General features: G+C 37.9%; 1 protein-coding gene across 1 annotated transcript; it reads right to left on the bottom strand.

Annotated features, from left to right (window-relative positions):
- Positions 1-6,191: 6,191 nt before the first annotated feature.
- On the bottom strand, positions 6,192-225,378 carry LOC150080022 (uncharacterized). The gene is made up of 18 exons (XM_090383335.1): positions 225,243-225,378; positions 170,724-170,797; positions 153,971-154,023; positions 135,142-135,331; positions 122,693-122,820; positions 122,153-122,251; positions 112,948-113,149; positions 100,621-100,710; positions 93,698-93,848; positions 86,257-86,350; positions 77,612-77,658; positions 64,942-65,033; positions 62,379-62,505; positions 58,460-58,725; positions 44,303-45,271; positions 39,393-40,349; positions 6,455-6,665; positions 6,192-6,302 (listed from the first exon to the last, which is right to left on the bottom strand). Exons 1-18 carry the CDS (start codon positions 225,376-225,378, stop codon positions 6,277-6,279), a joined length of 3,912 nt encoding a protein of 1,303 aa, XP_090239461.1. The 3' UTR covers positions 6,192-6,276.
- Positions 225,379-226,527: the final 1,149 nt, after the last annotated feature.

The following is a 226,527-nucleotide window of genomic DNA, read 5'->3' as shown; positions in this document are numbered from 1 at the left end:
AACACATAATTATATACGTATGTAATGCAGAATATTTTATATGTACAAATATTTGAATATTAAATATTTTGACCGACATTTGTGCATCTTTTCACTACTGTTTATTATTGATTAGAAAATATCCTGTGGCACCAACTGCAACTCACAAATACATATGTTACCTTATGGGAATGCAGCGCTTGCTTGGCGCGGATTCACTTAGCACTGTTTTTCCGGAACGAATTATCAGCGTTAAGCGGGGGTATTTAAAGTTGGTATGTAAAGCTTCCAAGATAAATTCTTTGAATGCTTCCCATTTTGAATTTTCTGTTGGCAACATCACCATCAGTTGGTCCCACTGTATAGAATTTAAATACCGTCTCAGACCACCATAGTCACCTTTACGAAAGCAAAAGCCTTCCCTTTATCCCTGATGGTAGTTACCTCTGAGTAAATCCCACTTCAGCTCACTGTGGTCACTACCACCTAGTGGTTCCTTTATCTGCAGATTCTTAATGCATGAAGAATCACTACTGATAATCAGATAAAGAGTATTGCTCCCTCTAGTTGCCTCCCAAACATGCTGATGTAGAAAACAATCATCCAATAAATCCACAAAAGCCTTGCTAGTATGTGATGACCAACCCACAAATTCCAGTCAATATCTGGGAAATTAAAATCCCCCATTATAAGACTTGCAAGCCTTATAATGGCCCACTCTATTTCCCTGTACAGTTCCTTATTATACTCAGAGTCGTTAGGCCTATAACGCACTCCTACTCTCAATTTTGATCCCTTTCCATTGAAAATGCCCACATATAACTTGGGCATTTTCAATTTCAACAGGGCATTTGACACAATCAGTTGGAACTGTGTTATGTGACAAGCAAAATGTACAAAGCAATTATATTCTGTTATAAAGGACAATTTCACAAACAGAACTGTAACTATCAAGTCTTCTTGTGCAACAATCACAAGGAATGTAGTGAGGTTGCCCTCAAGTATGTCTTTGGGCCACTTCTGTGGAATCCAGTGCTCCATCAATGATTGAAACAAAACTATAATCATGTCTCGATGATAGCTTATGCCAATGACGTGGTTCTGTTAGTCGGTGATTCATGAATACAATTGGAAAAACATTCAAAACTTGATTGTCAAAACTACATCAATGGTACAAACTGCATAGACAGTGTCCACAGCAAAAAGTAACTGTTATTTGAAAGAACCAGTGACTAGGAACCCAGTAGAGCTCACCTCCACTCTGTGAAAATGATAAAATACTAAGGGATTCTAATTGATGGTTGATGCGCAGCTACACTTCTTTTCTCCTATTAATTACATACCAGATAAGATCAAGAAATTTGCTGGAATGACTGCATGGATTATGAGGAAAGACTGGATTCGTTCCACAACTGCATCTTCTTGCCTACTGTTAGTTACAGCGTACATGTACGGTTAGACAGTGGGTTGCAGAAGGCAAACATCAGGAAATTGTTTGCAATACAGCATGCAATGTTACTGAAGCTAAGTGTGGCCTGCAGACCTGTTTCGAAAGATGCATTGCAGATCATGACTGGATGAATGCGTCTAGACCTACATTTGGTTTTAAAAAAAGGTTCAATTGGAGCAGCACACTGTACCAGAATAGAGAATCAGAAACTCTTACTTGCAAATACAGATGTAATTAAGGATACAGTTCCAGCACCTTGTTCGGCCAGACACAAGCCACTGGGATTTAGGAAACCCGACCTCATCAAGAAATAGATGTCAGGATTGTCCTACCTACACAACTCTAATCCCACAGAAGAAGACGACTGCTGGAAATTTGAACTTTCAATTTTTTTTTTTTTTTTTTTTTTTTTACTGTATCGCAGTCATTCCTGTGGTTACAAATGCTGTACGTTGTTTGGCTGTAAATATTTGTGTTTGTGTAAATACGGTGAAACTATCACTTGTGTCTGTTTAAGCAAAAGGTATGCTTCAATTGTCATGGTATTAAGTTCTTACCAGTTTACGGTAGTAAGTAATTAATAACTGAAATATTCTATATTCCAGATAATTATAAATCAGATATTATGTATTTCATGTATTTCATAACTGTAACATAGATGTATGTTTTGTAACATAGTTGTATATGTATGTTCACCCTCTAGCCTGTGGCTGTAACCGGGTGTTCTCATAAGAGAAATAAATTGATGATAATAATAATAATAATAATTATTTATTAGCAGACTACACATAGGAGGTGGGTACTGTTCTGATTACTGGTGGGAGTCTGGTAGATTAGCAGCTGCAAAAAAGCTGCTAATCACCTAGTTGTATTCACTTCTGTTGAATTGTGTGCTGTCAAGTTTCAAGCTTAGACTATATTCTGATTTAGTGATTATATATACTTGGACTGCTATATGATGGGTGGACTTTAATTCAGTTTACCTGGACTTGCTGCTAACAGTGTTTGCACTCTGGCAAGATGTACCTTATGTGGAGAGCACACCTTTGGTGAATCCATTACTTCTTTTGGATTTCATTGAATTAAGTCAGCTAATGTGGCTTCTTTCTGGTGGCATCTTAGTTAAGTCTTAACTTCATTAAGGTGCACTTTTTATAATTGATGGTATTTTAGTGAGCTTCCTATCTAATGAGGTTGTAGTTCCCAAGTGTATTTTACTTGATCTGTGTTTTAATATATGTATTTGTGCATATAAGTGGATTCGCGTATCTATATCACTAAGTACAGTATCGTATGATATGGCAGGGAAGCAAGTTTTTCGCAGGAAATGCCTAGTATAATAAATACATTAAAAAATGCATAAAAAAAACTGCATTGTGGCTTCTCTATAACTGTGTGCAACTCTGAGCAGACAAAATAGAAAGATACACAAGCAGTAGTATTTCTGTTTCATAAAGTGAGGATACCAACTTCTCAATCACTCCACATTGTTAGATCACAGTACACAAATAACATAACTGCACAATGTGCAAAAAAATTTCTCAACAGATTCAAATCAGCATCACAGAAAAGAACATAAAATAATGATAAAGGTGAAATGAAAATGAGCTACACACACAGACAAGCTACTTTTATGTAAAATTATTTATTTAACAACATAACAAAAAAAAAACCTGCTTCTAACTACAGGCTTAATGAGGCAAGATAATCACATCTACTAACATCCAAGCTATAACTCTGTATAGCTGAGATAGATATTAGTGCTGGCACAAAATATTCTACACTTTATTCATTGAGCAAGATAGAAGTTGAGCAAAATGTCAATTTTAAGGAAAACAATTTAAATAGTCAAATATACATTTCTTTGTGACATTTGTCTAAAAACAATGCCCTTCAATCTCAATAAAAGAAATTGGCATTTAATATAGTACATTTTTAAATACAGAATTTTATTTATATTAATGCCAAAAAATCATATCACAGATTTTTACATGACTTCTAACAAAAAAAAAAAAAAAAAAAAAAAAAAAAAATTATCACTGTAAAATAAATATTTCAAAACTTATGGCACAATTTACCTAATATTTTATAATACTGGACAATTACCTGGATTGCGAATGGCTATTATTAAAAGTTTAGCAGTGTAATACCTAAACAGGTTAATATAACAGGAGAATAAGCTTAAAATGCAAACTGATACACTTGGAACAAAAAAAGCAAGATTCTTTCCTCACAAAGTGAGCCTTTGCGAGGAAAAGAATCAACTTTAAACTTACACAAGGAAGTTACACAAAGAGAAAAAAAAAAAATTCAGCAGAAGAATTTCTTCTAAAATAATGGAACTAAAAATATTCATGATAATATGATATGTATACTTAATATTCAATTTAATATGAAATGTATAGTAAATAGTAATACATTTTGAAGGTAGAGATCAAATTAATTTAAAATGGTAACTGCCTTCTACATATATTTCTGATTCAATCAGAAAAATATGAAGTAGTGCTGGAATGAGGCTAACTCACTAGAACTTACTGCATTAAATTTAAATACCAAGCTGCAAACTACAGGGTGGGCCATATGTCAGTTTTACTATGAGAGACATAATTTACAACATAAATTACAGAAAACAGTTTGAACTATTCACTTTCCATAAATAACTATTAAGTAAATATAGTAATATTAATAAATTAAAGTTAATATGGGCACAAAATTGACTTCAAGTATAAATTATTTCTTGGTAACTGACATACTCTATATATCATAAACATGATTTTTAAAAACTTTCGACATGTTAAATTATCTATTAATAGTTTGCATTTCACCCTTGAGGGCCACAACTGGCTCAAAAGGTAGTAGAAGTATACTGAATGTACTAAAATCATCAACATATCAAAAAGAAAAAAAAAAAAAATCACGCCAGCAAATGCTGCTCCAAAACTAATGCCTCCAATTTCTTTTCCTCTGCTCGTATGATGATGTCGCATACAATGTATAATAGTGTCAAATGAAAATTTAAATATTACTGCCAATATCTTTCAAGTTTCAAAACTTGTGCACCAGGTGAAAGGACTAGTAGTTTGAAAATGGAGGGTGACATTGATGTGCGTATTAAGCGGCAGTGTGCTATGGAATTCCTGAACCTACAGAGAACATTGCACCATTGAGATTCGACTGCTGAAGGCATTAATTAGGTACTTCAATGATAATGGTATGAAGGACACACCAAGGTCAAACCACCCTTTTATTGCAGTGAAAGAAAAAAATTAGGGAGTAAATAGTGATTTGTGAAGAAGATGCATTAAGATCTAGGAACGTGTGCACGAGCGGGAATAGGCTTTAGTGTATTGAAAATAATTCGGGAAAAATTGTATGGCAGGTTAGTTCCACATATGCATGCCATATCACAAGGAGCTGGGTGTGCAGATCTTTCGAGAAGGTTAAAAACCTCGAGTAATGATTTTTTTTGACAACATCAAAGACGAGAACTAGGTACCGCTATGAGCTGAAGTCAAAGCAGCATTCTATGGAGTGGCAATGCAAGGATTACCCAATAAGAAAAGTAAATTCCACGCTCAGCCAGCCAATGGAAAAATCGGGTATTCTGCTTTTTGGTTAGGACAAAAGTTATCCTTGTGAATTTTATGGAACCAGGTCAAATTTTGCTCACTACGTTGAGAAAGTGAAGCTAAAGACATTAATTGCAAGTAAGGCCAGAGAAAAACGAAAAAAAAAAAAAAAAAAAAACTTCCTCTTCAGCACAATTCCAGATCTTATACTATCTTCATGAAAAGGGGAGACTTGCAAAATTCAGTTGAACCATTCTGCCATATCCCCTGTACAGTTCCATCTTTCTGGCTCTATGAAAGATGGCCTTTGTAGGGAAGACTTCACTGATGATGTTGCTGTCATTGTAGCCTCAAGAAGTGGTTCTTAGAGGTTGACAAAGTAGAAAGCAAGCTCTGGTTCAGCGATGGATAAAATGTATATAAAGTTGTAGTGGTGAATATTAACAGTTTAAAATGGCATTTGTGCAGTGATAACCAAGAAAAAAAAATTTAGGCAATTTTGGAACAACCCTTGCATTTTAAGACATGGCACAATATAACTAAAAATCACTCATGAAAATGAATTATCACAGATTTTATAGAATGCTTTTATATATCTCTATTGTATTTCAGGTATACTATAATAGGCTATTTTCCAAGTGGAAAGTTAATTTCCTATTTATAATATACCTAATGTTTTCTTGTGATCTTACAACTTCCAATATAAAAACAATTGTTGGTGCATTCTATTTGTCATTTTAAATTGTCTTAGAAACAATTCACACTGACAAAAAGAACAAATTTCCAAAGATTATACAAGAAATAAGTTGAACTAACTAACTCATATGTGCAGTATTATTGTGTAATCTGCATTCGTGTTATGTGCTAAGCTGAAAACAATTTAATTGCCAAAATATTCAAGTTGTGAAGTGGCAAATTTATTTAAAAAAAAAAAAAAAAAAAAAAAACACAGCTGGCCTCCCAAAATGACTACAAGCTATTTGTACTACACAGGTAACATTTTTTACAGTTCAGTCTCAAAGGAATTTTTGGAACATTAATTTCTGGATGTCATAATAAATTAAAAAAGTTCTTAAAACAGTAATATAAATAATTAGCGACAACAAATACGCTAAGATTAAAGTGAATGGTTTTAAATCACTTCTCAAAGGTAGCTGCAATTCATTTGGCAATATTCTGATATATATACAAGGGTGGGGGGTTGTAAATGTACACAGAAATGGAAGCATCAAATGATCTTCAGTGAACACACTACATTACACTTCTGAACATGGAATGCTATTTCCCTGCTGGCTGATGGGTAGCTAAAAATTTGAAAAATAACATTAAACTTCAATCCACAAAAGTGAATATGATAAAATAATTAACAAAAAAAACAAAAAAAAACCAGCTAAAATTAGCAAATGAAAGTGCAATAAGACATTGCAGTTAAACACGTGCAAACTATTGAACTTACTTGCATAAGACATGGTCCTTGTATTCTTCTCAACTCTTTCTTTTGAGTTATGAATTGGAAGAGAATTTGTGGATGTGGTTATAGGATAGCCTGAATGAGGAATTAAGTGTGCAGGAATGCGGGCAGATGAAGGAAGAGAAGTAGAATTAAGCATCTGGGAAGGATAAATATACTGTCTCTGATGACTTTTCTGTGTTAAAGGGTCTGCATCCTAAAAGAAAGACTAAAATCAATTTACAAGTTCGATTTATAAATAATGTATTTAAAGAATATATCAACATGTGAGTGAGAGAGAGCCAAGAGTCCAGTTTTGACCTGGACTGGTATTTTCAAATTAAGTTTTATTATCATTTAATACATTTGCTAGTTTAATTTTAGTTATATCCAGTTTTCATTATAGTTATTTTCTTGAGGTTTAATAAATTTTGCAACAAATTTAGTTGCAACAAATTTGCAGCAACAACAGGACCAGGGTATGTCTGCCAGGGGCAAAGGTTCATGACGTTGTAGAGCAGATATCATCTTTTAAGGGCACAAAAGGTGATATAGTTATACACGTTGGCACTAATGATATCAAGAGTAGGAGACCGGCAGAATTGCTTAACAAGTACAGGTCACTGTTGAAAAAAAGCCGTGAAATAGGGTTGAATTTGAAAGTGTCCGCAATTCTGCCCAGACATGATAGGAGGGAGTATATGATGAGAGCCTTGTCGATCAATTTGGCCGTGGAAAGATTGTGCAAGGCTCAAGGGGTAGAATTTTTTTCAGCCTGGACTGTACTTGTTAACAGGAGAGATTGCTTCTACAGGGATGGGATACACTTAAATAGAAAGGGTGCAAGAGTTTGCTGATGGCATCATTTGCATCATTTGCTGCATAGCATCATTTGCTGATGCTATCGAGGCGGTGTTAGGTTGGTTGGAAAACTGCTAGCTTGGGGGGAGACAAAGACGAATAGATTAACAGTAGCCACTGGCAAGAGATTCTTGCACTGCTTCTATTGGAATGAGCAGAAGCCTGAAAAACAAGATGCAGGTTATTTCAGAGACTGCTGGGAGTCATTGCAGTACAAGTAAACACATGGGTTGTGTTAGGGTAGCTAAGAATAGAAATAGGTGCATGTATACTTGCGTGTACACCAATGCTAGGAGTTTAGTAAATAAATTTGATGAATTTGAGGCATTGCTCAAAACATCAAAGGCAGATATTGTTGGGATATCAGAGACGTGGTGTCACACAGATATAAGGAATGCAGAACTGGAATTTGGGGAGTACAACGTCTACAGAAAGGATAGACTGGATAGGAAGGGATGAGGGGTTATGCTATTAGTTAAGAAATACATAAAATCCAAGGAAGTGAAGCCAGTTGACATCGCTGGACAGTGCAGTGTCGAGTCAGTTTGGTGTGACATAAGCATTGGGAGATCAAAATTGAGAGTAGGAATGTGCTAAAGGCCTAATGACTCTGATGAGTATAATAAGAAACTGTACAGGGAAATAGAGTGGGCCAGTACATCAGAGAGTCTTATAATGGGAGATTTTAATTTCCCAGATATTGACTGGAATTTGAGAACTGGTCACTCACACACTAGCAAGGCTTTTGTGGATTTATTGGATGATTGTTTTCTACATCAGCATGTTCGGGAGGCAACTAGAGGGAGGAATACTCTTGATTTGATTATCAGCAGTGATTCTTCATGCATTAGGAATCTGCAGATAAATGAACCACTAGGTGGCAGTGATCACAGTGTGCTGAAGTGGGATTTACTCAAAGAGGTAACTACCATTAGGGGTAAAGGGAAGGGTTATTGCTTTCGTAAAGGCGACTATGATGGACTGAGACTATTTAAATTCTATACAGTGGGACCAACTGATGATGTTACCAACAGCAAATGCAAAATGGGAAGCATTCAAAGAACTTATCTTGGAAGCTACTAGGCTTTACATACCAACTAAGAAATATTGTTCAAGGTTTAGGCCTAAATGGATGTCAGATAAACTGATGAGGCATATGGCAGAGAAGAAACATGCATGGGATACATACAAATTAACACATGACACAGAAGCATATGACAGATACAAGTTGATCTGTAACCAAGTTACAAAGGAGGTCAGGCAGGCGAAGGCAGATTACGAGAAATCTTTGGCAAGGGATGCAAAGAAAAACAGCAAAGAGTTCTTTACTTATGTAAACTCTAGAAGGAAGGGGATGAATCAGATTGGTCCACTTGATATCGATGGGTCAACTGTTGATGATCCTGCTCAGGTAGCTAACAAACTAAATGAATATTTTGCATCGACATTCACACATGAGGAGTTATTTAGCGAGGGGAAAGCAAGAGGTGTATTCAACTCTAGCAGTAAGCTAGAGAATCTTGTAATAACTGAGAGTAAAGTGGAGGAGAAATTGTTGAAGATAAACACAAGAAAGGCACCCGGAGTGGATGGGATCTATCCAGTTATATTAAAGGAGGCAGCAAAGGAAGTAAGCATTAGCATTAGTAGAGGCATTTGATGCAAGAAAGCAAGCTTATGCAGCATCAGCCAAAAAAAAAGGAAAAAAAACCCCCACTTCCACTTCACCCCTCTGTTCGTTCAAAATACCTGTCCAGCTGAACCTTAAACTTATTTAGGCTATCAACCTCCACCACAAGGGATGGAAGTCTGTTCAAACCAACCAACCACCCGCTGGCTAAAGGCAAATTTCCGCACGTCTATCCTACATCTGTCTTTCCTCAATTTGAATTTATGCCCTCTCAGGTGATTTTTCTGAGCTTGAGGAAGAATCCCATCAGCATTGAGCATGCTTAAACCATTCAAGGCTTTATACACCTCTATCAGATCACCTCGCTGGTGCCTAGTCTCCAGACACTGTAATTTACAAAACTTAAGCCTTTCTTCGTAAGAGGACCCCTTTGTTCCATTCACTAATCTTGTTGCCCTTCTCTGTACTCGTTCCAGCAGCTCTACATCCTTCTTGAAATGAGGCCTCCAGACCTGTATACAGTACTCTAGGTGTGGCCTGACCATTGCCTTATACAATGGAATAATCACCTCCTTATCCCTGCTGGAAAAATTCCTGTATATCATTGACAATACTCCATGAGCTACTCTTGCAGCCCATCTGCACTGCTCAGAGAACTTCATATCTGCCTGCACAACCACCCCCAAGTCCCTTTCATTCTCTACCACTGTCAGTGTAGTACCACAGAGTTGATACGTTGCTCTGCGGTTGGTGTTTCCCTTAGCCAAACCCTTAGCCATAATTATGAGAGCTTCCTTGGACTCAGGGGAGGTACCCACAGACTGGAGATGTGCAAATGTGACCCCAATTCACAAAGGAGGATCAAAGGCTGACACAAGTAATTATAGACCTGTGAGTTTAACTTCTGTTCCCAGAAAATTAATGGAGGCACTAGTTAAAGAAGCACTGCAGGATCATTTAGACAAGACTTCAGCTATAGCTCGAACACAGCATGGTTTTGTTAAGGGGAAGTCATGCCTGACCAATCTGATTGAATACTATGATGCAGTCACAAAGGAACTGGATGCAGGGAATAACTTTGATATTATATACTTGGATCTTAGAAAGGCATTTGATACTATGCACATGGAAGACTGCTGCACAAATTGGAGCAGTGTGGCATTGGAGGCAAATTGCTGCTGTGGATAAAGGGGTGGCTGAGGGGGAGAAGACAGAGTGGTAATCAATGGACACTGCTCGTCGTGGACTAATGTTATTAGTGGAGTCCCTCAGGGCTCAGTGTTGGGTCCATTATTGTTTTCTGTATTCATAAATGATACTGATGAGGGTATATCAAGCTTAATGTCGAAGTTTGCAGACGATGCAAAGGTAGGCAGGGTTGTCAAGGACACTACTGACACTATGCTGCTGCAACAGGATCTGGAAAGGTTGAGCAGATGGGCTGAGAGGTGGCAAATGAAGTTTAACATTGACAAATGTAAAGTACTACACATGGGAAACAGCAACCCCAGAGCAACGTATCAACTCTGCGGTACTACACTGACAGTGGTAGAGAATGAAAGGGACCTGTGGGGTGGTTGTTCAGGCAGATATGAAGTTGTCTGAGCAGTGCAGACAGGCTGCAAGAGTAGCTCATGGTGTATTGTCAATGATATATAGGAATCTTTCTAGCAGGGATAAGGTGTTTATTCCCTTGTATAAGGCAATGGTCAGGCCACACCTAGAGTACTGTATACAGGTCTGGAGGATTCATTTCAAGAAGGATGTAGAGCTACTGGAACGAGTACAGAGAAGGGCAATAAGATTAGTGAATGGAACAAAGGGGTGCTCTTACGAAGAAAGGCTTAAGTTTTGGGAATTACAGTGTCTGGAGACTAGGCACCAGCGAGGTGATCTGATAGAGGTGTATAAGGCCTTGAATGGTTTGAGCATGCTCAATGCTGATGGGATTCTTCCTCTCGCTCAGAATAATCACCTGAGAGGGCATAAATTCAAATTGAGGAAAGACAGATGTAGGATAGACGTGCGGAAATTTGCCCTTAGCCAGCGGGTGGTTGGTTGGTGGAACAGACTTCCATCCCTTGTCGTGGAAGTTGATAGCCTAAATAAGTTTAAGGCTCAGCTGGACAGGTATTTTGAACGAACAGAGGGGTGAAGTGGAAGTGGTTTTTTTTTTTTTTTTTGGCTGATGCTGCATACGCTTGCTTTCTTGCATCAAATGCCTCTACTAATGCTAATGCTAAAATTATTACTGTTTAGGTAGGACTGTGTTCTTTCATGTTTATTATTTTCACATAGCCAGAATAATAAAAGTCAACCATTTCAATGGAATTTGGATTTAAGAACAAAATGAGATAAATGCTTCTGCATGAAGTTTTTTCTCTTTCTTCATATACCTCTCAAATTTTTGGAGACTTATTTTCTAAATAAAAAAATTAAGAGCTGTGCAAATCAAATTTAATTTATAAGTTGCAGATTGTTATTTTGAGTAAAAAGTTTCAATATTGTTGCTTTATATTTCAGATTAGTATTTTGTATGTCAAACGTTCCTCATATGTGCAGTATTTTTATGGAACCACCCAGTAAGCCTATACTTTGAAGTAGAAGAGGTGAACAGACAAAACCTGAAGCTGTGCATATTGTGAAACCAATATGCTGTCAAGTTTCCCTAGAGGAGCTCACCTGGTAACCCTACAGACAGAATAAATAATGTCACATTTCATATTCACATCTATATTGCCAAAATGTGTAACAGATTTCAATTTAAAAAATTTTCCATATTGACTTAAAAACGATTTACTTAAATAAGTACAGGGAAATGTTAGGAAAGTCACAATTTAGGATTAAATTTGAAAGTGCTTTTGAGTTCTTCTCAGACAAGGAGTACATGTTCAGAAAATTGTAAATCATTGCAACTCCAGGGGTTACACATCAGGTGAGTATGGGCTTGGCACACCCAGAGTCCTAAGCTGGATATCATCATTCATTCCTCTCTCTCTCTCTCTCTCTCTCTCTCTCTCTCTCTCTCTCTCTGTGTATCCATCCCTGTAAAAGCAGTCTCTCCTGTTAACAAGCACAGATCAGGCTGAGAAAAATTCTGGCCCATAAGCCTTGTACAATCTCACCAGGGCTGGACTGATCCACAAGGCTCTTCATATACTTCCTCCTATCATGTCTGGGCAGAATTGCAGACAATTTCAAATTCAACCGCAACCCACGGCTTTTTTCAACATTAACAGTGGAGAATCCAAAGTTCAAACAGACCTTTACACAGCATCCCAAAGATGCTCCACAGGTTTCATGTCCAGTGAACTGGGAGGCCATTCCACGTGGTAAAATCTGCGGAATGCTCTTTGAACAATGTTCTAGTTACCATGGCTCTGTGGCGAGGTGCCTGTCCTGCTGGAAGAGTCCATTGCTCTGTGGGTGCACAATGACCATGAAAAGATACAGATGGTCTGAAGATGGACACATAACCTGAACCGTTCGGAGATGTGTCTAGATGTACCAGCAGTTCCAACATGTGCCAGCTGAACACACCACAGACCATTACTGACCATCCACCTGCATGAACAGTTCCTTGATGTGACCGGTGCATAGCTTCAAGCAGTTTCCACCAGATACGCATCCTCCCGTCTGCTTGAAATAACTGGAAACAGGACTCGTTGAACCAGGAGATCCATCTCCAATCATCCAAGGTCCAGTGCAAACTCTTTTGCCCAGTTGAGGCATAGAGTCCTGTGTCGTGGTGTTAGCAATGGGACTCTAGTGGGTCGGGGGCCCCTATTGCAGCTAATGATCACCTGATGGTTGAGACGTTTCTGGCACCTCCCTCATTGAAGCCTGCAGTGATTTGTGCCAAAGTCTCTCTGGTTGGCTGAAACAATGCCAGACAGACATCAACTGTGGCAGTCGACAGTGGTGGATGAGCGTGGCACTCATCCACCACCTTTCTCCACCCATGGCACCGTGCACGATGAGATGTTATTCCGGAAATGGAATATTCCCAATACATACTTGATACTGTCAAACAGGGATAGTTCAATTTCTGTACCACCTCTGCAATAGTGACCCATGCTTAGGACACCCACTACACTATCATCCCTCTTTCAAAGTTGGTTAACTCACAATGGTTATCCATACTGACATCTAATTACTGTCTACGTGAATGCAGTGTACATCTAATTACTGTCTATGTGAATACATGCCAAGCGGTGGGTTCGTCCACTAGCAAGAGTGGTGACAGCATCGCATTGCCCAGGAACCAGGTATCCCATGAATTCTGTCCTTTCAGTGTACTTAACTGTATATAGTACCACTGCACTCAGGATAGAGTGTGTTTAGTGTCAAGAGGCAACAGGGGTTCTCTCCATCTCTGCGTAGTATACATTGTGGATGTGAAACAGAACACTGTCAATGCCAGAACAAACAGCACAAGGTAGTTTGTTCCGAAAACAAATTACTTTCAGACAGAGAGCAAATTTTTGCATGTCTATCCTTCAGTCATCCTTTTTCAATTTCAGCTTATATTCTCTTCTGTGTGATGTTTCAGAAATGGTTAGAATACTATCATTTAGTTTACTCTATCCATTTAAATCCACAAAAACTTCAACCAAGCTTCATCATACATGCTTAGTTTCCAAGAACCAAAGACTTTTGTGGTAAAAGTATCCCTGTGCGTGTGTGCACATGCACACACACACACCTGGTTGCCCTTTTCTGCACCCATTCTAAGAGATACATATCTTTCTTAAAAAGTCTTTCAGATGTGTACACAGTACTCAAGGGTAGCCTAACCTTGCACAATAGAATAATCACCTCCTGTTCCCTGTTGGCATACTTCCTGTACATCACTGAGAGAACCGCATGAGCTGTTATAGCAGCCTATTTGCACTGCTCAGAAAACATCGTGTCAGATGTTTTCTGAGCAGTGCATCTAGTCCCTACGTCTCTAATTTAATCTGCCCCAGACTAATTGAAATAAGTGGGTGGGAAACTAACTATGGGGAAAACCTTTTTTGAATAAACTAGATTATTTGTACCAACACGTTAGAGAAAGTACTAGGGGCGAGAATATTCTTTATCTTTTCATTACTAATGAATCAGATGACATCACAGGGCTTAAAGTACAGGAAGTGATCATGTAATCACCAACTGGAAGATGAAGAGAGTTGTTACAGTAGTTAAAGGTAAAGGCAGAGGTTTTAACTTCAGAAGGGGGGGGGAACTTTGACAGTTTAACACGCTATATAGCAGCATCAGTGAGTGAGGCAGATTCCCAAAGGATGTGAATACATTCGAATTATGGAATACTTTTAAAGCAAAAATCACAGAAGCCATGAACACACAGATACCTTAAAGAAAATATTACTGGAGGAGGATACCAAAATGGATGACTGAGCTTGCTGGTCAAATAGAGCATAAAGAGATAGCATGGGACAGCTACTGAGCGACGAAAAGTATTGAAGCCTACAACAGGTAAAAATTAATATGTAATAGTACCACAAATAAGTCGGAGGCCAAGGCTCCATATGAGAAAGCATTGGCTAAGAGAGCAAAGAATAGTGGACAAGGTTTTCTGTATGTGAATACAGTCAGTCCTCGTATAGCACGATAGTTGCGTTCCTAGAAACCCTCGTGCAATGCAAAATCGTGCAATATAAACAGGCCCTATGGGGAAAAATAGGGTTAGGTGCCGACCACCCAAGATTGAACACACATTTGTAACCAAAACATTACCAAACACAATAAATAATCGTAATAAAATACTTACGCATTTTATTACGACTATTACGTAATAAAATATTGCTAATGCCTTTGCTTCTGTCATAAGCAAACTTGTTTTTTGTTTGATTTTCTATCCAAACAGATGACAGCCATTCCATCTCTTCCAATTCTTTGTGTCTTAATCTAATGGATTTTAATTACACTTTGAGTTGTTCCTGCTATGGAAGTTGTTTTTATTTTCTCTGCACTCTTTCTAATTCTCGGCGTTGCCTCATTTAGGTCTGTAGCACGTGCAATATCACATGGTCTTTCATTTCCCTCAAAGCATGTCACAATTTCATATTTTTTCTCTATCGACAGAGGCGACTGGCCATAAACCTTACCGGGGTAACGCCGGTGGGCCAGAGGCTGATGTGATTTTGGCCATAAACCATAGTATGAGGCCACTATAAATTTTCCCGGGTAAGAATTTTTGACCCAGTCTGCCTCTGTTTATCGATGTTGCTTTTCTTTTCTCTCTGAATCTGCAGTGTCTTCACCAGGACGCTTCCTTTTCACACCTTTTAAGTATTTTACTAATTTTTAGGGAATAAAGCGCAATTACAAAACGAGGAGGCACGCTTGATACACATAAACAAAGCTGTGCGCGTATAGCAACTGAATAAACAACACCATAAAGGCCGAGATACACTATTAACACCCCACATTTTACTAAAGCACATTTCTGGGGGTTACTACCATAAAACAATAAAAACAATTTCCAGTTTCGTTTCTGCTAGTGGAATCTGTTATAAACTGGTAGTAAACTCGATTTAATTGCATTTGCGATTATACCGATAGTCGGAATTGTGTTGGTTTTTTTACGTTATTATGGTGAAATGTGTTTCCCCTTCACTGATATAAAAAACAAATACATTTTCAGAATCTTCTCTTCATTCCTAACGTATTGCGTTCGGTTGGGATGATTCCACGTTCGACTGCCATTTCTTGTAAACACAAAGGCGAATCGTGCATAAGCGAATTTGGTTCGTGTTATATAAGATATCGTTCCCCTATTTATAAATCGTGTATGATCGAATTCGTGTAAACACGTGTTATACGAGGACTGACTATACAATAAAGAAGAAAGCTAATCAGATCAAACCCTTATGCATTGGATGTGGGAAAGTCTTAGATAACCCAGTCGATGTTGCAGATGAATTAAATAGGTATTTTGCATTGGTCTTTACTGAAAAAAGACCCTTCATGCTGAGATGAGGCTGGGCAAGTGAGCCATGTGAAATTATGTTGTAATTATAGAAGATTGTTTATTGGAAAAACTTTTGAGCATAAAGGCAAATAAGACTCTCAGAGTTGATGGAATGTACCCTGCAGTATACCTTGATGGAATATACCTCGGAGAGCACGAGGAAGTGTATTGAACCATTGAGGTTAATTATGAGGGCATCTTTGGCCTTCGGGGGAGATTCCTTTGGATTGGAGAAGTGCCAAGGCACTATCAATATTAAGTGTGGTTCTAAGAGTGAAGTTGGTAACTATAGACCAGTTAGTCTGACTTCAGTGGTAGGAAAAAATCAGAGCCAATGATTAATAGTGCAATCCGGGGACATTTAAATAGATATGGAATTCGGGACACACAATATGGCTTTGTTAAGGATAAATCATGCTTAACTAACTTAGGCTATTCTGACACAGTTACTCACGAGCTGGATTTAGGGAACAATTTTCACACAGTTTATTTGGATTTTAGCAAAGCATTTAACTCAGTCTCTCATGAGAGGTCAGTGTATAAGCTTGAACAGGTAGGGATTACTAGTAAGATTCTAAAGATGGATTGCTGAGTGGATGCAGGGCAGAAAGTTGCGATTAATGGATATTTTCAGATTGGTGTAACATCAGGAGTGGGTTCCCTCAAGGATCAGTTCTTGGACCAGTGTTTTCTCATTTTCATAAATTATCGACGAAGGGATATATGGCATGATATCAAAATTTGCAGATGATTATGATGCAAAGATTGGCAGAGTCATTAATGATCAATCAGTGCCAAGCAGTGCTCATTCAAGGTTACTTGAACCAACTTCAAAGATGGTCAGAGAAGTGGTAGCTATTTTAATGTTGTTAAATGAAAGGTCCTACCTACACTTGTGGAACAGCAACCCACAAATAAATTATACACTTGGTGGGGTTGAATTAAAAACAGAGGAGGAGGAGGAAAAGGATCTGGGAGTTACAATATAGGCAGATGTGAAGTTTTCTGAACAGTGTAAGTAGTGTAAGCAGCCAGGAAAGCCCATGGTGTACTATCAATGATTTATAGAATATTATCCTGTAGATATAAGGAAGTCATAAGCCCACTGTATAAGGCAATTGTAAAACCACATTTGGAATACTGCATTAAAGTATGCATACCTTATCTGAAAGAAGACATTGAGCTTCGTGAAAGGGTGCAAAGATGGGCAACTGGAATAGTGAGCTCGGCAGAAGGACAACCATAAGAAGAAAGATTCCTATTATGTGGGTCTGTTTCACAACTAGGCACCTCACAGGTGACCTGATTGAGGTTTATAAGGCTCTGAGAGGGATCAGTAAAATGAATGGTGGAATTATCACTGTTATAAAGAATTCCAGAACTAGGGGCCATAAATTCAAATTACAAGGGTTGAGTTTTAGATTAGATTGTAGGAAGTTTTCTTTTAACCAGAGATGTATTGATTACTGGAATAAGTTACCCTCACAGGTAATTGAGGCTGACAGTTTGAATAAATTCAAAGGCCAACTGGATAGTTTAGATGGGATTTATTGTGCAGTTAGATATGAAGTTTATTGAGCAGTACAGATGGTCTGCAAGAGTAGCTCATGGTGTCTTGTCAATGATATACAGCAATTTTTCTAGCAGAGATAAGGAGGTGATTATCTCCTTGTATAAGGCAATGGTCAAGCCACACCTCGAGTACTGTATACAGGTCTGGAGGCCTCATTTTAAGAAGGCTGTAGAGCTGCTGAAACTAGTAAGAGAAGAGCAACAAGATTAGTGAATGGAAAAAAAGGGTTGCTCTTAAGAAGAAAGGCTTAAGTTTTGCAAATTACAGTGGCTGGAGACTAGGCACCTGCGAGGTGATCTGATTGAGGTGTATAAAGCCTTGAATGGTTTGAGCATGCTCAAACCATTCAAGGGATTCTTCCTCTTGCTCAGAATAATCGCCTCAGAGAGCATAAATTCAAATTGAGGAAAGACAATTGTAGGATAGATGTGCTGAAGTTTGCCTTTAGCCAGCGGGTGGTTGATTATTGGAACAAACTTCCATCTGCCGTTGTAGAAGTTGATAGCTTAAATAGATTCAAGCAGAACTAGACAAACATTTGGAACAAATGGATGGGTGAAATGAGAAGGGTTTTTTTTGGCTGATGCTATATAAGCTTGCTTTCTTGCATCATGTGCCTTTACTAATGCTATCTTTTAGAGGGAATGTATGTGCAAATTTTTTTTTCTTTGGCTGATGCTACATAAGCTTATAACACTTGCTTCCTTGCAGCACATGCTCTACTACTATTACTGTGTGAGCAGGAAGCATATAATTTGCATTTTCTTAACTTTTTTTTTTTTTTTTTTTTTACCAGTGCAGAAAAAGCCTGTGGCTTCGTTGCACTATATGGCAAATACTATTACTACATGATATAAAATTATTCATATCCAGTTCCTTTGTTACTGTATAACAGTAGCTAATCAGACCAGTCAGAGGATTCCCCCCCCCCATTAATAAATCATGCTGTGATTTCCATATAATTCCATTTCTGTTAAGATGATCTGCAATACTTTAACTACTGACTCCACTATTTTCCTTGGAACAGTAGTTGCGCTTATAGGTGTATAATTGCTCACATTGCTCCTTCTTTATGAATGGGAGATATTTGTACGCCTCCAATCTATAGGAACTGCACACATTCAAGGATGATCTGATAATTATGGCTAAGGGTTTGTTCACTTCTTTTTGCTGTTTTTAAATATATGTGAATGCCCACAAGCACCAGGTACTTGTATTTATCTATAGCTTCAGAAATTTCTCTTCCGCTTTCTTCTCAGTCATAAAATCATTTAGCTCCCAGTAGTGAACTTCTACTATTACCATCCCTAAAAATTTCTTCACATGTGAATGCAAATGCAAAATATTTTAGGCTGTAAGCAATCTAAACAGGATTATCGATACTTATGTCATTCACATTTGGTGGGCTGATATTGTTGAACCTTTTCTTATAGTGGTAACTAGCCTAGTCCCTTTAGTGACCTTATTACAGATTCATTTGTACTTGATGCTGGATTCCATGCTTCTCCTGCCAGCAGTCTTATCAGTTCATCTGGTATCCATTTAGATCTTGAATAATATCTTAGTATAAAAAGCTTAGTGGCTTCTGATTACTTTCCTGAATGCTTGGCACCTCCATAGCCAGGTGGGCAGGAGCAGCAATGCATAGCACATGCTTCTTGATTAGACTGGGGTTCGAGCCCGTGAGCCACCAAATACGGAGGATGCGGAAAGGTCAGGGAATGACCACTGCATATCCCCAGAGCAATATGGCCTTAGTTGCTAATGCTCCTAAAATAATAACAACATAACAACCCGAATGCTTCTCATTTAAACCATATTACCAAATGCAAATTTGGTAATATCATCAGTTGGTCCCACTGAAAGGAATTTAGACTTTATGACCACTGTAGTCACTTTTAGAGGGAAAAAAAAATCCTTTCCTCCTAGTGTTAACAATAGAGATATCTTGCAGAATCACTGCTGATAATCAGTTGGAAAGCAACAAGAGAAAGATACTTTCTCTTGTTGCCTTTCCAACATGCTGTAGAAAACACTCATCCAATAAATCCAGAAAACTTAGTGTGAGTGAGCAATCCATAACTTCCTTTAAATGTCTTGGAAGTTCAAGTCCAGAATTAAAAGGCAAACTGATCTATTGGCCTTCCTCTGTGTAGTTGTTCACAGTAGTGTGGGAACTGTCTTAGCATTGGGGCAGGTGCCACGGGCACCAGTAGGTATCAAAACAGTGCCACTGACAGGCCACATCAGTTTTGTGCCAAGCTATTTCGACACCCAAAGCTAGCTGATGAAATAGCCCCCCCTATTAATTTTCACCAAATGGCATGTTTTCAGAGGGCAATTCAAGCCTGCATGCATCCTTAAATATGAATACATATTGCATAGCAGCATAGATCTATTTGCCGTCCAGAACATAATTTTGAAGGAACCAATCAGGCGACCACTATCAGAGCATGCTCGAACACACAGCTGTTCACAATTCACACATTGCATACGATCTACGATACTGAATAAATTAGAAGTTATAAATAATGTGCGTATAGTGTTCTTGTTCGCTATATAAACAGGTTATTGTAAATATTGTCATTTATAATTGAAATAAAACAACAAAAGCCCAATTAATTTTAGACTTACTACCAAAGAAAAAAAAAGCAGACATCCGTACTGCATAAAGAGAAAATTACAAAAAAAAACCACCACATTCTGCTAGTTTACAAAACAAAACTGGCTTACAATAAGCCACTCCAAACCTGAAAGTGACAACGAAAAGGAACATAATTCGAATGAGGATGAAACAAATGATGATGCCACTGAAATGGAAGACCAAGAAAAAGACCCAAATACAGTAAACCCCCGCTATTCGCGGGGGTTACGTTCCTGAGAAATGCCGCAAATACCGAGTTATTGCTCCCATAGTAATAAAGGGGTTCCGTTCCAAAGTATGAAATATATAAGAAAAACTAGTCTAAAATTTTGTCAATCTATGTATTATATGTACCTTCATAATATGACTATGTACATAGACAGTACATAGTGAATTGCAAGCATATGGCATCGAAATGAAAATAAGAAACAATTTAATATTAAATGTAATATTTAATAGAAATTTCAAACAAATCTTTCAAACTGCACCTTTGCTAGCCAAAAAACTTATCCCGCCAGTACTATCACCAGTTTCGCTAAAGTGTTGATAAAGGAGTTTTGCCTTTTCACGAATGATGAGTGAACTTAACAGAATTTTATTTTGAGTTCGGTCTTCTATCCACAGGTTTAAAGCCTTTTCCATTTTTTAAAATTTAACATCACGAGTTACAGAGCAAATTTTTGAAGCAATTAGCGCGCTTTAATGGACACTACAGCAGATTTTTTCTTCCAATTTTTTGATTGATCGTACCGTTGACTCATTGATTTTATAATGTTTTGCCACTGAGGAGACACTTTCACCATTAGAAATTTTGTCTAATAACTCAATTTTATTCACTAATGTCATCAGATTCTGATATTTTCACATTTCCCTTGTTATTCATAGCCATATTTTTGTACGGGTTAGAAAGAACTTGTCCACAATAAAGTCACTTTCTTCCGTTAACACACTCAAAAAAGTCTGTTTTCACAGGCAAAACGGTAGATTTATCACTTTTGTAAGCATATCAATTTATAAATTGATAAATTTATTCAATTTATAAGCATATAAATTAAAAGCAAACGACGAAACCTTCCATGACAAGCGCATAACACACTGAACAAGGATTAGCGAGAAACATCCAAGCTTGCGTTTTTTCACCCCTCTCCCCCCCACCCACCGAGTGCTGTTTTGACCGGAAAAGATTTTAGCCACGCCTATGTTTTTTTATGGCGGAAAATATTCATGGCGCTTTAAAATTCACATTTTTTAGGTTTCATTTTATATTAAATCAGTGACCGCGAATAGCGGGGGTTTACTGTAGTTGAAATTATTTTCAAAGAATTAAAGTATGGAGAATAACAAAAATGGTTGGCAGAAGAAAATGATGGTAGCAATAATATTAATACAGAACATGTAAGAATTTTAATGATTCAACCAGATAGAATTTTAATATCCACAAAAAACAATCGCTTAAAGTGTAACATAGTCCTGAACGTAGTGTACTGTATACAGTACACCATATTTTCAGTGTATCCTGTCACTAATGGCCAATGTTTCAACCATTTGTGGAAATACAAAATGAAGGTATTAAAAAAAAAAAAAAAGAGGAAATTATTATTTTATTGCAAAAACAAAGATGCAAACAAAAATAAAATATTGTTGTTTTCCATGCCTCTTATTTGTATCTGGCAGAAATAATGTTCCATTTTGCAGCTCAGATAATTTTGGGACAGCAAACATCTAAATCCAAACGTTCTATTTTGTGACAATTTGTTAAAACAAATAAGTTCACAAAATGGAAATTATTAGAAAAGGGTCATTAAAAAGGTGGACTAATTGAGGATGTTGACAAGCAGCACTAAGAAGTTAAATTTCAAAATGACACCATAGTATTAAAATATATATATTTCTGTGCTGAAAATAATTTGGCATTTCATGGACATGCTAGTAATATCAATACTGAAGGAAAAAAAATTGCGGTATATTTTTAAACTTGATCAAATTTGTAAGCTAATTTCATGGTGGTATGAAAATTGCTCTGGAATCTCACCACAATGATTATTTATTGTCAGAAATTCAAAATGAATTTAATAATTTGTTAGCACCAAAAGTACAAAGTGAAATAATGAAAGAAATCCAAACTGTTATAGTATAATATTTGGTAGCACTCCAAATCACACAGACCAATTAACAAATTATTCGGTATGTAAAATTTTCAGATGATAAATGTGCAATTGAAGAAAGGTTTATCAATTTCATAAACACAACAGAAAATATGTGGTCAAGGCTACGATAATGGCACTAATACATCGGGAAAGTACAAAGGTGTCCAAGCCATATTTCAAAAGGAGAAATCCTTGCTTGGTATATTGCATGTTAAACTTAAAAATACGCAAGAGTTTACCTCAATACTTCATAGGATGACTTCTGCACCATACTCTCCAAGACAGACTTAAAAATGTATAATAACTTCTTAAAATAATTGAATGTTCATCACTCTTAGCACATGAACGATCCAGCATGCCAAAAATCACAGATCCCATCAAATCCTCCACGAAACCTCGAGTGACTGAAGATGTCAAATATATCACGGTTTAAAAATATAAAAATAGACTGATAAAATTATAGAGTGAAATATAATTAAATATAAGACGCAACAACAAAAAAAGTGCGTGTGTACAATCTTAATTTGATAGGTGTGGTGCATGCGGCCAGCATTAATGAAGATGTTTCATTTTTCGGAACCATACAGTTGTACAATTTCTTTTTATACACTAGCAGATGGGAAAAACTATCATCGGTCATAAAAATCAGCCGGAAGAGACACCGATACAAGATGGGGTTTGAAAGTAAATGCCATAAGTACCGTATATGGGCAACTCCAACAAATTATTTTAATATTAGATGAAATGAAAGATGATTATTTACTTGGTGACTATCTCTTGCTAAATCATTGTACCATCAAATGAGTAGTTACAAGTTTAATTGCATTTCTAATGCCTGTAGAATTTGATACTTAAAAGGATAAATAGTCATATCACAGCAAAAAAAAAAAAAAAACAGGATATTTATTGATCATCCATATTAATTAAAGGACTTGTAGAATATTTTAAAGATCTAAGAAACAATGAAATTTATAATGCTTTTACTGAAATTGAGAAAACTTGAAAAAAAAAAAAAAAAAAAAAAAAAAGACAATAGTACCAGTTGGAAAGAGGAAGGCGAAAGGAAAAAAAAATGCCAGCTGTGCAGGCTGAAGATGAATCATAGAACTTCTATGGAATAAAAATTTCTTGTTTATCAATAATTGGTTCTGTTATAATGCAGTTAAATGAAATGTCCGAATCTCTAAAAAAGATAGCAGAAAACTAATTTTTTGACTGATGAAGCATTCCATTCAATGACAAGTGAGAATTTAGAAACTAAAGCTATTTTATCATCAGAAAAATACCATGAAATTAATCAAGACCAATTTAAAATTGAAATCAAATACAGAAAATAGTCGAACTTGGTTATAACGAGCATGGAAATAACAAGATTACAACTGTTGAAGTGTGTACCAAGTTTTGTTTGTCCTCTTCAACAGTATCAACATTGTGGAAGAATAAACATCTTTACATATTAACACTGGAAAAGAACCAAAAAAAAAAAAAAAAATTTAGAAAGTGAGAGGTTACAGACGTCAATGGTTCACTACACAAAGAAGTGCTGGATTTCCAATAGACTGCTGGTCTTGATGGCTCAAGCGGAAAAATTTGCTAAACAATTTGGACATGACAATTTTGTAACAATGGTAGGCTGGATTAATTTAAAAATCAAATACAAGCATATTAATACAAATCATATGTAGGTATATACTAATTATTTTTCTCTCTAATATTTTTTGTTTTTTGAATCCATCTTTTTACCAAGTTATTGAGAATTAAAAAAAATATAGGAGCTAGATTTAGGTGCCTCCATAGCCAGGTGGACAGGAGCAGTAGTGCATAGCACACGCTTCTTGATTAGACCGGGGTTCGAGCCCGTACCCACCAAATACGGAGGATGCAGTAGGTCAGGAAATGACCACCACATATTCCCAGCCCGGATAAAGGGTGAGGGTTGGAGTCAGGAAGGGCATCCAGCCGTAAAAATTGCATGCCAGAACAATAAAAATGCTAGACCCCATATAATAATGGGAAAAGGGGAGGACAAAAAAAAAAAAAATAGGAGCTAGATTTAACTCATCTCTGATATAGTGAGTATTGGTTACAGCTAGGAAATTGTGTCGGTCCCTTGATGCTAATTATAACCAAGTTCGACTGTTTAGAAAACAAAAATCCACATGTCCCTTAGATTAATTTTTTTTTTTTTTTTTTTTTTTAACTGTCCAAAATGTCAGAGTCACTCAGATATTCATTACTGTGACCATGAAATTCATTAAATGGAAAATTTTCTTCATTCTAAGGAAACTATTTTAAATGTAATTAACAAGGCGAAATAAAAAAAAATTCGCTATAAAGAAGGTCGTTCAACAGAAATCCAACTGTATTTAATATTATTTATTATTATTTTACCAATTATCGAAAAAAGGCGTGTAGCCACGAATTTGCCAAGGGTGCCAAAAACCTAGCTAAGTTTCTGGTTGTTCATACTCATAACAGTTATATAGCATAGAGCCGAGAGACTCATTCTCATTAAATCTTCCCAGTGTCCATATCAACATTAGTGGTACAAATTATAACTTAAGTTACGAATCGTGTAAAATGTGATGTGGCTGTTTATTCTTGCTCACATTAATTGTGGCAATTACACAACCACAAAACACAGTTTTCAAATCTGTTTCAGTTTGTCATTGTTTAGTATAATATTAGGTAGGTGAAATATAATATTTACATATTATATAATATTTTGATAATATAGAAATAATAAAGATGGGTGAATTATGTTTCACCCATTCATTGACTTCAAATTCTGTCTAGTTCAGCCTTGAATTTAATTAAGCTGTCAACTTCCACAACAACAAATGGAAGTTTGTTCCAACAATCAACCAGCCACTAGCTAAAAGCAAATTTCAACACATCTATTCTTCAACTGTCTTTCCTCAATTTGAATTTATGTCCCCTCAAGTGCAGAATTTGAGCAAGAGGAAGAATCCTATCAACATTGAGCTTGCTCAAACCATTTAAGGCCTTATACACCTCAATCAGATCACCTCGCTGGTACCTCATCTCCAGACTATGCAATATGCAGAACTTAAGCCTTTCTTGGTAACAGGAACCCTTTGTTGCATTCACTAATCTCGTTGCACTTCTCTGTACTCATTCTAGCAGCTCTACATCTTTCCTAAAAGGAGAACTCCAAACCTGTATGCAGTACTCAAGGTGTAGCCTAACCATTGCCTTATACAAGGGAACAATCACCTCCTTATCCCTGCTAGCAAAATTCCTATATATCATTGACAATACCCCATGAGCTAGTCTTGCAGCCTTTTTGGACTACTCACAAAACTTCATATGACTGAACAATTAAACCCCAGATCTTTTTCATTCCCCACTACCCAGAGTAGTACCAGACAGTTGGTAGATTACTACTCTGGGGTTACTGCTTCCATATGCAGCACTTTGCATTGTCAATGTTAAACTTCAGTTGCCACCTCTCTGCACATCTGGCCAACTTTTCCAGATCCTTATTGTCATTAACAACGCTACCAACCTTCGTATTGTGTGCCAACTTGGAAATTAAGTCTGATATACCTTCATCGACATCATAGATAAATACAGAAAATAGCAATGGGCCCAAGACGGACCCCTGGGGTACACAACTATAACATTAGTACACGAAGAGCAGTGTCCATTGATTACCACTCTGTCTTCTCACACTTAACCAATCCTTTATCCATAGCAGTATCTTGCCCTTAATGTCATACTGCTCCAACTTGCATAGTAGTCCAAAACCTTGAACAGTATTTCTTAGTCGGTATGAAAAGCCTCGTAGCTTTCAAGGTTAACTCGTTGAATTTTTATTATTATTATTTTTTTATGTTGTTGTTGTTATTTGGTTTTGAGGAGCATTATCAACTAAGGCCATACTGCTCCGGGGATATGCGGTGGTCATTCCCTGACCTTTCCGCATCCTCTGTATTTTGTGGTCACGGGCTCAAACCCGGTTTAATCAAGAAGCGTGTGCTACGCACTGATGCTCCTGCCCACCTGGCTAAGGAGACGCCATTTTTTTTTTATGAAAACCCCAAACACGAGGTATTAGAACCTATAGTACTTAGTACCGTGCATGGGTTGGAGATTGAGAAGACGAAAGAAGATATTTCTTGACGTTACATGAACTGCTGTAGACTAATTTTCAGGAAATACGTATGCAGGAAGGCTGCTCCAGAAAATGCAGTTGAATGAATAAACGAGGAAGCTGAAAAGTTGGTTCTGTGAGTTTGAAGTTGGCCAGTAAATGGATGTTGGCTGGTGGCAACATGTGCTTTGACTGTTTTAAAAGAGAGAGCAGGAATTAGAGAAGCCAATTCAGAAGAACAGTGCCCATGGAAGTATCTGTAGAAAACGCATGCAGAAACAGAATGTCTATGAGATAGAGTGGATCAACTCTGTTAGAGATGAGTCATTAATTAACCTAACTGCCCTCTTCTGAATGGAATCTAGAAGCCTGAGGGAGATTTTGGGGGCACCGCCCCAGATGTGGGGACAATATTCCATGATATCGCAGATTTGCGATTTGTACACAGTAAACAGCTGTTCAGAAGAAAAGTAATGCAGAGAGCAAAAGAGAAAACCAAGTTTTTGTGATGCAGAGGAAGCAATATTTGTAATGTGCTTGTGCCAAGAGGGATAAGTCAGGGTAATTCCCAAGATATATCATCTTGCCTAGAAATCGGAGTGACACCAAAGATAAGCAGAGGAGCAGAAGAACCCTTGCAAGATATAAGCCAAGACTGAGTTTTAGAAGGATTGAAATCAACTAAGTTGTCTTTGCTCCACTGGAGCATTATCTGGAGATTGGCATTTAAGGAATTGGTAGTGGACATTTGACAAGTTGAAGCTGATTGAGGTTTCTCAAATTGGAATGCAATGTGCTATCATCAGCAAAACTATGGATAAGATTTCCTGTCAATGGAAGAAGATCATTAATATACAAGAGGAAAAGAATGTGGGAAAGAACTGAACCTTGTGGGATACCGGCATTAGTGGAGAAGTTAGACGACAGAGAGCCATCTAGCATCACCCTCAAGTGAGCAGTGAGAGAAAAACTGGATAACGAATTACAAAAAACAGTTGGCAAACCATAAGACGGAAGCTTGTTTAGAAGACCTTTATGCCAAACACAACTGAAAGCCTTTGAGATGTCGAGAGATGCTTGTTTCACCAAAAGTTTCCATTGAATTTGTCCATAAATGGGTGACATAAGCCAGAATATCACAAGCAATCAACACTTACAGAATCCATACTGGCAATCGTTGATCAGAGGGAAGGTTTGAAGATAGTTTAGGAGTTGGCAGTTAATTGATTTCTCCATTACTTCAGAGAGAGTGGAAGCAATTGCAATGGGATGATAATTGGATGGGAGGGGTTTACCACCATTTTTAGGAAGTGGATGGATATTAGCAAATTTCCAAGCAGAAGGAAAAATACCTTTGGAACAAGAAAGTGAAAAAATACAGAAAACAACTAGACAAAGTTCAGGAGCGCAGGTCTTGAGAATAAGTAGAGAAATATCATCAGGACCTGGAGCTTCCTTAGCATCTAGGTTCCTCAAAATCCTTCTGACATCCTTTTATTTATGGAAGACCACAAGAGGCATTGAAGGGTGGGAGGTGTTTTTCCATGATCATTAACACTTGAGTTGGAAGAAAAATGGGATGCTAGCAGGTCAGCTTTATCCTTGGCTGAAGTGACAATAAAACCACCTAGTTTTGATAGAGGTGGGAGCAGATGGGCAAAAATTGCGGCGGATAGCTTTCTCAAGAGACCAGAATGCTCTGCTACCATTAGAGCAAGGAGCAAGTTTACTCTTAGCCTGTTCAAAATCTAGTTTTGACCGATTAATAACTGCTTTGCAATTGCTACGAGCTCTGGTATGGGCAGAAAATGAAACTGAAGAATTGAAAACAAGCCAATTACGATATGCAACATTCTTCTCTTGAACAGCCTTAGCACATTTATTGGAAAACCAAGGTTTAGATATAGGAGGAGATTAAGGTGGTGTGTGGAATAAAGGATTGAATTCCTACAAGAATAATTTCACTGACACAATCTGAGCAAACATTGACATCAGTTTTGAAACAGTAATCCGACCAATGAAAATAAAAGAAATCTCGCAGGTCATCCACTTTGCATTCTTGTAATGCCAAACAACACGAGGTTGGGAATAGCCATGAGATAAAGGCTCCATTGGAGAAGAGACAATCACCACGTTGTGACGTGCCTAAATGACCACTCACTTCAACTGTGTACTTAAAAGGGTTGTTTGTGAGAAAAAGATCAAGCGTGTTGGCTGTACGGTTAGGATTGTCCAGTATTCTGGTAGGTAAATGAACAATCTGTGCAAGGTCATTAGTAATTGCAAAAGCCTCAACATCTTGACCAGCTGGGTTTGTGTGACTAGAAAATGGAAGCCAGCTGGAGTTGTGAACATTAAAATCACCAATGAAAATTACTTCATTGTTAGGAAAGTTGGACTGGATGTTGTTGTTGTTGATTTGGATTTTATTGGCCCATTAGCATCTAAGGCTATAATGCGCCAAGACCAAGTTGGACTGAAGAAAGTGAAGTTCCAAAGAGAGGAAGTCAAAGAGTTCCAAGTGATTAGCGGAGTTGTGAGAATGGTAGAGACAACAGGTGAATTTGACAGAATGAAGTAGAGAGATTTTAAGCCAGAGAAGATCAAAGAGAGGAGATTCCAAATTGCCAAGTCTCTGACAGGGAATATCAGAACAGACATATGCACAAGTACCACCTTTGAGGCAAATGGAATCATACAGCAAATAATTTGGGCAACTGAGATGAGCAGTGGTTGAACCAACTGATAAATGAGATTCGGTCTGGAAAAAGAATGGGGGTTTGGCATACCCCAAGTACTTTTAATCATATACAGGCAACCCCTGTATAACACAGTACTTCTATAATACAGTTTGAGAATTGCGGCAATCCTCGCACAACACAGTACTTATATAACATGGTTAGAGAATTGCAGGAAACCTCGCATAACACAGTAACAGTATTTTTAAGCTTTTGTGCTGGGGAAACCATGCTATTATGTTGGATGTAATTTTTCAACATTTCCATTCTTTTTTTGTGAATCTCCGCCGTTGACTGGCTAGTCGTTATTGCCTTCGTGATATTTTGCTAAAGCACATTTCTGGAAGTCACTACCATAAAACAATAAAAACAATTTGCACTTTCCGTTTTATTGGGCTTTTCTGTTCGTGCAATCTAATTATAAATGGGTAGTAAACTATCTTCTTGCATTTGCTATAAGTACCGATATAGCTGGAATTCTGTGGGTTTTCACATTATTATGATGAAATGTGTTTCCCCTTCTTTGAAATATTCAATCATATGAAAAAAATAAATTTTTAGAAATTCATTACTTCGTATCTCACTTGTGGTATCGTGTTTGTTGCAACTTGTGCTTGCTGTGCTGTGCTGTGATGGATAACACGTCAGTCCATCCAAAAGGGTTAAGTCATCCAAACGTTGAAGTAATGTTCCTTTTTTTTTTTTTTTTTTTTTATGAGAACCCCAAACACGAGAGGTATTAAACCTATAGTACTTAGTACCGTGCTTGGGTTGGAGGTTGAGAAGACGAAAGAAGATATTTGTTGATATTGGACTTGAACTTCTGTAGATTGTAATTTTCAGGAAATACGTATGAAGGAAGGTTGTTCCAGAAAACGGCAGTTGAATGAATAAATGAGGAAGATGAAAAGTTGGTTCTGTGTGTTTGAAGTTGGACAGTAAATGGATGTTGGCTGGTGGCGGCACGTGTTCGGACTGTTTTGAAAGAGAGAGCGGGAATTATAGAAGCCAATTCAGAAGAACAGTGCCCATGGAAGTATCTGTAGAAGAGGCATGCAGCAGAAACAGTGCGTCTATGAGACAGCGAGTGGAGAGACTCTGTTAGAGATGAATCATTAATTAACCGAACTGCCCTCTTCTGAATGGAATCAAGAAGCCTGAGAGAGGTTTTGGGGGCACCACCCCAGATGTGGGAACAATATTCCATGGCAGGGCGGATTTGCGATTTATACAGAGTGAGCAGCTGTTTGGGAGAAAAGTAACACCGAGAGCGAAAGAGAAAACCAAGTTTTTTAGATGCAGAGGAAGCAATATTTGTAATGTGCTTGTGCCAAGAGAGATTAGAAGTCAGGGTAAGCCCCAAAAGAGATATATCATTTTGCCTAGAAATCGGAGTGTCACTAAAGATAAGCATAGGAGCAGAAGAATCCTTTTTGCGAGATATAAGACAAGATTGAGTTTTAGAAGGGTTGAAATCAACTAAGTTGTCTTTGCCCCACTGGAGAATTACCTGAAGATCGGCATTTAAGGAATTGGCAGCAGATTTTCGAGAACTTAAAGCTGATTCAGCTGGACAAGGTTTCTCAAAATGGAAAGTTGAATGCAATGTGCTATCATCGGCAAAACTATGGATAGGATTTCCAGTCAATGGAAGAAGGTCATTGATATACAAGAGGAAAAGAGTGGGGGAAAGAACTGAACCTTGGGGGACACCGGCATTAGTGGAGAAGTTAGAAGACAGAGAGCCATCTACCATCACCCTCAGTGAGCGATCAGAGAGAAAACTGGATAACCAATTACTAAAAACAGTTGGCAAACCATAAGATGGAAGCTTGTTTAGAAGACCTTTATGCCAAACACGATCAAAAGCCTTTGAGATGTCAAGAGCAACTACTTGTGTTTCACCGAACCTTTCCATTGAATTAGTCCATAAATGGGTAACATAAGCCAGAATATCACCAGTGGATCGACACTGACGGAATCCATACTGGCGATCGTTGATCAGACGGAAAGTTTCTAGGTAGTTTAAGAGTTGGCGGTTAATTGATTTCTCCATTACTTTAGAAAGAGTAGAAGTAATTGCAATGGGACGATAATTGGATGGGAGGGATTTGTCACCCTTTTTAGGAACTGGCTGGATATGAGCAAATTTCCAAGCAGAAGGAAAAACACCTTTGGAATAAGAAAGTGAAAAAAGGCGGCAAAGAATAGGAGTAAGTTCAGGAGCACAGGTTTTGAGAACAAGTGGAGAAATACCATCAGGACCTGGAGCTTTCTTAGCATCAAGATTCATCAAAATCCTTCTGATATCTTTTTGACGGAAGACCACAGGAGGCATTGAATGGAGCGTGTTAGGAATGGTGGGAGGTGTTTTACCAAGATCATTAATACATGAGCTCAAAGAAAAATGGGATGCTAGCAGGTCAGCTTTATCCTTGGCTGAAGTGACAACAGAACCATCCGGTTTGGACAGAGGTGGGAGCAGAGATGGGCAAAAGTTGCGGCCAATAGCTTTGGCAAGAGACCAGAATGCTCGGCTACCATTAGGGCAAGAAGCAAGTTTTCTACTCTTAGCCTGTTCAAACTCTAGTTTGGACTGATTAATAACTGCTTTACAATTGTTGCGAGCTTTGGTGTAGGCAGAAAATGAAACTGAAGAATTAGAAACAAGCCAATTACGATATGCAACGTTCTTCTCTTGGACAGCCTTAGCACATTTATTGGAAAACCAAGGTTTAGATAAAGGACGAGATTTTAAAGTGGAGTGTGGGATAAAGGATTCCATTCCTGCAAGAATAATTTCACTGACACGATCTGAGCAAACGTTGACATCAGAAGTTTTGAAACAGTAATCAGACCAAGGAAAAGAAGAAAAGAAGTCTCGCAGGTCATCCCATTTTGCATTCTTGTAATGCCAAACAATACGAGGTTGGGAATAGCCATGAGATAAAGGTTCCATTGGAGAAGAGGCAATCACTAAGTTGTGATCTGAAGTGCCTAAAGGACCTCCCACTTCAACCTTGTACTTAGAAGGGTTGTTTGTGAGAAAAAGATCAAGCGTATTGGCTGTATGATTAGTATTGTCCGGTATTCTTGTAGGTAAATGAACAATCTGTGCTAGGTCATTAGTAATTGCAAAAGCCTCAGCATCCCGACCTGCTGGGTCGGTGTGACTAGAAAACGGAAGCCAGCTGGAGTTGTGAACGTTAAAATCACCAAGGAAAATTACCTCACTGTTAGGAAAGTTGGACTGGAGAAAGTCAAGTTGCAAAGAGAGGAAGTCAAAGAGCTCCAAGTGATTAGTGGAGTTGGGAGAACGGTAGAGACAACCGATGAATTTTACACAATGAGGTAGAGAGATTTTAAGCCAGAGAAGATCAAAGAGAGGAGATTCCAAATTGCCAAGTCTCTGACAGGGAATATCAGAACAGACATATGCACAAGTACCACCTTTGAGGCGAAAGGAATCATACAGCAAATAATTTGGACATCTGAGATGAGCAGTAGTTGAATCAACTGATAACTGAGATTCAGTCAGAAAAAGTACATGGGGTTTGGAAGACTGCAAGTGGAAATGGACATCGTTGAGATTAGAATTGAGACCACGTATATTTGTGAAATGAATTAGGAAGTCCTTGGGAGGTTTAGATCTTTTCGCAGATAAGCTTGCTCTATTATTTTGACAATTCATTGTGTATTCAATAGTAAGAAAAAGTGGGTGGGACATGCTGTATGAAGTAATGAAATTTTTGGATATGGCGTACATGTGGTAAGAATATACCCAGATCCTTGACATAACGTGGCCTCGACAATGCTCCCCGCATACACACTACTCGGACTCCCTCCAGTCACTATCTGGCAGAGTAGAGGTAGCAAGATTATACACTAGCTGATCCGGAAGCTTCCTAGAGAGTTACCAATAGGTTCAGTCCGGTGTACTAACTAGTGGCCGGCCTGCGAACACCGTTTTAGAGCTGTACCCTCGAAATGTAAGGAATATTGGATCTCGCCACGACATTCATCATAACCTCAAAAATCAATCATACTGCATGATGGAAGAGATAGGGAAGGGTTAGCCGGAACTTAGCTCTAGAGACTAAACATGGGTTCCACCACTTCAAGCCTCCAATACGCAAAGTGGTGGTATTTCACCGGTTGATGAGTCATCTACCACCTAGTACTGCCTGGTAACATAGAGGGGCGGCGTTCCTCCATGTGGTGTGGGCGCCACACCTCGACCCTGCTTACGTTGTTTCACACCTGGGTGGTCACCCACCATGTACTTGTGCATGAAGGTTATACCCAGGATTACTAACAGTCCCACCATCGTGAAGGTGCAAGCAGAGGATTTGGCTGTCATAGACCGTCCGGACTTCGCCGAAATTGGGTCCACTTTGACTTGAGTGTCACCCGAATATCAGTTCCATCAGCGTTTTAGACTCACAGGTAGCAAGAACAGCTTGTCTGGCATATCTGAGAGAATGTCTGTGACAGCCTCAAGGGCCTCCTACCACCTAATACAACTTCTTTAATTCAGCTATTAGATCAAGGTATTATATCTACCTTTAAAACTCATTCCATCAGAAAATCGTTACAATGGATTTTGGAAAAAACTGATTCCGAATCTATTGAAGTGATGGAAACAGTGATGGAGGGAAGGATGGTTGCAAGATAATGTCCTGAAGTTTGTCTTCAGCCAGCAGGAGGTTGACTGTTGGAACATTGTTGTGGAAGTGGATGGGCTGAATAAATTCAAGGGAGAACTAGACAAACCCATGGAGGGTACGGATGGGTGAAGAGTGTGTGCGTCTTGGCTGATGCTATATAAGCTTGCTTTCTTGCATCATTTGCCATTACTACTACGAACAGATGGAAGTTGTTCCGGCAATCAACCACCTTCTGGCTAAATGCAAACTTCCACACATCTATTCCGCAACAGTCCTTGAATTTCAATTTGTGACCCCATCGTGTGTGTAGCATTAGCAAGAGGAAGAATCCCAACAGCATTCAGCCTGCTCAACCCATTCAAGGCCTTATACACCTCAATCAGATCACCTTGCACATGCCTACTCTCCAGGCACTGCAATTTGCAGAACTTAAGACTTTCTTGGTAAGAGCACCCCTTTGTTCCCCTCAAAAATCTTGTTGCCCTTCTTTGTACTTGTTCTAGCAACTCTACATCCTTCCTAAAATGAGGCATCCAGACCTGTACACAGTACTCTAGGTGTGGCCTGACCACTGCCTTATATAACAGGATAATCAATCCCTGTCAGCAAAATTCCTATACATCATTGACAAGACTCCATGACCTACCCTGGCAGCCTGTCTGCACTGTTCAGCAAACTTCATATTTGACTGCACAATTACCCCAGGTATTTTTCACTTTCCACTTCCCTGAGTGTAGTACCACACAGTTGGTAGGTTTCTCTTCGGTTATTGCTACTCATATGCAGTAATTTGTATTTGTCAAGATTAAACTTCAATTGCCACTTCTCAGCCCATTTGCCTAACTTATTTATCTAGATCCAGTTGGTGTAGCATACTGTCTTCAACAACCCTGCCAACCTTTGTATCATCTGCAAACTTGGGCATTAAACCTAATATACCTACATCAATATCATTGATAAATATACAAAACAACAATGGGCCCAACACCAAACCCTGGGGAACTCCACTAATAACATTTGTCCACGAAGAGTAGTGTTTGTTGATTACCACTCTGTCATCTCCCACTCAACCATCCCTTTATCCATTGTAGCAACTTACCCTTAATGCCATACCTCTCCAATTTCTACAGCAGTCTTCCATGTGCAACAGTATCAAAAGCTTTCCTGAAATCCAAGTATATGATATCAAAATTATTTTTGGCATTCAGTTCCTTTGTGACCACATCATAGAATCCAATCAAATTGGTTGGACAAGACATCCCTTTAACAAACCCATGCTGTGTCTTAACTATTACTGCAGTCTTGTCTAGATTTTCTACTGCAGTATTAAAGATTGCAAACAAGAAAAATATTTATGTGCCACACAACAAGATGTGAAAATAAAACAGTTCACATTTGTTCTAAATTCAGAAAGTTTTGCTTGGATAGTGTTGCTTCAAGAAATATATTAGAAAAAGACATTTTACTGCACAACATCTAAAACCATATAATAATATGTTGTAGGATTCCAACAGTTAGACATCTTTCCTGAAATAACTGTTTAATTCCACACTGATATAAGGTGATTAGTACCCTTAAAAATATAGGTTTTCCAAGGTCCATGTTGCACTGTTTACATGCTAGCTCAAAATTACTGGTAGAGCAAGTTATTGTGTTAAATATAAGGGAGGTGGTGGGGAGGGGATGTTCTGTTAAGCTATGTCAGCATGATGGATAATAAACATTACAGCAATATTTTAAATAATGGTATTAAGCCCCAAGTGCAAGGAAACTAAGCTTTTACATCAACACGCACGACACACACAGTTTTGTCTAAATAATCTATATTCTTATTATTATACTCTTCTGACTGCCAGAAAGTACTAGTGTAGTTTCACCTTCAATTTTACCAGATTATCAACTTCAATTATCAAACCTACCTCCTCCCTTTAATAAAATGAGGCGGCAGCTTCTCTCACAAAGATAATTTATTCCAGAGATTAACAACACACTGACCAAACTTAATAAGATACAGTATATTGGTGCTCTCCAGATGAAATTTTTATATTTATGTCCCCTCTCCCCAATTTTTACATCTCAATCATATTCCCCCTGAGATACCATTTTTACAAGCTCTGGAGTCCACATCTTTGTAGACCTCAGTTATGGCCACCCCTTTGCTATTCTCACCAGACAAGCCATTTGGATCCTTAAATGTAACTCAATGTCTTTCCTTAAATTTGCCTCCAAAAGAATTTCAAATAAAATCTGCCCATTAATTTAGATAAGGAAATGATAACCTCCTCCTTCATAGATGTAAAGGTAAATAATTGATAAGTTCCTGACTGACTGTTTACACACAATGCTAACCATGACTCATTCCATCAAAACACCAAAGTCTCTCCTTATTTACACCTTCATTTCCCCATGCAAACCTTAGAGTTAAGCAATGTTAAAATGCAACTGTTCTTGCTCTGACCATCCATGAAGCCATCCAGATAATTCTGAAGATGCTCAGCTTGACTTGCACTGTTAACTCACCTCCTGACTTTATATCATCTTCCACATCAATACAATTCAAGATCAGGATCAATTCAAGATTCAATACAATTAAAGGGGGAAGTCCTGTCTAACCAATTTGATTGGATACTATGATATGGTCACAAAAGAACTGGATGCAAAAAAATAATTTTGATATTATACTTGGATTTCAGGAAAGCTTTTGGTACTGTTGCGCATGAAAGACTACACTACAAATTGGAGCAGTATGGCATTAAGGGCAAGTTGCTGCTATGAATAAAGGGATGGCTGGTTAGACATCAGAGAAGACAGTTAGATATGAGAGAAGACAGTGGTAAACGATGGACACTGCTCTTTGTGGACTAATGTTATTAGTGGAGTCTCCCTGGGTTTGGTGTTGGGCAAATTGTGTTGTTTTCTATATTTATCAATGATATTGATGGTATATCAGGCTTAAGGTGCAAGTTTGCAGCAATATGAAGGTTGGCAATGACAGTATGTTACAGCAACAGGATCTGAAAAAGTTGGGCAGAGAGATGGCAACTGAAGTTTAACATCGACAAATGCAAAGTACTACATATGGGTAGCAGTATCCCCAGAAAAATGTACCAACTGTGTAGTGCTACATTGAGGGTACTGGTGAATAAAAAAAAAAAAAAAAAAAAAAAAAAAAGAGTTGGTAATTGTGCAGTCAGATTTGAAGTTTTCTGAGCAGTGCAAACAGGCGGCAAGAGTAGCTCATGGGGCCTTGTCAATGATATAGAGGAATTTTGCTAGCAGGGATAAGGAGGTGATTCCTTTGTATAAGGCAATGGTCAGGCCACACCATGAGTACTGCATACAGGTCTGGACACCTCACTTTAAGAAAGCTGTTGAGCTACTAGAATGAGTACAGAGAAGGGCAACAAGATTAGTAAGTGCAACAAAGGTTGCTGTTACCAAGATAGGCTTGTTTTGAAAATTGTAGAGTCTAGAGTCTGGAAACTAGGCACCTGCAAGGTGATCTAATTGAGGTGTATAAGGGCTTGAATGGTTTGAGCAATCTCAATGCTAATGGGATACTTCCTCTTGCTCAGATTATGCACCCAAGGGGGGCATAAATTCAAACTGAGGAAGGACAGTTGTAGAATAGATGTGCAGAAATTTGCCTTTAGTCAGCAGATGGCTGGAACAAACTTCCATCTGTCATTGTGGAAGTTGATAGTTTAAATAAATTCAAGGAAAAACTGCACAAACGTTTAGAGTGAAATGTTGGGTGAAATAGTGTTTTTTTCCTTTTTTTGTGGCTGATGCTATATAAGCTTGCTTTCTTGTATTAAGTGCCTCTGTTAATGCTAAGTTGACTCCATAGCAGAGTGGTCAGGAGCAGGAATGCAGTAGCACATGCGTAGTAGATCGGGGTTCAAGACTGACTACTAAATATGGTCAGTCTGCAAACCCGCACTGGACCAGCACGGCAGATTATGGTCCTTTTCCCTCAGCATGAATCACTGAGGAGGCTTCCATCCTGCAATGGATTGACTGCAGTTTACCTTTACCATTTTTTTATGCATCTACTAATGTTAATGGGTTTCTGTGAAGAACATAACCAACAGAGATTGACAAAATCTTACAGAACTTTTTTTTTTTTTATTTGCTAGATGGTTCTTAACATTAATGCACACCTTGAAGAATACAAATACAGTAAATTCTTGTTTGAATGAACTTCCCAGGGCTCACGCAAATTATTTTGCCATAATGAAACAGGTCTATTGAATATCACTGAAAACTATTTCAAAAGAACCATTATTTGTTCAAATAAATTCTGTTGCATTTCTAAATTACTATTTCTTATATGTAGAGATAGTAATTTCTGCTTTATTTTACTTAAATAGATTTTAAAATCAATAATAAATAAAATTGATGAAATACATGTATACTACAAAAGTAAAAATAATTTGTGCAGAGTGTCGTTGAATCATTTTATTTATAAGGTTTACGATTTTATTTATTTTTTTTTAATGATTTTATTTTCGATACTAAAGTATTGAAAATACATTTTCAGTACATTGAAAAAGCAATAAAAATCAGAAAACTAACCACTGGTAAAAAAAAAATAAATTCACTTATTTTTGTATATGGATTAAAAATATATGCAGTATTATATAGTAAAGATTAATGGGAGGAGTATGAAAAAGGAAATAATTACAGACAAGAGTAACATTAGCCAGAAGGACCTAACAACTATAATAAATAAATAAATAAATAAAATAAAAGTAAATTAAAGTTGTAGAGATAAGAAGTCAGAAAAGAGTAAAAGGCAGGGAAAAAAAATTTAATATGTATATAAAGAAATAAGTCAATATTATTATACCAGACATACATTATTATATTGTCATATATAACACAATCTTGGTGTCATTTAAATGTCAACCACCAGAATTGCCCAACAAGATGACAATATAGTGTCCTCTGTTTCTAACTTAAAGTACATGCCATAGCAAAATAGAATTACATCAAAATATAGTATGTAAAATTAAAGCTATAAGGGAGGAAATATAGATTGCTGGCATGTAATTTAAGGTTGACATGACAGACGACCAGAAAATAGTTAAGCATAAGTGAACAATGAAACTAAAACGAACAAAAACAATTGTTGAGGGTAGACAAAGGCTAATGGCAGAAATGCATATAAATGTATATAAAACCTATTTATATTATAGTGTTTATAAGAAATAGTATAGCAGTTTAGCTGATAATTAGGATAGAAATAAATATTCCTGCCCCTGTATTACACTAATAGCACTGAGTATGGAAAAATGATAGTTTTAGGAAAGTGAACAGTATATTACTGAAGAATATAAAGTTGGAGCTTGGGTTACCTGGGAGTACAATTTCCCATCCTTGCCAGTAACGGCACTGGACATTTTTCCAGGCTTTAGTTTAAGAACATGAAGATAATATAACAAGAAAAATGAAATAGGTTTTAGAATTCTTAAAAAAAAAAAAAAAAGTCTGGGAATGCAAAACATACACTAAGAAAATGATTTAACCTCTAAGAATGCTTTGCCTTTTTTTTTGTTTACATATTACGAAATACATAACATACTTACACATTCCAGAAGCTGGGGATGACAAGGGTAATTCAAGGCCATTTGGGAATTAGATTCCCTTTCCCTAAATACAGGAAAGTAAGTTGTTTCTGAATATGGTTTATTAAATGTTAATGTTCCACTCTGCTGGATTCCCTGAGTCTGCTGTAATTTCACAGGGTTCTGAAGTTGGTTCAAATAGATGGACTGGTCAACAGATGATAATAACACAGGACTGACTGGGGATGTTGACTGAGGATCAGCTGGTTGAGTAAACACAGGAGAAAATAAGTTGCTATTTGATGGAGATAAAACTGTATACTGCACGACACTTCTATTCTGGGGTCCACTGTTTGGTCTTTGAATATTCAACATACCCCTTGAGTCTGTAAATAATTCTTGTCCAGTTACATTTCTTTGGTTTGGAAGTGGCTGTACAACAGTTTGGGGTGCCTTATTACCCGATACTGGCCTCATCATCACAGAGCAATCTTGAGCTGCTCTTTCCCTACCAGAAGCAGAAAATTGAGCTTGTGATGATCTTACCTTGTGTGGATCACTAGGAAGTGTAACACCACCTCCAAGATGTAAGAATTGATGTGCAGAATTGCCTATTTCTGGATATGGACGGATGACTGGTGGTGGTGGTGCAGCTATAATAACTGATTGTCTGTTTATACCCTGGACATTTGTACACACTGGAGGTAAAGATGTATTAGATAATACCAATGGGACCGTTCCACTAATAGATGCCAAAGGATAAGGATTCCATGACTTTGCTTGACTACCAACTGATGAAGTACTACTTGCATATGAAACAGCACTTGGACTAGTTAACTGAGCAGTTACAGTATTAACATAGCCTGGAACAGCAGAAACTGTTGAAACAGGGGGGGAAGGAAAAGTTAAAGGCACTTGTGGTATTACTGGAATAGGATCACTTGCTTTAGAGATTATGTGATGATAATTAGAAATGCCCTAAAAACAAAAATTCAGTCTTTTACTACATTCAGTTTTAGATATAAAATTTAATTCAACTAGTTTCTCTTAATACTTAATGATGGGGGGAGGGATAGTACCTATTATATAAATCATTAACAAAAGAAATTCTAGCAATCGTAAAATTAAAATCATGTTTTTTTTTTTTTTTTTTTTAAGGTCATATGTTAAATTCAATGTGCATAAAATAGCATATATGAACTAAACTTGGTGGAGAAATCAATGTAAAAAAAAAAAAAAAAAATTAACTGCAGTAATCTGACCTAAACTTTAGAGCACTGGCTTATTACCAGCCAGTAAATATTTGAAGACTACACACATAAGAACACAAAGGAATTTATGAAAGGTTTTGTGAATATTATTATTAGCAGCAGTATATGATACAAAAACAAGCATAAAAAAGCATCAGCAAAAAAAAAAAAAAAAACCCTCCATCACCTGTCCACCCCTCCAATAATTTGCCTAGTTTTTCCTCAAATTAATTCAAAATACACACCAACAACAGACGGAAGTTTGTTCCAACAATGAACACCACCTGCTAGCCAAACCTCCACACATCTATCCTGCCAAACCTCCACACACCTATTCAAACTGTCAAACATCCTTTGACAGTTTGAATTTATGGCCCCTCATGTGCAGTCTGAGCAAGAGGTAGAATGCCATCAGCACTGAGCTCGCTCAGGGTTGGCAGAACATAGTATGGCTGGTAAGCAGGGCAGAGGAGTGCCAACATCTGGGGGTGCTGAAATTCAAAATTTTTATTATAATAACATTTAATAAAAGTATCTCAAGGGTGCCAAAAACCCCCCAGAGACACACCTCAGCTTGCTCAATCCAATCAAAGTCTTAAAATCTCAATCAGATCATCTCGCCGGTGCCTTGTCTCCTGACTACAATTTGCAGAAATGAAGCCTTTCTTTGAAACACCAGCCTTTTGTTCCCTTCACCAACCTTACTGCTCTTATCTGCATCCATTCCAGTAGATCTACATCCTTCCAAACATGAGGTCTCTGTACCTGTATGCAATACTCAAGATGCAGCCTAACTGTTGCCTTGTAAAATGGGATAAGGATGTGATCACCTCTTTATCCCGGCTAGCAAAGTTCCTGTATATCATTGACAAAACCATGAAGTCATGGCAGCCTGTCTGCATTTCTCAGAGAACTTCATATCTGACTGGATAATTACCTACAAGTCTTCATTTTGCACTATCCTGAGTGTAGTACTACACAGTTGGTATGTTAATATGCAGTACATGAAGTATAACATTGACAAATGCAATTGCCATTTCTCAGCCCATCTGCCATTTTTTTTTTTTTTTTTTTTAAATCTTGTTACAGTAACTTACCCTGATTACTGTCATTAACCACCCTGCCAACCTTTGTATCATCTGCAAACAGACATTATGCCTGATATACCTTCATCATTGATAAATACAGAAAACAACAATGGGCCAACATTGAACCCTGGGGGACTGCACTAATAACATTAGTTCACAAAGAGCAGTGTCTATTGATTACCCCTGTCTTCTCCCACTCAACCATCCATTTATCCAGACCAGTACCTTGCCCTTAATCCCTCACTTCTCCAATTTGTACAGAAGTCTTATGTGCAACAATATGGAAATCTTTCCTGAAATCCAAGCATATATCAAAATTATTTTTGCAACCAGTTCCTCTGTTACTACATCATAATATCCAATCAGATTGGTCAGACAAGATCACCCCCTAACAAATTGATACTGACTGTAGTGTAATTGCATTTCTGTCCAGTGATCCTACATTACTTCTTTAACCAGACTCCATTAATTCCCCTGAAGTTAAGACAAACAAAAGTTAAACTAACAGGTCTGCAATTACTCATGTCACCTTTTGATCCTGCTTTGAAAATGGAGTTACATTCACACACTTCAGTCCATGGGAACCCTCCCTGATCCAAAGATGCTCTCATATTGCTTACCTCCACTGCTGCCTCCCTTAATATAACTGGATAAACCCCATCCACCCCAGGCATCTTTTTTAAGTTATGCTTTAACAATTTCTCTTCCACTTTCCTCTCAGTTATCACAAAACCATTTAGAGCTCCATTAGATTTTGATGAACTTTTAGCTCCCCTCCCTAAAGAATTTCTCATGTATAAACATAGATTCAAAATACCTATTCAGTTTATTAGCAACCTGTGCAGAATCATCAACAGTTAAACCATCGACATCAAGTGGATAAATGTGATTCAACCTGCTTCCTCTTGTTAGAGAGGGAACACAAAAATTAAAATCCCTACAAGTTATCAAGAGATGTGCAAGTGATAATGCTACACTAATTCCACAGCAGTAAAAACTATGCTATCCTAAATTAGATCGTGCACTATTTGATGGAACTACATTATAAAATCTTGTTTATAGCATTATAATGAATTTATATTTAAAAAAAAAAAACACCTCTTCTGATAATGTTTACACTCCCTTATAACTACAAAGGAACTACCCAAGTAGCAATTATTCATTCCTATAGCAACAGTGTAACAATGGTCGCTGAATTCAAATGATTATATATATATATATATATATCAATACAACGATGGCAGAAGTCCACTTTGGATTTTAAGCAACTTCAAAGACCAACTAAAGAACAAATTCAATCAATTTAATCAGCTAAAGACATAACTACTTTACTAATTTTAAACAAAACTCAAAGAGAATTTTTAAGCTATAAAGAAAATTCCACTTGGCAGCTTCCAGAAAAATCTTATGAAATCTAGCCTAGATGGTTCAATATTTACACCTACACCTAAATAGATATATGAACTGATGACACAGTTGCTGGCAAGAAATATGCATGCAATGGTAAGTTAGCAAATAACTAGAATAAGCAGAAAGTAGAATAATGAATTATTATTACACTAAGGTAGTGACAAACTAAAAAAAGTAAAGTTCCCTGAAGCTAAGGTGGCAAGCTAAGCTAAAGCAGATTAAGAGAAATCTTGCACAGTCAGTGGTTAAACAATGTATTACAGGACTATCCAGACAGGAATTCAGGGATTTGTTAAGGAAGGGGGGGGGGATCTTGTCTGTCAATCACATTAGCTACTACAACGTAGTAACAAATGCGAATTGGATGCAAAAAAAAAAAAATTTGACATTTCACAGACTTCGGCAAAGCCTTTGACACTGTTCTGCATGAAAGACTGTTGTAAAAATTAGAGCAGTGTGACATGCAACTGCTATGGACAGATTATAAAAGGGCACTGCTCTTTTTTGGACTAATATTATTAGCCAAGTCCACAAGGGTTCAGTATATGCTTACTGTTTTCAACATTTATTAACATTGAAGTAAGTATATATATCAAGCTTAATGTCTAATTTTGAATATGATACAAAGAACCACTGCCTTAAGATGGAAGATCTTATTTTAAGAAAGATGTGGATCTTTTGGAATGGCTACAGAAGTCAAGATTAGTCATGAACATAAAGAAGGTATTTTTTAGCACAAAAGACTTCATTTCTGCAAATTGCAACACCTGGAAACTAGGTATCTGTGAGAAAACCTGATTGAAGTGTTTAAGGCTTTAAATGGATTGAATAAACCAAAATAATTTGGTTTATTCAATGCTGATGCATTTACTCTATCTTGGATAACACACATAAGGAAACAAATTGAGGAAAATGGTTGTATGAATGGGGTGTGTAAAACGTTTTGATGATTTATTATTGGTACAAGCTTCCACTGGTGTTGTGGAAGTAGGTAGTTTTAATAAATTTAAGAAAGAATTAGAGAAATTAGAGTAAGATTTATGATTTCTCCCTTTGCTAATGCTGTATAAGCTTGCTTGCTTTCATCATTTACCACTACTAATACTAAACCAGCCGGAAATATTAAATTGCTACTACCATGAAAAATATTACTTTAACAGTAGTAATTAAATTATGCTCTTACCTGAGGCACTGGAATGTTAGTAACAGGTGAAAATTGGGTTTTTGAAGATTTGTCTAATATAGATGGAAGGATATTGGCTTCTCTTGATGCCTGCTGTGGGTTCACTGATGAAGGACCCTGAGAAGTTATTAATGGCTGAGAGCTGTTTATTAGTGGATCAGTCACACCATCAATTCTGTGTGTTTGAGGTAAAAATACTGGCTGAACTAACGATTGGAGTGGGAGAGAATTCTGACAATCTACAGCCTCACTGAAAACTTTCCCAGATGTGTTGCTAATATCAGAAAGTGTACTACTTAGAATGCTATCTGAATTTGGTGAAGGAATTATACCAGAAAAAGAATTTTCCTTTCCAATTTCTGTTAGCATCTGAGAAATTTTATTTAATGAATTACCATCTAAATACTGGTTTTCTGACTGTAATTCAGATTGCTGTGCATCTACTGATGATGGAATTCCTGAATCTACTGAAGACAGAATTTCTGAATTGGGAGTTGCTGAATCATGACTTTCAAACATTTCAGAATTTCCAGTTCTATCAAGTTCTGTAATGGGATCAGTTTCACATGATATTTCATTATGAAATTTCGATGAATCACAACTATCTCCTTCCTTATTTGAAAGGGATATCTCCTGAATGGATTCATTTGTTTCTACTGATGAAATCTGTGAAGCATTTTCATTACTCTGAATGCTGTCTACACTATCTCTTCTTCCTTGAGAAGGTGATGTTTCAGTTTCATGAATACTACTAGGGGTCAAGGACTGAAAGCTGTAAGGGGATATTGCTAATTCTGTACTTGCATCTGCTGATACTGATATATTTGGAAAATATTTGGCAAGCATAGAAACTGGATGACTCTGAGTAGTTGAGATTTTCAAATCAGGAAAAGCATTAGCAACGTCTTCTTCAGAAGAGATGTTATTCTGAGCAAATTTCTCCTCAAAAGTATCTCTATCAGCTGCATTCTGAAAGCAAAAAATTGCTGTCAAAATTTCAATAGTATCACAACAAGGTAACAAAACTAAGAAACAAAAATATCCTGAACTTTAATTCTTAAGACATAAAACATATTGATTTACACTGTTTAAAACTGTAATTTCATTATACAGCCATTAAATAAGAATATCTTCCTCAATGCTTTTGTTATTACTCATATTTTAGAAATCCACCTTAATTAGATTGTTGTGGAGGGAAGAGGGGATGAGTGCTTTTGATGTGAAAAATCTTTGGTGGCAAAACCAATTGGTAACAAATATGCCAGACAAAAATGACCAAATAATTCAGATTCAGTACAGGAAGTAGTGTGCATGATCGGTACAAACTTGTGACAAATTTAGTACAGTAAGTAGTAGGCTCACTCTTGCTACTTACTTTACCAAATCAATGTTAGTTATGTAATTTGCATAATTTAGGAAGTGACGTAATTTGCATCATTTCCATACAGGGTATATCCATGCTTTTCTTTTTTTTTTTTTTTGCATGGATAATTTTGAGAAAGAATTAGGAAAAAAAGTGATTCTTTTAGGTGAAAATATATTTGAACTAAAGTTTAACTTTATACTGGTGCTAGCATATTAGTGTATTTTAAGATGGCTATTGTTGCAGCAATCATTCTTGGTAGTCTTACATTTTTATTGATTTATTACTTTCAGAAAGTGAACATTTATTATTAGTTTTAAAAAGTTTATTGTTTAGGGTTCAGGTATACTGATCTGGTATACTGACATGGCATCTTGTGTTCAGAATAGCATCTTAACGGAAATCTGGTGCTGTTTTGTAAAATTTGGGAAGTCAAGTATTATATACAAGACTGCTAACATCACACAACAGTTCAGATATTGGGGTTACACAGGTTTACAATGATTTTGGGATTGGAATAATTCATTTTATTCCAGAATAATAATTCATAATTCATTTTTGTTCATAAGTTTTTTTTTTTTTTTTGGCAAAAGTAACTCTGCTTTAAAAAAATAATTGCAAAAATGATATTGCATTTGATTGTTACAATATGTTGACAACCATAGGTTAATTTTTCTGGTATGATCATGAAAAAGAACCATGCAGAACTACTGAAAATGCACAACACAAGATGCCACTGGCATATAACTGGACAATTCAACAATCACTACTCATTCAAAAATTCAAGTGAAACTATGTTTATTTCTGTTTCTATGTTTAGCTTTGTAGTGCAGTGGTTTTCAACCGGGGTGCAGCAGCAACATTCCAGGGGTGCCACTTAATTTGGGTTTAAGTTACTTAAACTTAATTTATATATTTATTTCATTATAAAAAGATATACGGTATCTTTTTAGTTTTGTGGTGATCTATAATTGATGTTTATTTAGTACCTCTATATAAAGAATAAAAGTATACAGTATATATATATATAATTTGTATTATGAATTGTAATTTTATTTATAGCTATATTATTGTAATAACTATCACATAACATTTTTTTAATATTATATACACATACAGAGAGAGAATCGGATCTAACAGGAAGAAAATTGAGTAGGGGTGCCACAAAATAAAATAAATTACTTAGGGGTGCTGTTATTAAAAAAGGTTGAAAACCACTGCAGTAGGGCAACAAGCAGCTGTGTAAATAAACCTCACATTTTATATTTGTGATGGCTTTTCTTTTTACACATAAAGCAGAGGAAAAACATTACAAAATTTGTTAAAAAGACATACTCTGGGTATTTCAGAATAAAACATGGCGGCCAAGGCTCCACACAATTTGCCACACTACTATAGCTGAGGAAATGGAATCATGGTAAGAAATAAAAGCATAGCTGCCAACATTTGACTTTTGAAAAAACAAAAACAGGACATCTTTTGGCCAAAATAGGAACTTTTACTCAAAAAAGTGGAGGAAACTAGATTTTTTTTTTTTTGCAAAAGGAAAAAGTTTTTCCTTTTTTTAAAATCATGCTGCACTAGAAATTAATTTCACTGATAACATTACACATATGATATTAAAATACATCCAAAAGATTGTTTACCAGTACAGAACACTCAAACATTGACCTAGAACAGCGGTTCTCAAAGTGGGTGCCGCAACATCAAATTTAGCATCTGCTTACATAGTGGCCATTGCTACAAAAGGTTGTTGATTTTCATGCAACTGTGTAAATTAGACGTCATCATGAAATAATTTCTGACCGCATTGCAATGTTTATGTACATACACCTATATATACGGAACAGCCGAGCCGTCCATTGCGTACACTGTATTTGAAACAGCACAGCGCCACTGCAAACGCTCATACTTGCTTAGCAGATCTTATCCCTTCAGCGCTAAAATTAATAAAATTTCAATATAATTTGTATTGTTTTTTTTTTTAATTTTGAATTATTTTAGTTTCTGGATATAAATTAGAAAGTGTACTTATTGTCCTAAAAACATTAAAATAAGTATGAAAAAGCAATCGAATATTCTTAGAGATACAGAAATTGTGCATAAAATATGGTATGAGACCAATTTTTAAATAAAAAAAAAAAATTGTTTAAAAATCCTGTACCAAAAGCCAAACGTTTTTTTCATACATTTTTCAAAAAAAAAAAAAAATTCCCCTCATTGCCCTTCCACATGCACCACCTTACAAAATATTCTGCCAGAGCCCATGCACCTGGTGCTGGGAATTTTTAATAACGGATTTAGGGTGTCTTCACGTTAAAAATTTTTGAGAACCACTGACTTAGAATGACGCCGTAAGTACTGTTAGAGAATTACAGAATTCGGCGGCATAAATTCAAATTACTGGGGGGGGGAAGAGGTTAAGACTGTTGTAGGAAAGGGTTTTTTTTTTTTAAGCCAGCGAGTTGTCGATTGCTGGAACAGGTAGTTGAGGCTGACAGTTTGAAGAAATTCAAAGGTCAACTGGATAGTTACCTATGCAAGGAGGGAAGCATCATTTGAATGTTCTTATCTATTTGCCAGTGTAGCAAAAGCCTGTGGCTTCCTTGCACTATATGGCAATTACTCTTACTTAGCTAGGAGGTTTGTTTGGATTGTCTAAGACCTCAACTGATTGAGTGCTTCAAAAAAGGTACTGTTGCAAACGTTACCTTCTTCAGAAATGTTGAATCGGAGATCTATTCATAACTATGGCCCTGCTCTCTCTAGACTTGCCTGTCATTTCAAAAGCTTAACCAGAAAGAGAAGATCTAACTCAGTTCTTGTTTTTCTACCATAGCTGAATATTGTTAAGCATTGCTATGAGGAATTATTAAGATGCCAAACATCACTTCAGATGTTATATTTCAAGCTTCCTTGCACACTTGTCAGTTCCAATTAAAGACCACTGTACCTAAATTCTTTCTTCTTTCATTATTTAAAAAGTGGAACTGATAGAAATGGTATTGCATCATTTTTCTAAATATTCAATGAAACTGGGAAAATGAAAAATTGTGTTCCCCACACCCTGCAAACCGTTTCATTTCCATTCGGTTAAAAAAAAAAAAAAAAAAAAAAAAACACACATATCCTCTGAATAGCACTACTGTATAGTGAATTGATTCTCCAAATGCAATTAATTTAAAGTTAAATATTTAACTTAATACTTCTGAAAACACAGTCAGCAACTTACTATGTGAATTCTGTTTGGAGTCAGAAGACATTCAATGCCATAAGGGAACATGCTGTAATCTTAGGAACTCATGATAGAAAGTCAGCTGTCTGCCAAGTCAAGTCCATAATTAACGAAATCTATTCAGAAAGTCATACAGAATAATGTATGCATTAAATATGTGAAATAACACTTCACTGGCCTAAATCAACACAAATCACCTCAAGGTCACAACACTGGAAGAACAGCACCAAAGTTGACAGAAGATACTTGACATTAGACTTGAATTTCTGTGTGAAGGGAGCTTTGTTCCAGAAAACAGAAACTGAATGAATAAATGAGGAAGAAGAAAAGCTGGCTGAAATTGGAGTTTAAAAGGATGCTGACTGGCTGAGGCACATATTCAGACTTATAAGAAGCCAAATCAGAAGAACAGTGCCAACGGAAGTATCCATAGAAATGGCATGGAGCAATGTTGAATCAGTCTGGAGTGACAAACACTGGGAAAGCAAAAATGAGAGAAGGAATGTGTTATAGGCCTAATGACTCTGATTAATACAATTGAACAGCTGTACAGAGATAGTGTGGGCCAGTAAATCAGAATGTCTTATAATGGGGGATTTTAAATTTGTAGATATTGACTGGAACTTGTGGGTTGGTCACTCACACACTAACAACACTTCTGCAGATTTATTCGATGATTATTTTCAATCATTGAATTCTTGATCTGATTATAATTATCAGCAGTGATTATTCACTGCATTAAGAATCTGCAGATAAAGGAACCACTAGGTTGCAGTGACCACAATTTACTGATGTGGGATTTACTTAGATGTAACTACCATCAGGGGCAAAGGTAGCCATTTCTGCTTTCATAAAAGCGACTATGGTGGCCTCAAACAGTTTTTAAATTCTATACAGTGGTACCAACTGATGATGTCAACAGCATATTCTAAATGGGAAGCATTAAAGGAATTAATCTTGGAAGCTATCAGGTATTGCACACCAAGAAATATCAAGTTTTAAGCCTAAACTGATATCAGATGAACTAATGAGACCCATTGCAGAGAAGAAAAATGCATGGGATGCATATAAATTATCAGGCGACACAGAAGCCTATGGTAGATATAAGCTAGTCTGTAATCAAGCCACAAAGGAGCCTAGGCAAACGAAAGCAGATTATCAGAAATCTTTGGCAAAAGGATGCAAAGAAAAACAAAAATTCCTTTACTTATATAAACTCTAGAAGTAAGGGGATGAATCATTTTAGTCCACTTGATAATGATGGTTTGACCGCTGACGATCCTGCTCTGATAGCTTACAAACTGAATAAGTATTTTCATCTACAGTCACACGAGGAATTCTGTAGGGAAGTGGAGGACAGAAACTTATTAAACTCTAAGAGCGAACAAAATGATTTTGTAATAAGTGAGAGCAAAGTAGAGGAAAAATTGTTGAAGATAAACACAAGAAAGGCACCGTGGGTGGATGGGATCTATCCAGTTATATTAAAGGAGGCAGCAAAGGAAGTAAGCAAACCCTTAGCCATAATTATGAGAGCTTCCTTGGACTCAGGGGAGGTACCCATGGACTGGAGATGTGCAAATGTGACCCCAATTCACAAAGGAGGATCAAAGGCTGACACAAGTAATTATAGACCTGTGAATTTAACTTCTGTTCCCAGAAAATTAATGGAGGCACTGGTAAAAGAAGCACTGCAGGATCATCTAGACAAGACTTCAGTTATAGCTCGGACACAGCACGGTTTTGTTAAGGGTAAGTCTTGCCTGACCAATTCAACTGGATACGATGATGCAGTCACAAAAGAACTGGATGCAGGGAATAACTTTGATATTATATACTTGGATCTTAGAAAGGCTTTTGATACTGTTGCACATGGAAGACTGCTGCACAAATTGGAGCAGTGTGGCATTGGAGGCAAATTGCTGCTATGGATAAAGGGGTGGTTGAGGGGGAGAAGACAGAGAGTGGTAATCAATGGACACTGCTCATCGTGGACTAATGTTATTAGTGGAGTTCCTCAGGATTCAGTATTGGGTCCATTATTGTTTTCTGTATTTATAAATGACATTGATGATGGTATATCAAGTTTAATGTCCAAGTTTGCAGACGATACGAAGGTTGGCAGGGTTGTCAAGGACACTACTGACACCATGCTGCTGCAACAGGATCTGGAAAGGTTGAGCAGATGGGCTGAGAGGTGGCAAATGAAGTTTAACATTGACAAATGTAAAGTACTACACATGGGAAACAGCAACCCCAGAGCAACGTATCAACTCTGTGGTACTACACTGACAGTGGTAGAGAATGAAAGGGACCTGGGGGTGGTTGTGCAGGCAGATATGAAGTTCTCTGAGCAGTGCAGACGGGCTGCAAGAGTAGCTCATGGTGTATTGTCAATGATATATAGGAATTTTTCTAGCAGGGATAAGGAGGTGATTATTCCATTGTATAAGGCAATGGTCAGGCCACACCTAGAGTACTGTATACAGGCCTGGAGGCCTCATTTCAAGAAGGATGTAGAGCTGCTGGAACGAGTACAGAGAAGGGCAACAAGATTAGTGAATGGAACAAAGGGGTGCTATTACGAAGAAAGGCTCAAGTTTTGCAAATTACAGTGTCTGGAGACTAGCTGCCAGCGAGGTGATCTGATAGAGGTGTATAAAGCCTTGAATGGTTTGAGCATGCTCAATGCTGATGGGATTCTTCCTCTTGCTCAGAATAATCACCTGAAAGGGCATAAATTCAAATTGAGGAAAGACAGATGTAGGATAGACGTGCAGAAATTTGCCTTTAGCCAGCGGGTGGTTGGTTGGTGGAACAGACTTCCATCCCTTGTTGTGGAAGTTGATAGCCTAAATAAGTTTAAGGCTCAGCTGGACAGGTATTTCAAATGAACAGAGGGGTGAAGTGGAAGTGGTTATTTTTTATTTATTTATTTTTTTTTTTTGGCTGATGCTGTATAAGCTTGCTTTCTTGCATCAAATGCCTCTACTAATGCTAATAGTAAATAAATTTGAAATTTGAAGTACTGGTCAAGTCATCAAATGCAGACATTGTGGGGATAGAGATATGGTGTAATTCACACATAAGGGATGGAGAATTTGAATAGGGGGAGTAAAATGTGTACAGAAAGACAGAAGCATATTAAACCTAAGGCAGTGCATATAATTGTCAAGGTGTGGCCAGTGCAAGGAGTGACAATCACTGGGAAAACAAAAATGACTATGAGTGTGTTGTAGGCCTAATGACTGATGAGTACACCAAACAACTATACACAAAAAAGAGTGGGCCAGTAAATCCGAATGTCTAATAGCGGGAAATTAACTTTCCAGATATTGACTGGAATGTGTGAGTTGGTCTCTCTCTCACTCACTTTATTGGACAGTCTTTGACAGCAGCATGCCACCAAGAGGAAGAAATACAAAATACTATCTGATTATCAGCAATGATTCTTCATTGCTGATAATTCATAAAAATACCCTCTGTGGCAATGATCACTTGGCTGATGTGGATTTACTTAAAAACATTGGCTGTCAAGGGCTTTTGCTTTCATAAGGGTGACTAAAATAGTCTCAGTTTTCAAATTCTATACAGAGGGACCATCTGATGTTACCAACAGTAAATTATAAAATGGGAAGTATTCAGGGAAGCAATCAAACAAAGCTACTAGGGCTTTTCATACCAACTAAGAAACAGCATTCCATTAGATCTATATGGATGTCAGGTGAACTGATGTGACTTGTAGCACAGAAGAAAAATACAAGGGATGCATATAACTTATCAATATATTGATGACTATTCCATATCATCTGATATAGAAACCAACAGTAGATATTAACTAGTCTAATCAAGTCACAAAAGAAGTTTGGCAAGCTAAGCTATGGCAGATGAGAAGTCTCTGGTAAAGAATGACAAAAAAAGCAGCAAAAACTTCTTTACTTTTATTAGCACTAAAAGAAAATATATATATATATATATATATATATGAGAGAGAGAGAGAGAGAGAGAGAGATGAGTGCCAGAAGTTCAAATTATAACAGGGAGTTAAATGATTGTGATAACTGAGAGGAAAGTGGAAGAGAAATTGTTGAAGCTTAATGTAAAAAAGGCACCTGGGGTGGATGGGATCTATCCAATTATACTGAAGGAGGCAGCAAAGGAAGTAAGCAAACTATAAGAATCCAAAGATGCTCTTATGGACTGGAGTGGGTGACTAAGAACCTCCATAAAGGAACAGATGAATGTATCTATAATTCACAAAGGGGGATCAATAGGTGACATGAGTATTACGTACCTATTAGCTTAACTTCTGTGGAACATCATCTTGCAGATAATGTTACACAGAAAATAATGGAGTCTGGTTAAAGAATTAATGCAGGCTGTCTAGAAAGGACTGCACTTATACTTTGAACACAGCACATTTGTTGATGATGTCATGTCTGACCAATTTGATAGTACAATGCAGTCACAAAGGAATTATGTAGAAAATAATTTTGATATCATACTTTTATTTTGGGAAAGCCCTTAGGAACACTGTTGCACATAAAAGACTACAGTACAAATTGGCACAGTACAATTATACAGAAATTACTGCTCTGGATAAATAAATGGTTGAGTGGAAGACAGGGTGGTTATTAATGGACACTGCTCTTCATGGCGTAATGTTATTAGTGTATTCTACCAGGGTTAACTGCTTGGAGTTACTGTTGTTTTCTATATTCATTAATGATATTGTTGAGGGTATATCAGGCTTAATATCTAAGTTTGTAGATGATACATAGAATGATACATGAAAATTACTGGAATAAGTTGCCTACATGGGTGGTAGAGGCTGACAGTTTGGGGAAATTCAAAGGACATCTGGATAGTACCTTCAGGTGAGGGAAATGCATAGGATGATAGGTTTAATTTCCTTCTTATTTTATTAATAATTAGTTGTTTTTTTCCATTGTTTTATTTGGGGTGTGTTTTTTTTTTTTTTTGTGGCTGGCACAGCATAAGCCATAGGCTTTCTTGACCATGCAGCCATTATTAATACTGATCCTTTGGGAACCCCTACTTCCTACATCAACCCAATCTGAGGAATAACCATTTATCACAACCCTCTGCCTCCTGCCCTTAAGCCATTCAGCTATCCATTTAAGGATTTTCCCTGTGATTTCAACCTGTTCCAGCTTTTAAAGTAACCACTCATGTGGAACTGAGTCAAATGCTTTGCTGAAAACCAAATAAACAATGTTGAAATTATTCCTCAAGTCCAGCTCTTGAGTGACCCTGTCAAAATAGCTAACCAGATTAGTTAAACATGATTTTCCCTTTACAAAACTATGCTGAGTATCCTTCAGAATTCCATTTCTATCTAAATGATCCTGAATTCCACCCTTCATCATTGTCTCCATGATTTTCACTACTACTGAAGTTAACTAACGAGCCGGTAATTTCCTACTTCTCTTAGAACCTACCCAAAACAGGCTTCAGTTCTGCAAACTACAGCATCTGGAAATTAGCCACCTTCAAGGTGATCTGATTGAGATGTTTAAAGCTTTGAATGAACTGAGTGAGCCTGAATGCTGATGGCATTCTTCCTCTTGCTCAGACTACACGCATGAGGATACATAAATTCAATCAAAGGAAAGATGGTTACAGAATAAGATGTTCGTGTCAGATGGCACCTGGGATTTCTCCCATCTCCACGTGTATTCACTGCATTGAGGACATACACTGTCAAGCAGAGACTTGAAAGCGTGTGTGTCATGTCTATGCAGTGTGATGTGTTGTACCAATTGTTTGTCCAGTTATTGTTCGTCAGGCACCCTTAATGGGGCCCAAAGTTGCCCATAACTCACCACATGGAGGCTAGCTGGGTGTGTCCAGTATCATAACAAGTTGCTCTGGCAGGTCTCCTGCCATCTAGTTTCCTGGGATTTGTGGCTAGGACCTAAAAATTTTTTTAGGTGTTTGACGTTAATGCTTAATGAGATTGCTGTTAGGAAATTGTTGGTTGGGGTTGAATGCTAGAGAGATGTGTTAAAAGGCCTAATAGGTCAGGCAAAACTTTGATGTTATTAAATTTAGACCTGTGGGGCTATACGCTAGATGAAAGATAATAGTGGAATAGCAGGGAGGCTGAAGACTGGGGGGGTAGAAGTAGAAGGGATTGATAGAACAGATGACCCTGCTAGGCAGTGTGGCATGCCCATGCCACACCAGAGGGAAGTATGGATGGCAGGTGGGGGGAGGTGACAAAAAGTTACCTCCTCTGCCAGGGATAGGAGTTGGAAGCAGGCTGGGCTAGGTGTCCAGCCTGGGTCACCGTATGGCTTAGGCAGTGATCAGCTGCTGTCCTGGCCTTTGTTCCAATATCTTGGTTGTCCTTTTCTTGTGGTGTTGGTCAGTTTGTCACATCTAAGTGTTTTGTCAAATATGATTGTCCTTTCCTTGGGATCAATTTCCCTTTGTCTCATCTCTGGTTTAAGTCAGGTGTCACTAATTCTTGTGGAACATCATCTTGCAGATAATGTTACACAGAAAATAATGGAGAAAATAATTCACTCCTTGGGGTCAGTTGTGGTTGTTGAGTCAACTGTTGGGTTGAGAGGAAGCTGTTTGTGGTCGCTGTTTCTATAGGTGTTATGAGGTCAAAAATGTGCAGTTTTCCTATTTGTCCCAGAAGGTGGTCACTTTATTGAGAGCTTAGGTTTTCTTGACTTGTGGGGTGATAAGATCTTAGGGTCCCAATTCATTCTTTCCCTAGTGTGGTTGTGTCATTTTGTTTGCATTTTCTCCTATGTTGGTAATTCCTTTTGTTGTCATTTATCTCGCTACTTTTCTAGTTGGGGTTTGGTGGTTGTGGTAAAGTTTGTCTCTTGGCATATACAGCCAGGGCAAAGTCTGAGAAGGCTCTGTAAGTCTCTGCACTCTCCAGAAGGTGGTGTTCATTATTTCTCGGTATGAATTGAATCCTGGTGATTAATACTAATCTGAGGTCCTCTTAGTATTGGCATTCGTGCACCATGTGGTCCCAGGGGACCAGCAGGCACACAGGGGGTTTGTCCTCTAGTCAGAAGGTGGCCAGTTTACTTCTGATGGTACCATGTCCTGTCATCAGATATGTAACATGAAGACCTGGGGAAAACTAGGCCGGTAGCATTGGGTAGACTGTATTTATCCTCAGGGATGAATTTTTTTGTTATTTGTCCCTTTGTTGTTTGGGACCAATGTTCCAGAATAGATGTGTGGATGTACAACCATTCTGCAAACATTTCTTCAATTACATCTATTCTGCAAACATCAATATTCTGCATCTATCTGTTTTTGCCATCAGCCAGCAAGTGGTTGATTGTTGGAACAAACATTCATCTGTTGTTTTTTTTTTTGGTGGGGGGGGGAGTAGTTTGAATAACTTCAAGGAAGAACTAGAAAAATTACTGGATGGGATGATCAGTTGATGTGGAAGGGTTTTATTTATTTATTTTTTTTTTTTTCTGATGCTTTATAAGCTTGTTTTCTTGCTTCAATATGCCACTGCCACCACCACCACTACTAATAATAACACAGAATAACTCTTCTTTATATACTATGACATTCAATTTCCATGTTTATCTGTCACAAAACCTGAAGGAGGAATTTTTGTAAAGCCACAAAAAAGAAAGTTAACTTCAGATGAGCAAAAAGGAATAATGACCACAGATGGAAATAAAATATGGGCTGACTTCAAATATTGTTTGCTACTCTTAAGGAAAAAGAAAAACGATCCTGAAAATATGCTATATAAATTTTAAAAAATTGGAAAGTAAAATGAGTATGAAGGTTCATTTCATTTATTTATAAACACTTTTTTATTATTTATTTATTATTATTTTTTTTTTTTTTGGTTTGTTTTGTAACCTGAGGTTGAATCAGATGGAGCCAGAGATTTCATTTTTTTTTTTTTTTGTTGGGGAAACAACTATGATAGAATATGTGAAAGACAATTTAAGTCAAAGAATTCTTAATTTTCTAATTTTTATGCTTCAGAACCACTCTGTGGCAGATCCAGGAGGGGGAAATGATTCCTACAAAATATAAAGAAAATAAAAGTGAACTTTTATTATGCCAGAGAAAGTGGAATACAATTAGTTGACTGTCTGATGTTGAAAATAGAGGTATCTGTCATACTGCATAAAAGTGTTCAGTTTTTAATTTTTTTTTATTAATATTCTATTTTCTTCACTTTATTTTAAAAATGTACACTGTTATTTCAATAAATAAAAAAATATAAAAACAAGGAAAAAATGTCTTTCCTCTTTCCCTTATTTGTGGAAAATCCTTGATATATATATATATATATATAAAAAAAAATTATTTCAGTTTTGAAATTGGCAGAGCAAGCTTTCAAAAGATCACTTTTCAAAATGTCATTTTACAAGTTTAAAATTGCACTTCAGTATTATATTAGCAGTGGCAAATAATGCAAGAAAGCAAGCTTATACAGCATCAACCAGAGAAGAGAATAAAAAAAAGTAATAATAAAAAAATCATGATGCCCACTTCACCTATCCATTCTCTCCAGTAGTCTGTAGAGTTTTTCGTTGAATTTATTTAAGCTATCAACTTCCATGACAACAGATGGAATTTTTTTCCAACAATCAACCACCTGCTGGTACAAGCAAACGTCTGCACATCTATTTTGCAACTGTCCTTCCTCAATTTGAAGTCCCTTACATATGTTAGTCTGAGCAAGAAGAAGAATCTCATCAGCACTGAGCTTGCTCAATCCACACAGTTTTCAGAACTGAAGCTTTTCTTGGTAAGAGAACCCCTCTGTTCTCTTCACCATCTCATTGCTCTTGTTATATTTATGTATTAATATATCAACAAGAGGCCAAACCAACATAACCCAGGAGGCTATGCCATTTTTAAGGTGGGACCCCCTTAAGAAAAGGTCCAAATGTCCCACTGAAATTGGCAAAAAGCCATCCATATTGGGGAAAGGTTGATTGATTGATTGATTTGGTAGTTGTTGGCGCATCGGCATCTGTGGCCATATTGCACCTCCCAAGGTTTTTGCAGTACTTTGATCCAAGCCCGAGGCGGGAATCGAACCCGCGACCTTTGGGTTGCCGGGCAGGTACTTTACCCACTCGGCTAGCCCGGTCGGCCTTGGGGAAAGGACTTCAGATATATGGACTACAGAGCTTAGTAACAAGTTCTGTAGCCAATATATCTGAAGTCCATTGCTTTATAAGGTATACACAATTTAGGTTTAAAAGTCTTAAAGGAGAAAGTAAAATGAATATTACTGAAAATTTCAGTATTAAATGACACTAGAACTAGGGAACATAAACTGAAATTGAAGAGAAGAATTAGGACTGGATTTCAAAAAAAAAAAAAAAAAAAAAAAAAAAGAAAAACTTTTCATTACGGACTGTTAATCAGCCCATAAAGGAAAACAGAATAAGCTGCTGCCATGGGCATTTGAGGCCAGCAGCTTAGGAAATGCAAAGGCTGCATTTCCCACCACTAGCACAAAAAAAAAAAAAAATAAATAAATAAATAAAATCCAGAAATCATATTTTACCTTTAAAGCAATTTCAGCAGCATGTGCAAGGGCTTCAATAGCTTTCATGCCAGGTGGTCGCTTCTTCTTTCTCTTTTGACGTGATTTCCCCTCAAATTTGTCAGGACTAACAGAAGAGCTCTCTGTTGTATAATCCTCATCTTTTCTGTTAATTAAATGTGCTTTCTTATTTTCAGTAATTTGTGGAGACTCTTCATCTTCAGAAAAAGTTTTTTTAACTGCTTTCCTAAAAGCTCTCCAAACTGTATGTGCCATCACAGTGAATTCTGAAATAAATATGCATATTATTAACAGAAATTAAATGTGAACCACAAGAGATTAAGAAAGCATGTCATTTACAAATGACAAAACATTTTAGAAATCTGCACATTTTAATACTTCTACATTCAAGAATTTCTACTACATATGGCAAGCAAAACTTACAAAAATTTCTGATAATTTATGTAAATCTTCAGTAATCTTACATACAGCCATTCATGGTTGTATGTAAGATTACTGATTACTGTCTATTGACAGTTGAATTACCTTTATGAAAGCAAAAAACACTTTCTCTTTACTTTTGACATAGTTATATCTTTAAATAAATCCCACATTGATATACTATAATCACTTCAACCTAGTGGCTACTTTACACGGGATTCTTAATGCATAAAAAGCACTGCTACACAGATAAAAGCATATTGCTTTCTCTTTTTGCCTCTCTAACATGCCAGCATAGAAAACAGTCATATGATAAATCCAGAAAAGCTACTATGTGAGTGAGCAACCCAAAAGTTTCAGTCAATATCTGGAAACTTAAAATCCCCAATTATAAGGCATCATGATTTGCTAGCCCACTCTATATATGTATTTATACTCAGTGATTTAATAGCAAGTATAAGTGAGTGCCTATTTATATTCATCATTAATGGATAAATAAAGACATCATAAAAATTATTATAGAAAACCTATTATCTTAACTTGATACTGTGACATGTTGGACAAGACCACTTGTGTAATCGAGCTTCTCTAATATCCGTAAAATTAGACAAATGCTAACTCATTGTGATCTACTGTTCTATAGGGCCTGTGGCCTCATTTTAAATTTAACCAATCTAAGATTTCAAGTGGATTTTTTTTTTCCCCTTTTTAAATAGAAATATTATAAATATAGAAAATTTAAGTCAGGAATTCTCTCTTTCCTGGTGGTAGAGGGAAACCCACAATTAAAGTATGCCAAGTCTAGCAGATGAATATACATGGGACCTGTAATATGTCTTAGATTGCACAATAGAGGCACAATAAAATGCATCAGTTGGCAGCCCAAGATTCTCGTGTACTTTGTACCTAGTTGATGGATATTTTCTAGAAAGGTCAACTTTCTATCAAAAATTTAGTCTCAGATACTACTGGAATAGCATTTTGTCCAAACCTCAGTTCATGTTCAGGGTGAAGATTATGCTTGACAAAAATGTATGCAGATGGTCTTTTGCAATGGGACCCTGAAGGCATTATTCATGGCCTACAAGTTTAGGTGATGTGATCAATGGCATGTTACTGTCTCTCAATTACCCACAATGTTGCACAATTGAGAAAATATATTAAAATCATCAACATAGAAGCACAGTTTACAGAAGTTGTTCTGTAATGTAATTCACTCTAATGGCAAAAAGCATAACAATTAAAACTGATTCTTGTGATTCAAGTTTGTGTAGGATCCACACTATCTTGGGCCAAGAGAGTGTGGATCCTACACAAACTTGGAAATACCAGTTGACTAAAGGGATTTTAATAAAAATGAGGTGCCCTCTAAGACCAAGGCTATGTCTTTTAAAATATCCAATCTCCAAGTTGTATCATATGCTTTTTCCATATCAAAGAACACAGACACCACACGTTCTCATTTTAAGAAAGCATTCTGGATGGATGTTTCCAATCTAATTAAATGGACCAAAGTCAACCTGTGCTTTTTGTCTCCAAATACATTCTCTCCAGGATTTTGCACAGAGTGATAGGACAATAGTTTGAGACTTTTGGATATTTTACTGGCTTAGGAAAGGCAAGCATGGTTGCCTTATGCCAGGCAATAGCAAACTGGCTCATTTGCAGGAGGGCCTTGATATCATCAGTAGTTTGCTGGAATCCACAAAAATTCCACTGTAGGAATTGAGCCATTATTTTCACTTGTTTGATCCATCATTCAGCTTCCAAAATACAGAGGGCTTATTTTTCTGTCTTGGATTTATCATTTTTGGGGAATTTTGGACACTGTCTTGTCTTCATTTCTTCCTCCACAGAGTTCCAAGATTGAATCGTCTGGTACCACTTTCACCTCAAACCATTTTTTCTGAGAACCATGGGGTACTTAAAATTATTTTATTCTTTTCTCTAGCAATTTATTTTATTATTGGTAGAGCATTAGGAGGCACATGAGTGTGGCAGCTGATTGAACCTTCTGTACAAGTTTTTGTGATGCGAGATTAACAGGCAGAATGTGATGGGAGTGAATGACTCTTTAGGTGGGATAGTCATTTCTGTTTGAGTTCTGATGCATTTCTCCCTGCTACCTTTCTGAGCACATGTAGGTTCAGCTCTGCCTTAAGTCTTTGTATTTCTCTTTCTTCTATCCACCCCTGGCTTGATCATGAGTATGTAGGGTGATCTCCTTGACAGTTAATGCAGGTGTTTTTCAGCAGAGTATGATGTAGTTTCATGGTCCTTTGCAGCATGAGCACACGCTGGGGCTCCATGATGGGCCATTTGCAAGTGTCCATATTTCTGGCACTAAAAGCACCTTAAAGGATTTGGGACACAAATGCACCAGCCAATTGATATAGCCAACTTTGATCTCATTAGGAAACATTGGTGAATTGAATGTTAGGAAGATGTTTCTAGAACAAATAAGCTTCCCATTCCTATACATGGATATCTGTTTCACAGCTGTAACTCTTTGGGGTTTCAACCCAGAAGAGATTTCCTCTTCAGAAACTTTAAGGAGATCCCATTCCGTGATGACACCACAGTATGAATTCAGTGTCTTGTGGGGGTAACTGTGATCAACATTCCCCCAATAAATGTGGTTTGGAGGAGCTGTTCTGAATGTTTGTCACTTCTGGTATCTATAATGATGTTGCCTGAGTGAAGGCATTTCACTCAGGATTTAACCCTTCTGGATAAAGTAGGGTGACCTTTTTGCTTTGGGTTTCTCACTTGTAGAATGTATTATCAGCTTAACAAGGTGTTAGACCTGATATAACTTTGTTTTCTGCCTTTTCACCAATATACCCGCACCACCACCAGTGTGAACCTTGGACCATGAGAGTAGGGATATGGCACTGATACATTAACCCTTGCAGGCGAACCCACTATCTGACTGATCCTGGCAGGACCATCCATTTTTTCAAAGCAGAATTCAAAGTAATGTGTTGGAGCTAGGCCGCTCAACCACCAGGATCCCACTCTTCTGAATTTCCACAGGCCACAGTGTGCACAGCAAACACCAGATTCCATTAATGTTATTAGCCTGGAACATAGGTTGTGGGCGCTGGATCCCAGTGATGCTAATCTGGAAGACCAGCAGCATCACAGTCTCCCTTATCATGTACAGACAACCACATCAAGGGGTGTAACATATGAATATGTTATCGCATTCAAAAGGAATTTTCAAGACAGTTCACAACTCAGCCTTTATACTCATTGGTAACAGTCAAATCTTATCTATTATCAACCTATGATAAAAGTTTGACTAGTTTTTTTTCCTTGACTAGATAAAACAATATAAGGGTATGATTTGTTACCTTTTGAAGTGTTAATATTTTAATCTGAACAATATAATAAGTGACACTGTCAATTAACTGTTTGACCAATTATGACAGACCCTGTATTCTGTCAAGTTTTAAAATGGCAGAACATAGGTCCTTCAATATCCAAACACACTTACCACTATCTTTGCCATTATACAATTCACAATTGGATACAATTTTCTTGAAATCTTGTTCCATTTCCATCCAACTAAAATATCTTTTTTCTTTTATCTTTTGTTCTATTACTGAGATGTCCATTGGTTCCTGTAAAGAAAAAAAAAAAAAAAAAAAAAGTGTTAGTCTTCCTAAGTTATAAATTTAGGGATCTAAGCAACTGAAAAAAAAACAAAAAACCCCAAACATTTCAGCAACAATAAACCTAACGTTTGCCATGCTTCCCAACTTAACAAACATTTTTCACTTTTATTTTTAATCTAAAAGTAGCAGCTTAAGTGTTATTAAGAACTACCTGTTTAAAATATCTGAAATATTTTTATATAAAGCTCCATTTAATAACAGTTACTAGATTAACATCAATGGTGGGATCACAACTAAGTCTACACAGCACTTGTGGATAAGTCTACTGCAACATGACCTAGAAAAATTAGGCTAACAGGCTCAAGAGTGGCACTTTAGGTTTAACATCGATAAACACAAGGCACTACATATGGGCAGCAGTAATCCCAGATTAACAAGTCAATTAGGTGGCACCACACTCAAAGTTTGGGAGAACAAGAGAGACCTAGGAGTAATTGTACATTGTCCAACATGAAGTTCTGAGCAGTGCAGATAGGCTGTTAAAACAGCTTGTGGGGTTTTATCAATGACATACAGGGCCTTTGCCAGTGGGGGGGGGGACAAAGGGGTAATTATCCCATTATATAAGTAGTTAGGCTGCTGCATCTTGAGTACTGCATACAGGTCTGTAGGCCTCATTTTAAGAAATGGGGAGGATAACTCGAAACAGGTGCAGAAAAGAGCAAGCAGATTTTCAAGAACAGAAAGGGGCACGGCACCTCTTACCACAAAGTTCAGTTCTGCAAGTTGCAGCACTTGGAAACTAGACACTAGTGAGGAAACATGATTGAAGTGTTTAAGACTTAAAATGGCTGATCATATATTAAGATTCCTTATATGCTGTGATATAGCGGCTAGATCATAATTATAGCGTAGTTTAATTTTCAGCACTCACCTCATAATAATCCATTTGGTTTGATGAAACTTAACGGGTGCATCAAAATGGCACGAGTAAAAACTTAATGACAATTATACTCTTACACTTTCTCAAACAACATTCACACAAAGAGACAAACTTAAATTAAAAAACTGTGCCTGTAGGAATACATGTGCAAAAATTTTAACATAGTAATTATAGAAAGTGGCTATTCATAACTAAGTATAATTAAAATTAAAAAATTACTAAATTATGAGCTTTAAAATGTGTTAAAATTTGCCTAAGAAAGGAAAGTGCACGTTCCATTCTATGGTTGTCTTATTAAATTCATGTATTAAAAATTAAGAATTAAAACGGGATAGAAGCTAATAGTGTAATCCTGTGTCATATACTCATATGTTCTCCTGTATGAATTAAATTTAGAACCTAATTTATTATAAGACGTAAATATTAACTTAATATCTGTATTCTGAAAAATCTGTAGAATTTAATTCATACAGGACAACATATAAGTATACGACATAGGATTACAATAACATTATATATTTAATTAGATGTCAATCTTATTAAATATATAATGGGGTTTTGTCAATGATATATAGGAATTTTGGTAGCAGGGAGAAGGAGGTGATTGTCCCTCTGTATAAGGCAATGGTCAGGCCACGCCTTGAGTACTGAGTACAGGTCTGGAGGCCTCATTTTAGGAAGGATGTAGATTTACTTGAGCATGTACAGAGAAGGGCAACAAGATTGGTGAGGAGAATGAAGGGATCCTCTTACCAAGAGAGGCTTAAGTTCTGCAAATTGCAGTGGCTGCAGAAGGCACCTGCACAGTGATCTGATTGAGGTATATAAGGCCTTGAATAGGTTGAGCACACTGAATTCTGATGGGATCCTTCCACTTGTTCAGATTACGAACATAAATAGGGAGCATAAATTCAAATTAAGAAAAGACAGATGTAGAATAGATGTGCGGAAATTTGCCTTTAGCCAGCAGGTGGTTAATTGCTGGAACAAACTTCCATCTGTCGTTGTGGAAGTTGACAGGTTAAATAAATTTAAGGAGGAACTGGACAGGCATTTGGAGAGAATGGTGTTATTTTTTTTTTTTTTTTGGCTGATGCTGCATAAGCTCATACACTTGCTTTCTTGCATCACATGCCGCCACCACTACTACTACAAATTGAAAGAAATGGACAGATGAGGTGGATAGTTTTTTTTTTTTTTGCTGATTTTATAACTTTGCTTCTTTTCATCATTTGCCATATATTAATTAAAAGAAATTAATTTATTCAAACTAGCTTTAAGCCCTGCACCACTCATTTTCTACCTTTTAATCTATGGCTAAGAAGTCAAAGCAGTGAAACTTATCCTTTTAATATTAAATAAAATCATCTCAATTCAATATCATAACCAAAATTAAAAATCCGCTTCTTTAAACTGTTTTTGTCTTTCATTTACATGGGAAGCACAAAAAAAATATTCAGTTATTAATATTTACTTAAAAATCAATAGAAACTACTTACTTTAATTACATCATAATACCCAGGGGCATATGAGTCATCAACAGGCTGAATAAATGGCCAAGCATCCCTGTGCAATTTTACACTCGATACAACTGTAAAAAAAAAAAAAAGTTCCATATAAGTAATTTCCAATGTTCTACATATATCACTAATCTATATTAGTAAAATGTATTTATTTTAAAGCTCAATCACAATTTCCTGTGCCCATTATTTTGTCCCAACCCTCCCAGTTTTATTGCAATGTATTATGTTTCACAAGAAACAGTATCCTATTTGATGCTCAGTTATGTAGCAGACAAAAAAACAATAGAAGCAGCTTCAGAATAACAAGAAAAACAACCATTTTCCCATTAATATCTTAAACTGGCAGCAAGCATTCAAGCATTCAGGAACCATCAGGTGCCTTGCGAGAACCGTTTTGCACTTTAATTGTTGGTTCTCAATTCATTTTTCCAACTTTCTCTACCTTCCTAAATATAGATCTAGTTTCACACACAAGTTACACTCAACATAAATACAGCATCGTCCCAGTTTTGGACAGAATAGTTCAGGTCTTTTAAAGAGTAATTAGCTGAACCACATGAGAACTCTTGAAAAAGTTTGTTCCCTTCAACTCCTTGTAATTATTTGTGTAGAATTTTGTGAATACACACTTTTTGTCTTTATCAAAAACTAAAGAATATGCTGATATGCTACCCAAACAATGCAATTTTTTTTTTTTTTTTATTGTAGTCCATTAGCTTCATCAATTTTTAACTAGAAAATGGAAGCAATTAATAGTGTCATGCTTAGATTCTATGTTCATGTGGTTTCTTTTTTTCGGCAGAACCAACAAAAATTATTTCACTGAAAATGTGTAAGTAAATAGAAGAATTAGTAAATTAATAAGAGGAGTTTACCTCAATATAGTACGTGGAACACTTCCGTATGATACCCTCCAGAAATTAAAACGGAAAAAACGAAAAAATCGACAACTTACCGGTACATTAAAGTAAAATATAAATAATTAAAGTAAAATATAAATAATTAAATAATCAATTCAAAATCAATTCAAAACAATTAAAATTCAAATTAACGCAATTAAAAGAATCTAACGAAAATATTCAAAACGATTTTCCTTCCTGAAGCTGACAATGCTTTTCGACCGACTGTCGTGATCACAGGAATGAAAATTACCGAATCAGGCTAAACCTGCAACTTAAATAGTGATTATGTGACTTCGCGCATGCGCGTAAAGGTCCACGCATCGGAGATCAAATATGGCCGCCGAACATTAACAGAATTCTCGTGTAATTTAATTTCAACGGTTTCTGCAATTAATAGTCGCGTATAATTACGTTGAACGTTAAGTATTTTGGCCTCGTTAAATAAAAAAGTATGTTTTTCGTTAATGGCATGAAAGGCTAATTCTGACGCTGCTGAACGAGAAGCACGAACTGAGGCTTCGTGTTGATTTACACGGATATTAAGAGAAAACCGCGTCGAACCCTGATAAGACGAGTCGCAATCACCGCAAGAAATGTTGTATACTAGATCATTAATTTGTGTTGCGAACACCGAAAGAACCGAGCGATTGTTCAGTATAGTGTGTAACTTCCGTATAGGCCTAGCTATAATTTTAAATTCGGTATCTTTAAAGAATCTGTTAAGCTGTTTGTGCCACTGTTCAACATATGGGACAGAAATAAAGTATTTTTTGATATTACTATTGTTGATTGGTGCAGTATTTTGTATCCTATCCCTAGCTTGTACCCTAATTCGATTTATTGTGTTAATGGGATAACCCCTGTTCAAGAATCTGCTAGTTAATATTTGTATTTCTGAGTCTAAAGCAGAATCCGTCGTTGAATATTTATAGGCATTTAGAAATTGATTAAAGATAATCGATCTTTTGTAGGTGAACGGGTGGTAGCTATTATAATGTAGAAGCATACCGGTGTTTGTGGGTTTTCGATAGATGCTAAATTGTATTTTGTTCGAGTCCCGGGTAAGCGTGAAATTTAGAAAGTTTAATGACTTAGTATCCGTATCTTCCCTTTCCAATGTAAATTTGAGTCTAGAATGAATATTATTAAACGAATGTAAAATATCTTGGATAGTACTATTATCGGTAATAACTAGAACATCGTCTAAATACCTCCCATAGTATGTGATACGGGGACGAAAAGGTGTCAAATGTATCTGCTCAATCGTTGAGAGATAGATCTCTGACATTAAGCCACTCAGGCTCAAACCCATTGGTAATCCAAAAATTTGTTTGTACACCTTGTCTCGAAAGGTGATGTAGTTAGCCTTAATGTACCGGTAAGTTGTCGATTTTTTCGTTTTTTCCGTTTTAATTTCTGGAGGGTATCATACGGAAGTGTTCCACGTACTATATTGAGGTAAACTCCTCTTATTAATTTACTAATATTATTATCAACGTAGAACATATTGAGTATTACAGCTCTGATTCATACTATCTAATTAATTTTCAAACTCTTATTGACTATTTCATTCACTTCCTGTCTCTCCAGTAGTATACAATCGATATACACACAATTATGGGAGATTTTTTGAATGGCTTGGTACAAAATTACATTAAATCTACACTAAGGTACTCGGCCCAAAGTTACCGTATTTCTTTCCTAAAATATTGCCTTCAAAACAACATCGTTCCGAAGTTTGCCAGGGTGAATTTAAATCAAAAAATTTCAGGCATAAAACAACTATCACTGACGACATCACGTAATATTGTTAAGCTTGCCTTAAAATCTCGATATTCGGATAAACAAAAATACCTTTCCCAGGTTAGGAAGCTTCGCGATAAATTAAAAAATTATCTACATCCGAACGATTGGTCTGTATTGAAGACCTCCATAGATTTGCGACGGGAAGCACAAGCCTCAGAAATAAAAAACAGACACGTTAATAAGTTGCAAACATTATCGAATAGTTCAAGACACGTTCATGCGAATTCTAACACATTGTCGCGAGCTTGCGACCAAGTTCACACGAGTTGGGTGACATCCCCCCCACAGACACATAACGCACTACCACAGAATATGTCGGCTAGTTCACGAACACCCCCTCACCCAGTATCCAACGAACCGACATATCAACAGGTTACAAATCTTTCCTCGTGTACACTATCGCAGGACCAGATTTCACTTTTATCCAAAGGATTAAATTATAATTTACCACCTCGAAAGCTGCCAAAAAAACAATGCGTAATTGATATTGAATTTGGACTTTGTAGTGTTCCACAAAAAGATGTATTTATTCAACAAGTTAACCAAGTAGTGAATAACATAAAAGAAACGCGACTTCCTAAATTGAATACACATGACAGTTCAGCTTTACGAGAACTTCGAGAAAATAAGGACATTATTATACAGAGGGCAGATAAAGGAGATACAGTGGTAATACTAGATAAACATGATTATATTAATAAGTTAGATTCAGTTGTATCTGATAGCTCCACTTATTGTGAAGTGGACCCGACACTGTTTACCAATTTGGTAAATCAATACAATAAAACGTTAACCACATATCGTAAAAACGACTACATTACTATGGTTCAGTTGAATGAATTGAAGTCCAGAACATACAATATCCCTGCACTTTTTGGTCAGGTAAAATTACACAAGCCTGGATTTCCGATTCGACCTATTGTTTCCTACAGGAACTCGGCATTTTCAGCCTTAGCCACACATGTATATAACATTATAAAACCTTTTAGACAGGTTATACAATTTGGGATTAAGAATTACGATACATTATTTAATAATCTTAAAGACTGTAGACTCGGCGACAATGACAATTTATTCTCATTAGATGTTACATCATTATATACGAATGTAAACGTTGAATACACATTAGATATTATTTGGGATATGTTAAATAAAAACTCGACACCGATTAATTATACGAAGCTGCCTATAAAGGAGATTTTTCACTTAATTAAACTATTAGTTGAGGCTAACTACATCACCTTTCGAGACAAGGTGTACAAACAAATTTTTGGATTACCAATGGGTTTGAGCCTGAGTGGCTTAATGTCAGAGATCTATCTCTCAACGATTGAGCAGATACATTTGACACCTTTTCGTCCCCGTATCACATACTATGGGAGGTATTTAGACGATGTTCTAGTTATTACCGATAATAGTACTATCCAAGATATTTTACATTCGTTTAATAATATTCATTCTAGACTCAAATTTACATTGGAAAGGGAAGATACGGATACTAAGTCATTAAACTTTCTAAATTTCACGCTTACCCGGGACTCGAACAAAATACAATTTAGCATCTATCGAAAACCCACAAACACCGGTATGCTTCTACATTATAATAGCTACCACCCGTTCACCTACAAAAGATCGATTATCTTTAATCAATTTCTAAATGCCTATAAATATTCAACGACGGATTCTGCTTTAGACTCAGAAATACAAATATTAACTAGCAGATTCTTGAACAGGGGTTATCCCATTAACACAATAAATCGAATTAGGGTACAAGCTAGGGATAGGATACAAAATACTGCACCAATCAACAATAGTAATATCAAAAAATACTTTATTTCTGTCCCATATGTTGAACAGTGGCACAAACAGCTTAACAGATTCTTTAAAGATACCGAATTTAAAATTATAGCTAGGCCTATACGGAAGTTACACACTATACTGAACAATCGCTCGGTTCTTTCGGTGTTCGCAACACAAATTAATGATCTAGTATACAACATTTCTTGCGGTGATTGCGACTCGTCTTATCAGGGTTCGACGCGGTTTTCTCTTAATATCCGTGTAAATCAACACGAAGCCTCAGTTCGTGCTTCTCGTTCAGCAGCGTCAGAATTAGCCTTTCATGCCATTAACGAAAAACATACTTTTTTATTTAACGAGGCCAAAATACTTAACGTTCAACGTAATTATACGCGACTATTAATTGCAGAAACCGTTGAAATTAAATTACACGAGAATTCTGTTAATGTTCGGCGGCCATATTTGATCTCCGATGCGTGGACCTTTACGCGCATGCGCGAAGTCACATAATCACTATTTAAGTTGCAGGTTTAGCCTGATTCGGTAATTTTCATTCCTGTGATCACGACAGTCGGTCGAAAAGCATTGTCAGCTTCAGGAAGGAAAATCGTTTTGAATATTTTCGTTAGATTCTTTTAATTGCGTTAATTTGAATTTTAATTGTTTTGAATTGATTTTGAATTGATTATTTAATTATTTATATTTTACTTTAATTATTTATATTTTACTTTAATGTACCGGTAAGTTGTCGATTTTTTCGTTTTTTCCGTTTTAATTTCTGGAGGGTATCATACGGAAGTGTTCCACGTACTATATTGAGGTAAACTCCTCTTATTAATTTACTAATATTATTATCAACGTAGAACATATTGAGTATTACAGCTCTGATTCATACTATGTAAATAGAAGAAATAATGAGTGCACTTCAACCTGCATGGAGTGTAATGTGCCTTTAATTTCTTAAAAAAATTAGATTTACAGACATTTCATGGTACTTCCTGTACCACCTCTTCAGTGAATGTAAAGACTGTATAACTGGTTATGGTGACTTGTCGAAAGTAGAAGGGAATCACCAAGAAAGATAAGAATGATTATATCCACGGTCCTGAGCTGGATATCATCTTTCTTCTCTTTCTTGGTGATTCCCTTCTACTTTTGACTCTCTCTGACTGACTCTCTCTTTCTTTTTTTTTTTCCTCTCCTGGTGCAGCATAAGCCTCAGGTTTCCTTGCACCATATAGCTATTAATAATAATATTTACATAATTAGCAAGAAACAATTGTATTTAATCTTTGCAATTGTCTTAATTGTGTGGGTGGGCTTAAGATTACACTGGGGTTCTTTTTTCAACGTATAATTGTTCTGGTTTCTATTTTTGTTATCTGTTCTATTACTCTGTTCTTGAAAAGATTATGTGGTTAACATTATCTGCATTCCTTTGTTTCGGTTAATACTGTTGACTAAACCGATGATGAATTCTTTGTATAGTCCGAGTTTCCTGTACTTGTCATGGTTAGAACAGAGGTTTTCAGGTCTTGAAATCTCACTGGTGATCCTTGCAACTACTAATAAGTACAGGAAATACAAACTATACAAAGGATCCTACAATGGTTTTGTGTGAGAAGAATTGTGCTGATTAGTGAGAGATAGTAACAAACTTAAGATTAAATAATTTTTCTTGTTGTTCCCAGGAATTTTTGGCTACCCAGGCCACAGTGCACCATTTTCAACATCAATCTAGCATGTTCACAAGGGGATTTGAATGTTGTACAGGCTGAAAAAACCCAAAATAACTCACAGGGGAGTTACTTCCTCTGCCATAAACAGAAATGGAAAAAATATTAATAAGAAGGAAAGGAAAGGAAAAGCAAGGCAATTGCATCATTTCTGTACGTAGTCAACTACTTAAGAATTTATAAATTGGCATCCTGAAGTATATCTCATATTGTGAATACTTTCACAAACAATGAGTTGCTATGATATTGCACTACCTCGAATAAGTAATACTTCACCACAGAAGAAGACTCTCCATCACCCACACAGCACCGTTTCAGAGCTTATTGGCTCCTTATCAGTGGGTGGGCAGGTATCCTGGTGTTGCAACAATGACAACCCAATTGCAAAGTATAAGTCCACAATATGAGAAATGCCAGACGGTGTGGGGTAATCTAGATTACAGCATAGTTTACAGCATGGTCCTCCACGTGCAGCCAAAACAGCTCGTACCTGGTGAGGCATGGATGCTACATGATTTCTAATCATGTCTTGTGGTATCTGGTACCAACACGTAACCAGCCAATCCTTTAACTCCTGTAAGGTCTGTGGATGAGACACCGCAGATCGGAGTTGCTGTTCCAACACAAACCGATGCTCAATGGGATTGATATCTGGGGAATTTGAAGGCCAGGGCAAAACTGGAAGTCTTCATATTCCGCAAACCAGTCTCGAACAATCCGAGCGATGTGGCATGGTGCATTATCCTGCTGAAAGATGGCACCGCCAGAGGGGAAGATCGTTGCCATGAAAGGGTGTACCTGGTCAGCAATGATGTTTAGGTAGGTGGTAGACATCAGAATGCCTGGCACATGGATGACTGCACCCAGGGTATCCCAGCAGAACATAGCCCAAAGCATGACACCACTCCCATAAGCTTGTTTTCATCCCACAGTGCATCCAGACACCATCACTTCCCCAGGTAAACAATGCATACGTACCTGGCTGTCCACATGGTGCAACAGGAAACATGATTCATCAAACCAGACGACCTTCTTCCAATCGCTCAAGGTCCAGTTTTGATGCTCGTGTGCCCATTGTAGGTGCTGTCGCCAGTGAACCGTAGTTAGCATGGGCACTACGAGCAGCCTGCCGCTACACAGCCACATTTTCAGCAGGGTTCAATGTACTATGTGTTGTGACACATTACTCCCATCACCAGCATTCTAATTACCGGTGAGTTGTGCCACAGTCTCCCTTCTGTTCCACATGCCATTCAGAAGAGCCTTCGCTCACCTTGAGCATTGATGAGCCATGGTTGTGCAACAGCTCGCTGGTAGTTCGTGGGGTTTTCCCTCCTCGGACCACTTTCAGTAGATACTAACCACGGCTAATTGTGAGCACCCACCAGCCATCTGGCCATTGCAATTTGGCCTTTGTCAAGCTCACTTAAGTCCACTGCCTTTCCCATCTGAAGAACAAGAGTAACACTGATTAACGGAGCACAGTATCAGGTGTTTTTTATACAGTGTCCTGACCCACACACATGCCGTAGTGTACACACTTCAATTAGACTGTGCATGATCATGCCCAAAATAATTTTGGGCTTGAAGCCTCAAGTTTCACAAAGATTTAGTACATAAAAGTTCTCCCGAGGGAAAAGTAAATTTAATGCATACTGAAAATTGACTTAAAACTCAGATTAATAAAAGCATAAATGAGAATTCCAAGTTTTGGGTCCATGTGTGTAGGTAAGGGGGCATATTCCTTCAGAAACTGTGTAAGAAAGCCCGCACACGTTATAGTGCTAAGCAGAATATAGAAGCATATGGAAGACAAAATAAAAATTAAAAAAAAATTAGATCATGTGTGAACTGTTGGCAGGATTTCAAAAAAAGTCTTATCATTCTGTAGAAATAAAATACTTCTATTGAACCTTTGCATTCTGACTAGCTTGCTCATTATGTTTTCAGATGAAACAATCTTAAGATACTGCAATGTTTTTGCCTCCTAGAGAAAGCCAGTAGTGATAAAGTTTGTTTTGGATTAATTGCAAGGCAACTCAGTCCATGAAGGTGTATTCTTCTTTTAATTTTCTTAAAGCCAGTTTGTCCATTTGCATGATGAAATATCTAGGATTCACACAGTTTATGCAATGGCAAATTAACTTCAATAAACATTTGCAGAATTATTTTTATGAGTATTACAGGCATTTTAATGCTACTATACTCTTGTTGACCATTCAAACTTAGTTTCTCTCATTTTTCACAGAAAAATGCAAATAAAAACAAAATTTAAAAAAAACTTAGGATGGTCAACAAGAAAATAGGTAAAAATATGGTCTCCACTGTATATCCAAAAAGATGGGTGCTATGCACAATGCAATCTCTTCACATAAAAATAAAGACTGAATAAATTAAAAAATACAAACATTTGAGCATGTTGATTCAGGAATGTGGAAAGCAGAGAAAGAAAGGGAGGGGATACTGAATTCTACTACCACATTTTCTTAAGACTTCTGTTTTTGTTGCAAGCAAATACTTTTGCATTTCTACATTTTCCTTAGCCACATTTGGGACATGATTGAAGAAGCAAAATTAGCAATCTATATATAGCAAAGTCAATCAAAATCATAATAATTCCATATTTACAAAATTTGTAATCTAAAATACCAAAATACAGAAAATACTAATACCAAATTAACAGTTATTATTGAAAGAGGCTTACATCAAAAGGCATGTCATCATGGGGCTAGCACCTCTCAATATATGCCATCAATAACAACTTAAGCTATTTGTTTCTGCTAGTTATATACCAGCCTAACCATATTAGGATATACTAAATACACTGTACTGCCACTTTATTAGGTACACCTACCTAGTAGCATGTTAAGCCTCCTTTTGCCTTCAAAACAGCCTGAATTCGTCTAGGCTTGGACTAAACAATATGCTGAAAACGTGCAGAAATGGAGTACCATGCAGACACGAATGTGTCACACAGTTCCTTGAGATTCGACGAAGGTGTAGGCCTGCAGTAAACAGCCCTTTCCAGCTCATCCCAAAGATGTTCACAATAGGATTGAGATCCAGGGAACTGAGCAGGCCACTGCAGCAAAGTCATTGTCGTGTTCCTGGAACTATTCCATAGTGATTCGGACTTTGTGCACTGGCACATTATCCTGCTGGAAGTAACCATCTGACTGAGGATAAACTGTCAACGTGAACGGATGCACTTGGTCAGCAACGATGTTTAGGTATGACGTGGCATTCAGATGTGAATGTATGGGTATCAATGGACCCAACGTGTGCCAAGAAAACATTCCCCACACCATAACACTGCCTCCACCCTTGCACAGTAGTCATCAGACATGACGGGGTCCATGATTCATGTTGTTTTTGCCAAATTCTAGGCGCCTTCCATCAACATAATGCATCAGGAACTTTGACTCTTCACCAGCAACTGTTTTCCAATCCTCGATAGTCCAGTGCTGGTGTTGCTGTGCCCACAGGAGGCATGCTCTTGTTCTTCATTGATAACAAAGTTACACAATGTGACCGTTAGCTGTTGTTGTTATTTGGTTTTTAGGAGCATTAGCAACTAAGGCCATATTGCTCTGGGGATATGCGGTGATCATTTCCTGACCTTTCCGCATCCTCCGTATTTGGTGGCTCATGGGCTCGAACCCCAGTATAATCAAGAAGCGTGTGCTATGCACTGCTGCTCCTGCCCACCTGGCTATGTAGGCGCCTACCGTTAGCTGTTGTAGCCCATTTGCTACAAAGTGAGACTAGTGGTCCATTGCAATATTTTTTTGTGCGCACCAAGGTTGTATTCTAATGTGCGACACTGTGGCCCATCTGTTTGTTTGCTTGCACAATTCTAGCCGCCATCCTCTGGCCTCTCTCATCAACAAGCGATTTTCTTCACACAGGAATGCCGTTGAGAGGATGTTTTTCGTTGCACCATTCTCGATGCACCCTTGAAACTGCAGTGCATGAAAAGTTCAGGAGAACTGCCATTTCAGAGATGCTTCATCCAGCACGTCTTGCAACTACTACCATGCCACATTTGAAGTTCATTAGATTACTCCTTTTCCCCATTCTTGCTACGGTTTGTGTGCTTAACTGATACTAGAAAGGTTGTTCTGTTGCATTTATATCCAAAACTGACTTGCAACATTGTGGGACAAACCATTTGTGTGCACAGAAGGAGTGTACCTAATAAAGTGGCAGCACATAGTATAAATAGTAGCATTAAGTTTAAATTAGATTATGCAAAGCTGAATTTTGAGTTGATATTAGTTCATATTATAATCAGTTATCTGAAATTATGTAATATGAAATAATGTAGATTGGCAAAAATAACTGCTAGCCATACAGATAGCCAAAAACTTAAACATTATTAAAATATATAACAAGTGTTTCTTTTTAAGAAAAACAAACAGGTGAATCTGTTACTAGTGAAAACCAAAGCAACGGCATAAGCCAATATCTAGGCGAAAGGATAGAAAAAGGACCTCAATCTCCCTTGAATTGCTCTAATAGATTGAGGCATAAGATATTAGAGTTAGATAGTATACAGATAAGAGCCAAGGCAAAGAATATAAATATAAACTACTTCAGAAAATTACCGGTGGTATAAAGCCCCATCCCTTAGCAGGGTTCCTGGTAATTCACTGTGTAAAGCAGCATGTACATAATATAATGAAATATATTGTTTATCAGAAGTTAAAATTAAAAGACAGAATAATTAAAATTGCTGTATCAAGTACCAAGTGACCATCTTAAAGAACACAGCAATTCTTACAAATGCATCAGAAGTTCCATAAACATGGATAGACCCAAGATGTTGAATGAAATGTAAGAAATTTCAAAGCTCCCTCTACTGTCAAATAAGATAACAGATCACTCTTCATCCAATTAAAAACAATGTGGACACCAGCGACCTCTGAACAAAAATCAAATGCCAGAGGGGGGGGGAGAGGAAGGTTGCAGATATTCACCTCCATTTTATGCTATATCTATTGAATTAAATAAGTGTGTGTGTATTTGAATAATGACATTAAAAATTAAAATGAAATAAATAAATATAATAAATTTATTATTGGTCACACACACACACACACACACACACACACACACACACTGGAATTATGTCTAATGACATTTAGATTTAAATAAATAAATATTGGCTCCAGCATTAATGCTATTGTCTGTGGGCAATTAGACATTACACATGCATGGGTTGTATATGTACTTAACTTATTTATACATTATTATTTTTAAATTGTGGTACTACTTGGGAGTGTCGGGGTCACTACAAACCTGACACTCCCAAGTAGTACCACAATTTAAAAATAATAATGTATAAATAAGTTAAATATATATATATATATAAAATATTAAGGATAATAGAAAAAGTAAATCAATCAAATAATAATACTATCAGGGACTTAAGAAAATGCAAAAAAAAAATATTATCACTTTTTACAGACAATCTAGATGACTTCAACTGGGGCCAACCACCCAGACTGAAGGCAAAAAAATGAGTAATTTAAATCTAAACCAAATATAAACCTGGTTTATATTTAAATTACTTAGCATATATTGATCATTACAGAAACAGAGAACCTCTTGTCGTTTTTTGCCTTCAGCCTGGGTGGTTGGCCCCAGTTGAAGTCATCTAGATTGTCGGTAAAAAAAGCGATAATTTTTTTTTTTTGCGTTTTCTTAAGTCCCTGATAGTATTATTATTTGATTGATTTACTTTTTCTATTATCATTAATATTTTATAGACATTATGGGTGTATTGCACAATTGCTTACAACTGCATTGACCCATAAATATTAGTTACAGTTACTGTCGTTTTAACTTTCTTTTCTTTTTTATCACTAATATATATATATATATATATATATATATATATATATATATATATACACACATACAAAAAACAATCTGATAATAGCTTGTTAATATAAAAAGCAGTGAAGGATTTTTGTTGTTGCAATATGAAAATAATTATTAATGAATTCAGTAAGTCGGAGAAGTAATACTGTTTTGGCTGCAAGCAGATCTTAAGGTGCCACAAATAAATGGTATGATTTCATGATACCTGCAACAAAACTTCCAACATGAACAAAATCGTTAAAATGCAATTGTTAAAAACACTGGGCCACTACCAAAATCTGTTCTGATAAAAATTATTCAGCTGTGAGTATTGCAAGATCTCAGCATTTACTAATGGCAGTCAAATCTGCTGGATGCCATGCATAGTTTATGATGTACTTCAATTTATCTCTAAGGCCATATAAAGCCTTCAGCTATATTAAATATTTAAAATTAAATTCAATGGATTATTAATCAACCAAACTGCAAACAAAAAACGTATTTTCAATTTATAGCCTTTTACAACATGAATCTTACCTTTTAGCATTCCAGTCATCTCTTCTTCGTGGTCTGACTCTGACATTCTTAAAAAAAAAAAAAAAAAAATTCTTATAACATTCAGATTGCAAGAATAATGGTTATGTGAAGAATACAACCACAATAATTTAATAGTTTTTATGTATTCATGCAAAATAATTTTTAATGCATACAACACATCGTGCATCAAAAATATCTACTTAATACCAGAAATTGGATGCATGAAAACAAATCAACAGATGTAGTGCTTAAAACATGCACTATATCTTTAAATAATCACTTAACAAGATGCATAAACTTAAATTAGTTGAAGTATCCAAAGATCAAGTTAACTTACGGGCCCAGAAAGGGCTGGTGTTAGCCACAGCAAGAGAAGTCTGAATTCGAACAAGAGAAAGAAAGAAAGATATAAGCAAACTAACTGCAAAAAAATTACATTACCCTATATTAATATTTATATAGTCTTTTGAAGAATAATAAGGGATAAACAATTAAGAGTTTAGTAAAATATTCTGGCTATGTATACAGTAAGACCCCTGTATCCGTGGAGGATACATTCCAAGACCCTAACTGTGGATGGCTGCAACCGCAGATAAGCAAACACCTGCTGACCCCATATATAACGTGATTTTTTTTTTTGTACATACATACATATAATAAAGTTTAATTGATAAATTAAGCATACAGTAAGACAATACCAACATTAAATACGGTAATAATAAAGTACAGCAGACTCCATTTACCAGGATTGGATTAATCGGGAAGCAGGATTAACCAGGACACTTCAAGACTCCAAATTTAAAAAAAAAAAAAAAAACCAGAAATCATAAAATTCAAGTAATAACTAGAATAGGTATAAACAGATGTTTTGCAAGTTGTAAATAAGCGACAAGAATCGGCGTTACAAGTCGTCATTGGGAGATTAGTGTACCTATTATCTTGCAACCCCCACTGTCTTCACACCATTCAAAAAAAAAAAAAAAAGACCAAAAGTGCATACCATTGATTGTTGTTCCTTTGCACCACAAAATAACAAATTTTGTTTCATTATTTATTATCAGGGATGTCGGAATTTTTTTTTTTACACTAACTATACAGGGTGTCTCAAAAATATTGGTACAACGTTTAGGGGAAGTAGGTAACATCTAAAGCAACGTGAATCGCATAGGAACCCATAACTGGAAACATCACGGGGAAAGTAGTAGCAGAGGCACAAGAAGCAGAAATTACACAAGACAGTATTTAGTGGCAAACAATTCATTTGACATAATATTAACAATGGAGTATGAGATGGATGCATTTCATGATGTTATAACAGATGCTCAAAAGGTTCCACCATGAGATGCGATGTATGTGTGACACCGACATAGCATGGATTGGCGGACACGGTCAAACACACCTGGAGTTTCTTTGACAGTAGCAGCAGCAGCGCAGACGAGTCTCGCCACGAGATCCATTTCCGTCTCCACAGGCAATTCATACACGATAGATTTGAAGGCCCCCCACAGAAAGAAATCAAGACTTGATAAATCAGGTGATCGTGGGGGCCAGGCAACAGGTCCACCACAGCCAATCCATCGACGCCCAAAACGCCTGTTGAAATGGTCATGAACACATCTTCCATAATGGGCAGGCGCCATGTTGAAACCAAATGTTGCATCTCACATTTGCTGGAACATGGTCAAGTAACCCTGGTAGAACTTGTTCAAGAAAGATCCGATATTTAGCGGAGTTCCTGCGGGATGGTAACAGGTATGGACTAACTAAGCAGTCACTGACCATACCTGCCCACACATTTATTGTGAAGCGATGTTGTGTCACATGGGGCACACGCCGTGTGGGTTGTCGTGAGCCCACACATGAGCATTGTGCTGATTGAATAAGCCTTCCTGAGTGAAATAAGCCTCATCTGTGAACAAAACATAAGCTGGAAAATAAGTCTTGAACACTTTCTTGGAGAAACCACTGCGCAAAAGCCACACGTACAGGATGATCTTGGGGGAGCAGTAACTGAACCCTCTGGAGATGAAATGGGTGTAAGGAATCGTCGTGCCAGACACGCTGTACACTGCAACGAGACACTCCTAAGGCAGAGGCAACAGCACGTGTGATGGTAGTAGGATTATTCTGGATGGCATTCAACACACTTTCTTCCATGGCGGGAGTTCGCATCGAACGTGGTCTGCCCGCACTACTCCTGTTACCTCTAAATGACCCATGAGTGCACAAATTTTGATGCACACGTGCAAACAAACGATGGTCCGGTACATGTCTGTCTGGGAAGCATTCTCCATAAATTCTTGAGCGGCTCGTCCATTGCCCTCTGCTAATCCATACACTAGGTGCATGTCTGCCAGCTCACAGTTCGTATATCGATGCATGCTCTCCGTGCAGCGACTACTACTTGAATGAGTAAACCAGAAATTTTCCCCTCTCGCGAACTGATGAATAGCGCTATGTACCGACTTATGGTGATGTTTCCGGTTATGGGTTCCTATGCGATTCACATTCCTTTAGATGTTACCTACCTCTCCTAACCGTTTGTACCAATATTTTTGAGACACCCTGTATATATATACATATATATATATATATATATATATATATATATATTTTTTTTTTTTTTTTTTGTGTTTAGAAATCACAAAAATGGGCAAATGCAAGAGAGTTGTGCTTTCAAATTAAACAAAAACTTGAAATTATTCAAAAGTTTGTAAATGGTGCAGCCGTTAAATCTCGATAAAGAGCCACTATAATGTTGGTGACCAAACCATACAAGACATTTTAAAAAATATAAAGGGAAGCTATCTGATTTACAATCTACATCGTTAAAAATAAAGGGAAGCATCGTATTGGACATGTGAGTAGTACGTGTTAAGTTTTTTCTTTTTTCATTCCATGGTTAACCACAGGTAACTGAATCAGCGGATACAGGGGCACAACTGTATAAGTACATATTTTTGTTAAAGATATCATTACATAATGTCCCCCATCCCTTTCCACCAGACATTCTCATTCTAAAATAATTCCAATGATATCACCTTGATTTTTTTTTCAGGGTATTTTTTATTTGTTTATTTCCTAACCTTTAAATCTTGAAATTTTAGAAAAAGCAAAGATTCAAGTAGTCTAACAAACATAAGCAAAAAAGAAAATTGTAACAATACACAGTTTGATCTGATCTGGACAGTTAATGATCAAATTTCAATAGGCAGTGTTCAAGTAGCATTAAATTTCTGCTTTGTTCAAAAATTCCTTTCAATTTGCACATCATTTGAAGATTCAAAACAAATCAAGGTTCATTTAAAGATTTAATTGCCTTGGTAATCTTATATTAAGTTCACATTCTACAGACTAATCTTTCTATAAATTAAATTTTATTCAATTCCTTTACATCTATTCCTCAAGTTATACAAGTGAGACATCTGTTCCTGCATACATGGCACATCAAGTTAGTGCAGATCTGTAATCAATCCCATCAGAACTTAATGGAATTTTTAGAGCTGCACAATTAAAAATGGTGAAATTGGTGTGCCTCTATGAAACAATCAACCCCAACTACCTAGGAAGCATTTTATTCAGTGGTCTACAACATTCTGATGAAATGTTAATTTGTTGATGTTCAGTCTGTTAGTTCCCCCCAATAGTTTATATTTGCCCCCTGGTTTCTGTGTCCCAATTCAAAGTTAAAATTCTACTATCATTAAATTTTTCCCTCCCCAATCCCTTCACACTCTCTCAGATACTCTGAAATACCAGGCTTCCAAGCTCTGTAAGCCACACATTTTTAATCTCTCCTTATAAGGATGCCTCACCAATATTTTCAACTATTGAGTCACCTACATTTCATGGATTCAATGACAGTCAATGTCAAGAAAGAAACTCAGTGCCATTTCTCATATGCAGTCTCACCATTGAGCTCATAACAGAACTATAACCTCATTTTCTGAAGATCAAAGAGGAGGCAAATACTGATAGCAAACCATGTGACTTCCTGGCTGTAAGCTAACTTTCATGCCTGACTGCATCAAAATACCCAAAAACCTTATTCCTTCTGCCTAAGATCCAACTCTGGAAATTTCACCTGTTGTCGATAGTTGTTGTTATTTGGTTTTTAGGAGTATTAGCAACTAAGGCCATATTTCTCCGGAGATATGCGGTGGTCATTCCCTGACCTTTCTGCATCCTCCGTATATGGTGGTCACGGGCTCGAACCCTGGTCTAATCAAGAAGCGTGTGCTACGCACTGCTGCTCCTGCCCACCTGGCTATGGAGGAGCCATTGTCGATAGGGATAACAACAACTAACAAATAAGATGAATGTATTTTTTCCAGAAGAAATTCCTCTGGAATTTTAATGAAGATAATCAACAAAGGAACTTGAAAGAAGAAAAACAGTCATTCACTTCCATGAGGAAAAGGAAAGGAATTAAGTTTCAAAATAATTCCAACGCAAAGTATTCACTTCTTTACAAAGTGAATTAGTCAGAACAAACAAGTTTGAATGAATTCTTTTCTGAGCTTTGCTACATGCACATTTTTAAAACCCTACAAAGTTTTTTACTATTTCCACGTGGATTGGCCACCTTGCTTACTTGACTTTAATCCATAAAGTTCTGGTTAGCATTAGTAGGGTCATATGATGAAAGAAAGCAAGCATATGTAGCATCAGCAAAAAAAAAAAAAAAAAAAAAACCCTTCTCATTTCACCCATCCACTTGCTCAATTTTTGTATAGTTCTGGCCTTCAAACAATTTAAACTATTAACTTCTACATCAGATGAAAGTTTGTTTAGCAATCAACCACCTGCTGACTAAAGGAAAACTTCCGCAAACCTATCCTACAACTCTCTCTCCTCAATTTGAATTTATGCCCTCTCAGGTGATTATTCTATGCAGGATAAAGAATCCCATCAGCATTGAGCATACTCAAACTAGTCAAGGATTTATACACTTCAATCAGATCACCTCACAGGTGCCTAGTCTCCAGACACTGTAAACTGCAAAACTTAATCATTTCTTCGTAAGAGCAACCCTTTGTTCCATTCACTAATCTTGTTGCCCTTCTCTGTACTCGTTCCAACAGCTATACATCCTTGTTAAAATGAGGCCTCCAGACTTGTATACAGTACTCAAGGTGTGGCCTGACCACTGCCTTATACAAGGGGATAATCACCTCCTTATCCCTGCTAGAAAAATTGCTGTATATCATTAACAAAACACAATGAGCTCTCTTGCAGGCCATCTGCACTGCTCAGAAAACTTCATATCTGACTGCACAATTACCCCAGGTCCTTTTCATTCTTTACCACCATCAGTAGTACCACACAGTTGGTAAATTTCTCTTGGGTTACTGCTACCCATATGGAGTACTTTACATTTGTCAATGTTAACTTCAGTTGTCACCTCTCAGCCCATCTGCTCAACTTTTCTAGATCCTGTTGCAGCAGCGTACTGTCAGTGACCTTGACTACCCTGCCAACCTTCGTATCATCTACACACTTGGACATTAAGCCTGATATACCATCATCAATATCAATTATAAATACAGAAAACAACAATGGACTCAAAATTGAACCCCGAGGAACTCCACTAATAACATTGGTCCAAGAAGAGCAGTGTCCATTCATTACCACTCTGTCTACTCCTACTTCCACCGAACCATCCCTTTAGCCATAGAAGAAATTTGTCTCCAATGCCACACTACTCCAATTTGTGCAGCAGTCTTCCATGTGCAACTGTATCAAAAGCTTTTCGAAGATCCAAATATATGATATAAAAATTCTTTGCATCCAGTTCCTTTGTGACCACATCATAGTATCCAATCAAGTTGGTCAGACAATACTTCCCCTTAACAAACCCATCCTGTCTCCAAACTATAACTGAAGTCTTAATGGGTTTATCTAGATAATCCTACAGTGCTTCTTTAACCATTGACTCCATTAATTTCCTTGCAACAGAAGTTAAACTAACAGGTTTGTAATTATCTGTCGCCCTTTGACCCTCCTTTGTGTATTGGGACCACATTTGCACATCTCCAGTCCATGGGTACTTCCCGAGTCCAAAGAAGCTCATAATTATGGCTAAGGGTTTGCTTACTTCCTTTGCTAGATCAGGGAATGACCACCGCATATCCCCAGAGCAATATGGCCTTAGTTGCTAATGCTCCTAAAAACCAAAACAATAACTTCCTTTGCTGCCTCCTTTAATATAACTGGATAGATCCCATCCACACTAGGTGCTTTTCTTATGTTTATCTTCAAGAATTTCTCCTCCAATTTGCTTTCAGTTATTACAAATTCATATAGCTCACTGCCAGAGTTCAATACACCTCTGGCATTCTCCTCCCTGAATAAATCATGTGAATGCAAAAGATGCAAAATAGTCTGTTAGCTATCTGAGCAGGATCATCAACATCAAGCAGACCAATCTGATTCATTCCCTTCCTTCTAGAGTTTACATAGGTAAAGAACTCTTTGCTGTTTTCCTTTGCAACCTTTGCCAAAGATTTCTCGTAATCTGCCCTTGCCTGCCTAACCTCCTTTGTGGCTTGGTTACAGACCAGCTTATATCTATCATAGGCTTCTGTATCATCTGTTAATTTATATGAATCACATGCATTTTTCTTCTCTGCCACAGGTCTCATTAGTTCATCTGGCATCCATTTAGACCTAAACGTTGAACAATATTTCTTAGTTGGTATGAAAAGCCTAGTAGCTTCCAAGATTAATTCTTTGAATGCTTCTCATTTTGAGTTTGCTGTTGGTAACATTATCAGTTGGTCCCACCATACAGAATTTAAATACTGTCTCAGACCTCCGTAGTCACCTTTATGAAAGCAAAAACCCTTTCCTTTACCCCTGATGATAGTTACCTCTGAGTAAATTCCACATCAGCACACTGTGCTCACTGCCACCTAGTGGTTCCTTTACTTGCAGATTATTAATGCATGAAAAATCACTACTGATAATCAGATCAAGAGTATTACTCCCTCTAGTTCCTCGCAAACATGCTGCTGTATAAAAGAATCATCCAATAAACCCACAAAAGCCTTGCTAGTGTGTGAATGACCAACCCACAAAAGCCTTGCTAGTGTGTGAATGACCAACCCACAAATTCCAGTCAATATCCAGAAAATTAAAATTTCCCCATTATAAGACAATCTGATTTACTGGCTCACTATTTCTCTGTACAGTTGTTTATTATACTCAGAGTTATTAGGCCTATAATACACTCCTACTCTCAATTTTGTTTTCCCAGTGCTTATGTCACACCAAACTGACTCGGCACTACTCTGTCCACCCATGTCGACTGACTGTACTTCCTTGGATTTTATGTGTTTCTAACTAATAGCATAACCCCTCTCCTGTACACATTGTACTTCCCAAATTAGAGTTCTGCATTTCTTATCTGTTTGACACCATGTCTCTGTTATCCCAACAATATCTGCCTTTGATGAACATCTCAAACTCAAATTTATTTACCAAACTCCTAGCATCGGTGTACACATAAGTATGCATGCACCTGTTCCCATTCTTAGCTACCCTAACACAGCCCATGTATTTACTTGTTCCGCAATGACTCCCAGCAGTCTGATATCTCCCACACCTTGTTTTCTAGGCTGCTGCTCATTCCAATAGCGGTGCAAGAATCACTTTCACCTCTGCCAGCTGCTACTGTTAATCTATTAGTCTGTGTATCCCCTTCCCAAGCTAGCAGTTTTCTGACCTTCCTAACACTGTTTCGATAGAATCAGCAAATATTCTTGCACCCTTTCTATTCAAAATTTCATATCAAAAATCACATATCAAAAATCCCATCCCTGTAGAAGCAGTCTCTCCTGTTGACAAGCACAGACCACGCTGAAAAAAATTCTACCCTTTGAGCATTGCACAATCTCTCCAGGGCCAAATTGAACGACAAGGCTGTCATCTTATACTCCCTCCTATCGTGTTTGGCAGAATTGCAGACACTTTCAAATTCAACCCTAACTGATGGCTTTTTTTCAACAATGACCTGTACTTGTTAAGTAATTCCACCAGTCTCCTGCTCTTAATATCAGTGCTAACGTGTACAACAATATCACCTTTTGTGCCCTTAAAAGATGATATCTGCACAACGTCATCAACCTTTGCCACTGGCAGACATACCCTGGTGCTGTTCCACCTACCCTTTTTGCACGATATGTTCTCTGTTTCCTGATAGTCACCAACAACAACTATTTCCTGTTGTTGGTGACTTTATTCCAGCATCTGTGTTACGTGATGTTCAAGAGCAAGCTCTGGCATTGATATGGGCAGCTCAGAGACTGATGGGCCCTCAATTTAAATCCCTCGAGGGCATTTACCCTGTCCAAGCTTTCATGTAGCTTGTGCAGCTTTTAAGGACAGAATTTAGTATCAACATTTAAGGATATTTAACCAAGTGACAACCTATACCAATTTTTATGGCTAATTAATGAGTTGAATGCAGTTTTCTCCACTAGCAAGTCTCCCATTTTCATTTAATTAAAAGGACTATATTCTCCCTAAAATACTCATGTAACATCACATTATGGTTATATTTTAAAAATTTCTGAATTAAATTACCCAAATAAACTACTGAAATTGAAATTATATAAATATGAATTCATATTTATGAGACTTACTCAAATGAAGTGTCATATTCTTCCTCATCAACTTCACAAAAGGTGTACGTAAAATCTAAATTTTGCTCTTTAAGCTTGGGCAATACAATTTTTTCTGTTAAAGAAAAATAAAATTTAGTTATGGTTAACATTAACTAGAAGAAAACATCTTTTATAATATTCATTGGAATAGGTAAAAATAAATAAAAAATTATAATAATACAAAACCAAACAAAATTCACTCCTTTATTGAGAAGTTGGGCGATTTTAATAAATCAAAATTTACTGAATTTAAATCTAAATATGAAAATTTAGTATTCCCACACCAGAAAAAGACAGGAAATGAGAGTTGTGTAGGAATAAAATTTTACTGTAACTGACGATACAGCAAATTATATACAAAATATTTTGTTTAATTCTATAACAAATCGACAAGTGGGCTTCTCTAATCAAAATGTAATGATACTTTGCAGAATATTTGAATTCTATCTTCATATTGAGTGCTTTCACATATCAAAAATCAATTGACAAAACCTTTATGTTCATTACTGATAACAGCCAGATCTAATGGCAAAAGTGCTTAACTACAAATGCAAGAAATGTGCCTTCAAGAAAATATTGCAGGCCATTTTTTTAAAATGGGATCAAGCATTTCTTTAGCAAAATTTTTCTGCTCTAGAATTGCTGAGTAATTTTCAGTGATCATTTTAAGAGTATGATAGTGCTTTTTCACTTGGGCTTACTGTAGCTTCAATGTTCTCACTGCACAAGTTATATAATTTGCAGGTTGGCAGAAATACTCTGGTTTCACTTCACTTATTCTTGGAAATACATTCCTTTCCTTTTATTTTTTTATTCTACCATTTTCTTTTTTTTCTGCTGGTCATGTTTTTTCAGGGGGAGGGGGATTCCTTGTTAGTACCAATGGCTTTGGTTACCAGTGGATTGGGAGTCAGGACTGCTGTCTTCCATAGGTTATTGGCTTCTACTTTCCAATGAATGCAAGATCCATAGCCTTGTCCTCCTAGACTAGACAGCACAAGCATAGTTGTGGACTGCCTCCTCGTGGTATGGACAGGTACCAGGAATAATTATTGCTTCTTGGTAGCAAATAGGCCAGAAACAGCAACACAACAAATACTAACTTTACAATTCTGTCATGGTGCTTTTAAAAAAGTATCACTGTCAATGTATCATCACAAAATTTACATGTACCAGGTGGTTATAAAATAAGTTTCCTTATTCAGGAGACCCTGGTGTCAAAGCAGTTAGAGATAGTGCTGTGAAAAATCTGTGGGTATGTCATTTAGGGTATGGGGAAGCAATTTGTAGAAGAAAAAAAATTAGTTCAAATTTCCACCACCAGGAATTGGCGCAGGAAGAAACTGGCACTGTAAACACGAGATGGAATACTTAAATTAGGATTAGATTTTAATGTCAGAACTTAGAAATCTATAGATATCGTTCTATATGCTTTCATTCACTTGAGATGACATTCTGAAACTCTTACTTTCAAATCGAAATGAGTCTGTATGCTGCCACAGGTATTGCTCAAAACATCAAAGGCAGATATTGTTGGGATATCAGAGACGTGGTGTCACACAGATATAAGGGATGCAGAACTGCAATTTGGGGAGTACAACGTCTACAGAAAGGATAGACAGGATAGGAAGGGGGGAGGGGTTATGCTATTCGTTAAGAAACACATAAAAACCAAGGAAGTGAAGCCAGTCGACATCGCTGGACAGTGCAGTGTTGAGTCAGTTTGGTGTGACATAAGCATTGGGAGATCAAAATTGAGAGTAGGAGTGTGCTATAGGCCTAATGACTCTGATGAGTATAATAAGGAACTGTACAGGGAAATAGAGTGGGCCAGTAAATCAGAGAGTCTTATAATGGGAGATTTTAATTTCCCAGATATTGACTGGAATTTGGGGGCTGGTTACTCACACACTAGCAGGGCTTTTGTGGATTTATTGGATGATTGTTTTCTACATCAGCATGTTCGGGAGGCAACTAGAGGGAGTAATACTCTTGATTTGATTATCAGCAGTGATTCTTCATGCATTAAGAATCTGCAGATAAATGAACCACTAGGTGGCAGTGATCACAGTGTGCTGAAGTGGGATTTACTGAAAGAGGTAACTACCATTAGGGGTAAAGGGAAGGGTTATTGCTTCCGTAAAGGCGACTACGATGGACTGAGACAGTATTTAAATTCTATACAGTGGGACCAACTGATGATGTTACCAACAGCAAATTCAAAATGGGAAGCATTCAAAGAACTTATCTTGGAAGCTACTAGGCTTTACATACCAACTAAGAAATATTGTTCAAGGTTTAGGCCAAAATGGATGTCAGATGAACTAATGAGGCATAGGGCAGAGAAGAAAAATGCATGGGATACTTACAAATTAACACATGATACAGAAGCCTATGATAGATACAAGTTGATATGCAACCAAGTTACAAAGGAGGTTAGGCAGGCGAAGGCAGATTACGAGAAATCCTTGGCAAGGGATGCAAAGAAAAACAGCAAAGAGTTCTTTACTTATGTAAACTCTAGAAGGAAGGGGATGAATCAGATTGGTCCACTTGATATTGATGGGTCAACTGTTGAAGATCCTGCTCAGGTAGCTAACAAACTAAATGAATATTTTGCATCGACATTCACACATGAGGAGTTATTCAGCAAGGGGAATGCCAGAGGTGTATTCAACTCTAGCAGTAAGCTACAGAATCTTGAAATAACTGGGAGTAAAGTGGAGGAGAAACTGTTGAAGATAAACACAAGAAAGTCACCCGGGGTGGATGGGATCTATCCAGTTATATTAAAGGAGGCAGCAAAGGAAGTAAGCAAACCCTTAGCCATAATTATGAGAGCTTCCTTGGACTCAGGGGAGGTACCCATAGACTGGAAATGTGCAAATGTGACCCCAATTCACAAAGGAGGATCAAAGGCTGACACAAGTAACTATAGACCTGTGAGCTTAACTTCTGTTCCAGGAAAATTAATGGAGGCACTGGTTAAAGAAGCACTGCAGGATCATTTAGACAAGACTTCAGTTATAGCTCAGACACAGCATGGTTTTGTTAAGGGGAAGTCTTGCCTGACCAACTTGATTGGATACTATGATGCAGTCACAAAAGAACTGGATGCAGGGAATAGCTTTGATATTATATACTTGGATCTTAGAAAGGCTTTTGATACTGTTGCACATGGAAGACTGCTACACAAATTGGAGCAGTGTGACATTGGAGGCAAATTGCTGCTATGGATAAAGGGGTGGTTGAGTGGGAGAAGACAGAGAGTGGTAATCAATGGACACTGCTCATCGTGGACTAATGTTATTAGTGGAGTCCCTCAGGGCTCAGTGTTGGGTCCATTATTGTTTTCTGTATTTATAAATGATATTGATGATGGTATATCAAGCTTAATGTCCAAGTTTGCAGATGATACAAAGGTTGGCAGGGTTGTCAAGGACACTACTGACAATATGCTGCTGCAACAGGATCTGGAAAGGTTGAGCAGATGGGCTGAGAGGTGGCAAATGAAGTTTAACATTGACAAATGTAAAGTACTACACATGGGAAACAGCAACCCCAGAGCAACGTATCAACTCTGTGGTACTACACTGACAGTGGTAGAGAATGAAAGGGACTTGGGGGTGATTGTGCAGGCAGATATGAAGTTCTCTGAGCAGTGCAGATGGGCTGCAAGAGTAGCTCATGGAGTATTGTCAATGATATACAGGAATTTTTTCAGCAGGGATAAGGAGGTGATTATTCCATTGTATAAGGCAATGGTCAGGCCACACCTAGAGTACTGTATACAGACCTGGAGGCCTCATTTCAAGAAGGATGTAGAGCTGCTGGAACGAGTACAGAGAAGGGCAACAAGATTAGTGAATGGAACAAAGGGGTGCTCTTACGAAGAAAGGCTTAAGTTTTGCAAATTACAGTGTCTGGAGACTAGGCACCAGCGAGGTGATCTGATAGAGGTGTATAAAGTCTTGAATGGTTTAAGCATGCTCAATGCTGATGGGATTCTTCCTCTAGCTCAGAAAAATCACCTGAGAGGGCATAAATTCAAATTGAGGAAAGACAGATGTAGGATAGACGTGCGGAAATTTGCCTTTAGCCAGCGGGTGGTTGGTTGGTGGAACAGACTGCCATCCCTTGTGGTGGAGGTTGATAGCCTAAATAAGTTTAAGGCTCAGCTGGACAGGTATTTTGAACGAACAGAGGGGTGAAGTGGAAGTGGGTTTTTTTTTTTTTTTTTTTGGCTGATGCTGCATAAGCTTGCTTTCTTGCATCAAATGCCTCTACTAATGCTAAAGACGTAACTAACTACATTACCAATCAGATACTAAATGCAGCAAAAAATTCAATTCCGAAGTCACGACCTCACAAGTGCTCCCACCATAACAACTGGTGGAACACAGATTGTTCTAATGCCAAACGTGAGAAAAACCGTGCTTGGAACAAATTCCGTAAGTTTCCTACAACCTGTAATCTAATAGAATACAAAAGACTTAAAGCCAAAGCAAGGCAGATTAGGAGAAAAGCCAAGCGTGACTCCTGGATCTCATTTGCCTCAACTATCACCAAAGACACTGACCCACGATTCATTTGGAGAAGAATTAAAGCGCTAAATGGAAAATTCATTCGACCACCCTCTCCAATACTCTGTTGGAATGGAAAAGATCTCTCGGCACCTAAGGAAATCGCGAATGCACTAGCAGAATCATTTTCTTCAATATCTGCTTCTGCTTCCTACTCCATCTCCTTTCAGTGCATCAAGGCAGATGCAGAACGCCGCAAAATTAACTTTTCCACATGGCTCTCACTTCCATACAATCAACCATTTAATATAACAGAACTCAAAGAATCCTTAAATAAATCTTCAAATAGTGCTGCCGGCCCAGACGACGTACATTACATCATGCTAAAACAATTACTTGAAGAGGACTTGTGTACCCTATTGATCTTCTATAATCGAATCTTCTCAGAAAATGATTATCCACTTTCGTGGCGTCACTCTCACATACTTGCCATACCAAAACCAGGCAAAGACCCTTCTTTGGTTAACAATTATAGGCCAATATCTCTCACAAGCTGCATGGGGAAAATTTTGAAAGAATGATACATACGAGACTTACCTGGATCTTAGAAGCAGAAAACCTTTTAACAGATCATCAGAGTGGCTTTCGTAAGAACAGATCCACTCTTGATGTACTTATCAAAGCTGAATCGAATATTCGGAATGCCTTTGTCATGAAGCAACATCTAGTCATGGTCAATTTAGATATTGAAAAGGCATTTGATACTACCTGGCGACATGGTATTATTATGGACCTTTATCACCTAGGACTAAGGGGTCATCTCCCTCAGATAATTCAGAATTTCCTGCGCCACCGCTCTTTTCAGGTCCGTTATCAGAACGTACTGTCTACACCCCATATTCAGGAAGAAGGAGTACCACAGGGATCTATACTCAGCGCAACATTATTTGCAATTCGAGTCAACAGCATAACTAAAGACATCCCCAAAACTGTGGAGGCTTATATGTACGCGGATGACCTCGCAATCTCCTGCCAATCTCAAAGCATGAACACCATTGAGCGTCAACTCCAACTTGCCATTAACAGAATTGAATCCTGGATGTCACGCAACGGATATCGACTAGCTGAACAAAAGTCTACCACCACTCACTTTTGTAAGAAACGTGCTGTCCACCACCATCCAGAATTACGGCTAAACAATTGTCCAATACCAGTTGTAAACAGCATCAGATTTCTTGGTCTGATATTAGATAGTAAGCTTAACTTCCAAGCACATATCACATATCTAAGAACTACTTGTCTAAAACAGTTGAACATGCTTCGATCAGTCTCATCCATGTCATGGGGAGCTGATCGGTACTCCTTACTTCACCTCTACAAATCTCTGATCCGTTCACGCTTAGATTATGGTTCTCCCGTATATGACTCAGCTAGGAAAAGCACACTAGATCTGCTAAATGTCATCCAGCACAATGCCCTGAGGACTGCTCTGGGCGCATTCAGGACTTCTCCCATGCAAAGCCTTTATGTTGAAGCCCACGAGCCGCCATTACATCTTCGTAGGAAAACATTATTGCTTTTCTATGCTTCTAAGATCCAGAGTCTTCCATCGCACCCCAGTTGGGAGTATCTTTATCACACTCGGTGGGATTCTTTTTATGAGAATAAACCACATGAAAATCGTCCTGCTTCACTCAGGATCAAAGATCTTATTCACAGTTGGAATATTGATTTAGCTGATATTTTTCAGAACACAACTGCACCTGTTCCACCCTGGACATATGTTTGTGCCTCACATGATACATATTTTCTCCAGTGGGGGAAGAATGTCATACCTCCCAATAACATGAGACAGTTGCACTCAGCCCATGCTACCCTTAACTCCGATGCATGTAAAATATATACCGATGGGTCGAAAACTGATAGTAAGGTAGGTGCTGCAGCTGTTTTTCCTACATGTACAATTTCAACCACACTACCTTTATCATACAGTGTCTTCACTACTGAACTTTATGCCATCAAGTTAGCACTTAATAAGATAATTGAACTTTGCATCTCACCCGCAATAATTTACACTGATTCCCTCAGTGCTATCTATGCTATAAGGAAGAATTTCTCCTCTTCTCATCCTACATTGAAAGAAATTCATTCCCAACTATTTTCCTGTGGTGCGTCCAATCAGTCAATCAGCTTTTGCTGGATCCCTGGCCATTCTGGCATTCCGGGAAATGAAAGTGCAGACTTTGCCGCTAAACATCCTCAACCCACTCTCTCACAACATCCTCAGGTCCCATACACGGATTACAAGCCTGTAATTCGTAAAGCATGTTACGACAACTGGTCACAGACATGGAAAAGGAATACTAACAACAAACTTTACCAAATAAAACAAGAACCAAAGCTGTGGCTCTCTTGCTTCAGACCAAACAGACGTGAGGAAGTGGTGTTGGCAAGGCTAAGAATTGGACATACACATCATACCCATCTCTACTTGCTATTGGGAGAAAGCCCACCTCAGTGTTCATCCTGTAACTGTCGGCTTACGGTCCGCCATTTTCTGCTTGATTGTCCCTTACATTCAACCATCTGGTCAAACACGTTTCAATCAGTTTCCAGGCTTAACGTATCACCTGATTTATCTCATATCCTAGGAAACAATGCAAATATTGAAGAACTTTTAATATACTTAAAATGTATTGGCCTATACAAAAGTATATAATTTAACAACAATAAAGATAGGATCATGCAATTAAACAATAAATAGACACAATTTGGCCTCAGTTGCCCTTGTGTCTTTAAACCCAATAATAACAATAACAACAACATAGCATTAGTACTATTTCTATTGAATTTTATCAAGCAATTCATAATATTTAAAGTAAATAACAGTGAACAACCTTGGACAGTTTTTTGCCTTTCCTCTGCTCTTTTTGTCCGTTCCTTAATCTCCAGCTCTTTTTTCTCTTTCTTTTCTTCTTCTCTTTTTCTTTCTTCTTCTTCTATTCTTTCTTGGATCAGTTCTGCTTCTGCAATTGCAGCAAGGCGATCCTTTAGCAAGAGAGAGAAAAAAAAAAAAGTTTAATTACAAGTATTTACTTCTTTACAAATCTGACAAACAGGTCATCAGATCCCAAAATATACATCTAGAGGATTTTTTTTTTTTTTTTTTTAAATTCACAGCTAACCCTACATATAAAACATTCTTCAGTGTAATTTCATGTCCAAAGTACTCTATGAAATATGGAAAAATCAAATAACACAATACAGCTTACAAGATTTTGTGAGAATGAAACTGTTGCTTGTTATCTCTTTCCAATCTAGACAAGCATTAGTTTTGAACAGTGAAATATTCCATTATAAAATGGTCATGGTGGGTGGAGGTGATTTCTCTTCTTAGACTTTTTTCAGCACAACAGCAACTTCAGCCATACTGATGTCCATTGCAGGAAAAACCTCAATGAACACCAAGAAATTCTTGCAAAAGGATACATTTCCAAACGTTTCCTTCAAAATAATCCATACAATACAATTTTTCACTTTTTGCCACATTGCTGGAATCAAGGCTATGGGAGGTTTTTTATTTGTTTTTTTTGGCTGATGCTACATAAGCTTGCATCATATGCCTCCTAATGCTAATGTTTCAACTTAGTAACTACAAGGGTGAAAAAAAAAAAAAAAAGAATAAAGCTGCTCAGCAAGATATCCAGGAAAACTTCTTAAATTACACTTCAATGAACACAGATGCCAATACTTTCTAGTATTGTTGTTGAAGTCTAGTTGCTGAAGAGTGGAGGGTCTATCACACTTCAAATTCATGATCAAGCTAAGTGGGATAGAATTATAGAATGGATTGCTGGAGTCAAATTGTTAATGAATGCAACAAGTTTCTTCCATGAATAGCTGAACCTGATAAATCTGACCTATGGGGAAATGGAAAATATATAAAAGGTATTTTTTTTATTTTTAGTTTTTTGTTGGTGTAGTAAAAGCACCCTCCCCCTCGTTTGTGTGCACACTATATGCTTGTAAAACATTCTGTGAAAGACTGCATGCTTAGGGCTCCTCAAACTTGTCTGACTAACATCATGCATACAGATGAGTATCGAAATCATTCTTTCCACTGCTTAAGATGGCAATCCATTTCTTAACTAAATACCAAACAGCATTTTTTTTAGTGACAAATGGGCCTGGAGTACTGGGGTCCATAGTTTAACAAATAGATATTTATTGTATACCCAGTATAAAATGAAATATAAGTACAATTTCAGTTCAGTAGCTTTCGGAACTCGTGTCCCTTTATCAACTGACAAATTTGAATACATTACAAGCAAAGTGTGGCACGTTACTCATTCGTCATTGTTGTAGCACGGACGTGTGCTGCCTTGCACCAGTGATCATCCATCAATAAAACGGTTGTCTCCAGGATTGGATGTATACGCATGCCTTTCTGGCGATTTAATGCCTTAGGGTTGTTTATTATGTTTAGTGACTCTAGCCATAAGCGGTGGCGAAAGTGTCGCGCGTGGTCCACTATCTCAAAGTCGCGCTTGGGGTCAAGATCGTGGTTGGTAGCCCAAAAATGTTCTGCAAGCGCGGACTGGTCAGTTTCGGCAAGCCGGATTGCTCTGTCGTGTTCCGTGAGGCGATCCTGGAGACGTCTCACCTACGTAGCAACTGTTACAGGCCCTACAGGTGATACGGTACACTACATTGCTGCGTAAGACAGGTGTGACAGGGGTCTTCACACTGGAGACAAATGAACGTAGGTTCCTACCTGGTAATTGCACACATTTGATGTTGTAACTTTTCAGGATCTTCGAGATACGTCCTGACACTCCTGGATAGTACGGAATGTAGGCGGATGATATGCCGACTTGCTTCGGAGGTCTTGGGTTGGAGGTAAGTTCTTGTGCCTGTAACAAGCATCTGTTTAGTACATGGGATGGATAACCGCATCTGGTTAGGTCCGCCTTCACACGGGAGATCTCGTTACGTCTAATTGTGTCGGTGCTGGAATGGCTCCAGGCCCTGGAGAACAGGGTGCGGGCAGTGCTATTGAGATGGCTTGGAGCGTGGCCGGACCCGTAGTTGGTGAATTGACCGCACCACATGGGTTTGCGGTATACTGAGGTCTCTAGATGTGGGCCTACGCGATGCACTAGCACGTCCAGAAACGGGAGCGAACCGTCCACCTCTGATTCTACGGTAAACTTGATGAAATTAGATAGAGAGTTGAGGTATTCTAGTAGTACCGTTTCAGAACCACGTGGTATTATGGTAAAAAGTATCGTCGACGTATCTACACCACGTTGTAATAGGTGTAGGTGGGTTCTGGTGTATCTGCTTCTCCAGATCTTCCATGGCGATGTTAGCTACTACGGAACTGACAGGGGCACCCATAGCAGTGCCATGTACTTGTTTGTAGAGTGAGTCTTCAAAGGTGAAGATGCTGCTAGAGAGGCATAGGTTGAGGGCGGTACAGATGTCATCAGTGGATAGTGACGTCCTGGATTGGAGGCTTAAGTCGCTCTCAAGGAGCCTTCTGGCGCAGTGCACGGCCTGTTGGACGGGAATCGAGGTGAATAAAGAAACCACGTCAAATGATGCCATGATAGAGTTATCAGGGATTGAAATGTCCTTAATGGTGTTAATGAATTCACTGCTGTTTTTAACGGTGTGAGATGTATTACCTATAAGAGGCGAGAGGAGGCTCGCGATGTGTTTGGACAGTTCATACGTTGGGGCACTGCAGCAAGACACTATAGGTCTGAGAGGAATACCCGGTTTATGGATCTTTGGTAATCCGTAGAATTGCGGTAGTTGGCAGCCAGTAGCACGCAGAAGATGGTGAGTCGCGGTCGGGATCTTCTTATCTTTAAGCCATGCGTGGACAAGTTTATTAACATTTGCTTCCAGACGTTTCAAGACTTTAACGGGAGGATCAGGTAGAGGTTCATATACGTTAGGATTGAGTAATAGGGCCAAGGCTTTCTCTCGGTAGGCTGATCGGTCCAGCACAACAGTCCGGCGCCCTTTATCCGCAGGAAGTACAACGATGGAGTTGTCTTTTCTTATAGATGACAGGGCGGCACGTTGGCGGTGGTTGAGGTTTGAGCACGTTTTTCGAGTGTTGCGGAGGACTGCGGCAGTCTTGAATCAGATCTCGTTGGCAGTTTCTTCGGGAAGGTTGGTAATACTGGCTTCTATACCCATAGCGAGCTGTGTGATGGGAGGTTTCGATGGTATAACGGCGAATTTCATACCGTTTGATAAAACACTCAGCTGCTCGTTGGACAGTTGTTTGTTACTTAGATTCAAGACGAAAGAAGTCGTGTCGTCTGAACGAGTGTTTGTCTTTAAGGAGTTAGTTTCTATGCTCAAGTTTATGAACTTGCGCTGTTGGCGTAAACGGTAGGTATCCGAGGTCTGACTAGCCCGATGGCAGATGGTATGTATAAGGTTTGTAAATACAATAGGCGAGACCTTACCTTGTAGATGTTGTAACAGTCTGGACTTGTTGTAGTCAGCGTTCCTGATTTCACGGTGGAGATGGGATATCCATAAATTTAATGTGCGTAGGCTGAAGTTAAAGCAGGCACGATCCATATGAGAGTTGTGGAACGGGGCTTTGTATCGGAACCCTTTAGGTATAATTCGATTGCTTTTGCATCTGTGGGCGAAGCGTAAATGTTGCCTGTAGCGAGCTATTGAGAGGAAGCACTTTTGCAACTGTGCACAATCGTTGTAGGTATTATGGCCATAAAGTGATCGAATAGTGACAAATGGGCCTGGAGTACTGGGGTCCATAGTTTAACAAATAGATATTTATTGTATACCCAGTATAAAATGAAATATAAGTACAATTTCAGTTCAGTAGCTTTCGGAACTCGTGTCCCTTTATCAACTGACAAATTTGAATTACTATTAATATATATATTTTTAATAGCAACGGGTAAAATAGATATTATTTTCATAATATCCAAAATAATATAATGGGTAAAATAGATATTATTTTCATAATATCTATTTTACCCATTGTTTCATAATATTAGGGGTAAAAATTTAATGATTTTCTATTATGACATTTAGAAAAAAGTACTGGAACATTGTTCCGGTGCATTCCAACCCGAATACACCACTGATCCTTCTGGTAATCTTACAGATTATTCCAGTTATTTGGGACACATCAGGACTAGTGAATTTTGGCCTGATTAAGCGACTGCCCCAATTATCCAAAGTTTCACGTAAATAGTGGCGCCTCCGTAGCCGGGTGGGCAGAAGCAGCAGTGCGTAGCACACGCTTCTTGATTAGACCGGGATTCGAGCCCATGACCACCAAATACAGAGGATGCGGAAAGGTCAGGGAATGACCACCACATATCCCAGGAGCAATATGGCCTTAGTTGCTAATGCTCCTAAAAACCAAATAACAAACAAACAAATGTAAATAGTTAAAAATACAATAGACACCCGCTTTAAAATTGGTTCACCATACAATCAAATCACGTTATGATGGACTCACCATAGTAAAGTACCGTTCACTATACAACGTGTAGTAAGTGCCGGTCATTGTGATCCGATTTGTGAATTGAATTTTAATTAGCGAAAATAACAGGAATATTATCCACAGGCTATAAAAGTAAAGATATATTAAGCACAAATTTACCCTTTATTACCTTACCAATTAAAAAATTAAATGATACATAAAATCAGAAGAATATATGTGATAATCGGAATAATTAATATGTACTGTAATATGTACGTACTAACTAGTTGACATTTCTGTTCACTGACATTTGTGGGTGGGGGTTAAAATTTAAAACAATAAAACGATAAGCAATCAATAACAAAGAACACGGCACACACAAATTGCAAGTAACACGATACGCACATGAGAACGGAGTAACAAGTTACAAAGTCCTAAAAATAGGAATGAAGAGAAGATTCTGAAAATTAATTTTTTTATATGATTGAAGATTTCATGGAAGTGTAAACACATTTCACCATAATAACCCAGAATTCCAGCTGTAGGTATTATCCAAAATTCAATAAGATCAAGTTTACTATCCATTTATGATAGATTGCATTAATAGAAAAGCCCAATAAACAGGTGACTGCTAATTGTTTTTATTGTTTATGGTTGTGACCTCCAGAAATCCGACCGTACCACGTGGTTCGGTCAGAGACAATCGTGGGGTAATCTCCAGTGCTGCGGTCTCCTGCCCCGATTAAATTGCATGTTGTCCCAATTAAGCGAAGTAAACTCTGGCTATTTTCTCGATAAACGCCTGGCCCAATTAATCGGTGGCCCAAATAACCAGAATCCACTGTAGTTTAATTTCACCCACCAAATTTAAAAATTAATAAACAATTAAACCATAATTTTTCTATTTCTACCTTTTGAAAGAAAAGCAAGCTACATATCAAAAAGAAAATATTCATAATAATGTCCTAACCATTTCAGAAAATGGCATGATATCATTTCAAATTTAATCCATTCAATCCAAATTTAATCCATCCAATTTAATCCATATAAGAAAAACTAGTCTAAAATTGTGTCTATGTATGTATTATATGTACCTTCATAACATGACTATGTACATAGACAGTATATAGTGAAATGCAAGCAAATGGCATCGAAATGGCAAGAAACAATTTAATATTAAATGTAATATTTATTAGAAATTTCAAACAAATCTTTCAAACCAGTGCCTTTGCTAGCTAAAAAACTTATCCCGCCAGTGCTATCAACAGTTTCGCTAAAGTGTTGATAAAGGAGTTTTGCCTTTTCACGAATGATGAGGGAATTTTATTTTGAGTTTGGTCTTCTATCCACAGATTTAAAGCCTTTTCCATTTTTCTAATTTAACATCACGAGTTACAGAGCAAATTTTTTAAGCAATTAGCGCGTTTTCATGGACACTATGGCGAATTTTTGTTTCCGATTTTTCGATTGATCGTACCGTTGCCTCATTAATTTTATAATGTTTTGCCACTGAAGAGACACTTTCACCATTAGAAATTTTGTCTAATAACTCAATTTTATTCACTAATGTCATCACCTTTGATCTTTTCACATTTCCCTTGTTATTCGTAGCCATATTTTTGTACGGGTTAGAAAGAACTTGTCCAAATAAAGTCACTTTCTTCCGTTAACACACTTGGAAAAAGTCTGTTTTACACTGCAAAACGGTAGATTTATCACTTTTGTAAGCATATCAATTTATAAATTGATAAATTTATTCAATTTATAAGCATATAAATTAAAAGCAAACGATGAAACCTCCCATGACAAGCGCATAACACATACTGAACAAGGATTAGTGAGAAACATCCACGCCGGGATTTTGTCGCCCCTCTCCCCCCACCCACTGAGCGCCGTTTTGACTGGGAAAGATAATTTTAGCCACGCCCATGTTATTTTTATGACGGAAATGTTCACGGTGCTTTAAAATTCACATTTTTTTAGGTTTCATTTTATATTAAATCAGTGACCGCGAATACAGATACCACGAATAGAGGGGGTTTACTGTATATACCTAACATCCTTTAAAATTTTAAGTTTTGAAATTGCAGGGATTAGAGAAATATGCAACTAAGATAGTTTTGATAAGAGTTAAAAAATGTATATTACCACACACCGTACAACTAAGAAATCCACACAACCCTGTTAACCTATGTACTGCTTTATAATGCAATAAGATTAATGCATTCACCAGATGTAAACAAGTAAAATGAATATACAATAAAGAGGGAAGGGACTCCTAGGTTTAAATTTAATATCTGAAAACTTGAGCTTGTGAAAAATCCCAAAATTTACCTCCTCTTCTTTGAGAAGTTTCTTTCTTTCTATTCTAGCTGAAGCCCTTCTTGGGATAAATTCAGAAAGTTTCTTCCTCATACTCTTCTCCTAATTAAAATATATCAAGGGATATGTCAGCTGAACAAAATATCCAAAAAAAAAAAAAACAGGCCAGTAAACATTTGACTAAAATCAAATAAAATTATGTACAAGGTATGGGGAAATAACATTGCATTCTGGTGTTATCAGAATTAATTTAAAAAAAAAATTTTTTTTTTTTTTTTTTTAATCAGTAAAATGTATACCACACTATTCTATATGTTACAATACTTACTTTTGTCTCTTATTCGGTAACTTTAGAGATAAGAAACTATTAGATGAACCAACAAAAACAAAAAAGCACAATATACATTGAAAGAACAGAATTCATGGGATACCTAGTTGCTGGGCAACGCAATGCTATCACCCCTCTCACTAGTGGACAAACCCACTGCTTGGCAGGTATGTAGGTACACTGCATCACTGCATTCGCGCAGATGGTAATACAATGTCAGTATGGGTCACTATCGCGGAGGTGGTACAGAAATTGGACTATCTCCATTCGACAGTATCAAGAGTGTATTGGGAATATGCAATTTTCCAGAATAATATCTCATCATGGACAGCGCTGTGGGCAGAGAAAGGTGGTGAATGAACGTGGCCATCGACTTCTGTCTCGCATTGTTTCAGCCACCCGGAGAGCAACAGTGGCACAAATCACCACTGTTGTTGTTGTTTTGGTTTTTAGGAGCATTAGGAACTAAGGCCATATTGCTCCGGGAATACGCGGTAGTCATTCCCTTGACCTTTCCGCATCCTCCGTATTTGGTGGTGACGGGCTCGAACCCCGGTCTAATCAAGAAGCGTGTGCTATGCTGCTCCTTCCCACCTGGCTACGGAGGCGCCAAATCGCCACTGACTTCAATAAGAGGTGCCAGAAAAAAAAGGCTCCACCAAGACCATCAGGCGATCATTAGCTGCAATAGGTTATAGGAGCCGCTGACCCACCAGAGTCCCATTGCTAACACCATGACACAGGAGTCTACGCCTCAACTGGGCAAAAGAACATTGGCACTGGACCTTGGATGATTGGAGATGGGTCCGATGACTCCCATTTCCAGTTATTTCGAGCGGACGGAAGGGTGTGCATCTGGTGGAAACCTCACGAAGCTATCCACCTGTCATGTCAACAACGAACTGTTCAGGGCAGGTGGATAGTTGGTAATGGTCTGGGGGCATGCTCAACTGGCACACGTTGGAACCTGTTACATCTAGACGCACCTCTGAATGGGCCAGGTTGTTTCCAACCTTGCAGACTATCTGCATCCCTTCATGGTCATCATGCACCCACAGGGCAATGGATTCTTCCAGCAAGCCAATGCGCCTCTCCACAGAGCCGTGGCAACTAGAACGTGGTTCAAAGAGCATTCCACAGATTTTACCACCATGGAATGGCCTCCCTGTTCACTGGACATGAATCCTTTCCACAGCATCTTGTGGATGCTGTGGAAAGGTCCGTTCAAGCTTTGGATCCTCCACCCAGGGATTCAACGGAATTATGGACAACGGTGCAGCAAGCATGGATGGAAATACCCGAGGAACGCTTTTGTGAACTAGTGGACTCAATGCCTCGCTGTGTGACTGTTGCAGTTATGGTTTAATACAGCTATAAAATATTTAAGGGCAAAGGCCTCATACTACGAGGCAGAATGACCAACATGTAGGTTAGTGCAAATGCATCATTTTAACATAGCTATCTACCAAAGTAGTTAAATTAATTAATTAATTAAATTGGCACTGTTTTGGTTATATAATTATGTCTATAATTAAAAATAGCAAGAGTTTAAAATGCCCAAAGTTAAGACGGAAAACATGCACTTTAGTCAAAGCTTAAATAAAACTGGCACTCACCTCATGATCCGTTTAGTTGCATGAATTATATAAAAAAGGGGTATGAGAAGGTCTCATTAAAAATAAGAGACCTAAAATCATAAGTTACAAATCTTGAGTTAAAAAATAAAATTAAGCTCAGAGGAAGATATGCACTAAATCATCCTCTAGTTGTCAGTTTTAAAATACAAAACTGTAAAGTTATGTTTAAATCAGAATAAGGCCAATAGTCATGAACGATGAACTTTCGTTCAAAACACCTTCAGTTGGCACTAAGAAAAAAAAAAAAAAAAAATCAACAAAACAAAAGTCCATCATTCACGACTATTGGCCTTATTCTGATTTAAAAACAACTTTACAGTTTTATGTTTTAAAATTGACAACTAAAGGATTATGTGGTGCACCTCTTCCTCCTCTGAGCTTAATTTTTAACTTATGTTTTTAAATTTTAATCTGAAATCTTAATTTTAATTTCATACCCCCTTTTTTTATATAATTCATGCAACTAAACACATCATGAGGTGAGTGCCGGTTTTATTTAAGCTTTGAATAAAGTCTTCAAAGCTTATAAAGCCTTGAATGGTTCGAGCATGCTCAATGCTGATGGGATTCTTCCTCTTGCTCAGAATAATCGCCTGAGAGGGCATAAATTCAAAAAGACAGATGTGTGGAAGTTTGCCTTTGGCCAGCGGTTGGTTGATCGCTGGAACAAACTTCTATCTGTTGTTGTAGAAGTTGATAGCTTAAAACAGATTCAAGGCAGAACTAGACAAACATTTGGAGCAGGTGGATGAGTGAAATGAGAACGGGGTGTGTGTGGTTTTTTTTTTTTTTTTTTTTTTTAGTTGATGCTATATAAGCTTGCTTTCTCGTGCCCTTGCTAACAGTGCATATTTTTCAGTTTAATACATCTTAAATTATTGCATAATTGCAACCACCACTTCACTGAAGAAATCTGGAAATGAACTTCGGTACATGGAGAAAAGTAACACTGGATCAGTTACTATTTTGTTTTTTCCCATTAATTCTAGAATGAGAAAAGACTGTTTAAGCATGGGTAATGCATCTCCATCATTTCTACTACCCAGGTAGTATGCATGCATGCATTCTTTTATTATATCTCATTCTGAATAATTACACTACTTCGAATAAGTAACTCTTCTCTAGTAGAGAAGGCTACCATTACTTATTATCAGATAGGCACCGTTTCGAAGCTGGTTGGCTTCACCAGTGGGCGGGCAGGTACCCTGTTGCAATAGTGACAACCAGTTATGAAGTATAACTCCACAATATGAGAGATGTTTGATGGTGTGCATGGTTTAATTTAAATGTATCTGTTTACACTATTGCAACAGGGTATTTGCCCACCCACCAATTATGAAGCCAAAAAAAAAAGAATATGTAACAGTAGTTTAACTTCTGTTCCAGGGAAATTAATGGGGGCACTGGTTAAAGAAGCATTGCAGGATCATCTAGACAAGACTTCAGTTATAGCTCGGACACAACATGAGTTTGTTAAGGGGAAGTCTTGTCTGACTAATTTGATTGGATACTATGATGTAGTCACAAAGGAACTGGATGCAAAGAATAACTTTGATATCATATATTTCAATCTTAGAAAAGCCTTTGATACTGTTGCACATGGAAGACTGCTGCACAATTTGGAGCAGTGTGACATTGGAGGCAAATTGCTGCTACGGATAAAGGGATGGTTGAGTGGGAGAAGACAGAGGGTAATCAATGGACTCCTCTTCATGGACTAATGTTATTAGTGGAGTCCCTCAGGATTCAGTGTTGGGTCCACTGTTGTTTTCTGTATTTATAAATGATAATGGTATATCAAGCTTAATGTCCAAGTATGCAGACGATACACGAAGGTTGGCAGGGTTGTTAAGGACACTAATGACAGTACACTGCTGCAACAAGATTAGCATAGGCATATGATGCAAGAAAGCAAGCTTATTCAGCATCAGCCAAAAAAAAAAAAAAGAAAAAAGCACAACCACTACTCCCATTTCACCCCTCCGTTCATTCAAAATACCTGTCCAGCTGAGCCTTAAATTTGTTTAGGCTATCAACTTCAACAACAAGTGATGGAAGTCTATTCCACAAGCCAACTGCCCGCTGGCTAAAGGCAAATTTCCGCACATCTATCCAACATCCGTCCTTCCTCAATTTAAATTTATGCCCTCTCAGGTGATTATTCTGAGCAAGAGGAAGAATCCCATCGGCATTGAGCATGCTCAAGCCATTCAAAGCCTTATACACCTCTATCAGATCACCTCACCGATGCCTAGTCTCCAGACTATAATTTGCAAAACTTAAGCTTTTCTTCGTAAGAGCAACCCTTTGTTCCATTCACTAATCTTGTTGCCCTCCTCTGTACTCGTTCCAGCAGCTCTACATCCTTCTTGAAATGAGGTCTCCAGACCTGTATACAGTACTCAAGGTGTGGCCTGACCAATGCCTTATACAAGGGAATAATCACATCCCTATCCCTGCTAGAAAAATTCCTGTATATCATTGACAAGACACCATGAGCTACTCTTGCAGCTCGTCTGCACTGCTCAGAGAACTTCATATCTGCCTGCTCAATTACCCCCATGTCCTTTTCATTCTCTACCACTGTCAGCGTAGTACCACAGAGTTGATACGTTGATTTGGGGTTACTGTTTCCCATATATAGTACTTTACATTTGTCAATGTTAAACTTCATTTGCCACCTCTCAGCCCATCTGCTCAACCTTTCCAGATCCTGTTGCAGCAGCATAGCATCAGTAGTGTCCTTAACAACCCTGCCAACCTTTGTATCGTCTGCAAACTTGGACGTTAAGCTTGACATACCATCATCTATATCATTAATAAATACAGAAAACAACAATGGACCCAACACTTAACCCTGAGGAACTCCACTAATAACATTAGTCCACGTTGAGCAGTGTCCATTGATTACCACTCTCTGTCTTCTGCCACTCAACCATCCCTTTATCCATAGCAGCAATTTGCCTCCAATGCCACACTGCTCCAATTTGTGCAGCAGTCTTCCATGCGCAACAGTATCAAAAGCCTTTCTAAGATCCAAATATATAATATCAAAGTTATAACCTGCATCCAGTTCTTTTGTGACTACATCATAGTATCCAATCAAATTGGTCAGACAAGACCTGCCCTTAACAAAACCATGCTGTGTCTGAGCTATAACTGAATTCTTGTCTAGATGATCCTGCAGTGCTTCTTTAACCAGTGCCTCCATTAATTTTCCTGGAACCAAAGTTAAACTAACAGGTCTATAATTACTTGTGTCAGCCTTTGATCCTCCTTTGTGAATTGGGATTACATTTGCACATCTCCAGTCAATGGGTACCTCCCCTGAGTCCAAAGAAGCTCTCATAATTATGGCTAGGGGTTTGCTTACTTCCTTTGCTGCCTCCTTTAATATAACTGGAGAGATCCCATCCACTCCGGATGCCTTTTTCATGTTTATCCTCAACAATTTCTCCTCCACTTTCCTCTCAGTTATTAGAAAATCATCTAGCTCACTGCCAATGTTTACTTCACCTACGACATTCCCCTTCCTGAATAACTCCTCATGTGTGAATGTTGATGCAAAATACTCGTTTAGATTGTTAGCCACCTGAGCAGGATCCTCAACTGTTGAACCATCAACATCCAGTGGACCAATCTGATTCATCCCTTTCCTTCTTGAGTTTAAATAGGTAAAGAACTCTTTCCTGTTTTTCTTTGCATCCTTTGCCAAGGATTTCTCATAATCTGCCTTTGCCTGCCTAATCTCCTTTGTGACTTAGTTACAGACCAACTTATATCTGTCATAGGCTTCCATGTCACCCATTAATTTGTATGTATCCCCTGCATTTTTCTTCTCTGCCATATGTCTCATTAGTTCATCTGACAACCAAATAGGCCTGAACCTTGAACAATATTTCTTAGTTGGTATGTAAAGCCTGGTAGCTTCCAAGATTAGTTCCTTGAATGCTTCCCATTTTGAATTTCTTGTTGGTAACATCATCAGTTGGTCCCACTGTATAGAATTTAAATACTGTCTCAGCCCATCATAGTCACCTTTACGAAAGCAAAAACCCTTCCCTTTACCTCTGATGGTAGTTACCTCCTTGAGTAAATCCCACTTCAGCACACTGTGATCACTGCCACCTAGTGGTTCCTTTATCTGCAGATTCTTAATGCATGAAGAACCACTACTGATAATCAGATCAAGAATATTACTCCCTCTAGTTGCCTCCCGAACATGCTGGTGAAGAAAACAATCATCCAATAAATCCACAAAAGCCTTGCTAGTGTGTGAGTGACCAACCCACAAATTCCAGTCAATATCTGGGAAATTAAAATCCCCCAATATAAGACTCTCTGATTTACTGGCCCATTCTATTTCCCTGTACAGTATCTTATTATACTCATCAGAGTCGTTAGGCCTAAAGCACACTCCTACTCTCAATTTTGATTTACCCATGGTTATGTCACACCAAACTGACTCGACACTGCCCTGTCCATCGATGTCGACTGGCTTTACTTCCTTCGATTTTGTGTTTTTTAACTAATAGCATAACCCCTCCTCCCTTCCTATCCTGTCTATCCTTTCTGTAGACGTTGTACTCCCCAAATTCCAGTTCTGCATTCCTTATATCTGTGTGACACCATGTCTCTGATATTCCAACAATATCTGCCTTTGATGTTTTGAGCAAAACCTAAAATTCATCAAATTTATTTACTGAACTCCTAGCATTGGTGTACACACAAGTATACATGCACCTGTTTCTATTCTTAGCTACCCTAACACAACCCATGTGTTTACTTGTACCGCAATGACTTCCAGCAGTCTCTGAAATATCCTGCATATTGTTTTTCAGGCTTCTGCTCATTCCAATAGAAGCAGTGCAACAATCTCTTTCACCTCTGCCAGTGGCTACTGTTAGTCTATTTGTCTTTGTCTCCCCCCAAGCTAGCAGTTTTCCGACCCACCTAACACTGCCTCGATAGCATCAGCAAATATTCTTGCACCCTTTCTATTTAAGTGTATCCCATCCCTGTAGAAGCAATCTCTCCTGTTAACAAGTACAGTCCTGGATGAAAAAAAATTCTGCCCCTTGAGCCTTGCACAATCTTTCCAGGGCCGAATTGATCGACAAGGCTCTCATCATATACTCCCTCCTATCGTTTCTGGGCAGAATTGCAGACACTTTCAAATTCAACCCTACTTCACGGCTTTTTTTCAACAGTGACCTGTACTTGTTAAGTAATTCTGCTGGTCTCCTACTCTTAATATCATTAGTGCCAACGTGTACAACTATATCACCTTTTGTGCCCTTAAAAGATGATATCCGCTCTACAACATCATCAACCTTTGCCCCTGGCAGACATACCCTGGTCCTGTTCCACCTATCCTTTTTACAAAGCATGTTTCCCGTTTCCCTGACAATAGAGTCACCAACAACTACTAGTTCCTGTGGGACCAGCGCATTCTGCCTTGGGGGCTGCCTCTGTGGTGCATGATGACCAAGTGCAATCTCTGGCGTTGATGTGGGCAGCTGAGAGCTTGATGGGCCCCTCAATTTATTTCCTTCAAGGGCATCCACCCTGTCCTTCAAGGTCTCATATAGGCCTATAACAACGCTGAGTTGTCGTCTAATTTCCTTGCACTCCTTGCATCATGCACACACAAAGGCATCCCCCATGGCAGTATGCTCCGCAAACATCAAGCAAACAGTGCATCTTAAAAGGCTGTGATTCAGAGGGCAACTGGCCCCCTCAGTTCTCCCCTGAGCTACAGCACTCCCATTAGCTTGAGCCTTTTGCTTTGCTGCTCTGGTTTGAGTCATGATTTCGATTTAATGTCAATAAAATTACAATTTCAGAACAAAATTAAAACCTTAAACTTGTATCCTAACACAGTTATAACGCTATATTTATTTTTCAGTATCGAGTGTTATCTACGAGTTCCCTTTATATAACTTCCGTATCAAGTTATGTATTAATTATTTGTTACGTTTGTACTCTAAGTCGTTATATATATAGTTAAAAGTACAATTTAATTGACAATGAAGTTTAATAAGATTAATAGATTTACTGATTAACTGACAATATTATATTATGCACTATACTATACAAAGCTAATGCTATCGAATTTCGAATACGCTGTATCATGTTACAATGGCGGTAATTACGAACGGTACCTCTACGGACTCGTTTTAAGTATTGATTAACTTCCAAATCTCGCTGTCTCAATTTAGAATAAACTAAGGATCCTGACTAGGTCTATAGCTAGTTATAGATAATAATTGATATAACAATTGGTTAATAAATCGGCTAAATACGGTTAAAAACCTCTCGTTCAACGGAGCTGCAATTTGTAACACGTGGATTTGATACCGTTACCGATACTAAGTAATACCCACAAAATCTCTATCAAGTTAAACTAAGTATCGTAACTATGAATATAAAACTACTCTAGAAAATAAGTAAATATGCCAATTTAAACTAATAAAACAAAAAATAAATCAGAAAAAAAACTTCTCTTCTCCAGGAGCTGCAAAATAGCTGCGGCCGCACAGGCTACTCTCGAACCCAAAAAAAAAAAAAAAAAAAAAAACCTAGAAAAATTGAGCAGAGGGGCTGAGAGGTGGCAAATGAAGTTTAACATACATTTGCCAAAGTACTACATATGGGAAGCAGTAATCCCAGAGTAACGTATCAACTCTATGGTACCACACTGACAGTGGTAGAGAATGAAAAGGACCTGGGGAGTAATTGTGCAGGCTGATATGAAGTTTTCTGAGCAGCGCAGACGGTCTGCAAGAGTAGCTCATGGTGTCTTGTCAATGATATACAGGAAATTTTCTAGCAGGGATAAGGAGGTGATTATTCCCTTGTATAAGGCAATGGTCAGGCCACACCTTGAGTACTGTATAAAGGTCTGGAGGCCTCATTTCAAGAAGGATGTAGAGCTGCTGGAATGAGTACAGAGAAGGGCAACAAGATTAGTGAATGGAACAAAGGGGTGCTCTTACGAAGAAAGGCTTAAGTTTTGCAAATTGCAGCCTCTAGAGACTAGGTACCTGTGAGGTGATCTGATTGAGGTGTGTAAAGCCTTGAATGGCTTGAGCAGGCTCAATGCTGATGGGATTCTCTCTTGCTCAGATTATGCACCTGAGGGTACATAAATTCAAACTAAGGAAAGAAAGTTTTAGAACAGATTGTGTGCAAATTTGCCTTTGGTCAGGAGGTGGTTGATTACAGGAACAAGCTTCCATCTATCATGGAAGTTGATAGCTTAAATAAATTCAAGGAAGAACTGGACAAACTTTTGGAGTGAATGGATGGGTGAAGTGGGAAGTTTTTTTTTTTTTTTTTTTTTTTGGCTGATACTGTATAAGCTTGCATCATATGTCTCTGTTAATGCTAACTGGCTCCCCTGGAATCAAGAACTTCTTCACATGTAAATGCCAAATATTTTTTTTTTTTATTAGAAGTTGACCAGTTAAGGTTGATATCTTTTGTTTTTTTACAAACATAAGCAGATAATCCCTTACTTCTGCCCACTACTTTCTTAACTATGGACTTATTATTTGCCTCAATATGTCTAACTCTCTTTCACACTAATTGAAACTTACCATAGATTCCACAAACTCCTGAAAACTTACAACCATCCCATGTTTCTTCTCCACAAGTCATTTAAAATTTCATCGGTTAAGGTCACAGTTAAAATTACCATTTAGTCCCACTGAAAAGACCTAAGAAAATATATAATACTCCTTGGAGCAAGCCTGCATAATGAAATACAAAGGATTATCAGTATTAAAAAGTATTTAACATGAAATCCCAGAGAAGAAAGTGTTCTCCAGTATTCATTAGAGACTTGCTCCATAATAAAAATGTACTATAGAACAAAATTCAGACAGCAAACTTCTAAATATCATCTTCAGTTCATTTTTGAATGATAAGAGAGGGAGAGAGTGTTGTTAATATAAGTTTTTAGTTCTCATGGTGCAGCTCAGACATGTATGTTGGAAATTTAATATTATTCAAATTCCATATTTGAGAGACTGTTTCAGAGGCATATTTGTGGGTAATTTAACATTAAGAATTGTCATTTTTTTAACCATTCAATTGTTAATACAGTCTGTCCTCGTATAGCACGATAGTTGTGTTCCTAGAAACCCTCGTGCAATATAAACAACAGGCCCTATGGGAAAAGTGGGGTTAGGTGCCGACCTCCCAAGATTGAACACACATTTGGAACCAAAACATTACCAAACACAATAAATAATCGGGTAATTTTAATCGTTATAAAACACTTATGTATTTTATAACGATTAAAATACGTAATAAAAAAATATATTTTTTATTATAATATAATAAAAAAATAAATTTTTTATTATAATATAATAAAAAATAAATTTTTTATTATTTATTATATTATAATAAAGTATTTTTAATACAAAAAGTATTTTTTGTATTAAAAAAAATTTATTATATTAAATAAAAAATTTATTATATTAAATAAAATAGTCGTAATAAAATGCTTACGTATTTTATTACGACTATTACGTAATAAAATATTGCTAATGCTTTTGCTTCTATCGTAAGCAAACTTGTTTTTTGTTTGATTTTCTATCCAAACAGATGACAGCCGTTCCATCTCATCCAATTCTTGTGTCTTAATCTAATGGATTTTAATTACACTTTGAGTTGTTCCTGCTATGAAAGTTGTTTTTATTTTCTCCGCATTCTTTGTAATTCTCGGCGTTGCCTCATTTAGGTCTGTAGCACGTGCAATATCACATGGTCTTTCATTTCGCTCAACGCGTTTCACAATTTCATATTTTTTTCTCTATCGACAAGAGGCGGACTGGCCATAAGCCTTACCCGGGAAATCCCGGTGGGCCAGAGGCCGGTGTGATTTTGGCCATAAACCGTAGTATGAGGCCACTATAAATTTTCCCGGGTAAGAATTTTTGATCCAGTCCGCCTCTGTTTACCGATGTTTTGCTTTTATTTTTCTCTCTGAATATGCAGTTTCTTCACCAGGACGCTTCCTTTTCACACCTTTTAAGTATTTTACTAATTTTTAGGGAATAAAGCGCAATTACAAAACGAGGAGGCACGCTTGATACACATAAACAAAGCTGAGCGCATGTAGCAACTGAATAAACAACACCGTAAAGGCCGAGATACATTATTAACGCCCCACATTTTACTAAAGCACATTTCTGGGGGTTACTACCATAAAACAATAAAAACAATTTCCAGTTTCGTTTCTGCTAGTGGAATCTGTTATAAACTGGTAGTAAACTCCATCTAATTGCATTTGCGATTATATCGATAGCTGGAATTGTGTTGGTTTTCACGTTATTATGGTGAAATGTGTTTCCCCTTCACTGATATAAATCACATAAATACATTTTCAGAATCTTCTCTTCATTCCTATCGTGTTGCGTTCATTTGGGGCGATTCCGCGTTCGACTGCCATTTCTTGTAAACACACAGGTGAATCGTGCATAAGCGAATTCTGTTCGTGTTATATAAGATAACGTTCCCCTATTTATAAATCGTGTATGATCGAATTCGTGTAATGTAAACACGTGTTATACGAGGACCGACTGTATCTGCATCTGAGTTGCACTATGGCAACTAAAACCTTAATATATTAACAACACAACACTCTCCCCCCCCCCTCTTATTATTCATGAACGAACTGAAGATGACATTCAAAAGTTTGCCATCTGAACTCTTGGTTCTACAATATATTTTTAGTATGGGAAAGTCTCTGTAACAAACACTGGAAAGAAGTGCACTTTACTCTGTGAAATTTCATTTTAAATATTTAATACTTATAATCCTTTGTATTTAATTTTATTCCATTCAAATGCAAACAGCTAAGGAGGTAATTTCCATTAAAAAGAAAGTATTCTAAATCCCTTTCTTTTTTTTTTTTTTTCTTTGATGGATCCTTACTGATAATGAGAATGCTGCTTTCCCATGCAAAATCTCTAACATGCTGATAAAGCATGTTTAGCTATTGATCTCTCCAAAAGGGAGGAGATCTTTCATGTTAAATTCTATTATAACACACTCAGGAAAGCATATGAGTATACCATAACAACTGCTAATCATAAAGAAATAGTTATGGAGATCCTATACCTCCAAAAAATAAAATAAATATATATATAATTTTATCATTGTTACTTGTAGGAAGGCCAACTGCATACAGACAATCGAACAAACAGCAATAAGTGGCTCAATGCCACACAAATTAAATTTTTCCCTTGATGAAACAGAAGTAGAACTTTAAATATTAAGTTTCTCAAATTTACATCTTTAATTAAAACAAGTGTGGTGAACACATTACATCTTACAAAATGCAGAATACGGATTAACACTTACCTTTTCTAAAGTTATATGGTACAAGACTGGAATGTAATCTCTTGTTATAGTCCTATACAACTGTTTTTCTTGCTTTGATTTGCTGTTTTTAAATTTCTCTGCAAAAGTTTGCCATTCATCTTTAGTTGTACACACAACTGACCATCTAGACTTTGAATCCTTCTTTTCAGTTTTAAGTAACTCTTCATTTTCATAATCATCACTATTATGGATTAAAAAATACTAAGCTTAAGTTAATGAAATTAACTGAACATAAAGATTTCATTAAAATAGCAACTAGGATACTTAGCCACAGATCAACAGTTAACTTTAAATTAGCAATGTACATGTTTAAATTATGTTTGGATCTGCTCCTCCTAATTAAACATGCCTGGAACATTGTTCCAGACATGTTTAATTAGGAGGAGCAGATCCAGTTATCTCGTAAGCCATGGGCAAACATCTACAGCTTAAAGAGCCAATGTGGTGACACTAGTATATGGATGGACATTATATTCAACAAAAATATGGCATAACCACTAGGTCTGATATTTCAATAGATAGTAATAGGCTGTCATACTGCCCTTCACAAACACTAGAGTTGTTTTCATGTCATACCTGATGACTCCCCAATCATTTTTAACACCAAGAGTTTGTCTCTCCCCCTTCTCCCTTCCTGAGCACTTTATGATCCTTTTGTACACAACACTGCTGAAGAAGTTCATGGTGATACACTATGACAACAAAATTGTAGCACCAAGAGTTAGCCAAGGAGCACATGATACAAGCTGCATATGTATGTTTGAATACATTTAATGACATAAAATTATGTTTACAATGGACAGTTCATTTTGATGTAAATCCAACATAATTGTGGATATGTAAAGCTATGCATCTTGGAACTAAGCTACTTGCACACTGGTCCCACAAAATATCCACGGTCTAGACTGGCTGACGGCAGCTGTCATCCAATCGTGGGCAACACAACGGGGGAAAAATCCAATAACCCGACTGATCAAGACAGTACATCCAACATACATACTGCAGTATACGTTAAGGAGTTGTCTTTCTGAAAAATGGCATCAGGCCCATCCAGTAAGAAGGTGAAAAGTGATGGATTTCAGAATCTCAGCAACATAGTGGCAAGCAGTCAGACTGTCACTGAAGAATACAAAAGACAACCAACTATCAAAACTGATGGCACCACACCATAACACCATCAGGACTATCAGTATATGGTGTTCAACAACAGCTCTAGGATTACTGCATTCACCAGGTCATAACCACATATGTATGTGGTGGTCATCAGGACAAAAGCAGGATTCATCACTGAAGACCACTGATTGCCCGACACCGATTCCAATACTAATTTCAGACACTGCTGAAGCTGGGCAGTTTCAGGGTTAATCGATGCAATGGCCAGTATGCACAGCAGCTCCATTCTGCCAGTCTCAGTACAATGGATCAACAGACGATGGAGTGACAGCCAGCTGATGTCACAACTTACTAGTGGTAGCCAGGATTGCTTCAGGCACTGGGTAAACATAGGTTGACAGATAAGACCATCCTCCAGTTCTGTAGTCCTCTTGTCATGATCCACTAACCATTCAATGAGTGGTCACACCTTCCCACAGCTACTGTAGCCAACATCTATGCACTGATTTTTTTTTTCCCCTTTTAATGAGCACCCCCAAACACATAAGAATTGATATCAGAATTGATGCCAACAAGTAATTTCATCTTCTGCACTTGGGCAGTAAATGGATGTTGACTGGTTGTAGAACAGAGATGCAGCAGAAACAGAAGACTGAGATGAAGGGACTATACAGGGTGTCTCAAAAATATTGGTACAAACGTTTAGGGGAGGTAGGTAACATCTAAAGGAATGTGAATCGCATAGGAACCCATAACCGGAAACGTCACCGTAAGTCGGTACACAGTGCTGTGCTGTTCATCAGTTCGCAAGAGGGAAAATTTCTGGTTTACTCATTCAAGCAGTAGTCGCGCACGAAGAGCATGCATCAATATACGAACTGTGAGATGGCAGACATGCACCTAGTGTATGGATTAGCAGAGGGCAATGGATGAGCCGCTCAACGAATTTATGGAGAACGCTTCCCAGACAGACATGTACCAGACCACCATTTGTTTGCGCATGTGCATCAAAATTTGTGCAATCATGGGTCATTTAGAGGTAACAGGAGTAGTGCAGGCAGACCACGTTCGACACGAACTCATGCCATGGAAGAAAGTGTGTTGAATGTCGTCCAGAATAATCCTACTACCAGCACATATGCTGTTGCCTCAGGAGTGTCTCATTACAGTGTGTCTGGCACCACGATTCCTTACACCCTTTCATCTCCAAAGGGTTCAGTTACTGCTCCCCCAAGATCATACTGCACATGTGGCTTTTGCGCAGTGGTTTCTCCAAGAAAGCGTTCGACTTGAATTTTTCAGCAATTTTTATTTCACTTGGGAAGGCTTATTCAATCAGCACAATGCTCATGTGTGGGCTCACGGCAACCCACACAGTGTGTGCCCCAATGCGGCACAACATCGCTTCGCAATAAATGTGTGGTCAGGTATGGTCAGTGACTGCTTAGTCGGCCCATACCTGTTACCATCCCGCAGTAACTCCGCTAAATATTGGATCTTTCTTCAACAAGTTCTACCAGGGTTACTTGACGATGTTCCAGCAAATGTGAGACGCAACATTTGGTTTCAACATGACGGGGTGCCTACCCATTATGGAAGGCGTGTTCGTGACCATTTGAACAGGCGTTTTGGGCATTGATGGATTGGCCATAGTGGACCCGTTGCCTGGCCCCCACGCTCACCTGATTTATCGAGCCTTGATTTCTTTCTGTGGGGGACCCACAAAATCTATCATGGATGAATCGCCTGTGGAGACGTAAATGGATCTCGGGGCAAGACTCATCTGCGCTGCTGCTACTGTCAAAGAAACTCCAGGTGTGTTCGACCGTGTCCACCAATTTATGCTGCGTCGGTATCATGCATGCATCGTGTCTCGTGGCGGACCCTTCGAGCATCTGTTGTAACATCATGAAATGCATCCATCTCATACTCCATTGTTAATATGTCAAATAAATGTTTGCCACTAATTAGTGCCTTGTGTCATTTCTGCTTCTTGTGCCTTGTACTACTTTCCCGTGACGTTTCCGGTTATGGGTTCCTATGCGATTCACATTCCTTCAGATGTTACCTACCTCCCCTAAATGTTTATACCAATATTTTTGAGACACCCTGTATAAGAGATGGATCATTAACTCTAGACAAATAACATTATTTCATGTTGCATTACTGGTAGAGTGCAGTAATTTTTACTGCCTTGGGTAAAATCCTAAGAAAATTTGTGCATAGTCGGGTAACTGACAGAATCCGTATTGAAAATCCTGATCCGATGGAAGTTTTCAAAACAGTTTAAGAATTGGCAGTTAATGAATTTCTCCCCTGCTTTAGAAAGAGTAGAGACAAGCACAATGCAATAATAATTGGATGGATGTGATTTGTCACCTTTTTAGGAACTGCCAAATATCACAGCAGATTTCCACAATGAAGGAAAACAGTAGTGGAATAAGAATGTGTAAAAGAGTAATTCTAAACAGCAGTAAGTTCAAGCACACATTTTGAAAATAAGTGAAGAAATACCATTGGCACCTCTTTTGACATTAGACCACAGGAGGCACTGAGTGGAGTGTACTGAAAAAGTTATGAAGTGGTTTACCAAGATTGTCAATACAAGAGTTAGAAAAGTAGGATGCTAGTAAGTTGACTTTATCTTTAGCTGTTACAAGCTTTGAGGTAGGCAGAAAATGAACCTAGAGATTTGGATGCAAGCCAATTGCAATATGTGACATTATCTCGAACAGCCTCAGACCATTAGCATTAGTAGAGGCATTTGATGCAAGAAAGCAAGCTTATGCAGCATCAGCCAAAAAAAAAAAAAAAAAAAAAAACCACTTCAACTTCACCCCTCTGTTCATTCAAAATACCTGTCCAGCTGAGCCTTAAACTTATTTAGGCTATCAACTTCCACGACAAGGGATGGAAGTCTGTTCCACCAACCAACCACTCGCTGGCTAAAGGCAAATTTCCGCACGTCTATCCTACATCTGTCTTTCCTCAATTTGAATTTGTGCCCTCTCAGGTGATTATTCTGAGCGAGAGGAAGAATCCCATCAGCATTGAGCATGCTTAAACCATTCAAGGCTTTATACACCTTTATCAGATCACCTCGCTGGTGCCTAGTCTCCAGACACTGTAATTTGCAAAACTTAAGCCTTTCTTCGTGAGAGCAACCCTTCGTTCCGTTCACTAACCTTGTTGCCCTTCTCTGTACTCGTTCCAGCAGCTCTATATCCTTCCTGAAATGAGGCCTCTAGACCTGCATACAGTACTCTAGGTGTGGCCTGACCATTGCCTTATACAAGGGAATAATCAACTCCTTATCCCTGCTAGAAAAATTCCTGTATATCATTGACAATACACCATGAGCTACTCTTGCAGCCCTTCTGCACTGCTCAGAGAACTTCATATCTGCCTGCACAACCACCCCCAGGTCCCTTTCATTCTCTACCACTGTCAGTGTAGTACCACAGAGTTGATACGTTGCTCTGGGGTTGCTGTTTCCCATGTGTAGTACTTTACATTTGTCAATGTTAAACTTCATTTGCCACCTCTCAGCCCATCTGCTCAACCTTTCCAGATCCTGTTGCAGCAGCATAGTGTCAGTAGTGTCCTTGACAACCCTGCCTACCTTTGTATCGTCTGCAAACTTCGACATTAAGCTTGATATACCATCATCAATATCATTTATGAATACAGAAAACAATAATGGACCCAACACTGAGCCCTGAGGGACTCCACTAATAACATTAGTCCACGACGAGCAGTGTCCATTGATTACCACTCTGTCTTCTCCCCCTCAGCCACCGCTTTATCCACAGCAGCAATTTGCCTCCAATGTCACACTGCTCCAATTTCTGCAGCAGTCTTCCATGTGCAACAGTATCAAAAGCCTTTCTAAGATCCAAGTATATAATATCAAAGTTATTCCCTGCATCCAGTTCCTTTGTGACTGCATCATAGTATCCAATCAAATTGGTCAGGCAAGACTTCCCCTTAACAAAACCATGCTGTGTCCGAGCTATAACTGAATTCTTGTGTAAATGATCCTGCAGTGCTTCTTTAACTAGTGCACTCAATTAATTTTCCTGGAACAGAAGTTAAACTCACAGGTCTATAATTGCTTGTGTCAGCCTTTGATCCTCCTTTGTGAATTGGGGTCACATTTGCACATCTCCAGTCTGTGGGTACCTCCCCTGAGTCCAAGGAAGCTCTCATAATTATGGCTAAGGGTTGAGACCATTTATTGGAAAAACCAAGGTTTAAATAAAAGATGAAATTTTAAAGTGGAGTGTGGAATAAAGGATTAATTTCTAAAAAAATAATTTCACAACCAAGGAAAAGAATAGAAATTTCATTGATCATTCCATTTTGCATTCTTGTATTGCCAGAAAACAAGAGACTGAGAATGGCCATGAGAGACAGGCTCCACTGGAGAAGAGACCATCATCAAGTTGTGATCTGAAGTGCCTAGGGTACCACTGATCTTGACCATGTACTTGAAAGTTCTGTTCATGAAAAACAGATCAAGTGTGTTGGCTGTGGAGTTAGAATTGTATGGCAGTCTGGTAGATAAATGAACAATCTATGGTAGGTTATTATTAATTGCAAAAGCTTCAATATCTCAATCAACTGGGTCTAACTGAGCAGAAAACTGAAGCCAGCTGGAGTTGTCAACATTAAAATCGCCAAGGAAAATTACTTCATGGTAATGAAAGTTGAATTGGAGAAAGTAAAGTTTCAAAGAAAGGAAGTCAAAGAGTTCCAGGTAATTAGTGGAACTGGAGGTTCAATAGAGGCAAGAGACGAATATGACAGAATGGCGTAAAGAAATTTAAAACAGCAAGCTTAGATTGCTGTTTCAATGAATATATCTCCAGATATAGAGATTTACTCACTGAGTCTTCTCAACATTTTAGACAAACCAGTCATTTTCTAAACATTTCTGGATCAACAGTGAATGGGTACCCAGAGATTTGGAAGAGTATAACATAAGTAATGTTGGGATGAGCCATGGTCCGTATCATTTAGGTTACAATAAGATAAATGTATGCTGAATGCAGAGTAATAATCAAAATTCATCGCTGCTCCTGTAATCCCTGGAGGATAAGATTTTCCCAGTTTACTGGCTACACAATGTGGAGACAGGAGCCCTGCTACTACTACTACCTGTGACCAAGTTATAAGACATTAGTGTGTTATTAAGCTTAGTTCTATATATAAAAAAAGTGGTTTTTTTTTTTTTTTAACTTATTCCTTTACTTACAGCAGAAATTAAATAACTGTAAACGAAAACCTGAATAATCTTAGAAAATACACTGATTGGAGAAATTTCACTTTGTAAATTGCTTAATCATTCACTTAGCACTAAAGGCCTTATTTTCTATTACTGGAATATGATTCCTTATTAAAATCTATAAATATGATCATATGGAAGAAAGGAGTAATATTTTGATTTGAAATTCCCTGTAAACATTGGTAGGAATTATGTAATGTGAACCCTTACATGCAGTGACTGAACACAACTAAAATCTTTAAAATTAAATGTTTCTATTACACAGGATATCGTGAATGTTGCAGCAATCCTGAACAAGGTAAACGTTGGAAGTGATCACAGAATGGCAAGATGCACACTTGATACAGATGTAAGAAAAGAAAGGCAAAAACTGACTCGAGTAAAGAATACAAAAGGTCTTTGATATAACAGAAGAGGAGAAAAAGCATTATGTACTGGAACTTAGGAACAAGTTTGAACTTCTGCAGACTGCTCAGGACCAAGATATCACCAAGGAATATTACAACTTTCTGAAGGTGAAAAAGCCCAAGAAACCTATAGGTAAAAAGAAATCCAAAGAAGAAAAAATTAATCACAAACAAAAACTTTTCATGATGAACCGAAGACGACAAATGAAGAGCAAGATATACTGAGTTATGCAAAGCCATTAGAAAGAGATTCAGAGAGGACATAAGACTTAGAATAAGATTTAATACAAGAAAAGTAGAACAAGCATTAGGAAAAATAAAGGACTTAAATCAGCAGCCATGAGCAGTAATACAGAAAGACAAATGATATTGAAACTGAAGAATACCGATAGTGTAGTTATAAATAGCAGAGAAGGTACTATAGAGAATTATACAAGGAGCGAGGGAATGATGCCAGTAGTTTGTTTGTTATTTGGTTTTTTGAAGCATTAACAACTAAGGCCATATTGCTCCGAGATATGCGGTGGTCATTCCCTGACCTTTCCGCATCCTCCGTATTTGGTGACGGGCTCGAACCCCGGTCTAATCAAGAAGCGTGTGCTACGCACTGCTGCTCGTTCCCACCTGGCGCTACGGAGGCGCGATGCCAGTAGTGGAGAAGATGGATCACAAATTAGTAACACATACGACATATGCAATATCCTTCCTGATGAGGTAGAACATGCGTTGAAAAAAAATGAAGAATCAGAAAGTTGTGGAGGAAGATGAAGTTACTGCAAAGTTGTTGTTAAATTGAGAGGAAAAGACGACACAAAAACTGGCAAGAATCTTCACAAAATGCATTAGAAAAGGTGCGATGCCTCGGGAGTGGAATAATGCAATCATAGTTTTGCTGCGTAAGAAAGGAGATAAATCAGAAATTGAAAATTATAGACTAATCAGCTTGTTATCCCACATTTACAAGTTGTTCACAAGGGTCATTACTAACAGATTAGAAAGAATACTTGATGAGCATCAACCGAAAGAGCAAGCTGGCTTTAGGAAAGGATTCTCAACTATGGATCACCTTCACGTAATATCACAGCTAAGGGAGAAAGCAAATGAATATTTGCTTTCTCCCTTATTTTCATAATCTAAAATTTCATAATCCACAAATGCCAGACCACTGTCTGGCAGTTGTGGATTATGAGAAAGCATTCGACTCCATATAGCATAAGGTAATGTTTCAGGTACTGGAAAGACAAGGCATAGAGGATTAGACTGGTTGCAGAAAGGAGTCAACGTGAATGGAGAGTACCTAAACCATTTACAATTTGCAGATGACACTGTGGTCATAAACCATGATTCCCAAAGAATTAGAGGAAAATCTTAGTTATGCAGAGTTAGTAAGGATTTTGGACTAAAGAGGAATATAGCTAAAACAAAAGTAATGATGAACAAGTATGCCACAGAAAGGGATATAATGATTGAAGGAGCAGTAATTGAAAAGGTGTAGTCATCTACTTATCTGGTACAAGTCATTAGCTGTAATAATGATAAATGGCTGGAAGTAAAGAGAAGAATAAATTTTGGATGGATAGCATTCAGGAAATATAGTCACAGTGAGAAGAAATATCCAAATTTGTCTGAAACATAAAATAATGAACAAATGTATACTCCTCACCATGACTTATGGAAGAGAAACTTGGGCACTCACGAAAAGAATGTTGTTTGTTTGTTATTTTGTTTTTTTAGGAGCATTAGCAACTAAGGCCATATTGCTCCGGGAATATGCAGTGGTCATTCCCTGACCTTTCCGCATCCTCCATATTTGGTAGTCACAGGCTCGAACCCCGGTCTAATCAAGAAGCGTGTGCTACGCACTGTTGCTCCTGCCCACCTGGCTACGGAGGGGCCACCAAAAGAATGAAAGAGAAGCTGAGAACTACACAGTGAAGAATGGAACAAATTATATTGAGAATCTGACTGTTAGATAAGAAGAGAAACACATGGATTAGGCAGCAAACTCAAGTAAAGGACATTCTTATCAAAACTAAAGAACTAAAATGGTCTTGGGCTGGACACATAGCTCGAAGACATGACAGATGGACTAAGAAAATAAGAGAATGGTACCCAAGAGGAGCTAGAAGAAAACCTGGACAACAATGGAAATGGGCAGATGAAATTCATGAGTTTGTGGATAGTAAATGGATAGTCGTTGCACAAAACAGAAGGAACTGGAAAGTTGTTGGAGAGGCCATCCCGCAGTGGATTGAAAATGGCTGATGATGATGATTACACAGGATGAAATACCTAAAGAAATCTTTAGATAATAATACATTAGATATTCCAAAACTTATATGTAATCACAATGACAATTTAACTGCTGAAAGCTTACCTTTCCCCATCTGAAGTCCCAAATTTTTTTCGTGGCCTTCCTCTCTTCTTCTTTTCTACCTTAAATGTTTTGTCAACCTCTCTTTGCCACTCCTTTTCCCTAATTAATCATAATTTCATTTAGTATTTATAATAAATGTAATAACTCAAATCAGACTGATCATAATATTTAACTAAAATGAAATCAAGATGGAATTATATAAGAATTGAATGGTTTGGGAAAAACCATTTCAAAAAACAGAAAAGACTGGTTTGGGTAAAAAAAAAAAAAAAAAAAATCCAAACAAGCTATATTCTTTTACAGATTTAATAGATTTTCTGGTATATGCAGAATATGAAAAAAAAAAAAAAAAAAATGTTTCATACAAAAATAACACTAAGAATATTACCTTTTCCACCAATCAATCTTGTAGACTGATTGGTGGAAAAGGTTTCCACTAATCAGTCTACCCACCCCCACTAAATTAGAGAGGATTCCATGTTGTCAACGAGAACCAAAATATACACAATGATTTTGATACCAAAGTAAAAAACAACTTACCAGTTTAAATACATAGATTCTGGGTACGGTTCCTCTTTATACAGGCGTGTGCCAAAGAAATACCAGTACACATTTCCTTCATCATCTTCTCCCAAGGCTTGAATTCTCAAGCGATTTGCTTCTAGCCCCTTGATTATCAAAAATAAATCATTTCATGGTTTTTAGAGGTGGAAAAGTTCATAGGGTTTTTTTTTTTTTTTTAAAGGAAAAACAGTGATACTTACAGTTTAACACTTACAATTTTTTTTAAAGTCAGTATTAATAATGTTCATATTAATAACATACAGATTTCAATATTTCACACAAGCATAATTTGTAGAATCACAACTGAAAAGCTGTCATTTCAGTTATGAATTTCGTTTTCCCCAAAAAATGTGGTGTCACATTTATTAGAACTAAGATATTTTTTCATTCTTGCATTTAGTCTTAGCACATTGCTAGGGCTTACTGGCACAATTTTTGCACTGCTTATGAAAAAAGGAATTTTGGCTGATATTGTATAAATTTTCCTTTCTTGAATCATTTGCCACAACTAACACTAAAGCATTCTTTTATACTGTCAAATATTAAAATCTCTTGGGCCTCAAGTGCTGGGCCCTTACTGTTTTCAGTAAGTATTAATGATACTAATGAAGGCATATCAAGCTTAATGTACAAGAGTGCAGATGATACAAAAGGGTCAGAGTGGTAATGACAAGAATTACGGCATGCTGCTGAAACATGGAATAGAAAAATTGGACAGATGGACTGAGAAGTGGGAAGTGATGTTTAACAATGACAAATGCAATGTACTGCATATGGGAAGTGCAGTACATTGCATTTACTGCATATGCAATTCAAAAACATACCAATTGGTATATTATTCTGTGTTATTCAAGGTGGAGAATGAAAGAAACCTAGGGGTAACTGTACAGCCTGACATGAAGTTCTCTGAACAATGAAGAACAGCCATCTTATGCAAGCTGCTAGGACAGCTCAGTCTTGTCAATGATATGCAGGAATTTTTCCTGAAGGGACAAGGTGGTCCTGCTGTGTATAAGGCAATGGTTAGGCCACATAATGGGTACTGAGCACAGGACCAGAAGCCTCATTTTAAGAAGAATGTGGATAGTTGAAAAAGGTGCAGAGAAAAGAAAAGATTAGTCAAGAATAAAAAAGTATACTGTTACCATAAAGGCTTCAGTTCTGCAAATTAATGTCTGAAAAATAGGCAGCTACAAGGCACACCTGATTGAAGTATTTATGGCTTTACATCAATTGAGTAAACAAATGCTGATTGCACTCTTACTGTTTCTCAAACAATATGAGTGCAATCAGCATTTGTTTGGGGACAAATTTCCATTCAAAAGGAAATTTGTCCCCTTTAAATATTTAAAGGGGATAAATTTGCGAATATTTACTTTCAGTAGGGAAATGACTGCTTGTTGTAACAAACAATGATATTGTAGAAGCAGGTAGTTGGAATAATTTAATTTAAGGAAGAATTAGACAATTAAAAGGGATGAAAAGATGAGTTTTGTTTTCTTTGTTTTTTGCAATTGCTATGCATTCTTGCATTATTTACCACTAATACTAATAAAAGACTTTTCTACACATGGAGGAATGCTAGGTGGTTGATGATGCATCAACTGACACAATACCACCACTTGCAAAGGTATTATCCGATTTGCTCTTTTCTTCTTAGTATTTAAATATAACAAAAACACCTTGTCCCCATTCTTTGCTGGCGTCTCCATAGCCAGGTGGGCAGGAGCAGCAGTGCGTAGCACACGCTTCTTGATTAGACCAGGGTTCGAGCCCGTGACCGCCAAATACGGATGATGCAGAAAGGTCAGGGAATGACCACCGCATACCCCCAGAGCAATATGGCCTTAGTTGCTAATGCTCCTAAAAAAAAATAAATAAAAAATAATTCTTTTCTCTTAGCCAGTAATTTCTCATAATCTGCTTTTGCCAGCCTAACAATTTCAGTATTATTACTGATAAATTTGTAGCCGTTTTAGGCTTCAGTACTCTTTACACTGACCCGTAACTTTTCCATTCCATCTTTATTTTCTCTATTAAACTGGCTACTCCTTTATTTGTCTATCACAGACCAGAACATTATTAGTATTAATAATGGCCACATGGTACAAGGAAGTCTATGGCTTATGCTGCACCAGACATAAAATAAAATTAAAAAATAAAATAAAACAAAAAATATATAAAACAAAATAATAAAAACAAATTAATAATAATAAAATTATTAAGACAAAAGGATATGGAAAACCTATGCATTTCCCTCCTCCCTTAAGTAATTATCCAGCTGACCTTTGAATTTCCCCAGACTGTAAGCCCTACCACCCATGTTGGTAACTTATTCCAGTAATTTATAACTTGCTGGCTAAAATAAAACTTCCTGCAATCCAGTCTAAACAACTCCCCCGTAACTTGAAATTATGGCCCCTAGTTCAAGAATCATTTATAACCATGAAAATTTCTTACTTATTCATTTTGCTTATGCCTCTCAGAGCTTTAAACACCTCAATCAAGTCCCCTCTAATGTGCCTAGTTTCCAAGCTCTGCAACCCACATAGGGACACCTTTTTGCCGATCTCACCAGGCGAGTTACCAGTCTTTGGACACTTTCAAGACGAACAGTCTTTCTTTAGGTGCGGTCTCCATACTTGAACACAGTATTCCAAGTGCGGTCTAACAACAGCCTTATATAATGGAATTATGACATCCTTATCTCTACTAGCGATTGTTCGACAAATCGAGGACACCATTGGCCTTCCTTGTAACCAGTCTAAGACAAGAGAACTTAATTTCTACCTGTATCGTAATACTAAAGTCCCTTTCCTCCACTACCAGCTTTAGTTCAATTCCGCCAAGTGTATAAGTTATTTTGGGGTTATTGTTTTCCAGGTGCAATATCTTAAACTTTGCTGGATTAAAGCATAGCTGCCATTTTTCTGATCATCTCTGAAGTCTATCTAGGTCACACTGAAGAAGCTCTGCTTGGCAGCAATTATTAACTACTCTACCAATCATTACATCATCTGCAAATTCAGACATCACGTCCTCTATCCCTTCAAAGTCATTTATGAAAATCAAAAACAACAATGGTCAATACTGATCCTTGGGGAAACCCCACTTCTTACATCAACCCAATCTGAGGAATAACCATTTATCATAACCCTCTGCCTCCTGCCCTGAATCCACCCTGTTCCAGCTTATAAAGTAGCTGCTTATGTGGGACTGAGTCAAATGCTTTGCTGAAATCCAAATAAACAATGTCAAAATTATTCCCAAAGTCCAGCTCTTGAGTGACCCTGTCAAAATAGCTAACTAGATTAAACATGATTTTCCTTTTACAAAACCATGCTGAGTACCCTTCAAAATTCTATTTAAGTGATCCTTAATTCTAACCTTGATCATAGTTTAAATGATTTTCGTACTACTGAAGTTAGACTAACCGGCCAGTAATTCCCACTTTACTCTTAGAACCACCTTATGCATTGGAAATACATTGGCACTTTTCCAATCCAACGGAATGGAAAAGTGCCAGTGTATCTCCATCCTATTATGCTCTCATAATTAGCCTCAATGGTTCAATGCACTCACTTGCTGCCTCTCTTAAGATTATAGGATAAATGCTATCAACCTCAGCTTTACTGGCCTGTGCGCTCGTAAGTTTTTATAATTAAATAAACGTGTGAAATTTCAACATCATTTATTACATTTTTTTTCAACTTCACTCCCAGAATTTCTAATTGACGTGAAGGGTTTTTCTTCTTTAAATATCGATGCAAAGTAATTGTTGAGTTCAACTGCACCTTCAGCTGGGGTATCTAATACTCTCCCACTTCCATTACATAAGAGTCCGATGGGAAAAATATTGTTTTTCCCATCGGAAAAATATTCTTCCAAAGGAAGAAGTGAGTTTAAAGATTAACACCGTGATTGGGTCAAGTTTAAATTAGATAGGGGGAGATACGTAAATGCATGCAAACTCTTCTGGGGTTTGTACATAAGCTTACGTATAAAAAAGTAGTACAACGGGTGATTGTAACTTGCAATCAATTCAATAAATAAATAAAATGGAAAGGAAATAAATAAGGTGCTCGCACCTTATTTATTTCGGGTTCGGGTAGGGGGAGATATTAGATAGGGGGAGATACGTAAATGCATGCAAACTCTTCTGGGGTTTGTACATAAGCTTACGTATAAAAAAGTAGTACAACGGGTGATTGTAACTTGCAATCAATTCAATAAATAAATAAAATGGAAAGGAAATAAATAAGGTGCTCGCACCTTATTTATTTCGGGTTCGGGTCCAGTTCTGTGAGTATCCAGCTATATAGTGAAGGGTTCCGTCGGGCATGTTTCTGTGCTAGAAGTTAATCTGGAAGTTGAATAACAAGCCAGTCAGATAGTTTGTTTGTTTGGTTTTTAGGAGCATTAGCAACTAAGGCCATACTGCTCTGGGATATGCGGTGGTCATTCCCTGACCTCTCTGCATCCTCCGTATTTGGTGGTGACGGGCTCAAACCCCAGTCTAATCAAGAAGCATGTGCTATGCACTGCTCCTTCCCACCTGGCTACGGAGGCGCCTAGTCAGATAGTGCCCTGGCTTCTACTACTGCTGTGGTAATTTCCTTCAGTATTAACAGAGAATTATTCTCGAAATCAAACAGTACTGGAAGAGCTATACAGCAGAGATGCAGAGTTCAACTAAGGAGAGAGAGAGAGAGAGAGAGAGAGAGAGAGAGAGAGAGAGAGAGAGAGAGAGAGACATCACCACACTCCGTGGAAGGAACCCGCACAAAGGAATCCTACCATGAAAGAGAAGGAAGGAAGGCAAGTCCTCTGAACTTGTGTTGTTTTGGAAATGGTATTTAGATAAAGTGGGAGATTTTCGAGTAAGGTTGAAGTTGAAGACACACAAGAAATAAGGAAATGTTCTGTATTGAGTTGGTTTATTGATTGAAGTTGTAAAGAACATTGATATTGCTAAATTAAGAGAGATTATATGGAATTGTTAGCATTAAGTTAGCAACTTATGGGTTGCTGTTGTGAAGAGAATTGATATTGGTGATTAAGATTGAATTAGTTTAGCATTTTTTTTTAGTGTTTGAAGCTGTAGAGAGTTGATTGTTAATTGAGAGAAATTATGGAAATGATAGCATTTATTAACAAATTAAATGAGAAAAATTAATAGATTGGATGTAAAATGAACACCAATTATGTATTGTTAGTAGATTTGTATGATAAATGACTTTTGTTTTATATTTGTGTCATTACTCTTGAGAAACTGATAGCTCACATATAATATATATATACACTAGTGTCTGTGGAGGGGAATATCCCTCAGCTCCTGGAAATTCTTATTTTTTAATGCAGTCAGGTAGCTTGTGTGGCTTACCGCTTGAGGGGAGCTGCTGTACGAAAATCATAGCAATAGCCACTAATGGCAATACTATATGTACTGGGAAATAAAAATTAATAAATAAATAACCCCCCCCCCCCACAATTTAGATTTGGTTTCCTCACCAAGCTTAACCATTAGACCCTTTCTTTCATTAATATGGATGTAGTGCCATAAAGAGTCAAAAAGAAAATTTTTTTATTTTCGATAAAAATTAAATAAGATTTTTTGAAGATGAGGAAATGGGGGGGGGGGATTTAAACTGCAACTCGTCTACGACTATCTCAGTACAAAGCACCAACCAGCACAGAATCCAAAAGGACATTTTTTGCCACTAACTAAATATATACTAAAATTAGATCCAGTTTAAACGATAACACTATTGAGTTTCTTAAGAGCTCACTTTATTCGAACATGTAGTGTGGAGGTTTTTTTATTTTTTTTTTTAGTATGTTTAAATTTTTGCTAGAATATTTATTATTGTAATAAAAGTTTTGATTTAAAACCTGAACTCAAGAAATTACTCGTTTTTTTCCTTACTTTATTGCACCTAACTGTCATCAAAATTTATTGCGAAAAATGTTTTTCTTTTTGGAATACCAGTATCCCAGTTTCATAAATTAAAAATACCGAAATACTAGTATTAAAATTTTGAGTGGTAATCAATGGACACTGCTCTTCAAGGACTTAGTTATTATTAGGGGAATCTCCCCCAGGGTTCAGTGTTGGGTACATTGTTGTTTTCTGTATTTATTAATGATATTGATATGTCAGGCTTAATGTCCAAGTTTGCAGATGATACAAAGGTCAGCAGGGTTGCTAAAGACACTAATGACAATATGCTGCTGCAACAGGATCAAAAGTTGAGCAAGTGGGCTGAGAGGTGGCTACTGAAGTTTAACATTGACAAATGTAAAGTACTGCATAAGGGAAGCAGTAACCCCAGAGTAACGTATCAACTGTGTGGTACTACACTAACAGTGGTATAGAATGAAAAGGACCTGGGGGTAATTGTGCAGGCACATATGGCGTTTTCTGAGCAGTGCAGACAGTCTGCAAGAGTAGTTCATGGTGTCTTGTCAATGATATACAGGAATTTTTCTAGCAGGGATAAGGAGGTGATTATCCCCTTGTATAAGCAATGGTCAGGCCACACCTCGAGACTTTATACAGGTCTGGAGGCCTCATTTTAAGAAGGATCTAGAGCTGTTGGAACGAGTACAGAGAAGGGCAACAAGATTAGTGAATGGAACGAAGGGTTGCTCTTACGAAAAAAGGCTTTAGTTTTGCAAATTACAGTGTCTGGAGACTAGGCACCTGCGAGGTGATCTGATTGAGGTGTATAAAGCCTTGAATGGTTTGAGCATGCTCAATGCTGATGGGATTCTTCCTCTTGCTCAGAATAATCACCTGAGAGGGCATAAATTCAAATTGAGGAAAGACAGTTGTAGGATAGATGTGCGGAAGTTTGCCTTTAGCCAGTGGGTGGTTGATTGCTGGAACAAACTTCCATCTGTCGTTGTAGAAATTGATAGCTTAAATAGATTCAAGCCGAACTAGACAAACATTTGGAACAAATGGATGGGTGAAATGAGAAGGGTGTGTGTGTGTGTGTGTTTTTTTTTTTTTGTTTTTTTTTGGCTGATGCTATATAAGCTTGCTTTCTTACATCATGTGCCTTTGCTAATGATAATATGATGAGTCTTTACATGCAAATATGAATGTCTTATTATGGGTAACATTAATCTGACCCAGATTGATTGGAATAAGTGGGAGGGAAGTTCATGAGGAAAGCTTTTTAAATTAACAAGGTTATTATTTGTGCCAGCATATTAGAGAAAGTACTAGGAGGTGAGATTATTCTTTACTAACAAATTAGATGACATCACAAGGATTAAAGTACAGGAACCATTGTCAGGAAGATAAAAAAAATTTTGCGGTAGTGAAAAAAAAAAAAACAAAAAAAAGTGCCCATTTCACTTTGATGGTTTAAGGCAGTGGTTTTCAACTGGGATTCCATGGCAGGAATGTTGTTGTTCAACAACAACATTCCAGGGTTGCCACATAATTTGGGTTTAAGTTACTTAAACTTATTTTTTTTTTAAATTTATGTTTATTTCCTTATAATAAGTGTACAATATCTTTTTAGTTTTGTGGCGATCTATAATTGATGTTTACTTAGTATATATATAAAGTTCTCTATATAAACAATAAAATTATTATATACTGTATATATATAATTTGTATTATGATATTTTTATAATTATATTATTGTAATAACTATCATATAACAGATATATTTTTTAATATTACACACACACACACCCAGAAAGAACCAGATCTAACAGGCAGAAAATAAAATTAATTAATTAGGGGTGCTGTTATAAAAAAAAAAAAAAAAAAAAAAAAAGGTTGAAAACCACTGGTTTAAGGCACTATATGACAAATGTGATATGGGCAGTTCTTTTTTTTTCTTTTTTATGAAACCTCAAACAAGAGAGATATTAGAACCAATAATGCTTAGTACAGGGCATGGACTAAAGTTTGAGAAGACATTTCTTGATATTAGACTTCATCTTCTATAGATTGTAATTTTTGGTAAAAATTGAAGGAAGGTTGTTCCAGAAAAAGGAAGTTGAATGAATAAATGAGGAAGAAAAAAAAAAGTTTGTTCTCTGAGTTTGAAGTTAGTAAAAGAACATTGATTGGTTGCAGCAAGTGTTCAGACTAGTTTGAAAAGGAGAGTAGGAATTATAGAAGCTAATGCAGAGAACAGTGCCCATGGAAGTATCTGTAGACAAGGCATGCAGCAGAAACAGCATGTCCATGAGACAGACAGTGGAGAGACTGTTAGAGATGATTAACCTACCTGCCTCTTTTGAATGAAATCTAGAAGCCTGAGAGATGTATTGTTCCCACACCAGATGTGGGAACAATATTCCAGGTTAGGGTGGATTTCTAATTTCTACAGAATGAACAGCTGTTTCGGAAGAAAAGTAACGCTGAGAGTGAAAGGGAAAATTCGGGTCTTAAGACTCAGGGTAGGTCCCAACAGACTGGAGATGTGTGCAAATGTATCCCCAATACACAAAGGGTGACACTAGAAATTACAGACCTGCTAGTTTAACTTCTGTTCTGGGAAAAATAGTCACTGGTTAAAAAACAATGCAGGATCATCTAGACAAGACTACAATTATAGTTCAGACACAGCATGGGTTTGTGTCTGAATGAACAATTTGATTGAATACTACAATATGGTCACAAAGGAACTTGGATGCAGAAAATAATTTTGATATCATATACTAAGATTTCAAGAAAGGTTTTGATAGTGTTGACCATGGAAGACTGCTGTACAAATTGGATAGGTATGCCAATAAGGGCAAGTTAATGCTATGGATGAAGGGATGGTTCAGTGGCAGAAGGCAGAGACTGGTAATCAATAGACAGTGCTCTTCATGGACCAATGTTATTAACAGAGTCCTCCAGGGTTTGGTGTTGATTTCCACTATTGTTGACTATATTTCTCAATGATATTGATGAAAGTATATCAGGCGTAATTTCGAAGTTTTGCAGATGATACTAAGGTTGGCAGGGTTGTTAATGACAGTACACTACTGCAACAGGATCTAGAAAAGTTGAGCAGATGGGCTGAGAGGTGGCAACTGAAGTTTAGCAGTGACAAATGCAAAGTACTGTATGGGTAGCAGTAGTACAATCAAAGTAGTGGAGGATGAAAGAGTCCTGAGAGTAATTGGGCAGTCAGATATGAAGTTTTCTGAGCAGTGCAGATAGGCAGCCAGAGCAGCTCATGTAGTCTTGCCAATGATATACAGGAATTTTGATATAGCAGGACTAAAGGGGCAATTATCCCTTTTCATAAGCCAATGGGATAACTGCCCCTTCAGGATTTCAGGCCATATCTTCAGTACTGCATACAAGTCTGGAGGCCTCTTTTTAGGAAGGATATATAGCTGCTGGAACAAGAAGAGAGAAGGGCAATGAGATTGGCAAGTGGAACAAAGATGTTGTTTTACCAAGAAAGGCTTCAGTTCTGCAAATTCTAGCATCTGTAAACTAAGCCCCTATGAGGTGATCAAGACTTTGAATGGAATTGAGAAATCTCAATGCTGATGGGATTCTTCCTCTTGCTCAGATGGGGCACAAATTCAAATTGAGGAAAGGTGATTGCAGAATAGATGTGTAGAAGTTCGCCTTTAGCCAGCAGGTAGTTGTGTGCTGGAGCAGAACTTCCATTTGTTGTTGTGGAAGTTGATAGTTTAAATAAATTCATGGAGAACTAGACAAACTATTTGGTGAATAGGTGAATGGGAGATGAGTTTTTTTGGCTTATGCTCTATAAGCTTGCTTTCTTTCATCATTTGCCACTGCTATTATGATTAATTTCCTATTTGTAATGGGAGAGATTTTCAGAGAAAAAAAAAAGGGGGGGGGAATAAAAAATTAAGTCATGACACGTTGATTACCCTTGAATTTTAAACATTATCGAGGGTTTTTTTAAATTTTTTTTTATGGTTATTATAAGGTATTTAGGCTTATGAAGGTTATTAGTCAAGTTAAAACTAAGTATTCTGAAATAAATCTAATAGTTTGATTAGCAAGAAACCGTTGAGAATTTTTGGAGCATTAAATCTTAATATCACCCTCAATGGTTTTCTCTTAAATATATTAATTTAATCAGTAATTTGCAATGCTCAAATTGATTGTAATATAGAATCGTGAAAGATTAGTACATCCTCAAAATATCCATGTACCCAATTTACCCAGTTTTAACTGCTCCAGGTTAAATGCATCCTCCAGAAGTAGACTTTTTTTTTTTGCTATGAAAGCCTTTTTTTTTTTTTTTTTTTTTTATTATATACAGGGTTAAATAAAGTCCTTTCCCACTTTTAAAAATTAAAACCTCTAAAACTATAGGACACAAAGGTTTTTTTTTTTTCCCCATTTTAATCATATGAGAGTTTGTTTAAACAAATTACTTCCAAATTTGACCACAGTGTGATTAATTCAGGGCAGGAGGCAAAGGGTTGTGATAAATGGTTATTCCTCAGATTGGGTTAATGCAAGAAGTGGGGTTCCCCAAGGATCAGTATTGGAACCACTGTTTTTGATTTTATTAAATGACCTCAATGATGGGATAGAGGGCTTGATGTCTAAATTTTCAGATGTAAAGATCAGTAGGGGAGTTAATGATCATTGCCAAGCAGAGCTTCTTCAGAATAACCTAGACAGACTTCAGGGATGCTCAGAAAAGTGGAAGTTATTTATGCTTTAATTCAGCAAAATGCAAGGTCTTAGTCTTACACCCAGTTAACAGTACTCCCAAAATAACTTATACACTTGAAGTTGAACTAAAGCCTGTAGCGTCAAGGAACTTGGGAGTTACGACAATCAGACATGAAGTTCTCTGAGCATTGCAGTCAGGTTGCAGGGAAGGTCCTATCAATGATTTATCGAACATTTGCTAGTAGAGATAAGGACTTCATAATCCCATTATACAAGGCTATTGTTAGACCACACTTGGAATACTGTGGTCAAGAATGGAAACCAGCTATAAAAGACAGAGCTTCTTGAAGGGGTCCAGAGACAGGTAACTCACCTGGTGAGATCGGCAAAAGGGGTGTCCATATGAGGAAAGACTTCGAATATATGGGTTGCACAGCTTGGAAACTAGACATCTCAGAGGAGACCTGATTGAGGCATTTAAGGTTCCGAGAGGCAAAAGTAAAATGAATGAGAATGAAATTTTCATGGTTATAAATGATTCTAGAACTAGGGGCCATTAATTCAAGTTACGGGAGAAGATATTAGGACTGGATTGCAGGAAGTTTTATTTTAGCCAGAGATAAATTACTGGAATAAGTTATCTACATGGGTGGTTGATGCCGACAGTTTGGGAAATTCAAAGGTCAGCTCAATAGTTACCTACGGGAGAAGGGAAATGCATAGGTTGCGTATTCCTTTATTATTATTTTTTTTCCTTGGCTGATGCAGTATAAGCACCAGGCTTTCTTGCACTGTATTGCCATTACTAATACTAATTTAGAAAAACATCACAATTGTAAATTTTTTGCCAACCCTTACCGATGTGTCCACCATTATTTTCTAATAAGCATTTATAGTGGGACGTGTTCTCCACAGTTGCCTTCAAAATTTCTGATGCACTGTTCTACCTCCCAAAGGATTGTGTCCTTCAAATTTGAAAGGGCTGTTATTAGCATTGAGACATCAATGCTTTGAATCGCTTCTTGTGATACTACCAGAGACACACGCACACTTACAGGTTTAGGAGTTAGAGAGCCTTTGAAATACCTAGCAATCATGGGTGCTGGCAGGATATTTTGTAATGTGGTACATACGGGAATAAATTTTTTGTACACCAAATTTTCAGATACATATAATATCTTTTATTACAATACATTAATTAAAAAATATTAAAAATTGTGTATTACTTCGAAATCAAAGTGGTGCACTTGCAACACCTTGCACCATGCTGCCGGCACCCATGCTTGCAATATTTAACATAGTTCTCAAACAAGGAGGGCTTAACATTTTTCTGTATTTGATACATTCTGAGAATGTTTCACCATTATCTTTGGACAGCACCTTAAAACAAACTTCACTAGACTTGGTTACTTAAGTTAGGGCTCCAAGCTTTATCTTGCTAACAAAAAATAAGACCACGTCAAGCAATCACTTCAATTTTACAATCAGAGTCATTCCTTTTTATAACAAATGCAAAAGATAATTTGTTTATTGTAGTGAATAAATTGCTTAGCTCAAGCATGGTTACAAATTAATTTTTTACTGTTAAAATTAAAAAAAAACTCCCACATATACCAATTAGAATGCAAAGAAAAAAAATAAACTTTTTTCAATACAAACTATAGTTTGAGTTATTAATTTTTAAAAAGTAAAAGGACTTTATAATCACCCAGTACTTATCATTAAACAGCAATAATTTTAATTAGCTGCTAAAGTAAATAGAAATATTCTATAAAAGAAATATTTTAAAATTTACCTTCATGCTGCTGTTAACATCAGTTGCATCAAGGCGATAGGTACAGAGTGTATGAAGGATCTCTACTTTGAGACGCAAAGGAAGAAATGAAAATGAACTGCAACTGTCAGAAAATGGATACGGCCGGCCTTCCTCTTCGACCCACCGCAATTGAATAATATGCTGCAAATACTTTTCCCAAGTAAAAGATCTGAAAAATAATGACAAGTGTCTGTTATTTACTTCCACTCTTACACTGATCTCATTTAAGATACTGAAATTTGTCAAACAAGTTAACCACAGAATGGTAAACAGGTTATGGTGATGTAGCCCTAGTTGAATTTTATTCTCTATGAAAACTAGTAGGGGTTTATCATTTAGCAATACCTGATTTTACATTGTTTTTATCTAGATAGTATGAATCAGAGCTGTAATACTCAATATGTTCTACGTTGATAATAATATTAGTAAATTAATAAGAGGAGTTTACCTCAATATAGTACGTGGAACACTTCCGTATGATACCCTCCAGAAATTAAAACGGAAAAAACGAAAAAAATCGACAACTTACCGGTACATTAAAGTAAAATATAAATAATTAAATAATCAATTTAACACAATTCAAAACAATTAAAATTCAAATTAACGCAATTAAAAGAATCTAACGAAAATATTCAAAACGATTTTCCTTCCTGAAGCTGACAATGCTTTTCGACCGACTGTCGTGATCACAGGAATGAAAATTACCGAATCAGGCTAAATCTGCAACTTAAATAGTGATTATGTGTCTTCGCGCATGCGCGTAAAGGTCCACGCATCGGAGATCAAATATGGCCGCCGAACATTAACAGAATTCTCGTGTAATTTAATTTCAACGGTTTCTGCAATTAATAGTCGCGTATAATTATATATACTGAACAATCGCTCGGTTCTTTCGGCGTTCGCAACACAAATTAATGATCTAGTATACAACATTTCTTGCGGTGATTGCGACTCGTCTTATCAGGGTTCGACGCGGTTTTCTCTTAATATCCGTGTAAATCAACACGAAGCCTCAGTTCGTGCTTCTCGTTCAGCAGCGTCAGAATTAGCCTTTCATGCCATTAACGAAAAACATACTTTTTTATTTAACGAGGCCAAAATACTTAACGTTCAACGTAATTATACGCGACTATTAATTGCAGAAACCGTTGAAATTAAATTACACGAGAATTCTGTTAATGTTCGGCGGCCATATTTGATCTCCGATGCGTGGACCTTTACGCGCATGCGCGAAGACACAATCACTATTTAAGTTGCAGGTTTAGCCTGATTCGGTAATTTTCATTCCTGTGATCACGACAGTCGGTCGAAAAGCATTGTCAGCTTCAGGAAGGAAAATCGTTTTGAATATTTTCGTTAGATTCTTTTAATTGCGTTAATTTGAATTTTAATTGTTTTGAATTGTGTTAAATTGATTATTTAATTATTTATATTTTACTTTAATTATTTATATTTTACTTTAATGTACCGGTAAGTTGTCGATTTTTTTCGTTTTTTCCGTTTTAATTTCTGGAGGGTATCATACGGAAGTGTTCCACGTACTATATTGAGGTAAACTCCTCTTATTAATTTACTAATTGTTTTTATCTATAAATTTGTGGTTTATACCTCAGGATAGTTATATAGGATCAGAAGAATTACAATTACAGTTAGCTTTGTAACAATCTGGCATGTTATAATCCAGAATCCTTTAAAATCTGACACATAAAAAAAAATAAACCCATTTTACAATGCAGAAATATTAAGAAAGCAGTATTATATTCTTATCAATGATTGCAATCATCTTTTAAGAATAAAAAAAAAAAAAAAAAAACTTCTTTGCAATATGCAGAACTGTTATTCTTTTTATCTGTTTTTGCAGCCAGCACAATTTAAAATACATAAATTATGCAATGTTCTTAATTCTCAGAGCAAACTTGCCCTTGCAATGATTGCCTGGTATTGCACTACCTTCAAACTGATGGCATCTCTAAATTTTAAATGGCCATTGTTAAAAATATTAAACTGTCATGAGAGGCTTTTCAGGACTTCTGGTCTCATTACATAGCAGGTGGTTTCTAGAGCCAATATGCAGATAAAAAAACTGCAAAAAAAATTGTGACATACTGTGCATTATGCAAAATCAGTTTTAAGAGTTGTAATATATCTAACACTATCCTGTTGAAAGTAGTGTAATTCCAAGGGACTTTGTTACAAAGACAAAGTTTTCATTCTGGTAAGAGAATCAAGGCCACTGCCTTATCCATGCTGTCTAAATCCTGCTGGTTGTAAAAAGCTTGGACAGGATAATCATTATAAATCTTTAAAAATGTAAAGAAATTTGGTTGTTTGTGCTTAACATTTATTGAAATGTATTCCTCTAATCTGCTCAACTAAGCAAACCTCTTTAAAATCTGCCAACTCTCATTCCCAAGGGTACTAAATTTTAAAGTTAACTGTAAAATGTTTTACAATAATTTTATTTCAGCATGTGAATTTGATAAATGGTATACATAAAACGGTATGAGCAAACTGACCACTCTGCTATAGTTAGCTACAGCCTTAGAAATGCCTAGAGCAACTGCTTGAGTTTCAAAAACTTTTGTTGCATTTTTACACAGATAGGTAAAATAAGTTAATATATAACCAATGACTGACAATGGTGAAATCCATACTGGCAATGATTGATCAGATGAACAGGTTGAGATAGTTGGAGTTGGCAACAGATTTCTTCATTACTCTGGGAGAATGTAGGTAAAACATCAGTCGAATAATAAAGTGCAAAATGGCCACACAGAACAGGAGCACAGGTTTTAAGAACAAGTGGAGAAATGTCATTAAGTCTTGGAAGTTTTTTTGGCATCGAGATTGTTCAAAATTCTTTTGACATCCTTTAATAGAAGACCACAGGAAGCACTGAGTGGAATGTTCTTGTTTATACTCTGGCACGACCACCAGGTCATTGGAGTTTACAGTAAATCAATAATACAAATGTTAACTGTACAGTAAACCATCGCTAATCTGGTTACAGTTAATCCGGATCGAAATATGAAAAATTCTGTTCACAGTTCAGTACTATACTTTGAAAGACACATGGGATTTGGGAAGGCAGATGAGTAACTCTCACACTGTATGCTGACTGACTGCACAGAGAGGGATGGAATATACATTGCAACATTATATTGTCTTTGCGTGTTGTTCAGTATCATCGTTGACTCTGAGTCTAACAAATGTTGTTACTTATATCGCTTCATTTGCATACTTCTTTATACGTATATAAGTTAACATATTTTATATAATTATGGGTTCTAAAGAATAAAAAGAAAATACTTAACTTTAACTATGATTAACAAGTTCAAAGTGATAGAACTTGTAATTGTGTTCTGGGTAAAAAACTTTTTGAAGAATTTGGTATTGGCCAACAGGCTGTGTCAGATATTAAAAAACAAAAAAAAAAAAAATCTATAAAGACATTTCCTTTAAAATTCGATGCAGGGACTAATTAAAGCAGTGTATCAAATAAATGGACATTAAAAAAACCAAAAGAAGTGTTGCTGGAAGAAGCTGTATTAATTAAATGGTATTCACAGCAATAATCAAGTGGCATTGGCAAGCAATGCCACCTAATAAATGTATAAAAAGACAATACATTTACCCATCTATCGATGGATAAAATGAATTGTCTTTTTATAGTTTTTAAAAAATGGCTGTACAGCAATATATTTTTAATTTATTTTCGTCAGCACTACCTATATCATTAAATTTTCCATTTATTTGTGTTTTAAGTTGTTTTGTCTTTTAGGGCTATCTTTTGCTTCACTAATCTGAATTTCCTCTCCCCCCCAGTTACTGGATAAACTTTAGCAGTCACGGGCTTGAACCCCGGTCCACTCAAATTGCATGTGCCATTGCACTCGCACTCCTGACCACTTGGCTACAACAGGCCTGACGTACTGGAAAAGGTAAGAAGTGGTTCACCAAGGTCATCAAATACTATACAAGAAAAGAAAAGCAGGATGCCAGTAAGTCAGCTTTATTTTATAGGATAACTACATGACAAATTAAAATGCTCAATTAATGCTCTCTTCAGAATGAAAGATAAGATCCCTGAGGGGGATCTATGTTTGGACTTTCCTGTTTCTGATTTTCTAAATTTGTTGATCAAAGAATACAGGGCATGATATCAAAAGTTAAAGATGTGAAGATTAAATTGTTTTAATCTATCTCATACAGTTTAAGGATATTACCCTTTAGCAATATTCTTTTATATATATTATTTTTTTTTTTCCTTTTAATTTGTGAAAATACCACCACCACCACCAGTGGCAAAACTCAAATTCAAGAGCCTTGAGTAGGCCCCCTTATTTTCCTTTAACCATATAAATTGTAATAAGCATACAATGGGTTATTCAGAGCATGCAACAGAGCCAGTTTCAATTTTCTTATTTGGAAGGATGTAGAGTTGCTAGAACAAGTGTAAGGACCTGTCCTTACAACTGTTATTAATAGTGGGTGTCATTGATATTGGAAAATTATTAGTGAATTTTAATACAGACAACCTTTAGAAATATATATCAGGCCAAAACTAAATAACAGAATTTGAATAGGATAATTCAGATAAGTCCCAGGCTTAATTGTGCTTGTTTCGCCTATTACCTTTAAGTAAGAGGAAGATTAACGTAGCAACGGGGGTGGGGGGAGCATTTCGAACACGTGATACAATAGAAACATCGATGGAGCAGTCCGTAGTTAATGAGCACAGATCAGAGTCAACATTTCACCCCTAAAGAACAATGGGTCAAAATAAAAACACAATTCAGATAGAGATGGAGCTCAGTAATTGAGGTACTCAAGAAATTGAGTGCCCACTTTAAAAATTTCATGGGGGCAATTAATGACAGGTGAAACAAGACAAACACAGGGCGTAGATGGGCAAACACAAAGAAGATCTAGAAACTTCTAAACTTCGGGAACTTTCAGTCACCTTTCTAGAAAGTTCCAGAAATTGCTGGAAACCAGAAGCCCTCTCTAAAAAAGATGGAAGACACGCCCACGGAAGAGTAAAAGAGACGAATGGGAATTACAGGGGAAGAGATGTACAGGTCAGCGATAGGTCAGAGAGAAAAGCGTAGAAAATTTTGAAATTCAGAGAAAAGAGAAATAAAGGTTTTTTTAGTAGTCTTTTGGAGTGTGTGTAGGAAGACAGTCGTGTGGCAGAGTCATTGTTGAGTGGTCGTTAAAAAATTTTGGAGAGGAGGTAGTGGTAATAGGAAGGAAATTTTCCTTGTGAGTAATTTATGTAAGTCTAAAGTTGGAGAAAGAATATGTCCACGTAGAAGAATGAAGATACAGCAGTAGTCAATGAATACAGCACAGTGAGAGAAGCTGATGCAATTCATAGTGAAGGAAAGAGAAGAACGCCCAAGGAGAATTCTAGAGGCAGGGTACTCAACTGAGCAGTGATGAGCGACTGGCCATCCCTAAAATTTTCTCAGTGCCAGAGCAGTATACAGATGCAGCGCTGACCGATGATGCGAGAAAGGATCCTTATTCAACTCAGCAGAGCAGTGCCTACAGGAGAGCGAAACTCAGGTAGATTGATATATTCCAAGGATGAACAACCGCCCGCCTTCTAGTCTACGCCTTTATGCAGATGGTTATGGGAGCCCAGAATAGAGAGAACACTCTGAAAACTGAGTAAGTGATAGTTAAGTACAGAAAAATCTTAACGTTAGTGAAGGAAATACTTAATCTATGGGAGAAAACTAAAAGTAATTGCACCCATGTACACAGAGTGGTAGAGAAATTAATGAGTAGGACCTTTTGGTAAAAGTTAATTAGTGGGTAGAAGGGATACCTTGATATAATAGTTAATTTTGGGGGAATGACTTAGGTAACAAAGGATTGTAGTTGAAAGTTAATATAATAGTGAATTGGGATTTAGTAAGAGTTTAGTATGATAGTAATTGTTTAATATCGGATAAAACACTGATTGAGTGGATAGCTAATTAAAGAATTATTGGATAAGATATATGGGAAGATGGTTAATTACATTGGTTGATTATGAATGATGAACAGATCTGTAGTTGAGGAAAGGGATTTTCTAACTGAGATATATATGTGTCCGTAATAATTTTGGAAAGGGATATAAATATATATATAGCTACTTGTAATTGTTTATTCTCATACTGAAAGCTACCTGCAGATCTACTAGGACAGTTGATTAGTAGGAAAGCTGATGTAAGGATTATGAAATGTAATGAACTGCTGGACCTGTTAGAACCAAAGGATGAGGCACACTAAGAACATGATGATATATATATATAAAATTTAGTAGTTTGAATTACAAGGATATTTACACAGATAAGGCCTAGCAGTCTAACAAAGCCACACATAAAAGTTCACAGTTAATTGTAGCTATTGATCGAATGTATATAATGTCAAGAAATATTATTATGTTTTGTACTCATGTGTCTGTCAGTCATTTTGAACTTCAGCTAGTCCAGAGGAGAAATACCTAAAATATTGAGACCCCCTTAGAGTCTAGAATCTTCTGGGAGACAAACAAGTCAGGTGTAAAGTGGGAGGGGACAAAACGGGGGCATAGTAGAGTACAGGGAATAATTAAATAAGTCTTATAGCATTGAGAAAAAAAATAAGATATATTGAAAAAAAAAAAAAAAAAAACAAATAAACATAATCAATCACCCCCCCCATCAAACATCAATCAAGTACAGAGAAGGGCAAACAAGGTTGGTGAGGGGAACAAAGGGGGTGCTCTTATCAAGAAAGCCTTAAGTTCTGCAAATTGCAGTATCCAGAGACTAGGCACCTCGCCCTTGGTGGAAACTTCCATCTAATTCAAGGAGAACTGGATAAACTTTTAGAGTGAATGGATAGGCAAAATGGGAATTTTTTGCTGATGCTGTATAACAGGAGTGACCAACTTAATTTGTGATGCAATCCACTTTTTCCTTCAAAATGTGCCACAATCTACCATCTCAAAAATTTCATTGCATAAATCGAGGGATGACTGTATATTTAAAATTTGTCGTGATCGATCGAAATTAAATCCGCGATCGACTCAATGGCCACCCCTGCTGTATAGTATAAGCTTGCTTTCTTGCATCATATGCCTCTACTAATGCTAAACAAAACAAATGTCAGGCTTCCGACACTTCAAGCACCCCCTCCATATTAGCAGACTAATGGTACAGTAGTTTCACCACTGTATAATCTTCCTCCAACCTCCCTTCGGAATATCTTAGACGTTGAATTTCTTCTAAAAGTTTGAATATAGAAATTACAAGGTTTTTAAATTTAATATATAATTCATGATCCATATCTTGAAAATTTAAGCCTCAGCTGTCTTTCAGGAAACCACAGGGGCTGAGTATGGGCTTGGCATCTCTCTCTCTCTCTCTCTCTCTCTCTGAATTTTTTTGGCTGATGCAGCAAAAGCTGCCATATGGCTAATGATGATAATAAGATTTTAAGATAAAATATCAACTTAAAACACATTGTAATATGCATACAATGGATTATTCAGAGCACGCAATAGTCAGTTTCAATTTTCTGCACTGATACCATAATTGAAAACTGAAGACAGTAATTTAAAAACCAGAAAACAATGAAGTTTTAAATCATGAGGTCAAACAACAGCATTGAGAAATTATAAAAATGTTGATCAAATGCAAAGTATGCAACAAGTCAGCAAAGAATTATGGCAGCTATAATATTTCATTTTATTTTTTATTAATAACAAGATACACAACAGGTAACCATTAACAGTGTATCTGAGATCACAACAATGATTTGTTTGTTTGTTTTGTTTGGTTTTTAGGAGTATTAGCAACTAAGGCCATATTGCTCCGGGAAATGCAGTGGTCATTCCCTGACCTTTCCGCATCTTCCGTATTTGGTGGTGACGGGCTCGAACCCCGGTCTAATCAAGAAGCGTGTGCTACGCACTGCTGCTCCTTCCCACCTGGAAGGAGCAGCAGTGCTCCTTCCAGGCGGGAAGGAGGTGCCGTCAGAACAATGAACAAAAAGAGATCCAACAGGAAGATAAACATTGATATAGATTCAAACATTAAAATCATATGTACAAAATAGGATTGCATTAAGTTAAGTTACCAGTAAAACAAGTAATAATTAATCAGAGAACAGAAAAATAATAAAACAAATAATAATAAACTACAATAATTAGATAAGAGCTAGTCACTTTGCAGTGTAAGAGAAGAGGTAAACTTGTGGATGGAGTTCATTAGTGGTTGGGAGTTGTCAATGAGAGTCATTTGCTGATTTGGTTTAGTGGACTGAACTCACTGCTATAAATGCAGAACATTGAAACTGAAGGAATATTTGAATAGATAAATTTATTATGTAAAATTAACTTCTGATCTCATTCATTATATATATATATATATATATATTAAGGTCTGTTTTCTCATAGATTTTTATATTTATACTTGTTTTCTTAATTTTAAAATTGTCATTATATTTTATAAGTTTTGACTGCGCCTTTCTGCAGAAAGGCGCACCGGGTTTCTTCATAGTGGGTAATCATGCACTGCTATTTTATTCAACGAGAGAAAAATATAAATGCTAGCCATCTTTCACCAGTCTTATTTATTTACACCACACGCTGACAATGACACAGTGTTGCCAACTCTTAACGGAGTTGATGAATTTATGCAGTGGCAATATTAATCACTTGATTTCTTGGTTGGCAAAAAATCACATTTTGCAAAGTACAGCTTTTGGTGAAGTTTGCAAACTTGAAATGCAGCTAACAAAAAGTATACATAAAACTGATATGTTTAGATGGGGTTGTAAGAAACCTTGCCATAAAACAGAGTATTAGACATAAATCATTTTTTAATGATAGTACATTAGTGTTATCTCAATTTATTATTTCTATACTTCTGGTCGTAAGACTGGTCTCAAGATCGCATTGCTCTTCATTTAAATATCAATAAAAAAAATTCATTTGCATTTTCCATTGTTATTGGAAAATGCAAAGATCTGAGGGAGATCTGCATGATATCAGTAACTGATTAAGATAGTTAACTAGGGGGATTTCAGAAAATGGAATACCTATCGAAGTAGAAATTGATGAATCAGCATTTTTCAAAAGAAAATATATAATAACCCCTGGGACTCACACTTGGTGAGTTTGAGATTGGGATACGCAGGGTCCTGAGCTGGATATCATCATCATCCTTCTCTTTCTTGGTGATTCTCTCTCTCTCTCTAATTCAGATTTTTGGTGCATTCGAAAAAATTACCAAACGATGTTTTTTTTTTTTAGTTCAGGTAGAAAAGAGATAAAACAACTATCAATTATAAGAAAGAGAATATTGTCAGGTATAAGAATCATCAGTGGTGGATGGCCTGCATATAAAGATCTCTACTGAGACATTAATTATACCCATGATGAGGTTATTCATCGCAATAATTTTGTTTCTCCAGATGATTCAATTACGACGAAGAAAAATAATCCAATGGCATTCCTTCGAGGTTTCAAAAAAAAAAGGTGGGGCTAATTCATTAGAATTTTTTCCACATTTTTAGATTTGACTCAACAATTTAAAGCTATGAACCAACGGTCATATCGTTTGACCGCGAGTGTAACTACGTATTGAAATTGTTGTGGTTCCCCTCAGGGGATTCCTGAAATATATAAAACCGATTCTTCGCTTTATAAAAAAAAAAAACTATTAAATAAGATATCCCTATGTTTACGATGTATATCAATAAAATATTTCTTAATTTAAATGTTACATTGCCAAAATATATAAAATGCTAAACATATTTTAAATTTTTACATTTAAACTCATTCCGCTAAAAAAACCGCTATCCACTATTACATATTTTAATCCGCCAAACCTGAAGAATTCCACTAAATCTAGCGGGAAAACCGCTAAATTGGCAACACCGCAATGACAGCCGGCAGTGTGACAAATGGAGTGAGCGACACGAGAGCTCCAAATAACGGGTTTTCGTAACAGCGAGTCTGCCACAGCCATGCCGAGGCGAACGAGGCTCTTGCCTCAGGTTAAAAGCTAAAAAGGGGGGCCAAAAAGAAAGATTGAAAATTCAAAAGAAAGATAATTGCCGACGTTGCCATCATTAACGGTAGGGCGCAATTTTTCATTCTTGCCGCAGCAATCACAGACTGAGGCAATAGTGAATGGTGACGCTAATGCGATGGCCTATGTGCACATTTACGTTACACTACTTGGATTACGTGCACATTTATCACAAAGGCATTAAGGTTCACTTATACGCCGAGTATAAGATTCTTTTTATTTTTTTACGTAAATATATACTGTTGCCAGTTTTTTCATCCTTTCATTAGAAGATAAGGGTAATGTGTTTAGTGTCAAATGGCACCAGAAGTTTCCCCCATCTCCGTGTGCTATACATTGTGGGTGTGAAACAGAACACTGTCAATGCCAAAGATTTAAAAGTGTATGGATTTTGTATAGGTGTAGTGTCGTGTATCGTTGTTCCTCTAGTCATTTAGCCGCTGGGCCCCTAATGGGACCCAACGTTGCCCCACTCCGCCCTGTGGAGGCAGACCAGGTACACCATTATCATAGTTATTTACTCTGGCAGGTCCTGCCACCTAATTTCCTGATACTGTATTTCAGTGGCAAGGACATAAAAAAAAAAAAAAAAACCGCTATAAATAGGGGTCAGCCAGAAGGAGTACTAGATGAGTGATTTGATGAAGTTTTTGGGTTTAGGGCTCAAACAATTTGGAGTTGATGCGGACGCTAGTAAAAAAAAAAAAAAAAAAAAACTCAACAATGAGGCATCGTTGTAAACAACTGTAGGTTCACAAAATAATTCCTTCTGTACACCGAGTGGCCAAGGGTGGATGCGCTTGAGCGGTGGGCCGTGGTTCAAACTCGCTGGACTGTCTAAATACGCGTTGTAGTCAATTATCGAAGTGATTAATTCTAAACAAGAATTAATTTGCAATCACTTTCTTCAGTTTACTGTGCAGTGTACTAAATATCAGTATACACTTAGACAACAGTGGCTGAATTAAAAACAGTAGCAATGCAGAGTTTTCTGTAATCACACCACTATACTACACGAGGTGCAAAAAAATGACTGCAAACATTCGGGGTCTACTTCATTGCTAAATGTACGTCTACGCTGCCTGCGGGTGTCACCTGATAACATCCTTACCTTTCTCAGATGAAACATTTAAGTTGGAAAAGACAGTTGAAGAATAGATGCGCGGAAATTCGCATTCAGGAACGGTGTATTCAATTAAACACTGGAATTAAATTCTCCCTAATGCTGTGGATGGATGTTTGAATAATTTAAGGTTTGAGGATATGGGGAAAATGTCCCCCCCCCCCAAACCCGGCGCAAACACTACGATATTGAACAAATTTCAATCTTGTAATACTGTATTTACTTGAGCTAGATATACATTGAAAAATTAACAAATTATGATAAGAGCAAAAAAATTAACCGGAAGTTTTGATTCATTATTTTCTAATATATATATATATATATATATATATCTGATAATTAAAATAAATATGATATTTAAATAAAAACATCAGCCAGTAGTACGGCAATAATGAAGAGCGAAACGAAACGCAAAATAATATAAAATAAACAAACAGGGAAGGGAAAGTAGAGATAATAGGACAAAAGGTAGTCGATAATCCCCTGTATAATTTAGTAAATTAAGTCATTAAACCCAATTAATAAAAAATGTAAATTTAAAATAATGCCAATTATAAATAATTTAGCGGTACCCCCCTCGAAGGTACCAGTTCCAAAAGACGTGAAATATCACCAAAAAAGGGTTAAAGAAACTACCAAAAAACTAAAATATCTAAAAAAAACCAAAAAACTAAAATATATATATATATATATATATATATATATATATATATTTTTTTTTTTTTTTTTGATAACAGTTTGAAGCTCAGTAAAATAAAAAAGGAGGCAACATGCAATTACGAATAATTAAGATATGTGAAATCTATCAAAGTGCAAGCAAACCAGAAGTTTAAATCTCTTTCCAATTTTGACTGTAACTTTTGCCCTTCCATTTTTAAATTTTTTGTTTTATGTAAACCCCAAACACGAGAGGTATTAGAACCTATAGTACTTAGTACTGTGCTTGGGTTGGAGGTTGAGAAGACGAAAGAAGATATTTGTTGACATTGGACTCGAACTTCTGTAGACTGTAATTTTCACGAAATACGTAGGAAGGTTGTTCCAGAAAACGGCAGTTGAATGAATAAACGAGGAAGATGAAAAATTGGTTCTGTGAGTTTGAAGCTGGTCAGTAAATGGATGTTGGCTGGTGGCGGCACGTGTTCGGACTGTTTTGAAAGAGAGAGCGGGAATTATAGAAGCCAATTCAGAAGAACAGTGCCCATGGAAGTATCTGTAGAAGAGAAACAGTACGTCTATGAGACAGCGAATGGAGAGACTCTGTTAGTGATGAATCATTAATTAACCTAACTGCCCTCTTCTGAATGGAATCAAGCAGCCCGAGAGAGGTTTTGGGGGCACCTCCCCAGATGTGGGAACAATATTCCATGGCAGGGCAGATTCGCGATTTGGAAGCACCTGTTTAGAAGAAAAGTAACGCCGAGAGTGAAAGAGAAAACCAAGTTTTTTAGATGCAGAAGAAGCAATATTTGTAATGTGCTTGTGCCAAGTGAGATTAGAAGTCAGGGTAATCCCCAAAAGAGATATCATTTTGCCTAGAAATCGGAGTGTCACTAAAGATAAGCATAGGAGCAGAAGAATCGTTTTTGCGAGATAAGACAAGGCAGTTTTAGAAGGGTTGAAATAAACTAAGTTGCCTTTGCCCCACTGGAGAATTGCCTGAAGATCGGCATTTAAGGAATTGGTAGCAGATTTTCGAGAAGTTGAAGCTGATTAAGCAGGACAGGGTTTCTCAAAATGGAATGCTACTATCATCGGCAAAACTATGGATAGGATTTCCAGTCAATGGAAGAAGGTCATTAATATATAAGAGGAAAAGAGTGGGGGAAAGGACTGAACCTTGAGGGACACCGGCATTAGTGGAGAAGTTAGAAGACAGACAGCCGTCTACCATCACCCTTAGTGAGCGATCAGAGAGAAAACTGGATAACCAATTACTAAAAACAGTTGGCAAACCATAAGATGGAAGCTTGTTTAGAAGACCTTTATGCCAAACACGATCGAAAGCCTCTGAGATGTCAAAAGCAACTACTTGTGTTTCACCGAACCTTTCCACTGAATTAGTCCATAAATGGGTAACATAAGCCAGAATATCACTAGTGGATCGACACTGACGAAATCCATACTGGCAATCGTTGATCAGATGGAAGGTTTCTATTTATTTTAAAAGTTGGCGGTTAATTGATTTCTCCATTACTTTAGAAAGAGTAGAAGTAATTGCAATGGGACGATAGTTGGATGGGAGATTTTTGTCACCCTTTTTAGGAACTGGCTGGACATGAGCAAATTTCCAAGCAGAAGGAAAAACACCTTTGGAATAAGAAAGCGAAAAAATCGGCAAAGAACAGGAGTAAGTTCAGGAGCACAGGTTTTGAGAACAAGTCGAGAAATACCATCGGGACCTGGAGCTTTCTTAGCATCAAGATTCGTCAAAAATCCTTCTGACATCCTTTTGACGGAAGACCACAGGAGGCATTGAATGGAGTGTGTTGGGAATGGTGGGAGGTGTTTTACCAAGATCATTAATACATGAGTTGGAAGAAAAATGGGATGCTAGCAGGTCAGCTTTATCCTTGGCTTAAGTGAGAACAGAACCATCTGGTTTGGACAGAGGTGGGAGCAGAGATGGGTAAAAGTTGCGGCCAATAGCTTTGGCAAGAGACCAGAATGCTCGGCTACCATTAGGGCAAGAAGCAAGTTTTCTACTCTTAGCCTGTTCAAATTCTAGTTTGGACTGATTAATAACTGCTTTACAATTGTTGTGAACTTTGGTGTAGGCAGAAAATGAAACTGAAGAATTAGAAACAAGCCAATTACGATATGTAACATTCTTCTCTTGAACAGCCTTAGCACATTTATTGGAAAACCAAGGTTTAGATAAAGGACGAGATTTTAAAATGGAGTGTGGGATAAAGGATTCCGTTCCTACAACAATAATTTCACTGACACGATCTGAGCAAACTTTGACATCAGAAGTTTTGAAACAGTAATCTGACCAAGGAAAAGAAGTCTCGCAGGTCATCCCATTTTGCATTCTTGTAACGCCAAACAACAAGAGGTTGGGAATAGCCATGAGATAAAGGTTCCATTGGAGAAGAGACAATCACCAAGTTGTGATCTGAAGTGCCTAAAGGGCCTCTCACTTCGACCGTGTACTTAGAAGGGTTGTTTGTGAGAAAAAGTTCAAAACGTATTGGCTGTATGATTAGGATTGTCCGGTATTCTTGTAGGTAAATGAACAATCTGTGCAAGGTCATTAGTAATTGCAAAAGCCTCAGCATCTCGACCAGCTGGGTCGGTGTGACTAGAAAATGAAAGCCGGCTGGAGTTGTGAACATTAAAATCACCAAGGAAAATTTCCTCACTTTAGGAAAGTTGAACTGGAGAAAGTCAAGCTGCAAAGAGAGGAAGTCAAAGAGCTCAAAGTGATTAGTGGAGTTGGGAGAATGGTAGAGACAACAGATGAATTTGACACAATGAGGTAGAGAGATTTTAAACCAGAGAAGATCAAAGAGGAGATTCCAAATTGCGAAGGTTGATTGATTTGATAGTTGTTGGCGCATCGGCTTCTGTGGCCATATTGCACCTCCCAAGGTTTTTGCAGTACTTTGATCCAAGCCCGAGGCGGGAATCGAACCCGCGACCTTTGGGTTGCCGGGCAGGTACTTTACCCACTCGGCAATTGCGAAGGTCCTGACAGGGAATATCAGAACGGACATATGCACAAGTACCACCTTTGAGGCGAAAGGAATCATACAGCGAATAATTTGGGCATCTGAGATGAGCAGTAGTTGAATCAACCGATTACTGAGATTCTGTCAGAAAAAGTACATGGGGTTTGGCAGACTGCAAGTGGAAATGGACATCGTTGAGATTAGAATTGAGACTACGTATATTTGTGAAATGAAGTGCTAAATTACCCATTATGAAAAATTTATAATATATATTCCCTTCTACTTCTGACTTTCTTTCATTCATTCTCTCTCAGGGTAATTCAGATTTTTTTTTTGGTTGGTGCAGCATAAGTCTCAGGCTTCCTTGCACTATACGGCTAATAATAATAACGTACTCTGTTGTTCTAAGCAGATCTATTGCGAGCAATCAATCCATTGCAGACAAGTTCACTTTCTTGCTTTCTTGGTGATTCCCTTCTACTTCTGGCACACTCACCCCCACTCACTCTCAGGGTAATGCGGGAATTTTTTTTTTTTTTTTGGCTGGTGCAGCATAAACCTCAGGCTTCCTTGCACCATATGGCTAATAATGAAGTGTATTGTGCGTGTCTTATGTAGAGGGGTTCCTCACTAGCAAAGGGCAGGTACACCAAGTACTAACATCGCGGGCAACTATTGTAATTCATTCATGATGGAATATTATGAATTATTAATAATAAGCTAACTACCAGCTGATCTTACTCTACGTACTGCCAGGTAATATTCAAAGTACTGCTTTGTACAAACTCCGAATATTTACTAGCACGCAATCTCAAATATATCTTTCAATAAAGTAGATTTTCAATAATAAATTAATGATTAAATAAATAAATGTCAGAGTAAGGTTCAAATTTATTCAGCGGTTAGTTTATTTAATTCGTTTATTTCTGTCGGTGACATACTTTATATATATATCTTAGTTCAATTCTTCTGTTGAAGGAATCAAGAAGTAGAGAGAGAAACTAGGATTTCTCACGTATAGTCAAAGCAGTAAAAAATAGTAATAAAGATATTATATTTTTTATTACTTGGAATAATAAAGTAATAATATTGTAATCAGGACGTTTATAAATCATATAAAACCACCTTTGCTGATGGTTTATCTTCGCTACAGGCTTCATAAGCCTAAAATTCTAAGTACAAGGAGAAGGATCTTCGCTGATGCAAAAGTCAAGGCCAAATCGTGAACAAACATTCAAAAACGGTTTAAATAAATGTATAATAGAGGAGACAGAGATTCGAATTAACACATTATCGGGTGAAATCTAGGGAATTCCGAATTTCATAAATAAGATATGTATTATCAAAATACATTTGAATTACCAGCGCTTTATAACACAATTCTGAACACAAACAATAGCAGAAAGAAAACAGATCTGCGCATAACAAAAATCAAATGAACTATAGTTATCATTACAGATTTTTTTTTTAATGAAAAAAAATTTTTTAGGTCGGTGAACGAAACTTTAATAGATGTCTGTAAATTAGCTTTTTTAATACTTTACAATTCATAACAGGATCGATATACTAATACATAAATACGAAATACTAATAACGTACCTTAACAAGTCAACGAACCGACTGAACCACTTGAGTAACACTGGAAGGACTATCTTCCCTTCGCTTCCTAGTGGTTACACACATGCACACCGAATGCTATCACAAACAACCATTCACTTCAACACAAAACAGAAACTCCCCCTACGCAGCTGCCTTTAAGCGCTCTCTCAAAGAGCAATCTCCGATACGCAGCCAACCACCTTTTCCAGAAATGAGAGGGGAGCACTCCCCCCCCCCCCCAACCACGGTGTCAAACACGATTTCCTCGCGGAAAACGAGATACACTTAGGATGCGGCCATACCACAATGCAAAGGCAAGCTCTGTTCTCGGAGCCACAAAAAAATTGCGCAATGCAACAGCAATTACTGTCAAATTATGCAATTACAGCCTCTTGTACACGAAACCTCAAGAAAGGATGGCGGCATTACAGTGAGCTACCATTTATAGACGGCCATAAAACAGTCCGCCGTGCCCGCCTCCTAAAGCGGTTGTCGTTGGAGTGCAACAGGTGATAAAAGCTGCACTGGGGTGGGCTACCACACAAGCGCCAACAAATCTGCGGTTCCACTAAAAGCGATCCTCAAAGAGAAAAACCACGACGGCAGAGCTGCTTCGTGGGAACTGAGTAATCATCTCATAAATCCCCGTAATCAGTTTAGCACAACGTTACATCGTCTCTGCTTCTACACGTGGGAATCCTTTCTGACACTCGATCATTGAAATGTAAAAACGTTTTACGACTACTGAAGTCTCCAGCAATAAAATACGCGCACTGAATCCCGAGTCAAGAATACTTGAGGAGGATAACCACTGTTATTAATTTAATGTAATTCGTGTTATAAATGCTTCGTCATTTAATAAGAATTAGTCTTCCAATTATTCGCATTCGCCATTTAATGCTCGACTCGAATCAATTTCAATTGTATAAGATTTGATTTCCAATTTATGTGCACGACACAGTCTACAGATTCCTACGTGTATAAACATAAGTTTCTTGATGAAGTACACTGGACGAATTCTATCTATTAATTCATCACTCAAAGAAACTACTTTTTCCGGTATTATCTGAGAGAAAGAGAATGCCGATTGATGCAATAAAACTAGCGATGGGCATAATCGATTCATTCGATTGTACTCACATCATTAGAACGATGAGTAATCACTAAATACTAGGGGGCACATATCGAGAAGTTAAAATCGATTATGACAAATCATTCGCGTATACTCAAACTGAATGATTAGTACAGCAATTAATAGATTTAAGCCATCTACATCTCGATTAGTTTTCTCTCGGCACGGACATTCCGAATGTCATCACTACTCGTTATTCTACTCTCAGGGAACGTTGTGAATAATTTTGTAAAATCAAAATTCAAACTCGCTTTTTACTGCGTAAATTTTCAGAAGCGTTTGCAATTGTCACGTCCACCCGTAACCAGACCAGTCAAAAGTGTTCGATGAGATTTGACCTTTGATACGTTTTAGGAAGAACTGTGTATCATTCCATATTTCATTAAAATCAACCGAATAGAAATTCGGCTTTTTTTTTTTTTTTTTAATAAAAATTGAGTTCTGTGTATAAATCGAAGGATTTTTTTTTTTTTTTTTTTTTGGATATTCGAGCATTACTCTACAAGGAAAGGTCAGATTAAAGCTTTATAGATGTTTCATTGATCCATTGGAAGCTTTTAGAACTAATTGCGATTCCATAGTAGCAATTAGTTCTATTCAAACCAAGTCAGTAGAGTTTACAATAAATAGTCAATACAAATATTTATCGTATTTAGTAGTCACGGGCTTGAACTCCGGCCCACTCAAGGAACGCGTACTATGCACTCTCGCTCCTGACCACTGGGCTACGTCAGGCCTTGTTATTAGTTAAAACTTTATAGATGTTTCGTTGATCTATTGGAAGCTTTTAGAACTAATTGCGATTCCAAAGCAGTGAGTTCTAGGGGTATGGAATTCGAAAAATTGCTACGCTCCCTTTGAGGATTGCAGTGCAGGACTTTAGAATACTGTTCTGGACCTGTGTATCAAAATTTCATGTCGGCAAGTTACTCCATATTTTCTGCACCTGCTATACCCGCAAAACTAGGATACACAAATCCGACCTCACGAGTACCGAATAATGTGAAAACATCACTGACATGCGAGCTTTTAGTAAACACTTCTTTATTTAGAATTCTGTTATTTGATAATGCGCCTGAAGTTCTTTTTTATACTTCGGCACGACCACGAGTTTACAATAATTCGTGAATACAAGTGTTAACCGTATTTAGCAGTCACGAAGGCTTGAACCACGGCACACTCAAAGGGCGTGTACTATTACACATACCCAACTAGTTTCATGTTGATTTCAAACAACAACATGAGATGCTTTTCCGGCAGCTGCAAAATATTTGAGAAAATTTAAGAACTATTTGGAAAAGACTGATGTTGCTGAACACAGTTGGGAATTTCTGTGCATATATTTTTTTATTTTATAAACGGATTTTAATGCTGAATTGAAGTTACGTTAATTTTTTTATTATCTTCAATTTTATTCACTAACTTTTCAAGAAGAATATACATATACACTGTGCTACCACTTTATTAGGTACACCCCTACTGTGCACACAAATGGTTTTTCCCACAACACTGCAAGTCACATGATCACAGCTGTGGATAAATGCAGCAAAACAACCTTTCTAGTATAAGTTAAGCGTACAAAACGTAGCAAGAATGGAGAAAAGGAGTGATCTAACGAACTTCGAACGTGGCATGGTAGAAGGTGCAAGACAGGCTGGACAAAGCATCTCTGAAACGGCAGTTCTCCTGAACTTTTCACGCACCACAGTTTCAAGGGTGTATCGAGAATGGTGCAACGAACAGAAAACATCCTCTCAACGGCACTCCTGTGGAAGAAAATCGCTTGTTGATGTGAGAGGTCAGAGGAGGAGGGCTACAATTGTGCAAGCAAATAGACGTGCCACAATGTCGCACATCACGACAGAATATAAATAAATAAATAAATCTTTATTGTGAAGTAGAGTTACAGCACAATATCCCATCACGGCGACGAGCGCCAGGGGTTCACATATAGCAGTTAGGGAAAAGATAAGTACGGCGTACAAATACAAAAGGCTACAAAATGCCGATCACAAATTACAAATAGAGCATAAAAACGCAGAGCTAGAAATAAATACAATTTGGCAATATATCAGGGTTCAAGGGCTTTGATAAAGTTGTGTCTGTAATTCTCGTTACTTATTATGCTGTCGATGTCGGCGTCCACACGATTGAGGGCAGCGAGCATCTGCTTGGGAAGAAATCTCTCAGCGAGTACAAGCCTGTTGTGGTGAGCCATGGGTGCTGGTGCCGACCTTAGGCTTGGCTGTGGAATCCTCCAAGAGCAAGCGTTCCAAATATTTGGAGATGATATCTGGCCCATGATGAGTTTGGCTGTGAAGACCATCCTCTTTTCCACGATCAGGAACTTCATCCTCGGGATGTCGAGTGCTTGTGCCATCATGGTGGTTGTGGTAGCGGGAAGTAGCCGAAGCTTGTTTTTGGCCCATTTCAGTAACCAGTATTCAGCGGTGTACACCTGCTTGAGGTTTGTAGGTGCAGCAGAGGCCCATATAACCTTGGTGCACAGAACAAAACATCGCAACGGACCACTAGTCGCACTTTGTCGCGAATGGGCTACAACAGCCGACGACCACATCACTTTTGTTATCAATGAAGAACAAAAGAGCATGCCTCCTGTGGGCACAGCAACACCAGCACTGGACTATCGAGGATTGGAAAACAGTTGCTTGGTCTGACGAGCGAAGTTCCTGGTGCATCATTAGCATCAGTAGAGGCATATGATGCAAGAAAGCAAGCTTATGCAGCATCAGCCATAAAAAAAAAAAAAAAAAAAACACTTCCATTTCACCCCTCCGTTCGTTCAAAATACCTGTCCAGCTGAGCCTTAAATTTATTTAGGCTATCAACTTCCACAACAAGGGATGGAAGTCTGTTCCACCAACCAACTACCCGCTGGCTAAAGGCAAATTTCCGCACATCTATTCTACATCTGTCTTTCCTCAATCTGAATTTATGCCCTCTCAGGTGATTATTCTGAGCAAGAGGAGGAATCCCATCAGCATTGGGCACGCTCAAACCATTCAAGTCTTTATACACCTCTATCAGATCACCTCGCCGGTGCCTAGTCTCCAGACACTGTAATTTGCAAAACTTAAGTCTTTCTTCGTAAGAGCAACCCTTTGTTCCATTCACTAATCTTGTTGCCCTTCTCTGTACTCATTCCAGCAGCTCTATATCCTTCTTGAAATGAGGCCTCCAGACTTGTATAGAGTACTCAAGGTGTGGCCTGACCATTGCCTTATACAAGGGAATAATCACCTCCTTATCATGTTGATGGAAGGCTCAGAATTTGGCGAAGACAACATGAATCCATGGACCTGTCATGTCCGACGACTAGTGCAAGGTGGTGGGGGCAGTGTTTCGGTGTGGGGAATGTTTTCTTGGCACACGTTGGGTCCATTGATTCACGTCTCAATGCCACATCGTTGCTGATCAAGTGCATCCGTTCATGTTGGCAGTTTATCCTCAGTCAGATGGCGCATTATCTTGCTGAGGGTAACCTCAGCAAGATAATGCGCCGGTGCATAAAGTCCCAATCACTATGGAATAGTTCCAGGAATATGACAATGACTTTTTTTTGCTGCAGTGGCCCGCTCAGTCCCGCTCAGCCTACAACTCCGTCGAATCTCAAAGAACTGCGGCGTGATACATGAGTATTTAATGTGTATCCCGTATTTTAAGTGTATCTTAAGTGTATCCCGTATTTTAAGTGTATCTTAAGTGTATCCCGTCTCTACAAAACAAATTCATTCTATCTGCAAGTGTGGGCCATGCTGATAGAAATTTCCCCCTAAAGCCTTGCAGAGTCCTTCAAGTCTTGAGTTAATCCACAAGGCTTTTAACATATAATCCATCCTATCGTGTCTGGGCAGAATTACAGACAATTAATGACTAGCATCACAAATAGAAATATAAACAAAAGATATTTATTAATAGTTAAGGGAAAGCTAAGTAATATTTGACAGGTGCTCTCAAAATATTCCAAAATGAGCATTTGCAACTTTTATACAACAGTTTTGGTAAACACGACAATTATGGCTGAAATATTATCAGAATTTGCTTGTTTATCATTTTAAATGGAAAACAAAATGGAAAGTTCGCCAGGTGCAAACTAATATTTAGTTGAACAGCCTCTGGCCCTGATGTCAGCAGCACACCATCAAGACACTGACAAGATCAATTTCTGAAGATAATCAACTGATAGTTCGTCGTTCCAAACACGAATTATGGCTTCCAAGAAGTATCTTTGGTTTCTTTTTGGCAACTGCAGATTCCACACGATGCCAACAGTTCTCTATAGGATTCAGGTCCGGCCAGCTAGGATTTGTAATGGACTTCTTCCAACCATTTTTTGCAACTGTAACAAATGTAAACACATTACTTTCGAACCTCTAATGCAGAAATAAAGCTAAAGTAACTACAGAAGTGTCTACTTTTCGTAGTTACAAGGAGCAGAGTCGTACTGAAATATACACTTACTTGGCAGGTTGAAATGGTCTCTAATGGTTGGCAGGAATTTGCATTTCAATATAGCCAGACAGAACCTTTCATAAACTGCAGGTGATACGAAATGCATCCCCATATAATTTGGCTGGTAGGTACTCTCACTGTAGACACCATACAGTCTGGATGGTATTCTTCACCACGTCTACGGCGAATCGTTTGTCTCCGATCACAGACATGCAGGTTGAATTTCTTCTCATCCGAGAAAATAACTGACTTCCACTGCTCGGGGGTGGGTCCATTTGACATGCTCCTTACACCGAATTAATCGGGCCTTTTTTATTTTTTGTGTGAGGAGGGACTTCTTCTTAGGACGACGGGCTATAGGTCCATTTTTGAAGAGGCGTCTTCTGACTGTTACTGCACTTGCTACCAGTCCTGTATGTTCTTCTCATTCTCTTTTCTGCTCAGACGAAGAAGCTTTACGGTTTTTAAGCATAAGTGTTTCAAAACGCGGCCCTGTTTTGAAAACTGTTTTGAGGAAGTGGAGGAGAAATTGTTGAAGATAAACATAAAAAAGGCACTCGGGGTGGATGGGATCTATCCAGTTATATTAAAGGAGGCAGCAAATGAAACAAGCAAACCCATAGCCATAATTATGAGAGCTTCCTTGGATTCAGAGGAGGTACCCATGGACTGGAGATGTGCAAATGTGACCCCCATTCACAAAGGAGGATCAAAGGGCGACAAAAGTAATTATAGACCTGTTACTTTAAGTTCTGTTCCAGGGAAATTAATGGAGGCACTGGTTAAAGAAGCATTGCAGGATCATCTAGACAAGAGTTCAGTTATAGCTCGGACACAGCATGGTTGTTAAGGGGAAGTCTTGTCTGACCAATTTTATTGGATACTATAATGTATCCAAAAGAACTGGATGCAGGGAATAACTCTGATATCATATATTTGGATCTTAGAAAGGCTTTTGATACTGTTGCACATGGGAGACTGCTGCACAAATTGGAGCAGTGTGGCATTGGAGGCAAATTTCTGCTATAGATAAAGGGATGGTTGAATGGGGGAAGACAGAGAGTGGTAATCAATGGACACTGCTCTTCGTGGACTAATGTTATTAGTGGAGTCCCCCAGGGTTCGGTGTTGGGCCCATTGTTGTTTTCGGTATTTATCAAATACCGAATACTGATATTGATAAAGGTATATCAGGGTTAATGTCTAAGTTTGCAGACGATACGAAGGTTGGCAGTGTTGTTAATGACAGTATGCTACTGCAACAAGATCTGGAAAAGTTGAGGAAATGGGCTGAGAGGTGGCGACTGAAGTTTAACATTGACAAATGTAAAGTACTGCATATGGGTAGCAGTAACCCCGGAGTACCGTATCAACTGGGTGGTACTACACTTAGAGTAGAAAATTGGAAACATCTTCTTTTCGAATGCAGATTGTACGACGACTTAAGGACTCTGCTGCAGGCTGCCAGGTATCTCGGAACAGCAACCAAAGCCTCTACTCCAAACACCTGACAAGCTAAAGGCATTCCAAGTCTTTGAGCGCAGAAAGCAGAGCTACGTTGTTGTTACTGCACCTAACAATACCTCTTCAGTGACTCAACGGTTCCATATTCGCCTGCCACCACTTTCTTCTTCTTTTTTTTTTTTTTTTTTTTTTTCACGTTCTCTGTCTGGAGTTCCCACTCTAGTGCAGCTAGTTTATTTATTCATTTAATCTATTTATTTTAATATTTTGTTTTTTATTTTATAAAATTATTTTTATTTATTTAATTCTTCACGCGCTCTGCCTTGAGTTCCCACTAGAGTGGCCAATTTAATTATTTATCATTATTTATTTACTTAACTTTTTAATTTTTTTTTTTCTTCACGCACTCTGCCTTCAGTTTACACTCTAGTGCAGCCAATTTATTTCATTGTTATTATTATTATTTAATTAATTAATTAATTTATTTTTTTATTATTTTTTTTCTAACTGCAATTGACCGTTAAGAAAAATGTATTCAAGTAAACTTATCTGCTGTCTGAGCATCCGGTACTTGAGAGAATTAAACGTAACCATAACGTAAGGCTTGTAATTGAAAGTAACTGTTAGTTAGTCTGAATACATCACCTGTTATTTCGCTGCTTTCAAAATAAATCGAAAGCCCTAAAACTTACAGAATGGATACTAATTTTAAATACAAACGAATTCGCCCGGAAGAAACATGTTTGTAATTAAAGCGAAGTGGAGAATGTAATTTTAGAATCCACTTTTTTTTTTTCCTACAACGCAATCCAGTCACTGAAATACATGCTTCAGTTTAAGATTAATTCCAATGGCTATACTATTTAACTTCTTCCTCTGTCCATCCCTTATAATAATATGTCTGATCTTTCCACAAAGTTCTTCAAACCACCCGCTTCAACAACACCACGTGGTAGTTTGTTCAACTGTCAACTGTTCTTTATTCCACACACGTGAGGATCGACGGACTTTAGGAAATTCCTCTTACAGATGGTGATCACAAATACACTTATGGCATCAATTTATACGAAGTAAAATTTTAAGAATTGGCAGATCCTTGAGTGTGGCTCAGAATTGTTGTTGGCATCGCAGAACGGAACTTTTCAAAGATGAAGTTAGGTCAGGTTCGTTAACTAGATTGCCTAACTTACCTCAGTTCCACGATGACACAAGGCCTGTTTGACGGATTTAGCAACCTTATCAACAAAAACTGCTTTTGCTCAAGGCTGGATAAAACGATCCAAAGATTTGGTCAATAAGAGTTAATTCATTGAAGGCAAAATTTTTAACGAGTACGTAATATTAATAAATGCTATTTGTTTATTAAAGTTAAAATGAAAAAATATATATATATTAATTTAAGATTTTAATAATAAAATGAACTGAATGAAATAAAATTATATCGAAAACTTTATTTTATTTCTGAACTCAAAAACCTTTTAGTTTATTGGGAGCGCGAGCGCCAAAGTAAAGCTGACTAACGGTGCCAAAAATCTTTGAGCCAGCTTATTCGTTTCCCATATACATCACTAATTGTTTGGAAAAATGTAGCTTAAAATTTCTTTGCGACACCATGTTCGTTGAAAGAGTTTTTCTGGATTTGGTCATAACGCAATCGCCTGTTTAGTGTTTATATTTTATACTAAAATTATTGTTTGTAATGTTTCTTTGATTATATTACACAGAATAAAATTTAAGTTTCCCGTTTTAAACTAAATTGTGCCCCATTAAAAAAAAAAAAAATTGTCATAAAGTTACCCAGTCCCAGTGCCTGTTATTGGAGTTGATTTGGTGTGCTCGCTAACGGGGTTAGCCTACTAAAACCTGCTACCATGTATGAATAAAACGGCTACTAAATACATTTATATTCCACATTTACAACATCGCGTTACTTTATTTTAAAATCAATCAATCTGCATTCCTTCAGATCAACGTACTGCCACAGGCTCTGATTAATTTTACTGCAATCAGTACTTCCAAAGAAAATCTTCAGTGGGTAATAAGTGTAGAGGGGTTCCCAAACTTTTATACCTTGAACCCTTTTGAATTTTTTTATAAATTCCACGCGCCCACAAAAATTCCAGAACAAGTGCAGATAAACAGATTTGATCTAAAATTTGGCTATGAATATACATACTTTTATAAATTAATATGTACACTCAATACATTTCGCCTCAAAGAAATAAAATAATACCAATAAACAATAAAATAAGAAATAAACAAAAACGATTCTTACCAAATTAGTGGGATGATTTGTTCAAATTTCGTTAAAAAAAAAAAGTGCTTCATGAAAACAACATGCCTCCCCAAGAAACCAGGCTTTTACGTGAGGCGCACCCAAAAGTGTGGGAACCTTTGCTTTAGACTATTCCTTGGGATTGTACTAAATATGATGTAAATAAATTAACCCAGATGCCTAGTATCCGTTCCCACAGCCCCGTTCTTAAAAAAAAAAAAAAAAAAAAAAAGTTTTTCAAGATTATTTGATAACGGAACACGCTGAAATGTACATCTTCATACTGTATGTCTATATAGGAGTACGGACAGACAGAGAGAGAGAGAGATTAACACGATAAAGATAGACTACTCGATGTTTTAGCGCGAATATCGCTGCACGTAACGAGTAGTGCAGAGGAACAGTAGGGTTAATTGTGACAAATAAGTATCTCGAAGCTATTCTATCATGTGTTTATCTAAGGAATTCTTACTTTTTCGCAAGGCTATAAATAATTTAACATAACAATCGTTACGGCATAGCGTAACGTATATACTGAACTTGATAGTTATAAGATAAAACTAGCATAATACGTATCACTGCATTCAGTAATCTATTCGCTTAGTGTAGTAATCATTAAATTAATTTTCAATGTTAATCAATTTTAATCACGCATACTTCAGAAATGACCAAACTTCTAAACTACAGAAAAGTCTCAGAACGGATCTTCACCCTCCGCTTACTCGTCACCATTAAAATGATAGTGGGTGAAATCACACGCCAAGTTTTTGGCAGATTTGAGGCTGGAGACCCCCCCCCCCCATATCCTTAAGGGCCCTTCCTTCTTTACAGTCCGTGGCGTGGAGGCTCAGGAAGGTCGACAGATTCCTGCCAATGGAGATGCTCCAAAACGTCCAAGATATGGATGCTGACTACAAGAAATTCATTGAGGACAAAGCCTACAGAAGACGTATCATCAGGGAGCAGCTCTCATCTTCAAGCGAGTGACTGTCACTATTTTTCCTTGATTGGTTTGTTGATATTGTAAAAAAAATAATAAAAAAAAATCTGTTTTCATGTGTTTACAACTTATTTTTTTGTTGTTAGAGTTTTAGTTCGTTTCTATGTTAAACCCCTAGCATTTTTGCTGTTATGGGCATTGCATCAGGCATACATGTAAATTTTACTTATTTTCGCTGATTGCAATAAAGATCATGCCGCAGACTACAGCAGCAAAGCAACGGTAGTGATGTGGCTCGGGGGAAAACCGAAGGGAGCGATTCTCCGAAGCATCACAATCTAAAAAAATGTGCAACTTGTGAAATCTTTACAGTCTTTCTGGAACAGGGCAAGACCCAACCAAGGAGGATGTCTTTGTGTGTGTGCTAGGTGCAAAGAGTGTGTACAAATTAGACACCAACTCTTTATGAGAGCTTGAGGAATACGGTACATGCCTTCGAAGGAAATAAAATTGGAGGGGGGCATCAAATTCTTATCTGTCCAACTCAACACCATAGCTCATACTTGTGCATCAGATAACACAGCAGCAATACACAGCAACAACACATAATGCGATGGTCACAGAAGTGGTTTTTATTGTCAGGAAAGCATGTTGTGCAAGACGAATAGGTGGAATAGGATGAAGGCATGTCTGCCAGGGGAAAATTAGATGACGTAAAGCATATATATCTTTCAAGCATACAACAGGCGATATTGGTTTACACATTGGCACTAATGATATTAAGAGTAGGATAAACACAGTATTGCCATAAATGCTGTTATGTGTGTTACTGCATGTAGCCACAAAATAAAAAGACAGAGGAACTCAAAACTGTGGGTTTATTCTTGAACACCCAACAAGTGAAGCAACACAACACTCATTCAAAATGCCCGCGCCCCTTGTTTTTTACGCAAGACCTTAAATGTTCTGGCCATTCATCAACAGAAGTACGCACAACATCCAGCGGGAAATTGGCCACAGCATACTCCAGTGTTCTCTTCAGACTCTCCAATGTGGCATGCCTTTTGCTACAGACCACCCCTTCCAAAATAGCCCACAGCGGTAATAAAGTGGATTAGATCTAGGCTGGCAGGAGGCCATTCGTCATGCTTGATGAACTCGGGCACATTCTCTGTCAGCCACGTTTAGTGATCTTTGCCTTGTGGGCAGGCGCTGAGTCCTGTTGGAAGATCCAGTGCTGACCATTGAAGAGAGTCTGATTGAGGGGTCTCACATGCGGCTCCAGAATATCATTCAGGTACACCCTTGGACTGGTTTTCACCCCTGAACACAAAAACGCATCTTTGTTACACCTGCGTAGGAGACTCCCACCAAATCATCACTGATGCTGGATGACGACCCCTTTCAACCCTTTTAACGGCCTGACATGCCTCTGCAGAGTATGGACATACACCTTGTCATTTTGACGGTTGTAACTCTCCTCAATAGTAAAAATCTTTTCATCTGTGAAGAATATCTATCGATGCTTACCATTCGCGTACCGACGCTGCAATGCCTCGGATCTTTTCTGCCTCCGTTCCATCAGAGCTGGAGTTAGGAACAGTCCTCTTATCCTGCGGTAGGCACTCATCCCTAGATTACTTTTGATTATGCGTGGCATCTATCTTGGTGATATTCCCATTTCTCTGGACATGATTTTCTGTTTTCGTATGGGATTCCTACGAATTCTGTTCTCCGCCGCCTTGATGGGGTCCTCACAGTTCTTGGACGGTCGGACCGAAGCCTGTCATCAATTCTCTGTTGTTTATTGTACCTATCAATTGCCCTGTAGACAAATCTTCAGCTTATTCCAAGTAGAAAGACAAGATACAAAAAATACAGGCTGATCACCTCTCTCCCAACGATGTAAAAAATCCTAACCAGCTGCATAACAACAGACACCCTGGAGAGCCAGAACATCATAGCCGAACAGCACAACGGATGCAAGGAACAATTAACCATCGAAGCCACAGTTATAGAACAAGTCTACAAAGAAGCGGGACAACTTGTACACAGCCTACATCGATTAGCGTTAGCAGAGGCTTATGATGCAAGAAAGCAAGCTTATGGGGCATCAAAAAAAAAAAAAAAAAAAAATCATTTCCCATTTCACCCATCCATTCACTCCAAAAGTTGGTCCACTTCTCCTTTGAATTTACTTAAGCTATCAACTTCCAAAACGACAGATGGAAGCCTGTTCCAGCAATCAGCTACCCGCTGGATAAAGGCAAACTTCCGCACATCTATTCTAGAATTCTATCCTCAATTTGAGTTTGTCTCCTCAGGTTCGCAATCCAAACAAGTGATAGAATACCACCAGAATTGAGCCTGCTCAAACCATTCAAGACATTATACACCTCAATCAGATTACCTCACAGGTAACTAGCCTCCAGATGCTGAAATTTCAGAATTCATGGCAAGAACACCACGTTTGTTACCTCTCACCAATCTCGTTGCCCTTCTCTGTGCACGCTCTAGCAACTCTAGATCTTTCCTAAAATGATGTTTCAACACCTTCTCAAGGTGTGGCTCAACCATTGCCTTATACAAAGGGATAATCATCTCCTTACCCTGCTAGCAAAATCCTTGTAAATAAGATTCTCGTGTATCGATGAGAATACCCAATGACCCGATCTGGCAACTTATCTATCTGCACTGCTCAGAAAACTTCATTTCCGACGGCGCAATTACCCCTAGGTCTTTTTCACATCAGTACACTGATCACTGCCACCTAGTGGTTCTTTTATCTGCAGATTCTTAATGCATAAATAATCATTGCTGATAATCACATCGAGAATATTACTTCCTCTTGTTGCCTCTCTAACTTGCTACTATAGTAACCAGTCATCCAATCAATCCACCAAAGTCCTGCTAGTCTTTGAGTAATCAACCCACAAGTTCCAGTCAACATATGGAAAGCTAAAATCTCCCAATATAAGACATTCTGATTTGCTACCCATTCTATTTCTCTGCACACTTGTTCGTTGTAATCATCAGAGTCATTAGGCCTACAACACACTCCGCATCTTCCCTTTCACAGTGCTTATATCACACCAAACTGACTGAACACTACTGGCCACCCACATCAACTGGATGCAGTACCTTAGATTTTATGTACTTCTTAATAGCATAATCCCTCCTATCCTGGCTGTCCCATTACGAGATGGGGCATAATGGTCAATATTTTATGGCATTTAATTTTTATTTCATTCCGCTGGTCACGCTGTAGTTGGTTTTCGTCCACGATTTTAATGATATTTCACGTAAGTTGGACCTGGTGCTATCTTCCTGCCGCCGCTAAATTTAAATTAATTGGCATTTTGTAAATTTATGTTATTTGGTATTTTATTAAATGGTTTTCTGTATTATTTGAGAAGCGTTCCTTCTGCAATACCCTTAACTTGATTTTCCTTCCCCCTTTTTACTTTATTATGTACTGGTTTATCTTTCGCTCTACTGGTTTGCCATGCCACTGGCATCTGTTTATTTTTACTTTTTGATTTGAATTATTATAAGTAGAATCATAGCGGATAATATGTTGCTTATAATAGCAACATTATCCACTGGACTCGGGGGAGATCCCTATGGACTGGAGAAGTGCAAATGTGTCCCCAATCACAAGGGGTGACACGAGTAATTACAGACCTAGTATTAGTAATGGCCGAATGGTGCAAGAAAGCCTATGGCTTATGCTGAACCAGCCGAAAAAAAAAAAAAACTGAATAAAACAATGATAAAAAAAATTAATAATTAATAAAAGAAAACGAAATTAAACCCACCATCCTATGTGCTTCCCTCACCCGAAGGTACTATCCAGATGACCTTTGAATTTCCCCAAACTGTAAGCCTCTACCACCCATGTAGGCAACATATTCCAGTAATTTGTAACTCGCTGGCTAAAATAAAACTTCCTCCAGTCCACTCGAAACATCCCCTCACCGTAACTTGAATTTATGTCCCCTAGTTCTAGCATCACTTATAATCTTGGAAATTTCGTCCTCATTCATTTTACTGATGCCTCTCAGAGCCTTAAACACCTCAATCAAATCGCCACTAAGGTGTCTAGTTTCCAAACTCTGCAACCCACATATTCGAATTCTTTCTTTAGGAGCGGTCTCCAAACTTGGAACACAGTATTCCAAGTGTGGTCTAACGAAAGCCTTATATAATGGAATTATCACGTACCTATCTCTACTTGCAAAAGTTCGATAGATCATCGAAAGGACACCATGGGCCTTCCTTGCAACCTGTTTACAATGCTCAGAGAATTTCATGTCTGACCGTATCGTAACACCCAAGCCCCTTTCCTCCAGTACTGGGTTTAGTTGAACTCCACCAAGTGAATAAGTTATTTTGGGATTAATGTTTCCCAGATGTATTACCTTGCACTTTGTTGGATTAAAGCATAGTTGCCATTTTTCCGACCATTCCTGAAGTCTATCCAGGTCTCTCTGAAGAAGCTCAGCTTGACAGTGATCATTAACTACTCTACCAATTTTAACATCATCTGTAAATTTAGACATCACGCCCTCTATCCCTTCATCGATGTCGTTTATGAAAATTAAAAACAACAACGGTCCTAATACTGAACCTTATGGAACCCCACTTTTTACATCTACCCATCTGATGAATAGCCATTTATCACAACCCTCTGCCTCCTGCCCTGAAACCATCCTGCTATTCATCTAAGGATTTTCCCAGTGATTCCAACCTGTTCCAGCTTATAAAGCAACCGCTCATGTTGGACTGAGTCAAAAGCTTTGCGGAAATCTAAATAAACAATGTCGAAATCATTCCCTAAGTCCAGCTCATGAGTGAACCTTTCAAAATAGCGAACCAGATTTGTTAAACATGATTTTTCCTTTACAAAAACCATGCCGAGTATCCTTGAGAATTTCAATTCTATCCAAATGTTCCTGAATTCCACACTTGATCATTGCCTCCATGATTTTCCCTACCACTGAAGTCAGACTCACAGGTCGATAATTTCCCACTCCACCCTTATGTATGGGAGATACATTGGAACTTTTCCAATCCAAGGGAATCTCCCCAGAGTCTAGTGATGCTCGCATAATTAACCTCAATGGTTCAATGCACTCACTTGCCGCCTCCCTTAAGATTATAGCGTATATTCCATCAACTCCAGGAGCCTTACTGGCCTGTAGGCTCGAAAGTTTTTTCATTAAATAATCTTGCGAAATTTCAATATCATTAATTACATATTTTTCAACTTCGCTCCCACAATTTCCCATTGCCACAAATGGTTTTTCTTCTGTAAATATCGATGCAAAAAACTGTTGAGTTCATCTGCAACGGCAGCTGGTGTATTTAATACTATCCCCTTTCCCTTACGTAAAGGTCCGATCTGGTTTGTCCTGCTCTTCTTAGCATTTATATATGTGAAGAATTCCTTATCCCCCCTCTTTGCTCTGTTTGTTAACGATTTCTCATAAACTGCCTTTGCCTGTCGAACCTTTTCTGTGGCTCTATTACAGATCACCTTGTAGCTGTTATAGGTTTCAGTACTTTTTATTGCTCTGCAACTTTTCCATGCCACCTTTTTCTGCTCAAGTAATGTTAGATTAAGGACCTGTTAGTTTAACTTCTGTTCCAGGGAAAATAATGGAGTCGCTGGTTAAAAAGAAGCACTGCAGGAGACTGCAGTTATAGTTCAGACACAGCATGGATTTGTTAAGGGGAAGTCTTGTCTGACAAATTTGATTGGATACTATTATGTGGGCACAAAGGAACTGGATGCAAAAAATAATTTTGATATCATATACTGTACTTGGATTTCAGGAAAGCTTTTGATGCTATTGCACATGGCAAACTACTGTACAAATTGGAGCAGTATGGCATTAAAGGGCATGTTGCTACAATGGGTAAAACGATGCCTGAGTGGGAGAAGACAGTGGTAATCAATGGGCACTGCTCTTCATCGACTAAATGTTATTAGTGGAGTCCCACAGGGTTAGGTCTTGGGCCCCATTGCTGTTTTGTATATTTATCCATGATATTGTTGAAGGTATATCAAGCTTAATGTCAAAGTTTGCAGATGATATAAAGGTTGGTGGGGTGGGGTTGTTAATGACAGTACACTACTGCAACAGGATCTAGAAAAGTTTAGCAGATGCGCTGAGAGGTGGCAACTGAAGTTTAATATTGAAAATATAAAGTACTGCAAATGGGTAGTAGCAGTAACCCCAGAGTAAGATACCAACTGTGTGGTGCTACACTGAGGGTAGTGGAGAATAAAAAGAACCTGGGGAAAATTGTGCAGTCAGTCAGTCAGATATGAAGTTTTCCAAGCAGTGCAGACAGGCTGCAAGAGTAGCTATTAGGCCTGACGTAGCCGAGTGGTCAGGAGCGAGAGTGCATAGCACGCGTTCCTTGAGTGGACCGGGGTTCAAGCCTGTGACTACTAAATACGATAAATATTTGTATTGACGATTTATTGTAAACTCTACTGACTTGGTTGTCGTGCCGGAGTATAAACAGAAAATTTATTTTTATTTCTATGGTGTCTTGTCAATGATATACAGAAATTTTGCTATCAGGGATAAGGAGGTGTTACCCCTTGTGTCATTGCCTAATTACAGGTCAGGAGACCTCATTTTAGGAAGGATATAGAGATGCTGGAATGAGTACAGAGAAGAGCAACGAGATTGGTGAGTGGAACAAAGGGTTGCTCTTAAGTTCTTTTGCATCGTCAGGAGACTAGGCACCTGCGAGGTGATCTTATTGAGGTGTATAAAGCCTTGAATGGTTTCAACAAGCTGAATGGTGACGGGATTCTTCCTCTTGCTCAGATTACTCATATGAGGGGACAGAAATTAAAATTGAGGAAAGACAATTGTAAATAGATGTGCTGAAATTGCCTTTAGCCAGCTGGTGGTTGATAGTTGGAACAAACTACCATTTGTTGTAGTGGAGGTGAACAAGTTAAATAAGTTCAAGGCAGAAGTAGACAAACGTTTGGAGTGAATGGATGGGTGAAATGGGAGTGATTTATTTTTTTATTTATTTATTTATTTTTATTGGTTGATGCTATATAAGTGCTTCTACTAATGCTAATAATGCATTGCAGCCAGATGTTTGCTGCACTAGTTTTCTTAAATTTTATTTTCCTTGCTCTGTTTTTCTATTTCCTTTCATATTTAGTTGAAGTTTATTCTGTGTGTGTATATATGTAGTGGTAGTAAAATATAACAGTTAAGAAGCAAAATAAGCAGAAAAAGGAAAATAACAAAAGTTATTTTGCTCAAAAACACGCAGTGCAGCAGTAGAGGAAACAAATGATATAAATAATGTGTGGTTTGTAGAATAAATAAAGTGTCTGAGAAAATGGAAATGAAAAGTACACAAGGTTCCAGAACTAAGAGAAGTTTAAGGGATAGTAGAAAGTGGAAGTGAAGTAGTGGTGGTTAAACAGGTGAAAGAATTTAAAAAACCTAGTGCAAAAATAAACTGGTGCTGAGAAAAAAAAAGGAATATATAAGTAAGTAAATAAATAAATAAATAACAATATATTCAGATATGGGAGGGCAAATATGTAAAATCTGAATATAGTAGATGAAATTATGATACATAGCCAGGAAATTCATCAGGGGACTACTCCTGACCATGTATCAGGCACTGCGTTTCCAAACTTGTCTGTAGCATTAGAAAAAAAAAAAGGGGGAGGGGATATGCGGCCTTTTATCGTAACACTAGAAGACTACTTTGTCTTCTAGTATTACGATATTGCTACAATGGGTAAAACGATGCCTGAGTGGGAGAAGACAGTGGTAATCAATGGACACTGCTCTTCATCGTATTACGATAAAATTGTAAAAAAATGTAAATTAAATAAATGCAAATTTACAAAAGTGTAATGTGGAATATAATACAAATGTGTGTGAAGTGCGGAAGGGGTGAAAGGTAATGAAAAAGTATAGACAAGCAAATGGTATAGGGAAGAGGAGAAAAGATGTTCAAAAAAGAGGCGAAAATAGCGATAGGATTGAGGATAGACGTATCACGAATAGCGATAATCCTATCGCTATTTTTGCCTTCTTTTGAACATCTTTTCTCCCCTTGCCTATATCATTTGCTTGTCTATACTTTTTCATTACCTTTCACCCCTTTTGCACTTATTTCACATACATTTGTATTATATTCCACATTACACTTTTGTATTTATTTTAATTTACATTTTTTAAACTGCGTAGGGACTACTTTGTCTTCTAATATTACGATAAAAGACCGCATATTTCCCCCCCTTTTCTAATACAACAGACAAGTTTTGAAACGCAGTGCCTGATACATGGTCAGGAGTAGTCCCCTGATAAATTTCCTGGCTATGTATCATATTTTCATCTACTATATTGAAATTTTGCATATTTGCCCTTCCTGATTCGACCTCTTGCTAAAATTGCCCACCCATATCTGAATATAGTGTTATTTATTTATTTACGTATATATTCCTCTTTTTTTTTATTTTCTTTCCTCAGTCCCAGTTCATTTTTGCACTACATTTTTCAAATTCTTTCACCTGTTTAACGACCACTACTTCACTTCCGCTTTCTACTATCCCTTAAACTTCTCTTAGTTCTGGTACCTTGTGTACTTTTCATTTCCATTTTTTTCAGACACTTTATTTATTCTACAAACCACACATTATGTATATGAGGTATATAGTATATTGATAATCATTAATATACGAAATTAATTTGCTAGTGCCAGTGGCAATAGATACACCACGTCCATAATGTAATACATATAACATACTTCGCCTATGCGTTCTTCACAGTTATCCAGGTATGTTTTTTTACGACAATCTTCCCCATAAAACCTAACATATACTGTATTTACAAAATAATACAGTATATTTATGGCTTTTTTCCTGCCAGAACGCTGTTCCAGAAATTAAAAATAAATAAAAATAAATATTTATTTTAAAATAAAAATTTTAAAATTATTACTAATACCAGTGGCGTGGTCTGGGTCGGCAGAGTTGAGCTACATGCACATCTTGACTTTGTGGTCCATCTATTTGAAGCGTTCGCCAATCAAAACGCTTAATAATTATTCATTAATGCTTAATAATTAAAACGCTTAATAAAATCATGACTTGTTTAGGACCATCATGCAGCCAGACAAACAGTAAAAAAAGAAATCGCAATATGATAGCATGCTTTTACTCTGGAAATCTTTATAAAAACATTTTGAATAATAAATAAATACAGCTATTAAAGTAGTTTTATTAATTAGTTTTGTCCAATTTACCATACATTTGTAATTTGAATGTCAAATTGTTTTTAAATAATGGCGCCAAAAGGTGACTTCATTAGTACACTGCGGGCAAAAGTAATAACAACGGCCAAAATGATACAATAATTTTTTTTATGGAAACCTCAGAAACAAATAGAAAAAAAAAAAAAAAAAAAAAACTCGAACCTTACTGTTTAAGACTTTGTAATTTCACAAATTCGAAAATTTGGTGCCATGAATTTCTAAAAATTGTCCCGAGGGAGGCACCCTCAGACCGCACTCCCTCTTTCAATGGGGGCTGTCTCAGCGGTTTATATTTTACCAAAACAATCTTGTACACACTGCGAACGCGTCGAAAAAATTCAAATTATACATCTTTTTAGTTTTCGTATAGATTTCACAGTAAAATACTACGAAAACATTTTACATATACCTTTCACTTATCTCACCCTCTGCAAAAGGATTATACATATACAGGGCGTTTCAAAAATGATGATCAATAATTTAAAGATGAAAAGTACAAACTAAAATAAGCAAAAAAAGTCCCAGTGAACAACGGACCTCAAATGAACCGTTTTCGAGATAATGCACATTTTCTGTTAATATCCGCCACTGACTATGGGAGCACTAGTTTAGCAAAAAGCTGTGAATCCTTTGCTAAGAGTGCTTTTATTAAACATAAGATAATACATTTTTGGTTTCAGGATTTTACAGATGTTACAGGATGTCCTTTCTAACACACTTTCCTCAACATCAGATATGATGCTTCTGGGCCTACCTGTCGTACTCCATGTGCGAAGCGCCCATGTTCTCTAAGTGTGCCTGTTGGGCTGCCTTCCCCGCCGAAGGCAGCCCCGGCCTGTTACGTCTCAGAGAAAGGGGAAAGGGAGAGAATGAACATAACCTAACCTAACAAACAAGTCAGTGGTGGATCCCAACTAGAAATGTGCAATATCTCGAAAACGATTCACTTAAGGACCCATGTTTACTAGGCGTTTTTTTGCATACTGTAGTCTGTACATTCACCTTTAAATTATTGACTATTTCTCTCGCCACACGGTCACAAATACCGTGTGGCGAGAGAAAAAAAAAAAGCAGGGTTCAAAAAAAACACAAGAAAGAAGGAAGTAAGGTTTTTTTCTTAAAAGTAACTTTTTTTTCTTAAAAAAAAAAAAAAAAAAAGCAGGGTTCAACAAAAACACAGAAAGAAGGAAGTAAGGTTTTTTTTTCATAAAAGTAACGATAACAAAACGCAAACATTTGAAATAGTATGAATGTACTAATCTTGAACGAAAAATACGGAACTGCGTTCTTTCGAAGGGTGTCTGAAATGGCAATTGTCACGGAGAAACCATAGGAAACACTTGACAATTTTTCGTCGACCTTGACACCGTAAGCAGCGGGGGAATGCAACCCCTGTTCCCAGCAACCTCGTTATCGACGCAGCTATTACCTTAATGGCGTGTCCTCGGGGGTTTTAGGGAAGGGCAAGCAATTGAAGATAACGGTACGGAACAGCAAGAAAACAGAAGGCAATTACCTCACAATTACACTAGTGCGGAGTGTCACCCGCTTATTCAATAATAAATTTCGGTTTATACGAAGTACAACCACGTGGCATTCCTACCTCGGTTACTAAATATTTTGCGATAGGGTATTATGGGAAAATGTCCTGATTTACCCGGCCAGGAGTTTACAATTATTGTAATCATTTCGATTATGAATACAATAGGTAACCGTATTTAGCACTCACGAGAGCAGGAGCCGCGTTCCACTCAATTAAAAGGAAGGTACTCTTATTTCTTTAATAAAGGAACCTATTTTATAATAATATTAAAAGAACTATATTTCTGGCACAACTTTAGTTTATGCTCACTACAGATGAAAGTTGTGCACTTCTGCAAAACAGTTCTACCTATACGATCCTCTCCTGCTTGGACAAAACAGGCTTCAAGGGTTCTATTCGAGTTGGTCCTTCTACTCGTGTCCCAAAATACCTGCTGTCATATGCTGCATTGTCAAAGTTGTCGAAACAATATGTTATATCAGTGTCCAATAAGATTTTATTGGACTCACAGCAAAAGCTTCAACAACAACCATCTGTTTGCTAACGATTTTTCTTAATCTTTGACATAATAATTAAAAAGAATCGAAAATTTTATTCCAATAGCACCAAGAAGTCCGTGAAATACATACAGGTCCCCAGCAGCACGCTCGCCTCGACATTTAATATCTATGGTTAAGCTGGTGAAAGGTGCAGGCGCGTCGAGATCTATGGAGGACCCTGGAGCAAAATATTGTACATAATGGAGACCCTAGACTGCCCCCACATGAGGGTTAAAAAGCAACAAGTCAGTTTTAACATATAATAATAAGATAAAAAATAATAAGATACAGTAAAACATCATTATAATTTTAAATCTATAGATTTTTTGCTCTTTATTAACAAAATAATTTAATTACTTAAATTATAATATTAAGATCGGCCAGGTTTCTTGAAAAACCGAGGGCACGGATATGAAGATTTCTAATCTTCCCCCCCCCCCACTTTTCTATGGGCCTGCGAACTACATCACCTTAAGTTCGTTATAAAAACTAGTAATCTGTGCATTCGACTTTTTTTTTTTGACTTTTTTTTTTTTTTTTGTGAAAATCCCAGGTACGAAAATTATTACAGGTAGAACCATAGTAACTTAGTACTATACATGGGTTGAAATTTGAGATGAAAGAAGATACTTGTTAACGTTAGAGGTGTTCCAGAAAACGGAAATTGATAAACAACTGAAGGAATAAAAGTTGGTTCTGATAAAAGTTCGTTGGTGCTGACTGGTTGCGGGACATATTAGCATTAGCATTAGTAGAGGCATTTGATGCAAGAAAGCAAGCTTATGCAGCATCAGCCAAAAAAAAAAAAAAAAAAAAAAAAAAAAAAGTAACATAAATAAATAAAAATAACCACTTCCACTTCACCCCTCTGTTCGTTCGAAATACCTGTCCAGCTGAGCCTTAAACTTATTTAGGCTATCAACTTCCACGACAAGGGATGGAAGTCTGTTCCACCCACCAACCACCCGCTGGCTAAAGGCAAATTTCCGCACATCTATCCTACATCTGTCTTTCCTCAATTTGAATTTATGCCCTCTCAGGTGATTTTTCTGAGCTAGAGGAAGAATCCCATCAGCATTGAGCATGCTCAAACCATTCAAGGCTTTGTACACCAATATCAGATCACCCCGCTGGTGCCTAGTTTCCAGACACTGTAATTTGCAAAACTTAAGCCTTTCTTCGTAAGAGAACCCCTTTGTCCCATTCACCAATCTAGTTGCCCTTCTCTGTACTCGTTCCAGCAGCTCTACATCCTTCCTGAAATGAGGCCTCCAGGCCTGTATACAGTACTCTAGGTGTGGCCTGACCATTGCCTTATACAAGGGAATAATCACCTCCTTATCCCTGCTAGAAAAATTCCTATATATCATTGACAATACACCATGAGCTACTCTTGCAGCTCGTCTGCACTGCTCAGAGAACTTCATATCTGCCTGCACCACCACCCCCAGGTCCCTTTCATTCTCTACCACTGTCAGTGTAGTACCACAGAGTTGATACGCTGCTCTGGGGTTGCTGTTTCCCATATGTAGTACTTTACATTTGTCAATGTTAAACTTCATTTGCCACCTCGAAGCCCATCTGCTCAACCTTTCCAAATCCTGTTGCAGCAGCATAGTGTCAGTAGTGTCCTTGACAACCCTGCCAACCTTCGTATCGTCTGCAAACTTGGACATTAAGCCTGATATACCATCATCAATATCATTTATAAATACAGAAAACAATAAAGGCCCCAATACTGAACCCTGAGGGACTCCACTAATAACATTAGTCCACGATGAGCAGTGTCCATTGATTACCACTCTCTGTCTTCTCCCCCTCAACCACCCCTTTATCCATAGCAGCAACTTGCCTCCAATGCCACACTGCTCCAATTTGTGCAGCAGTCTTCCATGTGCAACAATATCAAAAGCCTTTCTAAGATCCAAGTATATAATATCAAAGGTATTCCCTGCATCCAGTTCTTTTGTGACTGCATCATAGTATCCAATCAAATTGGTCAGGCAAGACTTCCCCTTAACAAAACCATGCTGTGTCCTAGCTATAACTGAAGTCTTGTCTAGATGATCCTGCAGTGCTTCTTTCACCAGTGCCTCCATTAATTTTCCGGGAACAGAAGTTAAACTCACAGGTCTATAATTACTTGTGTCAGCCTTTGATCCCCCTTTGTGAATTGGGGTCACATTTGCACATCTCCAGTCAATGGGTACCTCCCCTGAGTCCAAGGAAGCTCTCATAATTATGGCTAAGGGTTTGCTTACCTCCTTTGCTGCCTCCTTTAATATAACTGGATAGATCCCATCCACCCCAGGTGCCTTTCTTGTGTTTATCTTCAACAATTTCTCCTCCACTTTGCTCTCAGTTATTACAAGATTCTCTAGCTTACTGCTAGAATTGAATACACCTCTGGCATTCCCCTCGCTGAATAACTCCTCATGTGTGAATGTCGATGCAAAATATTCATTTAGTTTGTTAGCTACCCGAGCAGGGTCATCAACAGTTGACTCATCGATCTCAAGTGGACCAATCTGATTCATCCCCTTCCTTCTAGAGTTTACATAAGTAAAGAACTCTTTGCTGTTTTTCTTCGCATCCCTTGCCAAGGATCTCTCGTAATCTGCCTTGGCCTGCCTAACCTCCTTTGTAACTTGGTTACAGATCAACTTGTATCTATCATAGGCGTCCGTGTCACGTGTTAATTTGTATGTATCCCATGCATTTTTCTTCTCTGCCATATGCCTCATTAGTTCATCTGACAACCATTTAGGCCTAAACCTTGAACAATATTTCTTAGTTGGTATGTAAAGCCTAGTAGCTTCCACGATAAGTTCTTTGAATGCTTCCCATTTTGAATTTGCTGTTGGCAATATCATCAGGACTGGTTTGGAAGACACAGCGGAATTATAGAAGCGAATTCAGATGAACAGTGCCCATGGAAATATCTGCAGAAGAGACATGCAGTAGAGAGAAAATGGAGAAAAAGCGGGGAATAAATGGGTCATTAATTAACCTAACTTCCCTCTTTTGAATGGAGTCTAAAAGCCTGGGAGAGGTTATAGTAGGAACACCGTCCCATACGTGGCAAGAATATTCCATGGCACGGCGGATTTTAGATTTGTACAGTGAGTAGTGTTTTAGAAAAATACAGGTAATAACGCCAAGAGCGAAAGAAAAAACAGTTTTTAGATGCCGAGGACAGGAATTTTTGTGAAGTGCTTATGCCAAGAGAGATTAGAATTTAGGGTAATCCCTAATAGATATATGAAATTTTGTCTAGAAATCCAAGTGTCATCGAAGATAAGCACAGGACTGCGAGATAAGACAGGACTGAGTTTTAGGATTGAAATTAAATACGGTAAGTTATCTTTATGTCCCATTGGAAAATTACCTAGAGATTAGCATTTAAGGAATTGGTAGTTGATATTCGAGAAGTTGAAGCTGTTGTGTAGGGCAAGGTTTCCCAAACTGGAAGGTGGAATGCAATGTGCAATCATCAGCAAAACTAAACTTTGGAGAACACTAGCATTAGTGGAGAAGTTAGAAGAGAGAGGACCGTCTACCATCACCCACAGTGAGCGGTCAGAGACAAAACAGGATACAAATTAGAAAAAAATAATAATAAATAAACAATTGGCAAACCATAAGATGGAAGCATATTTAGAAGTTTGTGCCAAACACGATGAAAAGCCTTTGAAATGTCAAGAGCGACTGTTTGAGTTTCATCAATTTTTTTCATTGAATTTGTTCATAGATGGATAATATCAGCCAGAATATCATCAAATGGATCGACACTGACGTAATCGATGCGAGTATCTGCGTACTAATAATAAATTTTTAAGGCAGAAAGCTTCAAACTATGTAAAATTCAAACTATGATATTGGGTAGTTGAATTTTAAGCCAAATCAAAGTTTGCACGTTTACAATCATTTCATACATGAAGTATTTCCATACGTGAAATATTTCACAGTATTTCGTTATTGTGAAATACTTCGAGTTGCTATCCACGTATTGAATAGGTAATACCAGTATTTCTTTGATTCTAAGAAAAAAAAATAAATAAATAAAATAAAACGATAAAATATATCTCACTAATGTCAACACGCAGCTTTATTTTCATGTTCTTTTGCATACACAAAAACTTTTCGTTTCAATGCGGCTTCGTAGTGCAATCTTTTTGACAACATTTTAATGTGCAATAAGGGATTAAAATGAACGAAATACATTAACTCCACTTCTTACGTGCTTTCGAAGATAAAAACAAAACTTCCTAGTTTTAGCTGAGTAAGCTCCCCTAAAATGAAATAACGGTGGCTTCACATTTCAAAAGGGCGTGAAATCATCCACGCGACTTTATTCTCCAATGGAGAATAAAGACAATGGATAATTGGAGAATGCGATAATGGTCAAATTTGGAGGCGGGGTTTCCGCGTAAAAACAAAATGTGTGGTGCCGTGTGCAAAGCGCGGGAAAATTCGAAAAAAAAAAAAAAAAACGCGATTGTAAGACGCCCCCCCCCCGTTTTTAGAGAAGTTTATAGGGGGGGAGAGTGCGCCTTAGAACCGAAGAAATACGGTACTTCCACCTTTGATGTCCATGTCTCTAACATTGTGAAGGCAGCTAGCAAAAAACTAGGTTTCATGAAAAGAATTAACCGAGACTTCAATCAGTTGGCACTTTTCATCTTTCTCTACAAAATCTATGTTAGGTCAGCCCTAGAATTTGCCTCACAGGTCTAATCCCCACATGTTGCTTACCAAAATTTAGAAATTGAAATATTCAAAAAAGAGCAATCCAGTACGTTTGCTTTAAAAGTGGCCTTGAATACAATGAGAAATCCTACCAAGAGTGGTGTGTATTCTTTGGATTCGAAACGCTTGAAAAAAGAAGAGATAAAGCCGACTTACTTCTTATCCAGCTGTTAAATGGTACCCTGAATTGGCCTCATCTCGTCTCACAAATAAATTTCAACGCACTAACAAGAGCTTTAAGAAACCATCCACTGCTGAAACCATCCTATGCGAGAACAAATTATGGATACAACTTCTACAACAGGACTGCAAGATCATTGAACAAAGCAAATGTGGAGATATTTGACACCCCCGGACACTGCAAGAGGCAAATGAAATTGCTAACCTCATCCGTTACCTGACCTTAAAATGGACTCTTCTTGCAAGTTCTAAGACTTTGATTGTGTAATGTGTGTGAAGAAATAGCAGTGCTCTCCTTACTCCTACCTGTTCACTTAAATAGGACGGATCAGTCCTACTTTAATTTATTTAGTTTTATTTTTTATATGTACATTTCAATTCACAATAGTCTTCTTATGTATATTTACTTCTCTCTTTACTTTGGTAAATGTATACTCCAAGCTTCTGCTTTGTAGCTGTGTCACTAATAATGTTTTGTAGCTGCACCCTCATGCACGTTTGTTTGCTGTTTTGTAGCTGTTAACAATAATAACTTATTCTTAGTGGAGTACCACAACATACATGGCACTATTTCGCCTCTCATCGGTGGCCGGGTTGGTACCCTGGGGATTACAAGCTGAAGAACTTAGGGCAGAAAACTATGTAAAATTCAATACGAAATAAATACGTCCAACTATACACAAACAAGTCAAACTAGACAGGCACTGAAGTGAATAAGTCACGTGATTAATCAAGCCATCAGTTTGATTCTTTGTCACTATTCACGTCGCCTTATTGACTTTCGCTATCATTTTATAAATATTGCTTAAATGGAATCGGTATTTAATTATAAAATTTGAATACTTCACGAATCTGTACAAATATATTAAACTGATCTGTGAAATTTTAATAAACGTTTGGAAACCAGTCACTCGAAACCTTTGCAGAACGGGACGATCTTTTGTAATTGGTCCTTGAGGTTGTCACAGACATTCTCTCAAATATGCCAGACAATCTGTACTTGCTACCTGGGAGTCTAAAACGCTGATGGAACTGATATTCAAGTCAAGCAGACCCAATTTCGATGAAGTCGGGACAGTCTGTGACAGCCAAATCCTCTGCTTGCATCTTCATGATGGTGGGACTCATAGTAATCCTGGGTATAACCTTCACGCACAAGCACACAGTCCCTCCGTAGCCAGGTGCGCAAGAGCAGCAGTGCGTAGCACACGCTTCTTGATGAGACCGGGGTTCGAGCCCGTGACCACCAAATACGGAGGATGCGGAAACGTCAGGGAATGACCACCGCATATCCCCGGAGCAATATGGCTTTAGTTGCCAATGCTCCTAAAAACCAAACAACAAACAAGCAAGCAAGCACACTGTGGATGACCACCCAGGTGTGAACCAAAGTAAGCAGGGGTCGAGGTGTGGCGCCCACACCACATGGAGGAATGCCACCCCGCTGTGTTACCAAGCAAAACTAGGTGGTAGATGGCTCACATCAACCGATGCAATACCACTTCTTTGCTTATTGGAGGCTCGAAGTGGTGGAGCCCATGTTTAATCTCCACAGCTAAGTTCCGGTCAACCCCTCCCGACTTCTTCATTCATGCAGTATGACTTTTGAGGTTATGATGAACATCATGGCGAGATCCAATCTTCCTTACATTTCGAGGGTACAGCTCTAAAACATGTTCGCAGACCGGCCGCTAGTTAGTTAGTTAGTAAACCGGACTGAACCTATTGGTAACTCTTTAGGATGCTTCAGGATCAGCTAGTGTATAATCTTGCTACCTCTACTCTGCGTAGTGTGTATGCGGGGGGGGGGGCATTGTCAAGAATCCGAGTATATTCTTACCAAGTGTACGCCATATCCAAAAAAAAAATTTCATTAATTCATACAGCATGTCCCCCCCCACTTTTTCTTACTATTGAATACACCATGAACAGTCAAACTAATAGAGTAAGCCTATCTGCGAAAAGATCTAAACCTCCTAAACACTTACTAATTCATTTCACAAATATACGTGGTCTAAATTCTAATCTCAACGACGTTCATTTCCACTTGCCGTCTGCCAAACCCCATGTACTTTTTCTGACAGAATCTCAGTTATCGGTTGATTCAACTACTGCTCATCTCAACTGCCCAAATTATTCGCTGTATGATTCCTTTTGCCTCAAAGGTAGTACTTGTGCATATGTTCTGATATTTCCTGTCAGAGAATTGGTAATTTGGAATCTCCTTTTTTCGATCTTCTCTGGCTTAAAATATCTCTACCTCATTGTGTCAAATTCATCTGTTGTCTCTACCGTTTACCCAATCACTTGGAGCTCTCCAAGTCTCTACCGTTTACCCAATCACTTGGAGCTCTCCAAGTGATTGGGTAAACGGTAGAGACCTCCACTAATCACTTAGGGCTCTTTGACTTCCTATCTTTGCAACTTTACTTTCTCCAGTCCAACTTTCTAACAGTGAGGTAATTTTCCTTGGTGATTTTAATGTTCACAACTCCAGCTGGCTTCCGTTTTCTAGTCACACCGACCCAGCTGGTCGAGATGCTGAGGCTTTTGCAATTACTAATGACCTTGCACAGATGAACTACAAGGATACTAGGATGAACTACAAGGTTCAACTACAAGGATACTTGACAATCCTAACCATACAGCCAACGGGCTTGATCTTTTCTCACAAACAACCCTTCTAAGTACACGGTCGAAGTGAGTGGTCCTTTAGGCACCTCAGATCACAACATGGTGATTGTCTCTTCTCCAATGGAGCCATTATCTCATGGCTATTCCCAACCTCGTATTCTTTGGCATTACAAGAATGCAAAATGGGATGACCTGCGAGATTTCTTTTCTTCTTTTCCTTGGTCGGATTACTGTGTCAAAATTTCTGATGTCACCGTTTCCTCAGATCGTGTCAGTGAAATTATTGTTGCAGGAATGGAATCCTTTATTCAAAACTCCACTTTAAAATCTCGTCCTTTATCTAAACTTTGGTTTTCTAATAAATGTGATAAGGCTGTTCAAGAGAAGAACGTTGCATATCGTAATTGGTTTGTTTCTAATTCTTCAGTTTAATTTTCTGCCTACACCAAAGCTCGCAACAATTGTAAAGCGGTTATTAATCAGCCCAAACTAGATTTTGAACAGGCTAAGAGCAGAAAACTTGCTACTTGCCCTAATGATAGCCGAGTATTCTGTCTATTGCCAAAGCTATTGGCAGCAACTATTGTCCGTCTCTGCCAAAACCAGATGGTTCTGCTGTCACTTCAGCCAAGGATGAAGCTGACCTGCTAGCATCCCATTTTTCTTCCAACTCCTGTATTAATGATCTTGGTAAAACACTTCCCACCATTCCCAACACGCTCCATTTAATGCCTCCTGTGGTCTTCCGTCAAAAGAATGACAGAAGGACTTTGACGAATCTTGATGCAAAGAAAGCTCCGGTCCCGATGGTATTTCTCCACTTGTCAAAACCTGTGCTCCTGAAATTTCTCCTATTCTTTGCCGCCTTTTTTCCCTTTCTTAATCCAAAGGTGATTTTTTCCATCTGCTTGGAAATTTGTTCATATCCAGCCAGTTCCAAATAGGGTCACAAATTTCTCCCATCCAATTATCGTCCTATTGCAATTACTTCTACTCTTTCTAAAGTAATGGAGAAGTTTAACCGCTAACTTTTAAAATAAATAGAAACCTTCCGTCTGATCAACAATCGCCAGTATAGATTCCGTCAGTGTCGATCCACTGGTGATATTCTGGCTAATGTTACCTATTTATGGACTAATTATATGGAAAAGTTCGGTGAAACACAAGCAGTTGCTCTTGACATCTCGACGGCTTTCGATCGTGTTTGGCATAACGGTCTTCTACACAAGCTTTCATCTTTTGATTTGCCAACAGTTTTTTGTAATTGGTTATGCAGTTTTCTCTCTGATCGCTCACTGAGGGTAATGGTAGATGGCTCTGTCTTCTAACTTCTCCATCAATGCTGGTGTCCCCCAAGGTTCAGTTCTTTCCTCCACTCTTTTCCTCTTATATATTAATCACCTTCTTCCATTGACTGGAAATCCTATTCATAGTTTTGTCAATGATAGCACATTGCATTCCACTTTCCATTTTGAGAAACTTTATCCTGCTCAATCAGCTTCAACTTCTCGAAAATCTGCTACCAATTCCTTAAATGCTGATCTTCACGTAATTCTCCAGTGGGGCAAAGACAACTTAGTTGATTTCAATCCTTCTAAAACTCAGTCTTGTCTTATATCTCGCAAAAAGGATTCTTCTGCTCCTATGATTAGCATTAGCATTAGTAGAGGCATTTGATGCAAGAAAGCAAGCTTATGCAGCAACAGCCAAAAAAAAAAAAATAAAATAATAAAATAAAAATAAATAAATAAATAAAATATAACCACTTCCACTTCACCCCTCTGTTCGTTCGAAATAACTCTCAAGCTGAGCCTTAAACTTATTTAGGCTATCAACTTCCACGACAAGGGATGGAAGTCTATTCCAGCAACCAACCACCCGCTGGCTAAAGGCAAATTTCCTCATGTCTATCCTACATCTGTCTTTCCTCAATTTGAATTTATGCCTTCTCAGGTGATTATTCTGAGCAAGAGGAAGAATCCCATCTGCATTCAGCATGCCCAAACCATTCAAGGATTTATACACCTCTATCAGATCACCTCGCCGGTGCCTAGTCTCCAGACACTGTAATTTGCAAAACGTAAGCCTTTCTTCGTAAGAGCACCCTTTTGTTCCATTCACTAATCTTGTTGCCCTTCTCTGTACTCGTTCCAGCATCTCTACATCCTTCTTGAAATGAGGCCTCCAGACCTGTATACAGTACTCTAGGTGCGGTCTGGCCATTGCCTTATACAAGGGAATAATCACCTCCTTATCCCTGATAGAAAAATTCCTATATATCATTGACAATACACCATGAGCTACTCTTGCAGGTCATCTGCACTGCTCAGAAAACTTCATATCTGCCTGCACAACCACCCCCAGGTCCCTTTCATTCTCTACCACTGTCAGTGTAGTACCACAGAGTTGATACGTTGCTCTGGGGTTGCTGTTTCCTATATCTAGTACTTTACATTTGTCAATGTTAAACTTCATTTGTCACCATTCAGCCCATCTGCTCAACCTTTCCAGATCCTGTTGCAGTAGCATAGTGTCAGTAGTGTCCTTGATAACCATGCCAACCTTCGTATCGTGTGCAAACTTGGACATTAAGCTTGATATACCATCATCAATATCATTTATAAATACAGAAAACAATAATGGACCCAATAGTGAACCCTGAGGGACTCCACTAATAACATTAGCCCACGATGAGCAGTGTCCATTGATTACCACTCTCTCTTCTCCCCCTCAACCACCCCTTTATTCACAGCCACAATTTGCCGCCAATGCCACACTGCTCCAATTTGTGCAGCAGTCTGCCATGTGCAACAGTATCAAAAGCCTTTCTAAGATCCAAGTATATAATATCAAAGTTATTCCCTGCATCCAGTTCCTTTGTGACTGCATCATAATATCCAATCAAATTGGTCAGGCAAGACTTCCCCTTAACAAAACCATTCTGTGTCTGAGCTATAACTGAAGTCTCGTCTAGATGATCCTGCAGTGCCTCTTTAACCAGTGCCTCCATTAATTTTCCAGGAACAGAAGTTAAGCTCACAGGTGTATAATTACTTGTGTCGCCCTTTGATCCTCCTTTGTGAATTCGGGTCACATTTGCACATCTTCAGTCCATGGGTACTTCCCATTAGTCCAACGAAACTCTCATAATTATGGCTAAGGGTTTGCTTACTTCCTTTAATATAACTGGATAGATCCCATCCACCCCAGGTGCCTTTCTTGTATTTATCTTCAACAATTTCTTACTGCCAGAGTTGAATACACCTCTGGCATTCCCCTCGCTGAATAACTCCTCATGTGTGAATGTCGATGCAAAATATTCATTCAGTTTGTTAGCTACCTGAGCAGGATCATCAACAGTTGACCCATCGATATCAAGTGGACTAATCTCATTCAGCCCCTTCCTTCTAGTGTACGTAAGTAAAGAACTCTTTGCTGTTTTTCTTTGCATCCCTTGCCAAAGATTTCTCGTAATCTGCCTTCGCCTGCCTAACCTCCTTTGTAACTTGGTTACAATCAACTTGTATCTATCACAGGCTTCGTTTTCACGTGTTAATTTGTATGTAGCCCATGCATTTTTCTTCTCTGCCATGTGTCTCAGTTCATCTGACATCCATTTAGGCCTAAACCTTGAACTATATTTCTTACTTGGTATGTGAATCCTAGTAGCTTCCAAGATAAGTTCTTTGAATGCTTCCCATTTTGAATTTGCTGTTGGTAACATCATCGGTTTGTCCCACTGTATAGAATTTAAATACTGTCTCAGTCCATCGTAGTCGCCTTTACGAAAGCAATAACCCTTCCCTTTACCCCTAATGGTAGTTACCTCTTTGAGTAATTCCCACTTCAGCACACTGTGATCACTGCCACCTAGTGGTTCATTTACCTGCAGATTCTTAATGCATGAAGGATCACTACTGATAATCAAATCAAGAGTATTATTCCCTCTAGTTGCCTCCTGAACATGCTGATGTAGAAAACAATCATCCAATAAATCCACAAAAGCCTTGCTAGTGTGTGAGTGACCAGCCCCCAAATTCCAGTCAATATTTGGGAAATTAAAATCCCTCATTATAAGACTCTCTGATTTACTGGCCCACTATTTCCCCGTACAGTTTCTTATTATACTCATCAGAGTCATTAGGCCTATAGCACACTCCTACTCTCAATTTTGATCTCCCAATGCTTATGTCACACCAAATTGGCTCGACACTGCACTGTCCAGCGATGTCCACTGGCTTCACTTCCTTGGATTTTATGTATTTCTTAACTAATAGCATAACCCCTCCTCCCTTCCTATCCTGTCTATCCTTTCTGTAGACATTGTACTCACCAAATTCCAGTTCTGCATTCCTTATCTCTGTGTGACACCACGTCTCTGAAATCCCCACAATATCTGCCTTTGATGTTTTGAGCAATACCTCAAATTCACCAAATTTATTTACTAAACTCATAGCATTGGTGTACACGCAAGTATACATGCACCTGTTCTTTTTCTTAGCTACCCTAACACAACCTATGTGTTTATTTGTACTCCAATGATTCCCAGCAGTCTCTGAAATATCCTGCATCTTATTTTCCAGGCTGCTGCTCATTCCAATAGAAGCAGTGCAAGAATCACTTTCACCTCTGCCAGTGGCTACTGTCTAGCAGTTTTCCGACCCACCTAACACTGCCTCGATAGCATCAGCAAACATTCTTGCACCCTTTCTATTTAAGTGTATCCCATCCCTGTAGAAGCAGTCTCTCCTGATAACAAGTACAGACTAGGCTGAAAAAAATTCTACCCATTGAGCCTTGCACAATCCTTCCAGGGCCGAATTGATCGACAGGGCTCTCATCCTATACTCCCTCCTATCGTGTCTGGGCAGAATTGCAGACACTTTCAAATTCAACCCTAATTCACGGCTTTTTTTCAACAGTGACCTGTACTTGTTAAGTAATTCCGCCGGTCTCCTACTCTTAATATCATTAGTGCCAACGTGTACAACTACATCACCTTTTGTGCCCTTAAAAGATGATATCCGCTCTACAACGTCATCAACCTTTGCCCCCGGCAGAACACCCTGGTCCTGTTCCACCTATCCTTTTTATAAAGCATGTTTTCCGTTTCCCTGACAATAGAGTCACCAACAACTACTAGTTCCTTTGGGACCAGCGCATTCTGCCTTGGGGGCTGCCGCTGTGCTGCGGGATGACCAATTGCAAGCTCTGGCACTGGTGTGGGCAGCTGAGAGCTTGATGGGCCCTCACTTTTAATCCTTCGAGGGCATCCACCTTGTCCTTCAAGCTCTCATATAGGCCCATAACAACGCAGAGTTGTCGCCTGATTTCCTTACACTCCTTGCATCGCGCACACACAAAGACATTCCCCATGGCAGTATCATGTCCCGTACCTGACTGTCCACAAACACCAAGCAAGTAGTGCATTTTAATAGGCTGTGATTCAGGGGGCAGCTTCCCCCCTTCAGCCACAACACTCCCATTAGCTTGAGCCTTTTGCTTTGCTGCTCTGGTCAGAGTCATGATTTCGATTTAATTTCAATACAAAATTAAAACCCTAAACTTATATCTCAACGCAGTTATAACGCTATATTTATGTTTCAGTATCGAGTGTTATCTACGAAATCCCTTTATATAACTTCCGTATCAAGTTAAGTATTAATTATTTATTTTTTACTAATTTTTTATGTTACGTAACCCAAGTCGTTATATGTATAATTAAAAGTACAATTTAATTGACAATGAAGTTCAACTAGATTAATTGACAATATTATGTACTATACTATACTATATTAAGCTTATGCTATCTATTTCGAGATATTTTGTATCGCGTTACAATGGCGGCAATTACGAACGGTAAACACGTGAATTTGATACCCTTTCCGATACTAAGTAATACCTACAAAATCTCTATCTAAGTTACTTTAATCAAGTATCGTAAATAAGAATATAAAACTACTCAAGAAAATAAGTTAATATGTCAATTTAAACTAATAAAACAGAAAAAAACTTCTCTGTTCCAGAAGCGGCAAAAATGTACGTCTGCACAGGATACCCTCGTTCTCAAACTCCAATTATCTTTATTGACACTCCGATTTCTAGGCAAAATGATATATCTCTTTTGGGGATTACCCTGACTTCTAATCTCACTTGGCACTAGCACATTACAAATATTGCTTTCTCTGCATCTAAAAAACTTGGTTTTTCTCTTTCGCTCTCGGCGTTACTTTTCTTCCAAACAGCTGCTCAATCTGTATAAATCGCAAATCCGCCCTGCCATGGAATATTGTTCCCACATCTGGGGTGGTGCCCGCAAAACCTCTCTCTCAGGCTTCTTGATTCCGTTCAGAAGAGGGCAATTAGGTTAATTAATGATTCATCTCTAAGAGTCTCTCTCCACTCGCTTTCTCATAGATGTACTGTTTCTGCTGAATGCCTCTTCTACAGATACTTCCATGGGCACTGTTCTTCTGAATTGGCTTCTATAATTCCCGCTCTTTCTTTCAAAAAGTCCGAACACGTGCCGCCACCAGCCAACATCCATTTACTGTCCAACTTCAAACCCACAGAACCAACTTTTCATCTTCCTCATTTATTCATTCAACTGCCGTTTTCTGGAACAACCTTCCTTCATACGTATTTCCTGAAAATTACAATCTACAGAAGTTCAAGTCCAATGTCAAGAAATATCTTCTTTCGTCTTCTCAACCTACAACCCAAGCACGGTACTAAGTACTATAGGTTATAATACCTCTCGTGTTTGGGGTTCTCATAAAAAAAATAATAATAATAAGCTGAAGGTTTTTCAGTTGAAAAATAAAAATTTCAATACAGTTTTGTTTATTTCATTTAATCCATTTTATTAAAATCTTAAATTAAGAAATTATAGTTCTTGGAATTCTTTATAACAGTGAATTCTGCCTTCATTCATTTTACTAATCCCTCTCAAAGCCTTATAAACCTCAATCAGGTCACCTCTGAGGTGCCTGGTTGCCAAGCTCTGTAGCCCAAATAACTGCAATCTTTACTCATAGGGTCGCCCTTCTGCCGATATCACCATTCGAGCTGCCCGTCTTTGGACCCTTTAAAGAAGCCCAATGTCTTTTTTTCCAGATGAGGTCTCCATACTTAATGGAGAATGTGGGCTTACAATTGCCTTATACAGTGGGATTATGACCTGCCACTTCGATAAATCATCGATAGGACACCATAGGCTTTCCTGGTTGACTACAGTGTTCGGAAAACTCCACATGTGCCCGTATTGTAACTTCCAGATCTCTTTCCTCCTCCACTGTTTTTAATTCAACCCCACCAAGTGTATAATTTATTTGTGAGTTGCTGTTCCTCGCGTGTAAGGCCTTGCATTTAGCAGCATTAAAATAGCTGCCAATTTTCTGACCATCTTTTAAATCGTCATCCCGAAGGAACGCTGCTTGGCAATGATGACTCTGCCAATCTTTACATCTGAAAATTTTGACTTTACGCCTTCTATCCCTTCGTCGATATCATTTATAAAAATGAGAAACAAGAGTGGTGCAAGAACAGATACTTCAGGAACTCCACTCGTGACTTTACACCAACCTGAAGAATATCCATTAATCACAACAACCCAGCAATCCATCTTAGAATCTTACCAGAAATCCCAACCTGTTCAAGCTTATCCAGTAACCTCTCATGAGGGATGGAGTCAAATACTTTGCTAAGATCTTAACTACGTCGAAAATTTCCCCTAAATTCGGCTCATGAGTAACTGTGTCAAAACAGCCTACTAAGTTAGTTAAGCATGATTTACCCTTAATAAAGCCATGTTGTGTGTCCTTCAGAATGCCATATCCGACTAAATGTCCCAGGATTGCAATCTGAATCACTGCTTCTAAGATTTTTCCTACCCCTGAAGTCAGGCAAACTGGTCTGTAGTTACCAGCTTCACTCTCAGAACCTGTTTTTATTATATATATTGGCGATACACGAGAACATCTCCAGTCCAAAGGAATCTCTCCCGAGTCTGAAAATGCCCTCATAGTTAACTTCAATGGTGCAATACCCAGTTATATCCTCATCAACTTATTGCCTTTATGCTCAAAAGTTTTTCCAGTAAACAATCATCTGTAATTACGATATCACTGATTTCATATGGCTCAGCCTCTTCTCAGCATGGTCTTTCGTCAGATGTAAAGTACCTATTCAATTCAACCGCAACATCAATTGGGTTATTAAGACATTCCCACACCCAGTGCGCAAGGGTCCGATCTGATTAGCTTTCTTCTTTATTGTATTCACATACATGAAAAATTCCTTGTTCCAACTCTTTGCTCTCTCTTAGCCAATGCTTTCTCATAAACAGCCTTGCCCTCCCTGACTTTATTTGTGGTACTATTACACATCAAATTGTACCTGTTGTAGGCTTCAGTACTTTCCATCGCTCTGTAATTTTCCCTTGCTATCTTTTTCTGCTCTATTTGACCAGCCAGTCCACAGACATCCATTTGTAGAATAGATGTGCGGAAATTGGCCTTTGGCCAGCGGGTGGTTAATTGCTAGAACAAACTTCCATCTGTTGTTGTGGAAGTTGATAGGTTGAATAAATTTAAGGAGGAACTGGACAGGCGTTTGGAGGGAATGGTGTGATTTTTTTTTTTTTTTTTTTTGGCTGATGCTGCATAAGAAAGCAATGTATGAAGCTCACACACTGCTTTCTTGCATCACATGCCACTACTACTATTTCGGCATTCCCCCCCCCCCCCAATGTTTTCTTAAAGTTATGTATGTGAGGCGAGTGGTCAGGAGCGGGAGTGCAGTAGCACACGCTCTTTGAGTAGACCGGGGTTCATGCCCCTGACTACTAAATACGGTTGATCTGCCAACCCGCACTGGACCAGAGTGGCAGATTATGATCCATTTCCCTCAGCATGCATTGTTGAGGAGGCTTCCATCCTGCAGTGGAAGCCTCCTCAACTTGATAATTGAGGTTGATAATGGCTGCAGTTTACTTTTTTTTTTTTTTTCTTCATGGCATGTGTTTTTTTTTTTTTTTTTTTTTTTTTCGCTTTAAAAGTATTCCATAATTTAAATGTGTTCCCCATCCATTGGCAATCAGCCCAATTCACAGATGCCACATAGCGCCTTAAACATGGGATACGACGCCGAAAGGGGCAACCACCAAAAGGTTTATTCCCTCAATAACTCGCACATTCCCAAAGCCTTCTCCCCGGTACTCGCCTGGATTGCATGTCAATGCTGTCATAAAAGATAAAGGTTTCGTCACACGTTTTTATTTTTTACTATGAATAAAGTTTTTGTTTTAATGTAGATATGCAGGCTTCTTGGTAAGGCAGTATACATTATTTCGTCTTGCATGGTAATACGCGTAGAATAAACTATGGATTTTAAGTTACCCACACAAAGTAGTCTAAGAATGCGTGAGGTCGTGGTCAGCTGACCCATTGGTTATTGTACTCAATATTGAGAATAAAATTCTTGGAAAAGTGGTTGGAAGAAACAGAATGCATAAACGACATCTTTCGATTTTCAAGGTTTTGTTTTTAGATAGTTTGTTTCGCAGATTGTTTTTACTATAAAAATGTTTACAACATTTTTATAGTAAAAACAATTTCAAGAATAGCATAAATAATTTTTATAGTAAGAACGCTTTCAAGAATAGCATAAATATGCTATTCTTGAAAGCGTTCCGGTAAAAAATAAAATAAAAAAAAACAATAGGATTGTCCCATAGAAAATTCATAAAATAATAATTTACAAACAGTTACAAAGTTAGTTTGTAAATTGGGTGCGATCTTTCAGATTAATGAGAGTATGTTCCAAAAATGCATGACAACCATAATACTGTATGTCATAACAACAAAATTAATTTAAAAAAAAAGATTTTTTTTTTTAAGATAAAAAAAACCGTTATTACCAAAACAGTACCATTGGATTGTATTTGAGGGCAACGAGTATATGAAGTACACGCTTTTGTTCACTAAAAAAAAAAAAAAAATTCAATTATATTTAGGCCACCCGAATAATTAAATGCATCTGCCGTGCTGTGTCTTATGTCTGTTAATTGCGTGTGTTCTATGGTCGATTTGTCTATTTTATTGCAAGCCAAAGTGGGGTGGGGGGACCTTGCTATCTACGCCTGAGACCGAATAACTCAGCCACGGAATGAAAAAAGCCCATTAAAAGTTCCTCGCGTCATCGACGGGATTCGAACCCGGGCCTTTTCCACCCGGTGTGGGGAGGACGGTGACAATACACAGTATTCTTGAAGTTATGTGTAGTGATTACTACATAATGAAATAAAGAGTCGCTAACATTTTTTTTACTAAATTGCAATCCGGCTAACAGATTCTCTACAGTAGTAATAACAAAAAAAAAGAAAAAGAGCGAGAGAACTCAAACACGAAACGTATTAAAACCTATTAGTATTTAATACCACGCACGGGGGTTAACATTAGACCTCAATTTCTGCAGATTGTAATTTTCAAAAAATAACATGTGAAGAAAGCTTGTTCCGGAAAACAGAGACTGAAGAGATAAACGAAAGAGAAAAATGTTGGTTCCGATAGTTGGGAGTAGGACAGTGAATGGACGCTGATTGATTGCAGCACGTGTTCGGACTGGTTTTAAAAATACTGGAGAATTACAGTACTCTTGGGAGTATCTATAAAAAAGGTAAGCAACAGAAACAAAACTTCTGTGAGACAGAGAAAGGAGCATAACAGCCTACGAGGCAGTGTTGAATCTAATAGGGTGACGGGGGTGAGTTTCACCCACGACGAAATAAATTCCCCCCTGGTAAAAAAATAGCAATTTTTATTTTATAAAACACGAATTCAAAAAACGTATGTCAAATAAACAACACGAAAAATCACATCACCTAAGCATTAGTAGAGGCATACGATGCAAGAAAGCAAGCTTATGCAGCATTAGCAAAAAAAAAAAAAACACCCTCCCATTTCACACCTCCATTCGTTTCAAATGCCTGTCCAACACAGCCTTAAATTTATTTAGGCTATCAACTTCCACAACAGGAGATGGAAGTCTGTTCCACCAATCAATTACCTGCTAAAGGCAAATTTCCGCACATCTATTCTACAACTCTCTTTCCTCAATTTGAATCTGTGCACCCTCAGGTTCTTAATCTGAGCAAGAATCCCATCAGCATTCAGCTTGCTCAAGCCATTCAAGGTCTTATACCCCTCAATCAGATCACCTCGCAGGTGCCTAACTCTCCAGGCGTTGCAATTTGCATAATTTAAGCCTTTCTTGGTAAGAGCACCCCTTTATTCCCCTCCTTTGTACTACTCGTTCTAGCAACTCTAGAGCCTTCGTAAAATTAGGCCTCAAGAGCTGTACACAGTACTCTAGGTGCGGCCTGACCATTCCCTTGTATAATTGGATAATCACCTCCCTGTCCCTGCTAACAAAATTCCTATTAGTAAAATAATAAGAGGAGTTTACCTCAATATAGTACGTAGAACACTTCCGTATGATGCCCTCCAGAAATTAAAACGGAATAAACGAAAAAAATCTACAACTTACCGGTACATTACAGTAAAATATAAATAATTAAATAATCAATTTAACACAATTCAAAACAATTCAAAATCGAATTAACGCAATTAAAAGAATCTAACGAAAATATTCAAAACGATTTTCCTTTTGAATATTTTCATTAGATTCTTTTAATTGCGTTAATTTGATTTTTAATTATTTTAAATTGATTTGAATTGTGTTAAACTGATCATTTATATTTTACTCTAATGTACCGATAACTTGTCGATTTTTTCGTTTTTTCCGTTTTAATTTCTGGAGGGTATCGTACAGAAGTGTTCTACGTACTATATTGAGGTAAACCCTCTTATTATTTTACTAATATTATTATCAACGTAGAACATATTGAGTAGTACAGCTCTGATTCATACTATCTAACAAAATTCCTATATATCATTGACAAGATTCCATGACCTGCCCTGGCAGCCGTCAGCTTAGTGAACTTCATATTCGACTGCACAATTACCCCCACGTCTTTTTCACTTTCCACTTCTCTGGGTGTAACACACAGTTGGTACGTATCTCTTCAGTTATTGCTACCCATATGCAGTACTTTGCATTTGTCAATGTTCAACTTCAGCTGCCACTTCTCCGCCCATTTGCCCAACTTATCTAGATTCAGTTGGAATAGCATACTGTCTTTACAGTCGTTAACAACCCTGGCAATCTTTGTATCATCTGCAAACTTGGACATTAAACCTGATATACTTTTACCAATATCAGTGATAAATATACAAAACAACAATTGGCCCAAAACCGAACCCTGGGGAACTCCACTAATAACATTTGTCCACGAAGAGCAGTGTCGATTGATTACCACTCTGTGGTCTCCCACTCAACCATCCCTTTATCCATTGTAGCAACTTACCCTTAATGAAATATCTCGCCAATTTGTATAGCAGTCTTCCACGTGCAACAGTATCAAAAGTATTCCTGAAATCCCAGTATATAATATCAAAATTATTTTGTGCATTCAGTTCCTTTGTGACCACATCATAGTATCCAATCAAATTGGTCAGGCAAGACTTTCCCTTAACAAGACTTGTCTTCTTTTGAACCCCCTTTGTGAATTGGTGATACATTTGCACACCTCCAGTCCATGGGGACCTCCCCTGACTCCAAGGAAGCTCTCATAATTATGGCTATGGGTTTGCTTACTTCCTTTGCTGCCTCCTGTAATATAACCAGATAGATCCCATCCACTCCAGGTGCCTTTTTTTTTTTTTTATGTTTAACTTCAACAATTTCTCCTCCACTTTGCTCTGTTCTTACAAAATCATTAAGCACCCTGCTACAATTCGATAACCTGGCATTTTCAAACCTCAATTCCTCATGTGTGAATGTAGATTCACACATGAGGAATTGAGGTTCGAAATACTCATTCAGTTTATCAGCTACCTGAGCATGATCATTAATAGACAACCCATCTATGTTAAGTGGTCCAATCTGATTCATCCCTTTGCTTCTAGAATATATAAGTAAAGAACTCTTTACTGTTTTTCTTTGCATCCTTTGCCAAAGATTTCTCGTAATCTGCCTTCGCCTGCCAAACCTGCTTTGTGACTTGATTACAGACTAGTTTATATCTGCCATAGGCGTCTGTGTCACCTGATACTTTATACGCATCCCATACATTTTTCTTCTCTGCCACGAGCCTCATTAGTTCATCTGACATCCGTTTAGGCCTAAACCTTGAACAGTATTTCTTAGTTAGAATGAAAAGCCTAGTAGCCTCCAAAATTAAGTCACTGAAAGCGTCCCATTTAGAATTGAACGTTGGCAACATCAGTCAATCCCACTGTACAGAATTTAAAAACTGTCCGAAAGCAATAGCCCTTCCCTTTAGCCTTGATGGCAGTTACATCTTTATGTAATTCCCACGTCAGTACATTGTGATCATTGTCACCCAGTGGTTCCTTTATCTGCAAATTCTTAATGCATGAATAATCACTGCTGATAATCAGATCAAGAATATTACACCCTCTGGTTTCCTCTCGAATATATTACTGTAGAAAGCAGTCATCCAATAAATCCACAAAATTCTCGCTAGTGTGCGAGTGACCAATCCACAAGTTACAGTCTATATCTGGAAAGTTAAAATCTCCCATTATAAGACATTCTGATTTATTGGCCCACTATTTCTCTGCACAATTGGTCATTATACTCATAGATTCATTAGACCTATAACACACACATACTCACTTTTTCTTTCCTAGTGCTTCTGTTACACCAAACAGACTCAACATTCCATTGTCCACCAACATCAATTGGATGTACTTCCTTAGAATTTTTGTGTTTCTTAACTAATGGCATAGCCCCTCCTCCCTTTCTGTACACATTGTACTTCCCAAATTGCAATTCTGCACTGCTTATGTCTGTGCGACACCACATCTCTGATATCCCAACATTATCTGCCTTTGATGTCTTGACTAGCACTTCAAGCTCATCAAATTTATTAACTATACTCCTAGCATTGGTGTACATGCAGGTATACATGCACCTGTTTCTACTCTTAGTTACCCTAACACAGCCCGTGCATTTATTTGTTCCACTATGACTCCCAGCAGTCCTGGAAATCTCCACTGCCTTGCTTTCCAGGCTGCTGCTCTTTCTAATAGAAGCTGGGGAAAATCACTTTTGCCTCTGCCTGCAGCCACTTAACCTTTTAGTCTGTGTATCCCCCCCCCCCAAGCTAGCAGTTTTCCGACCCACATAGCACTGCCTTGATAGCATCAGCAAATATTCTTGCACCCTTTCTATTTAAGTATGCCCAATCCCTGCAGAAGCAGTCTCTTCTGTCAACAAGCACAGCCCAGGCTGAAAAAATTCTACGCCTTGAGCCTTGCAAAATCTCTCCACGGCCGAATTGGTCGACAAGGCTCAGATCATATACTCCCTCCTATCGTGTCTGGGCAGAATTGCACACACTTTCACATTCAATCCTAACTCGCGACTTTTTTTCAACATTGACCTGTACTTGAGTAAATCTGGAAATCTCTTAATGTCGTTAGTTACAACGTGTACAACAATATCACCTTTTGTGCCCTTCAAAGATATGTGCTCTACAACGTCAACTTTTGCCCAGGGCAGACATACCCTGGTCCTGTTCCACCTATCCTTTTGCATAATTTGTACTATAATAAGCTAACAGATTCCTAATTGCGTGCTTCGTATTACGCTATCTAGTTTTTTACTTTATACCTTACGCTATCAGTTCGCGATATATATACGTTATGCTATTTCTTATCGACTACAATATTGGCGGCTAGTTCAACAATAATGGCGCCAACGCCGGGAGCCGTAACTTTCAAAAATCGTGTCAAAATTAAGTCAAAATTAACCCCGGGGCAGAGGCGGATTTAACGGCAGGCGCACCGGGCGCGCGCCCTGGGCCTCGACTTCTGAAGGGCCCACCCAAAACCCCAACAAATTAATTGAACATATTAGTTCAAAACTTTGTGATTATTATTATGCTATTATTAATTATATTATACATATATTATATTCAAATTTTATTGGAAATAAAACATTAATAGTACATAATATTTTTTATTTATATAAAAAAATGGTTAACATGTATTTTTATTTTCCCTGTCTCTTTTTTTAAGGGGCCCAATATTTTCTTCTGCGCCCGGGGCCCCAATCGACCTTAATCCGCCCCTGCCCCGGGGGCTCACATCTGGTGAGTATGGGCTTGGCAAACACAGGGTCCTGAGCTGGATATCATCATTCTTCTCTTTCTTGGTGATTCCTTTGTACCTCTCTCTCTCTCTCTCTCTCTCTCTCTCTCTCTCTCTCTCTCTCTCTCTCTCTCTCTCTCTCTCTCTCTCTCTCGGGGTAACTTGGGTTTTTTTTTTTTTTTGGCTGGTGCAGCATAAGCCTCAGGCTTCCTTCTACCATATGGCTAATGATAATAATAATGGGCTAACGAACGCTACTAAACCTACTTAATATCTCAGTAAAACACAATGTAGTATGTCAATTAACGAAGAATACGATAAAAATTAAAAATACTTATCCCTTTACAGCAGCCAAAAATCCACGGACTGTTTGTTCTGTACCGACAAATGCGCCAACTGTGGTACTTGTAGACGGCGAAAATAAATCATTAAAGTTCAAGACAAAATCTTCAAAATAATTAAATTGGCAATATTTCTACGTGCACAAATTGTAACTAAACGCCACTATTTCAAGTGTCCGCATTTTCGTTTTATGGTTTTCAGGTGCCCTTTATTTTCACACAAACCATCTCTTGATAGTGTTTCACACAAATGGTCTACTCTTTGTTTGTATCGCAAATAAGATTGCACGCCACGAATAGGTTCGCCTGAATTGGTTCCTGATAAATGCTATTGTAATTATAAAGTGTTCCCCGGCTTTCAGGGGAGTCTGCAGCCACTAATTCAATCGTCAGCAGTTTCGCTTTATGGTTTTCACATTCCTTTTTTGTTTTTTCACAGCACCGGTCTACTTATGGCTAATTCTTCCTTTGTATACCGAAAACGAGATGGTTTGGTCGCTGCCTATAAACAATACATTTTATAACCTTTTTATTATATATGCACCTGTACTGTAATATTGCATGAAGATAAGACGAATGAGTTATCAGGAAAATAAATAATTGATCGATACACATGCAAAGAAAAAGCAAAGAAGAATAATATTATTATAATACAGTACTTGCATGTTTGATTATAATTTATATAATAATTTTTTTTTTTTTTTTGCAAATTTTAATGGGTAATTTTCATAATAAACTGATTGTCGGTAATGTGGTTTTTGTGAACTGGTTAGTATTTAGATATTAAATATTTCCTTTTGTTTCCTATTGTGTTTTCTCATATTCTTTTATTATAACGCATAAATATAAATATACAGATTTGTCAATTATTATTTAATTATTTACAACACATGCAACCCCAACGTTTTTTTTTTTTTTTTTTTGCAAATTTTAATGGGTAATTTTCATAATAAACTGATTGTCAGTAATGTGGTTTTTGTGAACTGGTTAGTATTTAGATATTAAATATTTCCTTTTGTTTCCTATTGTGTTTTCTCATATTCTTTTATTATAACGCATAAATATAAATATACAGATTTGTCAATTATTATTTAATTATTTACAACACATGCAACCCCAACGTTTACCTCCCCCCCCCAGTGCAAACGCTCTGGATTGAACACTGCTAAGAGGTTTGGGGGAAATCACCCCAGGTGATTATCATCCAATTATCGTCTCACTGCAATTACTTCTACTCTTTCTAAAGTAATGGAGAAATCAATTAACCGCCAACTCTTAAACTACCTAGAAACCTTCCATCTGATCAACTATCGCCAGTGTGGATTCCGTCAATGTCGATCCACAGCTGATATTCTGGCTTATGTTGCACATTTATGGACTAATTCAATGGAAAGGTTCAGTGAAACACAAGTAGTTGCTCTTGACATCTCAAAGGCTTTCGATCGTGTTTGGCATAAAGGTCTTCTAAACAAGCTTCCATCTTATGGTTTGCCAACTGTTTTTAATAATTAGTTATCCAGTTTTCTCTCTGATCGCTCACTGAGGGTGATGGTAGATGGCTCTCTGTCTTCTAACTTCTCCACTAATGCTGGTGTCCCCCAAGGTTTAGTTCTTACCCCCACTCTTTTCCTCTTGTATATTAATGACCTTCTTCCATTGACTGGAAATCCTATCCATAGTTTTGCAGATGATAGCACATTGCATTCCACTTTCCATTTTGAGAAAACTTTTCCTGCTCAATCAGCTTCAACTTCTCGAAAATCTGCTACCAATTCCTTAAATGCCGATCTTCAGGTAATTCTCCAGTGAGGCAAAGACAAATTAGTTGATTTCAACCCTTCTAAAACTCAGTCTTGTCTTATATCTCGCAAAAAGGATTTTTCTGCTCCTATGCTTATGTTTAGTGACACTCCGATTTCTCGGCAAAATGATATATCTCTTTTGGGGATTACCCTGATTTCTAATCTCTCTTGGCACAAGCACATTACAAATATTGCTTCCTCTGCATCTAAAAAACTTGGTTTTCTCTTTCGCTCTTGGCGTTACTTTTCTTCCAAACAGCTGTTCACTGTGTATAAATCGCAAATCCGCCCTGCCTTGCAATATTGTTCCCACATCTGGGGTGGTCCCCCCAAAACCTCTCTCAGGCTTCTTGATTCCATTCAGAAGAGAGCAGTTAAGCTAATTAATGATTCATCTTTAACAAAGTCTCTCCACTCGCTGTCTCATAGACGTACTGTTTCTGCTGCATGCCTCTTCTACAGATACTTCCATGGGCACTGTTCTTCTGAATTGGCTTCTATAATTCCAGCTCTCTCTTTCAAAACAGTCCGAACACGTGCCACCACCAGCCAACATCCATTTACTGTCCAACTTGAACCTCACAGAACTAACTTTTCATCTTCCTCGTTTATTCATTCATCTGCCGTTTTCTGGAACAACCTTCCTTCATACGCATTTCCTGAAAATTACAGTCTACAGAACCTCAAGTCCAATGTCAACAAATATCTTCTTTCGTCTTCTCAACCTCCAACCCAAGAAAGGTACTAAGTACTATAGGTTCTAATACCTCTCGTGTTTGGGGTTTACATAAAAAAATAAAAATTCTACACTTGTTCTCAAAACCTGTGCTCCTGAACTTACTCCTGCTCTTTCCTGTCTTTTTTCACTTTCTTATTCCAAATGTGTTTTTCCTTCTGCTTGGAAATTTGCTCATATCCAGCCAGTTCCTAAAAAAGGGGACAAATCCCTCCTATCCAATTATCGTCCATTGCAATTACTTCTACTCTTTCTCAAGTAATGGAGAAATCAACTAACCGCCAACTCTTAAACTACCTAGAAACCTTCTGCCTGATTAACGATCGCCAGTATGGATTCCGTCAGTGTCGATCCACCGGTGATATTCTGCCTAATGTTACCCATTTATGGACAAATTCAATGGAAAAGTTCGGGGAAACAAGCAGTTGCTCTTGACATCTCAAAGGCTTTCGATCGTGTTTGGCATAAAGGTCTCATAAACAAGCTTCCATCTTATGGTTTGCCAACTGTTTTTTTGTAATAGGTTATCCAGTTTTCTCTCTGGTCACTCACTGAGGGTGATGGTAGATGGCTATCTGTCTTCTAACTTCTCCACTAATGCCGGTGTCCCCCAAGGTTCCGTTCTTTCCCCCTTGTATATTAATGACCTTCTTCCATTGACTGGAAATCCTATCCAAAAGTTCTGCCGATGATAGCACATTGCTTTCCACTTTCCATTTTGAGAAACCTTGCCCTGCTCAATCTGCTTCAACTTCTCGAATATCCGCTACCAATTCCATAAATGCCGATCTCCAGATATTTCTTCAGTGGGGCAAAGACAAGTTAGTTGATTTCAAACCTTCTAAAACTGCCTTGTCTTATATCTCGCAAAAACGATTATTCTGCTCCTATGCTTATCTTTAGTGACACTCCGATTTCTAGGCAAAATGATATATCTCTTTTGGGCATTACCCTGACTTCTAATCTCTCTTGGCACAAGCACATTACAAATATTGCTTCTTCTGCATCTAAAAAACTTGGTTTTCTCTTTCACTCTCGGCATTACTTTTCTTCCAAACACTGCTCACTCTGTATAAATCGCAAATCCGCCCTGCCATGGAATATTGTTCCCACATCTGGGGTGGGTGGTCCCCCCAAAATCTCTCTCAGGCTGCTTGATTCTATTCGGAAGAGGGCAGTTAGGTTAATTAATGATTCATCTCTAACGGAGTCTCTCCACTCGCTGTCTCATAGACTTACTGTTTCTGCCGCATGCCTCTTCTACAGATACTTCCATGGGCACTGCTTTTCTGAATTGGCTTCTATAATTCCTGCTCTGTCTTTCAAAACAGTCCGAACACGTGCCACCACCAGCCAACATCCATTTACTGTCCAACTTCAAACTCACAGAACCAACTGTTCATCTTCCTCGTTTATTCATTCAACTGCTGTTTTCTGGAACAACCTTCCTTCGCATGTATTTCCTGAAAATTACAGTCTACAGAAGTTCAAGTTTAATGTCAACAAATATCTTCTTTCGTCTTCTCAACCTCCAACTCAAGCACGGTACTAAGTACTATAGCTTCTAATACCTCTCGTGTTTGGGGTTTTCATAAAAAAATAAAAAAAAAATTTGTGGGAACAATCTTGCATGCTAGGGAGGATTTGAGATGTTTGTGCAGCGTAAGTAGTGAAGTAATAACGTCGAGGGTGAAAAGAATGGCACTTTTTCTTTTTTTGTGCAGAGCAATATTTTTGATGTGCATATGCCAGATTAGAAATCAGAGTAACCTCCAACATAGATATATGCCAATGTCTAGATTTCCAAACAAGGGCAAATATCTATAATTTTATCAAATATTACCACGAGTGAAACACTCTACAGTGAGAAATAAGAGCGTACCGAGTTTAAAGTTAACCCAGTTCACACAATGCCCGCTGAAGAATTAGCTGGAGATCGGCACTTAAGAGCTTGGAGGAGGATATTAGAATAGTTGAAGTCTTTTGTGCAGTACAGGGTTTCTCAAGTTTGCAGGTGAAATCATAAGCAAAACTATGAATAGAATTCCCTGCTAGTGGAAGATCATTAATATAAATATGCATAAATTATCAATATGCATTAATATATATATATATATATATATATATTTGAATGATGATTAAAAAAATAAAAATAGTGCCAGCAGCATTAATTATCATTCTATTTATTTTTATATTTCAAGCATCATGTAGAGCAGGAGTGGGCAACATCCGGTCCGCGACGATGTTGAATCCGGCCCCCTCGGTAAATGCATAAATATAGAAAATCCATACCTGACTACACTCGCCGTAAACGTTCGGCTTAATTCGGTTAAATCAGGAATCGCGGCCAGTAACCAAGTGATTCTACGCAGCGTCAAAGAGTTATTTCCTAATTATTATTGTAGCATCGATCGAACGAAGTTCCTTTGGGTTTGACTTCTTATTGAAAACAATAATATTGGTGCGAGATATTTTATGTTTTATGCCTTTTCTAATTATTACAATTTTTAATTTAATATAATTTATAACCCATAAAATGAGCCAATTAAAAAAAAAGAAAAATTGATGCCGAATGCCGCATTTTCAATGATAATTGGACATTCAGATATTTTTTTAAAAAATATATTACTTGAATTACCAAATTATTAATGTAACATTTTTTAGGATCTGATTTTTTCAATTAAATCGTTCAATCTATTCCGGCCCGCATCATGATGCGAAAATTTCATTCGGCCCGCTGACGAAAAAAGTTGCCCACCCCTGATGTAGAGGAATATGCTTTTTGCTGGCTCTGACGTTTGCTTTATCTTTTTAATGTGTGTGTGCGTGCGGGCGTATATATATACATGTATATAAAATTTTGAAGAATAAATGCACAAGGCATAATACGTTATGGGTTGAAATTATTATTATTATTATTAATCATATGGTGCAAAGAAGCCTGAGGCGTATGCTGCGCTAGCCGAAAAAAAAAATTTCTGAATTACCCTGGGGAAGGGAGGGGGGAAAGAAAGTAGAAGGGAATCACCAAGAAAGAACTATATAATATCGGTGTAAATCACCATGTTTACCCATAAATTTAACTACATCGGTAGTGTAACGGCATCGTTCGATTTTATCTCATATTATGGCTACCTTCAAACGAGATACCCAGGCATTGCCCTAATTCGAATAAATAACGCTTCTCTAGTAGAAAATCGTTATTTATTCGGACACTACTGTTATTTATTCTCAGTGGACTGGGACAACCACCCAGATGCGTTTCTTAGAAACGGATCTGGATCTTAGAAAGGCTTTTGATACTGTTGCACATGGAAGACTGCTGCACAAATTGGAGCAGTGTGACATTGGAGGCAAATTGCTGCTGTGGATAAAGGTGTGGCTGAGGGGGAGAAGACGGAGAGTGGTAATTAATGGACACTGCTCGTCGTGGACTAATGTTATTAGTGGAGTCCCTCAGGGCTCAGTGTTGGGTCCATTATTGTTTTCTGTATCATAAATGATATTGATGATGGTATATCAAGCTTAATGTCGAAGTTTGCAGACGATACAAAGGTAGGCAGGTTGTCAAGGACACTACTGACACTATGCTGCTGCAACAGGATCTGGAAAGGTTGAGCAGATGGGCTGAGAGGTAGCAAATGAAGTTTAACATTGACAAATGTAAAGTACTACACATGGGAAACAGCAACCCCAGAGCAACGTATCAACTCTGTGGTACTACACTGTCAGTGGTAGAGAATGAAAGGGACCTGGGGGTGGTAGTGCAGGCAGATATGAAGTTCTCTGGGCAGTGCAGACGGGCTGCAAGTGTAGCTCATGGTGTATTGTCAATGATATACAGGAATTTTTCTAGCAGGGATAAGGAGGTGATTATTCCCTTGTATAAGGTAATGGTCAGGCCACACCTAAAGTACTGTATACAGGTCTGGAGGCCTCATTTCAAGAAGGATGTAGAGCTGCTGGAACGAGTACAGAGAAGGGCAACAAGATTGGTGAATGGAACAAAGGGGTGCTCTTACGAAGAAAGGCTTAAGTTTTCCAAATTAGTGTCTGGAGACTAGGCACCAGCGAGGTGATCTGATAGAGGTGTATAAAGCCTTGAATGGTTTGAGCATGCTCAATGCCGGTGGGATTCTTCCTCTCGCTCAGAATAATCACCTGAGAGGGCATAAATTCAAATTGAGGAAAGACAGATGTAGGATAGACGTGCGGAAATTTGCCCTTAGCCAGCGGGTGGTTGGTGGAACAGACTTCCATCCCTTGTTGTGGAAGTTGATAGCCTAAATAAGTTTAAGGCTCAGCTGGACAGGTATTTTGAACGAACAGAGGGGTGAAGTGGAAGGGTTTTTTTTTTTTTTTTTTTTGGCTGATGCTGCATAAGCTTGCTTTCTTGCATCAAATGCCTCTACTAATGCTTCGGTGCTTGTTGGCTCACTCATCGGTGGGCGGGCTCTGAAACCTGTCTGGGTGGTGCCCATTGAGAATAAATAACAGTAGTCTCCTCTACTAGAGAAGCGTAATTTATTCGAAGTAGTGCAATATTTGGTATCTCGTTGTGAAGGTAGCCACAATATGAGATAAAATCAAACTATGCCGTTACCGATGTAGTTAAATTTATGGGTAAACAATGGTGTATCTACACCGATATTATATAAGCATTTTAAGCCAAACACAAAGAAAAGTCTTAAAAACATCAACAGTAACTGCTTCAGTTTCAAACTTTTCCATCGAATCTGTCTAAAGATAAGTAACAAAAGTCAACATATCACCATTGACGGATTTCATTGTTGCGATCACTGATCACATTTAAGATAGTCAGACAGTTGAAGAGCTTGCGGTTGACGGATTTTTTTCTTTTCTTAGGAAAGAGCACAGGTAAGCGCAATAGAGTGATAACTGGAAGAGCGGGATTAGCCACACTTTTTATGAACTGCATAAGAGTAAAATTCCATGCAAAATAAATACCAGAGGTATACGGAGAATAGGAGCAAAAGTTTTGACAAAAAGAAATGACATCAGAATCTGGAGCTATCTTATCAGAAAAAGACGAGACTTTGAAGAAGAGGCGATTTACCAAAAACTTCGATACAACAGTTAGATTAACAGCAGCATGCCATGTAACAGAGGATAGTGGATTGCATTTGTAAGAGACCAGAATACTTGATTACCACTTGGAAAAGAATCGAGTTTTCTACTCTTAGAGTAGAAAACTTGGTTCTTTTCAGATGGAATAATTCTAGGGAAAATATAAGATCTGAATAAACATTGGAATCGGAAGACTTAAAACAGTCATCCAACAAAGGAAAACAGAAATATAAAAATCATGAAGATCATCTGACAAAGAGGATCCATTGGAAAAGATACTCTCAAAAATTAGTGACCCTGGTTGTGGTAAGAGGACCACTAACCGCTTTTTGACTGGGAAGCATCAAGGGTGAAGCCAGCTGGAATTGGATTGTTTTCTAGTTGCCTCTGAACACTGAGTTGCCACTTTATTATGTACACAACCTTTTTTCTGAAATGTTCTTGGGTTTTAGGCTCATCAGCAACTTAGCCCATATTGCCGTATATAATAAAATGGAGGAGAAATTGTTGAAGTTAAACATAAGGTACCTGGGGTGGATGGGATCTATCCAGTTATATTGAAAGAGGCGGCGGCAAAGGAAGCAAGCAAACCCTTAGCCATAATTATGAAAGCATCCTTGGACTCACGAGAGGTCTCCACGAACTGGAGTTGTGAAAATGTATCCCCAATTCACAAAGGGCGACAAGAGTAATTACAGACCTATTAGTTTAACTTCTCTTCTGGGGATAATAATGGAGTCACTGTTTAATTGGAGGATCATGTAGACAAGATAGCAGTAATAATTCAGACACAGCATGGGTTTGACAAGGGAAAGTCTTGTCTGTCCAATTTGATTGGATACGATGTGGCCACAAAGAAACTAGTGTAAGAAATAATTTTGATACCATATACATGTACTTGGATTTCAGGAAAGATTTTGATACTGTTGCACATAGAAGACTACTGTACAATTTTTTATATATATCATTATTTCATATATTTTTTTCATTTTATTTTACTAAAATTATGTATTTTATTTTTTTTTCTGTTATTATTTTTATTATATTTATTAATTTATTTTTTAATTATTTATCAATTTATTATTGATATTTTTATTTATTGATAATAATTATTATTTATTTATAATATTATATTTTTTTTTTATGTGGGCTCCCACGTTGGGTATCCTGGGAGCGAGACTGCTGGCACCTACCGGTATAGCACTTCCTGCGGTGAGTGCAGAATTGTGCTTTAGCACAGTAAGATAAGATACACTTTCAGGCCGTTTCTTTTTTTGGAGGTTTTATCCAAATATAATATATACAGGTGGAATTAGGCGAGAGCCTGGGAGCCACCCATGACACGAACACATACGGTTGTTAAAATTGAAGTATCCCTATGTAAAGGACTCTGGAACGAGTTCTAAGGCTCGTACTGAAGAAAATTTGGACAACAGGTACAAAATTAACCCCGGGGGCTCACATGGGCTTGGCACACACAGGGTCCTGAGCTGGATATTATCAATTATCATTCTTTTTTTTTTGGTGATTTCCTCCCTACTCTCTCTGCCAAATTTTTTTTTGGCTGGTGCAGCATAAGCTTCAGGCTTCCTTGCACCATATGGCTAATAATAATAAAGAATGTGCTCACCATTTATCGAAAAAAAAAAAAAAAGTTAAAGTTTGTCACTATATGGCGCTGTGGCAATACAAATCACTTGAACAGCGTTACAATTGTTCAATGTGTTCTCCATTTTGGTCAATAACTGCAATAGCCAGCACGTGACGTCTAATGCTGTCCTTCAGATCTGCCAGAGTTTGACATCCTTCCCGATACACCTGGCTCTTCAAAAAAACCTCACAACCAGAAGTCGCATGGGGTGAGGTCCGGTGATCGGGGTAGCCAAGATGTGTGGAAACAACGGCTGATAACCCGTTGATAATTATTGATTATCACAACACATTACAACTCTGTAATGTGTTGCCTTAGAAATCTTTGGACAACGGTGGATGTGTGTGCCGCACCATCTTTCATGAATATGGTATCCTTGAAGGCATCCACGTTGTTGCAGCTCTGGTATTGCGAAATTTACCAACGTTTTATAATATCGCTGTCCAGTGACGGAACAGGTGCGGAGTCCAGTCGGTGTGACCTGTTCAAAAAAAATATGTCCCAATCATGAATGTGGCCGCAAATCCCCACCACACTATCACTTTTGTAGTATGCAATGGGACCTCTTGGATAACTCGAGGGTTTTGTTGCCCAAATGCGGCAGTTGTGCGTATTCACTTGTCCATTTAAGCAGAAGTGGGCTTCATCACTCCAAAGGATGTTCCATAGCCAAGTGATATCCACTGTCATTCGCGCAAGAAACTGAAGTGCGTATGTGAAACACCATGCTTTAGCTGCTATAACATGTGCATCTTGTAAGGATAGTACTGCAACACCTGACGCATTACTAGCCTTACAGTGGAATACGGCATGTCCACTTCACGAGAAACAGCTGGCACACTTGCGCTACCACATGGAGATTGACTCGATAAATCCACGACAGCCATAGCCACATCTTCAACACGAGAGGAGTGCACTCGTTTTCGACCTCTACCAGGTTGAACACCAAGATGTCCTGTCGCTTCAAATTACGCAATCATTTTGCAGGCAGCACAAACAGTCATAAGTCCACGCCTTATGCGCTTCATCACGCCGGAATTCTGATAGCCGCAGCTGCGTTGTTGCTGTTCTGATAGTACAGCTTTACTAATAGCCTTATCCTGCAACGTTGTTGGCATTGCTACTGCAGTGCAGGCAAACATCTACTGTATGATTTTGAAGAGACAGTACAGTAGAGCTGAATAGTGGCGTTGTGGCAATAACTTACGATTATGTAAATAACGTAAGTTATTTACATAATCGTAAGTTTACGATTATGTAATTAACTTACGTTATTTACATAATTAGTTAGTTACGATTATGCAAGATCTTAGTTACGATTATGCAAATAACGTAAGTTATTTGCATAATCGTAACTAAGATAGTTACGCGCCATACAGTGACAGATTTTGTAACCTTTTTTTTTTCTTCCCCCATTAAATGGCGAGGGCATTTTTTATTGTACCTGTTGTCCAAATTTCTCTTCAGTAGGAGCCTTAGAACTCGCTCCATAGCCCTCTACACAGGGATATTTTAATTTTAACAACTCTGTACATACATATATATTATACAAATTGGAGTAGCATTAAGGGTAAGTTGCTGCAGTGGATAAAATGATGATAGTAGATGACAATAGAGACTACTTTTCGTGGACTAATGTTATTAGTGGAGTCCCCCAGGGGTCGGTGTTGGGCCCATTGTTTTTTTTCTGTATTTATTAATGAATCGAACTCGGGTCGTTTCCACCTGCTGTGGGTAGGACGGTAATTAGACAACTATGATACCCCCAAGGGCTTTTTATGAAATGGAGCTATTAGTAGAGTCAGGGATTTTTTTCCGTGGGAATGAAGAATAATATGATAATGAAATTAAGGGAGAGTTAGGGAATGTCACTGGCAAGTTCCTCATATATACTTTAGATGAACCCCAGGGGCTCATATCTGGTGAGTATGGGCTTGATATACCCAGGGTCCTGAGCTGGATATCATCATTCTTTCTTGGTGATCTCTCTCTCTCTCTCTCTCTCTCTCTCTGTAATTCAGAAAAAAAAAATTTTTTTTTTGTTAGTGCAGCATAAGCTTCAGGCTTCCTTGCACCCTATGGTTAATAATAATAATTTAGAGAAGGATTTCCTGTTTTTGTACTCTCCTCTCCTATGACTTTCTGGAAGGGATTTTTGCTGGTTCCATAAGGTTTGGTATGTTCGTGGCATTGGATCTGGCATCATCAGGGTTTTTGTTATGCGATTCCCTGTGAATGTGGGATTTTTTTTTATTATTAATCTAAACCTGATTTAGGGAATATGTGAAAGGTAGATCCCATCTCTGACTTCATGTAGAACCGTGTACCAGAAAGAACCTACTAGTGACTGCTGGTAGCCAATTGGACAGGAATAATATCGAACATTGCCTATCACACACTCTGCAAAACACCTTACAATATCTGGCCTTTTACAGAGTTTTTCTAACAACACAGAATTATAAGTCAGAGTTTTAACTTTCGATCAGGTGCCGCCTTTCCGCAAGAACTGACACACAAGTAACAACAGCCCGATAATGGATATATATATATATATATATATATAAAATGTGATGTAAAAGTTAGGCAAAAGTAATAAAAATAAAAATAATTTTTTATTTTATTTTAAATATCATATTTATTTTAATTATCAGATATATATATATATATATATATATATATATATATAGTGAACGTAAAATTCTTAGTCCATGTCATATTCCTTCAGTAAGAGGAAAAATTCCGTTCTCTTTACTAATATAATAGCATATTTCATACGTTTCAAAATTCCAAATGAAATACAATAGAAGTTTGTAACTGAGATCGTGGAGATGTTTTCGGTATGCAGCAATAAAATAATCAAAGCCATTAGTCGCGGTGAATCAACCCGTAAGCGGAACGTGCTTCCCAGTCCACCTACCAGTAGCCTACGCTTGCGGCGGTTGTAAAAGTGTAGGCACTTGTGTGACGGCCACCCACGTGGCTACGGAGATACTACGAGAGTGTTCTTTCCGTCACGCGACAAGAAAGCAATTTTTCAAATTACGACACACGCAAAACGTGATGACTCTCATCGACAAAATACTGTAGTAATCACTGATTTTTTTTCCAATTCATCGTTTTTGTTCGATATTTATCTTATACAACAAAAACTAGTAAATGACAAATTACATAAATACAGTACATGTATATAATAAAATTTTCACTTATACTCAGGGACAACCATATAAGGTAAGGGATAGTATAAGAATATAGGTTTGTTAGGTGGTAATGTAAGCCAAAAATGTCCAGGTGACAATGGAATTAACATAGAGCTCATCAAATACTAAAGAAAAAATTTTTGAAATTAAACTACTTGAACTAATGAATATGATTTCTGCAGGCCAACAGATAGTTGGCAAAATTCACTTGTAGTGCCAATTTTCAAAAAAGACAATATAAACAACTGCAATAACTACAGAGGAACCAGTCTCCTAAAATCAGGATACAGTATAAAGTATACTCAAGCTTTTTAAAACTTAAACATACTTGAAGAAGAACAAAACAAGTTCAGGAGGGGAAGACCATGTGCAGATGCTTACTTCACACTCAAGCTCATAATAGAAAAAAGAAGAGTTTAATTTGGAAACCTATCTCTTATTCATAGATTACAAAAAATCCTTTGACAAGGAGAACTGAATAAAATTATTTGAAATCTTAAAAGAAGGCAATAAAACAAACTAGTTGATTCAGGCCATCCTGAATATCTATAAACAAGTGAATGTTGACCTGAACTTAACAAGTACAGGTATAGGCTTTACACACAAACTAAGAAATATTGTTCAAGGTTTAGGCCTAAATGAATGTCAGATGAACTAATGAAACATATGGCAGAGAAGAAAAATGCATGGGGTACATATAAATTAACATGTGACACAGAAGCCTATGATAGATACAAGTTGATCTGTAACCAAGTTACAAAAGAGGTTAGGCAGGCGAAGGCAGATTACGAGAAATCTTTGGCAAGGGATGCAAAGAAAAACAGCAAAGAGTTCTTTACTTATGTAAACTCTAGAAGGAAGGGGATGAATCAGTTTGGTCCACTTGATATCGATGAGTCAACTATTGATGATCCTGCTCAGGGAGCTAACAAACTAAATAAATATTTTGCATCGACATTCACACATGAGGAGTTATTTAGCGAGGGGAAAGCCAGGGGTGTATTCAACTCTAGCAATAAGCTAGAGAATCTTGTAATAACTGAGAGCAAAGTGGAGGAGAAATTGTTGAAGATAAACACAAGAAAGGCACCTAGGGTGGATGGGATCTATCCAGTTATATTAAAGGAGGCAAGGAAGTAGGCAAATCCTTAGCCATAATTATGAGAGCTTCCTTGGACTCAGGGGAGGTACCCACAGACTGGAGATGTGCAAATCTGACCCCTATTCACAAAGGAGGATCAAAGGGAAAAACAAATAATTAGTCCTGTTAGTTTAACTTCTGTTCCAGGGAAAATTAATGGAGGCACTGGTTAAAGAAGCATTGCAGAATCATTTAGACTAGACTTAAATTATAGCTCGAACACAGTATGGGTTTGTTAAGGGGAAGTCTTGTCTGACCAATTTCATTAGATACTATGATGTGGTCAAAGGAACTGGATGCAAAGAATAATTTTAGCATTAGTAGAGGCATTTGATGCAAGAAAGCAAGCTTATGCAGCATCAGCCAAAAAAAAAAAAAAAAAAACCACTTCACCCCTCTGTTCATTCAAAATACCTGTCCAGCTGAGCCTTCAACTTATTTAGGCTATCAACTTCCACGACAAGGGATGGAAGTCTGTTCCACCAACCAACCACCCGCTGGCTAAAGGCAAATTTCCGCATGTCTATCCTACCATCTGTCTTTCCTCAATTTGAATTTATGCCCTCTCAGGTGATTATTCTGAGCGAGAGGAAGAATCCCATCAGCATTGAGCATGCTCAAACCATTCACGGCTTTATACACCTCTATCAGATCACCTCGCTGGTGAATAGTCTCCAGACACTGTAATTCGCAAAACTTAAGCCTTTCTTCGTAAGATCACCCCTTTGTTCCATTCACTAATCTTGTTGCCCTTCTCTGTACTCGTTCCAGCAGCTCTACATCCTTCTTAAAATGAGACCTCCAGACCTGTATACAGTACTCTAGGTGTGGCCTGCCATTGCCTTATACAAGGGAATAATCACCTCCTTATCCCTGCTAGAAAAATTCCCATATTTCATTGACAATACACCATGAGCTACTCTTGATGCCCATCTGCACTGCTCAGAGAACTTCATTTTTGCCTGCACAACCACCCCCAGGTCCCTTTCATTCTCTACCACTGTCAGTGTAGTAGCACAGAGTTGATACGTTGCTCTGGGGTTGCTGTTTCCCATGTGTAGTACTTTACATTTGTCAATGTTAAACTTCATTTGCCACCTCGCATCCCATCTGCTCAACCTTTCCAGATCCTGTTGCAGCAACACAGCATTAGCATTAGTAGAAGCATATGATGCAAGAAAGCAAGCTTATTCAGCATCAGCCAAAAAAAAAAAAAAAAAACCCCACTCCCATTTCAGCCCTCCGTTCGTTTGAAATACCTGTCCAGTTGAGCCTTAAATTTATTTAGGCTATCAACTTCAACAACAAGTGATGGAAGTCGGTTCCACCAACCAACCACCCGCTGGCCAAAGGCAAATTTCCGCACATCTATCCGACATCCGTCCTTCCTCAATTTGAATTTATGCCCTCTGAGGTGATTATTCTGAGCAAGATGAAGAATCCCATTGGCATTGAGCATGCTCAAACCATTCAAAGCCTTATGCACCTCTATCAGATCACCTCGTCGGTGCCTAGTCTCCAGACTCTTTAATTTGCAAAACTTAAGCCTTTCTTCGTAAGAGCAACCCTTTGTTCCATTCACTAATCTTGTTGTCCTTCTCTGTACCCGTTCCAGCAGCTCTACATCCTTCTTGAAATGAGGCCTCCAGACCTGTATACAGTACTCAAGATGTGGCCTAACCATTGCCTTATACAAGGGAATAATCACCTCCTTATCCCTGCTAGAAAAATTCCTGTATATCATTGACAAGACACCATGAGCTACTCTTGCAGCTCGTCTGCACTGCTCAGAGAACTTCATATCTGCCTGCACAATTACCCCCAGGTCCTTTTCATTCTCCACCACTGTCAGTGTAGTACCGCAGAGTTGATACGTTGCTCTGGGGTTACTGTTTCCCATATGTAATACTTTACATTTGTCAATGTTAAACTTCATTTGCCACCTCTCAGCCCATCTGTTCAACATTTCCAGGTCCTGTTGCAACAGCATAGTGTCAGTAGTGTCCTTAACAACCCTGCCAACCTTTGCATCATCTGCAGACTTGGACATTAAACTTGATATACCATCATCAATATCATTCATAAACACCGAAAACAACAACGGACCCAACACTGAACCCTGAGGGACTCCACTAATAACATTAGTCCACGTTGAGCAGTGTCCATTGATTACTACTCTCTGTCTTCTGCCACTCAACCATCCCCTTATCCATAGCAGCAATTTGCCTCCAATGCCACACTGCTCCAATTTGTACAGCAGTCTTCCATGTGCAACAGTATCAAAAGCCTTTCTAAGATCCAAATATATAATATCAAAGTTATTCCCTGCATCCTGTTCTTTTGTGACTACATCGTAGTATCCAATCAAATTGGTCAGGCAAGACCTGCCCTTAACAAAACCATGCTGCATCTGAGCTATAACTGAATTCTTGTCTAGATGATCCTGGAGTGCTTCTTTAACCAGTGCCTCCATTAACTTACCTGGAACAGAAGTTAAACTAACAGGTCTATAATTACTTGTGTCAGCCTTTGATCCTGCTTTGTGAATTGGGGTTACATTTGCACATCTCCAGTCTATGGGTACCTCCCCTGAGTCCAAAGAAGATCTCATAATTATGGCTAGGGGTTTGCTTACTTCCTTTGCTGCCTCCTTTAATATAACTGGATAGATCCCATCCACCCCAGGTGCCTTTTTTATGTTTATCCTCAACAATCTCTCCTCCACTTTCCTCTCAGTTATTACAAAATCATCCAGCTCACTGCCAATGTTTACTTTACCTACATCATTCTCCTTCCTGAATAACTCCTCATGCGTGAATGTAGATGCAAAATACTCGATTAGATTGTTAGCCACCTGAGCAGGATCCTCAACTGTTGAACCATCAATATCCAGTGGACCAATCTGATTCATCCCTTTCCTTCTCGAGTTTAAATATGTAAAGAACTCTTTTCTGTTTTTCTTTGCATCCTTTGCCAAGGATTTTTCGTAGTCTGCCTTTGACTGCCTAATCTCCTTTGTGACTTGGTTACAGACCACTTATATCTATCATAGGCTTCCATGTCACCCATTAATTTGTATGTACCCCATGCATTTTTCTTCTCTGCCACATGCCTCATTAGTTCATCTGACAACCATTTAGGCCTAAACCTTGAACAATATTTCTTAGTTGGTATGTAAAGCCTGGTAGCCTCCAAGATTAGTTCCTTGAATGCTTCCCATTTTGAGTTCGCTGTTGGTAACATCATCAGTTGGTCCCACTGTATAGAATTTAATACTGTCTCAGACCATCGTAGTCGCCTTTACGAAAGCAATAACCCTTCCCTTTACCCCTTATGGTAGTTACCTCGTTGAGTAAATCCCACTTCAGCACACTGTGATCACTGCCACCTAGTGGTTCATTTATCTGCAGATTCTTAATGCATGAAGAATCACTACTGATAATCAGATCAAGAGTATTGCTCCCTCTTGTTGCCTCACGAACATGCTGATGTAGAAAACAATCATCCAATAAATCATCCAATGAGAGTAGGAGTGTGCTATAGGCCTAATGACTCTGATGAGTATAATAAGAAACTGTTCGGAGAAATAGAGTGGGCCAGTAAATCAGAGAGTCTTATAATGGGGGATTTTAATTTCCCAGATATTGACTGGAATTTGGGGGCTGGTCACTCACACAGTAGCAAGGCTTTTGTGGATTTATTGGATGATTGTTTTCTACATCAGCATGTTCGGGAGGCAACTAGAGGGAGTAATACTCTTGATTTGATTATCAGTAGTGATTCTTCATGCATTAAGAATCTGCAGATAAATGAACCACTTGGTGGCAGTGATCACAGTGTGCTGAAGTGGGAGTTACTCAAAGAGGTAACTACCATTAGGGGTAAAGGGAAGGGGTATTGCTTTCGTAAAGGCGACTACAATGGACTGAGACAGTATTTAAATTCTATACAGTGGGATCAACTGATGATATTGCCAACAGCAAATTCAAAATGGGAAGCATTCAAAGAACTTATCGTGGAAGCTACTAGGCTTTACATACCAACTAAGAAATATTGTTCAAGGTTTAGGCCTAAATGGTTGTCAGATGAACTAATGAGGCATATGGCAGAGAAGAAAAATGCATGGGATACATACAAATTAACACGTGACTCGGACGCCTATGATAGATACAAGTTGATCTGTAACCAAGTTACAAAGGAGGTTAGGCAGGCGAAGGCAGATTACGAGAGATCCTTGGCAAGGGATGCGAAGAAAAACAGCAAAGAGTTCTTTACTTATGTAAACTCTAGAAGGAAGGGGATGAATCAGATTGGTCCACTTGAGATCGATGGGTCAACTGTTGATGACCCTGCTCGGGTAGCTAACAAACTAAATGAATATTTTGCATCGACATTCACACATGAGGAGTTATTCAGCGAGGGGAATGCCAGAGGTGTATTCAACTCTAGCAGTAAGTTAGAGAATCTTGTAATAACTGAGAGCAAAGTGGAGGAGAAATTGTTGAAGATAAACACAAGAAAGGCACCTGGGGTGGATGGGATCTATCCAGTTATATTAAAGGAGGCAGCAAAGGAGGTAAGCAAACCCTTAGCCATAATTATGAGAGCTTCCTTGGACTCAGGGGAGGTACCCATTGACTGGAGATGTGCAAATGTGACCCCAATTCACAAAGGGGGATCAAAGGCTGACACAAGTAATTATAGACCTGTGAGTTTAACTTCTGTTCCCGGAAAATTAATGGAGGCACTGGTGAAAGAAGCACTGCAGGATCATCTAGACAAGACTTCAGTTATAGCTAGTAGGACACAGCATGGTTTTGTTAAGGGGAAGTCTTGCCTGACCAATTTGATTGGATACTATGATGCAGTCACAAAAGAACTGGATGCAGGGAATAACTTTGGTACTATATACTTGGATCTTAGAAAGGCTTTTGATACTGTTGCACATGGAAGACTGCTGCACAAATTGGAGCAGTGTGGCATTGGAGGCAAGTTGCTGCTATGGATAAAGGGGTGGTTGAGGGGGAGAAGACAGAGAGTGGTAATCAATGGACACTGCTCATCGTGGACTAATGTTATTAGTGGAGTCCCTCAGGGTTCAGTATTGGGGCCTTTATTGTTTTCTGTATTTATAAATGATATTGATGATGGTATATCAGGCTTAATGTCCAAGTTTGCAGACGATACGAAGGTTGGCAGGGTTGTCAAGGACACTACTGACACTATGCTGCTGCAACAGGATTTGGAAAGGTTGAGCAGATGGGCTTCGAGGTGGCAAATGAAATTTAACATTGACAAATGTAAAGTACTACATATGGGAAACAGCAACCCCAGAGCAACGTATCAACTCTGTGGTACTACACTGACAGTGGTAGAGAATGGAAGGGACCTTGGGGTGGTGGTACAGGCAGATATGAAGTTCTCTGAGCAGTGCAGACGAGCTGCAAGAGTAGCTCATGGTGTATTGTCAATGATATATAGGAATTTTTCTAGCAGGGATAAGGAGGTGATTATTCCCTTGTATAAGGCAATGGTCAGGCCACACCTAGAGTACTGTATACAGGCCTGGAGGCCTCATTTCAGGAAGGATGTAGAGCTGCTGGAACGAGTACAGAGAAGGGCAACTAGATTGGTGAATGGGACAAAGGGGTTCTCTTACGAAGAAAGGCTTAAGTTTTGCAAATTACAGTGTCTGGAAACTAGGCACCAGCGGGGTGATCTGATAGAGGTGTACAAAGCCTTGAATGGTTTGAGCATGCTCAATGCTGATGGGATTCTTCCTCTAGCTCAGAAAAATCACCTGAGAGGGCATAAATTCAAATTGAGGAAAGACAGATGTAGGATAGATGTGCGGAAATTTGCCTTTAGCCAGCGGGTGGTTGGTGGGTGGAACAGACTTCCATCCCTTGTCGTGGAAGTTGATAGCCTAAATAAGTTTAAGGCTCAGCTGGACAGGTATTTCGAACGAACAGAGGGGTGAAGTGGAAGTGGTTATTTTTATTTATTTATGTTACTTTTTTTTTTTTTTTTTTTGGCTGATGCTGCATAAGCTTGCTTTCTTGCATCAAATGCCTCTACTAATGCTAATATTGAAAGGAATCCACAAAAGCCTTGCTAGTGTGCGAGTGACCAACCCACAAATTCCAGTCAATATCTGGGAAATTAAAATCCCCCGTTATAAGACTCTGATTTACTGGCCCACAATATTTCCCTGTACAATATCTTATTATACTCATCAGAGTCATTAGGCCTATAGCACACTCCTACTCTCAATTTTGATTTCCCTATGCTTATGTCGCACCGAACTGACTCGACACTGCCCTGTCCATCGATGTCGACTGGCTTCACTTCCTTGGACCTTATGTGTTTCTTAATTAATAGCATAACCCCTCCTCCCTCCTGTCCTGTCTATCCTTCCTATACACATTGTATTCCCCAAATTCCAGTTCCGCATTACTTATATCTGTGTGACACCACGTCTCTGATATCCCAACAATATCTGCCTTTGATGTTTTGAGCAATACCTCAAATTCATCAAATTTATTACCAAACTCCTAGCATTGGTGTACACGCAGGTATACATGCACCTGTTCTATTCTTAGCTACCCTAACACAAACCCATGTGTTTACTTGTACCGCAATGACTCCCAGCAGTCTCTGAAATATCCTGCATCTTGTTTTTCAGGCTTCTGCTCATTTCAATAGAAGCAGTGCAAGAATCACTTCCACCTCTGCCAGTGGCTACTGTTAATCTATTAGTCCTTGTATCCCCCCCAACTAGCAGTTTTCCGACCCACCTAACACTGCCTCAACAGCATCAGCAAAAATTCTTGCAAAATTCTTGCATAGTGTCAGTAGTGTCTTTGACAACCCTGCCTACCTTTGTATCGTCTGCGAACTTCGACATTAAGCTTGATATACCCTCTCAATATCATTTATGAATACAGAAAACAATAATGGACCCAACACTGAGCCCTGAGGGACTCCACTAATAATATTAGTCCACGACGAGCAGTGTCCATTGATTACCACTCTGTCTTCTCCCCCTCAGCCACCCCTTTATCCACAGCAGCAATTTGCCTCCAATGTCACACTGCTCCAATTTGTGCAGCAGTCTTCCATGTGCAACAGTATCAAAAGCCTTTCTAAGATCCAAGTATATAATATCAAAGTTATTCCCTGCATCCAGTTCCTTTGTAACTGCATAATAGTATTCAATCAAATTGGTCAGGCAAGACTTCCCCTTAACAAAACCATGCTGTGTCCGAGCTATAACTGAAGTCTTGTCTAAATGATCCTGCAGTGCTTCTTTAACTAGTGCCTCCATTAATTTTCCTGGAACAGAAGTGAAACTCACAGGTCTATAATTACTTGTGTCAGCCTTTGATCGTCCTTTGTGAATTGGGGTCACATTTGCACATCTCCAGTCTGTGGGTACCTCCCCTGAGTCCAAGGAAGCTCTCAAAATTATGGCTAAGGGTTTGCTTACTTCCTCTGCTGCCTCCTTTAATATAACTGGATAGATCCCATCCACCCCGGGTGCCTTTCTTGTGTTTATCTTCAACAATTTCTCCTCCACTTTACTCTCAGTTATTACAAGATTCTCTAGCTTACTGCTAGAGTTGAGTGAATGTCGATGCAAAATATTCATTTAGTTTGTTAGCTACCTGAGCAGGATCATCAACAGTTGACCCATCGATATCAAGTGGACCAATCTGATTCATCCCCTTCCTTCTAGAGTTAACATAAGTAAAGAACTCTTTGCTGTTTTTCTTTGCATCCCTTGCCAAAGATTTCTCGTAATCTGCCTTCGCCTGCCTAACCTCCTTTGTAACTTGGTTACAGATCAACTTGTATCTATCATAGGCTTCTGTCATGTGTTAATTTGTATGTATCCCATGCATGTTTCTTCTCTGCCATATGCCTCATCAGTTCATCTGACATCCATTTAGGCCTAAACCTTGAACAATATTTCTTAGTTGGTATGTAAAGCCTAGTAGCTTCCAAGATAAGTTCTTTGAATGCTTCCCATTTTGCATTTGCTGTTGGTAACATCATCAGTTGGTCCCACTGTATAGAATTTAAATACTGTCTCAGTCCATCATAGTCGCCTTTACGAAAGCAATAACCCTTCCCTTTACCCCTAATGGTAGTTACCTCTTTGAGTAAATCCCACTTCAGTACACTGTTATCACTGCCACCTAGTGGTTCATTTATCTGCAGATTCTTAATGCATGAAGAATCACTGCTGATAATCAAATCAGGAGTATTCCTCCCTCTAGTTGCCTCCCGAACATGCTGATGTAGAAAACAATTATCCAATAAATCTACAAAAGCCTTGCTAGTGTGTGAGTGACCAGCCCCCAAATTCCAGTCAATATCTGGGAAATTAAAATCTGCCATTATAAGACTCTCTGATTTATTGGCCCACTATTTCCCTGTACAGTTTCTTATTGTACTCATCAGAGTCATTAGGCCTATAGCACACTCCTACTCTCAATTTTGATCTCCCAATGCTTATGTCACACCAAACTGACTCGACACTGCACTGTCCAGCGATGTCCACTGGCTTCACTTCCTTGGATTTTATGTATTTCTTAACTAATAGCATAACCCCTCCTCCCTTTCTATCCAGTCTATCCTTTCTGTAGACATTGAACTCCCCAAATTCCAGTTCTGCATTCCTTATATCTGTGTGACACCACGTCTCTGATATCCTAACAATATCTGCCTTTGATGTTTTGAGCAATACCTCAAATTCATCAAATTTATTTACTAAACTCCTAGCATTGGTATTCACGCAAGTATACATGCACCTATTTCTATTCTTAGCTACCCTAACACAACCCATGTGTTTACTTGTACCGTAATGACTCCCAGCAGTCTCTGAAATATCCTGCATCTTGTTTTTCAGGCTTCTGCTCATTCCAATAGAAGCAGTGCAGGAATCTCTTTCACCTCTGCTGGTGGCTACTGTTAATCTATTCGTCTTTGTCTCCCCCCAAGCTAGCAGTTTTCCGACCCACCTAACACTGCCTTGACAGCATCAGCAAATATTCTTGCACCCTTTCTATTTAAGTGTATCCCATCCCTGTAGAAGCAATCTCTCCTGTTAACAAGTACAGTGTGATATATAGGAATTTTGCTAGCAGGGAAAAGGAGGTGATTGTCTCTCTGTATAAGGCAATGGTCAGGCCATTGCCTTATACAGAGTCAAGTCTGGAGGCCTCATTTTAGGAAAGATATAGATTTTCTTGAGCGTGTACAGAGAAGGGCAACAAGATTGGTGAGGGGAATGAAGGGATCCTCTTACCAAGCAGTCTCTCCTGTTAACAAGTACAGTCCAGGCTGAAAAAAATTCTACCCCTTGAGCCTTGCACAATCTTTCCAGGGCCGAATTGATCGACAAGGCTCTCATCATATACTCCCTCCTATCGTGTCTGGCCAGAATTGCAGACACTTTCAAATTCAAATTTCGATGAAAGACTGCTCTGTGGTGTAGCTAGGGGAAAGCAAAGGGTGTAGTCCACCCTGGGCAGCACTTTTCAAGTGAAACAATTTTATTTTTCAATGATTTTTTTATTTATGTTAACTTAGTAATTTTTATTACTTAATTAACAGAAAAGCAAGAAAAATAACATTTTCGAATGTTGGAATTAAAAGTTTTACTTCAAAAATAAACAAGTGTTTTAATTTATTTCCCCATACATCGTTTTGACTTTTTGTAGTATTTTTGGTGTGTATTGAGAGGGGCGGAAAACTCAGGGACCAACCTGGGCAGCAAAAGCTCTAGCTACAGTACAGAGACTACTCCACAAATTGGAGCAGTGTGCCATTGGAAGTAAACTGCTGCTATGGATAAAGGAATGGTTCAGTGGGAGAACACAGAGAGTGATAATCAATGGACAGTTCTCTTTGTGGACTAATGTTATTAGTGGAGTTCCCCAGGATTCAGTGTTGGGTTCATTGTTTTCTGTATTAATTATATTAATAATGGTCAACATTGTCTATATCAGGCTTAATGTCCAAGTTTTCAGATGATATGAAGGTCAGCAGGGTTGTTAATAACAGTACACTAATGACAGTACGCTGCTGCACCAGGAACTAAAAAAGTTGAGGAGATGAACGGAGAGAGGTGGCAACTGAAGTTTAACACTGACAAATGTATGAACTGTGTGGTACTACACTGACAGTGGTGGAGAATGAAAAGGACCTGGGGATAATTGTGCAGGCAGATATGAAGTTTTTTGAGCAGTGCAGACTGTCTGCAAGAGTAGTTCATGGTGTCTTGTCAATTATACACAGCAATTTTTCTAGCAGGGATAAGGAAGTGATTATCCTCTTGCATAAGGCAATGGTCAGGCCACACCTTGATTACTGTATACAGGTCTGGAGGCTTCATTTTAAGAAGGATGTAGAGCTGCTGGAACGAGTACAGAGAAGGGCAACAAGATTAGTGAATGGAACAAGGTTGCTCTCAAGAAGAAAGGCTTATGTTTTGCAAATTACGGTGTCTGGAGAATAGGCACCTGCACCTATTCTAATCTATGGACCTGAAGCATGGATAATGAGAAAAGGGGACAGGAGGAGAATGACTGGTGCAGAAATGTACTTTATACGCAGATCCACAGGCTACACCATACTTGAAAATTATTATTTATGCGAGGTGATCTGATTGAGGTGTATAAAGCCTTGAATGGTTTGAGCATGCTCAATGCTGATGGGATTCTTCCTCTTGCTCAGAATAATCATCTGAGAGGGCATAAATTCAAATTGAGGAAAGATAGTTGTAGGATAGAAGTTTGCCTTTAGCCAGCGGGTGGTTGATTGCTGGAACAAACTTCCATCTGACGTAGAGGTTGATAACTTAAATAGATTCAAGGTAGAACTAGACAAACATTTGGAGCACGTGGATGGGCAAAATAAGAAGGGTTTTGTTTTGGCTGATGCTATATAAGCTTGCTTTCTTGCATCACGTGCCTTTACTAATGCTAAGTGGAAAAAACATCTGCGAAATGGCCACAAATGTATGATAACATCTGTGAAATTACAGCCTGTTACCCACATGGGTGGCAGAGGCTGACAGTTTGTAGAAATTCAAAGGTGAGCTGATCAGTTACCTACAGGAGGAGGAAAATGCAACATTCTCTATTTCCTTTTCTCTCATTATTATTTATTTTATTATTATACTTTTTTTTTTTTTTTTGGCTGGTGCAGCATAAGCCTTACGCTTCCTTGCACCATGTAGCCACTACTAATACTAATATATAAAAATCATTTAAGAGAATGGAGGAAAATCTCCAAGACGGGCATCGAAATTAGGCACAAAGCAAAAATAGACACTGCTTTTTACTGATGACCAGGTTCTAATAGAAGAAAATGAGAACACATTGTAGAAAGCAATCTTCTCGTTAAACAAAATAAAACCATCTGATATGTAAATTTTAATTCCAAAGACAAAAGTGATGGCATTTAAAGGAAGATACACAATAAGAAGCAAGTTCTGCATTGACAATAATATTATCGAACAAGTTAACACTTTCAAATAACTAGGATACCACCTGTCTTATGAAAAAGATATTGAGCAAATAATAAATAATTACATAGGAATAACTAACCTATAAATCATATTTTCAAATCTAATCTGGTGCATAAGAAAACAAGGACAATAATACCTAACATCCTTTCCAGACCTATTCTAATCTATGGACTTGAAGCATGGATAATGAGAAAAGGGGATAGGAGGAGAATGACTGGTGCAGAAATGTACTTTATACGCAGATCCACAGGCTACACCATACTTGAAATGAAAAGAAATCAAGACATCAACGTCAGAACTGGGGACAACTTCAGTACTGAATTTTATCAACTCATATAGAAACAGATGGATCCAGCATGTAGAGAAAATTGAGGATGGATGCTATCTGAAAGAGGTTCTAAACTACAAACCCCAGAGAAGGGAGACAGAGGCAGATCCCTGCAAAGATGGAGAGACCTAACAGGCCACTAGGCCTAGTACTGGACAGGAAGAAGGTCTGTTATGTGTGACTATGGTGGTCTCAGACACAATTTAAACTACCATTTAGAACTTACCAACAGTAAGTTCTAAATGGTAAGCATTCAGGAAAATAATCAATGAAGCTACTAGGCTCTTCACACCAACTAAGAAATATCATTCGAAGCTTAGACCTAATGGATGTCAGATGAACTGATCAGACTTGCTGCAAAGAAGAAAATACGGGGAGTACATAAAAACTGTCAGCTGATACAGACAGCAATCAAGTCACAAAGAGGGTTAGGCAAGCTAAGGCAAATTACAAGCCTTCTCTGGCAACCAAATACAAAGAAAAGCAGCAGACTTCTTTACTTAGATTAACAGAAGGAAGGGAATGAATCACATTGGTCCAACTGATATTGATGGTTCAACAGTTGATGATCTTGCTCAGACTGCTGATAAACTAAAGAGGTATTTTGCACCTAAAATCAGGCACGAGAAGTTCTTTACGGAGAGGAAGCCAGAAGTATATAAAACTCTTAACAGGAATCTCAATAATTTTGTGATAACAAAAAAGAAAACTGGAAGAGAAAGTCTAGAAGGTAAACAAAAAATACACCCGAGATGGATCGGATCTATTCAATTATATTAAGAGAGGCAACAAAGGAGGTGAGAAAACGCTTAGATTAATTATGAGAGAGTCTCGAGTCAGGCAAGATATTCCTTTGATAAGGCAAAGGAGGTGATTATTCCATTGTATAAGGCAATGGTCAGGCCACACATTGAGTACTGTATACAGGTCTGGAGGCCTCATTTTAGGAAGGATGTAGAGTTTCTAGAAAAAGTACAGGAAGGGCAACAAGATTGGTTAAGTTCTGCAAGTTGCACAATCTGGAGACTAGGCACCTGCGAGGTGATCAGATCGAGGTGTATAAGGCCTTGAATGGTTTGAGCAGGCTCAATGCTGACGAAATACTTCTGCTTGCTCATATTAAGAACCTAAGGGGTTTTTGAACCTAATTGAATTTGAACCTAAGATTCAAATTGAGGAAAGACAGACGTAGAATAGATGTGCAGAACTTTGCCTTTAGTCAGTGGGTAGTTGATTGCTCAAACAGATTTCCATCTGTTGTTGTGGAAGTTTATAGCTAAAATAAATTTAAGACTGAACTAGACAAGCATTTGGAGTGAACAGATGGGTGACATGGGAAGATTTTTTTTTTTTTTTTTTTTTTTTTTGGCCTATGCTGTATAAGATTGCTTTCTTGCATCATATGCCTCGACTAATGCTAATGATATTTTTATGTCCTGCAGATATATCCCCAATTCACAAAGGAAGATCAAAAAGGTAACATGAGTGGTTACAGACTTATTAGTAGAGGTATATGATGCAAGAAAGCAAGCTTATAGAGCATCAGCAAAAAAAAAAAAAAAAACCTTCAAATTTCACTCATCCATTCAATTCAAATGATTGTCTAGTTCTGCCGTGAACTTATTTAAGTTTTCGATTATTTAAGAACTTATTTAAGTTTTCCACTGCGACAGATGGAAGTTTGTTCCAACTATCAACCACTGGCTAAAGGCAAATTTCTGCACATCTATTCTACAATTGTCTTCCCTCAATTTGAATTTATGTCCTTCAGGTGAGTAATCTGAGCAAGAAGAAGAGTATAGTTTCCAGATGCTGTAATTTGCAAAACTTACGCCTTTCTTGGTAAGAGCAACACTTGTTCCACTCACCAATCTCGTTGCCCTTCTCTGTACTTGTTCCAGCAGCTATACATGAGGGGAGTGCCAGAAGCTTATCAAACACTAAGAGGGAACTAAATGATTTTGTAATAACTGAGAGCAAAGTGGAGGAGAAATTGTTGAAGTTAAACATAAGGAAGGCACCTGAGGTGGACGGGATCTATCCAGTTATATTAAAGGAGGCAGAAAAGCAAGTAAGCAAACCTTTAAGCCATAATTATGAGAGCTTCCTTGGACTCAGGGAAGGTCCCCATGGACTGGAGGTGTGCAAATGTATCACCAATTCACAAAGGAGGTTCAAAAGGTGAGAAGTAACTACAGACCTGTTAGATTAGCATTGGCAGAGGCATATGATGCAAGAAAGCAAGCTTATGCAGCATCAGCCAAAAAGAAAAAAAAAAAACAACACTTCCATTTCACCCCTGCGTTCATTAGAAATACCTGTCCAGCTGAGCCTTAAATTTATTTAGGCTATCAACTTCAACAACAAGGGATGGAAGTCTGTTCCACCAACCACCCGCTGGCTAAGGGCAAATTTCTGCACATCGATCCTACATCTGTCTTTCCTCAATCTGAATTTATGCCCTCTCAGGTGATTATTCTGAGCAAGAGGAAGAATCCCATTGGCATTGAGCATGCTCAAACCATTCAAGGCTTTATACACCTCAATCAGATCACCTCGCAGGTGCCTAGTCTCCAGACACTGTAATTTGCAAAACTTAAGCCTTTCTTCTTAAGAGCAACCCTTTGTTCCATTTACTAATCTTGTTGCCCTTCTCTGTACTCGTTCCAACAGCTCTATATCCTTCTTGAAATGAGGCCTCCAGACCTGTATACAGTACTCAAGGTGTGGCTGGACCATTGCCTTATACAAGGGAATAATCACCTCCTTATCCCTGCTAGAAAAATTCCTGTATATCATTGACAAGGCACCATGAGCTACTCTTGCAGCCTATCTGCACTGCTCATAGAACATATCTGCCTGCACAATTACCCCTAGGTCCTTTTCATTCTCTACCACTGTCAGTGTAGTACCACAGAGTTCATACGTTGCTCTAGGGTTGCTGTTTCCTATATGTAGTACTTTACATTTGTCAATGTTAAACTTCATTTGCTACCTCTCAGCCCATCTGCTCAACCTTTCCAGATCCTGTTGCAGTAGCATAGTGTCAGTAGTGTCCTTGACAACCCTGCCCACCTTCGTACTGTCTGCAAACTTGGACATTAAGCTTGATATACCATCATCAATATCATTTATAAATACAGAAAACAATAATGGACCCAAAACTGAACCCTGAGGGACTCCACTAATAACATCAGTCCACGATGAGCAGTGTCCATTGATTACCACTCTCAGTCTTCTCCCCCTCAACCACCCCTTTATCCATAGCAACAATTTGCCTCCAATGCCTCACTTCTTTCCTTTACCTGAAGTTTGATCACCCTTAGACAAAAATTTCTCAGCAGCCTTCAGTTCATCAAGCACTTGCTTTTCTAATAACATCTCAGTCAGTGAATCATCATAATCAGATGAAGACACTTCCTCATCCCTAGTAGAAGCCATGGTAATAGGTTTTAGTCAAAAACTTACAAAGGGCATGGAAATGCTCTAACAATTTCCTCCTCAGGACCTTGGTATTTAAAAAATAACAAAACTCAACTCACTTTAACAAATTCAGGAACACGACCGAAGGTCAGTTCACTTTGGACAGAACCCTTTCAAAGTGCCAATGGACAGCGATCACAGACTACTTATAGGGGTGCTAGCATGAATGAAAGAGAAAAATAAAAGAAGGCAATAGAGAAGGATTAAGATATGGAGACTGAAAAATGAAAATATAGGAAAAACGTATAGTGAAAAGATAGAGAACAGAATCTGAGGTCTGAGAATGAAGTATAAGAGGAATGGGAAGGATTTAAAATAGGCTTGGGTTGCAAATGTGGAGGTGTGGGAGGACAAGTGCTGTAAAGAAAGAATGGTGGAATGAGAGAGTAAAAGAGGCTACTCTAAGGAAGAATAGGGTCTTTAGAAAGAGATGTAAAAACCGGACAGATGAGTCAGAGAGAAAAAGAAGCAAAAAGGGATACAAAGAGAATAGTTGAAGATAAGTGGTTGGAGAGCTGGTTGCCAAAACTGCGGACTGTTAATAATGGGTAAAAGATATATGGATTAGTGAAGAATAGAAGGGATAAGAAGGAACAATATTACAATATAATGAGATAGGAGGAATAATTACAAATGAAGAAATAAAGAGGTGGAGATACAATAGAAAAAGAGGTAGGAGAAAGAGGGATATCAAGAAGTGAAGTGGTGGCTACAATGGAAAAGATGAAAGAAGGAAGGTAAATTGCCACAGGGTACGATAAAGCAATTATAGAAATGGTAAGATATGCTGGCCAAGCAGGGCTGCAATGGATACATAGAGTAATAAAAATAGTATGGGAGGAGCAAAAGAGGATTGTTTGTGCCTATTATGTATACATAAATAAAAAAAAAAAAAAAAGAGGGAACAGGAAAAAGTGCGAGAGAGAGAGAGAGAGAGAGAGAGAGAGAAACAGAGAGACAGAGAGAGAGAGAGAGAGAGATTACCCTGTAGGATGAGGGACGAGCAGAGTGGCTTCAGAAAACATAGATCAACCACAGATCTAATTTTTGCTGCAAGACAAATGATGGAAAAACATTAAGAGTATGGAAAGGATCTGAACATGGCTT

The sequence above is a fragment of the Mastigoproctus giganteus genome, chromosome 10 (assembly GCF_048544385.1).
Source record: "Mastigoproctus giganteus isolate SK-2022 chromosome 10, ASM4854438v1, whole genome shotgun sequence".
Classification (NCBI taxonomy): Eukaryota; Metazoa; Arthropoda; class Arachnida; order Uropygi; family Thelyphonidae; genus Mastigoproctus; species Mastigoproctus giganteus.
Note: the sequence above shows the minus strand (reverse complement) of the source record. Positions and strands in the feature narration are given on the sequence as shown.

What these genes read in the sequence shown, in the direction of transcription:
- LOC150080022 (XM_090383335.1), bottom strand. Translation starts at nt 225,378, where the DNA reads ATGGCTTCTACTAGGGATGAGGAAGTGTCTTCATCTGATTATGATGAT. An exon ending in ATGTTAACAGCAGCATGAAG is followed by an intron (nt 122,821 to 135,141) that starts GTAAATTTTAAA and finishes TTGATAATCAAG; the next exon opens with GGGCTAGAAGCAAATCGCTT. An exon ending in GTATAATGGCAAAGATAGTG is followed by an intron (nt 58,726 to 62,378) that starts GTAAGTGTGTTT and finishes TATTTATTTCAG; the next exon opens with AATTCACTGTGATGGCACAT.